General features: G+C 48.2%; 10 protein-coding genes and 4 long non-coding RNA genes across 33 annotated transcripts; 7 read left to right on the top strand and 7 right to left on the bottom strand.

Moving 5' to 3' along the window:
- The first annotated feature begins 11808 nt into the window (after positions 1 to 11808).
- On the top strand, positions 11809 to 12574 carry LOC311444357. Of its 2 annotated transcripts, none has more exons than XR_014697844.1 (2): positions 11809 to 11985; positions 12408 to 12574. It is a non-coding gene; the product is annotated as an uncharacterized lncRNA (long non-coding RNA). The 2 variants fall into 2 exon arrangements; XR_014697845.1 differs by having other exon boundaries at positions 11985 to 12049.
- Positions 12575 to 14956: 2382 nt separating this feature from the next.
- Positions 14957 to 41966, top strand: MATR3 (matrin 3). 9 transcript variants are annotated; one of them, XM_084535451.1, is made up of 15 exons: positions 14957 to 14983; positions 23320 to 24392; positions 29109 to 29170; positions 29944 to 29985; positions 30320 to 30423; positions 31720 to 31772; positions 32223 to 32348; positions 32966 to 33091; positions 33321 to 33491; positions 34743 to 34874; positions 35814 to 35857; positions 36274 to 36664; positions 38160 to 38553; positions 39156 to 39277; positions 40907 to 41966. In XM_084535451.1, exons 2-15 carry the CDS (start codon positions 23502 to 23504, stop codon positions 40955 to 40957), a joined length of 2709 nt encoding a protein of 902 aa, XP_084391577.1. In that variant the 5' UTR covers positions 14957 to 14983; positions 23320 to 23501; the 3' UTR covers positions 40958 to 41966. The 9 variants fall into 9 exon arrangements, with proteins under 9 accessions (XP_084391577.1, XP_084391581.1, XP_084391576.1 ...); XM_084535450.1 differs by lacking the exon at positions 14957 to 14983 and adding an exon at positions 15163 to 15185; XM_084535448.1 differs by lacking the exon at positions 14957 to 14983 and adding an exon at positions 15559 to 15716.
- Positions 41967 to 44687: 2721 nt separating this feature from the next.
- On the top strand, positions 44688 to 52492 carry PAIP2 (poly(A) binding protein interacting protein 2). The gene is made up of 5 exons (XM_084535460.1): positions 44688 to 44831; positions 45290 to 45372; positions 48518 to 48675; positions 50822 to 51001; positions 52253 to 52492. Exons 3-5 carry the CDS (start codon positions 48538 to 48540, stop codon positions 52316 to 52318), a joined length of 384 nt encoding a protein of 127 aa, XP_084391586.1. The 5' UTR covers positions 44688 to 44831; positions 45290 to 45372; positions 48518 to 48537; the 3' UTR covers positions 52319 to 52492.
- Positions 52493 to 55393: 2901 nt separating this feature from the next.
- SLC23A1 (solute carrier family 23 member 1) lies at positions 55394 to 59954 on the bottom strand. The gene is made up of 15 exons (XM_084535360.1): positions 59882 to 59954; positions 59348 to 59410; positions 59137 to 59244; positions 58892 to 59049; positions 58726 to 58814; positions 58575 to 58642; positions 58315 to 58496; positions 58082 to 58202; positions 57835 to 57991; positions 57545 to 57692; positions 57234 to 57339; positions 57025 to 57154; positions 56661 to 56804; positions 56205 to 56300; positions 55394 to 56123 (listed from the first exon to the last, which is right to left on the bottom strand). Exons 1-15 carry the CDS (start codon positions 59921 to 59923, stop codon positions 55870 to 55872), a joined length of 1866 nt encoding a protein of 621 aa, XP_084391486.1. The 5' UTR covers positions 59924 to 59954; the 3' UTR covers positions 55394 to 55869.
- A 71-nt stretch (positions 59955 to 60025) lies between these two features.
- Positions 60026 to 61460, bottom strand: MZB1 (marginal zone B and B1 cell specific protein). Its single transcript, XM_084535361.1, has 4 exons — positions 61111 to 61460; positions 60857 to 60963; positions 60644 to 60748; positions 60026 to 60572 (listed from the first exon to the last, which is right to left on the bottom strand). The coding sequence occupies exons 1-4, from the start codon at positions 61456 to 61458 to the stop codon at positions 60386 to 60388; spliced, it is 747 nt and encodes a 248-aa protein (XP_084391487.1). The 5' UTR covers positions 61459 to 61460; the 3' UTR covers positions 60026 to 60385.
- A 267-nt stretch (positions 61461 to 61727) lies between these two features.
- PROB1 (proline rich basic protein 1) lies at positions 61728 to 66640 on the bottom strand. The gene has a single exon (XM_084535986.1). It carries the CDS (start codon positions 66212 to 66214, stop codon positions 62027 to 62029), a length of 4188 nt encoding a protein of 1395 aa, XP_084392112.1. The 5' UTR covers positions 66215 to 66640; the 3' UTR covers positions 61728 to 62026.
- A 685-nt stretch (positions 66641 to 67325) lies between these two features.
- DNAJC18 (DnaJ heat shock protein family (Hsp40) member C18) lies at positions 67326 to 82006 on the bottom strand. The gene is made up of 7 exons (XM_084535445.1): positions 81864 to 82006; positions 81566 to 81711; positions 80135 to 80320; positions 77085 to 77194; positions 75637 to 75746; positions 73449 to 73621; positions 67326 to 69718 (listed from the first exon to the last, which is right to left on the bottom strand). Exons 1-7 carry the CDS (start codon positions 81899 to 81901, stop codon positions 69594 to 69596), a joined length of 888 nt encoding a protein of 295 aa, XP_084391571.1. The 5' UTR covers positions 81902 to 82006; the 3' UTR covers positions 67326 to 69593.
- Positions 82007 to 84642: 2636 nt separating this feature from the next.
- On the bottom strand, positions 84643 to 105255 carry ECSCR (endothelial cell surface expressed chemotaxis and apoptosis regulator). Of its 7 annotated transcripts, none has more exons than XM_084535423.1 (11): positions 105067 to 105255; positions 95115 to 95159; positions 94490 to 94534; positions 92468 to 92578; positions 91892 to 91939; positions 89938 to 90018; positions 89292 to 89390; positions 87934 to 88032; positions 87292 to 87328; positions 85831 to 85930; positions 84643 to 85280 (listed from the first exon to the last, which is right to left on the bottom strand). In XM_084535423.1, exons 1-11 carry the CDS (start codon positions 105122 to 105124, stop codon positions 85272 to 85274), a joined length of 732 nt encoding a protein of 243 aa, XP_084391549.1. In that variant the 5' UTR covers positions 105125 to 105255; the 3' UTR covers positions 84643 to 85271. The 7 variants fall into 7 exon arrangements, with proteins under 7 accessions (XP_084391549.1, XP_084391550.1, XP_084391552.1 ...); XM_084535424.1 differs by having other exon boundaries at positions 89971 to 90018; positions 105067 to 105254; XM_084535426.1 differs by lacking the exon at positions 89938 to 90018 and having other exon boundaries at positions 105067 to 105254.
- Positions 93341 to 110508, top strand: SMIM33 (small integral membrane protein 33). 5 transcript variants are annotated; one of them, XM_084535430.1, is made up of 7 exons: positions 93367 to 93489; positions 94296 to 94383; positions 96422 to 96497; positions 101091 to 101259; positions 106862 to 107072; positions 107802 to 107908; positions 108835 to 110508. In XM_084535430.1, the coding sequence occupies exon 7, from the start codon at positions 109012 to 109014 to the stop codon at positions 109432 to 109434; it is 423 nt and encodes a 140-aa protein (XP_084391556.1). In that variant the 5' UTR covers positions 93367 to 93489; positions 94296 to 94383; positions 96422 to 96497; positions 101091 to 101259; positions 106862 to 107072; positions 107802 to 107908; positions 108835 to 109011; the 3' UTR covers positions 109435 to 110508. The 5 variants fall into 5 exon arrangements, 3 of the variants coding, with proteins under 3 accessions (XP_084391556.1, XP_084391557.1, XP_084391555.1); XM_084535431.1 differs by lacking the exons at positions 93367 to 93489; positions 94296 to 94383; positions 96422 to 96497 and adding an exon at positions 100267 to 100777; XR_014697841.1 differs by lacking the exons at positions 106862 to 107072; positions 107802 to 107908; positions 108835 to 110508 and adding an exon at positions 103704 to 104498 and having other exon boundaries at positions 93341 to 94383.
- A 4086-nt stretch (positions 110509 to 114594) lies between these two features.
- On the top strand, positions 114595 to 123966 carry PCDH12 (protocadherin 12; the record flags this gene model as incomplete). Its single annotated transcript, XM_084535420.1, has 4 exons — positions 114595 to 117619; positions 117992 to 118086; positions 118994 to 119145; positions 123602 to 123966. The coding sequence occupies exons 1-4, from the start codon at positions 114752 to 114754 to the stop codon at positions 123964 to 123966; spliced, it is 3480 nt and encodes a 1159-aa protein (XP_084391546.1). The 5' UTR covers positions 114595 to 114751.
- On the bottom strand, positions 121563 to 144092 carry DELE1 (DAP3 binding cell death enhancer 1). The gene is made up of 12 exons (XM_084535421.1): positions 143905 to 144092; positions 143420 to 143540; positions 143134 to 143254; positions 142615 to 142758; positions 136098 to 136153; positions 134479 to 134572; positions 133614 to 133756; positions 132700 to 132858; positions 130872 to 130964; positions 127951 to 128107; positions 127440 to 127701; positions 121563 to 123978 (listed from the first exon to the last, which is right to left on the bottom strand). The coding sequence occupies exons 1-11, from the start codon at positions 144051 to 144053 to the stop codon at positions 127475 to 127477; spliced, it is 1464 nt and encodes a 487-aa protein (XP_084391547.1). The 5' UTR covers positions 144054 to 144092; the 3' UTR covers positions 121563 to 123978; positions 127440 to 127474.
- Positions 144093 to 144841: 749 nt separating this feature from the next.
- Positions 144842 to 176977, top strand: LOC311444345. Its single transcript, XR_014697838.1, has 9 exons — positions 144842 to 145014; positions 148615 to 148767; positions 155227 to 155340; positions 156733 to 156844; positions 171326 to 171490; positions 172368 to 172431; positions 174291 to 174475; positions 175543 to 175767; positions 176645 to 176977. It is a non-coding gene; the product is annotated as an uncharacterized lncRNA (long non-coding RNA).
- On the bottom strand, positions 176941 to 178904 carry LOC311444347. The gene is made up of 3 exons (XR_014697840.1): positions 178495 to 178904; positions 178217 to 178262; positions 176941 to 177332 (listed from the first exon to the last, which is right to left on the bottom strand). It is a non-coding gene; the product is annotated as an uncharacterized lncRNA (long non-coding RNA).
- LOC311444346 lies at positions 177566 to 194550 on the top strand. The gene is made up of 7 exons (XR_014697839.1): positions 177566 to 178028; positions 178150 to 178316; positions 178514 to 178746; positions 180110 to 180207; positions 182025 to 182183; positions 191192 to 191480; positions 193823 to 194550. It is a non-coding gene; the product is annotated as an uncharacterized lncRNA (long non-coding RNA).
- Positions 194551 to 248858: the final 54308 nt, after the last annotated feature.

Below are 248858 nucleotides of genomic sequence, written 5' to 3'. Positions count from 1 at the left end.
TCCTTAATCAGGGGGAAGAGGCAAATAAAAGGCAAATAAAATGAGGCGTTTGTGCTTTGCAGCCATCCCTGCCGTGATGCTGCAGGGCAACACGGTGCTGCGCAAGGGGCCCCACGTCCTTGGTGCTGTCAGGAGAGAGAAAAGGGCCAACGCTGCAGCTGGGGAAATTCCCCCGTTGGTGCCAGCTTCGTTGGCAGCCCGTTTGGTGCCACCTGACGCTGTCCCCACGCTGGGTGGGTGCAGGAGGAAGCTTTACCCAGGAGTAACCACCAACATTGCTGCTAACACGGCTGTAAGCAACGCTGCGATGCTGTGGCAGGGACAGCGCTGAGCACCACGCTACAAGAGGGCTTTGCCCTCCTTTTCTCTCAAACCTCCTCTGTTTTGTGCCTCCGGTGGTAGGTGATGGATCGCAGGAAAATCTCAGCCTTAATTCAGAGTAAATGACGTGTTTTCAATCTTTCCAGGTTGGGTATAAACACCTCAAAATCAGAATCAAAACCCACAGAGCCCCGCAGAAGCGCTTCACAGATTTATTGAGTTTTAATGGCACGGTTTTTCAGGCAGGTGTGTAATATGGGGCAAGGCACCTGGAGCTGAAGCACTGCACGCTCCAGCCTTTTCCTCTCAAATCACCAGAGCAGCTTCTCCCATCTCGGCTGAAGCCCTCCTGTGGGCTCTGCGGCCGGGCAGGCGAGCTGGGTCCTGCTGTTCCCTTTTGTTCCTGCCACGTGGATCCATTCCTGTGGGAGTCCCGCAGCCGGGGATAACCACAGGGCTCTCGGAAGCTGTGGTTGTCGGTGACATCCAGAGGAGGGCTGGGACATCTCTGTCCTGCTGCAATGATGGGTCTTGAGCTTCTTCGGCTGCTGACCCTTTTCACGGTGACTGTCCGCCAGTGCAGCCCAAGAGTGCCCTGCTCCGTCCCTGGGCAGCGGAGAGCCTTGGCCGCAGGAGATAATTGCTCTGCTGCAGATGGGAGATAAAAAGTAACATTGAGGCAGCAGGTGCTGGAGGAACATCAGCAGGAGGCACAGAGCTCCTTTGCATAAGCTCTGCCTCTGCTCTGCCGTTTATTGGGGTTTTACTGGAAATCTTTTGGAGCATTGAGAAGAATACAGTCCGCCTCCTCCCCAAAGTACAGACCTGGCATAAAACCTGCATCCCGACACCCCCGAGCTTTCAGGGCAGGGGAGGCTGCAGTGACCGCTGCCCTGGGGGTGGCTGAGCTCGGCCGTGGGTCTGGCTCCTACAGGAGGAGCTGAAGCAGGACCGTGGAGCCCTGCTGCTGCCCCAGCACAGGAGCCAGCCCTCTGGGTCATCCCTACGGCCACCTGCATACCCGTGGCCCGTTCTGGGGGCTTGGGAGCTTCAGAGAAAGGTGGGAGCCTGTGCCGTGCATCCCAGCGGGAGCAGGGTCGGCCGCCAGCCCCAGGCAGCCTGGAAAGTCTTGCTAAGATGCTCGTCCGGAGAGACGCACTGCTGCATCCTCGGGCAATGCCAGCCTAATCCCCTCTTCTGAAACCGCTCGCACATCAAAGAGATTAAAAAAAAAAAAATGCTCTGCATATATTATCTTTTGCATTTCGAGATCGGGTTCTTCAACAGTGCCTGTTTGATCTGATGGGAGGGAAGCTTTTTCTAAAGGTACTGAAGAAGATGGGTGTGCGAGAGTAATTCGGGGCTGGGAGTAATTTTTCATCAATGTACTTGAAGACAATCACAGCACTAGGAGGGAGGCCTAATTGTGGAGTTGTGTAATTAGTTTTTATGTCACTGCAATTATTCTGTTGGCTACATATAAAGAACATGGCAAAATGCAGCACTTAATTTTAAATCAGGACTTGATTCTCTTTTAGTAGGTAATTGATGTTGATCACATCACTTAGCAGCGACTATAAAATGCGCTATTTAGATTGTGAAAGGATGGAGAAAAGGACTGAGCAGATAGGTAATTGATGGATCATCGGGCTGCATTGGTGGGAGGCAGCATTAATCCCTCAGGCTTCAGCTGTCGCTGTTTCCAGCCACTTCTGGCCATCGTTAGTGGCCCAGAGCATTAACGAACGCGGAGCCACCGATCCCTGCAGCCCTGAGCGTGGCACAGCGCGGTGAACAGCCGCTCTGCCTGCGGACGGTGGCATCGACCGGTGAATTTGCACTTCATGCAATTGATTCCTTGTGTCCAAACACCTCCTGCCAGGGGCAGGCATTGCTCTCTGCTGCTCAGGTTGAGCGTGGGGCAGGCTGCGGGGCTGCTCTCCCTGCAGCCAGCATCCCGGCCGGGCTCCAGAGGGGAAAGCCAAGAGAGCAGAAGTGGGTTATTCCCGTGAAACAGCGCTGGCAGCTTCTCAGCCGGCAGCTTGACAAGTTTAACATTTCGCGCTTTGGGTGAGAAGTTCCCCACGAGTGACATGGTGGCAATCAAAGTGATGCTCCTGTCAGGGCTGCTCACAAGAATGGCTTTTTTTGGCACTGCCCTCAGAGGGGAGAGTACTGGGGGCAACTTCCAGCTCCTTTCCCAGGGACAGCCACGCTCCCTGCGTCTCCACAGGTCCCACCCGTGTGAGCTGTGAGGAGAGATGCCAGAGCCCTGCGTGAGTCCCTGTGCTTGGGACTTGGCTCCAGGGGATCAATGCAAAGAGAAGCCGAGTTGGTAAAGCTTTTCCTTGCCTTTGGCACTGGCCATAATGACCCGATTTCAAGCAGTATTTGCAGGCGGTTCCAGTGCTTGGGCAAGGACAGGAGTGATGCTCCTGCACGGTGCCAAGCAGAGCCAGCGGGCACAGCGGGGCAGGAGGCGAGATGGCGTGGGGGCTGTGGGGATGGTGCTCGGGGACACGGGGCCATGACCAGAAATTCAGATTTTCTTCAGCAAAAACACATGAATTTGTGCCCAGGACCAGCATGTAGCCGCAACCACCCTCCTAGCGGTGTGTGGCTCCCTGATATTTCCAACGAACAACCCGGGAGGTTTTCCTACTGTTATCTTTATACTTTTTTTCTAAAACAGCCCCGAGGATGATAAGCAGCATCCCCGCACCCAGCGCTCCCCAGGAACGTGGTGCCCAGCGAGCACACAGAAGATTTGGGGAGGGATGAAGGCTGTGCTGTGAGTGCTGGGCGTTCGGGGCCGATTTCACGCTCAGCCTGCGTGCAGCTGGGTGCGGGGAGCGGTGTGGGGGCTTCCCAGCGCCACGGACAGCCATCGATTCGCTCCGGTCCCCAGGGCCCAGGCTGCAGAGGAGAGCCACACAGCGTGAAATGTGTTGTGCTCCCGGATAATGAGCAGACTCAACAGGCTGAAGGCGACTTCAGACGAGTTTCCAGGTGTCAGGTCTGGGCTCTGCATTCCGGGCTCGTACCGAACTAGAGGAATTTGTATTTGTGGCCAGATGGTCGCTGTTCCTACAGCGCGGGGAGAGAGTCCCAGCAGGGTTGTTGTCCAAAACACTCTTCCCCTCCAGCCTTTCCTCTCTTCCTTCCTCTCATCCTTTGCAGTAGCTACAAAAGAAGCTCTTTCACTGCTGTGCCTCCCAGAGCACTGGTGATAGCCACAGCCGGGCAGGTGCCACGCTGGGATGGTGAGACACGTCTTTACAGCTCACCAAGTGAGCTGTGACCCAGCCTGAGCCCGGTGCAGGCTTCTTTCTGCAGTGCAAATGCATCCGGAGGCAACAGACCTGAATGCCAGGCCTGAGACTGGGCTGCCCCAATTCCTTTGGAGGTGCTTTCGGTGCTTCCTCTCACCCTTTTTGCGTGCTTTATCCCTTTTTTGTTCCCTCCCTGGGCACAGCGTTCCCCATGGCACCTCCTTCCTCCTTTCCTGTACTGCAGCTGAGGCCGATGCTGCCAAGCGGGGGCAGAGCTTCTGGAGGGGCTTTTTGGGGTCTGCATTGCCCCTCTCGCTGCTGGGACCCGGGGCTTTCTGCAGGACCAGCTCTGCCGCCGCAGCGGCACCCTCCCCAAATTGCCAGCCCATCGGCCAGGCCCTGCTTGCATTTCAGTCTCCGTCAAAACAGAGTTATTGCAGTTACTGCCTGCAACAACGGGCTTTAAATCATCCCCTATCACCAGCGCCTGGTGCTGGATGCTCTGAAGTGGCCCGGCACAGCCCCTGGGACTCCTTCTACACCGCAGCAGAAGCGAGTGACCCCGCTGCCTGCCCCCTGGGGGTATTTATTGCATGTTGGGGTGATTTTTCCCCGTGTCAGATATTAGTTACACGCAGTTACCAGGCCCCACGCAGCGCTTCAGTGATGTTGTCTAACAGAACGCTGCCGGGGAAGCACATCAGCTGAGCCAGCCAGCGCCTGGGAGCCCACACAGAGCCAGCACGTGTACAAGCACATCCCTGCAGCCTCTGAGGCAGCCCAGAAGGGCCGGGTTACGGTGACGTAGTTCCTAAATGTCTCCGTTTGGGATTTCACAGGTTCGGCTTCCTCTGGGCTGGGTGGTGCAGGGGGGATCCCAGCACCAAGTCATCCTTCGCTCTCGTGGCTGGGCTTCAGGGGAGGGTGGCTTGCTGGGAAGCAAAGAGCCCTGCAAAGCAGCAACAAGACCGAATTGCTTTTTTAGGGCCTCGGCTCCATACCCCGTAACGAGGAGGCTTTGGGGAAATGGCCAGGCACGTCCACGGAGCCGAGCAGACGATGGCGAAGCGAGGACCTGGCTGCCCGACCCGTCCCGCCTGCAGCCTGCCGGCAGCACGGCGGGGGAAATGGAGATGTTATCGAGCAGCAGCACGCAGCAGTAATTGAAAGCCTTTTTGCTGCTGGAAACCCTCAAGGCTGCCAGTCTCGTCTGAGCAGCCACTTGCAGACACTTTTTCATTTCCTCTCTGCTTTTGCCTAAACTTTCTGTCGAGGGCACGGGTTCCTCGCCACGCAGCCTGAATGGCAATGACAGATATGTAAATACGGAGGCGTTTCCAGCCCCTCTGCTGGGCTGCTGTGGATAAATTTGCCGTGCCCGTAGCCTCCTTTTCTCTGCTAGGAGCAGCAGGCTCTGCCTGAAGCTTGGTAGGGCAAAGCTTTTGGGGAAGCTGCGTGCCAGAGGATGTGCAGCAGCGCTTTGGTTCTGCTGGAGGATGCTGACAGCCTCGTCTCCGGGTCACTGTGGGGACAAAGCAGTGGCCAAAGTGATGGGGCGAGCGAGGCTGCTCCCCTGCCTGCCCCAGTGCCTCCTCACTGCTCCCCCCTGCAAACCCCCATGGGGAATTCGGTGCAGGAGGGGAAGGGTGAAAGCACCAGCTGAGAAGCTGAAAATGCGAAGTATGAAGAAAGGCTTTAATTTCCCCCAAATCTCTTAATCCATTAATCACAGTGAGAATTCCACACGGAAACCTCCCTCTCGTTTCATACTGTCTAAAGATTGTCAAGATAGTAATGACTGTTTTGCGGGGGAGGAGGAGGAGCGAGGTGGGACAGGCTGGAGCCGTGGGCTCGTCTCCAAGGAGAGGAGCTCAGCCCTCGGCAGCACCGAGCCAAGCACGTGGGTGAGCGGCGATGGGAGGCTCTGCCGGACTCTGCAGCGGGAGAGCTGCAGCAGAGCTGGGCAGATCTGCCCGAACACCTGAAATGGTTTTTAGGAGTTTTAAGCAAAGCCTTGGGAGTTCCCAGCTGTGTCCCTGCCTGCCCTGCTGTCACGCTGCTTCTCATTCCCTTCACGCTGTGGGGAATGAAGGTGGTGCACATTTTGGGGGATCTCCAGCTGTGTGAGGTGCTCACCGGCTGGGGAAGCTGGCCATCAGCAGCAAGCACCACTCCCCGGTGCTGCACAACACGCAGTGCCTGTGTCCTATGATGGGGGCTAATTTTCTAACAGGTGGAGACCCTTTTATGCACTATAAATGTAATTTGTAGTAAATGTATCATGAAAAAAGGATGGAGCAGGGAGGTGAGGTGCCTCAGCTCAGGCCTTCCACTCGCACTTCTCCCTTCAAGCACCACCCCAGGCTGACACGACACAGCCCCGGCCCCGCACCCTGGTCCAACTGGGGGGGCATTGCCACTGAGAGGGGCTGGGGACAGTTTGCAGTGCCCCATCCGCTGTCACAGATGCCACCGCGCTGCTCGAGCAAGAAGGACACAGCCGGGTGAGGCTCAGCTGGGACGGGCCCACAGAGGCACTGAGGCAGCTGGCACAGCTCTGAGGGAGGAGCTGCTCCCTCTGGCCTCCCCTTCTGGCCTCGCAAGGAGCATTGTGGAGCAGGACAGGCAGTGCCCCCTGTGTCTGGTGGGGTTTGGGGCGAGCAGGAGCCCCTTCTGGCCCCCGTCCTGGCCAGGCCAACACTGACCCAGGCCTAGCACTGCCCTCAGGCTTAGCACGTTCCCCGTCAGCCCGGTGTGCTTGGCTTTACCCGCGCCACCAGCTTCGATCCCGGAGCTGTGTCAGACCAGCCGAAGTACCCTTCCTTGCCACGATGGTCACGCAGACCTCAGCCCGTCCTGTCTTCTGCTGGGGGAACATAATGTCTACAAATCAAGGTGCCTTCCTGAAGCTGCTACCTGCTTTCCTCCAGGGAGGAAGATAGGAGGAATTAGTATGCGGCGTCTTCCTCGAGAAATCAATGTGATCTCGACTTGCTGTGAAGTTCCCTGACTCTGTTAGACATGCTGCACTGGTAAAGACTAATCCTCAGAGGGGAAAGAGTGGAAGAAAAAGGAAGAAAAAGAAATTTCAGTGACTAGACAAGGCTGAAACGTTGCAGAGGGCTAAATCTTGCCAGTGCTGGGGCTGGCTTGGAAGTCCCAGAGCCGAGAGGGCTGCGGTGTGGAGGCAGTCCAGCTGTTTACCACACAGCTAAGAATCAGCCCTAATTGTTAATTCTAATTAAAGCTGTTGGAAAAAAAAAAAAAAAAAAAAAAAAAAAAGTAATCAAGAGTTTCCTTTCAAAAAAAGGCATTTCAGCTAAATTAAAAATTTTGGTTTTAAAAAAGGGGAGAAATGTTGAAAATTTTGAAGCGACCCATTTCAGCATTTTCGAGATGAAAAGCGATATATTTTTGTTGTGAAATGCATCATCAATTCAAATGTGGTTTATCTTACAGTCTGAAGAACAGAAATAGTTTTCAAACCAAAGCAAAATGGTATTTTTAGTTTTTCGCTTTAAAAAAGCCTATCTGGGGGTTTCTGTCCTAATTAAGAATGATTTTTCTCCCTTTTTATTTTTTTTTTTTCATTTTTAAACAAACGGAATAATCTGTTTCTAGGTAGCTCTACTCCAAAATACTTGTTCCTTTCTTGGCATGCCCACCGTGCCCTAGGCAGGCACAGGAGCTCAGGAGGGACCCGCGATGCTTGCAGCGCCCCGCTCGAGGTGCCAGCCCTGCCACAATTCCCCTGGGACTCCAGCCGGGCTTTACAGGAGCTCACAGGATCAAGGCAGCACCAAGGGTTCTCCTCCATGGCGCGAGCAGATCTCATCCATTGCACCAAGGAGGTGGTTTAGGATCTGTCAGGTGCTGAGCAATGAGGAGGCTGCAGTTTGCAGCGTGTCTCCTGCATGGGAGCGCTGAGGGGAGAGAGGGAAGAGGTAAAATTGGGGCTGGATAGGAATCGGGAGAGGAAGGGGACAGCAGGGGAGGGGACTGAGCCAGGGAGCAGCTCAGGGGCAAGGAGCAGGGCATCTGCAGGGCTCTGCCCGAGACCAAAGGGAAAATGAGATGGCTCTGCAGCAGCTACACGGGGAGCGAGGGAAAACTGCACAGACACCTGGAGCTGCCTGAGAGCTCTTTGAACGGTGACAGACCCGGGCACGCAGGCAGGCCTGAGGGGAGGGGACCCGCAGCGGGCCACATCCAGCCCTGGACTCGGGTCCATCTCTCACAAAGATGAACCCAAAGCGCCTGTGGGAGGCCGCAGGGCCCTTGGCCGGGGACGGAGCTGCAGTTGGACCACGGCTGCCTCGTGCCGTGCTGTTGGCACAGGGAAGCGCTGGTGAGTGAAGCCTGGAGCGCCCATTGCCTGCAGGAGCACCGAGACTCACATGGATGCAGCGTGACACAGCCAGGGAACACCACAGAGGGACAACTCATCCCACTGGGTCCCCAGGAGGTCCCCAGGGTTGTAGGGTCAGTGCAGATAAGATGGATTTTGTACTCATATTCTCGCAACAAGGAGATCAGGAGCAGGAGCCAGCTCCCTGAGGGAGATGGAGCGAAGATGACCACGGCACAGGGACCGAACACAGCGGGCAGGGCCAGGCGCTGGCTACAGGGCCACCCGTGGGCCCACATAAAGCAGCAGGTCTTGTGCACCTAATTTGAAGTCATCCTCGGTTTTTAACAAGACCCACACATCCAGGAGGAACATTTTTATTTTTCTCTTTTTGTTTTTAGTTGAAAGCCGCAAATTATCGAAAGCCTGGCCGCTGCTCTCCCCAGTCACTCTCGGGCAAACGAAAGGCGATTCTAAAGGTTCTCAGTGTGCTTTTCAACTAAAACAATCCCGATGCCTTTTGCTCATGACTCACCCTTGTCTCCCTTTAGCCTTTAGTCTTAAACTGCTTCGCTGTTTGGTCTGATTAGCAGCGTCGACTCGGGGCAGAGGAGGCACTGGAAGAGCCTGAGGTATGGCAGGTCAGGATTACAGTGCTCTGCGTGCCATTAGCTGTCAGAGCCCTAACTAGCTGAAATCAGGGCAATTAGATTGCTCATGGATTACAGCAGCAGCCGCTGCAGCTATTCATTCCCCACGCTGTGCGCTTAAACCACAGCCTTGACATTAAAGTGGCGTGATTAAAAGCAAGTGTCGGAGGCTGAGATCTATGCAGGAGCTCTGCAGGCAGGGTTAAGTCCACAGCTTCTTCAGGGGCCTTCTGGGGTTGGACACCCCAGGGGCTGGGAAAGCTCTCCAGCCCCTCAGCAGAGCCAGCTCGGCTTTCAGGGCTGTGATGCCACCGTGTGGTTAGCGCCGGCACGGGGGATTGCAGGGCTCTCCCCGCAGAGTTTGATGGAAAGCATGGCTCTTGTTCAGACAGACAGAAAGCCCACAAGTACCTCTGCTTAACAAGTTAGGGTCCAAGAGAAAATCTGTCTCTGACAGAAAAGTCCCTGCTCGTGCTTTGAGAGAGGGAAAATGATTAATTCCATTAATATTTCTCCTTCTAGTTCAATTCTCTGGCTTAGAAAGCAATTTCTTTCAGGCTGAAGAATCTGATTTGGGTCTCTACTTGGGTGCTGAGGGCTAATTTTCTCTTTCAGCATGGAAGGACACAGTGCCACACTGAAGCAGTAAAGGTATTTTTCTTCCCTGATTGAAGCTGGAGAGTTCAGCGAGGTCAGCTTTGTTGTAAGCGTCCACACCAACACCGATGCTCAGATGCATGCTAAAGGGCATGGAGAACCAGCACAGCAAACACAGGAGCGGTGAAACTGGAACAATAAAGCCAAGCTCCTGCTGCACAGCTAACACCAGCAGTGAGCAGGTTAGCCAGCTCTCGGCTTGCCCCTTTCACTGCATGTCAGACACAGGAGGTAGGAAGAGTCAGTCAACTGCGTCCTGGTCTTTTTTCAGCCCAAGGACGTGGGGGCTGTTACGTGTGGGCTGCTCCTCTCCGACACAGCCTGCCTCGTCCCAGGTGGTGCTGGGCTCGTTCTGCCCACAACAGCCACAGATCCCTGCTGGCACAGTTGCAGGTGCTGCGCAGTGGAGAGCATCGGGCACTTTCCCATTTAGGGCTGAAGCTGGTGACTCGTTAACTTTCTCCTTTCATCTCTCAAGTATCTCAGCAAGACAGCGGACACCGTGGAAAAACTCCTCTCCTCCACAGAGCTGCCCCACAGGCCAGCACAGCCCAGCGACGGAGGGACAGCCCTTGGTCTCATCACCAGCAAGGCATCTACGTGTGGTTTTCTTCTCATCAGGGGTTGCTCACAGAGCAAAGACACTGTGGGGAATGCTCAGAAGAGACCCCCCCAGCACAGCGATGTGCACCCCAACTGCTCACAAACCAGCCCAGGATGGCCAAACTGGACAGGGGCCGCAGAACAGTTGCTGAGTGAGGGGTGCCAGGAATGAAGGACAGCAGTTTCTTGGCTGTGCTCCGGGACAGAAGGGGCAGGCATATTGCCAGAGCTGATGAAAAGTTACAGCGATGGAGAGACAAGGAACAGCAAACACTGAGGGCACTTCCTGATTTTGGTTCTTGAAGTCCTGCTGCCCATGGCTGAGGTACAGGCGATGAGCTCTTCCAAAGCCCTGAGCCAGCTGCCTGAGCAGCAGCTCCAGTTTGGAAGCTGTATAATTCATTAGCGCAGCATGGGGCCCAAACTAATATGCCCTGCCTCTCATAGTTAGATGTTTTCAGCAGGACTGAGGAGATGCTTCAAAAGCTTTCCGAATGCCAAATATCAGAACTCAGTGGATCTCCATGCCAGGAACAGCCTCTTACTTCACAGCATAGATTTCCCTGTGTTCCTGCACAGCTTTCCTGGTAGTTATTGGGCACGGAGCATTGGTTGCTCTCATTCAGTGAGTGGGGGTCAATTAAATATGTGCATGTTATTTACAAAATTTGGATAAAAGGTGTTACGCCAAGGGAAGCACATTGGCTCTGCCATGGGGATCAAGTAGAGCCCGTTTCTGCCACAGCTTCCTGGCAAACACACTCCCTACATCTGCTGCAGCCCTTCCGACTGCTGAGAAATTGCTCCTGGAACAGGCCGAACCCAGCGCTGGCTTGCTTGGAGCCTGTGCTGCAGCAGCCCTGCCAGCTCTGGGTTTGCAGAGCGGAGCATAACAGCACGGTGACCGCAGAGCGCCCGGCTGGGCAGCAGGTCCTCCCCTGTGCCTGCGCTGCCTCACCGAACCGCGGCCGCAGCGCTGGCTGCGTGGGCTGCTTGGCTGGCCAAGAGCTTTCAGAAGGGTTCATCTGCTTAACCGGGCTGTGCTTCCTCCTCTCCCAGGTGGGATTTCAGCCGATGTCAGAAACATCACATTATTCTTTGATACTGAGATACCTGCTAGGCCTGATGTTCATTTTTGCTCGTCAGAGGCTAAAGACATGCTCTTTTTCTTCCACAAGTGCAGTGCTGGGGACTCTGATGAGTCTGAGATGCTTCGTTTCAAGGCAGATTACAGATACGTTACCACAAAACAAAAGCACTGCCGGCCTTCAGAAGAGCTCCTCTTGTCTAGACAGAGCCTCCCCTGAACTCCCCGCATCCCAGCACAGCCCTGCAGTCTGTATTCAAAGCAACACAACAGGCTCCAGGAGCCTGCTTAACCCCTGTCGAGTAAACACTCGGTTACAGAATAAGGGAGGGATTGTGTCTGTGAGATTTTGCTCCCATAAGTAAGCAGGATGGTTTGAATCAGGGCATGAACTCTTCTGGCGCAGTGCAGGGGATCCACTCGAGGGATTTGCGGCAGCACGTGGCTGTAATGCTTCCCAAATACCTGCACAAAGGACCTCCAGGGAAAGCCCATCGCACGTGTGAGCACGGCTGGTGATCACAGCAACATTCACCCCTTCATAGAATATAATTTAAAGTCAGAAGGGGCTGCTTGTTCTAGTTTGAACATTTTGGTCATTAGGAGCCCAAACCAGAATGTGCCACAAGATACGGCAGAGCGTAGCACAACCGGTGTCGGAAACTCCTGCAGGAGCACGAGCAACACTTTACGATGCAGAAAGCAAAACATCCACAGCCCTTAAGCATCCACCTTCTTCTCTGTCCCCTTCCAGGCCCCCTCAGCTCCTGGGCTCCCCTCGGGCAGTGCTCCCCCCCTGCGCCCTGGGGCAGCCCCTGGGGGAGGAGGCACAAAGCCCAAGAACAACCATGATGCCCCTCACGTTTTGGGGGCACTCCGGGGCCCTCCCCGCCGGCCCCAGCCGCTCCCCCCGGGCCGGGCCCGCCCTGAGGGCCGAGCCGGGGCGGTGCCTGCGGAACCACCCGGGCGGCGCGGCCGGGCCCGGCCTCTTTGGGCGCCGCGGCCATGAGGGAAGGCGCGGCCGGGCCGGGCTGGGGCCGCCATGAGGTGAGAGCGCGGCTCGGGGGCTTCTGCGCCCCTCCCGGGCTGTGGAGGCGGGGAGCACCGTGAGGTTTAAACTTAATTAAAATTTTTAAACGTATTTAACTATTTCTATGTTATTTAGTTTTTAATACGCGTGTCGGTCCAGCGACAGTCAGCCCCCGGCGCCGTGGCTGTGCCCGGGCGGCGTTACAGCGCTGGCAGAGCAGCCAGAGCCTGCCGAGAGTGGAGCGGCTCCGAGTGGGGCCGGGCCTAGAGGCGAGGCGGACACGGCCCGGGGGCAGCGGCGGGGCGGCTGCGGGGGTTGCGAGCGCATCCCTGAGGTGAAAACCGGCGTGAGGGTGGTTAGCGGGGTTTGGGGGCTCGGGGTGGTGCTGGGATTGACGCTGTGCCGTGTTTTCTAACTGCAGGTTGTGCTTCCTTTGCAGGCAGGGGCAGCGGTGGTGGTCTGAAGGAAGAAGCTGGTGGTGCTGCCCTGAAGATCCCCACGGGTATAAGAAGAATTACCGAAACGGTTTGTTAATTGTTAAGCCGCTCTCACTGCTTGTTTAATTTTCCATCTTCCACCTATCTATTAAATTTATTTATATTTAAACTTGGTCTTCTTGGTTTTCATTGTGTCATGAGGCTGCCGGGTACAGGAGGGTTTGAAAGTCACATTGGATCCAGTCGGTGGGAGATAGGGGAGACAGGAAGGCAGCGCTGGGTGGCTGGTGCCCCCCCTGCCATGTGCACGCTCCTCCATCGCTTCTGCTGAAAGGAGAGATTTTAACAAGGCTTCTTTTCCTCCTGCACTTTGAAGGAGATTGCATGCTCAAAGTTTTCCTTAAAGGAAAAAAGGTCTGGTGTTCTTATTTCTGCTGTGATAAAAGATTACTCGGCCAGTACAAGTTCACAGGAAAACCTTTCCATACTTCAGGTCCTGACTTGAAAGAACTTCATAATTATCTCCCTTCCCTGGGCCTGGAGGGAGGTGGAAGCCCACAAAAAAAAAAAAGGATTTGTAGAAGGCTGCCAAGTATGTAAAATATATTGGAACTGGTGGGGAGGAAAAGTAAGACAGTTAGGTGTTTAGAGGGGGAAAAAAAAAAACTCCGTTTAACTCAAGTGATTGATTACCTGTTAGAGGGGTGTATTACTCTCACCCACGTGCCTGACCCATCGTAGATGCTACTGTAGCTGAGGTGTCGTATATGAACCAATTAAACTGAGAAGCAGTGACACAAGTACACGGTGCTATCTGGAAGTGTGATGGTGCCTATATATAGGTTGTTAGCGGTGCGTTTAATAACTGGGGGGCTTTTGATAAAGTAATAGCACATGGAGCATTAGTTAACAGGTTTTGAGGGTTTATGTCTAGTGGGTGCTTATCACATAGTTCTGCATAAATGAATTGCAGTGCTTAATTTTTTGAGAGCTCTCCCAGTCTATAAATGGCCCTAACGCTAGTCACTTATCTGTAAGCCCTTCTGCCCATGTGACAAAACACCAATGACTGATTATGCATTTGCTATATTCTATATAGAAATATTCATAAAAAGTATTCAAGCGTTATGGGAGAATATTTTTTCCTTTATTTATGACATCCACAAGTATCATTTGGCTCTATATGACCAAGCTCTATGTGCAAAACAAATAGCTGGGTTTCCTATGGATTTTTACGTGGTATCCAGCAACCTTTCTGTTTCCCAGTATTCAGCCAGCTCCTGCTGTTCTTGTGGGCACAAAGCACTGAGCGCTGAACCAGGAGGGAAGCCGAGGGGGCCCTTATGGCAAGCTGTCCGCTGCTACTCTTGGGATGAGCACGGGTATGAGCTCCTACAGCAAAGGCTTTTTACCTGCCAAGAAACAAACTTGTTGGGTGAGAGATCTACATCTATTTCTGAAACTGGAAAAAAAAAAAAAAAAAAAAAGGAATATCTGCTCTCAGTCACAGAAAGCATGTGCTACATAGGCAATAAATTAATGCTGACTGGCTTCTTTGAAAAACTTTTTGTGATAAAGGTCTAATATGTTCATCTCAGGGCTGAACCCAACGCTTTGAGGATTGAATGTAATAAATGTTCCCCAGCAGTCAGCAAGAGCTCAGGCTTAGGGCACTGTTACCTGGGCAGCTGTGTTAGCAGCGTAGTGATGGTCAGTGCTGCGTGACCACTTCTGCAGTGCAAATGCAGTCAATAAAGGGCAAAATAACTCGCTGCCCATCTGGTGCCGTGACCGAAGGACAACAAAGGGAATCGAGGAAGAACCCACACGGTCTGAGAGGAAGAAAATACCGGGGTTGAAATAAAGTCAGGAAAATGGAGTGAGGCCAGCTTTCATACTGAGGAAATGCTATTGGGATGGGGTTGTGTTCATCAGCACCATGCCTTTTGTGAGCTGTGTATGACTGGGCAAAAGTAACTGGATTGCTTTATACTTCATCAAGGAGCTTTGCTCAGCTCTTGCTGCTCTGCAGTACGGGAACTCTGAAGTATTGTTAACTTAGAGGTGTGTGTTTGTTTTTGAGCACAATTGTTTTTTATTCTGAGCTTGTTAAGAGCTGAATTTCTTGGAATTGTTCTCTGAGCACATTCACGTTATTTCAGCATTCTTTGTACCAATCCCATTCTTTTCAAGCACCTTCTGTGCTATTGTTGCATTGTGCTCTCCAGCCACACGTAGAGAAAAAAAATTAGCCTGTGGTTAATTCAAAAGGGCAATTCTTGTTTTCCCTGGGAGACTGAGTTAAGCTACGTACCCTTACCATGGTAAAAGCTTCCCGGCTGATGGAGAAATTGATAAACCTCACCAAAACGCAGTGGAGAAATTGATAATTTCGCCACAACGTTAAACGGGAAAGGTGTTGGCTGTGAAAGAATTTAAAAACATGGCTATTATTCGTGTGAGGGTACAAACACTGGCCCTAACACCACGTTTCAGAGCAGACCGAGCGAGCTTTCCCCCCGTCAGCACGAGGTGGCGACATCGGCTCGGCCGATAAAGGAGCGGCGCAGAAACCGCGGTGGGTTTTTTTGTGTGGTGGTTTTTTTTTCCCCTTTGCCAGAATCTTCTAATGAACCCAACAGGCGCCGAGAGCCCATTGTCTCGATCGTTTGGGAGCAGGTAACGGCTCGGTTGCGCCGAGGCCCGGCCGGGGATGGCGGCGGGTGCGCGGCGCCCGGCCTAGGAGCGGCGGGACCATGAGCGCCCGCCCCCCCGCACAGGTAACGGGGCGCCGCCATTTCGCGCTCGGGGCGTGCCCCGCTCCCCTTTGCCAGTCACGGCGGGGCGCCAGGAGCTTCGTGCGTGCCCCCCCACACCCGGTTTCTCGGGGAGGCGGAGGGCGGTCTCGAACCCGGGGCCCTGAGGTGGGGGACGGGGAGGGAGGGGGGGGGCTCTAAGCCAAGCCCCGCCCCGGCGGCGGCAGCGCGCGGACCATGAGGATGAGGCGGGGGCCGGCGGCGCGGCGGCGCTCTCGCGAGAACACGGTGAGCGGCCTCGACGTCTCGCGAGAGCGGCGCCGGCGGCTCCCCCCCCCCCCTCCCGTTCCCCCCTCAGACGGCGGCGGGCGCGGAGCGGAGCGGGGCCGAGGCGAGGGCGGCCGCCGCCGGGCACGTGAGCGGGCGGGCAGCGGGCGGCACGGCCCCTTCCTTCCTTCCTCCTTCCTCAATCCCTCTCCCTCCCCTCTCCCCTTCTCCCGTCCCTCCCCCGCCGCTGCTGCGACAGCGACCGGGAGGCGCCGCCGCGGCCCGCAGGTAGGAGCGGGCGCTGCGCCCGCCCGGCCCGCCGCCATGTTAGGAAGCGGCGGCGGCTGCGCTGAGGGGAACCGTGAGGGGTGAGGGGGGGGGGGAGCCGCTATAACGGCCCGCAGAGCCGAGCCGGGGGGGAGGCCGCCGCCCGCAGCGCCCCCGCCCGGTGCCGCGGCCCCGAACAAAGCCCCGCGGCCCGGCCCGGCCCTGCCCGCGGCCTCCCCGCGCTGTGGGGGCGGCTCCGGGCCTCGGTGCCCCGCAGCGAGCGGCTGGCACCGTGCTGCCCCCCCACCCCCCCCCCACCCCGGGGCGCTGAGGGCGGCGGGCTCCTTCCTTCTGCTCAGGCTCCTTCTGCTCAGTTTCACTTTTCTGGGGTTGGGGCTGCGGAGTTTTTGTCCTGCGGCGGATGAGCGAACGGGCCCGTGTGGCTCCCGCGGTCAAAGTAATGAGCGGGGAAGCGCCTAAAATAAGCGGGAATGGGGAGGAAGTTTCGGAGAGCCTCCAGTGCCGCTTTGTTGTAGTAAACGGAGCGGTGAGGATGTAGAAAGAAAGCTGAAAAATCCACCTGAAGTCTGTAGCTTTTTTTTAAACGAAGCATACCTTTGGGAAAAAAAACACTCAATGCCGTTTTGAAACGATTGAATAATCTAGCTTCTTTTTTTTTTATTCATCCTTAAATTCTTCAGTTTTTTTAAAACTAGGTGGAGTAGGTGCTTCTGACTTCCTAGAGTAAGATAAGTGGAGAGCAGCTTCTGTTGAAAATGTCTTTTAGACCTGCTACTGTTGTGCCTTGGAAGAGGAAAAAGGAGTGTTTTCTCTAACTCGTTTGTAAAGAATTTCCTGTTTTATTTTTCTGAATTTTGGGACATAATAAATGAAAAAATACATATATATATCAAAGCATCTATTTATCAAAATGCAGTGAAGCATATATTATTTTTTTAATGTGTTATCCAGAAATTAGTGAACTTTTGTCTTGGAGCTTTATTCAGAAATACACAAAATGATTCATCAATTAATTATGGGGAATAGTTAAATTTGAGTGAGGGCACTGGCAGTTGAGCCCTGTATAAATGTTTGATCAGTGTTAACCAAGTATCTGTACTTTTATGCTATGCACTAGTTAAGGAGATGAAATATAAGTAAGAAATTAAAAAAAAAGTGATTGTTAATGATTCTAGTGAGGCTTGCAAGGTGATGAGCCTTTTATATGCTTGTTTTATTGGAGCTATCTGGAGCTACCATCTTTCCAAAACTTCAGTTTCTGGTTTTTGCACGTATTTGGGTATGAAATACATCCCAACACTTAAGGCTGGGGCAAAAAAAAAAAACAAAAGAGAAATTCCGAACCAGACCCTTAGAATGTGAATATCCATGTTCCTAAAGGCAAAATGAAGCGGAGGAAAACCCAATCAGTCTGAAACACTAAGGATCTGTGGTATTACAATCTGTTCAACTAAAATGTGATCCATATCTAAACGACAATTGCCTGGTCTGTTCAGGACTGCCAAAAGCTCATTAACTCAGGGGAAGGTACAGAGGTAAATATTTTGTGCTGCCCTTCTCTAACGCACACCCATCTGCTGAGGGTTTTGTTGAATGCCAGGATAGTTTGTGATCTAGCACTTGACAGTGCTTGGGGAAGCTGTTGTAAGCAAAAGCTGCAGAGAAATGACTTTCATTCACTTTTTGTTCACTTACGAGTATTTGCATAGTGGCCGTGCTGCTTGCATTCTTTCTTAGTGCTCTAAGTCAATGAGTCCTAAAAACAAATGCCCCACAGTATTTCTGAGCTAACTTAGTTTGCAAGTGTTTAAAGAACCGTATTGTGTAGCTTTAACTTAAAGGAGAGGTTTTTTCTTTGGGCACTAAAATGGGCAAATAGGCCCTCAATTCTTCTCTGCAGCTAGAGTATGTCTCAGTGACCTCATGAACGAGATTTCAGTTGGGAAAGAATGCAAGTTTATCCCACTTCTAGAAATGCCTGGAGGCAGACTTGCATTCACTGATTAGTCAGAAGGCTTTTTAATCGCTTAACAGATCAAAATGCAATTAAAAAAAAAAAAAGTACAATTGGTTCCTTATTGGAGCGATGCACTCCCTGGTTTGGTCTGCATTTGGATCATTTTGTGTGTGGCCTATTTCCTTTTAAAATACAATTATGGTATGTTCTGTGCTTCTGTAAAAGTTATGGTGCCTGGAAGAGTATTCATCTCCAAAACTAATGGGAATGAATAGAGATTGTCTCCTCGCTTTGGCAAGTGCTTGAACACATGGTCGTTATTACCAGAGTTTCTAGTCTAAGATCCTAAATCATTCCGCAGTGACTCTTGCTGGCAGACCCCTTTGTTGAACTAAGTCCTAACGGCTTCATGGAGCTTTTCATAGGTGCTGGAACCTGTGTGAATGCATCTTATTGTAGAGCTGGAGCCTGACCTTAGTCACAGACAGTGGACTTGCAGTGGTAGGAGGGAGCGCATGGAAGCCATCGAGGTAATCGTGTGTTTATGGAGCCGTCAGTGCAGATGATGGCATTTACTCTGTGTGCTCCTGGCTGCCTGTCTAAAAATAGACATTTTTTTTCCCTCCTTCACTCTTTCTGTACTGTTCCGGGGTTCTTTGTTTCTATTCTATTGTTTCTGTAAAGGAGTAAATGTACTCTGCAACTTGAATTGATGAAATTATGTAATTAGCAGTAATAGGAACTCAGCATCTTATTTTTGCAGTATTCTCTTATGCATTCAAGTGTTGGAAACTGTAAGTTCTTTGAAGGTTCTTAACTGTTAAACTAGTTATTTTAATTTCCCATTTACAAATAAGTCTTTTCATTTGTAATGCCTCTCTGTTCTGAAGCAATCTTCTGTTACAGTAACTTCAGATCTCAGATTGCCACGTGCTCCTCTGATCAAGCGAGTGAGATGAAGCTGAAAGTAATCCTAAGAAATGAAACTCTTTGAGTTGTTCTGCGAGGCCTGTAACAGACTGTCTGATCTGCACAAAAAAGTGCATGCATCCCGGTGCCAGGTGCTGCTTAAATTTTTGAGGTCACGATCCTTGGAGATCCACTGAATGAGATGTGTGTTGTTTTCTCACCTGTAAAACAGTGATATTAAGTAACCACTCTGAATACTGCTATCTGAAATGGGTGATAATTTGCATTTTCTGTATGTAACACTGCTAGACAAATTGAGCTTCCTCCTTAGCCTTCGGAAACACAGCGGCCTTTTATTCTCCAAGTCAAAGTAACCGCGTAGGCTTGAAATCCAGTACATTCGGTCATTCGGCAGCCAGAAAGCATCTGCTTCTAATTTCCTTGCAAGTTCTTGTTTTCACTACCAGTATTTCTCAGAGCAACATGCAGAGCTGTCTGTCTGAATTTGTAACTTTGACTTCCAGATCTCTTCTGTAGATAACCTTTTATGCCACGATGTGTTGGAGACAGCTTTGCTGAGAAGCATATGGATTCTTCCAAAGCAGAATAGATGGTTGCAAAATGCAATGCTGCACTGAAATTAACGCCTAAGGGAGGAGGGGGGAAAAAATGTACATCTTTATCCAAAAAGCAAGGATTTGTGGATGAAAAACATTTATATTGAGACTTTTTTTCAAAGGTGTGCAGTCTTCAGAGGTCTTGTTACAAACTGAAGGTGTATTTTTCAGCTTGTAGATTGCTTCATGTCTTTATTATAACAATGTACTCAAAGCACATTGAATTTGATGACGTCATTTTGGTTTTCAAGTGAAAGTGAAACTGACTAGAAGGTGAAAGCTTTCATTTTTGAGACTTCTCTGTTAATAGTGTAAGAATGGGTATAAGGTGAGATGCTCTAAGAAACTGAAGAATTAAAAGTATAATGTGTGTACACATAGTGAAGAAACCGAGTAGTAGAAGGAATAGGAATCTGAACTACTTTCAGCCTATATCGATGTTCCATAAAAGGTAGTAATTTAAGATGACCAATGTGATCAATGTGTCCCAAGAACTTACCGAATTAAACTGCTTTCAGGAACAAACCTAAAATTTGCAGGGAACAAGAGTTCTATCAGTTATATTGATAAGAATTTAAAATCAGTTTTCCTTAAAAATTAAAAAGTCCTTCTATAGTGTTTGAAAATCAGCCTTACAGCCTTATTTTGGCCTTTATTTGGCAGCTGTGTATTCTGTAGGATTGAAGTTTCTCGCTTTTGTTGTCTGCCTTTACAGAAAACTCTTGTGCTACTTGTAGATATAAAGTTTTTTTTCCATTGTCCACATTTTTCTGGAAATCTCGTAACATTTTGACTTTAAACTTATTTCAAGACAGCTTCATGTTGTATATTTTCAAATCTCAGTATGTCCAAATTTCTGACCACTGATCTTAAAAATGTGTATCTAATGGCCTGTCTGTTCCTGACATAGCTGAAATTACCTGAAGAACAATTAGCATGACACTTTCAACTCAGCTAAATCGTATCTGGATCTTTAGATGCCTTTGTTCAGTCGCACTCATCTTGTTGCTGTGACTCAGTCGATGGCACATTCGCTTAAAAGCCACCAGACTTTGGTCTGTGAGACTTGTCTCTATCAGGTACTGACGTGAAATCTTTCATAAGAGATCAATGCAGGAACCTGACCATGTGGAAGTTAAATGTTCTTTGCTCTGAGTTTTAGAGCTCTTTCCCCTCCTTGATTCGTTGTTTTCTTCATCAGATCTGGAAGAGGGGGGATGTTGAGAGTACAGCAGCAGTGGTAAGGTGACAGTGATGTGACGAGTAGCAATTTATCTCAGAAATTTCTAACTCTAAATAAGTCAGAAATGTAGTTTCTCTAAGGGCACCCCTTAGATACCTGATCAGGTGTGGGGCAGCTTACGGGTTAGCACACCAACTGCAAAGGTCATTTTCCATCATCAGCCTATACATCTTAACTGTTCCCTTTGTGCTTTTTCATAAGATTGTCTCTCTGTCTCATTGTTTTTCTCCATTTCCCTGCTTTTATTTTTCTCTTGTTTGCTTCTTTCTTCTACGTGGGTTTAGCAGCCGCATGGCGTCATTGTGTAAGTGTGGGGTCGAGGCATGGCGTGGAATCGGGTTCTCTGCAGCCCAGTTCCATGCAAGACTGGGATGTGTTGGGTTTTGTTCTCTGATAATCTCTCCAAGGCAGTGGACGATGAACTGCCAATAGAAAATTGTGACAAGAGGATTAGTGAGCATCTGTTGAAAGAGAAAGGATTATTTTGGAAAGTGGAGAACTTTCCTGATGTAGTGAAAACCGGAATGGTGCGGGTCCTTGCATTAACAGCAGGACACACCGTGCCTTTCCTGACCACGTGGCTCTCTGCTGAATCACTGCGAGGGTCTGGCTCCTAAAGCTCCCTGGAACATCTGGCCGCGTGTAGCAGCCGTTAAGTTCCGTTTCAAGCCAGTCTGAGTGTGCGAAGGAGCTAGAAGGAAACGGGTGCGTTAAAATGGAGGGAGTGAGGAATAACGTGCAAAATGGTTGGAAGAGTATCAAATTGAGTAAGGTAAAGCATGGTACTCAGATGAACGTTTCAGTGTTTTCTCTTTTTTGAACTCAAGGGAGTCTTGATTTTACAGTGTAGTTCTTAAATGCTTTCTGTTTGGTTGTACTTAGTGTGTTGAGCCTGTCCTGCATATCTCGCTCACTGTTTGCTGTGCCTGCCCTCTCTGTATTCCTGTTTCATTGCTCTCCTCTGATGCTTTCTGCAGTGCCTGTCTTCAGCCTCAGAGACTTTTAAACTTATTTTCATCCTCATGTTTCTTAATCTCTGACTCTTAACCCAAATTACACAATTTAATGTGCTAGCAAGTGACTCAAAATCCCAAGATTTTAAAAGCACAAATGAAATAAGAGTTCAGATGGGTCGATAATGGAATATACAGAAAGTTGTATAAAACAGTTACACAGAATTGTCTTTGAAAAAGTGGGTTTTATATACTCTCTCTTGTAGAATCCATTATTTTTCTGTATAGGAGCATAGTTTTATAACGCTGCTACCTTCATATGAAATAGAAAAAATAAATTTGAAGTGCTTTACAGCTTTAAAAAAAAAAAAAAAAAAGAGAGAAACTTTAAGTACTTGTGAAACAGGGCTCTGAATTGAGCCAGCAGCTGGGATGGAGGCGCACATGTAACCTTGACCTTTTTTTCTTGTTTCCAGTACAAGAGAAATTGCCTCCTACACAACTGGTATCTTCAAGGAAAAGTTCTTGCTTTCATTTTGTCCTTTCCATTCCTCCCTAGACATACCTGTTCTTAGAAGCTGACTTCATTTGGAGCTGTGCAATTTATGCCTAATTCTTTTTCAAGCCATTATGTGTTTTATGTGCAACGGAGTAGCAGTGCAAAAACGAAATGGCTCTGCAGAGGTTTGGAAGGGCTTTACTGCACTCAGGACCCAAAACAACGTATTCCCAGCAGAAAGGTTTCATGTGGGTGGAATTGCTCTAAATTCTGTGTATCCGTCCCAAAGCTGAAGCAGCATGGGGAAGACGTATTACAGGGTATTTCTGCTCTCCACTAGTAAAAACAATATTTTCTGAAATATATCCATTGCACCAAAAATACACTGTGGATTTTGATGTACTCTGTAGTTAAAAAATTAAAGTAAATGGAGTAGAACCAGGTATTTAAGTGCTAGGTGAGGGTTTCTGTGGGCTGCAGGGCAGGTAGCCAGCCCCGTGAGCTGTAGGATCTTTAACTGCCACATGTGGTCACGGTGTCAGTGCCAGCCCCAACCACGGAAGCAGTGTGCTGGTAAGAGACATGCTGCTGCTGCCTGGCAGCGCTGGCTGCGGCGTGGTGCCATCTACTGACCTCCCAGGGGTCTCTTTGGGCAGGAGCAGGGTTTCCTTGGGCCGCCCAGCCCAGGGCTGAGCCTGACCTTGTGTAGCTTGAGGTCTGAAGGTCCAGGCTGCTGTCACAGCTGCAATGTAACAATAAAGAGTCACTTCCCATGTGCTGGTAGCTGTATAACTGCAATTGGAGCAAGAGGTCTTATTTACTTCCTGCAAAATTAAAAACTTGGTTTTGTCATTCACATCTGTCTTCACGTCGGTAATTTGATTTTTACTGCATAAAGATTGAATATTATGTTTGGTCTCATTTACCAGATCTTACAGCAGAAGCTTGTTGCCCAAACTTCAGTTACTTTAAACTTCCTTTCGTCCTGTTCTGTGGTGGTATAGGTTTCATTTTCAAGTATGCATGATATGCCAGAGTCATCTCGGATTCTGTGGACTTAAGGTGTTTTTGTGGTCTTCTCATAGAATACAGGGTAGCAATGTAGGTTATAAACCAAACCAAAAGCAGAGATCAAGGCTTATCTGCTAGTAAACTTAGATGCTTTCAGACATCCCAAACTTCGGAAACTCACTTGTCTTCGGTATGAAAGTAGTTTTTTGTAGACTAGTAGTAGTATGTACAGGAAACACTGCTGTATTTTTATCTGAAATGATTTATGTAGGTTCTGGGTACATCTTGAATCTGTTGTGTAATAAAAGCCTTGTAAGATTGAGCTCTTTAATGTTTTAGATCAACATGATGCATAAGTTTAAAACTGCATCTGTTTAAAGGGATTTATGACTAAAACTGCTTGTTTTTCTACAGAATTGTCTGGTGTTTCTCAGCTTGAAGAAGATCTGCAGTCATTATTGATCCTCTTTCTTGGCGTTACCATTTTTGAAGTGAAGTTTGCCTAGCTTTCTAGTGTGAGCTTTCTTTTCAGCCATCTTAAACCCAACCAAACAAAGAGATTTTGATCCGTAAAGTAGACGAGCTATAGTTCTACAATGTCCAAGTCATTCCAGCAGTCATCTCTAAGTAGGGATTCACAAGGTCATGGGCGTGACCTCTCTGCAGGAATAGGCCTTCTTGCTGCTGCTACCCAGTCTTTAAATATGCCAGCATCTCTTGGAAGGATGAACCAGGGTACTGCACGCCTTGCTAGCTTAATGAATCTTGGAATGAGTTCATCATTGAACCAACAAGGATCTCATAGTGCACTGTCTTCTGGTAGTACCTCTTCCCATAATTTGCAGTCTATATTTAACATTGGAAGTAGAGGTCCGCTCCCTTTGTCTTCTCAGCACCGTGGAGATGCAGACCAGGCCACTAACATTTTGGCCAGCTTTGGTCTGTCTGCTAGAGACTTAGATGAACTGAGTCGCTATCCCGAGGACAAGATTACTCCTGAAAACTTGCCTCAGATCCTTCTACAACTTAAAAGGAGGAGAGCTGAAGAAGGTTATGGTAGAGATGGCAGATCATCCACACGGGAACCACCGTACAGAGTACCTAGGGATGATTGGGAAGAAAAAAGGCATTTTAGAAGAGATAGCTTTGATGATCGTGGTCCTAGTCTCAACCCAGTGGTTGACTACGACCATGGAAGTCGTTCTCAAGAATCTGGTTATTATGACAGAATGGATTATGAAGATGACAGATTAAGAGATGGAGAAAGGTGTAGGGATGAATCTTTCTATGGTGAGACTTCGCATAACTATCATAAATTTGACAGTGAGTATGACAGAATGGGTCGTGGTCCTGGTCCTGAGAGATCTCTCTTTGAGAAAAAGAGAGGTGCTCCTCCAAATAGCAATATTGAAGACTTCCATGGATTCTTACCGAAGGGTTATCCCCATCTGTGCTCTATATGTGATATGCCAGTTCATTCTAATAAGGTGAGTTACGCACCAGATGCTTCTATTTTCCTTTACGTTGTAGTATCTGTTCTGTTTTTACCTATTTCTTTAATTATTTCTATAGCCTGGTTGCTTTTGAAATGATCTGAAAGTTGGTTTGAGAGTGAAAAAGGCACTTGGTTTATTTACAAGGTAATTGTTAATAAACGTTGTAAACCAGGGCTTTACATTAATGTATTTTGTTTGCCCAGATTGCTTAACTTCCAGTCAAACAGCTATCATCTACTGGGTATCTTATTTGTATTTTACATCTACATGTTCTCTTAACCACAAACATCTGGCATTTAAGCAGTTTTTTGGTGGGTTTTTTATTTTTTGTTGGTTTGGGGTTTTTTGCAGTGTATCTACTGTGCCATTCGGGAAGCTAGTTTCAGCTCTCCTCCACATCTGTCTTGATTGCTGGTTTATACGTAGTTAAGATGCATTCTTGCACAGTTCTGCTTTTTCCCTGTCCAAAGGGAAAGAGTTAATGTAGAGCCCTGGAACTTATTTGCAAAAGTAAAAATCACGTTTTAGATTAGCTCATTCTTGCCTTTTTAATTTCACTTTAACACTCTATCTCATACTATGGCTGAAATTTGTCGTCATTTTTCTCCTTTTTCACAACTCTCTTAGACACTTCAAACTCACTTTTTATTGTCACATGTTGCATCTATCCCTGTAGACTCTCCGAGCAATCAGTCTGCCGCTGCAGTATCCTGCTCTGTGTTCCTAGTAGTGTTCTTTACTTGGCTCGCAAGTAGAGTGGATCTTCGAGTGTGTTCAGTTATGCTGAGACCTCCCTCTTAGTTTATTCATGAAATAGTTCAGCTCTCTGCAAAGGTGGCAGCGTACTCAAAATGGCCCGTTTACTCAGACGGTATTTTCAGAGCCTTCTCCCTTTCAGCTTTTCCAATTTTACTCATCTTGCTGATTTTCAGTGTACTTGGCAATTTAATTGGCTAATTGGCTAATACAGTGCCCCTCTTGTCACAATTGGTGACTAATTAGCTTGAAGGCCTTCAATTGAAAATGTAATACATGCGATTACTGTAAAATTGGTACAATGTGGAATTGCTGTTACTAACCATTTCTTTACAGTTACCTTTCAAAAAGTGCTGCTTCTATACATCTAATCTTTCGAAACATGAGAATTGTTCTGTCCCTCTAAAGAGACGATCAAGACATTTTAGAGCACATGCTGTACTGATCCAACTGATCTGAAGCTTTATTGTAAACTTGTGTTGCTTTAATTATTTTATGAACAACAGTCACAGTAATCCAGGTTTCTTGCCCTGTATTTGACATTCATTTTTGAAAAAGGTTTTAAGTATTAACAATTGAGATGCCACGCACAGTTTTGTAAAAAAAAGAAGTTCACTTGGTTAGATTGAAAACAAACTTCTGAGGCCCTTGAAGATGGCAACCAGTACTCCTGTAAGTAGGGTTCTTTTTAGCACTTTGTTTTAAAGCCTCGCTGTTCTTCGTGTGCTTTGGTATAAAGATCTGTTTAAAGGATATCCAACCTGAAATATCTTTCCAAGTACGAGAAATACCAAATTCTTTCCACAGTGTACCTTAAGTGACTGACTCCTTCTGTAACACACGAACCCATCTTTTTTAGCGACATGCTTTGACTTAAACTGCTGAGAACACCATAAAATATTTGAGATTGGATCTTCTGTGTCTTATGACCCAAGTTTGGGTTTTGTTTCTATTTCAAAAATCATGTCACGGCAAGAGTTGTTCTTTCTCTCCTTTTTTCCTCCGCTTTGCATACCGAACAGTTACAGAATTTGCTGTTCTGTATCTCTCACAAAATTCAATTAAGTAGAACAGAACTTGTGAAGTAATCGGATTTGAACCAAAATGTATGGAAAGCAGAAAGGGAATGCTATTCTTAGCTGGGACAATGTAAACTTATTTCTACGGTATCAAAATCTCATTTTCCCCATCCCCTAATAAATATAGTATAACATTTAAAAAAAAAAAAAAAAAAAAAGCATGATAAAGCAGTATATCTTTTAAGCCCAAGGAGGGAGGTAAACACCCTAAATGTACCTTAGCCTGGCAGGCTAGTCCTGTTTTTTTCTTTTTTTTTTTTTTTTTTTTTTTTGTGATGTTCTTAATTGCTTTGATTTGAAGTGTATGTATTTGTGATCCAGTTTGTTTTGTGTCTAATTATGAAGGAAATTTTGCCCCATTTTTTTCAGGCATTTTGTCAGTCTTGACAGCTTGGTCAAGGAACGAGGTGTTAAATGTGTAGGGATTGTTTTCCCTGCCAAAGACAAAGGCTGATGTAACACGAGCAGATGAATTTAGAGGTTAAATGCTTGAAACTGTGATATACTCAAAGGGAAAACATGGCCGTGTCCCTAATAATGGAATATCTAAAATTAGGTGCTTAAGTTTGGCCTAATTTTCTAAAGAACACCATGTCCTCATGCTTGCATCAGTTGAAGCAGAAGTAATCTGTGTTTTAATAAACTCGATTCAGAATTTCTTTAGCTTAACTTTGGGCATTCATGTTAATTAGTGTCTAAGTATCTGGGGCCCTGCAATGAGTGGCACTTCAGACTGGGTGTAGGAAGGGAGCGGAGGGATGTTGAGATTAAGAACTGTATTAATAAAGGGGTAATAATGTAGATGAGCTACTGTTGTTCTGAAAACTTTCCCTGGGGGAAAAAAAATCCTGTTTTATACGTTAAATCTCCCTTTTTTGCCAATTTTTAAAAAGCTTTTGAAGTATAAGAATTAGGTCCCCCAAACTTTGGCTCTAGCTTGCAGATAATTTCAGTTTATAATAATTTGAAAGTACGTGTTAAAACAGCTTCAAAGGCACGTTATGTCGAGCAGAATCAGCCGCTGAGGCTTTACAGATAGGGCACCTGAATTTAGAGGGTTTTTCAATGTTTAAATTTCTGTACCATAGCACTAAAACTTGTTACTGAGTTTTAAACTGAAGAACCTTTGGTTTTAGGTACTGCATGTTCCAGAGATAGAGGGGCTTGCTTGTGGGTTTGGGGGGCTTTTTTTTTTTTTTTTTTTTTGAAGTCTAATGGCAAGTGTATTTGTTAATTTATAGTTGCAGAGCCTACGTCTTACTGGCTTACAAGAAAAAGTAGTGCTCTCATTTTACATCTTGATTTAAAAAAAGAAAGTTTCATCCTGTTCCATGTTATAATTTGTAGCATGGAGTAATATTCCAGTGCAGTTTTATGACAGTACTTCGTGGGAGACTTGAAATCCCTTTTTTTAATCCCTTGTGGAAAGTGCTAGATAGGCTTTTAGCGTATGGAAACGGTGCAGTGAGCCTCAGAGTGTCTCATTGTAACCAGAGGGATGGCTGCAGCGTGGTGGAAACTAAAAAATCAGGAAAGATCATTTAGGAAAAATCATTTGCCAGTGCTGAGCAGAACATGAAAAGACAAGACATCTAAAACAGTTGGCCAACGCAGTGTGTGTTCACTTCTGAAAATGCAGCTGACAAGAAAAAACCTCCAGTTGTTAAGCTGTCCCCAGAAGATCTGTAACTAGTTTCCCCCTCGTTGCTCTCCATGAACCCAAAGCCAACTCACCCTGTACATCTGCTGCTGATCCCTTGCTTACAGACCAGCGGAGTGGAAATAACACCAGGGGCTTACCCTTGGGTAGCCATGGGACTGAGGAAGTCCTGTCACTTTGTAGGGATATCCCAATGTGGTGGTCAGGCACCCCGCACTTAAATAAAGGAAGAGTCCCCATGCCTTCTCTCATCTTGAAATAAATAGCTGGGAGGTGAGCTCCCTTTGTAATAAAAAAAAAAAAAGCCTCGTTCCTTACTAGTGCTAAGGCCAGAACCAGAGGGAATTGTACATTTAGCAGACACTGGTAAGCCTCTAGCTAATGTAAAAAAATAAGAATAAAAAAAGAGCTCAGGTAGCTTGGAGGGTGCAGTTAACGTCCTTTCTCATTACTCAAGATGCTGGCTCTTCTGTAGTGGCTTCTGTAATTGCACAATGTGTTACCCATTGTGCTGCTCACTGCCCCAGCTCCTTCTCTAGACATGAGGGATAGTTGCATTATGAACTTCACTCTCATACTGAGGTAATTTGGTTTAATTCCGTTTTTCCTCCCTTGTACCATCTTGATTAGGTCCCCTGTTTGTCTTGATTATTCCCCTCCAATGCTCGTGTATTTTTATATTTCGCATATATAGTTGTAGTTTGTCCTAGCTATGTACTTTCATTCCTTTTAGTCTTTCCTTTCTGAATTCCTTGCAGTTTCTCGACTCCTTAATGGTTTTAAAAACTTGAGTGTTTAGTTTGCATTAATCTTTGAAAGTCCGAGGAATAAAGCAGAGAGAGTAGAGGAAATTCTAAAATTACTGGAAAAAAAAAAACAAATCTCAGCATCCAGTTGTGAAGGTTGAAATTGCAGTGCTACACACGCATACTGTAGCAGTTACCCTCCTGCAAGCTTTGCATGCTGAGGCAGGACCAAGCCCTAGATCACAAGGCATTTTTCATCAGACACCTTTTCACCCAGGCTAGAATTTAAGAGGTGGGTCCAGTTTCAGTGTGACTTCAAAGTGCACACACACACAATTATTTTGCTATTTATGTATGTAAGATACTTCAGTTTAGAAGAGAAGATACTGCACTACACAGCGTTATTTTTGTTAAAAATGGCTTTCCATATATGGCTTTTAATTTTTAATTGTTTACTTTGCTGCAGGAGTGGAACCATCATATCAATGGAGCGACTCACAGCCGACGTTGTCAGCTGCTTCTCGAAATGTATGAATTTGAAGTACATTCTTGTGGCGTGAGGGCGTGTATAAGTAAACAACTGTCAACTGTGGTGCACAAAGCAGGTTTAGAAAACATGCTGTGCATTGCAGGGAATAAAGATGTGCTACTTAAAAGAGCATTTTCAGGGCACAAAGGGATATTGGTTTGTAAATTTTGAATCCTCCAGATTTAGGATAACTCTAAAATATTACATATAAGAGTCTAATCATGAAATCATCAAGGTTGAAAGAGACCTTTGGGTTCACCAGGCCTAGTTGCCCCCGACTGACCGAGTGCCCCCACTGAGCCGTGTCCCCAGGCACCACGTCCACACGTCCCTTACACACCCCCGGGGTGGGGACCCCCCCCAGTGCCCCAGGCAGCCTGTCCCAGCACTCAGCCACCCTCTACGGGACCAAATTCTGCCTGAGGCTATTTCCTTGCATCCATGCAAGTCACTTGAGGTTTTTTTGTTTGGTTGGTTGGTTTTTTGCTAATCAGGCTTGATCCATTGTTGTTTTTTTGTAAAGGGAACTCCTGATATATGCAAATTAACGTATATATTGACAGCCAGGTTGTATTTAGTGTAGGAAGTTTCTCTGAATGATGCTTTGTCCTTAAATACTACTCATGTTTCTGGTAGCAGTACTGTAGTTGGCAATGTTAGCATGTGTTGTTTATGTAACGTGTAAAGGCATTGCTGTTCACTTGATAATTTTATACCTGTGAGCGGTGATTGGATTTTTCTTATCTTTTTTCTTTTTTTCTTTGCTTTCAAGATACCCAGAATGGAATCCTGACAGTGATTCAGGACATGGAATGTAAGTAGTAACGAATGATGGACAACAGAAATTGCACTGTTATTCTGCTGGTTTGAACAATACAGTCTTAATCAAAACTGCACAGTTTTGGTTGCCTTTTAATCTTGATGCTTTGAAGTACCTGTTACTTTACGTGAAGCTCTTTGTAACATTTGATGTGAAACATCCTACCTTCTTCAAATGGATAACTGTCTGTTTTCTAGTAGCTGAAGAGCAGCAGCACAAGTAGCTAAAGTTGACTTGTCCTTGGATACTGTGTAGGAGTTGGGTGGCTGGACAATAGAGATGTCACAGATTTTGTTTCAAAATTAAGGTTCTCTTTCCCTTTTTCTAGGGGTGATCCCTTTATGTTGCAGCAATCCACAAACCCTGCACCAGGAATTCTGGGACCCCCACCACCTCCGTTTCACCTGGGAGGACCTCCTGTTGGGCCAAGAGGTAACAATAACGTGCCCAGAGTGGATGTCCTTCACTTAAACTTCGGCTCATGTGAAGTACCAGACTTCAATCAGTTGTGTTCTGAAGTTTTTCAATGTATCAGGATTTGAGTGAGAGTAGTTAGACACTGAATGGTCCCAGCAGCAACACCAGCTTTTCCACTTGCTGTGCTTGGGGATTTAGTTGTGTTTTTTCTTAACCTACTTTTACCGGACTTCTTGATTTTTCTTTTTTGTGTTTTTAGTTTTGTTACTGGTGTTTTAGAACAAGAAAAAAAAAAAAAAGGCTCTCTCTCTTAACAGTGGAACTGAAATACTTTTACTTTTTTCCCCTATATATATACTTTCCTTCCATGCTTTCACCCATCCCTTGACTACCAGACACATTATTACTCTTTTTATCAGATGTTTTATTACAATCAATCAGCACGTTATGGGGCTTTACATTTTTTTCCTGTCTAGAAGTCTTTTGTGTGTCTTCTGTTGAGCTCTATGTTAGTGGATTTTTGTTAAATTTGCAAGAACTGAATGTCATTAGTCTTTCCCTTAATGAATTTGACAGATTTGCAAGCCTTGTCTTCACAGGAAGGCAGAATAAAAATCAGGTGTTCACATGAACTTGTTACTTCTTACCTTCTAAATAGTTTGAGTGAGTAAAAAAACAAAACTAATTAAATGTAGATATCCTGGTGGATTACATGTCTTTAGAGACTTTAAAGGAACATTTAAATATAAAAGCATATGTCATGCAATTTCATTAAAAATAACTGATAACTTTTCAAAACATCTCTGATTTTTTAACCAAGGTATTTGAAGGACTGTTTCCTCCAGGAGTCCCTAGTGAAATGTGTGTTATGATAGAATTGGTGCTATTTTAGAACCAAAAGTAGGATTCTTTTTCTGCAGCTAGAACTTCCATTGTAAGAAGTCTGTCTTCTTGGAGATTTCAAACCTTTTATATATGAAGGCATTTTTCTATGACAAATCTTACTCTAAAACAGGAAAGATGTTTTTCACGATGCTTTACTTATTTCCTGGTGTTTCAGCTCATTAGTAAATGCAAGTTCTTCTCTAATATTGAGGCGAACAGAATCAGGAAGGACCTGAAGCTGCAAGAGCTCTGAAATGCACAACATTAACAGCCTTTTCAGACTGTTAATGATTAAACGATTTCTTAAAACTTGATGTCATTCTGTTTTAGTATTACAAGTGACGTCTGTCTCTTCAGAACTTCTAAAGAGATGTTAATAGCCTTGTGGGTTGAACTAAACTTACTCATTCCTTTCATTTTTTGAAGGAGCTGGAAATGGAAATATGCAAGGACCGAGACACATGCAAAAGGGCAGAGTGGTTAGTATTAAAAGTTTTTCTAAAAATCTTGGAGGAACATTAATCTTTTTTTGTGAATATGCGTTTTGTTTACTTTCATAAGATGTTCTGAATGAATGTAGTGTCTTTAAAGTAGTCAGATATTGAGACTTCTTTGTGTGGGAATATTGAAGCTGTGGAATGAGATTGGGGTTTCATTGTACTAAATGCTCTACAAAATGTGCTAAAACTGTACGGACTATTTAAATGTTACATAACCTCTTAGGAAGAAGCTGTGCAGCACGATCACAAAAAAAGGAGGCTTTGGCACAGCAGGCGTCTTTCTCCATGAGAATCCCTGGATATTCTATGGCTTTTCTGTGTGTCTAGTTTTGATTACTAATGAAGATTTAAAATATATACATATATCTTGAAAGACTTTTTAGGTTCCCTGGTACACGTGTTGTATATGTGTACTTTTGTCTTCAATAGGAAACAAGCAGAGTTGTTCACATCATGGATTTCCAGAGAGGGAAGAACTTGAGATATCAGCTGCTTCAGCTCGTTGAGCCATTTGGAATAATTACAAATCACCTGATTCTAAACAAAATCAATGAGGTAAGATTAAGCACTATAGTAGTGCTGTTGGCACTGCTTCCTTTCTTTGATATGTGTACTGTCTGACCTGAAATTTTCATAAGAGAACTTGGCTACCAAGCAAGATTACATGCTTGTCACCAAGATCACATGTGAAGGGAAGAGTGACTAGTATGCTTCTTTTCACAAATGCGGTAATACTGCATTTTAAGGTAAATATTGTTAGAATTCCATCTTGTTGTTGTTCCCACCTTTCTTAAAAATACACTGTTGGCAAGTTCTGTTCTTGTTTTAATATCCTCTGAAGGCTTATTTGGTCTTAGTTTACTGAGACTGTCATATCTTGAAGGGTGGAAAAAGCCAACATGAAGTGAAAAAGCCTGAAGGGGGGAAGGAAGCAATTGAATGTTCTGAATCCAAATGTAATTGAAATGTGAACAGAGTAGTTCTGTTTGTGCACCTAAATAAATTATGTGAAATTCATACTGAGCTCTGCAGGCCAGTTAATGTTGTAACCGAAAAGCAATTTTCATCTTTGATACAGACATTTTTACAGGAAAGCAAAGAGCTAGAGATTTCAAACAGAAATACCAGTTCCTTGAAGGAGTGGTGCTTAATCTGGTTTTGTATGATTTCAGGCATTTATCGAAATGTCGACCACTGAAGATGCCCAAGCAGCAGTAGAATACTATTCGACAACTCCAGCGCTCGTATTTGGTAAACCAGTCAGAGTCCACTTGTCACAGAAGTACAAAAGAATAAAGGTAAAATACGTGGGCTTTTTTTCTTGTTACCTTACTTTCATTTGGGGCAGTCATTGTTACGAGGCCATTACATTTACATTTTTACTCCTAATCTAGCTACTTCTCTGCTATTTCAAGTTAATCAAGGGACAGAGATGCATATAACTTACTCATTGCTTTAAGTGGTTCAGTATTAAGTACATTTTGTGTAGTATGTACTTTAACAAATGCATTCACTCTTAAATTTTAGAAACCCGAGGGCAAACCTGACCAAAAAACCGAGCCGCCAAAACCAGAACTTGGTCGTGTGATTCACCTCAGCAATTTACCTCATTCGGGATACTCTGATAACGCAGTGCTCAAACTGGCTGAACCATATGGAAAAATTAAGAACTACATACTCATGAGAATGAAGAGTCAGGTAACTGACCGTAGGAACATAAATGTGTGGATTTAAACTGAGGCTCAACAGTGAGGTAACTGATGCCTCTGTAGGCTGCTGCTGCAGCATAGATACCGAAGTTACTAGAGGGCTGTGTAGGTGGTGTTTTGCTATTTAGCTTACTGTGAAGTGTTACTGTAACGTGAGCTGGTATTTTTTAAATAAAAAAGTAAAACCATGCCCTAGCTGTGAAGCCAGCATATTTAGCTTTCAAGCTTAACTTTTTGCTAGGCACATCTCCTAGGCATTTTGAACCCTTTTTCTTAAGGTTGAAGAAGCAGTGCCTATGGGACACTGACAAATATCTTCTAGTGTTATATGTTTCTTTCACTTACCCTGTATTTTTCATTCTTTAAGCAAAAGCAGTACTGCTGTGGCTCTCAAAATGGGAAAAAAAAAAAAAAAAAAAAAAAAAACAACTTGATGATTAGTACAAACACTTTTGTATGCACATGTACTTCTAAGCATACACAAGAATTTAAAGTCTCTAGTTCTAATTTTTTTCCACTCCACTGTCCCAACTTGTTGTTCTTACCTTCATTTAAATAAGAAATGTTTTCTTTCTTCAGAGATGAATTCCACAATACCACACTCATGTTGTTGAATCAAAAATTACTAGAATCTATTGTATGACCCCCCTAAGAAGTCCACCGTGCCCTTTTTTCACTGCAGAAACAAAAGAACCTTGCCCAGTTTGATGCAGAAACAGCTTTCTTCTATCTGCTGCTGATGCTCAAACCCAGATGTGCAAAGCTTGCTCAGCAATCTTAATGTGTTATAGGCTTGTTTCCATGGAGGAACATCTCATAAAGCAGGGCTTGTAGGCCAGCATCTGCTGCATTTCTATTTCAAACTTCTTCTCAAACCCCTGGATTTCTTTGGTACCTTGAAACTCGCAGATACTTTAGCACCAAATAAATGAGTTCCATATTCCAGATGCTTTTTTTTTTGGACTCGATTTACACTTTAAGGTGACTTTCAGGTTACTTAAATACATATTTTGTTTCTGAAACTCTCTAGAGGATTCAATTACTGAATTCAAGATGAAGGAGATGTAGAGCGCTTTGGGAAGTACTGACATGTTTAGCTAGTTTGGAGGGGATGCATATACCTGGATCTCATCATTTTGTTTCATCTTCTTGAAGTGCTGTGTTCTAAGTTAACACTTCCACTGGCAAAGCTATTTGAGTGTTTTGTGGTAGTTTCTGATGTGTATTTTAATCTTTTCAGGCTTTCATTGAGATGGAGACCAGAGAAGATGCTTTAGCTATGGTTGAGCATTGTGCCAACAAAGCGCTTTGGTTCCAAGGCAGGTGTGTGAAAGTGGATTTATCTGAAAAATACAAGAAATTGGTGTTACGGGTAAGTACTGTTTTTAGTAACTGTTTTGTAATTATAATTGAAGGTGTAAAGTGGAAGACAGCTATCACTTATTGAGAATTCAATGCCGCTTTTAAAGTTATTCATTGTCATATTTTCTAGCGACTTAAATGGTATTTAGTAGGAGTATGGTGTTATGAATTGTAGAACAAAGTAAAAGGAATCTCCTTTCAGATTTAAAACATGAAAAACCAAATTCTAAAGTAATTAGTGTAGATTTTAAATAAACTTTCTCTGCTTAAACATTCTGTAATGTGGATTGTTTCTTCTCCTTCTCCTCTGTCAAATGAACTGTGATTTAAAATGAGAAGCTGGGTGGAAGACCTATGTGCATTGTAAGACTTTGTCAAGCTCTCTAATTAGTTTTTAAATAGAGTCTTTTTATTGTGCAATATGGAGAAATCTTACTATTGCACATGGTCACATACCAAAAATGAATATTTAGTGGCAAGTTCAAATACTTAACCAGTGCGCTGACTTGTATAGTATTAATATGGAAAATAAGTGGAATTCTCTGTTCAGTAACTCTTATTTAAGGGAAATGTAAGTCTTCAGCTTTCTATGTATTCCACTTCTAATGGTAGTGAAAAGAGCATAGATTAAGACGAACTTCTTGCCTTGCACTGTGTCTAATCAGTTCATAAACAAAAGAGCTGCTGTATATGACTTTCCGGAGCAGGCTATCCCATTTTTGTATCAAATAACAGATCGTTTTCGTGAAGAAAGACTGGGGATTTCTAGGTTCATGAAGTCCTGTCTAACATAACAGCAATTTATTGATTATAAGCTGGACATTGTATAAGAGTACTTGTGGATTAGAATAATTGGAAGTGCTTGACTAGATTTTACGGTATAGTCTGAATTAATGCTGCAATGCTTCTATAAATAATACTCTACTGTGATTTATGATTTTTCTTTTAGATTCCAAACAAAGGAGTTGAACTACTGAAAAAGGATAAAACTAGGTAACTTTCTATTATTAAAACAGAACACTGTTTAAAAGAAACATAAAAATACGTTATACAATGCATAGAAGTTGTACAAAAGAAGTCTGGCAAGCTCTGAGATTAACCGTTTCTAATACGGTACCTATCCTTTTCCTTTAATGAAGGAGATTTCACAGCCTCTTCAGGCTCCTCAGGAAATCTGTTCCAGTCCTTAATTATCCTCGCCTTCCTGCAATTTATACCCACAAGCAGTTGTCCTATCTTGTAAGGACAACTTGCAGCAGCCACTTGAAGACTCGTGTTATGTTTCTCTCAAGCTTCCATTTTCTGAACTAAGCACTGAGTTTTCAGGCTTGTCTTGAAAAATATAACCTACCTTTTTTAGTCATTTCTGGGTGCTCTTCACGTTCACAAACAAGTATTCTTCTTTACAGAAAGAGAACATACTCTCCAGACAGCAAAGACTCTCCAAGCGACAAGAAGTCTAAGACTGACGCTGCTCAGAAACCTGAAAGTGGCAATGTGGAAGATAAAATTAAAGAAGAGAAACAAGATGATGCTGCCGAGCCATCAGGCGCTAAAAGCACTGAACAAACAGACCAAGATGAGCCTAGTTTACTCCTTGAATCTGAAGATGAGCTGCTAGTGGATGAAGAGGAAGCAGCGGCACTGTTGGAAAGTGGCAGCTCAGCAGGAGATGATGCAGATGTTGCCAATTTAACTGATGTGACTACTGAAGTAAAAAAGGAGCCAGCTGATGATGTGACCGTAAAAACTGAGGGAAATGTTGTGGCCAATCCAGCAGCAAAGAAAAAACTTAAAAAGGTAATCGTATAGCAAGGTACTGGAGCATAGAAAACACAAATTTGAATAGCAAACCTCATTCTGTTTTAGATAATTTCTGTGGGTCTGTCTTTAAAATGCATGCATGTTGTGCCTGTCTGAAGAGAAACAGGTGTAAAAGCCTCTGTGAAGAAAATGGAAGAACCCATTGGATACAAATTACAAATTAAGTCAGTTAAAAATCAGTGTTTCTGTTTTGACAAAAACCAGTAACTTGTGGGCTTCCACCCAAATAATTTCCTGGGATTTTTTTTATTTTCCCACTTTTCTCTTTGCTCCTCTCTTGACTAATATCAAGCAGCCAGGAACTGTTACTCCCAGCAGCCTGGCTGTAGTTACTCTTTGAGCACGGAGCAGAAAAAATGATATTGAAAAATATTTGAGGCTTGAAGCTGTTTTACACTTCAGAAAATTACATGTGTATCTACTAATTATGTTTAGCCAGAGAGGTAAACATTTTTCTCACCAGATGATCACACACTCTCATGTTTATGTCCTCTTAGCTACTTTTTTTCCTGTTTAAATCTTACTTGGTTATGCGGAGTAGCCTGCAAAATGGCCAGTATGCAAAGTTGCAGTAACTTCACTGACTGGAATGTTGCTTCACCAAAAAAAAAAGAAAAAGCAAGGCATGTTCCTTGCTCTTAATGAGTGCAGTGTGCGTGCCTTTTGATTTTGGAGAACCTTTCTGTCAGGGAGCTAGGTACGTGGTGTTGGCGTTAATATTGCGGATGCAAGTGGCAGTGACCGTTTCTTGTTATGGGGCTACCTGTCAGGATAACCCATCTCAAAACAAACTTGTTTCCTTGAAGAACATATCCACACATAGAGTGTGGATGGAAAGCTAATGCTGTTTCTCTTGCTCTACAACTCATGATTGCTGTTAAGCCTGTGAAATACTGATGTCTCCGTATCTGCAGGAATGTTGAAAAAAAAAAAAAAACACAAAAAAACAGATTTCAGAGAAATTTGGTGTCTTAATGAAGCTGGATTTTAAGAAACCTTCATTTATTTATTTATTTATTTTTAAAGGGGAAGCTCCAAGCTTTCCAGTGGTTGGAAGAGGGCTCTTAGTATTTCTTTTAATGAACTTTCATACTATATTAGTGGGCACAGAATTATTCTGAGAAGGTCCAAAATGACATTCACTTATTTTTTTTAAAATTTTCCTGTTAGGACTTTCAAAATAAGTATAATCAACAAGCTACTGAAATTATCAAGTTGCAGATATGTTGATAAAAAAAAAAAAAAAACATTGTAATATTAAAATACTTATTCCAAAGTTGAACACTTGACTCTAGAACAGTGGAGTACATTTAAAAAGAACTTGCTACATTTTGAATGAGTGAGATAGGTGTTGAATAATTTTAGCTTTTTCTGGGAAGTTTGGAGAAGCTGTTTCTCTTCTGAAACCTAAGACAATTTGAGGGGAAGCATTTAAGAATAAGCTGACTTAAGGAAAACATTTTCTCAACAGCGATACGTAGGTGGCTTTCCACGGAGCATGGAAGGCTTTGTCACTCTAGATGAAGTTGGTGATGAAGAAGACTCGGATCATCAGAAACTTCGCAAGTCGGGTTTGGCAGTAAAAGCTGCTGGCAAAAATGATGATAGTTTGGCAGAAATCAAGGTAGACAAGATTGAGGAGCCAGAGCAGGAAAATGAAACGCTAGAAAATGGTACCAAGACTGAAGAAAATCCGAAGGCTGAAGCTGCTGAAGCTTCTGATACCACAACAGCACAAGATACTGAGAAAAATGCCCACGAAAATACAGACACCCAGGATGAACAGGAAACAAAGAATGTCCAAGAGAAAGCTGCTGTTCCAGATGAATTTAGGATTGGGCCATACCAGCCAAACATTCCTGTTGGTAAGGCTGTTTCCATTTCTCTTCAAATATGCCTCTGTATGTTGCAGTAGCATTTCTCATTTCATTTGACTTTTATTTCTGGCAGTGCATTGCCTTTGAGCCTTTCATTTTAGGGCTTCCCACTCTTCTCTCCTTCTTCACTCCTTCCCTACCTCTAGTTTTCTCTTTCTGTTATTTTTTCCTTATTTTCATACAGTTCTCCATAACACTTTCCTTAGGCAGAAATTAAATTGGAAGAGGTATATTTTAGCAACACAAATTCAATTAATAGCACAAGTCACAGTAGTGATATTAGTTTAGATTCATACTAAATACTCAAAACTCACAAATTGATCACAGAACGTTGTTAGTTCTTTTGAAGGGACCAATAAAATAGACCCTTAACCTGAAAAGTTGATTTAAAAAAAAAAAGTCTGCACATATTTAGTTATTACTGTAGGTCCCTGGCTTGAATAAACTAAACCAACGACTTTTAAAGACAAAGCAGCTTTTAATGTAAAGTGGATTATGGTTTAAGATTTAGTTTGAAATGACATATGACATTAAAAAAAATTGATGTAGAGTAGATCTCTTAGTTTATTTTGTGGTGTTTACTTCTCTAGGTGTGAATTATGTGGTACCCAAAACAGGGTTTTATTGCAAATTGTGTTCCCTGTTCTACACAAATGAAGATGTTGCAAAAAAGACCCATTGCAGCAGCCTTCCTCATTATCAAAAGTTGAAGGTAAGGCAAAAACTTGTTCATTTTAAGTGGCGTGATTCTTTCCTGGGGAATAGATCTGAATGAAACCGGACTGAAGAAAAATAAAATAAAAGCTTCCAGGCAGTGGAAATTGGCTTATTCTATAACTTCTAACTCAAGGTAGATATCTCCAAAACTTCATCTTTTGAGAATAACAGACAGGATACACCTTTTAAAAGATGGGTTCCAGCATTTTTTTTAATAAACTCTGATTAAAGAGGGCATTCTGATTGGATTAGACTGCAGGCTTAGAGCTAGTGGCGCAAAGTAAATACTGGTGACTCAAATCTCTTCCAGTTGTCCCTTTGAGAGTATTTTTAACCAGTCAACAGAACTTAAGCTGAATTTACATATTTTTGTTAAAAATCCATATTTGCAACTTCTGATTTTGTGAGCATGTTTTGCAGTTTCTAATTGGATTAGGTATCACATGATTGCATGGCATGAATGGTAATGCTGCTGCTGTATTTTTGTGTACTGTGAGCTGCTTTGAAACACCCCTTCCCAGAAAGGGAAATCCTAAACAAAACTCTTAATTAACGCAGTGTTCACATCAATTGATTTCATGTCAGTCAATTATTGAGCTGAAATCAAAGTCAGTGGGTTCCATAAGGAAGAAGGTGGCATCTCAGATCTCAAAACGTTTGCTTTCCCTCTTGCAATGCTAGGCAACCCTAAAACAAATGTATTTGAAAAGGCAGGTGGCAAAAATAAGTGTCACAAAGCAAACAACATTATCAAGAATTAGATCAGAAAATCAACTACCATGCAGAATCCTGTAGTAAGAAAACCTCACTTCATCCATCACCCATAGCTTTTTTCTTTTTTATTTTTTTTTCCATTGAGGTACCTGATTTGGGGACTTTAAAGACTTGCTGTATAAGGGGACATGGGGCAAATGATCCAGAGAGTTGTTTACAATTTATTAACTTGATTATGTAAATTAAATGTGTTCTGATTTGCTTTTTCTGTGGTACAAATGACTGGTGAATGATCTGCTCTTAAGTGACTTGTGATGCTGGTGTGGGTTTAAAATTGGGGAGGGAAGGGGAAAATGCATTTTTTGTTTCAGTGGCAAGGCACTTCTCCAGCTGGGATTCTTACTCTCTTTGAGAGTGGTAAGAGTAAATAATTAGATGAATTGATGTCACTACCAAATACTGAAATGATACCAAATTCCTCAAATTTCCAAAGCAACCCTTCTTTAGGGAAGGGAGATGTTTTGTCCCTGGCACTGTAGATGGCTAATTCCAACCAGGTAAGTAGCACAACCACAGTTGTGAGTCCATGATGAAGTGGAAAGTAACTTTCTTGGCTTGCCAGCCTGTTAGGAAGACACTAATGGCAGGACCACGTAAAAGCTTGCAGAGGCTGCTGTTTGGGTGTTTGCTGTTGGTGAGCGGTGTGCTCAGTATTTTAATGATAACGTAGCACTTGAAAGATCTGCTTCATGTCAGCATGTGGAGAAGTGCCAGTCTTGTTTGTTTGACCTCTGCAGTTGGCATTCATAAATTTTACGAAGTGAAAATTGGGTTTATCTTTATGGTCTTGGTGTCGGGACTGCAAGAAACTCTTAAATATATCCAAACTTTGGTTGGTTTCTTTTAACAGAAAATTCTGGATAAAATGGCAGAAGACCACAGGCAAAAGAAAGAAGCATAAAAGGAAGGACGGATGTAAGGAACAGTGGCTTTGTTTTTAATGTTAATCTTTTTTAAAAGCAGTACAAGTAGTAGATGGAAATACTGTATTCTTTTTTGTTTTAGTGAAATACAGTAGGCATTATAGGTCTATTCATGTGTTAAATGTTGTAGCAAAAAGCATAAGCAGTTAAGTTAATGACAAAAATTTGTTCTTAATGTGGGAATGGCAACCAGTTTTCGTTTTGGCACTTCGAGCTATTAAAGACAAAATATTGCATCTTTGTGGAAAGCTCATCTATGGCGAGAAAATTTCCTTTAAGTGAAATTTACTACTTTCAAGCTTCAAAAATTTGTCTTTCCATTCTCAATAAAGAAATAAAAAGTAACACTGTATTTTTTTCATCTAGAACATTCCATATTTCAGTCTGAGCCTAGCAGATACTTAATTTGGAGTGTAAGGCTGTCATTGCATTTCACTTTTGAAAAGTCTTTAAATGTAAGTTGCATTTTTAAATGTTGAATTGCAGTTTCTTTTAATGTCATTGCTGTTATATAGCAAATAGGAAAAGTAGTGATTAGTCAGCTTTACAACTTTGTGATTTTTTTTTCTAAGCTCTTGATAGACTTTCCTATTTGGCTATACCTTGTATTTTTAGTGGAAAAGTAAATGCCCATTCTCCTCTGACCAGTATTATTTCCTTGAGCTCTTCCTGCTTTTACTTGAATCTTGTAGCTGTCGTACACTTCTGGTATAATCAAAAGCAGCATTTGAGTCCTGAAATGTAAAAAGGTATCTTTATATTCTTCACATGTAATTTTTTCATACCTGCATTTTAAAACTGTTTTTGTTAACCTGGTTTCGTCAAGGATCTTTAGAACTGTGCTCTTAATGTACCTGCACATGTGATATGTGAACAGGAATTTGCATGTGTAACCTGTGTTTATCTGTAGTTTTTGTTATTTACTGCTTATTTGTGAATTCAGGTTACTAAAGTGATTTACCAATAAACAAAGCTAGGCAATGGTAATTTGTTAGAGATGTTTGGCATGTTAACCAGTGTTTACTGAGCTCTTGACTCCCGTGTTCATGGTACCACACTGAAACTCTAGCTCTCTTGAAATTTGCATGTTTTAACACCTGTGATTTTGCAGCTTACTACATAACTTTCCTTTCTCTTTTCTAAAACCTCTTCCATTTCCAAACAAATTAAAATGACTTGTTAAAACACCGGTAGGTATATTCTGATGACGGTTTCATTTCTTAACTTTTATGGTATTCTCATCACAGCTGAAGTACAAACCGCTTCATGTCTGTAGGAATAAAAATGGCTAGGGACAGTTCTTTCAATCTGAGAGTCTTGACCAACAGGGATTCTTCAGTGGCTGAGAATGGTTGTGAAATGTAGGAGGCTCAACCTTCGTGAAGTTAATTTACTTAAATGCATCGAACAGACACAAGATGGTGTATTTTTTGAAGGTACAGTCTTGGTAACTTGTCTCCTCAGTCTGGTACTTTCTGCTGTTGAACACTCACAAAATGGAGGCTGTCCTTCCTTTATGAGAGAACCAAGTAAAACTTGATAAAAAGTATCTCATACAGTGAATTCTCTGGGGACTGAACAGGTAGTCATGAAATGTAAGCAGCTGATGTGCAATTTTTTGATATACTATTTAAATAAATCTTAACATGCAGTGACTTTCTACAAGAATAAGTTACTGCTTTGTACATGACACTTGTTAGTGTAACGTGGTTGGACATATTTAGTCTCAAAACTTCTCTGCTGCTTACTTAGGCCCCTAAAAGAAACTGCGCATAACAGAAACCCGGCAGTCAGTTCTGTTGTAACTAACTCACAGCGATGTACTTGGCTCCCTGCTTGCCTGTAATGACACTTGTCATTCATCCATCTCCAAGAGGCTGCTTGGTTCATCACTCAAAGCAGTCATTTAATCTTTGTCAGTCATGCTACTTATCAAAAGATGATGGATAAATGAATATTTTGAAGGAGAGAGGCAGAATTATGAGGTGTTGCCCTCCTGCAAGCATTTTAATGCTATTTCCTTACACCATACACAGCTACGATTAATGTATTGAAGTTGTACGGCTATGTTCTGTTTGTAAAGTAGCATTTCCTTACCTATTGTGATCACCTTAAATAGCAGAATACCTGTTCAGTGATCGTGGATCTGGTGTCCTTAGCCTGAGTAAATGCTAACCTGGGTAACTGATTGGGATTAAACTATACTAAAATGGTAGGTCATGTTTAGTGTCTAAACAAAGAAATCCTGGGCATAAAGGAATTGCAGCACAGTCCCAATGCAGAGGTCACAAGTCTCTGGCTCTCATTAACTCCAGCTCAGTTCCTGAACTTGGTGGAAGTTGGATCTCTCTCATGTATGTACTTTCAGAGCCTTGCTAGGCTGTATAAAAGCCTTCAGTACCTGTACACAAGCACAGTGCTGTGTCCAGGAACTAAGTCAAACCTGTTCTGCTGAAAGGTGTCTTGTTATATGCAAAGGGCCAGGAGAAAATGCATGCATTATGTTAATATGTGACAAAAAGAAAGCTCTCCTTAACTTGAGGAGAGATGCCAGGAGCATGCTTGGATGGCAGAAGGGTGTGTAGTCTTGCCATGAACTACTTGTGCTTCGGAATAACTCTGCACCGCGAAGGGATGGAGGGGAAATGGAGCAGAACAGGAGCCACGGGTGTGAAAGGCTAGATGCAGGCTCACTGATCTGGATGCCAGCAATCGTGTACGAATTTCAACTCAGAAAAAGAATTCCTGAGGCTGTTGTTTCTTTGCTGTCTGTGTAGTTCAGAGGCAGACCTGAGGCCCTGGGCTTGCTGAAGAATGGGCAGTAGAAGCCACCTCTGCTACAGCTGAGAAAGGCACGGGTAACGGTGGGGTTCGTTAAAGTACAGCTGGACATTGTGAAAATAAGAACAATAGTAAAATCTGTATACAACGCTGCATTCAAGGTGGAATCTACCCTCAGGAAAAAAATAAGTAAACAAACTTTACGAGTCAGTTAGCCCTTACTAAACTTGGGAAGGAAGGAACGGGCTGAGGAGGGCAATGCTGACGAGTTACCCTCCATGTTCCCTCCCTCCTGAGGGGGCAGCTCGCCCGCCCGCAGGAGCCTTTCCAGCCTGACAGGTGCTGCTGGGAAAGGGCAAAACCAAACAGCTGCAGTGATCTGTTCACGTTTGGCAGCTTTTTAACCCTGCAGCCACTCAGATGGACATTTCCCTATCCCACAGCATTACTTCCCGGGTTAGTCAGGGTTATTTACAATTTCTGTGCACAGCTGCCTTAGCTGTTGTGCACACAAAGGGCTTAAGATGGCAGCCCCAGAAGGCAGTGGTTCCCCTCGGGTTTTATGTGGATGATCAGAAGAGAATAACGCGTTTTGTCGCCCGTTTTTTGTGACGGGGAGGATTGGGGCGGGGGGCTCTGTGCAGCTCCCACCTCAGGGCCCTGCTCCCTGCCGCCCCCCCCGCCTCCATCCCAGGAGGCGCCACAAGATGGCGGCTTGCCGCCCCGCCGGGACTACACCTCCCGGCATGCCCCGCTCGGCGGCCGGAGCGCGGCGCGAAATGGCCGCCGGCCTCCCCCCCCCGCGACTACAACTCCCGGCACGCCCCGCGCCGCCGCCGGCCAACTCGCGGCGGCGGCGGCTCGGGCCCCGCTCGGCTGGGGGCGTGTCCCGCGCGGTCCCGCAGGTAGCGGAAGTGACCTCACATCCGGCGGGGCTGCGGCGCTGGGAGGGGAGCGGGGCGGCGGGGAGGACGCGGCGCGGGGCGGAGCGGGGCAGCGGCGGCGGCTCGGAGCCGGGCGGGCGCACCCGCGGCCTTCCCATCCCTTCCCATCCCCTCACCCTCGGAGCAGGTGAGCGGCGCCGCCCGGGATGCGGCCAACGCGGCGGGGTGTGGGGGGGGGCGCCACCACCGGGGGGAGGCCGCGCGCTCCTCCCCTCCCCTCCCCTCCCTCCCAGCCCCTCACGTCCCATCCCCGTCCCCTCGGCCCCGGCCCCGTCCCGCCGCCTCCTCCCCGTTCGCGGCGCCCCCCGGCGGCGGCCCCATTGTCTGCGGCGTTCATCCGGGTCCTGCCGGGGAGGGGGGGGGGGCGAGGGGGGGAGCGGGGCCTGACGGGTTCCGGCCCCCCCCCCTCAGCGGGGCGGCCCCTTGTGGGCGAACAAAGCCCGCGCGGGGCGGGGGGAGCGGGGCCGGGCCCTGCCTCAGCCCCCGCTCCCCGGCACGCCCCCAACCGGGGAGCTCCCGGTGTATGCACGCCCCCCCCCCCCCGTGCCGTGCTCACAGACACCGCCTTGTTTTTGTTTCCTCAAGGCCTTGGAGCTGGGGCTCGCTGTGCGCAACCGGACCCGCCGACCTGCTGTGCCGGAGTAGGCGTTAGATAAAAGCTGCCTCAGGTTGGTGTTTTGGAAGCTGTGTTTGCAATCCTGACCCCTTTGGGCTCTACCAGGGGGTGGTGCGGGGCTGGCTGCGGGTCCAAACACAGCACAGCCCCTGAGAAACAGCGCTCCGCAGGCCCCAGGCGTTGTGAGCTCTGCGCTGCCTGCAGAACACACGCACTCAGCCCCGAGTTCTGCTGTTATTGCATGGTTAACGCCTGGATTCTGATAGTTCCTTAGACAAAAGCCCTGCTTTTTTCAGCCTTTCCTTGTGCACTTACACTGTTCTTTCTGCATCTTCCCACCCACCCTGTCCCAGGACAGCTCGGGGCTGAGTCTTGCAGCGTTTGGCTGTGGCAGGGCTCTCCATCTTTTCTGTTTCCCAGCACTACTAATGCTGTTTTTTCCTCGTCTTAGTGTCAGGAGCTTTGAGATCCTCTGCTCTCCACCTATTCCCAGATGGAAAATGTATTCCTACTCACGACTTTAATGTCGCCTGCCACTGTGCCTTGTTTTCTCCAACAGCCTTCTCAGATCGTGCCTTTTTGGAAGGCTGAGGTGGCATTTGGCTCTCCTCCTCGGAGCTGCCTGCATCTAATACTAGCGAGCAGATGAGACTGTTCTCATCCTTGTTGAGCACAGAAGGCCAACTGATTCCTATCTTGAAAGGGTGCAGTGGGAAGCTCCACGCAGAGCATTTCATTACGAGTGGCAGAAAATCCAATTACAAGGAGTGCCGTGTCTGGGCACTGGCCTGGGGCTCCCTAGCTGTTAATGCTGGGTGAGCGTTCACACGTTTGCCTATAAAAACAGATCAGCAGGCGTGGGGCCTCAGCAGGTAAACAGCCAGTGTTCAGGCTGAGGCCTTGGGGGCTCACCCTTGAGCAGTAATGGAAAAAGTTGTTTCAGTCCAAAGACAAAATGCTGTGCTTCTTTTCCCCTCTCCGAAACCAAAGGGTTCTTCCTCAGTGTTTAAGAACTGGGAAAACTGGCTGGTGATTTAACAAATGAACCTCTCAGGTCTTTATAACGGGGAGGGGTTTTGTTTGTTTTTTAACCTCTGTGAACGTGTCTGGGTGCAGTGGTTGTGTGCAGGAGCTCCCTGGCATTTGGCCTGAGTACCTTGGGCTGCTCATGCAGCTTCTCACCTCTAGCACACGTTGTTGGTGTGCGTAAAATCCAATGGAATATTAGTATCGAGATGCACCTCACCAAAGAAAAGGTGAAAAGATGTACTAACAAAAAAAATACACAGGCTTTTCAGACTGAGGTTGTTTGTTTGTTTTAGGCCATGCTGTTTGTGAGCCTGTGAGCAGCCGAAGCTGCTTCCAACAGCTCCAGGCTGCAGTTGGGGTGCTGAACGCACCGCACCGTCTTTTCCTGTCTCATGTTAAACACTGCCAGAAATCCTTTGGAAGTTTGTTTTGAGAGAACATCAAAAAGAACTTGTTTGCTGCTGCTGGAATACCCCAGTTTCTGGTCTCATTTGTTGTACTTCCTAGGGAGCTAAACTGACTTCCGTACTCGGGCTTGCCTTTGATTTAAAAACCTCGAGGAGAGCCAAGCAGGCGAGTTCCTTTTTCCTTGTGCTTTTCTTAATTGATCATTTGGATGTGGTGGGTCTCAGCCCTGGTGTTACCAAGAACAAACCGCGGAGTAAATCTTGCCTTAATTCCACAGATATTAGGGCTGATGGCAGCTCCTCTTTCCCTTTGTATTTCAGCACGATAAGCCCTGGCACTGTAACAGTGACGAGGGCTGTACCTCGATAGCTGCTTCCCCCAGTAAATCACTTCTGATATGCAGACAACTAGTTCAGGCGTTGATTTGAGAACAAAATAGAAATAATTTTTCCTCAGTGCTTTGCTGATTGCCCATTTTTAGCACACTGTTTGGTCCTAAGCTGAAAATTGTTACCAGTCCCAGACGGCTGTTACAGAAGGAGCGTGGCTTCATGGCTAGGTCTAGGTGCTGAGCTACCGGGTGAGCCTGTAGGTCATCGTGGTCCCCCTGAAAATATACCAAAAGGCTAGAAAAGCACCCAAGATTAATTATTGTGATTTAATTCTTTCGTGCTGTTGTCAGGACGTTCAGCGCTGCCGTATCAGTATCTAAAAATACTCGGCTTTGGCAGTATTTATAGTCCTGCTGAAGCACGGTGTAGGAAGAACAATAGGATCACCTCGCTGCAGCACAAGTAAGATTTTTCCATACAGAACCTCATGTGTCTCTGAGCTTCAATGCCTTGGGAGCCCGACGGAAAGGCTGCAATATAGTTTGTTTTTATTAAAATAAAAGTCTAAATTTGGGTTTTGTCCTGCTTTTAGTCATGGGTAGGTGGAACAAAACGCGCTTCCCAGCTCTGCCTTGGCTCCCCGAGCTGCGCTGTCACGGGCTGCGGACACGCAGAAACGCTGAGCGCTCTCCGGACGTGACTTGGGCCACGTTAATGAAGTGGGACGAGAGGCAAGCACGTCCTGTCTGCCACTTCCCAGCGCCTTTACCTGAAGCTTCTCAATCAGGGGGCTTTTGCTAATGAAGGAGCTGTAAGAACTTACGCCAAATCGGCTCTGTGAGGAATCAGCACGTGGTGCTTGCTGCCTGTGGGAGCTTGCAAGCTTCCTGGGCAGTGAAACAGCCGTGAAAATTGGTTTGTGCGATCACAGAATCTGTCCTGTAACCAAATTTGGGTGCTCTAAAAGTTGCGCTGGAGTTTCCTGTGCCACGGATACCTGTGGAAGTTCCCCTGAGCAGCGCTGACACCGGGCAGCTGATTCCCAGGGGAGTTGGGTAAAACTCAGATGAAAGCTTGAGAATTATTTTTGGAAAACAAATTTTCCTTTTGTTTCTCGAATGTCACCTTAAATACTCTCTTTCACAAGCATGCGTGATTTCCAAGTTCTCTGACACTTTTATTTGGCCTCGGTGCTTGGCATTTGCTGATTGGGTGAGATTTAATTTGGCAAAGTCCCCTGAATCTGCACACAATGGGCATGGCGCTTCTGGTGCTGCCCCTCGTTCTGGTGCCATTTACACCGTGCTCACGGGGAAGCCACCTGGAGCCCTCGCAGGGAGCTGCAGCCTTCCCCTGGGCTGGGTTTATGCAGAAGCGGGGCGATGAGCGAATCCGCACGTCTTTAATTACCGCCTCTCTTAATTGCAGACCAGATCACAGACGCAGCCATGAAAGATCCAAGTCGCAGCAGCACTAGCCCCAGCATCATCAGCGAAGATGTGATTATCAACGGGCACTCCCACGAAGATGACAATCCCTTTGCGGAGTACATGTGGATGGAGAACGAAGAGGAGTTCAACAGGCAGGCAAGTTGCTCCCCTCCGTGGCTGTCCCGTGCCTGGGGTCCGAGGCTGGGAGTCCTTTAGTGCTGGGGTTTTTAGATGGGGGCAGCAGGCTGGTAGGGTTTTCTCCAGCAATAAATATTTATTTTCTGTAATCTCGGTGAGAAACAGGGGAGGTGCAGAATGTGTAAATGCAGCCATTAACTGCCTCCTGCTGCGGGGAGGAGGAAGCAACGTAGCTGGCGGAGTTTAAGTGGCATTTTGGAAAGGGCTGGGCCTGCCGGGCTGCTGAGCCGCTCCGCTGCTGCGTGTGCAGACACGCCGGGGCTGGGTGCGCTCAGGTGCCTGCCTGCCTCGCCAGCGGGGCTGTTGCTCACAGGGGAGTTGCTGGACAGGGCTGTGGGGTGACGGTCCTGTCCGGGTTGCTCAATGCTCCGTAACTCACAGCTGGGGTTGGCAGCCTGGCTGGGAGGAGGCTTTAAGTTCAGCTTCTCCCTTACAGCTGGGCACAGCTGGAGCCTGGGAGCAGCCCCCCTCTCTGCAGTGCCCTTTTCTCCATCGTTACTTGGTTTTTGCACTCACGTCGCTGCCTTCTCAGTGCTCCACTACAGCACGAGCGCGCTGCGGGCTCTGAGGCAGCACTTGTGGTGTGACTGCAGCCCTCTTCGGGGTGCCAAGCTAATCCCAAATTCAGGCTGCTGACAAAAAGTCCTCTTGTGCATGTGCCAGGATGGCCGCGGCGTCGCTTCCTGTTCGGTGGGGTTTTCCTCCTGGCTGGGATTAGCCCACAGGGTGTGCAGCACCTGGGGAGTGAGCTTCTCAGCTCTGTGTTTGGGGTGCAGGACAGGTGGGGGAGGAGAGGAGAATGGGCACAGGCAGACAGACGCCGTGTGCCGGCCTCTCCTCTTGCTGCTGGAGGCACAGCCCTCAGGGGGAAACCGAGCAAGTTAAACGGGCTGGAGAAGACAAGTGGACAGTGTCCGTTTTGGGACATTTGGGGAATTCAACACCATTTCCTGCTGCTGCTGTTGGAAGCACCTGTAGGGATGCAACCGTGGAACGAAAAACCTGCAGTCAGGCCCCCCTGTGTAACCCTAGCTCATGGCCGTGTGCCCACGGCTTCCTTTTCCCCACGCACAGGATGGAAGATCTGCACGAGGAGGAGGATTGGAGGCTGCTGCCCTCTCTGGGGTGCTTTACCAGGGAAATTAATAAGTCAGTGTCCCAGGTGGGGTTTGAATTGTCTGGACAGTCTCAGAGCAGTCCGAGGCACAGGGGACCAGGATTTTATGAGAATCCTGAACTCTGACACTGCCTTCTGGAATGTTAATTTCCACTTCAGGATTGAGTGCGTTTGATTTCAGAGTAAAGGATGAATAGGTAAACTTGTTTAAGCTTCCACTGAACGAACTTTAAATCTGCTCTGATTTTTTTTTCCCCCTGTGTCTGGCAAGTCATTTGCATCAGCTTTTGTTTCCCTGCTTTCCACCCTGGAGCACCGTGATACAGGACACGGGAAATGTGTCAGCATCAATGCCCTCCGAAGCTCGTTCACTGAACAACCAAACAGAGCTTCCCTTTAATCTTTGCTGTGCGTGTCGGTTCTGCCTCAGTTGATTTATCCTGCTTTTGGGACTGCAGGTCAGCATTCCTAATGACTGCCAACATCGTGTGGAGTTCCTTACAGCTGCGCTGTGTGAACACAACCGTAGGAGATGCTGCCTGTTCCCTGCTCCCAGTGACAGGCAGTCATTTTTCTTCCCCTCAAGAGCCTTGCAGGACACTTCTCTGCGGAGCATGCTGCAGGCTGGATGTGTTGCCCCTGGTTCCTTTCCTCGTGCTTCCAGCGGGCTCAGCCCAGGCTGGCTGGCACAGCTGGCATTTCCCCCTGAATGGGCGTGCTGCTGCCTGTGCTCGTTAACAAGCTCTGTGGTAAGTGTGCAAACTGAACAGCCAGGGCTGCCGCTCCCTTCCAGCTGCGAGTTCCAGAGACAACACACTTTCTGACGTGAAAAAATCAGAGCTGCCTGCCTTCCTGCAGCACGGGCATGGCGTTCTGCCAGGCGTCCCGTGGTGTAGCTAGAAAGAGGGCCGGTTTTAGGTTCAAAAAGCTCGAAGACACGAGTCTTCAATAGCTTTGTTGATGAAGCAGCTTCTTCTTGTTCTGTAGATCGAAGAGGAGTTGTGGGAAGAAGAGTTTATTGAGCGCTGCTTCCAGGAGATGCTGGAAGAAGAGGAGGAGCACGAGTGGTTTATTCCAGCCCGTGATCTCCCACAAACGATGGATCAAATCCAGGACCAGTTCAATGACCTTGTTATCAGTGACAGCTCATCACTGGAGGATCTGGTGGTAAATGCAGTTTCTGATCATTATATTTCCATAACTTCACACCTCTCTTTGTCCAGGGTTGATTTTTCTTGCTGTTAATGGCAGCAGAAAATCCTTTATGTGTGGGCTGGGGACTCTGAAGCCACGTGTGGCTGTGGTGGAGGGAGAAGCATGGAAGGGCTGCGTAAGGTGTGCTTCCTCAGGTGACAGAACCTCTTCCGTGCCTTTCTGCCATACCCCTGGGGTGCCTCTCCTCGGCCATGGCATAAATTCAAGCGGGTTTGGGTATGCATGCTATGTTGTGAAGGGAAGGTGGTGAGTGGAGCGTGCTGGCTGCAAGGTGCCATGGGAGGACTGTAAAAGTTTAATTCAGCATCTGTCAACACTTAGGTAGGTACAAATCATCCTGAGGTCTGATCTGGACCGCACGTACCACAGCAGAACTCTTTAGAGAAGTTCTAAGGAAGAGGGAAGCAGCTAAACTGATTATTTCCCTCTATTCCTGCTGTCTGGCTTCTTAGTCTAGAGCTTAACTGAAAGGAGAGGGCAGTGGGCACATATTTTTCCCTAATGCAGTGCAGAGTTGCTGATGTAGGTAGTACAAGAAGCACAGTCACATCACACACTGCTGTGAGATTCAGATGCAGGCACACCAAGCTTCCCAAGCTTAAGCAGCTTAGAGCCAAGAACATAAAAGCCTAATCCTCCGTTTCTTTTTTAATGGTAAAGAGCTCATTTTGGAGGTGCTGTCTGCCCACCTTGAACTGCAGATCCTTGCAGAGCAGCTGCTTGCCAAGTGGGAGGACAGGGTAGTCACAGACACCGAAATGAAACAGTGCGGTGCTCATACATGTTCAATTCCCAGAAGTGGCTTAAGTTCCTGGAGCAAGTCTCTTCTTGCTTAAATAAGCAAGATCTAAAAGCCTCGTGGCACGTTTAACAGCTTACCTACAGAAAAAGCTGTTTCAGCATTCACTGACGTTGCGGGTCCTGGTGCATGCCTGTGGGTTTCGTGTTTGTTTCCCATTCACTGAGCCCTCCTCTGACTGAAACGGCCAGGTGGTGCTAGTGGAGGATCAGGTACTAGCACAGAGTGGGCTTTTCTCATGAGCATGGAGATTTTAGCAGATGCAGAAACCGTGTTGTGTGCCTGACTGTAACTCTGAATGTTCTCTAAACGTTCCTCATGCCACCCGCCTAGAATTGTGTTCGGTTTGGGAGTGGGGGATGAAAATAACGATTCAACTGGAGTTCTGTTTTTCCCTTCCTCAGGTCAAGAGTAATCTGAATCCAAACGCAAAGGAGTTTGTTCCTGGGGTGAAGTACTTAAATATTTGAGTAGACTGGGCCCTCTTTTGGTGGATGTAGCACAATTTCCACACTGTGAAGCCAGTATTAGAAGATTTAATTGTAAAAGCTCTCTCTTCTTGTCACTGTGTTACACTTATGCATTGCCAAAGTTTTGTTAGTCTTGCATGCTCAATAAAAGTGCTGAGACTGTTATTAAGTAAATCTGTCAAAAGTTTAATGGAAACATAATTGGACCCTGGCTCTCTGCAAAGGAGACAGTGAGGTAGGAAGCACCAGTCAAGTTGAGACAAAGTACCACATTTATAAAACCTTCTGCAGACTCTGTCTTTTTAAATAGGACTTGCAATTTGCTTTGGATGGTCTGTTTTTAACTAAAGATGTGTTAACTGGTGCTAGTTTGCACCTGATAATGCCTTAACTTTAAAACGAAAGCAAGGTTATCTGATTGTTATGCAAATTAGCTAACTTTCCTTTGAACTATCAGTATTGTTACTAATGTTACTTTTTTCCCCTTAAAAAAGAATTCATGCTTCTTTTAAGCAGCGTGAGCTTTAACAGAAATTTTACAGACCTGTACAGAGTCGTAGATCTCAGCTACTGAACTAACATCCAAGTGATCGGAAGGAAGAAATTCCCTTACTTGCAGTGTGTTATCATGTTAGAAATGTTTCACTTCCTAATTATGTTAAAGGACATGTGAGTTTCATCACAATTTCTTCCAAGAACCTGGATACATACATAGCACTGCCTATGTAACTTTTAGCTTACAACTTTATTATAGCTGGATTTAACCGAGAAAACCCTAGCATTAGTGATTTGAGTGGTGCTTTTTTCCCTTGCTTTGTTTAATCATCACTACACAATAGTCTACAGCACAATGACTTTTTTTTTTTTTTTCTTTTAATAAAGCTAGAACAGTTTTGGCTTCTTAAACTTCATATTTGGGTAGGTTAAGCTGCCATACGTGTTCAGTGTGAATAGTGTTTAAGTTGAAAATATTGTAAAAAAATTATATTTTTTCAAAAATATTTAAAAAAATAAATAATAGTAGAAATGATTTGGTGGCTGTCTCATCAATCTGCATCTCACCTGGCATCTCATTCTGCAGGGGGAAGGGATGACGTGCTGCTGCGCATCAGGGACGGTGCCCATAGGGCTGCTTGTGACAGGATAGCCCCAAGTGATCCGAGCTCAAGCTCTGGCTGCTCTTTTCTGTCCTCTGACTGCTCTGCGTGTTTGCCTGGCCATAGTTTCCTTCGTTCTCATCACTGCTAATCCTAGTTCAGCCCCGCTGTTTCTGGCAGCACAGGAAGTCCCAGTTAGCAGCTGATGGCACTATATAAAACTGCTGCCTGACACAGGCTTTCGGAGGCTTTGGCAGGGCAGCTGCTGGAGCCGGGGTGCTCTCGGTGCCTGTTCTCCCTGCACAAACCCCACAGAGCCCCAGGAAGGGCTGAGCGAGCTGCGGGGTGCCCACAGGGGTCAGGTCGCCTCCAGCAGCCCTCAGGTAGGGGTCTGAGCCACTCCCGTGTCACAACGTGCTGCTGTATTTATTTAAGCACTGTTGTTTTTGTAAGCCGTGGGTAAGCCCGATGGAAACATGTCCGAGATCACAGGGTGCTGTAGGACAGGAAGAGCGAGGCGCTGCCTTTGCTCTGCTGTTAGCTTCCTCCATAACCACTTGGCTTTGCTGCCAGTCTCGCTCCAGCTGGAAAATCTGCTCTCCTGAGGAATCCAGTCAGACAACTCCTTTTTCTGCTGCTCCGCGGCATCCAGCACAATTTCTCCCAGCTGCCCTGCTGGGCGTTGCCTCCCATGGCTTTCCCTGCTGGCCTTCCTAGAAGTAACAAACCTACCCCGGTGTTTCTCCTGACTTTGGAAACTGCTTAAACTCGAGCACCTACACGCAGAGGGTCAGGAGGTAGCATCCTGCCATGCTACAGCTGATTTTGGCCAAAGCTGGGGTCCCACCCGAGGAGCCCTGCAGAGCTGGCGGCGTTTGCTTTCCCTGCCCTTGTCCCTGAGCTTCCTCTGGGACTTCTCAGCCCCTGTGCAGTCGGCTCGGGGTGAGGGGCAGCTGAGTGTTTCAGCTGGTTGCTGGCGTGGTGAGAAACAGCCAGGCTTGCTGCGGTTTGTTTTTGTGCTTTGTTTTCATCCCAGGCAACTGCACAATCCAGAAAGGTTTGTTAAAGAGCCGAGCTTACTGCTGGTGTCTGCAGGGATCCTGGAGGCGGCGGGTAGGACAGGGGAGGGTGCCACGGGGCTGCTCTCAGCCAGGAGCTCATCTAATGAGGTGTTTGGAGCGATCCCTTGCTCTCAGCATCAGCCCTGGACTGAAACCGGTGCAGGGGGCTGGCTGCTGCCTTCCAGGAGTCGCTGGGTCCGAATTGTTTGCTGTGCTGTGTCTGGCTGGGGTGGCGTTAACTCCATGGCAGTCCCTGGAGTGCTGAGTCAGGTTTGTGACCCAGACAAGGCTGGCACGCAGCCTCAAGGCTTCCCCTTCTCCTTGCTCAGCCCACACCCACACCTCTTGTGGGCAAGACGCTGGCAGGGGACTCAGGCAGCACAGCTGGCCGAGGGATACAGCACGCCACGTAGCATCGCCCTCAGCCTGAGAACTGGGATGGGACGGGACGGGGAGGTTCTCCCATTGCTCCGAGCCCCTGGGAGGCGGCGACTCATTGCACTTGCATCACTTGGGACTTCGTGTTTGTTTGTTTTTTCTTCTTTTTTGTTTTTTTTTTTCCTACCTCCTTTCCTTCTTCACTTACACTTACTCACTTATTAAACTGCCCTTACTTTCACCTGTGAATTTTCCTTTGCTCTTCATGCTCTGCGTGGGGTGAGAGGGAGGGAGGGAGGGAGCAGCTGTCACGGTGCTCAGCTCCCACCTGGGTCCGTATCCGTGTCTGGGTAGCCCAGTGCTGCCTTCACCTTTGGGTTTTGGGGCTAAACCCCAACCTGAGCCCAGAAGCTGGGCTGGGCCGTCATCGGGAGGCTGTCCTCTGGCACCCTGCGGGATGGTTCCCTCTGAAGCCTTGAAAATGCAGAAGGGACGAGGGAACGGTGCAGGAAACAACAAAAACACCTCTGGGGCAGGTGGGTTTGGATGTTTTTTTAATGCAGAATCTTAAAACAGAGCGGTCTGATTGCTGTACCCAGCACAGACCCAGCTGCACCCACTGCAGCCCTGCTGCAGCCAAGGGCGTGGTGTGAAAATCCTTGGCCCTGGCCGGTCCCAGCACCACTGGTCGGAGCTGACGGGCTTCAGCAAAGCTTGGGACACCCCAAGCCAGTGGGAGGCTGAGCTGGGGCGAGCACACAGGGGCTGCTGGTGCTGAGGCCGGCGCCTGGGGAGCCCCCAGGATGGGCTCTGCACACTAGATTCAGCTAAAGCCAAGCCAGCGCCATCCCCAAAAAGCAACCAAATTCCCCCAGCCCCGCGTTCGGGGAAAGAAGCCTCGGCGGGGGATGCTGGCAGCCCCCCAGCGATGCTGCCGGGTGCGACCCCGGGCTCTCGGCTCGGCTCTTCCCCGCCCCGTGCCCTCCAGCAGCGGGGCCGAGGCGCCGGGTGCCGCTCACACCTTGGTGCAGACGACGAGGCCGTCGGCGCCCTCCTGCGCGCCCTCGGCCGCCGCCGCCGAGTGGCTTTTGCCCGGCCGCCAGCTGAAGCCGGTGAAGAGCGGGCAGATGGGCACGTGGCGCAGCCAGCGGCACCGCCGCACCGCGCCCATCCCGAAGGGGAAGTCGTAGCTCCTCAGGCTGGCCGAGGACGTGCTGTCGGCGTGGGCGCCCGCCTTCCACTGCACCAGTCCCCGCTCCTCGCGCGTCCCTGCGGGCAGCCACAGCCGCCGTGCACCCCGGCACGCCCCCACCGAGCCCCCCGGCTCCCGGCCTGGTTTGCTTTAATTACCCGGGATGGTGTTGTCCAGGATGAAGGCGAGGGAGCCCCCCACAAACATCTCGGTCGTCAGCAGCACCGTCAGGATCTGGTCCAGCTCGGCGACGCCTGCGGGAGGGCAGGGGCTGAGCGGGCACAGCAGGGAGCAGAGGGGACACCTGGCACGGGGTGACCCAGGCTGATCAAGTGGTGCCTCGAGGTGTCACTGCCCACTGCAAGCTCTCCTCTGCCGCTCTGAGGTTCACTGAGTTTCCAGATTAACTATGTAAATCCTACCTTGCAGCTGTTGTCCCATTTAAGTCATATTTTTTCCCTATAAATGCACTTAATGCTGTGGGTTGGTGAGCAGAACAGGGTCTGACATGAAGACGTACAGTCCAAGAGATTTGCCCTGCTCGCCCTGAGCACCCTCACCCAGGAATGTGCTGGTGGCAAACCAAGAAAAAGGCTTTTAGCCAGGGACAGTACCTGTGTTAATGGCCTTGGGGTTGGAATCCAGGTAGTTGGGCAGCGTCAGCCCGAAAAACATGGAGAAGCCCAGCACGAAGAGGTTGCGGGAGGAATTCATGTCGACAAACTGCAGGTTGGAGAGGCCGACGGCCGTGATCATGCCTGCAAGCAGAGACGTGGCCGCGTCTGCCTTCGGGGCGCGCTGCTGGGCCTGGCACAGCTCGCTCCGACCCAGCTGCCGCCTTCGGCACAGCTCAGATCTCGTCCGTGGCTTCGCGTCCCTCGGGATCCTCGGTCAAAGCTGGGCTGGCGCACGCAGTGCCCAGGTCCCCAGGGAAATGTCCCGACACCAGTTTAGTGGCGCTTCGGGCGGTGCGGTTACCGAACAGCGTGCAGAACATCCCGCCCAGGATGGGGTCTGGCAGCGATGCGAACAGCGCTGTGAACTTGCCGATGGTCCCCAGGACGATCATGATCCCGGCGCCGTACTGGATCACCCTCCTGCTCCCCACCTGCCCAGGGACAGGGGCAGCGCGTGGCCGCGGCTGTCCCCGCGCCCAGCCGGGGACCCGTGCGGGGTGCGGGCGGTACCTTGGTGATGCCCAGCACCCCGATGTTGGGGCTGGAGGAGGTGGAGCCGTTGCCGGTTCCCAGCAGCCCCGCGATGATGCAGGAGATGCCCTCAGTGAAAATGCCCCTGGGGGATGAACGGGAGGGGACATCCCTTGGGGTGGGTGGTGGGGATGCACCCAGAGGTTCCGGGACGAGGAGGAGGAGGCCCGGTACCAGCGGGGAACCAGGGCACAAAGTGACCAAGGGAGCCAGGCGCAGGCAGAAGGCAGCTGCTGGGGCGCAGAGCAGTGTCCCTGTCCCCATCCCCGTCCCCATGGCGCTGGCTGTACCTGTTGATGGCGTGCACCGGGGGAGCGGGCGCCCCCGCCAGCCGCGCGCAGGAGTAGTAATCCCCGATGGACTCGATGATGCCGGCCAGCGTGGCGCTGAACATGCCCAGCACGGCCGCCGAGGTCACCGTGGGCAGCCCCCACTGACCTGCCGAGGGGACACGGCACCGCTCTGGGGACCCGGCACCGCTCCCGGGGGGGACCCCTGGTGCTCCCCGGCCATGCTGTGCCTGCTCCCTGCCCCCTGCCCAGGGTGCGGCCGCGGGGCACCCGCACGTGCTGGCACTCACAGGGGTAGGGGACACGGAACCAGGGTGCCACCGAGAGGATCTCCCCGCGCGCGTCCGTCCTGGCCTTGTAGCCGTACTCCTCGGGGCTGCTGGGGAAGACGCCGGTGCGCGTCAGCAGGTAGCAGAGCAGCCACACCACCATGATGGCCAGGATGATCTGCGGGCAGCGGCCGGGCGTCGCACGGGGATGGGGACACCCCCGGCATCGCTCCCCAAAAGCCCCCCCAGCCCCATCTCGTGCCCCTACTGGGAACATCTTGAAGATCTGCACGCGCAGCAGGACGAAGCCCCGTCCCCAGCGGTATCCGGGCAGGCGGATGGTGACGTTCCTCAGGTACTGGGCGAAGAGGACGATGAGGACGATGGACCTGGGGAGAGCAGTGCTCCCTGAGGGCCACCGGCGCGCCACCGGTGCCACCCACGCGAGGTGGCACGAGGGCCCTAAAAACCTGCCCCCGTTCCCTGTGCCCGTGGCCCTACAGTGCCGCGATGCCCCAGTGCGAGCCGGCCCGCTCGCCGGCGGCCTGGAAGACGGAGAGGCCGATGAGGGCGACGGTGGGGGTGACGGTCAGCGGCCCAATGTAGCTGAGCAGCGCCCCGGGGAGCCCCAGCAGCCCGATCACCACCTCCACCAGGCTGGACACCACGATGGCCCCCTGGATCTGCAGGGGGATGGTGACAGGTGAAGGGGGGGTCCTGGGGGCTCCGGGGTGGGCACTGGGGGGGGGTCCGGGCCGTACCTCTCGCATGCGGGGCTGCCAGATGTGGGAGGTGTTGAGCGGCAGCGTCCAGTTGCCGTAGATCTGCTCTGGGGATGGAGGAGGGGTGAGGTGAGCCCCCGGGGACCCCCAGGAGCCGGTGTCCCCCCCCGGCAGCACCACCCGGCCCTACCTTCAGGCGGGCAGCGCCACTTCTCCAGCGCCAGGATGGACTTGGCGGGGACGAGGAAGGCCAGAGCGCTCGCCTGGAACAGGGGCAGCCTGGGGACCAGAGGGGACGCCTGCACCCAGCGGCACGGGGACGGGGGCCCGGCGGCGGCGGCGGGGCCGTCCCCTACCTGATGCCCACGGTGGTCTGGATGAGGGTGGTGATGCCGACGCAGGTGAAGATGGTGCCGATGAGGTAGCTGACGGTGAGCTGGTCCTTGCCCACGCACAGGCTCTCGGCCAGCAGGAAGGGGACGGCGATGGTGCCGCTGAAGCAGGTCAGGTAATGCTGGGGACATGGCGGGGAGGGGGGGGGGACACGCACTCAGCAGGGACCGGGGGTGCCTTTGGGGGACGTTTGGGGCCGGCACCGTACCTGGAAGCCCAGCAGGATGCAGAGGTACCAGGGGGGCACGTCCTCGATCTTGTAGAGCATGTCGAACTGCTGCCGGGCCGGGGGGGGGACGGCATCCACCGCGGGGCCCTGGCGCAGGGGGGGCACAGCTGAAGGGGCAGCGCTGTCCCCACTGCCAGCCCCGCGGGAGCCCTCGGGGACGGGGACAGAGCCGTGGGGGCTCGGTGCTCACCCTGCCCGTCCCGTGGGGACGCGGGGGGGCAGCAGGGACGCGGGCGAGGGCCGGGCTGGCGTCCTGGCAGGCAGGGAGAGGCAGCAGGCGGGTCAGCGTCCTGCCGGGCGAGCCATGGGAACGGGGCAGTGGCCTCCTGGGGACACTGGGGACGCAGGGACATCGCCCGGACACCCCCGGCAGGGCTGCGGGCCCCCTGCTCCGAGACCTGGCATTGCAGCGGGGGCGTCCCAAGCGCACAAACCCCACTGGGGTCCCCACCGTGCTGGGGGGGCCTGCAGCATCCCACGGGTGCCGGGAAGGTGGCGAGTCCCTGCTGCAGCATCCCACCTTGTCCCCGGTGTGTCCCCCTGGTCCTGGGCTTCACCGACCTCTCTAAACCTCCCCCCCCCAAATCCTTTGCCACCTGCATCTAGCTCACAGCCCCGAGGGGGCTGCTATTTGGGGTGCCACCTCCCCCCTGCCTCCTGCCCCCCGCGGTGCCCCCGGCGATGGGGACGGGGCGAAGGGGGACGGGGACAGAGCCGCAATCACCTGGGGCTGGGGCTGGGGCAGGTCTCCCGAGTGGGTCCCCATCCTGGGCGGCGCAGGGATGTCACCGCGCGGTGTCTTTTATGGCGACGAGGAGGACTTTAGTCCGCGGGTTGTGAAACTGAGGAGCGCAGCGGCAGCAGGGGATGAGCGATTAACTGCTTTAATTAGGGCTGGCACCGCCGTTAGCACCGATTTGGTAAAACATTAGAGCGGGCGGGTTACAGAGTAACGGCCGGGTCGGCGGCACGGGGCACCGGGTGCCACCGGCGATGTCCCCGCGGGCGCGGCGCTGGGATGGGGACAGGGACGAGCGGTGGCGCGGCGTCCCCAGCCTGGTGGTGGCCGGTGACAGTGGGGTGGTGGCCACCTCCCTCGGCGTCCCCGTCGCACGTGTCCTGGCGCTGTGGGTACGAAGTCGGCTCCAAAGGTCGCTGGGGCATTAAGCATTAACTGCGCCCGTGGGCGCGGTGGCGGCACCCCAAGGCCCCGGGGCTGTTCCGGGGGCTACAGCTCGTTCTGCAGCGCCTTGGGGGGGGCCGGGCGCCCCGCTTTGCCCCCTGCTGGGGGGGCGCAGGGCCCCTTCTCGCCGTGGCACAGCAGCTCCCGCAGCGCCGAGGGGCCTCGTCGGTGCGCCCCGTAGAGCTGCTCCTCGCCCTGCTCGCCCACGAAGCTGTGGCACATCTTGGCCAGCCTGCAAGGAGCAGACAGTGTCATGGTGTGGTTTGGTGCTTGTCACCCCCCCGCCGGCCCCCTGCCCCTCACCTGCTGGGCCACGGGCCCCCTGTCATCGCCACGCTCAGGGGCTGCTGGCTCTGCAGCCCCGGCCCCGTCAGCCGCTTCTCCCCGTTCAGCTCCTGCACGCCGTAGCTGCGGGGGGGACACACGTGGGGTTGGGGGGTCTGTACCCGCTGTGGTGGGTGGTCCCGGGCTGCAGGAGCACCCCGTGGCACTTGGAGGGGGCTGGATGCTACTCACAGCTCCCAGCTCTGCGAGCAGCTCCTCTCCAGCACCTCCACGTAGTCGGATTCACGCAGCGCCTTCCTGCCCAGCTTCGCCTCCGCCTTGCTCAGCTGCTCCTCCAGCTGGGGCAGAAAGCGGCTGGTGATGGCAGCCCCCTGTGTGACCCCCCGCTCCCACGTTTCTCCCCCTTTCCCCTCCCTCCTCAGCAGCCAAAAGCGTGCAGCGAGGTGCCTGACACGGCTGCCCCAGCGGGGTTTCGGGGTGCCCACCTGGAAGGCGATGGCGTAGCAGGCGTCGCAGCGCAGGGACTGGGGCATGTGGGGCGAGTGCAGCTCCTCGGCGCTCAGCTGGGGCGCGGGGATGGAGCGGGAGAAGGACGGGGACGGGGGGTCCTCGCACCCATCCCCGGCCCCCGGCCCCAACACCAGGCTCAGGGCCACGCACGCCGCCAGCACGGGGCGCATCCTGCCTGCAGGGGTGGTGAGCGGTGCCGAAAGTGCAGTGGTGGAGGCGCAGGCGTTATAAACCCCGGGGTGCTGGTGCGCGCCCGGTGCACCTGCATCCGGCCGACGTGCCCCGCGCCACCCGCCCGGCCGTGCTGCCAGCTGTCTGTCCATCCCCGGGCTGCCGAGGGGAGCTCTGCATGGGTTACCCCCACCATCTGCCCCCTCTGTTTTTGTTGGTTTTTTTTTGGTTTAATTCAGTCCTGCGATGCCTGTGCCTGTCCTCGTCTCCCCCAAATCCCTCCCAGGGCAGGCTGAACTCTCCAGGGCTGAGGATTTGGGGTCTCACCCCTGGACATGGAAATTCATCCCTGCTGCTGCTCCAGGACTGTGGGATCCACAGCCCCTGCCCCTCTGCTCAAAATGCCCCCAAAATGGAACATGTAGGCCCCCTGCACCCCCTTTACAGACGACACAGACATGGGAACGCAGGGTTAATGCTGGCTCAGCACTTTTATTGCTGTTCTAAGGAGTCCGTGCCATAGCCGGGGTGCCTCTGCCCATCGCCCCACCACACGGCCCTTGGGATGGGACCAGGGGGACGGGGGGAGGTGGGGGCCATGCACCTGGTCCCTTTGCCAGCCGTGGCCGTGCTCCCTTGAATAACCTCAGACCCCCCCCAGGGATGCCAGGTGCTGCTAAAACACCATCTTCCCCCCCATCCGTTTTAGGAGCTTTTTTTTCACAGCGGGGGCAGTGGCCCCTGCTTGGGGCCGGCAGGGCTGGCGCGGGTGGGGGGCTGGCTGGGGCCGGGGCTGGCCCGCATCCCCGTGGGGATGTAGTACAGGCTCTCCAGGTACCCGCAGTCGGGCCCCGATGCAGCGGGTGGCCCCTCGCCCTTGGGATCGGGGCTGAAGGTCCCAGGGAAGCCCCCGGGGTTTTCGGCAGCCGGCAGCTGGCCCTGCAGGTCGGGGTGCGCTGGGGAGGGGGCGGCGGGCGGCGCGGGTGCCGGCAGCCCCGGGAAGCTGCTGTAGGGCACGTAGGGCAGGCTGTAGAGCAAGGGGTTGAAGGGAGCTTGGTAGAGCCCCGCGTGCGACGCCACGGGCACCGGTGGGATGAGCACCTCCACGTACTGCCCCGTCTCGGGGTCGTAGAGCATCTTCAGCTGGGGCTGCCGCGGCGGCTCCATGTAGTAGCATTTGCCGCTGTCGGGATCGACGAGCATCTTGCGTTGATTGAAGGGCCGCGTGGGGCTCGGCGCGCTCTTGTTGCTTGGCGAGGAGCCCTCGGTCCTCCGGGGAGCGTCCTCCAGGCGAGGCTGGGGCTGGGCCAGGGGCTGCGGCACCGCAGTGGCCACAGGCTCGGGGGGCCGGGGCCGGGGGGGCTCGGGGAAGGGTTTGCTCCACAGGGATTCCCCAGCGGGCAGGGCGGACACACCAGTCCCCAGTGGGGCGCTGGCCAGGCTGGGGACTGACGGGGACCCAAGGGAAGCAGGGACTGGGTTGGTGGCCGAGGGGGTCCCAAAGGATGAGCTGGCTGGTTTGGGGACGGAGGGGGTCACAAAGGGTGCGCTGGGTAGGTTGGGGGCCAAGGGGGTTCCAAAGGTTGAGTTGGCCAGCCTTGGGACTGAAGCGGTCCCAAAGGATGCAGTGGCTGGATTGGGGACCAAGGGGGTCATAAAGGATGCGCTCACGGGGTAGGGGATCAAAGGTGTCCCAAAAGATGTGTTGGTCAGGTTGGGGACCGAGGGGGTGCCAAAGGACATGCTGGAGGCTGACGGGAAGCCAAAAGGTGAGTTGGTTGCACTGGGGACCAAAGGAGTCCCAAAGGATGTGCTGGCCAAATTGGGGACTGCAGCGGTCCCAAAGGATGCGGTGGCTGGATTGGGGACCGAGGGGGTCCCAAAGGATGTGCTGGTTGAGTGGGGGACCAAGGGGATCCCAAACGATGCAGTGGCTGGATTTGGGACTGAGGTGGTCCCAAATGAGGCAGTGGGTGGATTAGGGACCGAGGGGGTCCCAAACGATGCAGTGGCTGGATTAGGGACTGAAGGGGTCCCAAATGATGCAGTAGGTGGATTAGGGACCGAGGGGGTCCCAAATGATGCAGTGGGTAAACTGGGGACAGAAGGGGTCCCAAAGGCCACACTGGCTGGATGGGGAGCTAAGGGAGCCCCAAAGGATGCGGTGGCCGGGTTGGGAAGCGAGGGCAGCTTTGGCACTGGGGAGGATTTGGGGGCTTTCACGGGAATTGTCAAGTAGTTGGTGTTCTCCACTGGGGTGGCGTTAAGGTGCGGCTCGCTGGCTCCCGGCCACTTTGTTACGTGCTCCCAGCTCTCCCTCCGGTCCGGTGGCCTGGTGGGGAGTGGCGCGGTGGGGACAGAGGGACCATTGCCAGCCTCCCTCGCTCGAATTGGGACAGCGGGGCCGGTGCCCTCTGCAGCACCACAGCTCCCCGCCGAGGCCAGCCAGCTGCCCGGCTCGCTGGCAGGTGGCTTTACCGCACTTCTCACCGCTGGTTTCACGGCACGGGCGTCCTGGCCATCCCCTGGGCTGTCCTTGCCACCACGGTGCTGGTCCCCTGCGGCACCATCCCCTGCAGCGACGCCACGACCGCGTTCCTCCTCTCCCTCGGTGGGGCTCGGTGGCGGTGGGAGGACGAGGGTCTTCTCCGTCCGCAGCACCGCGCTGCTCCGAGCCCCAGAGCCCTCCCCGGACACCGGCGGGGGCCGTGGGCCGACCAGGACGTGCAGGTGGGACTCCACGTGCGTGTCCCCCCCGCTCCCTGCACGCGGCGGCACCCTGATCTCGCTCCGCTGGCGACACGCAGGGGACGCAGCAGGGCTGAGCTGGGGACCCTCGGCGGCAGCCACCTCTCTCCGCGTGGACTGGACTTTTGTGATGTGCACGGGCGAGCCCCGCGCGGGGCGGTTGCTGGTGACCGTCGCCGTCCCCTCAGCATGTGCCGCCTCCGTCTCTCGGCCACCAGCTGTCCCCACGTCCCTGTCCGCCGGTGGCACCAGGCTCGGTGCTGGCTCACGGCGGCAGACAGAGGTGCAGTGGATGACGAGTGGGGATGGCGGCGTGGGCTCCCCGGTGCTTTCCCCGACGGGGACAGGGGCCGAGGGGCCGCGGGTGGTGCCGAAGCAGAGGCTGTAGCTGCTCTTCAGCAGCTTGCGCACGTCCCGCGGCTGCGGGATTTGCACCTTGCCTTTGTTCCCCGGCTCAGCTGGGGTGGCCGCGGGGGTGCTGGGGCTCGGTGGCTCTCGGGGTGCTGGTGGTGGCTTCTCCTCCCACCGGCTCTGCGGCACCAGCTTCACCTCCTGCGCACGGGACGTGAAGACGCCCCGGGGTGGCACATCAGGAAACGCCAAGCTCTTGGGCTCAAACGGGACTACTTCGGGCCTGCTGGGGCGGATGGCTCGCTGCTTCAAGCTGGGCCATGGCTTCTGCACTTTCTCAAATTTTGGGGTGATGTCCAGCGGCTTCCTGTCCCCAGCATAGCCTTCGAACAGGGCGCGCGCTCGCCGGTAGCGGGTCCTCTCTGTCGTGTGCTCCTCGGCGGGCAGGTGCTGGCACTGCATCACCTCCTGGTACTTCATCCTCTCGTTGAGCTCGTTGAAGGTCGTCTTCAGCTTGCAGACATTCTCCCTTGTCGCCTCGCTCAGCACGACCCCCTTGGCCGGCCGGGTGGTGCTGGCAGCCCCCAGCCTCTCGCAGCCCCGAGGACACCGCATGTCCTCGGCAGAGATGCTGCAGTCGGACTTGGAGAGTGAGCTGGACTTGCCCTCCAGGCCATCGCCGAGCAGGTCGGTGCCGACCGAGGACGGCCCTGAGGAGGTCGAGCTGCCCCTCAGCGATTTCTGCTCCATCTTATTAATCCACTGCTCGTACTGCATCTTCTTGGCGAGGACGTTTTTCACCAGGCTGGAGGCCATCCGGGTCTTGCTGGAGGCATCGTCCAGGGAGGCCGTCTTCATGAACTGCTTGTAGTTGAACCTGAAGTCCTCACCAACAGCTCTGCCCTTGCCTGGGGGCTCCTTTCTGGTGGGGGGCAGCGGCTGGGGGGCTGAAGCATCCCCCCAGGGGAAGAACCCCGGCTCCTTCCTCTCCTTCCTCTTGAGCTGGATCTGCCGCTTGGGGACGGTCCTCTTCTTGCCGTGCCCCTTCTTGGCGTCGCTGCTCTCCAGCTCCACATCCACGCACTCAAACAGCTCCTTCCCCGTCAGCCCAGCCAGCTCGGCACCCCGGGGCTCCCCGCAGGCTGCCCACCGCCGCCCTCCACCGCCGTCCTCTGACAGCGAGTTGGAGAGGCTGGAGGAGGTGTGGGAGCTGCACATGTCCAGCCGGGTGCCGGGAAGGCCCGAGAGGCTTCGGAACGACCTGGCCGTCAGCGCCCGCACCTCGCCGTCGGCCTCGTCCGAGTCGCTGGCCCCGCCGCTCCGCCTGGCCCGCCGCCCCTCGCCGAGCATCGTCCCCGGTGCCGCCGCGCCCGGCCGGTCCCCAAAGGCAGCGGCGGGCGGCCGGTCCCCGCGGAGGGGACCCATCCTGCCCCCGCGGCCTGGCGCCGAGCTATTCTTAGCGGTGACGGACAGCTGAGCCTGCCGGCCGCGCTCCAGCCGCGGGCTGGGGACGGGGCCGTGCGGCGGGGGGCCCACGGGGGGACCCTGAGGTGGTGTGGCGGTGTGGCGGCCCGCGTCCTCCTCTTCCAGGAACTCCAGGCAGTCCTTGAAGGTGTCTGTCGTCTCCGAGCACAGCGCCGAGTGGTAGGAGGAGACGGAGGAGTCGGACATGCTCTTGGGGAGGTCGTCGCGGGGCAGGACGGACAGGCGGCCGTCCTCCTCCCAGGCGGACCGACGTCCTTCGGCGATGCCTTCGGGGCCAGGCAGCTCGGCGGGGCGGCCGGCGTCCCTCTTGCCGCGGGGGATCATGGTGGGGACTGCCCCGGCGCTGCCGTCGGGTTGGGAGCAGGCTCGACCTTCTGCTCTGCTCGCCGCGGCACCCAGCTCCTCAATCACATGCGTGCAGCGGGCGCCAGCACGGGGGAGGCGATGCCAAGCGTCGGGCGGCGTGCAAATGCCACGGCCACCCCCGGCTTAGGGGTCTGCAGTAGGGACGGGGCCACTGCAACCGTGAGCCCACCGGGGACCCGCAGACCCCGCCGGGGCCGTGCCGGGTGGCTGAGGCCCTGCAGCGTGGCTCTGTCCCCATAGGGATGCTGCATCCCCAGGTGGGGGGACACAAAGCCTGTCCCCAAGCGGTGCCACCCCCAGCATCCCCCAAGCGAGGAGCGAGCGGCCAGGAGGGATGGCAAGGCGCAAAGTCAAACCGGGCGCCGAGCGGAGGAGGACGGTGTCGTTCGCCTCTTTCGGGGGGTGTGCGGATCTCCTTGTGCCCGGCCTGGTCCGGCCGCCCCCGCCGGGGTCAGCCACGGCTTTTTGGGGCTTTGTGAAGGAAGCGGCGGCAGCAGGTGCGTGGCGGCGCTGCCAGCCTCCAGCAACCCGATGCCCGGGTGCATGTGGGGACTAAATTTAAACCTTGGCAAGCGAAGGGCAACCACAATGCCCGGCCTGGAGCTTAACCCGCCCCTGCCCGGCTGCTGGGCCGGGACTGGGATACACTCTCCATGGGGAGCTCGGCCCCGACCCCCGTCCCCATCCCCATCCCCCTCGCCCACCGCCATCTCCCTCACCCCCGCGGCAAATGGCGGCCGCCGGCCCCGTCTCCTAGCAACGCCCTCCCTGCCAGGCAGGCCCAGAAAGGCCCAAAGCTTCCATTTGCAGGAAAAATGCAGCTCCCCCCCCACTCCTGCCAGGATCCCCGCAGAGGCCAGGAGTTATTGGAAGTGGCTGGCCCTGGAAGCCAGCTCTGGTGAAAGACAGCGGCACTGAGGGGATTTTCTGCCCTCCCCCTTGGCACAGCCCCAGTGCTCACACCCAGCACCGGTGCTTGCCCCCAATGGCATTTTGGGGAGCCAAACGCCCCCAGCACGCAGAGTCCCCTCTAACACCCTGGCCCAGGAACGATACCAAACCTGGAATGAAGTCCAACCGCTTTAATAGAGTTGACATACGTTCTACAAACTATTTAATATATAAAAAGCAACATGAGAATTTTGCTTTTTATACGCAGGCATATCAAGTGCTCGGAATTGGGATAGTCCAGAATTAAGGCTGCCCATTGGACTGCCAGCCCCCTTTCCCACCTGGAATAACACACTTTTGCCTTTGCAGACTCACACAGAACAGGGTTCACCACAGCCCCCACAACGCTGTGCCACTTCTGGCTGACAAACTCTGCTCAGCTGCTCCAAGGACCCCACAGCAGTTCCCAACAGGGAACAAAACCAACCTAGCTGTGCTATTTTAAATACTCACTGTACATTTTTTTGTGTTGTTGTTGATTTTTTTTAACACCCCCACTCAATCACGGCTGTATTGCTGTAGCTGCGCTGAGCTACTCACATGCAGGACATGCATCTCACCTGCAGGAGCCTCAAGTCTCAAAACCTGAGACAAGCAACCATCCTCTGGTCTAGATCACAGAAAAAATATCTTTTCCTTAAAAGAGGGATGTTTTTTTGCATCTACATCCCAAGTTGCCTCATTCTCAGCACCAGCAGCCCGCTGGCACATGCCTGCACCCTATCACCCCAGCACTAGGAGACCACAGTCTAAGCTTTAAATGCAGTTTTAATTCTGGCATTTCACAAACTTCTGAGCACTTGATTTCCTAGGTTTAAATGAAGACAAGTTGTGGTGCTCTGCCACAAGTTTTAGGAGCAGAGCAACAACAGCTTGTTCAGTGTTTTGTGATGTGCAGGTGAGAGCAGCCTCTACTACATACGGCATGTCCCCAGCCCACAGCGGGTGGGCAGAAGCCTGTGCCACCACTCCCTGTACTGCTGGGGTAGGGTATCAATGAGGATAGTTCATTCTGTGTGTTTTATAGATATCTAGCACATCAACAACTTAAGAACAGGTATGCCAGCCCCTGCTCTGCTATAAAGAGGAATTTTGGGTGCAGCTAGAGAAGCAGGGTGGGCTGAAGCTGCCCTGTGTGGAGCTCTGGCCTTCCTGCTCTCAGCACAGGTTCTGGTGGAGGCAGCAGAACCAAGTCAAGGCCAGCTGTTGCACGGGACTCCGTGGGTGCCCATTTTCCTTCCCTCTCCCTGGCAAGAACACAATATGAACCTCCAGAAGCAGGTTGGTCCACATGGATTAGTTCAACCCTTAGCCAGGTAAACTACCAGAAAAACTGGCTAAGGAGCTCAGTGACGCTCAAGGGGAGTAATAGTGTTCTCTGCTGCTTCTGAGTGCAACCATCCTTAATTTGCCTTTAAAGGTTTCATAAAGGAGGATGAAGAAAAAACAGACACTACTACATGGATCTTTTTCTTTGCAATGCTAGTCTCTACAGTGGAACATTCATAACTGCTCAAGAGTAAAAATATGCTACATCAAAACTGTACCAGAAAAAGCAGGACCCCTGTAACAGCTGGAGAAGAGTTTGCAGATAAAAATCAGAGTTATACAGCCAGCTTAAAAATATGCCACTGGAAACGTATGAGAAAATAAATAAGGTTGTCCTTTCTCTGCAGTCTGGCAGATGCTGGAACCGATGCATTTCACAGGCTCTCATCTTCCTGTTCAGCGTTGTGGTTCTGCTCTCAGCTTGTCATGTCACTACGGAGAAGCGGCAGACTCCCTCCAGCCAGACAAGTACTCGATCAAGTCCTTCTGACAGTAAGGAGAGCTGGGAGCACGTCAAAATGCTTACCTGAAGCAGGTACTCAACACTTCGGAGTTAAGCGCTGAATACTGGACTTGAACAGGACGTATGCTGCCTTTCATCTAAATTCTCATTACAAGCGACTGTAGAGGCAAGGACATCCACTTGATAGCAGTATGAAAAGGCGAGTGCACTGAGTACTGCGAGCTACACGGTTGGTATGACCGGGTGAATTGCAGGTCCATAGAAAATACAGAAAGCATAAGACATTTGTCTACTCTCCTGTGAAGCATATACTGTTTGGATGGCAGACAAACTACCGATGAGACACATTCCAAACTCAGAGCATTTCCCAGGGAATTAATTTACAAAGTGCCACTGGTCCTTGGAACCAAATATAGCGTACAGTATATTAAAGCAAACACTTGCCCTACAGCTTGTGTTGGCCCATCTCTGCACTATATGAAGGAATCGAATATTCACTCTTTGCAATAGACTCCTTCTGTTTTTATACAAAGGAAAATAAAAACATAATTTAAAACAGCAATAAATAAAAACTACAGAATGTGTGTGTCCTGGTCAGCCCCCTTTGTGCATTCCAATCAGACTGGAGAGCTTCTCACAGTGCTCAAGTTTCAATGATTCTGCTTTCTGTTTTAACCGCTCGTCTCTGTATAGCTTGGCCAAATTCGACAAATCAGACTCTGAAAGATGAAAAAAAAATATATATTAGGATGAAGCTGTGAGCATGCTTCAAGTAACTTTTCCAATGCTTTGTTATCCTCATGATTTTTTTTTAGTTCACCTTATTTCAATATATCTGTGCATGTTATAGGAGCTTTCTTTGAAGAGAGGCCATCATGTTTAACCAGGCTAGCTGCTTAAGAAAACTTTCTATAATTGCTTAAAAATTCAGAGTTATAATAAACCAAAGACTCTACCAGTGCACCAGTTCGGCAATAACTGAAACCCAAAATAGGACTATTATGGTCTACAAAGGAAACAAACTATAAAAATATAGCTTAGAAGTCACGTAAGATTGAAAGCTTTGTTAATGACTTACAGTGATTAAATATATACGCATTCTTAAAAGCAAACTTACTGTGCATATTTAAACTATATGCGTGTTAGTAAGATACCATTTGGTCTGCTAAACAGCCACCGTCTAAGTCAACACCAGCATTTACAACCTAATTACACCTCATCTCCTCGTGCACCGATGTTTCAGCAGGCACAGACCGATGGAGAGGAGTTCACTCTGCACCTGCCAGCAGTAGTTAAGTGACAAGCCAGAAGGAAAGAGAACCTCATGACTACTTTCCTTATTGCTTTCTTCAGGCTACGTCAGCTGCCTGCAGCTAAGCAGGAGTTACAAGATGTACATCCCTGCCCACGTAAATGAGAAATGCAATTCTTCTGACAAACCCGTTCTGCAAGGGTCCCAAACATCCATCCAAACAGACACTTTAAAGTATAGATGGTGATTGTTGTGTATTTTTTTTTTTTTTGATGTTGCACTTGTCAGAATTCAAACTCCGTCTGCCAAGAGGTTGGCCCAGAAGGCAATGTGAATTCTTTTATTTCTTCTTTTTTTAATTGATTACAGGAAGGTGAACAGCTAGATAAAAGGCTTGTTAATGAAAGGGCACAGGGGCTTTCAAACAGCACAATCTTGAATGTACTTTGCATACATTTCCCCTTCTTCTCAAAAGCAACATGTAACTGAAATAATCCCATTGTTTGAATAATCTCCCCCCAGCAACTCAGAGAAGCATCTTTTGCTGATTAGTTAAGGAAGTCTTAATATAGCTTTCTCCCTGAAGAATAATTTAGATCCAGGATTAGATGCACCTATGAGAATAGCAGTAATTTATTTCTGAAAAGGTCAAAATTTCCCTAAGCACAGGCTACCTGACGACATTCAATTTTTCAAAGAGCTTTTGTACATCGTACAAGTCCCTCATTTTACCAAATCATTCAGTAGGGAAAGAACTTCTCAATAGGGCCTTTCATGCCTTACGTGCTCTGTCCCTACGCCACTGAAATTTAAAGCCATATGAGCTCCGTCTATATAAGCCTCCATCTATTTACTGAAAAGCTTGATAAACTGACAGGCACAAACATCTTAATTTTAGGTCAGGAATCAATCTTCATTTTTTCTAACTGGAACACCACTCAAGTAGAGTGCAGATGTGCTGAGCACAGAGTCTAGACAACCCTTCAGCAGAACCAGACTTGGGTAATCGTTTCCAAGTCCCCAGAGTTCTGCAGCACAGACTTTTAGCCTCTTTTGCCCAACTTGTCCATTTGGGCAAGATTATTTTCTGCCAATATCTGCGCTTCGACAGCATCCATTCTGTCATCTAAGTTTCTTGTGTTTTTCAATCTTTTACACTGCTGTTCCTTCAACCTTTGTTGACTGAAGTTATTCTCTTTAAGGAACTCCTAAAATACATATTTCCAGCTATGCATTTTCTCTGTTTTCAGTTGTGTAATTGTTATTCTTTGATTCAGAGCTCTTTGCAGTCTTACTTCACAACTGTGCTACTACAGCTGAACAATCATCTGTAAAAACCTGAGACTTGCCTTTTGTACTTAACCATATCAGAGCATGTCAGAGCACCAAAACCCACAGCATAAGCACCTTTCACACACTGTTTTGCTGTGAAGGGACCAGCTAAGGAACATACTGATGTATCAGGTACCTTTTAAGTTTTTGTTAAGGTAGCTGGACCCCAGGTAGCCCTTTTCAGATCATAAAAATCAAGGTCTTTAATTTAAACTGTTCATATAATGTGTGTTCATTTTGCTGGTGCTAAAGAGAAGTGTACCATCAGTAAATAGAACAAACCTACTATTAATAGACATTCAACTGACAAAGAAGTCAACCACAAAGTTATGCACTTACACAGGAATCAGTTGACCAAAATTATGAAACAGCAGCTCATTAACAACTCTCCCAGGGTCTCCAAGCCAACTTTTTACCAGAACCTCATCTTGTATTCAAAATCATTATATAAAAAAATGAGTTAGTCAAAAAAGTATTTTTACAAACTGGGCTGTAGGAAAGTTAGCACTGTTTCAGCTGAGCTCATTGCCTGCTCTCACTGGCCTAGGTGGTAATCATTCTGAAAACTTATTTTTTTTTTTTCTCTAAATTACAGTGGTCTCCTCAGGATAGTGCTTATTGTGGACAATGTAAGCATATTTGCAGGTATGTGACTAATACACAGACTATAAAAAAAAGAGTATAAAAAAGTCTAGGTGTAAAAAGTCCTAGAGGAGGTTGCCTTATAGACATTACTTGGCATTCAGTGCTGGATTACTTCCCTCACTCTATCAGTCCCTCTGCAAACCCTGTTGCCCATTTCAGGGTACAGAAAGGTCATAAAGGTCTACATGAAACAGACAATACAATGATTTTTAGTTGCACTAGGTTACCTACAAGGAGTTTTCCTCTAAGGGGGAAAAAAAAAAAATCTATTCCTATGGCAAGCCTACACATGAAGCTTACGTTTATGTTTATTAACGGACACATTGTACCTGGGGGCTGGTGCTACCAGCCATAGATGTTCAGAGATAAGTCAAGCAAACCAAAAGTTAAGGGATTACTTGGCATTTTTAGGGTTTCACATTATGGGTTCTTTTTATTTCAACTTCAGATTCTACGTCTGCGTACTTCTCCTTAAGAGCAAGATTAGTAATTTTAACTTAAAATAAGAAAAATGTCTCTGGATGAAAAGAAAAGATTGACTGAGAACTGACACGGGAGAAATCATTTAGAATGCTTACATTCTTACATTCTTCCTCTCTGCATTCAATTCTTGTCTTTAAAAGACAGTCTTGACTACAGTGAAAAACATGATCTCAAACTCCTCTAAAGATAGAATATGCAAATAAGTGCATGAAATAATCACAGAAGCACTCTTTGAAAACTGATACCAGTTAACACAGATTTTCAAAAGCTATAGCCTGTCTTCCTGGTGAAGGTTTGAAGAAGAGGAGTTAGATGATCTGCTTGTGGAGCTAGTCAAAGTAAAACTGATTCCGCCTCAGCAAAGGAAACATTGATTAGGTGATGCCTCAAGGTCTCTCCTAGACCTAACAAACTGTCAGAGCTAAATAAATGTGCTGGACGATAGTGTTTAAAACATCATCACTAAGAGGTAGTCAAGCACAAAGACTGAGTGGAAAAAAAAGTCTCTAATAGTGGAATCAACTTTCCACTTCTCTCTCAATCACCTACAATGAACTCTGACAGCCCCTCAAGAATAACAAATTCGGAGTTAAGAACAGATGCGAGAAACACCACTGCAAATTTGAGAAATTACATGCAATGGAAAATGAGGCTAAAATGGCAGTGCTTTGTGAACCGCAGCCATCATACAACTGTACACAGGGTGCAGGCACGCACTTGTAACAAATATAACTTACTCTGCTGTTTCTCCTTCCAGCAGCTGGTCTGAATATAGTCTATGTAATCTTTTTCAACGGTTTTCTCTAGCTCTTGAAGTTCCGCTCCTTGGTAATTCTTCTCAAAGTTTTTATCAACATAGTAAGGCACCTGCAAGTTCTCTGTTTCTCTGCTAATAACATGGCCTATGGACCTGTGAAAACATCACGGAGAAAAAACATTTTGCAGCAGTTGAAACAAAGAAAAAGTGAGAAATTTCTTGCAATTAACATTTCCAAAACAGAATCTTTACAACTTCTCAGTCACTTCCTGCAGGACTATAGCTCCCTCAGCCACCCAATAAGGAAACTACAAGCCTCAGGCACAGCAAGCTCTTCACACAGAATTCACTGAAAAAAAAAATAACACAGTGAAAATACATAATACTTAGTTCTTTGTAGATATCTCTGATTCAGAGCTGACACAGTCCCTTCCAAATACCACGTTTGTTCTCAACAGCTCAGTCAAGATACTTCTAAAGTGTAAGTGCAAATTTTATCTTTAAACAGAAGCTCCACACCCTTTCTTCTGTTTACTGTTAACTTCTGGCAAGCTAAGTCCAGAAATCCATTGGAAATGATGGCAAATATAAAGACTATAGCAAAGTCACATGGACCAGTATTGTTTAGGGCATGGTGTAGTTGGATGTAGGTTTTCCTGATTTCTGGATTAATCAGTAGAAATAAGAATTAGCGGAGGGATTTTAGTTACCTTTTCCTTTAGTGTTTTATAATCACCAGTAAGCTAGGTAGTATGTGGAGCACCCCATAGGTAGAACAAGCCACTGTGGCACAGACACGAGGCTAAACTATCCTCTGCTACTGAGTTTTTACTTGAGCAAAGATATCCAGAAGCTTTTGCAAATCGCTGCCCAGAGAAAGAGGCAGGCAGCCAAAATGTTAAGTTACCCTCTACCCAATGGAATTCAGTTTGCCCCTTCCATTTCCTGGGCTCCTCTTTTCCTTCTTTCTGTGTCTCAGACACGTACGCTCTCCTTATATAAACACTTTATTTCAGAGCTGTTAGTTTTTTTAAAGACAGGATTTAGAGAAACAGCATCTGTAACTGTATACCAGGCTGAGGCCTGACTATCTCAAATCAACAGGAAAGGGGGAGGCAGTGAGGAAAGCCAGCGAGATTAGCTGCTCTGGGGGCAGCGTGGGAGGTTTCACACAGGACTGGCAGATAGCAAAAACGCTCTCGGGAAAGAAAAAAACAACTACAACAACAAAAAAAACACGAACAGAAGAACTAAGCCACCAACCATCTTGTTCTCATGCTAGGTCTACATACTGACATCTTGTGGTAACGAACAGTAAAGGGCCTTGGGACCAATTAAAACTACACCGAGGAGCATATGGGCCTAAATGTAAACAGTTTTGCTCCTAAAAGGGAGGCAAGGAGAGTTTGTAGAGCACTCTGCTACTGCTGTGTGTAGCAGTCCCCAGCCTGCAGGGTGTTGAAATACGCCGACTCCCATTCTTATCTCAGTAAGAGCCAGGGCAGCTGACTGAACCAGTCTAGAGATCTTCCTTCCTCCCAGTGCTGGATGCTGGGAGCAGTAAATGGGTTTTCCTCTGCCCCACAAACTCGGATTACTGCAGGCCTGGCGCTCATTGTTTCCGCAGCTGACCAGTTTAGTTTGTGTTCTGCAACGTGGGGATCCTGCCTCTTTATAGACACCAAACCAGGGCATTTCAAAGTATTTATGGTTTGTGGAGCTTGACAAATTTTCGAGAGGAATTTAGGCTCCAGAGCAGATTTGGATTTACAGTGCCAACTGCAGGCTTGATTTCCTAATTGCTTTACAGGGGAATGTCAGAGGCAATCCACAGACCCTCTAGGGCTGATCAGTCCTGTAGCTAAGCTACACCCACATTCCTACTACTGTATCATTGTGCATTTCACACCAGTTGGGTAAGCGCGCTGGCTCAGCGCCTCTATTTGTTCGGCACACAGCACAACACAGCTCACCACCATCTACTTCACAGCGACAGCGTTTAGGAGAACTTAGCAGAGACTGCTGGTATTTCCTTATTTACAAATTGATAGCAGTTTCTAGAATGAGCGGAAGAGAACAGTAACAAGCATTCTTCTATCCAGCCCAACTTCTATCTACCTCTTATCTCAACACCAAGGACCGGAAAGAATTGTTTTCAAGTGACTTACGATTTGTAGAAGAGGCTGTAGGGTGGGTTAGTCGCCATCAGCTGAGTTATAACCGACACTATTATTATTATGAAAACTGGCATCAACTGAATAAATGCAGAATACGAGTTCTGAAAAGAACAACGACAAGTTGACAAATAAAGATATATACAGAAAACGATGCCCATGCACAGAAATCTGCTTATCATAAATCAACAACACATTAAATGTAAACTTAGGGAAAAAAAAGACAAGTACTTTCAAATGCTGACAAGGATGACATTTTAAATAACCTTTATTAATGCTCTCGTCAAGCTCCTGAAAGCCATTTTCTTCCAATTACATTTTCAGAGCATTGCCTTCATCTACAGCTCCCTCCCCAAGGCAGCAGATGCCCACAACACTGTCTGCCAGTGACCAGCTGACAGTCCAAACCAAAGGAGCACCGCGATTCCCATTTCTGCCTATGCATTTCTGAAATTTGCATGTATTCCAAAAATCTCAGTCTGTCTGAACACTGGACAAAGCCACTTGAAAGTAAAGGCTGAAGAGACAATATGTAGCGTAACTTGAGGCAGAATGCAAGCACTTGCTATGTTGTTTGAATTAATTTTGTAGAGCAAAAGAGTGAAAAAAGTCCTAAAGATCGAAGAGTTCTGCTAGGCAGAGACCAACCACAGACCTTTACTCCTGCTCATTTGATTTTTAAACTGCCTTTTTGTAATTAGGAGCAGAACATTATAGTTGTTTAGGCTCTGTTCTCCGTCCTGGGACAGCAACAATACCTGATGTAGTAGTTGGTGGGATTCATTTGCCCCAGCTCAGCTGTCTACAGGCTGTGCAAGTTTTTTTCAAAGCCTGTCTATAAAAGACTCAATAGGAGAAAAATTGTCTTTCTTGGAGAGTGACCTTTTTAATAGACTGCCTCTGAAGGAAGATTTTTTCCAAGGTGTGCAGTGTGAGCGTATAGGTGCCTGTGCTAACAGCACACGATACCTGGTGTCTCATCAAGTTTCAGCTGGTAGAGATGTATCCCAGACCCATTTTGCTCTGGGCTGGAAAAAGCCTATAGCAGCACCTGGGATGAAACTGTATGCTAATTTACTGAAGGATTAAATATGCCACGAGGACGAGCCAGTACTTCTGTATTAGATATCAGTTCACATTTGGACTGATCATTGTTAGATTATCAAGCCCTCAGAGCTTGCAAAAACCAAGCACCAGTGAAATATGCCTGGTTGCAGAAACTCCAAAGCCTGCGATCCTACCAAAATAATTTATTTATCACTGCTTTAAAAACAGAACAACAACAACACGGTTACTTTTCAAATCATCCATTTTGGCTGCAGCACTTAAGGATAAGCATTGAGCATTTAAGAATGGGAAAGTCTCAACAGGCTTCAGATGTATACGTGAACCCCTCACCCTGGTGAAATGTTTAAGCCCAAGAGATCCGTTCTCCTGGCTACCTGTGGCCTGTTTTCTTCCTCCTCTTGCTCCTGTGTCCATGCTCTTTCACGGTGCCTCCGTGGATAATAGTGTGCGTCTCTGGCTACATTTGAAAACATGTGGATATTTCCTGTTAAAAGAAGCCAAAAGAGTCATGGTTTTCAACTGGCTGCTGGTGTTGACCTGTACTTGTGTTTCTGGTTGATTATTCAGGCTTATATTACACAGACAGAGTAATAGTTTTGAGACCTCAGATTTGAATGTCAAAGCAATGTGTTATTCCAAAAAGAGCGTACCAGAGAAATTGTGAAATTCACCCCTGCTCCATCCTAATTTACAAAAATTAAGAAAATCGGAGAATTATTTTTGTATAAAAATTGTACCTCATACTTTATTTTTGTTATATTCACTTGCAAGGCTGCAATTTATGTTGCATCTCCAGACTTCAAGCAGACAAATTAATTTGCATCACCAGATTCAGGCCCCGAACTATGGCTTCACATAATTACCAGAAATGCTCTTCTACAGTCAGTTCTATTTTCTCTTTCATCAAGCTATTATAAAATCATTAAGTGAAACTGTTAATGTCAAAAGAGATTAATAAAATAGCTTTTTGAGAAAAAAAGTACAATTCAGGATTTCCTTTCTTGCACACTGACTTATTCTTTCCTCACTTTAGAATTTTTAAAAATTGCATATGATGTTTTGATTAGAAGCTTGAACTCTGACTGTAACACCATGAAAGTATCTAAATAATAGCTGAGCTCCCCTCTTTTGAGATTCAAAGCATCTTTGTAATAAAGAATTGAAATTTATGGCCATACAAAAGGCATACCAAGCTATTTTTAAGCCTTGGGAAATCAAACTACAAATTATTTTAAAACACTCTTATACTGTCTTTTATCTGAATTTCTCAAAGAATTGTGCAAGAAATTGGGGAAGTGATCTTTGTTGTTGTGTCAAAACACCTGCTTCATTGGTCATTCAAAGATATAACACTGCACAGGACTAACAAAGTAAAAGAGGGGTTGAAGAAGAATTTTTTTCTTGTAAAAGAAAGCTTCTATCATTTAATGTTGCTCAGGCAACGTTTTATCAAACTCCAAAAGAATGGATATGAGTGTGGGAATGAGGAATGGCTTTTGCAGGGTAGCTAGAAAAACAATTCCCCAATCCAAAGTTTCTCACAGAATTTTTGCCCCCAGTTTCTTTCCTTCCATGTGCATTTATTTTTTAAGAGAAGGAAGTTCAATTCGTAGCCCCTTCCCATCATAGTTGCAACACAGTCTCTCTCAGGTTTGTAAGCTGACAAACCATAAATCTGCCCTTAATCTATGTGAATGAGTTTTGTCTAACACCATTTCTGAATTAGATTTCCAAAAACCCTGGTGATAGCAAGGTGTCAAAAAAAACAAAACAAAACAAACAGCAAAGACTGCAGCTTAACACAAACTTCAGTTCACATGCACAATCCCCACTTAACATTATGACAGCATGAAAAATGTTCTCTTTATATTACCCATCTGCACGTGCTCTTACTGTTAGCTCTCTTCCTAAATAGAAGCCATGGATTATGCCATTTTGGAAAACTACTGAATTGACATTCCATAAATAAAAAACTCACTTTTAGGTTATGAAAATGTATGTAAATTTAGATCCCAGCAAGTTTTTTGGTAAGGAAATTTTTGTTTATTACTGAGAGCTATTACTATGAAATCATGTTTATTTTCATATTCTTCGCCATTTGGATAAAAACACCCCTACGCCTCTTCAGGTCACTCTATTAGATAACTGTCGTGCCCAGTACCCAAATTCTTCCTACGGCTCCTCAGTTTTCTATCCTTAATTCCAAGCGTTCCCACAAATGGACAATGTCTCACCTGTGGCCAAAGCAAAAGGCATGTGCAAGTGCCATCTCCTGCAAAGTGGGAGGGAATCATGCCAGCCTGAGCTCAGCACACTTTACAAACTTAACGATCAAATTTTGAAAGTGATCTGAGATCCTCTTAGCTATGAGATGCTACCACACAGACCGCAGTAATGAGTAGCTTGTTAGCTGTGGCTTGTAACCTGTGCCTATTGCTTAAGGCTATAGTAACGGACTTGTTACTTTATGTTATGCCCTGGAAGTGCGAACCAGCAGGCAAAAGCACTAGAGCAATTCATCAAAGACTGGTGATGGTGGCAACAAGATGTCTGAGCTCACCACAGCTTTCAGATTTACTTTTAAACCTAACCTGCATTCCAGTGGGCTTGCAACATCTTCCCATTTTCAGTACAAACAGAAAAGCCAAGGCTGGACTAAGACAAGCACAGAGGTGCTGCAGGTACAGGCTCTACTATTCTGTATTTCAAACAGCCAGCTCTCACTGGCAGGCATCGCTTTCTAAGAGAAGAAGCTTTAACTTCTTTGACTTGGTGCTGAGAGACAAACTCCTTGTGTTTTCCCAGTTACAAGGGCACTGAGACCGCAACACCAGGAGCTGCTGCCGTGCTGTAACGCAGGAACATGTCTTGAGGACAACGCCATCAAAGATGCCTCTGATCCCTTCCCATTCACACCTTGCTTTGCCTCCCAAACCATCGCTGACTTCAGACAATGGGGGAAGAACAAAAAGAAGAGTCTTCAGCTGGTGCTGGTACAAAAATTTTGCCCAACCAAGTATCAAACAGCCTAAACCCTTGCCGAATTAAGATGTCCTGACCCCTAACTAGTGCTGCCAGAAGTCCTCACGAAGGCCGGGGTGTCAGGAACATGCCCCAGCAGCAACAGCCGTTACTCCCCATCACAGCTCTCTCTTCTAGCAGCACTCTTGGACAGCAAAGCTGAGCTTTGAGCTTTTCTAGGGACCAAACTTACTACAACTTTAAGTTTAAACAGTGCATTAGGGGAACTTTTCCAGGCATAAAAAGTCAGGAGGAAAAAAAAAAAAAAAGTAAATCCAAACACGTTTTTGCTCTTCTCTGAACTATAATTTAGCTACCTGAGCAATATAAAGAGGAGCTGAGCTTCCTTTATGGTCTCGTGTCAGTTTATTACATTTCAGAAATAGTGCAGATGAATACCAACCTGTAGGAAAGTGCCCGCCAAAAAACACATTGAATATTTCTTCTGGTGTAATGTCTGCTTCAAATTCTGTGTAGTAGTTATAGTGCCTGGCCTGGCCAGTGCTGACATGCTCTTGGTCAGTTCCAAATTCATCGTATCGCAATCGTTTTTCAGGGTTGCTGAGAACTGCAAAAGCATTGCCTATTGCTGGAGAATGAATTGAAAGAAGTGTTACAACACAGCACCTCCAGGTGTGGGAATTCTCTAAGCAGATTAACAAAATACCCAAGCAGGCATAGAAAATTTGTGCTTGGCCAAAGACTCATTTACTTTTGAAAGAGCTAACTTTGTATAAGTAGCGTTACAATACCAACATTACCTGTGATGGAACCTATTTCCTGCTATCACTGACACCAGGAAAAAGACAAAAATGTTGAAGTATACGGAGAGAGTTAAGCATTTGGAAAACCAAGATGTGAGAGACCACCTATGTTAAGAGACTGAGGGAGAACATAACTTTTTAATCAGGTCAAACTAAGTATCGACACAGCTGTGCACCTCCATCCATGAAATACAGTTAACACAAAGTTAAGAACTGCAGAGAGTAATTAAAATGCAGACCCATATTCCAAGCTTTCTGTCAGCAGAGATGTTTGTGAAGCTGTACCTGCATATTTATTCACAGTGCACGTCAAACCACCTGGAAGTAGCTCGTTTGGTTCATCATCTTCCTTGGTCTTTGATAGAAAATGGCTGTAAATAAGTTTATACTGAAATACAACCCTAACACAAAAAAATTAAGAAAACTTCAAGAATTCCTTATTCTAATACACAGCAAGTGAAAGCCTAGTTTCCTTAGCACTGACTTACAGTGCTAGTTTTATATGGTTGTAGCACGGTGAGAATGTGGAAGACGCTAAGAGTTTAGATGCTAACATTGCTGATGCAGGCTTGGACTGCACCAATACTGAACAGCCCAGGCACGTAATAATGGATTTAGAATCACAGAACCGTTACGGTTGGAAGAGATCTCCAAGATCACCTGGTCCAACCATCCCCCTACCACCACCGTCACCCACTGAACCCTGTCCCCAAGCACCACGTCCAACCTTTCCTTGAACGCCCCCAGGGACGGTGACTCCACCACCTCCCTGGGCAACTTGTTCCAACACCCGACTGTTCTTTAGAGTACTCTTTGATTTCATATATTTGCACGTGTTTTTTTGACGTTCTAATTAAGACTCTGAGGAGTTACTGATTACACAACACGTTCTGGGTCATAACCAGTACATCCCCAGAGCGTTACTGACCCTTCAGTGCTATCTAGGAACGAGCCCTGCGATGCCTTTCCCTCCGATCTGTATTTTGAAGGCCCTGTAGGAGCCCAGCCGTACAGGTGCGAGGCTCACAGGTGCAGGCGTCCGCAGGCCGTGCCGCCCGCCCCTCACGCACCTTTGAAGGCCTCGGTGGCGCCGGGAGCGCGGTTCTTGTCCGGGTGGAATTTCAGGGCCAGCTTGCGGTAGGCTTTCTTCAGGTCCTCCTCGCTGGCATCCCTCTCCACGCCCAGGATCTCGTAGTAGTTGCGGCAGCTCTTTATCCTGAGGGGGGGGAGCACACACAGGGCGGCCGTCACGGGCCGGCTCCCCTCCCTCAGCGCAGCGCACGGAGCGCGACGGGGCCCCCACCGGGGGCCGAACCCACCCCCCTTCACCCCCAGCAGCCCTCCCCGGCTCCCCCCGGCCCCGCTCACCGCCTCACGCCGTCCAGCTGCTCCGCCGTGTAGGTCATGGCGGGCCCGGGGCAGCCCCTGCCCCCCGCGCCCTCACCGCCCGCCGCCCCGGCCCGCCCGCGCCGCCATCTTGTGCGCACGGCAGGCGGCAGCGGCGGCGGCGGCGCCGCGGGGGGTTCTGGGTACGGTAGGCCCGCCGCCGCCCCGCTGCCGCCGCCCGCGGACTACATTACCCAGCGGGCACCGCGCGGGGATGTTCTAAAGCGGCTCGGTGACGTCATAGGGGCTTCTTTAGGGAGGTGGTGACGTCATATGGGGGTTCCTTAGGGAGGCAGTGACCTCATAAGGAGGTTCCTGGGGAAAACAGTGATGTCATAGGGGGCTTCCTTAGGAGGCAGTGACCTCATAGGGCTGTGACCACATAGGGAGCATCCTGGGGGAGGCGGTGACCTCATAGGGCTGTGACCTCATAGGGGGACTTCTTCAGGGTGGTAGGGGTCTCACAGGGACACAATGTCCCAGGGGACCTCCTGGGGGAGGCAGTGATGTCATAGTGCAGTGACCTTATAGTACAGTGACTTCATAAGGGCTTCCTGGGGAAGGCTGGGAAGCAGTGACCTCATAGGAGGCTTCCTGAGGAAGACAGTGACTTCATAGAGCTGCGACCTCACAGGGGGCTTCCTTGGAGAGGCAGTGACCTCATAGGGCAGTGACCTCATAGGAGCTTCCTGGAGAAGGCTGCGGAGGTGGAGGCCAGGGGGCCCCGGGTGCTTGGTAACGTGGCAGCTGCCTCCCCCCAGGCCTTGTGGCCCCACTTGAGTGGCACCTTACGAGGGTTGGGGGCTAAAAACCTCCCCTTTGTCATCCTGCTGAGAGAGGGAATGGTGGCAGGCGCTGGAGGTGCTTGTGAGGTCCTGCTTGTTCATGGCACACAGCCGGATTTGTTTTTGGAAGGCACGCTGAGGGCTCCTTGGGGCTGCAGAGGCTCGCATGGGCTGAGCCTCACTGCCTGGAGCCCCACGTCAGGCCATGGGGACCCACCTCGAGATGTTGTGGTGAGGGTGCGAGGAGCCTGGAGAAGCCCTGCTTTGGGTCTTCTGACCAAGCTCTGCACCTGCAGCATGGGCTGGAAGGTTTATCTGCCTGGGATTAGGTGCTGCTAATGCTGCTCGTCTTCTTTCCTCCCATGGGCCAATTAAAGCTGGGCTAATGAGGTGTGGGAGAGGCGTTATGGGATGCTGTGGCTACTGGCGGTGTGAGGGTGGTGGTGTCTCCTACCTGTGCGATTTGCAGCAGCAGTGCTTAGCAGGGGATCTCCTCCCCTTTGAGTGGCAGCACCTGGCTGTAGGGGGTCACAGCACTTCCCCTGTATTTTAACTCTTTTTTTTTTTTTTTTTTTTTTTTCCAAGGCCCTACAGAGGCTGTGCAAAGAAGGACAATGCATCGAAAGGAAGGAAAACGAAACCAGGGATGAGCTCCTGTGGGATGGCCTTTCAGACCTCAGCATAGCATGTCAGGAGGGAGATGAGTTAAAGCTTGGCACTTACTGAAGTGTTTCATATTGCAGGTGCTTACAGGCTGCCTCTAAGCTGTGCTCCTGAGACATGAAATCTGCTCGTGAGTCCCCACACACCGGGTCACAGCTCTGAGATCTGGAGCTGCTTGGATCCACCAAGCTGGGTGTCGTGACCTGGGCTCTTGTGCTTAAGCAAACTCACTGCCCTGGTGGGGGTAGGGTGAGCAGTGTCATGGTTTACTTCTTGGAAATTTTACTGGAAAAAAAACTTTAATAAAAAAAGTGCTTATCAAACTACCTGGTGTGTATGTTAAAAATAGAAATTGTGTTGGATCTTAACAAGAGTTGTGAAACATCGTGTTTATTATGCTGAACACTTGGTTGCATGCTGTGAAGCACAGCTACCTTTAGCATTGCATGCTCCAGTAAGCATCTCGTAACCATCCCATAAAATTAAATCAAGCTAAATTACATGTTTCATTGGACTGTGCAGGGGAATATGTGCAGTTGATACCTATTTTGAGTGCTTGGCTAAATCTTTTTTTCCTTGACTTCACAATTTACCTTCAGGGTTGAGAGCTTCTGATGCTTGTGCTAGGAGAAATCAGTATCTCAGTGTTCTGCTGCCGGGTAAATGAGGTGCTCCAAGGTCTCTGACTCTGGAGCTGGTGGAGCTTGCAAGCGGGAGTCACAGTGGAGACAGGCAGAGGCAAAGGTAGTTGCAGAGTTTGTGCTTCAGTGCGTTATGCTGCTGAGTAAGGCAGCTGAGAGCTCCAGGACTACCCAACTGAGCACTGTTTCTCTTGTGGTTGCATGGAAGCTGGGTATTGATGTCTCCATCAGCCTCTGTAGCTCAGCTAGTAAGGATGTGATTTTCTGTAGGTGACTGGCAGCTGGGGCTGAGCCAGTGTGGGCCATGACCCAGCCGGTTCCTGGTGTGAGATGTCGTGCCTGTGAGGGAACATCTCCTTACCCTAGTGACGGGGGGATGTGTTGGTGGTGTGTGGTGCTGTGGTAGGGTGGGAGCTGTGCGTCTGCCTTTGTGGTCTATTGGGAAGCTCTGGAAAGCAGTGGCACAGAAGACTGAAGCTCTCCCAGCAAACTCAGGCTGACAGCGTTCAGGAACTGGAGTAGCTCAGTGTTTTGCTTGTGACTGCTCCCGCTTATGCTCAAAGGCCTGTCTATGCGTGTCGTACAAGACTCCTTGTATGTTGGACTTGTGGGAAGACACCGATCTGTCTGCCTGAAGCTAGTTATTGACAGCAAAGTATCTGAGATGGCAGCTTACATTTCAGCAGCACCTTTAATTCACGTCTTTCCAGATGCTTTACAGACACGGGTTAACATAGCCTCACAACAACCCTGTGAGGTAGGTGGGTACGGTCATCCCCCCCCGTGGGGACAGGGAGACACCAAGCATAAGGGGCTTGGAGCAGCTGGGCTGTGCTTTGACCTAGCATTTGGGCATCTCGGTCCCATCAGGCCTTCAGCCTCAGGTCGTGCTTGTCTAAGGCATGGGTTTAGCTCAACGGGGGGCTGTGCTGATTAACAGCCTGGCGAGCCTGTGGCTGTCTAGCACAGACTGTAAAGGCCATTAATTTAAGGCAGCAGTTTATTAGCCAGGTAGGTGGCTCCTTGGTGCTTCTTGCTGCTGGAATAATCTGAGGGTTTGAAGACATATCAAAAATACAGTTAGATATCGACCATTGAACATGACAGGCTACAGCTGGAGAAAGCCCATTTCCCTCCTCCAGTCGGAGAAGCTATATGGGATACTACCATAAATGTATTGATCAAAAAGGGCATAATAATTTATATAAAAAGTCCACCCTTGCTCTTTCCCCAAGGGGGGAAAAAAAGCCTAGAAAGTCAGTGCTGGTAGTCAGGTGTCAGCTTCTAGCTCCGTGTTGGCTTCATAGCACCTGCAAAAGGAACAAAATGTGGCACATCAGCAGCATGTTCGGGCTGGCAAAAGAAATTAAGCAACGTGGTCCCTCAAATAAAGCCGAAGTGCAAGTTTAGCTTTAAAACCTACAGTGCTGTGGATTATTCATGTGGAATGGGTCTGAGAGTAGTGATGGGAATGTTGCCAACATCACCAACAGCTCTGCAAAGCAGGACGGAGGGAAGCATGGACTAGAGGATGGGACCTTGACTTCAGATCAGCAAGCTTTAGCTCTTAATTTAATGACAAATGATTCTAGCTCTGGCTGGCCCTAGGTGATGGCATCTATAAGTATGAAGTATACTTGATGCCCTCAGTTCAGGCAGCTTGGATGAACTTGAGATGGGGACCCAAACTTTCACCAGGCTCGCTGGAACCCAGTTGGACTTTTAGGTGTTTGCTGACAGCTGCTTATTACCTTTCTGAAGGAATAAGAGCAACAGAAATGCCTCAAAGACATGCACTTATCCAGCAAGAGAAATACTCCCCAGCTAACTTTCAAAAAAAGCAAGGCTTAAAAGGGAAACCTTCTCTGATGGCGGGTAACTCATGCTGTTGTTCATGTTGATGTTCTTCATGGAGATCAGAGTGATGCTGTTATCCTTCTCACTTGTGCCTGCAGAACAGCTGTCAGCAAAAGAAGGCATTAATTAGTCCAGGAAATAAGAAGGGAATTTCTTCACATAGAGGTAAACAGGCAAGGGGGCATGTGGGGACTGATTTGCACTATCTTGTGATCTGTTGTCCTGATTCAGGTGCATCCTTTGTGCTCAATTCCCCCATCCCCTGCCTCTGTGTTAAGATCTCTGCAGAGATGAGGAGTGCATTCAAATGATTTTGGATACAGATTTGCTGTTTGCCAGCAGACAGCACAGCTGTCTGTACTGCCAAGGTAGGCAGAATCAAGGAGCAGTGTGGATCCAGTGCTCTGTGACTACATTACCTTCTAGCCCTGTAGGCATTACCAGAACTGGAAGAAAAGGAAACATTATCGTGCCCTTTGTGCTGTGCTCTTAAATCTGCAGCAGCTGTCATGCAAAGGGAGCCCTGGATCTTTCTGCACCAGCTGCTGCTGCTCGTGTATTGCCAGCCCCTCTTCTGAGTGAGAGGTACTCACGTTGGGAAGCTGGGGTTCCTCTTTCTCCCTGCCCTGAGGGCTGGAATAGGCATTCAGTGCCAAAGGAGAAGGGGTGACCTTGGTGTTTAGGGTGCCTTGGGGCATGGACTTCTGCTCTGATGTGACTGCAGATCACTTAAATACCCATTATGATAATGATCTAGGAACCACTGACAAAAGATGCAAATTCTCATCTAAACCTTTAATGATTCTGCTCCCTATGTCCCTTGCTTCTTTTCACAGCAGGGGTGTTACCTTGCTGGGAAGGGATAGGAAAGTAGGAGCAATATATTTTGACACTTTCTCTCCATCTTAGGTCCCTTCCAGCCCTTGTTTTATGGTGCTTTCTGCGTGCAGCCTTTTTTCTTGGGCAGCAGTGACTGTCTGTGGGGTTCAGGCAGACCATTCTCCACTTGGTGCTTTTCTTCCAAAGGGCTCTGGGTTGCATCCCCTGCTCCCTCCCCCTTATCCCAATTCTGTTAGATAGCAGTAACAGGGATCTTGGAATATTTTTATTTTTATTTTTTGCAGGGAGTGATCTCATCTCACTGAGACTACTTTGAAATGCAGAACCCAAGGTTCTCATCTGTATCTAGGCAAGGAAAGACAAATTGCTTTTTGGAAGGTGATGAGCCTTCACAGCTATCAGTGCAGCTGTGAAATAGGGCCCCTAAACATTGAATTTCTACCTTCGACTCCATCAGACGCAGGATGAGGCTTTACCAGCACTTGTGTTTTTTTACCTGTCTCAAAGTCCTGATTTTTTTTCTTCAAACTGGAGTAGCCAAAGCCACTTATTTCCCAGGCTAAAATGAGTTGTGGAATAAAACATGCATTTTCAACAGGGTGTGAATAGCGCGAGTGACCTTACCTCTCCGATACCATGGAGCTCCCCGGCTTCTGTTTGTCTGGAGGGAGAGAAGCAGTTGGTGATATGCAGGTGAGAAAACATGACAGCTATGCAATAAGTCAGCTGCACGCAGAATTATGTTGTACAGGGTTATAAATGAAATCCAAATGAGATTAGAGACACCACCGGACACTCGAGAGTTGATTAGAAAAAGTGCTTCAAATAATGTAACACTATACAGGCAGGACTGAATGCTTTGCTGCCTGTTCAGTTGCTAGCATCCTCTGGTCTTCTGGCAGCTATCTGTCGTGCTGTAGATCAGTCTTGCCCTCTAGTGGGCAGTGCTTAATGGGAAATGGGATTCTGAGAGAAAATGAGTGTCAAACTCCATAATTTCCACTGGAAGAGCTGCCTGCCTGTGGGAATCGGCACATCTAACTGCAGCATGTGCAGCAGTTGAGGCTGTTTCCTTGTGCAGATGGATCTGGACAGGGGTTTCAAAGAGGTGCTCACACTCCATTCCTAACTGTGAAATCTGTATTTCACTTGGGCTTCAAAATGTCCTGCCAGGTAAGATTTTTTTTCAAGGGTGTCCTTCATTTATGAATTGCCAAATAAATTTAGTAACCAATGAATTTTTTCATTGTGGTCCTGGGCAAATACCTTCTGAGTCCTTCGAGCGGTTGCACTTGAACCTCAGGCTGACCACGCTGACGAGGATGATCACCACCACGACCAGGATAACTATGAAGCTGATGACACCTGGGGATGGAGGAAAAACTGTCTGCTATTGATACAACAACACTCCCATCCTTGGCTTCTGGGGTAGTGCAGGGTCTTGACTCGTCAAAATTTGGGTAGGAAATCAATATTTTCATTAAAATGAGCACGGGATGTAAGACATAGGGAAGTAAATAGTCACTAGAGTGAATGGTTTCACCCTCCTGTGCTTTAGCTTCAAAGGGCTTCTGGTGCATATTTAGGTGATAAGGCAGTGACAGGAAGGCAGAGGTCAGTTGATTACACTGGGGATTAATTGGGGTCAGCACATCCCTATTGCTGCTGAGAAATCTTATCCTAAAGGTGTGTAAAGTCAGATAAATACATAATATAATGGGGCGAGACAAGCTGATTGACTGAACAGTGTGAACTATCTCATGAACCAGTGGCCAGGCACAGATTTGATTCTGGCATCTGTAAATTGTGCTTTGTACAGGACTCTCATCCTGTTAAGGCAGTTTTGGGACTCAGTGGCTTCCCTTGTAGTACATAAGCAAATGATAAGCAAAACTTTTATTTCAGAAGTATTTTTAAAAGTAAAGATTTTTCCTACAGTGCAGTAGAAGCAAATTTTTTTTTTTTTTTCTCCCTTAACTTCATGGAGGAAGGGGACAGTATACTCCAAAGCAGAGTGGATCTCTTAAATTTACCCTGTCCCTATCTTCAAAGCTATTGTCAGGACAAGGTCTGGTGTCTCTTGCCCCTTTCTTACACAAGGTCTGAATGGTGTAGAGGAGTTCTCTGCTTCCTGCTGGGAAGGGTGCAAGTGTACAAGGAGGGCAATAAGGCAGGGCTGGGGCAGAATATGAACAGGTTTGTGGGGTTAAAAGGCTAAGCTTCATTCTACTAGGCAGGTAGTACATTTATTGTAGGCCCTGTCAGGGAAACCAGGGTGTAGCATGGGATAATTTTGTGCAGGTCTTGCTCTAACACAGCTGGGATGTGTCTTGCTCCACACTGGAGCTAGGAGCAAGATCCCCAGCTCAGGCATAGCCATGAAGGGCTTTCACATTCTGTCCTTTGTGTACTGGGCATGGCTAGGAGTATTTATTAGGTACCTAGCCTGCTGGTGCTAGGTGGCAAGAATTTTCCCCTTGTGCTTTGAACATTACAGGATCACATGTGCTAAAGAGAGAAACCGAGGCATTGTGCCCAGGGAAGCACTGTTGGAGCTGGGTGTCCAGCACTGTATGACCTGACAAAAGCCCCCCCCCTTCTCCCCATGTTGCACAGGACCTTACCAAAAGCTGCCACAGTCAGTGGAGACTTCTCGTATGTGAGAGTAGTCACGGGTGAGTAGCCAGAGGTGCCCAGTGTTGGGGTAACTGCTTCTGAGGTGCCTGCAAGGTAGGAGAAAAAAATAAATTTATATAAAGCTTTGCTTCCAGTGTTGGGAAGAGGATTTCTAGCAGTGTTGTGTGGCCTAACTCGCACTTGCACTTTACAGAAGATGATAACTAGCCTGCCCCCATCAACGTGAACAGCAAAGTAACATAGGTGGGAACCAGATTGCATTGGTGTGGCCCCCATTTATCAACGGTCTGAGGAAGTGATTCCCCACCTGCAGGGTTATCTGCTGGGATAGCAATGAGGAAGCTGAGTGTGGCAGGTAAAGGTGGATCTGGGAGGGTGATTGAGGAAGGAGCTTGCTACGTGTCCTTACAACTTTTTGCCATGCTGGCACCTTTCCTGCTGTGACTCGCAGCCAGTGTTCCCAGGCTTGACAGATTACCCCAAAGTGCTGCTTCTGCAGAGCTTTACAGGATTTTCAAGGGCTACGTGGGACGGCTAGCGGCCCTTGGGTTCTCGTTAGCTGTTCACCATGCTGCCTGGAGGTAGCAGTGCAGTGGCATTGCTGCTGGCTGTGAAAAAGGCTGTGAAACGTACTGGTGCTTATCTCTGAGAGAAGGGAGAGAGCACCTTGAGTTGCTGCTGTTGTGGTACTCTCATTTCTCTTGGGTTCTTCACCTGCACAGAGGAAATGCAGAACGTGAGTCTTTGTCTTCAATATCACATAATAAGCAAACGAATTCATGGACATGCTGGAGTGTTGGATGTATTCACAGTAAAGCTGATGATTTGCAGGAAAACGGGGGGTTTATTTTCAGGCTAAAACCTCCCCACCGACATTTTATGCTATTTTCCCTGAATCTTCCTTCAGGCAAGGAACTCAAATACCCAGGTATAACTGCTCATTCTTAGTTTCTGCAGTCCCAGATGCAGTTTTTGGTTAGATACAGCAGTTAAGCAGTGGAATAGTGAACTAGAAAGGTTACAGGTTTGCTTTTGCTTATGAACTTTGAGGCTTTAAAAAAAAAGTTAAGGAGAGGCGATTCTACAAAATTAGTGTGTACGTTGTCCTGCAGGCTGTGTTATCAGGAAGTAATTAAGCTACTCTGAGTTGGGCTAACTTGTGTACCGTATGCACTCTACCTGTGGCAGTACAGAATATTTTCCAAGCAAGGACTCCAGTTCTCAGTGGGGTAAACTGGCTTGTAGGAAGCTCTTTGGTATGTGACAGCTGCTTCCAATGCCTGTGTAAGCAGATTTAAGGCTGGCCTATGTGTTTTGCTTGAAAAAAACAAAACAAGAAAGGTCCTTTGCTGCTTTCTGATGTTTTGAATATCCAGCTTGTCTGCACTGGCCTTATTGAACAGCTACAAGTACTGTCAGGCCACTGAAAGTCACACTTTGCAGCTTAGATCATCTGTAGGCCAAGCAGGATCTCTTTCCTCTCCCATTCTCTCCCTCCCCAAAGCAGTGCTGGCCAAAAGCACGCGCTGCCTGGAGAGGTGTAGAACAGCTACTGGCACTGAGCTGGAGCGCAGGGAATGCAACTGTGGGCAGCTGCAGAGGTGCCCTGGAACTGGAGTTCCTGTCTTGCAGAAAATGTCAGGCTTTGCAATGTTCTTCTGCCAAAAGTCAGAAGAAAACAGAAATAATATGAAGTAACAAATTTTAACCAGCGAGAAACCAGTAACGGCATGGAGCAGAACAGTCCTAAGAGGCAGGAGCTGGTTTACAGCTACTAGCTGTATTTTTTCCACCAGTCATCAAACCCTTTGTTTCATTCTAAAATTGTTCTTTTAGCCACAGGTGGTGGGCAGAAGCTTTGTTTGCTGAGCCTGGCATGGATACCCCATTCCTGGAAAACGCTGGGTCTTGCACAACAGGAGACCTCTCTTTTGGAAGCATCAGCAGCATTTATGTAGCTGAAGATGTATGGAGCTTTTCAGATAAAGCAGGGCTATAATTAATAGCAATCTGCTCTGATGTAAAGGGCTCTTGGCTTAGCTGGGCACAGACGTGCTGGTTGGACATCTGTGCAGGCAGAGCTGACAGTGGGTTTTTAACCTTGCATGAGTCAGGGAAGATCTGAGAGGCAAAACAATTTTTCAGTCTTGACCACTGCAAATGTGAACCTTTAATGGAGAATCAGATCAATGTTCAGATTTCAGTGTTCCCACTTACCTGGCTTCTGTCTTTATTCTGAGAAAACTTACTGAATTCTCTAATTTTTGGTACAAGCTGGATTAAGCATACTATCAGAATTTAAAAAAAAAAAAAAAAAAAGCATTTTTAAAAGGTGCTAGAAGTGCCACCTTGTTTCTAAATGTAGATCAGTCTTTCAGCTGTTCAAGTTTATCCCAGGCAGAGGTTGCTGAGTGGAATTGGTCTTGTTTTATCAGTGCTTGTAAGGATATCAGATGAATTTGGGTGTTACTGATGTCTTGATGCCGAGATAGGTCAGTGCTTCAATAACCTGCACTGTGTAAACCAAGTAAGCTAATTGCCATGAAATTGTCTGCACTTATTGTTAGTCTATAAAAAGACAAAGTACCTCGAGTTGATGAAGCTGCAGTGCTCCTGCTTCCATTAGATGTTTCATCTGGATAAAACAAGGAGAAGAGAATTAAGTCTAGAAGCTGCTGTTAACTGTGCTATGGAGAGCTGTTGGGTTTTCCTGAAGGGGGAAAAACTTTGTTTCTAGGCATGAAGCTTCCTCTCCAAGCAAAACCAAGATGCCAAGCTAGCAAGCCATGCAGTGATTTGAGAGTGTACGTGAGAGGTGAACGTGGGAGAGGTGTGCCAAGGACAAGAAGGCTGGGGTGTCTGTTCCTCCTCCACAAAGCTTTACCAAGTAAAGTGGGATTTGGCTTTTCCTATGCAGACTTTCTGCTCAGTTGTCACATCCAGACCATGGCTGCATCCAGCCACATGCTTTTGGGGTGCTGGTATGAGCTGCCCTTTTTTTAGCAAAGGCTGAAACATTCAAAAGCAGCTGCTACTGCATAAGTAGCGTGGCATGGGCTGCCTGGGACTTTATGAAGCACCCAGGTTTGTGTGGATAAGCCAGGATGCATAAACTGGTCCTGCCTTGAGCAAAAATTGGAGTTTTCCATTTTCGTGCACTTACTCCGTGTGGGCAATGTTGGTGTTGTAGGGATGGAAGAGGATTTGGTTGTAGTAGTCTTGTCTGTGCAGGTGAGATTCAAGTCAATCGGTGCTGTTGACTTTACTGAAGGCTCTGTAGAGTAAGCAAAGAGTTACTTTAAAGAGCTCTGCTTGTTGTGAGCTCTGGTAAGAAACAGCTTGGTGGAGGGCATGGCTTCTGCAATGAATCCTCAAGCTCCTAGGAGGTTGTGTGTAATCTGCTAGGGAAAGTATGGGTGTGAGCAGATAAGGTAACAGTCCTGCTCAAGGAGTCAGGGTTTCTGTACTTTGACATTAACATTAACTTTTGCTTCTTTTGGCAAGGCTGCTTGTGTGCAGAGGAGCTGAGCTGGCAGGGCTCAGGAGCTACATGGAGAAAGTCTGGCTTTTGCCATCACTTTTTTTTTCCTTCACTTTGAAAATGCAGGGGTTTTATCTTGAAATAAAGACTTTATCTCTGGACACTAAGTGTCTGGAACCCACATGTTTATTTGCTTGTTATATGAAATGCTGACTTTCATATTTCTTTTCACCAAGTCTCTAGGCACAAATCGTTCACTACTTGCAATGGTTTGGAAGCTCTGGCATCTTCCTCAACCTGGTACTCAGAGAAGCCAGAACATGGATCCTGTGGGTCCAGAGCAAAATAGGGAGGAAATAGGGAAAAAAGCTTTCAATAGTCCTCTGCAAGGAAGAGTTAATCACCCATCTGGAATTTATAGGCAAGTTACTTATCTAGACTTTTCATGGCTTTCCAATAAAATGAGCAAAGAGTGAAAACAGTCTTATGCTTTCTTCTTTTATCTAAGTGCTTTAACAAAATATTTGGATTTCTGAGTGTTGTGTTTTTTTTTTTTTTTTTTTTTTTTTTTTCCTCTGCAAAGCATAACAGCTGAGTAAGATCTTTTTTGGGATCATTTCCTTTGTTTTTATGGTCCTTCGGTAGGGGGAGCTATGCTTAGAAAGAGATCTCTTGCTATGGTTGAAAAATCTGACTCCAAAGAGGTAAGTGCACTAACAGATGTGGATCTGGAGTTGGAGAGATCTCATTGTGTGTATTTGGGTTTGTGTATTTGCAGATAGAAGCACATAACTCTTGCTAACAGCTCCCTTTGCCCACTTCCAGGGCTTCTGACTGTACCCATGGTAGCATCTTGAGGCTGGTTTCAGTAGAAGGGGAGAACAGAAAAATGATATGAAGTAAGGGAACTCCTCAGAGATTTGCATTATTTCTAAATATTTTTGTCCTTGTAAGTGATTTGACTGCTATTTCTATGAAAGTAGATAAAGCAACCCCCCGTGCTAATAACTGTACTAAAACGAAGGCAGACCTCAGTCCTTGTGCTGGTGCAGGCTCTGCAGTTCAGGAAACGCTTCCCCATTTCCTCTGAGAGAAACGAGGAAAATGTTTACCTGTTGTGTACGAGGTGCTGATGCTGTGCACAGCACTGGAATTTTCTAGTTAAAAAAAATAAAAAATTGTTCAGGCTTATCAGGAGAGCAGTATTGAACAATGAATGTAATGCATGGAAGTGCTAACAATGGCTTAGTTGCTGTTATTTCCCTTATGACACCCAAGAGCCAAGGCCAGACCTTGTGTACAGGGCCCTGTGCTTAAATGTGCTCCAAGCTTTCCTTGCATTAAGAGCTGCCCAGCGAAGTGGGTGATGCCAGGCAGGAGGACGTGGACACAGCCCAGCCTGGGCTTGGGGGAACTGCATCCTTTGTGCACACAAGACAGTAGCCCCCTTCTTCCCCACCCCAGTCCTTTTCCAACCTGCCACTGCACAGCCCCATTTTGTCCCTTACAGAATAATTTATTGCTGGATGGGCTGAAAGATGGGCCCCTTATAAGCCAGACTTGCCAGGATGCCCCAAGCAGGACTTGTGGCTCTCCAGGTAAGCTCGATAGTCCTGCAAGCCTGTGCTGTCACGGGTGTCTGTAACAGCCCTTGGAGGGAGGTGGAGGGGAAGGCACAAGCCCTTCTCCTTTGCAGTGTATTACCTGAGGTATGGGTCTTTACTTCAGGGTTGGTTGATTGAGATCGGTCTGTAACACAAACAGACACGGAGGTGAAGTCTTCTACACGAGGCTCCTCGGTGGTGGGGTCCCTGCAGGGAGGTTTGAAGGATGGGCCAGAAAGGGACCCCTAGAGCCAATAAGGGCTGAAAGGGTGATGGGAGCAAGAGGTGTTAAGGAGATTATCACTGTTGTGGCTACAGGGATCTGTGGGCAAAGGGATTTTGGCTCTGAGGATGTGTAGAGCAGAGCATGTGATGGGGAACAGCTGGGAAACATCTGGGGAAGCAGGCAGCAACGATGAGGTGGGATCACCCTTTGCTTTCACTGGGCCTCCTGGAAGGCAGCACTGTTCTTCCCGACAAGGCTGGGAGGCAGAGACCAGAAATAGGGTATCACTACTAGGTTATCACTTGGGGGTACAGTGCCCTCCATCAGCCCTGGAGATCTGGGGAAGGACGGTGATGGGCAGGCAGAGGTGGGCAGTGCAGGGTCCTGCAAACAGGTGCTGCAGCGCCTTTCCCATCTGTGGCCTCTCCGTTTGCATCTACACGGGGGCTCCTGCACCCATGTCCAGACAGACTTTAAAACATTGTGACCCAGGAGGTACCTGCTACAGGGTGGACTGTGGAGGCGTCTGTGGAGGTTGTAGTACCTGAAATGAAACAACAAAAGTACATGTATTATCAGTGCTAATGTGACTCACATTAGCGTTCTTGCTGGTTGTGTGATTTGGGTTTTCCTCATCTTCTGAAGGAATGACTTTGAAATACATAATTTCCTCCAAAGCATGAGCTGGGTAGTAACAAGCACTGTGTGAAACCATTTGCTTGTATGTAAGGGCATTAGGTTCTGTCTGAGCTAGAACTAGTGTTTATAGAGCCAGGATAAATGCCCTCCTGCCCCCACAAAGCCAAACCCTTCAGGGAACTGCCTTTCTCTGCTATGGGGAAAATGCAAGGCCATATAAATCAGGGGTGTTTCTCCCTCCCCATGAGCTGCTTGCCTCCAGCTCAGTCTTGGCAGAGAAGGGCCATTTGACCTGTTTTCTAGAGCTGTTTAAGGAGTTAAAACATGTTTGAAAGCTTTGAGACCCTGGAGACCTTAATGAGTGGATGGATGAGGCTTGTAAATGTTTCCAGGAGCTAATGGGACTGTTTTCTCAACTGAAAATGTTTTGTTTTGCTTGTTTGTTTTGGATTTATGACAAGGCATCCCTAGACCAATCTTCTGTGTTGCCTGCCCTCAGAATACCTGATGTTTTTCTTTAAGTCTGAGCTCCTGGAATGCTATGATTAGGTAGGTGCCAATTAAAAGTGCTGCCATTTTAAAAGGAAAAGGAAATAAACCATTTCCCATATGTGAGGACAAGGACTGTAAGAGGTAAGTGCGCTTGATACTTAAATCAAAACTAACTGGTATAACTTTGAAAAGGTGACTTTTAGTCTGTCATTTTGAAATGCAATCCTAACTGGCACTTCTAAATGGTTATTGAAAGTGATCCTGATGCTGCCTGTGGTTAAGATGCATGAAAGAAACCACATTACAGCCAGAGATCGCACTGGGGACCCACCTCACCAGAGTCCCACAACAGCTGATAGCTCCTAAAGGCTTTGGACAAAAAATGATGGCAGTAAAGGTTGAATTCTTCCAGTTTACTGCCCTTGCAAGGTGTTGTGGCCCCTGGGGTAAGGGCAGGGGAGATTCAGTGAAGCAGCACCAGCGGGAGCACCGCGGTGCTTGTGTGTGCCCCTACAGCCAGACTGGTGCACCAGGCTCATCTCGCTTGTTCTTACACTCCCTTTGTCAGCAAGCCTGCAGGAGAGCTAATCTCCAGGCTCCCTTTCTCATCAAAGAGAGGATCAGGGACTTCTAAATCCCTATTGATCTGATCTATTTTAGATTTCTGTTGTACAGGGAGAAGGAGGCACAGCCTGCGACGTCCGGCTTCTCGCCAGGAGCTGTAGAGGTGGTGTAGGTGGTGAACTTCGTGGTAGGTACCTATGCTGTAGCTGTCTGAAAGAGGTCAGATGAGTGCCCTGACGGTGGTGTATATCTGGGATGAGATCTTTAGCATGCAGCGTGTGTGGGTTATCGCAGCTTGGCTCGGAGCCCACCCCTCAGGGGACTGTCTGGGTCTAGCGAGCTGCTGATTGATGTCATTTTTCTCACGCAAACTGTCTTGGAGCCTTAATTGTTTTCTTCCTCTAAGGCTTTATGACAACGATCCCAGCCAAACAGGAACCAAAACAGTGTGTAAACCACTGAATACATAATAAAACATAGCCACTTTCAGTGTAGGATTTGGCTATGAACTTGACTTTTCAGAACTTTTTTTTTTGCTTTTTTTTTTGTTTTAGTGTACTGGGCGGCAGGCCTGCAAAACCTGACTTTTCCAGTCCGTAAGAGAAAAACGAGAGGAGATGTGATTAGATCTGTAGTTACATAGAAAACAGATTAGCCCCTTCCTTTCTACCTCCACTGGGAACAGGACCAAAGAACTAGGGCTCAAACTGCAGTAATAAAAAGGGGGGCAATAGGAAACTGCCTTCACATAAGGGTAGTAAATTGCAGCGAGTGATTGCGTAGGAGAATAGTGGGATTTCCTCTGGAGCTTTTGAAGAGCAGGTGAAATGAACATCAGTCTAGTAATGGGATTATGGGCAGATGCAACATCACTTACTGGATCAAGTAGTGTAATGGGGGAAGAAGAGATTTTTTGGGCACATGGCTGTTGTTAAAAGGGCTGAGATGTTTGTTTTGAGGCTGGGGAGTGCACCCCTCTGCAGCCCTGCCACCGTCTGCTCCCAGGGGGCCAAGCTGACTCCATGGAGAGGGTGCAGTGACGTGGGCTGTTTCCTTTGACCCCAGAAATTTGCCAGGCTTTCTCTCTGGTACTGGCTTTCCTCTTGAGCAGCTTTACAACACAGTTTCTGGATGTTGGTTTGCACATGCCTTGAAATACTCTGCCTACAGTCTGTACAAAAAATAATGTATTGGGATAATCTTGGGGGCCCATAACCTCTCGTAGCTGCCAAACTCAAACAGTTCATCTTTCTCCATTGCTCTTGCAGAGACCTTGTTCTCCCATGGGTAGAAGTAACTGCATGGGACACATTTCCTTCTTGAAACTGGCATAGGAGCTTTTTAGTGTATATGTCACATGAAAGCATCGGGAACTATTATTTACACTTTGTTGAAGGACAAGGGAGAGGAAGGCTTCTGAGCTGGTAGTTTATTTCAGCATTTTTGGGGTGACGGAGGAGAAATCCGAGAGCTTGAACTGAGCCTCTAGGGACAGGAGACACTGAGGGAATGGCAGATGACTGCTGCCCTGGTGCTGGCAGAGCTGACGGCTCACAGAAAGCTCAGAGCTCAGGCTCCCCAGTGCTAGGATAGGAGGAAGAGGCTCGCGGTACTCTTCCCCACAGATCAGCCCTTTGCCGAAGGTCAGACTAGAGCACTGGCTCGTAAGTTCTCAGAAAACACTATGCCAAAGTAAACCTGGGGTTACTGTAAAATACATCAGCAAGCAGTTTTTTTTCAGGGCACAGTCCCTGGAATTCACCTGGCCAAGTAGATGCACACCCTGGCTGTCTGCATCTGAACTTTGCTACAGAGGAGTGACCAGTCTTGTGTGAAGAGGCCAAGGGATGGAGAAGCCTTCTGGCACTTTGCTCGGTAATAAAGGGCCCTTCTATAAACACAACAGCACATTATTTCAAAGCGGAGCATGTCTGGCTCTGACTTCTGGCCCCTGCTTTTTGTTATGCCTTCTCTGCCAACTCAAATAATCAAACGTCCCATGATGTTCGCTGTTTTCTTTTGGTGCTGAGCATCCCAGCTGAATTCCGGGGGACAGACGTGCGGAGCAGGAAGAGACCCGGGCTGTGCCGTGGGGCCGGGCAGCAGGACGTGGGTCAGAACCAAAGCGCCGTGTGTCACAGCTCCCCGGGGGCTGCTGTGCGAGCCCTGCTGCGGTGGCACCTGGCCACGGCACCGTTTCCTCCCTGTGCCCTGCCAGCAGAGCCCTGGCTGCAGCAGCTACGTAAACAGCTAGTGATAACGGGCAGGACACGGCCAGCACAGCTGCAATTGCAATCCACATCAAAGCCATTCGGATGACTTGCCATTGAGTGGAAGCAGAGCCAAGCTATTTGGGTGTTTGGGTGCAGGTGATTTACGGCAGGGCTGTGGGTCTCTAGGTGGGGACGGGGAGCTTGCTGAGGGATTTATCATGGGAACTGATGTTTTCTGCTCCTGCTGGGATGGGAAGCTCCTGATTACTGACCAGAGCAATAGGGCTCCAGAGAGGCACAGTGAGGCTGCAGATGGATTTCTTCTCTCTGACTCAGAGCTAGCTGTTCCATGGTTAATTTTTGCAGCAGATGAGAAGGGAATTTTGGATTTATTTGCAGCAGTCCTTCTGTGATGTTAGGTGTGAGTGTCAGACAGAGAACAGAGGGGCCTTCCCATGTAGCCTTCTTTCATGGCAGCTGAGAAGTTCCCAGAGCCAGATGCTCACCCCTCAGAAGAGCATAGAAAGATGTTAAAGAAAAAGAAAAAAGTGTTTTTTAGGTATTCCCACTTTAGTATTTTAAGCTAGCCTTTTTCAGGGCCTTGGTATAAAGCACTGCTGTACCAGACACCCAAGTCAGCTGTTGAAAAACATTTCATCAGTCTTCACACCAGGCTCAGGAGGGCTTGCGATGCCCAGTCTGTTCTGATACTAGATGAGTTCGCAGGGGGCTCTCTGGCACCAATATGAAGGCACTGGGACTGGTCCCATCCATGCAGAACTGGTGGGGGAGAGGCACCTGCTAACCCTGACATGTAGTGGACTCTTCTCCTGCAGCAGTTTTTGGGGGAGTTGTTACAATTGTGCATCAGGGAGCTCTAGACCCTGCGTGGCGCCATACAGGCTTTGCTGTACCAACCTTGTGTCACCTTCTGCTTGCAGGTTGTATAAACAAAGGCTGTCAGAAGAGACCTGACGATCTAAAATTAGACTTTTCGGTTCATGTATTGCTGCTTCAGTGCACTCACCCATGACGAAAATACGCTGACCACTTCACGCGAGTGCAGCTGTTTCCTGGGTGAAAGGCAGCAGCTGTTGAAGCAGCAGAGAGCAACACCACTTAACTGTTGTCACTTTTACGTGAAAGAAAATGCTGCGTTAGGGAACCTGGAAGGTGCAGAGCTCCCATTTCATTAGGCACCTAAGGAAAGGTGCCTCTGCCTAGCAGGTCTCGGGACAGGATGAGGCAGAAAATGTGGGAAGAGAGGAGAAGTGTTGTTATGCAGACCTGATAACTGACAGTCTAAATTAGGTCCCAGCCCCACAGTGGTATTTAAACACCTAATTCTCAAATGACATTCGAGGGGTTTGGCAGCTCACTGCTGCATGGTTCTGAATGGTAATGGCTTGGCCAAAGCGTTACGGAAAGTTCAGAGAGGCAGGAATTCAGCCCGGATCTTGTCAGTGATTCAGAACAATCCTGGCCTTCCTCTGCTCCTCAGGGCTGCACCCAGGTCTGGGCATCCTCTCCGAGCATCGTGCTCCATTAAGCTGTTCTGGAAGCAGATCAGTCTTCTGGCGGAAGCCAATTAAAACCCACTTGAATGTAGAAAACAAGCCAGAAGACAAACAATGTGGGGAAGCCACATGCACGGAATGGGACCTGTAACATCGCAGTATGCGATGAAGTGTTTTTCCCCACTAAAAAATGGTTGCTCCTAGAAGAAAGTAACAGGGCTTTTTTTTTTTTTTTTCTTTTTTTTTTTTCTTTTTTTCTTTTTTTTTTTTTTTTTTTTTTTTTTTCTTCCTGGCTGCATCCCTGAAGCCTGGTCCATGCACTTCTCTGTAATGTTTGAGGAATAAATGTGTACTCCAAGCAGGCTGCCCTGCTGTGACCCTCCCAGCTACTTACTGGTTACAGTTCTCTCCCCGACATGTTTGTTTTTGAAATCTGCTTTGTTTTCTAGATGCTGGGAAACTGAGGTGCAGAGAAGGCATCGTGAGCTGCAAGCTCATTGCTCAGCGCTGCTTTCACGCCTTAATTAGGCTCTCAGCCCAGGTTCTGCTTTGTACAGGTCACCTTGCAGGTGGTCCTCATTATCTTGTAGGATTTTGTTCCTAACCAAATGTGTGTTCCAGCTGGTGCAGGGATCAGCTGCTGAACTTGCTCATGTGCTGTACCTCTGGACGGATGTCAACAGAGCCCTGTGACAGCACACGGACTGCTGTTCCCTGCAGCAGGGGATCAGTGCTGGGTACTTGTCAGGCACATCCCCCTTCCTCCAGGTTCCTGGATGCTCTCTGTCACAGTTTCCACGTTTATTCACAAGTTTTTTTTTTTTAATTATTATGATTTCCAAGAATTCCAAGATATTCCCCAGCGTTTCTTGGGCAGAGTTGTGGCATTGCTGGTAAAAGCCAGGTTGTGTGGCAGTTCTGAAACACACAGGAATGCCAGCTGCTGTTCAGTTCAGTTCCCACTTAGTGACCTGGGAATTGAGGTTTGTACAGGGCTGGTGGCATGGGGAGCTCTCCTAATTCCCATTCTTTTCACTTTCTTTTCTCAAGTCTCCTGGCTTGAAGGACAGGTGAAGCGGTCCTTGCCTGGATGCATTCATTTAGCCCCAGCATTGATGCTGGGCTGGTACCTTTCTGCTGTTCCCTGAAACACCACATTTGCAGAAGAGGCAGTCAAAGCTGCTTGACCTGACAGGCTCCATCTGGCTCCAAATTTTAGGTGAGTGACCCTGACGATATCACCTATTTTTATTCCTATTTTTTTTTAATAGATGGGAGTTTTTGTATTAGTCCTGTCTCATATCTGGTGAAAACAAAGCATGGGGTGCTAAAACACAAAACCCAGTGGTTCTGTGTCCCACCCAGTGCATTGTCAGCTGTGACGTGCTGTTCCTTGGCTAACAATTGCACTGACTTCAGTTTGACTCCAAGGTTCTTAGCTGCTCCAGAGTCACTTCTAGTTAACATGAGAAGAGCTTATTGGGTCGTATGCCTGGAGCTGCTTGCTCAGAGCTGTGCCACCTTTGGAAGCATGCAGAAATTACAGTTGTGTGTGGTGGGGGTTGAAGCTGGGGGTGACCCAGTGTGGCAAAAGCCTTCTTGCATCCTTTCCCTTGCTGAGAACTACTGGTGGCCATCCCCAGCTGCAGAAAGGTTTGCTCTGGAGGGTGGATGGGCAGAATCCACATCTCTGTGGCCCCCTCTTTCATGTTGCTGCAACAACCAGCTCAGCATGAGCCTGAAGGCAGCTCAGCCTTCTCTTCACACGGGGTGGCAAGCCCGAGCTGTGAGCTTGCATCTGTGCTGCAATGTCGCTGTCCCATCGCTGAGTCCAGAGCCTTGATCATGGGGAGCTGGGTCCCAGACCGGTGCTTTCTTACCAGCAAGTGGTAAGAAAATTCTTACTAAGCTGTGAAATTTAACTGCTAGTAAGGCAGTACTGTTTTACCACATTCCTGCTGTCTTACCAAGTTTGTAGGAAGTTCTACCAACTACTGGCATTAAGGGCAGAGTCTCCTTGAAACCTCTGTGTTTCCAAAGACCACCACAACCAGAGATACTAGATGGGGCTCTGCTCCTTCCTGCTGTACTGCAGTGATTCTTCTGAAGGGCAGAAACAGCCCCATAAATCTACAAATGCCTGAAGGGGAAGCTACTTGTCACTGCCATGGTTGGATTATGTTGAGTGGGCTCATTGTGAAGTGAAGTAATGAGACCTCCCAGCTGAGGCTCGGCAGTGATGCCTTTTGCTCGTGCTGTGCGAGGCACGGATCTCCTGTTTCTAGCCTGGGCTGGAGCCCATACGTTGGCTTTCCCAGCAGGAGGGTTTTTGCTCTGCTTACCAGCACTGTCTCCTCCAAGGACACCTGTTGTTGACTCACCTATTGTAAGGAACATAATTGCTGGAAACAGCCTCCAGTTAAGTCAGCTCTGCAGAGTCATCAGCAGAGTTTCATCTAACTAGAAGGGAGCAGTTTGTTTTGTGAACAAACATTTCTCCGAACCACCTCCTGCTTTCTCTTCCTTGTACGTCAGGCCAGGGTTGCTCTGGCCTCTCCTTTTTGCCCAAGAAAGGTCAGGGAGGGGTCTTGGGGATACCCTTGGGCATCACCTGGCATGGGCAGAGACTAGCAAAGAAAAGAGCTGTCTGTAGAGTTGGAGAAGCCTTCTGCCACTTGGTGGTATAAGAAACGGAATCTGAACTAGGTGTCTTTAACACTCCCTGCGATGACAGAGAAGACATCTTGGCAGGTGTATTTATAAAAGCATTGTAATTTGTTGTGGCTGGGGCCAGCATAAATCTCTTATATGATCTTACAACCACCTGAGTGTCTAAAGAATACAAATTCTGTCCCCGTTGTCTGAGGAGCAAGGCAGAACAAGCAGCAGGAGTCAGTTCTAGGATGCACTGGATGATGCCCTCATCTTGGGATGCAAGTGTTGTCTGGAAGATCTGCTGTTACTGGATGTCTGCCCTCTGTCTGCACCCCATTTCTTTGATTACCTCTGGGCCGTGCTCCCTGTGGCAGTATCCACTCACTGCTGCCATGCAGATAAGGAAAGCAGCAATCAATGGGAAAATGCTGCTGGGTTCTCACCAGCTTTCAGAAGGAATTTTGCAGTGGAAATCTTTTGTCTGGGAAATGCCTGCCCATTGTAATGGAAACTGTTCATAGGAAGAGGTTTGTTTGGACAAATTTTTCGTTAAGCGTTTCTATGGGATGGAAAAAAGATTGGAAGTGGTCCAAAACTTCCCACTTGAGCGATTTCAAACTAACAGTAGTGGAACCTTCCTTCAGAAGTAACCGTAAGCTTAGGAATTCAAATTAATAAAATTAATTAATAAACTAATGAACTTGCAAAAAACACCAAAAACCTGTGTGGAGAGTAGCTTCCAGCCAGCTATTCTGCACAACGCTGGGGCTTCACAAGGTTACTTCCACCTGCTCAAGAGCAAGGAGACCACCAAGCTCTTCTGCCTTAAGATCTCCTAGTTCCCTTCCTCAGCTGCATGCATGTCAGGGAGCCAGCAGCATCTCTGACCTGCTCTCTGTCCCTTTCACTTAGGCTTCTGCAAAAGGCAAAGCAGCAATAGCCCCCAAGTAGCAGGCCGCCTTAGTGACTTTAATATAACATTGGCTTTAATCTTCATTTCATTTCTAGTTCAGAGCTGTCATGCAAATATAATGATACAAAACACACAATAATGTTGAAGGCTGGTTTTGACTGAAGCCAGAGGTCCAACTGCAGCACAGCAAGCACCAGCAATGCCATTCTCATCATTTGCACCTACTGGCCCTGTTGGCACCACACATCTGGTAGAAACAGCCTCTGCCCCGTGATTTGAAGCAGACTGCAGAGAACAGAGTTACAGTGACGCACTCAGGACTGAAGGATAGAGGTGGCATCCCTTCCACCTGATCCTGCAACAGGTGGGGTCAACCTGGGGAGCAAATATCTTGGGTAATGTGATCAACTGAAGGCAGGCGGGCTGCTCCTGGCAGAGTGCAGCTGACTCAGAGTGCTGACAACCTTGTTAACATCCCTGTCTTGTGCGAGCCATGCCAAATATTTGTAAGGGGGAAGAAATGCACTCTGGCCAGGTATTAAGAAGCACAGCAGCATGGCCAAGGGGCTTCAAAGTTCCGCCAGGCACAATTTACCCCTCTGCTGAAGTCAGCAGCCCTCTAATAAAGAGACATTTTCCAGTCTACTTGCTTTTCCTTCTGAGAGCTAGCACCTGACTTGTCTTCATGTTCCGTGTCTTTTAAAAATCCTCTGAATACCCATGCAGTGGCTGTAACCTATAGGCAACTTCATGGTTTAATAATAAAATCTTTGGATTTAAGAAACACGGTATTATTTTTAGGTGGCTTTCTGTTAGAAGCAGCAGTGACATGCAGTCTGTGCCTCTGAATGCCTCTGAGCTCACAGCTCCTACAGCTGTCACCAGCACAAGAGGTGGCTGGATGCAGGAGAAAGCAACCTGTCACACTTCACCACGGGAAACCCGTTCCTTGGAGGTACGCTCACTGCATCCCCCACCACGATCCACGTGTGAAGCAAAATTAGGAGCAGAATTACTGCAATAAGGACAATACACGTACTGCGTGAGTCTTGCACCCGACTTATGTGCTCTTTGTGTTTACATCAGCAAGAAGAAAATTTTAAGTCAAGAAAAAAAATTACTTCTGAGGAAAATGTCCTGTACATGTAAAAGTACCACCTTTACCCTTATTTGACAGAAGCCACTTGCTACACAGTGCCTCAGTATGCCTCAACAGAAACAAGCCTTTTGTTAACCACAAAACAATTTCTGCTATTCCAGCACAGTCAAACAAACCCCATAACACCTGACACGGCCAGATTTCCCCCAACAACCTGACTCCTGCCACCCCTGAATTTAAAGCTCGGGCTTTTCTGGCGGCAGCTACTCCACGCTTAAATCTCTGTCCGGCTCCCTTTGGGGGGCTGGGCTCCCCAAACCCACCCCTGGCACCGTGTCACCATCCTCGTAGCGCCTTACCTCTGATGAGCACGCAGCCAAACAACCACAGGAGCGGGTGCACGGACGGAGCCAGCATCTTCCCCTCGGCTCGTGGCTGTGCAGCTCGGCTGGGGCTGTGTCCATACCGAGAGTGAAAAGAGGGTGAGGAATGATTTGCCTGCTTGGGCTGATTCTAGCAGAGCTTCCTGTTAAAGAATAGAAGGAAATGGGCTGAATCCACAGGGGAACTGTGTTTTTTAGCCCATTATGGTCGGAGAGGATATGAGACATCGCTTACCGACGGCAAAGGAAACCTCGCCATCGATGTGCTGGGGAGTTCAGTTCTCATAGCAGGGACAGCAGCGGCACAGTGGGCCTGCCCGGCCTTGGGCCTCAGTAGGGTCTTTGTAGTACTGTTTTTTTTTTTTTTGGAGATTACGTCTGGGGCAAGGGTGTGCCCCAGGTGATCTGCTCCGCATCAGTCGTGAGGGCTGCGCTGGTCTGGAGGAGCTGGTCATCCCCTGAGAGGGGATTGCTTAAAATCCCTGAGAGGGGTTTGGAAATACCTGATCCTAGTGGAGCTGGGCTATCTCACAGCCAGTGCTCCACGTTCTCTGAGCCCTCGTCCTGCTCCTCCCCGTGCAGCTCCAGCAAGTGTGGGCACCAGGACTGCTGGTTTTGGGATACTGCTTTTTGTGTAGCACCAGCATCCTTCCCCACAGGGCGTCCTGCACAAGACAGGCTTAGACCGACCCTAATCCCGTTCTTTGATCAAACTGGAAAATTGGCTTGGTCCTGCCCCCCATCCAGCCCTGCTCACCAGGGGGCTCGGGACATTCAGCTTCTTGGCCCTGACTTTGTGCTGGGTTGGGCACCTGCCTGCACATTCTGTCTGTCCCCTGCTGGCATAGCTTGAACTTCACAGGCAATACATTGCCCCATGCTGGGTGTTAATGTTTTTTTTTTTTTTGGGGGGGGGGAAACGGGTCTTAGTCTCTCCATATGGGCAGGGCTCCAGCGCCCACCTGTCTCAGAGGGTCCCTGCAGGACTCTGGGGGCCAAATCCAGAGGGTGGTGGTGTTACAGTGTCAGGAATTTCCTCAGCATTGGCCCCTGTGCCCTCTGCATCACACCCAGAGTGGGTGTGCGGTCAGCAGAGTCCCCGCTGGGGCTGACTGGTCAGACTGGGAGCTGTGTGGGTGCCTGTCCCTGTTGGCTGCTTCTCCCTGCCTCAGACTCCCCAAAGGCTGTGCTGCCCCTCATTGTGCTAGGCAAGATGAAGAGCCCTTTGTTTCCTTACAAAAAGCCTTGTTATAGGGGAAATGGGTTTGTTTCCCTTTGGCAGCCCAGGGGAGGCTGGATCGGAGGGGGGGCAGGTGTTTGGGGGAGTGCAGCGTTTGCACCTCCTGCCCTGGGCTGCTCCGTGCTCAGCCCTGTGGGTCCAGAGCTCTGCTCTCTGCACTGGGACAACGCAGGTTTCCAACACGTCCCTTGTGTCTGTCCCCCCATCCCGAACAGCCCTCTTCCTCCAGAAGACTGCCCTGAGCCATGTCAGGCATGCCGAGCCCAGCTGGGGACACTGTAATGCAAACTAAAAGCAGCCAACACAGGATCATAGAATCACAGCATCACAGAACTGCTCGGGTTGGGAGGCATCTCAAAGATCACCCGGTTCCAACCCCGTGCCATGGCAGGGATGCCACCCACTGGATCAGGTTGCCCTCGTCCAACCTGATTTCGATCATCTTGATCATCTCACAGCAGATTTTGCTTTCACAAAACCTCTGTTAGCGGCCTCCCCCCCCCCACAACCATTTTTTTTTCTCTTGCACAGATGTGATGCTCAGAGATTATGCTGTAGATTAAGGTTTTACTGAATCCTGAAACGAGCGCAAATTCCCAGAAGCAGCAGCTTTAACGTGCAGCCACATCTCTGCTGGAAGCTTGCTCGGCTGGGTGGGGGACGAAGTGTTCCCCACCCTGTGTACAGGAAAGATGGAGCACGAATATTCACCCAGGCTGGTTTGCTGAGACGCAGCCTCCAGGTAGGAGCAGTTTTGTTCTGAGATAGGAATTGGGGCAGGTGGCGTTTCGTAATGGCTTTGCAGGGATAAATCTCCAAAAATCCATCATTTCCGCACTGTGACGTGCTGGGGGTGAAGCCCGGTGGCGTGGTCAGACTGCACGGTGTCCCCAGGCCTGGGGGACAGCACCCACCTGCGTGGGAGGGTGAACACTGCCCAGCTTTGGGGCATCCCTGACACCTTGCTGCCACGGTCCTTGAGATCTCTGCGCCCCACAGTGGGATTAGCAGCACCAGCACGGCTGTGAAGTGCTCAGATATCACTGGGCACGTGGCTGGTGCTGGCAGAGCACAGTGGGGGGAAGCACGGTCACCCACACCACCACGGCGGCACTGCTGGTGTGCTGGGTGTCTCTGCAGCACGGTGAGAGCCTCAGAACAGCAGCAGCGTGGGCTCACCCTGCTGCTGGCCATCGCGGGGCTGGCACGGTCCTGCCTTGGGGCTGTGTCACCTCTCAGGGCGAGGAGCCTGGCAGCTTGCGGGGCTGTGCGGACACGCTTGGCCGGGCTCTGCAAACAGCTCGCGCACACAAGGGTGACTTTTACACTGATTCCTAAGTGCAGTGATATTTAAGGACGGGTCGGCTGAAAGGAGGGAGGTTTCCTGCGGTTGGAAAGCTGGGGGCTGCGCACGTGCCTCCGGAGGGGCGGTGGGTGCTCTCGCCCTGAACAAAAGCCGCTTGTCTGGCAGCCGAGGAGCGAGAGGAGCGAGAGGAGCGAGAGGAGCACTTCCTGCCCCTGTGTCCCCACATGGGGCAGCGAGGAAGAGGCGGCAGCGCTGATGTGGCACTGTGCTAGGTAAGGCAGCACCTCGTGTGTGTGTGGGATGAGCAGGCGCTTCCTCCTCCGCGCAGGGAGTCCCAGGCGTGACGTGGCAGCCTCCGAGGTGAGTCCAGCCCTGCCAACACCCTGCCAGCCCCCGCAGCACCTTCCTGGAGGCTCCTCTGCTGGTCCTGCCCTCCCTGACGGAGGTGATGATTCCCCCGGAGCAGGGACACCCAGGTACCCCTGTGGGGCTTTCCTCCTTTCCCTTCTGCTGCTGCCTGCTCCCAGCTCTCTGCTGTGCTGTCTCCTGTGGGGTTTCACATCTGGCTTGACCTGCAGAGGTTTTGGCAGGGTTGGGCCTCCCAGGGAGCTCTCCGGGGGGCTTGGGCTTGGATTAGCACCGTGGGGCTGGGGGGAAGAGGGGAGGGGTGGGGGCTCCCTTCCAGGGGCTCCTGGTCCCCGTCACCAGTGGCAGTGGGCCCGGGACAAGGGGACTCAGGACAGGACAAGGGGATGCAGGACACTGCCCCTGGCTGTTCACTGTTGTCTGCCTGGTTGACGGTGTCCAGGGCACCATTGCTGCAGCCCCAGATGTGACCATCAAAATTTACCCTGTCTGTTGAGCCCAAGGAAGGGAGCGCGCAGGGGACAGTCCCGTTCCCTGGCAGCCGGCTGGGGCTGTGCTTCTGCTTGCAGGAAGCACTCGCTCAGAGCTGTCCTGTCACCCTGAGCACTTGGGCAGCAGCAGAGGATAGGTTTTGGTTGTGTTCAGTCTTGTTAAACCCCCTGGGTGCTGCTGCTCGCTGCCCCGGGGTGTCTGGGCAGGCTCCTGCCCTCCTGTGGGACACATGGGCAGGATGAGCATTCATCGTTGCCAGTCCCAGCCCAGAGCTGCACATTGCTCAGGAGGGTTTGCTGAATGCCCAGAGTCCTTATCTCACACTGAATCTTTTCCCTAGATCTAGAGCAAAGTGCATCCAGAGCCTTCTTCCAAGTCTCCAGGGCTGGAGAGCTGCAGGTACAGTGACAGCGGGAGCTACCGAAAAGAGGACAGGAGACAAGGACATTAGACAGCCCCCGTTCAGTGACGACCCCTCTCCATCCCACGTTCCTGTCCCAGCTCAGCTTGCTCAGCCATGAACGCCTCCGCACTCGGCAGCCAGCTGAGACACCCTGAGCTCCAGGATGTGGCTGCCTTCACTCCTGTCTCCGTCGTTAGGAGCATGACGAAGAAATCTGATGCCCTGCCCATGATCTCCATGATCGTGGCCATCTTTGTCCTCTTGGCCATTTTCATCATCGTCATGGTGCACTACGGCCCTCAGCTCCGCACCATCCAGATCACCCTTTACCATGAGCCCATGCCGCAGGACTTGGACGACGGGGTGCACCTCACGGACTGGAAGAAGCTGGGCTCCCAGAAGAAGCCTCCTGCCCAGCCTGGCCCGTGGGAGCCGGGCAGCGTGGCCACGGCCGGCCTGAGCTGCCAGTGCTCCTGCAGGCACCACCTCCCCTGCAGGAGCGTCGAGCCCAACGTCATCGAGATCACCTACCTGTGAAAATAGGGACTGGGATGATGGCTTTGCCCGGGACTTGCCACTTTCTGCACGCTGAGGGTTGTGGGAATCACCCCAGGATGGTGCCTGTCTCCAGGGGGCTGAGTGTCACTGCAGTGACCCATTGGCAATGACACCGTTATTTGGCTGCACCAAGCAAAAGCTGAGTCCCCAGCCCAGGCTCTGGGACTGGGTCAGCCTGCATGGGACAGCTTTAGTATTTTTCTTGCCCTGGTTTCACCCACAGGCTGTCCCACACTGCCTGGGAGCACCCAGGAGAACCATCTTGGTCCCTGCTCTGGGGGCACTGAGTTTACCCTCAGCCCCTCGGCAGGAGCTGGAAGTTGCCTGCTCTGGAGTTGCTTTCTGGATTAAGGATGTTTCTCCATACACAGTGCCCCCCTTATTCTGATGGTGTGGCACAGAAAAGCCTCCAGTCCCTTTTGCCCTCCATGCCTCAGCCCCTTCCCCTCTGCTGGAGAGTTGGATGCTGTCCTCCCTTCTGCCAGCCCCAAAATGGGCTCACCCCACTGACAGACAGCCTGCAGCATCTCTGTGCACAACGACAGAGTGTGGAGACCTGAGGGCATCTTCAGTGTGGTCGTCATCATCGTTCCCACTGCTGTCTGCTGCCCCTGGACCAGGAAAAGCTCCGTGCTCTGCTTGGGGGCCCAGGAAGAGCACTGTTGGGATGGGTGTTGGCGTGTCTCAGCCACACCGGGCAGGTCCAGGTACAGAGGGAGGGGTGAAACATTGTCCTTGGCCCCGCAGGGTGACAGCAGGATTTGTTCCGCTGCATAGTCCCAGAAATCAAACACAGCTCCACCTCTCCCCTTGCCACGCCAGCACAGCAAAGCCAGATCTGTGCTCACCCCAAGCTGCATCCTCGGCACAGATCCCTCTGTGTGCGGCTGGGCAAGGACCGGGGGCTTTCACCCCTTCCTCCAGGTGCTGACCTGGCAGGTGCTCCGGCTTCCTCCGGCTCACTTGATTCCAGCTTGTTCTTGCTTGCTTTAAAGTAGCAGTTGGACTTGCTGGAAAATGGTGGTGTTTATAATAAATATAATTTATATTGTATGTGGTTGTTTTCTCTTCTGATTTTATTCCATCTGTTTTCCAGAGGGTATAATGCATTTCCAGCTTTCCCACACCTACGTGGATAAGGTGTGGATGTTGGTTGAGCTGGAAACCACTGAGTCTCCCCCTCCCCTCGTATGTCAACACATGCTTTAAAGAGTGGCAACACAGTGCTTATTTTTCAATTTATACATCTCTAATTAACAACACCTGAAGAGCTAACGACCTTCCAGGGACATCTCTTTAAATGATGTCTGCCAGTAGTGTTAGTCCTGGTGCTCACCTGCATCAGGGGCAAGGAGCAGGTGATGAGATCAAGAAAAACCTTCACAGTGGCCACAAGATTTACACTGAGGTTACCCCATGGGCTCAGGTGGTGTCACCCATCCAAGTGCCCATCGCTGTGTCAGCGCCCAGCTTTTGTGGTTTTATCCCTGGGGAGCAGGGAACGGCTTTGGTAAAGTCTTTGATCGGAGAAATGGGAGCTTTCGTCACGGCTCCCACAGCAGGACAACTGCAGCACCCAAACACTGCATCTGTGAAGATCGAGAATCACTTGAATATTAATAAGGAGGAAGATAAAATGGATAATTATCACTAAAACTCATCGATTTGCAGCCGCTCAGGACTTGTGAAGATCTGATTTATCTTACAGCGTGCTTTGGCCTAGATCTATCACTTGCGCAGCTGAGGAGCTGGGGAACCTCCACCTTTTCCAAATGCTTTGCTGGTGCTTAGGTATTTCAGGCTGTCAGACTGAAAGCAAACAGAACTGGCAGCGGAACAGGGGCTCTGATGGGGCTCAGTTTTCTCCTGTGCTCGTCCTGGGCTCAGATCCCCCAGTCCAGCCCAGCAGCCCCTGCTCCTGTATGGACTTGTGCTGGGAAGATCCAGCATTGAAGCTATGGCCTTCAGAGTATTTTTCTGGGAATTTCATTTGCAGACAGGTATTTATGTATAACTTTTTGAAATACAGGAGGAATTAGAGAAGAGTTAAGAATTACTGTAGGACTCAATAACAAATGAGCTCCTATAAGCAACAATCTTTTGCCAATTTTCTTCTCCAGAAGGACACCAATGGTTATACTTTAACCCAGCTTCTCATTTCTTTCTCCTACACAATAAAAAGCCACTCTTACAGATTCTCCTCTTTTATCTTTGGCCAGCTCAGCCGTTACCTGCCCACAGACCTGCTTGCTGTAGTGCAAGAATTCATAAAACACGTCGGGGTTCTCAGGCGGCGGAAGCGGTGCATGCAAATCATCCCAACATCATTACCCTCTGTTCAAACACTGAGCTTGCTCCAATTTGTTCTGCTTCTAACTTTCTTCCCCTCCTTAATAATCTTTTTAGGAGCACAGAGCAGCAGCAATTCTCCTTCCCTCTGCGCAGGGGAGCTGCAGGAGCATCCTGGCTGAGCCTGTGCACTTAGCCACTGGCTGCGCTTCGCAGAGCCGGGGTCTCATTAGCGATTGCCCACTCCTCCTGCAATTTCCCTGCTAATTAGGGCGTCCACCCGCTGCAGGGGGAGCCCTGCGGGCCCCTCCGAGGCTCTCTGCCCGCTGGCAGCGCAGCGCGGAGCAGCAGTGGGCTCTGGCGGCGGCTGCGCGCCCTGCAGGCAGCGCACGGTGTCCTTGTCCCCCCTCCCCCGGCCCCTTCTGTGTCCCCTGTCCCCAGCCCCTGGGGGCAGCCTGGGTTGGGATGGGCTCAATTTGGGCCCTCCTGGGACGAGGCTGCAGGGAGAGGTGGTGAAGGCTGCTCCAGGAGGGATGTGAGAAGTTGGGATCCCGGGTGAGCCAGCCCAAAGCAGACCCCATGGGAGCAGGAGGCTTGGGCAGGTGGCGTGTGGCCACCTCCTTCTCCTTCTGCTTTTAGGGGGAAGGTGGGCACGTGGAAAGGCAGAGCCCCCCGAGGGTTGCCCAGCTCCCATGGGGTGCGAGGGGGAATCGCCTCCTTCTCCCAGGAAAGGTCCCTGGGAGCAGCCATGCATTTCTTTGCCCCGTCCTTGCAGCCGTGCTGCATGCACAATGCCCCGGGTTTGGAGCCAGCGTCCCACCTCGAGGTGTGCTCCATCTCTGTGACCTCCCTGTCCTCAGGCTTTTTCCCCCACAGCGGAGCAGAGAGAACAAGTCCTGCTCCCCCAGAAATGGCCCCCTGGATAAGGTGAAGCCCCGAGCATCCTAACGAGGCCGAATCTGGGGACCTCTTTAGCCGTGTTCATTATGAGCTCTCCTTTGATTGATGTTATTTCTAAACTCCTCTCTTCTGATGTCATTTTTCACTCTGATGGGAAATTTTCTTTTCCATTTTGATTTCCTCTTCCTTATGAGAAAAACGACTCATGTGTCTGACCCCGGGCTTTTACCTGCCTCCCTCCCACCACGCCGGAGCGGGGCAGACCCCTCCTGCGGGCTGTGCATGACCACAGGTGCCTACAGCCAGGGAGCTGGGGAAAACCAGCTCCTGAGCTCTTTCCTGGTGATCTGGTGAAACTGGACCTGCTGGCTGGTTTCTGCACGTCAGAAACATGCTGGGCTGGTGGCTGCCCAGAGGAGGCTTTATCCCGGGGCGAGATACCTGGGCAGGAATTAACGAGATGACGTCCAGCACCTTGTGACAGCCTCCGAGCACCACGTACAGCGTGTGGCCCGCAGCCACCGCCACCCCAGCCCCAAACAGCAAATATTTGGAAGCTGCCGTGAAGTCTGAATGAATGTGGTCAGGCTGGGATCTGCCGCGTGCTGTGGGTGAAGTTCTGGGGGGTTGGGGTCCCCCCGGGGTCCCCATGGCTGTTTGCTGAGCCTGGAGGGCTCAGAGGGGGAAGCTGCAGAGGAGCTGGGTTTTTGCACCAGTAAATGGCATTAGTGCCTGCTTTGGGCACCTCCAGCATTGTGCAATAACTGAGCGCAGCCGGTGCTCTTTGTGGGCTCTGAATGGAAGGCTGTAGGGCAGCCAGGCTCCCAGGGGAGAAGGCTGGAGCCTGGAGACACAAAGCAGGCTGCGGAGGTCTCGGAGCACCTGCAAGCTGGGAACCTGCCTGCGTGCGGACAGGAAGGAAAAGTGGGAGGAAAACTTCCATTGTTAGCACCAATTCTTATTTCACTGGCGGTGCTCCCGGCACGTCTCGGCTCATCCCCCATTTTTCTTCCCTATTTTTGTTTGCGTTCCTTTGCTTGCCTTCCTCCAAGGCACGGCCAGCACGGTTTGCAGCCCAGCAATGCTTTGGCAGCGTCCTGCAGCCCCACCTCTGCTGATGTCCCCACGGGTCAGGGTCACGGCAGGGGCTTGTTCCTGAGGCCATGGAGGTCCTGAAGCCCCCAGCAGGAAGCTGCCCCCTCCCTGCCGCCCACCCAAAGCCACGTGGGGGCCGCGGGACGTCCGCTCCTCCCGTGCCCTAGAGCATCCCTGTGGCAGAGCCCGTGGCTTTGCCTCCTTTAGCCGAGGAGGAAGCCACTGCACAAAGAAGGGAAATGACCCGGCGAAGGTCACCTGCAGCTGGGGCTGAGCCCAGGACCAGCATCGTGAGGTCCTGGTGCCACGGCTGAGCTGTGCCAGAGCGGGACGGGTGTGGGTTTTGTGGGTGAGTGGCACTGAGTGTCACCCTGAGTGCCCAAGGGAAAACGGAGCAGGGTTGCACTCAGAAGCCACAGGCTGAAAAATGCAGTGTGGGCACATTGCCCTTGAAACCAACAGCAAAAGGCAGTGTGAGGACTGGGGGTGGCAGGCTGGATTTGGAAAAAAAATAAAATAAATCAGGGAAAGCCAGAAACCTGATGGCATGGGGAAGAAGCTTTTAGGGTGATGCAAGAGCAGAAGACGGTCATCACCTCTGGTCCTTGCAAGGAGCTTCCTGAAGCTCGCGGGTGGGTTTGGCTGGCTGTAATGCACTGCATGTTTTGCAGGTGACCGCAGCGGTGGTCCCTGCAGGCTGAAAGCAAAGCACATCCCCACACCTCGCTGTGCTGCCCCCCGAGCCCCCACCCCACCAGCATTGTGCTGACCCGGGCCTCCCTTTTCCTGTAGGTGGGGTTTCCATAGGAAGCACGGCCGGTCCACCTCCCGCCGCCGGACACCGCTCTCGGGCGGCGGTGGTGGCAGTCCCTCTGCTCCCCGTCACGGCGTCCCAGCCCGCGATGCTCCGCCGCCCGTCCCGGGGTGATGGCAGGGCAGGGGGCAGCCTCCGGACCTCTGTGCTCTTCTTGCTCCTTCCCAGCTGGTGAGTGGCGTTCGGCAACGGGAGAAGATGTGGCGGCTTCGTGCGTGCCCTGAGGTCCGTTCGGGGATGCGGAGGCAGCCGGGGAAGCCCGTGGCTGCTGGCCGGAGCGGCGGGGCCGTGGGCATCGTCAGCGGGCTGCTGCTGCTGGGTCGCTCCGCTCTGCAGCTCCCGGCCTTCTGGTGGTACCTCTTCCTCTCCGCTGATGCTCAGGAGGTGGCCACGTTCACGGTGCAATACCGGCTGTACGAAGAGGTGCCGGAGGGCACGGTGATAGGGACGTTGGCCGAGCACTTCAAGTGGGGTGAGAGTGGTGAAATGGAGGAAAGCTTCCGTCTGCTGCAGAGCCCCGGGGGGTTCCCGCTGCGTGTGGGGAGTGCGGACGGTGAGCTGAGCACGGCCGGGCGGGTGGACAGGGAGCAGCTGTGCCGGCACGGCGATCCCTGCTGGGTCTCCTTCGATGTGCTGGCCGCCCAGCAGCTGGCTCTGATCCACGTGGAGGTCCAAGTGCTAGATATCAACGACAACGCGCCCCGCTTCCCCACGCCCGAGCTGGAGCTGGAGATGTCGGAGAGCGCATCGCTGCGGACGCGCATCCCGCTGGACCGAGCCCTGGATGCTGATGCTGGCCCCAACGCACGCTGCTCCTACACGCTGTCCCCCAGCGAGCACTTTGCACTGGATGTCGTCTCCAGCTCTGATGGCACAAAGCATGCCGAGCTCGTTGTGGTTAAAGAGGTGGACCGGGAGCTGCACTCCTCCTTTGACCTCGTGCTGACGGCTGCTGACCATGGGGAGCCACCGCAGTCAGGTACCGCTTTAATTAAAGTCATCGTCCTCGACTCCAATGATAACAGCCCCGTGTTCGCAGAGAGCTCTTTGGCAGTCGAGGTTCGGGAGGATGCTCCACCCGGGACCCTCCTGGTGACGGTCACGGCCACCGACCCCGATCAGGGTCCCAACGGGGAGATCGAGTACAGCCTCAGCAAGCACGCGCCCCTGGAGGTGCTGAGCGCCTTCGGCATCGACGCCCGCACGGGCAGAGTGGTCCTGAAGCGCCCGCTGGACTACGAGGAGACCCACGCCTACGAGCTGGACGTGCAGGCCAGGGACCTGGGCGCCAACCCCATCCCGGCACACTGCAAGATCCTGGTCCAAGTGCTGGACGTCAACGACAACGCGCCCGACGTCCACGTCACCTGGGCGGCGCAGGCGCCCGTGCTCTCGGAAGCTGTCCCCAAAGACAGCTTCGTGGCCCTGGTGACGGCCAGCGACCCCGACTCGGGGAACAACGGGCGGGTGCACTGCTCCCTGAGCCCCGGGGACGAGCACTTCAGGCTGAAGAGGACCAACAGCCACAGCTACCTGCTGATGACCAGCGCGGCGCTGGACAGGGAGCTGCGTGCCGAGTACAACCTGACACTGGTGGCACGGGACCAGGGCGAGCGCTCCTTGGCCGTGCTGAAGCACCTCACCATCTGCATCAGCGACGTCAACGACAACGCCCCCTCCTTCGAGAGGGCCGCCTACGAGAGCACCGTGGAGGAGAACGGCGAAGTACCGACCTCTTTGCTCAGCGTCCGTGCCACTGACCCCGACCTGGGTTTCAACGGGAAGATCACCTACAGCATCCGGGACACCTCGGTTTCAGGTCTGGTCTCCATCGACCCCACCACCGGGGAGGTTTTTGCCCTCCAAGCTTTTGATTACGAGCAGATGAGCAGCCTGGAGTTCCTGGTGACCGCGGAGGATGGCGGCCACCCCAGGCTGGCCTCCAACGTCTCTGTCCGGCTGGCTGTGCTTGACCAGAACGACAACGCGCCCGTTGTCACCGAGCCAGCGCTGGTGGGCGGTGCGGCCACGCTGTCCTTCCTGATCGGCACTGAGATGGGGTGCGTCTGGGTGACCCCCGGGAACGGGAGCACCCTGGGGACAGCGGTGGCCAACGCCACGCCGGTGTCATGCTCTGACACTCCCCTCCTCTTCACTGTGGTGGCCAGGGATGGAGACTCTGGTCCCAACGGGGCTCTGAGGTTTGACCTCGTGGGCGGGGACGGTGCAGGGCTCTTCATGCTGGATCCGCTCTCAGGGCAGCTCTTCCTCAATGCCACCAACGCCACCAGCCTCGCTGGCACCCAGTGGGACCTGGCCATCAGGGTGAGCGACGGCGGGGACGAGCCCCTGCACACCCAGGCGCGGGTGCGGCTCCTCTTCCGACGCCATGGGGCCTTCTCCAAAATCTCCGCCTGGGAGCTGGGGCGGCTGAGCCCGCCCGTGGTGGCTGTCATCTGCTTGGCCGCTCTCTTGGGCGGGTGCCTCCTCCTTTCGGCTTTAACCCTGTCCCTGCGCAGCAAGGAGAAGAAGGACGGCATGGCCTACAACTGCAGGGAGGCGGAGGACGCCCGCAGGCAGCAGCAGCTGAAGAAGCCGCCCCGGCAGATCCAGAAGGCCGACATCCACCTGGTCCCGGCGCTGCGGGGCCGGCCCCGGGGTGCTGAGCCCCTCCAGCCCTGCCCAGAGGGCTCCCCGCAGCCTCCCCTCCACCTCACCCCCACTCTCTACAGGACCCTGAGAAACCAGAGGACCTCGAAGGACTCGGATGAGGAGCAAGGGATGTTCAACCTCGCCGTCATGCAGCGCCGGCCCTGCCAGCCCCACAGACCCAAAAATGCACCCGTGAGCCCCCCGGACGTCCCGCCGCGTGGTGAAGGCTCGGAGAAGCCACTGCTGGGAGAGTCCCCACTGTCCCCACCCCAGCCAGCAGGCACCACGCCGCAGGGACCGGGGCAGCCCCCTCCCCACCAGCACATCCTCAGGAGTCTGGTCCGGCTCTCACTGGTGGCCCTGGCGGAGCAGAGCCCCAACGGGGAGTTCGCCATGGAGTCGGCCCCGGTGCAGGTAGGAGATGCTCCACGTCTTGCTGGAGGTGTGGAGACCCCCAGAATCTTGCCTAACCCTGGGGGTGGGCTGGGAAAGTGCAGGGGATGGTGGGGGGTCTCCAGATGCCCACCAGGACATGCAGGGAGCTGGGGTGGAGGGCACCGGGCATGGGGAGGAGGGGACAACCCCATGGGCCAGGGGCAGGGGCACAAGGGAAGCTCCAGGCTAGGTGAGCAGCTCGGTGCCTTGTTTTCCCCCGCGTGGGGATGCCGAACCATCTGCAGGAGGAGGAAACGCTATAAAAAGGTGGCGCGGTTCGGAGGGGACATCCTGGCAGGAAGCAGCTTGAGCGGTGTTCGCAGGGCTCAACAGGCTTTTCCTGCCTTACAGCAAATCTCTCAGCTGCTGTCTCTGCTGCACCAGGGCCAGTTCCAGCCCAAAACAAACCACAGGGGAAACAAGTACACGGCCAAGAACGGCAGCAGGTAAGGTCTGCTCTCAGCCCCAGCACCAGCTCGCCCCGTTTTCATTGACCCGAGATGGGACAAGCAATGGGGCAGGGAGGCAGCTCCTGCCTCGGGAGGTGGCTGTGCTCCTCTGCTCCCACCTCCATGCTGGTGTGGCTACCAGCTCCCTCCTGGGGATGCTCTGGGGCACCTCTGGCAGCTCCTTCCACACCCACATGAGCTCCTCCTTGGCCACAAACCATCTGCCTGTCCTTGCTGGGGGAACACCGGTGTGTTGAAGCACAATGGAAAGGTGCAATGGTGTTGCTATCTGTGGGTGAAATGCCAGAATTTTTCACTGCCTCACCACATCCCACGTCCCCTCCTGCCCAGGCCAGGGGCAGACTCAGCTTTCTCCACCTTTCTTATTACCAGCTCCATCTGGAGGGTGAGGGAGGGAGACCTGCCCTGGGCTGTGATGCTCCCTGCCCCGTCCTGCACATGGGCAGCTGCTCCGAATTCATGGGGAAGGGCCAGCAGCTGCCTGTTAGCTCGGGATCCCCCTGCAGAAGGATAGAAACCCTCCTGAGCAAGAAATGTGGAGCAGCCCCATGTATAGCCCAGCACCCAGCTGGAGCCCAATTTTCAGGGGCTCCGTGGCACCCCTGATCTCTATGCTTTTGCTCACATGCTTAAAAAGAAACACACCTCAGACTAAAATGATAGCAAAAGTGGCATTTCAGAAAGCTGCAAGCTTTGGCTGACCCAGCTGGGGGGCCACCTGCAGCTGGACGGGGTGAATGGAGCTGGTGGGTGACGGGCAGCAGGAGAACAGTGCCCACACCCCACCTCGAGGTCGCTTCATGGGGTATTGAGACCACAACCTCCAAAACAGCAGGCAAGGCAGGAGCAAAAGCCTGACTTGAGCATTTTGGGACCCTTGCAGGGCTGCGGGGCTGGATGCTGACTGCCTGAGCACAAAGGACAGCGGGCACGGCGAGAGCGAGGCCGAGGACCGCGATTCGGAGAGCGGCTTCGACCTCTCGGTGCCGCAGCTGGTGGGAGAGGAGCTGGAGACCCTCCTGGAGCCACAGGCAGGTGAGGTGGCCTCATCGCTTTCAGTGTGAGCTGGGGGCACGCTGGGGCTGGCGGGATGTCCCCAGGGAACACGCCAGCCCCGCATAGATGGCAGCAGCTGGCATGTGGCATTTTTTGCTATGCGCAATCTCTGCATCCACGCTGACCCGAGAGCCTCTGTGTTAGAGTCCTCTGGTCCATGCAGAGTGAGAAAGGAGAAGAGCTGTGCTTCCCGAGCCCTTTGGGACCTTCTAGACCCCCTGAGCCCCATCAGGCACCTCTTTCCTACCAGCCTGAACGGCTCTGGTCTCATCTGTTACCATCCTGGTTATTTTCTACATTCTCACTGCTTTGTTTTGTTATTTGTTGAGATGTGGCGAGCAGAATTGCGCGCAGTGGTTAGGATTCACCTGCACTGGTGGTTTAAGTTCTCTTCTGGTTTGGTCTTCATTCCCTTCCTGCCCAAGCTCCTACTGAATTGCTCACCCCAAATCCCTCCTCTGCATGGGGGGAGTCAGCAGTACACGAGGAGTCATTCCCCGTGCCAGCCATCCAACAGAGGGGGGCACAGAAACCCCACCAGCCTTTTTTTGCTCATGTCACAGGGTGTTGGGGCCTTCAGCAACTCCTCACTTTGCCCTCTTTGGGGTATTTCAGTGGGATCGGCACCACCACCAGCCACTGCTCCGCATCAGTTATGACTGGTGAGAAGCGCAGGTCTCAGACTTTCTGTTGGGACTCCAGTAATGACCTCTCTTTATGGGGAAGATTTATTCCTGCTCTTGCTTCCTAGCTTTTAACTCGCATTAGTCCCTCTCACAGCCTGGCTGGTAATTCAGGTTAATGCAGAGCACAGCTCAGGACCTCTGCGAGCCTGCCTGGTGCTCTTCTGAAAGCTCAGGTGTCCCCTGTCAGCCAGGACTCCTCACCTACCTCCTTCAAATACAGCAAGAAATTTGGAGGAAATTTGGAAAACACGGTCTTGCAAATGCCATGCCAGTTCTTGCCTGTGTAACAGGAATTCAGCTTCCTGCTCATATAGAATAATTTCCGTGAACCTGCCCAGACTAGGCCCACCTTTATGAGCTCAGAACCTCATGTCACCATTCCTACCTTCTGTTCCTCCGATACTGCCTTCATTTGAAGCGGTAGTTAACGAACATCAGCTAATAAGCCAGGCAATTTCATATCTGAGTTCCTCTAGCACTCTGAGGTGGATACCATCTGGGCCTGACATCGTCTGCATGTTCCTTTTATTGATTTGTTCTAAATCTCTTCCACTGGCATTTCCATTTGAAAGAGTTTGTCTGACTCACGTCCTGCAGCAGAGATTTCTTTGTGGAGCCTCCGTGCTCCTCCGCAGCAAGTGTAGGCATGAAGAATTCATTGAGGTTTGCTGCTGTGGCCTCACCTTCCCTGGTCCTTTCACAGCTTTTGGTCCTTTCATTCGAGCTCTCCAAGCCCACTGATTAGCAAAAAGGTTATTAGCTGCCTTTGGTGCTCTTCAGGACTGTTTATGGCCTGCCATGTTATGGTTTTATGCTCAGCTTATAACACTGGTTTATGTACTCTCCACGCCACCTGCGAGCAGGCTTTTAGCACCCAGTGAAGTAAACCAGGGAGCGACTGCAGTAAATTCTGCTCTACCTCCAGCCACGGGCACCTCTGTGCTGCCGTGCAGAGGGAGCTGCTTGCTGCCTTCCTGCCCTTTTGTTCCAGCGAGGAGCAGAAGAAGCAGGGCTGGGTGAGACGAGAGCCGCTGGCCTCCTCGGCTCTGAAGGGCAGCAGCGTGGGGCAGGCAGGCACAGGCTGCCCAGCTCCAGCCCACGGCTCTGCTGAGCCCCAGTGAGGGGCTCAGACCTGTCCCCATCCAGCCCTAAAAGCAGGTAGCACCCTGCGTCCCAGACAATCTGAGCTATGGCCATGCGGAGCCGTACAGGGGCATTTCCCATTCTTCTTGGATTTGATAAAGTATTGCCAAATTACTCCAATTCTGCAGTAAACAGGACTGGTGCATGCTGAGGCTATGCCAGCATAGCTTCCTGCCCACACGGCAGTGCTGGACGTGATAAAAGAGGCCGAGCTGCTTCTGTGTTGAAAAATAATCTTAACCGTGAGCCCAGACCTTCCCAAAAAGGCAACGGAGCGCAGACGACGGAGCTGCTGGACTCCTTCCTTCTTCCCCACCACTGTAAACAGAGAAATGGACTTGCATCCTGAAGGAGGGAGGAAGGAAGCATTGCTTGTGCTCAAAGTATCGTAGCAGCTGGCTGAGGCTGTCTGGGCCTTTGTGTTACTCACAGCGGGGGGAGAGCTGCGCGAGCGGTCGGGCCCCGCCGGCTCTTTGGGTGTTTGCACCGCGAGCACCGAGCTGCCGGCTTGGCTCGGAGCTGCTGTCAGCACCTCTCCCCTAGCAGCGAAACAGAGCACTCCATGGCTGGAAAAAGATACATCTTTATTGATTATAAAACAACACACCATTAAAATAAGGCAAGGAGGAGTTATCGGTCAAATTAAACATACCTAATTACAAGATTTCATGGCCACAGGGGCTGGGGCGATCAGCCAACAGTCTCAGCTCTCCCTGCTGTGAGCACGCTGCTGTGTGCCCCGCTCCCGAGCTGAAGCATCACGCTGCTCAGTGGATTTGGTGGCTTCTTGCAGACTGTGGAGGACAGAACTGCACTGTTTTAAAGCAAACACACGGGGCTGCAGCATGCTTGGGAGATCTCTTAAGGAACAGTCGCTGTGACTGAGAGGAAATACTGAGATCGCAGAAAGAAGGCTTGAGAGTTTACCAAGATGTAAGAATTTTGCGGCTTCCACTGAAACGAAATTTAAGCATTGTATCTACCTTTCTCTCTGTATCAGGTTTTCACTCCCAGCCTCCCCTCACCCCAAGCACCCTGAGGCACAATTCTGTTTCAGAGAAAAACGATAACTACATGGAGGAAGGAGACTTGTCTTGCTGGCTGACCAGCCACAGACGAGGACCACACGTCCCCGGCTCTGGCTGGTTATCGATTACCTTCCAGAAACAGCAGAAGTGCAGGAGAACGGGGACCCTGCTTTCTGAGGTCACCTTATAGTCATTATGCAGCTCTCACTGACATAACGACACCAAGCCTTGCCCTCTGACTGGGACTGTCGGGGTATCCTGTGCTGTGTTAGCAGACACCAGTTGTTTCCCTGCTCTCTGAGTGTTTCACAAACCTGCTTGTCACTTTGCCCCTTCCAGGGGTTCGTTAGCTTTGGGGATGAATCAGTGCGGGGCTGGACAGCAGCTCCCACGTACCACGTCAGAGCCTGTTTATCAACTGCAAAGCTCTACCTTGAAAACAAGAATCCCCACTTCCTTTCCTGTCGTCTGATGGGGAAGATATTCCAGGCTCACTCTGCTACGGGGTCCTTCCTTTAATTTGCAGTATATGTTTATTCACGGACACTTTTAATCATTTCTTCTTTTGCCAACACTATTTTAAGCATAGCGATTTCCTTTGTTGGTGCTTATCTCATCAAAATAATAGCAGGTTGCAGTCAAATCCCCAGTGAGCGTTTGCTTCCTCAGGCTAAGCAACCCTACCTCTTGGGGTGTCCATCTTGTAAGCTCAGACTTGCTCTTGGTTTCATCTCAACAGTTTTTCTCTGCACTTCTGTCATTTCAGATCCTCTTTCCCAGGGATGGATAATCAGATTTGTATGTAATTCTCCTAATCAGGTCTTGCCAGACCTAATAACAATACCGCAGATATGTCCTTATGCCAACAGGGAATATCTTGACCAACACATTGTATCATTTCATTTGCCCATTTCAGGGCAGAATCACATTACTGGGACATTAATGAGCCTGCAGCCAACGCCCACACCAGGCTCCCACTGCTCCTCATCTGTTTCCAATTGATGAACAAATACGTTATAGCTCAATTTTTTGTTACTAGTCCTCAACCACCCAGCTGTGCGTTTGATAACTCAGAATTTCATTCCGGTTCTGTTATTAGTTTTCACACTAACCCACTTCTTTTCGGTCTCAATCTGACTGCTTAGCAGCAAATTCCCACTCTTGAGTGACCGGTAAGGGAAGTCCACTAGTGACCATTTTTCTGTTTGACACTTCCCCCTTGAAAGCTTTCCGTTGCTGTTGTCTCCCCTTTAGCTAGTCCCGAACCTTCACTTTCTTTGGCTTTGCTAACAATTTAGTGAAGTGCCACTTGAAACCGCAACAAATGGGAACTCAGAGGGATCCTAATGGTTCTTATATTTAAAAGCAAAACAAACACAGTTGTTTTAAAACTATTCTAGTTTGCTTGGTTTTTAAGCTGCTGGTTTGAGTGATGCTGCTGGTAGCCTATCCCTAGATTTGCTTACAATCAGTCCTGTAACATCGGATCTCAGGAAGTCTCCTCATTTCTCGTTTTCTTCTCCTTTGATCTCCTCTGCCACACGTCTCACCAACACTTCTTGTTTTCACTCCCTCCAGAGCTGGCCCTCAAGAGGCTGACGGCTGCTGACCCGGCATGGGTGGCACGGCTCTCCCTGCCACTCGCCGGCAGCTACAAGGACAACGTCTTCTCCCCTGACTCTCTGCATTCACCTCAGGACGAGGAAGCTGCGAGGCAGGAGAAACCACGGACCTTTGAGACCTTTGGCAAAGGGGCTGGGGCTGACTCAAACACTGCTGGGACAAGACTGGCCAGCACTTTCCTTTCAGAAATGAGCACCCTCTTTGAAATGATTCTGTCCCAGAAGGTCCAAGTCCACAACGAAACAGGCTCAGGGCTTCTGCGGCAGCTGTCAGCACGTGGGAAGAGCCTTGGACTGGATGACAGCGCTCCCGTTCTGTAGGCAGCTTGGTGGCTGTGACAAGGAGACAAGAGTCAAACACAGCGTTCTGTATTTGGGTGCACATGCGTGTTTTAAGAAGTTCACAGTGCCATCCATGCCTAGACTGATCATGACAGGCACATTTCTTCCTTTGCCTCACCCCGTCAAATTTCTCCACGACTGACTTCACCTTGTGTAGCTCCCTTCTCCCTGCCTGTTCCTGCCTTCCTAGCCCTCCTCCCCTCCCACCTTCCCCTTTCACTTTACAATCACACTCACACAACAGCAGGAGGGCCCTCTCCTCCCAGGGCAGGCAGATTGAGAGAGGGGGCTTTGTCAGATTACACCGGAGAACAACGCAGATTCATCCACGTGATTACAGACAGTGCACCACAGAGCATAAAGTAGCACAGCCGTGGACTTTGCAGCATGCTGCAGAATTGGGCTTCAGGATCTCAGTTCTTATTTAAATAAAATTGTTTTTTTTTTCTTACACTACCATCTCTGCAACAGGGTCCAGTTTAGCTGACACAGTGCTGTGGTTGCAGGAAGCCTGAAGTGGCAGCTCAGAAAGGGGAGTTCTGCCTGTTGCCTCCCACCAATGCTTTCAGCTTCTGTAGTTCTACCACTGTGAGTTTGGCATTGTAAAATGCCTCAAGATCGCTACATCTGCTTTGGCATCTCTCCTGTGGCTGCACTAGGTGACCACACTTCCTTTCTCCCTGCTCTCTCTTGAGGCCACTGGATTTTGGAGCACAGTCCTTGCCCAGGAGCAGACAACAGATGGCTGGAGTCTGTCAAAGGTAAACTGGGAAAAGGGAAGTGTGAAAACAGTTTTGAAATACTCAGTCACAGGCTTCACCCATCTTACACGCAGATCAAAATGAAAACCTGTATGTGAGCAGTAAGACTGTTCTGGGTTAATAGGATGTGTAGAAACACTACGACATAGATTTTAGTAAAAGAGGAAGACATACACACAGGTGTCTTTAACTGTGGGGATTTGCTCTCAGAACGGAAAGACAACAGGGGCATGAGCACTGGGAGTGGATCTGCAGGCTTACGCAACTGTGCATGGGTGGCACACGGGTATGGGAGGAGGAGAAGTTTTAGGAGAATGAAAACCACGGGTAAGCACAGCTGGGTCATGCGCACACAGGACTCTTTTCTCTGTACCTTAGTTTTTGCCTTCCAACTAAGACACAAAGCACAGATCAAACTTGGGGCATGCTGGCAAAGCGGTTACACAGGTGAGCGCAGAGTCACGCTGTGGGAGTGAGGGTAAAGCCATCACCTCCACTGCTAACAGCGCACAGCACCGCTGCTTCCTACAAAAGGTGCTGAGAAGGGGCTGCCAGCCTCCCCTCCACCACAGCGCAGGGCCAGCAGTGCCTTACACACACTGCTTTCCTTCCCTCAGCATCTTTATGTTAAAAATACGGCACTGAGCTCTCCACAGGTACTGCAGTTTCTCCAAAGCTAATTTGCTGACAGTGGGGCTGTTGCATCAGGTGCCTTTGGGTAGTACTTTTAGCTCTCATCTTCACTGCTAAGTTGAAAAAGAACGGGCAGCACTACCCAGCAGATATGAGCTGGAGCATCACAAGAGCATCCTACCCATGCACCTGGAGGTTACCGTGCCCTGCTTTTATCATGCACATACACAAGCTACAGCAGCAGAGAATCACACACATAATTTAAAGAAAAGTAAATTAATAAGTTTTCTTTTTTTTTTTTCTTCTTTGTTTTTTTTTCTTGCTCTTGGGACCGAATAGCAAGAGCAACATAGTAAGATTTCCCCAGGTGGACTTCTTAATACCCCAAATACCCACTGTTGTATTTGGATTTTCCCTGAAGTGCTTTACAGATGACCCCATCTCTGGCAATAAATTACACTGATGGGTTTACCCCAGCGTGCTTGCACAGCCACAATGCTAATAGAAATGTCTTGCTGTTTTGTTTCACAAACAAAACAGGCTCTTGCACCAAAACAATGACAGTGAGCCAAATTCTAACTGAGATGCAGCTGTGCAAGCTATGAGGGTGGCGTATCTGTGACTGTGAGGAGATGCAGCCCTACAGGACTCCTCTGCATCTTGGGAATGCACACAGAGGACAAACACGGCACAGCCTTGCATATTCCTCTGGTGCATTACTTTGATGTGCCTCTCAAAGGACAATCTTTACACAAAAATACATTAAGGTAAGCAGATTTAAAAGGAGACAAATTCCTCTCTGGGTTTGATTTCCTGATTCTGCAAACTGCTTTCAACTCCCCCCATCCCTTACCCCCATCCTGTCCTGACCACTGCGTAAGCATGCTGTGGATTATCACAGAATAGGAAATCCACCCGAGGAATTTCCTGCTAATTGTATCCTGCTTGATAAAGGAAATGGTCTAAGAAAGTTTGGTCTAGGCAGAAAGACCAGACTAGAAGAACAATCTGAGCTATCAGATGCACTGAGCTCTCGCCGTGCCCCTCCCTTGCTGAATGGAGACCACAGCAAGTTCAGGATGGGGCCGTTGCCTTTGTTTTTCAGAGGCTGATCTACACAAAGCACCAGAGCCACACAGCTACAGGAAGCTGGACAGTTTGTACAGATGCCCTTGAACCAGTTTAAACTTGTGTGGACAAATGTCTTTTTCCGGATTCAGCTGCCCCAGCGGAAGAAATTATCATACCAGCTGCTTGCCTCTGCCTGCCTGACAGTGGCTACTGCCCACTGGGAGCATCCCTTATCCACTTTGGTAGAAATGAGCTGACGTGCTTAGCAAACATGTATGATATACATTTTGAAGCAAACCTTGCTCATTGTGACTCAAAGGGGTGTCCCCATGGGAGCAGCTCAGTGCCAGAGCTGAAGGAATAATAACTGGGGACTGAAGGGCGCTGACAAAGGCGTGGAATGGCTGAAGACAGTGTTATTTTCACCAGCACAGGTGGATCCATCAATTGCATCCCACAAAAACCTGTGCCCTAATAACAAGAATTCACTCTCTTCCTTCCACCGCTTTGACGAGGTCTGAAAGCAGATTGAACTGCTACAATGTCTGTGTGGAGAGAAGCCCAGATTGTGCTGGTAGCGTAGCCTTGAACTGAGATCAAATTGCCTCAGAGATTGCAGACCCACAACAGAGTTAGTTGCCAGCATCACCATATGGTGGCTTGTAAACCTCACTCAGACACCATGTGAAAGATGTGCAAGGCTACTGGAATTATAGCCCCAAATCGTACCCACTGTGGCATCTTTGGAGTCACAGTAGCTCCATATGGAAGTGCAGGAGCATAAGAAACGTTCTTGTGTTGGTAGGTAGAGGGCCAAGCTATGTGGTGGCACAGGAAATATCACAAGGTCTGTTTTGAAAACACCTATATTTAGAAACGGCTCCTGTTCCATTAACAGAAAGTGCTCTCCACTCATTACTACCCTGTGCCCAGTCCCACACAGACTGAGCACGTCCACCTTCCCTTCCGCCTCCTCGTTTCACTTACCAACTGCTCTAGCAGCAGCAGCGGGTCTCCGAGCACTACAGCTCCAGCGGAGTCACCTTGTTTCCCAGGGCACGGCTCCACTCTGCACTGCTGAGCGTCATCATGTGGAGTCTGTCTGCGCTCCAGGAGTGGGGCAGGGCGAGGGCAGATTGTCCGGGCTGGGAGGTGGGGAGACCTGCAGGCATGTGCTCCATAGCCCAGAAACAGGGGCTGGAGGCAGAGGCTCGGATACCGCAAGGGAACGGATGCTTTCTTTGCACATCTGCAAGTGCATTAAAAGAAGATATTAATGACGCATCAGATTATGGGAACAGCTTCTCCACTTGACTGGAAATAGCTGGTAAGAAGTGAAAACAACCCAGAAAGGCACGTTCTCCCTCCCCTTTAGTAAAAAGCACTTGTTTTTGCCATGGCCCCGTGCCACCATTTCTCTGGCGATACGGGCCCCACTTTTAAGGGGGCACTGCAGGATGCAGTCCAACAAACCCTCTTCACCTGCTGCCCACGGTACCTTTCATCTCCTCTTGTATCACTTGCAGCCTCTCCTGAGCGCTCCTGTTCCCCGCAGCAGCTGACTGTCGATAGTGTCTCATCGCTTCTGCCAGGCTCTGCTGCACCCCAAGGCCCTTCTCATAGCAAACGCCCACGTGATACCTGCTTTGGGCATCCTAGCCACAGGAAACAGCACAGTGATCAGCCCCGCATGATGGAGAAGTGACGACAGCACACAAAAGGAGAACAGACAGTCCTTAACACCATCTTCAACATTTACTCCTCTACCTTTGGTCCCTCAGACTGTATCTTCAGTAATTTAGTCCCTTCCCTTGACGGGCACATCGTCAAGCAGAATTTCTTACCAGATACCTCCAACTGCACTCCTCCCTGTCCCTTTCCAATTAAAGTCACCAATTTCCCTTCAACGTCCAGGTCTGCGTCACCGGAACAAAGGAACAGCTGTCACCATGGAGCATCCAGATTGCCTCAGGGGTCAGAGCTAAGAGGACTCGCTGCACCCACATCCTGATCACACCCAAACTGTGAGCACACCCTGCGGACTGCCCTGCCACAGTTCACACAGATGTCTTGTAAAAACATAACAAATGCCAGAGGTGCTTGCTGCCAAGGTTGGAAGATTCCCCTTGGCAGCCCCGCAGTCCGTCAGGCCTGCGACACAACAGTGTGCCAGTGTCTTGTTCAGCCCCATGCAATCATGTTCCAGAAGTAATCTTAAGCAGCAGAAGGTAAGTCAAGCAACTAAGCATTACAGAAAAAACATCTGAACTACTCAGACATATGCAATGGCTGAGAATGAACCAGAAATTCGAGATGTCGCTGCAGATGGGTCAGCAGTCAAATCCAAACCCAGGATATGTTTGCGTGTCAGCTGTGCACGTTAGTTTTTAGATCCAATGGGAGGAAAAGGGTCTCACAGATAGCAAACAAACAAGATGACATTCCTGAAGACACCGAAAAGACCACACGGGCTAGTGGTCACACAGACCTTTTCCAGTGAAACAGACAGAAACATTACTTGAATAGCCTGACTGCCAGAAAAGTGTTCTAAATAGGGCTTTGAAAAAAAAAAAAAAGTAGCAAGTTTTAATAAAGCCATGAGAAAGGAACATATTGCGAGTGTTGCTGTCTGAGATCTAGCTGGTGGAGGAAAGCAAAGAACTCAACGAGTGGGTGCTTTGCAGAATGTTGCAAGTCTCAGTTTATGACAGCAATAAACATCTTTAGGGATGAGATAAACATGCTGAAGGATTGACACTTCAGATGTGACAAGACACAGGATTAAATAAGTATGAAGTATTCCAACAGTGGTCTCTTACATGATGAACACCTCAAAGACCACCGCCAGGAGAGGAGAATCCCAAATTAGCATGGCAGATATGACTGTAATACACTTTGAAATCTGAAGGTCTGACTCAGTTCTCCGAGAACACTCTTTATGTTTTTTATGTTCTGTGGTTGCTCCCATAAAATAAGGGAGGATGAAATGGAGAGTGGTAACCAAAATAAAACACAGTTCTCTGAAGCACTGCTGTGTTTGGAAGAATGCTTGTCAGAGCTACCCCCGTGGCTCCAGAACAGAGCAACAACCTGAGAAACAGTGAACCCATGATTTTTTGTGTTTGTTTTCTTCTTTTTTTTTTTAAAGAGTTGTAGATGTAGTTGTAATGTCATTCAGAGGGATAGAACTTATTGTAAGGAATTAAAGAAGATCCTACAACACTATGAGTGGCCAGCACAATCACAGGTGAAACAGTGTTAACAACTACAAAGGAGTGCATACGGAAAGAAATTTGAGAGTCACCCTGACAGTTTCTGAAACCACCAAGACATCGGTCAGTGGCAGGCAAATAGGAAAACAATATTAGAAGGGAATACAGAATTAAGCAGAAGATCTCATTATGTAAGATCCCTGGAATGCTTCCATCCTGAGTCCAGTTTTAGTCCAAAGCATTTTACAATGGACGAAAATTAGAAAAATACAGAGAGGACTGACAAGACAAATGTAACAGTTTAACTACAAGGAGAGACAAAATAAACTACTGCTCTGCAGTTTGCAAAAGAAATGACTCAGAGAGGACATACTGAAGGGTGACAGAATCAGAAGTACTTGCCAGAAGAAGAGGGAAGTTATTCATTATTTTCCATTACATAAAAGTTGTGTGAACTCAAGATAAAATGAAAAAGTTCTTCAGAAAAAAAATAGCTCTTACTATAAAGTGCAAGCTGAAAATGAGTGAACAATGTCACGGTGCTGTAAAGAACGCAAAAACCAGGCTGCAAGACATGTGATGTTATAGGTCTACTCCTCTAAGTGCTGGTAAGGCCTCAGGAGCAGCATTATGCCAAGACTCTGGCACTGTCCTTCAAAAAAAAAAAAGCGTGGGTCACTTGGAGAAAGTTTAAGAGAGCAAGCAGATCCAGACAACAGACAGAAAACAGAAACAACAGATGACTGAATGCAAGTTCAAATATTTAAGTACATAAAAGATCCCTGCAAAGAAACAGAAAGTCTGTTCATCCCCTCTATAGAAGGCAAGAAATAATGGGCTTATTTTGAAGAATAGATTCAAGACAGAGACAAAAAGTTCTCCCAGTGATACAGCAGTGAAAGAGCTTGACTGGGGGAGGTATAGAGGCTCCATAACAGAAAGCTTTAAAATTATGCTAAGTGAGTATTTGTCAGAAAAAGCATAAGCACTGGTCCTAAGAACTGCTCTAACCTAATACAGCTTTTCTATGATTATATTTTGTAGGGTCTGTGTCCCTGGGCCTGTTTCCTCCTCAGGGGCTTTCCACTCTGTCCTTTCAGGCAGCACAGTGCCATCCTGACACTCCCACCTTCAAGAAGCCCTGAGCTCTGCCACCTGCAACAAACCCAAATTCAGAACAATCACAGCTTACAAGGAGGTTACTTACGCCGTTCTTTGCTGCTAGCAACAGGTACTTCAGACCTCTCTTCTCCTTAGGCTGTAGCCCCCTCAGGTAGAACACTCCAAGATAAGCCTGTGCCTGCAGCAAAACCACATGATAGAAATCAGCCAGGATTTTCCACCTTAATTACTCCCGTTCTTTTACTGATTTTGCAAGTTGTCCAAATGCCAGTAAAAGCTCTGCTGCTGGAGCAGAACATAATCTCTGGAAACTCGTCAGGGACACCTGCAAGACTGGTGTGCACAGTACCCTGCTTGCTGCAGAACCTGTTGGGAGAACGGAGGCTGTCCTAAGAAACTCAGTCCGACAAGTTAAACATGAAAAAATCCTATTTGATCCACAAAACTCCACTATACACCCAGTGATACAACCACATTAGCATTACAAGACCCAGAGTCTTGTTTTAAACTGCACTGCTGAAGTCAGAGCCAGAGAATGGCTCCTACTTGTGAGCTGTCTGTAAGACACAGCAGATGTACTTCCTGGAACAGCGTGCTACATGAGATACACTCAGTGCCAGAATGGCTTGCATTCTTAACACAAGATGGCACATGCCTAAACGCATCCCCTAAAGAGTGGGAAAGGAGGGCAGGGTACACAGATCTATGCGGATGAATCATCTCGAAAAATCAGATACAGTACAGGATTTGTTCCTACTCGAAGTGTCTCATGGAAGTTCCTCCACCAAAGCAACCTGTACTTTTGCATTGGGAGGCAGTGAAATATAGTTTTTCAACTGCAGGTCAGTTTTTCTAAGCTGATGGTCTAATCTAGGTGTTGGAGAGAACGGTTACAGGCATGTTTGGCTCCAGCTTCAAAGCTGAGGGAATTCAAAAGCGGGCACCTGAATGACACATCCTAAAACTTTCTAGTCAGGTTCATGTTTGCTGAGTGGGATGACTGGGGCAAAATAGGAAGCCTTAAACTTTAGGAACAAAAGATACTTTGGAAAGCCACTTCCACTGTGAATGCAAGTGAGAGAGAGATCTGGAGAAATCATCCTACTGATGTTTGAATCACTCTTTACCCTGAGGAGACAAAGAGGTGTGAATTGCTTTTAGTGATGCAAAAAAGTATGTCAAAACATGATGTATGATACAAATATGTATGTTGTGGCAACCTGTGATAATAGAGGATACCCTTTGCCTTCTCGGAATCTGAAATGTACTTTGGTGTGGACCCCTATCTTTTGCATGCAGCTACTTCTGTTCTCTGAGCGCTGGCACATCTCATCCATGCTGCAGATTCTCGAGGCATGGAACATGAAAGGCTGCCACTGCTGGATGAAACAAAGCAGACCCAAGGACATCTGGCACAGAAGAAGGGACAACTTGACAGGTTTCCTAAGAACTGGTACTTCTCAGCTCTCTCTTTCTTTGTAAAGTAAGAAAGAGCCTTGTGCAGTGGCTAGAAGTTATGGCTGCATCCTATCCTCAAGCAAGAAAGCCAAGAGGGGAATTTCTATCACAGATGTGTGACAGGGCCTGGAGCTTGCACATTACCAACAAGCAAAATGTCCCGTAAGCACATGGAAGGGGTGCTGAGAGCCACATTAAAAAGCTCAACAGCAAAACAGACAACCAGCACAACTGACACAATGGGCACCTAGTTGCCTTCCGTGTGCAGGCAGGACTGTCCCCCATACACTGACAGAGGTATCAATATGCAGGAAGAATTTTGCTTTTAGTCCCAAAGATGCTGCTTTCTACGATGTCTTGTGGTTCAAATCCTTTAGACAGGGTTTTCTGATGGTTCTGTCCTATGAAAATGTTTGTTCAGCTTTTATAATCATTCCCACGTGGTGGACACTAACCTCTGTAAGCCCAGCCACTGCTGCTTGCTCCAGGAAAGACACTGCCTTCTGAAGCCTGTGCCATTCATTTTCAGGACTGTGGCACAAGAGGCATCTAGCGTAGCGGTACTGTGCCATGGGGTGACAGCTGCTGGCCGCACGGTAGTAATAGAAAGCTGCCTGGAAACAGAGAAACACTTGTGTGAATCAGGTAATACATGCCCTCAAACATGACATGACTCCCTTCTGGCCAGGACAAGCTTAACCTCTCTGTCCAGACCTATCATAAGCTGCACATGCTTACCCTGGCAGCCCTCCCACACTTCCCTGCTGAAGAACACGAGGTTGTTCAAGTGAGACAGTGGACTACCAGTGTAAGAGAGCCCTCTAACCACCTCTGCCTTCTCTAGTCAAAACTCTGAGTTTTGAAAGGGATGGCACTGGGCCAACAATACCAAAGCTTATGTTGTGCCAGTGGGGATCTGCACAATTACTCCAAACAGGCAGTCTTTGCAGATCTTTTCAGCTACAGGATGCTGAGTACGGCCAGCATGCACTAGGTGGCAGGCTGTAGTCGAGGTACCCAGACTGGATGGCTTGTGATGTAAAGTCCTCGGCTGTGCAGTGGTGTTTTAAATACAGTAACATGACAGGTTTCTCATGGGTACTCTCCCAGCTGCTAGTGGTACAGCCTGTGTACCTGCGACAAGACCTCAGAAGCAATGACAAAGGGGATTTCAGGAGCAAATCTCTGCGGGGACCTACAACACCGAAGCCAGTGCTGCAAACCTGCAGTTTATATTATTTCCAGCATTTTCCAGCAAGACTTCATAGATTGTCACGCCCATACAAAAGGAGAAATGTGCCTGTGCACCCCATGAAGACCATTCTCTGGGTCTGTGCCACACACATACGACTTTACAAGTTGTGGATACCTTTTCCAAGTCTTTTTCTGTGCCTCTGCCATGCTCATAACACAGACCCACGTTGAACTGGGCTTTGCTGTAGCCTCGATCTGCTGCCAGTTTGAAGCAGGTATAAGCTATCTGGTAGTGGCCTGCTCTCATACTTTCAATCCCTGCGAAGAAAACAATGTAAGAACAGAGGAAAAGAAAAAGGACAGAATGCAGCCTCAAACACAGCAACCTCCCCCAGAGCTACGGGGCCACCCTTGGCCCACGTTAAGTGGCCCAGTCCACTCCTAGCTGGCTCACCAGCCCTCATCCCCCACAACCAAAGCTTCCATAGGAAAAACAGCAACACTGCATTTTAGGAATTATTCAGGTCTCGCTGCAAAAAGGGATCATCAGCTAGCACAATGTATGGTTCATGCAGAAACAGCTTGCTTTTTTAGTGCTGCTACTAATGGTGTATGTAGGGCAGGGAGTTTTTTCTTAGATCACTGCATCTTCCTTCAGCTCTTCTTAAGTTAGTTGCAGTTCTGCAATTGCTTTTTCAGCTTGCCAGGAAGACTGAGATCTCAGACAATGAAAAAAGAGCTATGAAGATAAGACAATTCGTGTTGCAAAAAGACAGAGATGACTTAATTTCTAACTACAGATGTCAGGACTACAGTGCAGACTTCAACCAAGCCTGGATTTCAATATGCTGATATAAATCAGGTGGCAGGATGAGACAAAGGGCAATAAATCTCTCAAAGCAGAGCTGAAATTGCTAAAAGGAGGCTTCAGCTTGGGTATATGCCATCTCTGTCTTCACACAAGACCTGAAACAATTTGGAGGTCCTCCAAAAAGTGAAATGTGTGGTTTAAGGACAAAACAAATCCGAGTCCACATTACCAAGGATATTGAATGCAATGGAAATATCAACCCGGAAAATCTGCTGCAACTGGAAAGCAGCTTCCTCCAAACGCCCTCGCTGAGCTGGGTCACCCTGAGGATTCAGAAACGAAAGTTATTAGACAGCAAAAACATGCAAAGCCTGCAACAGATTTTTCTTGGAAACTGAGCAGAGTGACGTATTCGTACTGTCCTGTAGTAATCAAGAGGGTGATGTAATCTGGTGTCATGTGTCCACATAAAAATCTCCCTGTCCTACACAGACATCTGTTTAGTGAAGCGTTATGGCCATTGCTCACCTCCCCTCTGATCAGGGAGCTTGGTGTACATCTGACATCATTAGAACATTTCAGAATTTAATGCAGCTCCCCTCCTCAGATGTAACATTAGCCCTTGTTCACCCTCCTGCATTGTGTTCGGCAGCGCAAATGGCATTTCTCTCTGACAAACATGCACTGACATATCTGTATACCCTTTACACAATTCAAGCTGAACCCATACTGTCAGCTTACTGAACACTGTACACTCCTAATAAAATCCCACACAGCAGAGACAATGTCTTTTCTTTCTCAGTAATGAACAGTATTTTTTACTTTACCACAGCTCTGGGAGGTGGGAGGAGGACTAGTCTGGCCTGCAGCTCTCATTTCCGAGCTTGAGCACAAATTTAGTGCCATCGAGTGGCAGCAGCACACACTGCACATGAGCTGAGATGCCTCCGCACTCGGAGTCACGCTGCAGAAATACCCCGTGCCGCCCAACAGCTTTAGTGCTCAGCCAGCTCCCAGGGCTGCTCACAGGAGGACAGGACCCGGACTGACTCACTTCCTCTCCTGAGAGCCTCCTGAGAGCCTGCAGAAGTGGCTCCTCCTCGGATGGGCAGCTCAGCTCTCACCCCCTTAGCAGACCAAGTGAACACCTTTCTGCTGGGGCAGGTCCCTTCCACGTCAAAGAGAGGATCCCATTTTGTTACACCCAAAATGCATCTCCATTCTGTTCACAGTGTCCCTGAGCAACTGCTCCACCGACTGACTTTTAAGATGGGGAGCTCTAGATTGCAAGGAATTAGCAGGCTTACTCACAAACAGAACAATAAGATAATTTATAACCTTTACAACCTAATGACTCACAACCTGATATACACTCTTCGAGCCCAAAGCCTCTCTTTCCCTCTCTCTAACAGACAAGACCCAGTCTTGATGTGCAGCTCTGGGAGGGGTGATGCCACCTTCTCCAGTCACAGGCTGTCTGGTAAAAACCAAAATAGCAACAGCACGTAGTTACCTAGTGAAAGATGGCATCAAAACCCATACACCACACTGGTGCTACTGGATAGTTGGGGGTTTTTAGGACATTTTCTTCCAGTGCTTCTCTGCAGCACTACCATTTTATAGACACTTTAAAGGACGGGGACAGCAGTTTGTAGTTCCTGGAACTTCACTCTGGCTAAAGGGCAGCACGTCACATCTCTTCTGCTCCCAGCCTCCAGCTATGCAGGACAGAAAGCAGTCTTGCGTGTGAGTGGATTGCTCAGGCTGCGCTTGGGGTTGCACTGAGATGTCTTCCTGTTGCAAAGGGGCCTCGGGCACAGACGGAGCACATGAAAAATGAAAGCTTACCTTTGTAATGTGGGGAACTGGCCCTGGGCTGGAGCGCTGAGGGACTGGGAACTCCCCTGCATTAAGAGGAACAAAAAAGCAGGGTTAAGCAATGCTGTACCTTCACTTCTTCCTCCTGATGCCTTTCTCTGCTCCTCAATTCTTTCCTAGAGGACTGATCATCTGCCCAGATAGCGATACTAATAACAGAAGGAACTCTGCCCGATCTGACCTTTGTATCACAAGCAGCTAAGTGCCACGTGAATGCGGTCCTATAATCTGCAGCTGGCTAACGCAACTCTTCCAGAAAGGGCTTGGTCTTGACCCGAAGGTGCCAAAAGACAGAGAATCTCCTGCTTCTTCTGGAAGTTTGTTCCAGCAACTTGTAATCACTGCTTTAAAAATCTGTGCTTTGTTTCAAATAAAAACACATCTGGTTTCTGCTCCCTGGCATTGGCTCTTCCAGGTTTTTTTTCTCTTTACTAAAAAGCCCATTCTCTTTTTTCAAAGTCCCGTTACTACTAATCAACCCCTCTTGATTCTTTTCTGTGATTCTAAACAGACCGAGCTGTTCGTGTCTTTCAACTGAAGCACTTTTCTGCCTGAGTTGATTAATTTTATGACTTTTTGCCACTATTCCTGAATTTTCAACATTGTTATTGAAGAGCAGACAGTCTCACCAGTGCCATGGAAAGGACAAAACTGCCTCCTTATTTGAGTACATAACTGCTTAGTTTGTGAGAACCTTACTCCTATTGCTGATGGCTGGAGCATCACACAGATCTCGTGCCTAGGTGCTTGCCTATCCTAACTCCTTTTCCAGGTAATTTCTTTGTAGGGTACAGTTCTGCTTCTGCAAAGGGGTGATCAGACATGCTATTCTGGCTGTGCTGGATGCAGGCTTAGGTTATCACCCCCGAGCATCCCACTTGCACACCGCCGCCCTCTCAGACACGCTGACGCGTTCAGCCACTATCTGTCTGGGTTCAGCCTGAATTATCTAACAAAAGCATCTACAGCAAAAGCTAAGCCACCTCGCTCTCGACAGAACTGTTGGAAGTGATTACACAAGCATTTACACCAGCTGCTCCAAGACTGTGGTGACCTCCAGCAAAGAGGACAAACATCGAGGTTTGGCTGAGGCCAATTATTTTTTTTAACCCAAATCACCAGAAGTAGCTCGGCCCCACCGGGCACCTAACACCAGGTGGTGAAGCCTGGATCCCTGAAGCCAGCGCTGCTTGCAGAAGTAGCTGTGCCCTCCTCATGTCTCCCCATTGCCCTTTCGAGCTGTGTGGGTGCAGAGCAGGGAACTAAAATGATTGAGAAATCAGTCTTTTTGGGGTCCTGGTTCCTTGATTCCCATCACCATATGGCTCTGCAGATGCTTGTGCTGGCAAAGGGGCAGAAGTGAGTGTGCACTAGGCAGGATTACTTCTTCTGGTGCCTGCACCATCATACAACGCACACGGAGCTGTGACCCATGTTCCAGCTGCAGCCTCATTATTCCTAGATAAACGATTCCCCTCTGGCTGTATTAAAATGTATTTTATCTGAACAAGTCCCACTCACCCAACAAGCAAGATCACGATGGCAAACACAATTTCTATTTATCATTCCACCAAAAGTAATATAGTCTGCAAATTTATTAGTTGTGCTTTACATTTATTTTCAGAACAGACATAAAATTATCTGATCTTTCTCACCGTAGGACTCTCTCTCTTGTTCAGGTATCTCCCTCATGATGTAATTTGTTTTTTTACCACATACACAACAGCAAATCTCATGAAAAAGAAATCCATATTAAAGAAATTGTCCAAGCTATTTGTTTAAAAAAACATTCATTCTTGCTTGCTTTGAAGAAGCTATTAGCATGCACAACCGTCCCATGCCCCCCTCCCACTGGAAGTCTCTCCTCACTCAAATCCCAGTAATCTCCCCAGATTAGAGCTACCACTCCCAGAGAGCAGATCATTTAGAAGAAAACACGGGGAGCAGCCAGTCTGGACACCCAGACCCATCTCCTGACAGATGAAGTTAATGAATTCTCTCGGAACTCTCACTTGAAGCTGGGCAAGCCACAAATCAAAACTCTTCACAGAGATCATTACTCTTAAGACTTGGCTTGTCTCACAGCAGCCCTCTCAAACCCGGCACAGGAGCTAACACATTGTTTAGGTTCCTTCAGCAGTGTATGGAGAAAAAAAAGCACCCCCCAGGCAGCAATAACGCTGTTCTACTTCAGCAGAATGAGAAGACCAGCTTAGATTAACCTTTGGACTAGCACTAGGCAATACAAGTTCACCCCAACTGTTTGTTTCTTATTTCCCAACATAAGGTTCCAGGGCAATATTTGAGGAATGGACAAGCTTCAGCAGAACTTCACAGGAACCGGGTTTTGTACAAATTCATTGCTCTACTGCACTCACAGAGGTTGTTAATTTATTTGTAAGGTTGTAAGAGCAAAGCACGTAAGAGCTGGGAATACCACAGCTCGAATTTTCTGTGCAACTGTGTTTCTACTTCTTTAAGCATGTGTTATGATGTATCATGACTCTGCATCCTTTTTTCCATGTGATCTTACAGTTTTGGCATACTGGATGCCCAATGCTCACATACTCAGCAGCTAATAAATATTTTGTATTTCCCCACTGTTCATCCTGCACTTTATCAAATGTTACTCAAACCTAGCTCCAAGTGCAGAATTATTAATCTTCTCATAGATAGTCTAGATTGCTCATAATGAAACATCCAAATGCTTCACAGGAATGAATTCACAACAAGCGCTGGCCAAAATCCAGGACTCCTGCCTCATGGAAAATTTTAGTGTTTCCAATTGGTTTCATTGTGCTTTGAAATGAAAACACACTTTGAAAATGTTTCTAATCTCAGAATTGAAATAGCAAATTTTACAGTCCTGCCAGGGGTAAAAAAACAACTGCCCAGGGCAACATTCAGCTGCTGTAACACCACGACTGGCTGTAATTACCCGCTTGTTCTCTATGTGACTTTCGCTTTCCACAAAAAAGCTTCAAGCGAGGCAAAAATTGCATGAAAAAATAGGATGTGATCATGTACCTGAAGACTCGCTGATAGTACTATCTAGTATTACATTTAAAGCAACTTTTAAGCAAATTTCCTAATGTTTACTTAAAAAAAAAAAAAAGTGTTTTAAAAGAAATAGTTTCTAACTTGTTGTGTTATGTTAAAACTGTTCTGGGTCATCTGCAAAGCTGGGATGTTTGTGTACATCACAAGGACCTTTGCCATTCAAGATAACAGAGTAGCTGACAGCAACAGCAGATTGTCACTACATGTAGATCAGCAGAAGCAAGCCTGGAATCTAACCCAAATGCTGAAAGAAAGGGTGAGGACACGGAATTCCCTGTAGAAGGTCCTTTGCCACTGTTGGCAACAGCAAAATGGAGAAATAAAGGTACATTTGGCTCCACTCCAGTTCTGCAGGTTTGTTCTCTAATGGCAAAACTTTTCTGCCAGACATCTGTCCTTCCCTTCCTTCTGCTCTCCCCAACTTCTTGCTGCATTCTGACAGTCGGCCTGAGTCCCGTTCAGTAGCTAAACACTGGGAAGAGATTCCTAAGCTTTATGCAGCTTTTTCTGCAGAAAGCCAAACATACTCTGAGAGAAGGGTCTCTCATTAAGCTTCACCTCACCAAACTTCCCATCTCAAACTTTCCAGAGAAAGATTCACAGGACTTCTCAACATTACAAGGCTTTGTATTTTTTGAGACTCTTTAGTGAAAATTACTGAATCTCTTCACCCTGACTTTCCTCAATAAATTCCCACAAAATAGATAGACAGCATAATGTGAGAATGCAACCCAAAGACTTAAATATAGAGCAAAATCAAATTATTTCTGACTTACATTATCTCTGGCAACTGATGGTAGAAGGTGGTTGGGTAGCACATATAAGAAACAGGAATTAAAAAGTCATGCTTTTCCTGGCCAGACTTTCCAGCAATCAGCTGTTCTGTGATCATCTCAGCAGGTTTTGGCTGGATCAATTAAGTTTAATCTGAATGGGTAATCACACAATGATTCAGTTTAATCTGAATGTGTAATTACCTAATCACTTTTTGGAACCCATTGCTCCTTCTGGCCACATAGCAATGACTTCCACAATTTACCTGTGCTCTGGCCAAACACGTACGATCTTTTGCTTTATCCACACTCGCAACCTGACCATTTCTGTTCTGCCTATCAATGTGTACTATGAAAAGTATTGTCCCCTATTCATCTTCCATCCATATTTTTAGTTTCACTGAGCACTAGCACACCCTTTGCCACTTCTTTTTTAAACTGAAGAGACAGTCTCCCTTTATATGTAACTGACTCCTTATCATCCTTTTCTATGCCATTTTGGTCACTGTTTTTAAGACAGAGTGTCTGAGATGTGGCTGCACTGCAGACTTACCAGACCTATGATACTGTTTTGGCCTTGGTTCCTTCCTTTACATCAACCAACATTTCATTTACCTCACTGCTGTAGAGCACTGGCAACATTTTCAAAAACACATCCACAGTAACTTTAGATGACCTCTCTGCAGTGTAATTATTAATTTGACATTCCTCATTCTGTATTTTCAGTTACAGTCCCCTGTGCATACTACTTTAACCTACCTTGAAATTACCCTGTTGTTAGTTCTTGTGCAATCTTTTGCTGTGACTCCCAGGTTTGACTGTCCTGAATAATTTTGTACTACATTTGCTTCTCCTGTCACCTCGCTCATCAGCTTTTTCCAAATCACTGCTGACTCTGCTGAGTGGACCAGGTTCCTATAAAGCACTTAGGGGAATCCACCGGTAATGGCTTTCCATCAGAAAACTATTTCTTATACTTTAAGGAGTTACTAGCCTAAGAGTGGTCCCTCTGTCTTCCCTCGCATCAGCTGTATTTCTCCAGATAGCTTTGTTTTAGGCCCTGCTTGAAAGATTTTCAAAAAGCTAAAAGCTGGATAATCTTGCTCCACATGCCTGTTGACTTCTCCAGAGAACTCTAATAGACTTACAAACTGTAACTCTGTTCTCTGTTAAGACTCACATAATGGAGCAAGCTGCTAAGAGAAATGGCTTCCTAAGCCCTTCCAGACCTTTAATATAGCACACTCATCCAGGTATCTACCATTTCTATTCCATGATACAGTTTCTATCACCTCATAATTACATTTTTTTTTCAGTTCTGTGGCTCAAACAACCTCTCTTTTCAAAGGCTAGCGCCTAATTTGTCATTGTTCCCTCTCCTGGTCATCCAGCAGATTTAAGCACTGGATTACATATCATCATTAGAGGCTCAGCAATTTCATAGCTTCCGGAGAGCGTCTGAACAAAGAGCACGTGGCCTTAGAGACTTGTCACTGTTCAATTTATCAGTTTGCCTAAAAGCTCTCCCTATTGACTCTCAGTAGGAAACTGTTTGTCAGATACAGACACATTCACTGCTGAAGGTTCAGCTGTGCCAGCTGAAGACAGCGCTGTCTCCACTTACTCCCCACCGCTTCTCCCAGAGGTCCATGTCCAGTAATCTGCCAGTGAGGCCGCGTATCTGAGTGCTTCTTAATACGCTCCAGGCAAAAGCAGATGGGTTAAACAGTCTAATTGGCAGTTTAGGTAAATTAACCTGGCTGTTTTCCTGGAGCTAATTAGGAAACATGGAAACAAAATGCTCCATTTGCCAACTGATGGGACTGGTAACCTCTGGCAGGAGATGGATTTGATAAGCAGCGATGGGCAGTAGCTTAAATCAGCACAGCAGAAAACAATGAATGGGGAAGCCCCCCAGCCTCTTTTGCAACACCTTACATCTCCTACCTAACATCTGTGGGCTTTTTTTTGGTGCTGCTTCTACACCATGGGTATATGTTGTCCTTCCTTTTACCTGCTCCTGCTTTTAACAGTTTTCCTAAAGCTATTATTAGTATTTATGTATCTAGTGAATAACCCTACTAAAGACTTCATCCGATCTTCCTTGATATGACTTCACATTTTACATGTTATGGCACACTTTCCTGGATGAGACTTCCATTTTTTGAAGTATATCTTCCTACTTCTGTAAGACTTACTTTATTAAGAATTCCTTTAATACCTCCTCCCACTATTTTGTCTGCAGCATAACTGCTCATCTTCATCTTCCAGGAAGAAAAGAATTCCTTTAGCTTCACACTGCACAGCAAGTCTCTCAGATCACTGTTGCACTATTCTCCTGAACATTCGTGACTGCAAATGTCTGTCTACACTAAAAGAACAGAATCTGGATGCTGCATCCTGGTCACCAAGGCAGACCAGCATTGGGAGAGCCAACGTTACTGCACAGTTATACCACAGGCACCTCCCTGTCTTCAGGAGTTTTTTTCCTCCTGTCTCTGGATTCCCGACTCATCTCTCCAAAGTTCTGTCTTTCCACTCTGATCTCCCTCCTCAAAGTTTCAGCAATGGCAAAATGTTTCTTGGATGCTAGCTTTCCCTGGGGGAAACTCAGACACTCAGAAGTCCTTCTACAAATATCACATCATACATACCTTCTTCTGCCCAGAGCTGGCTCTCTCCTGGACCTGAGGGGATGCCCGGGCATGAATTCTCTGGTGCAACCTCTGGACCTGCTCTCTGCAAGAAGCAGGGCCCCAGATGCGCACTGGGACAACTGGTTGAGGCTTCGGTCACCACTGAAATGTAGAGCACAAAACAGTTCCTGTGAGCCACGCTGAATCTGTTCTAAGAGGGAACACAAAACTGCTTACCTACCAAGTTCCCTTCTCTGCTCTGGCCGTGAAGCCAAGCAGGAGGAAGGTGAGTGAAGTAAAATCCAAAACAGAATACAAAAATAAAGAGAGGCAGAATGCAAACTGGGATTGCACCAAATAGGTAAGGAAGAGTGAGATTCCCCTAACAGACACCAGCCCTCAATCTCTCCAGAGAGCTTGAAACCTGCCTGTCAGCTTCTGACAACAGCAGGACAGATGTTAACTATCGGGAAGCAGCAACCATGTCTGAGAGCCAGATCCTCCCACAACCCCTTCTCCTGTGCCAGAGCTGCTGACCTGTCTGCTGAGCGGGCAGTGAGGAAAGCCAGGAAGATCTGTGCTCCCTCCTGGCGTCCGGCAGCGATCGCAGCCACGAGATCTGTTTGACCAGCTGCAGAAGAAGCGCGGCCACTGCCCCCTGAAGAGAAGAAGACACAAATGAAAGATCAGAGCCCACTTTGTGAAGGGCAGCATGGCCACAGCTCGGTCTCGGGGAAGCGTCCCACCCTGCTGCCCTCCCAGCGGGGCACAGCAGACACCCCGAGGCCTGCAGGCACCACGCTCCCCGCCGCCCACTCCTCACCCAGGTGACGGCATCCAGCACGGAGTAGCGGGGCACCAGCCCGGGCAGCGGCTGCCTCCTTCCTTCTCGCTCCTGGCCATCGTGGGGCCGCTCGCTCTGACACCTGGACGCGCTGCAACACCTGCAAAACACCAGGGCTGTGACCACGACCACCAAGGCAAGGCTGTGACAGCAGCCACCAAAGCAAGAGCCACCAAAGCAAGAGCGTGACAGCAGCCACCGAACTCAGCGTGTGACAGGAGCCACCACACCAAAAGCCACCACAGCAAGGCTGTGCCTGCAGCCCCCAAACCCAGCGCGTCGCAGGCGCCACCAAACCACGGAAGGGCGTGAGAGGAGCCACCAGAGCACGACTCAGCACAGTAAGGGCGCAGCAAGCACAGCGAGCAGGGGACAGCAGCCACCTCAGCAGGGCTGTGCAGGGAGCCCCCGAGCACCGGAGCTGAAGCCGGGCGGGCTCGGGGCCGGGCCGGGGCCGCACTCACCGCTGCGAGCCGCGGCTGTCGGGCGGCTCAGAACCGGGACCGGGACCGGTGGCGGTGGCTGTGGATGTGGCAGCGGGGCCGGGCGGCGGGCGGGCGGGCGGCAGCGAGCAGCGCCCGAGGCCGCCGCGGCCTAGCAGCAGCCGCCACATGGCGGCCGCGGCACCAGCGAGCGGGCGGCGTTGCCGGGAGACCGCGGCGCAGAGCGGCCCCCGGCGGCCATGGACGGGGCGGCGCGGCCTAGGGGAGCGGAGGGCTTCGGGCGGCGGCTCCGGGAAAAACCCGGAGCCTCCGGGGAGCCGAGGGGCTGCGTGGGTGATCCCCTTGTGGCTTCTCAGGACTTGAAGCGGGGTTGTAAAAAGGATGGGGAGTGACTGTGCGCGGTCTGGCGTTGATAGGGTGAGGGGGAATGGCTTGAAACTAAGAGTTTAAAAAGAGGTTTGGGTTAGGGGTCAGGAAGAAATTCCTCCCTCAGAGGGTGGTGAGGCGCTGGCACGGGATGCCCAGAGGGGCTGTGGATGCCCCATCCCTGGAGGGTCAGGGCCAGGTTGATCCTGGGCTGCCTGATCCAGTGGGGGCCATCCCTGCCCGTGCTGGGGGCTGGCACCGGGTGATTTTTGGGGCCGCTTCCAACCCCAACCCTTCCACGACTGATTCCTGATCCAGAGCAGCCTGCAGCAGCAGCTGAGAGGCCCCTGAGCGGGGCCGTGGTTTAGCCAAGGAGATGCTGCGTACTGCCAAGCCCTTCTACGGCAAAACCATAGTGTCAGGTGTGATCAGAAACTCAGGTAGTCCTGAAATCAGTGATGTGATTAAGTATAAATGTTCATAAGTGGGAAATGGGTACGTATTTGAAGTGCTGGTGAATAGAAATGTGTTAAAAGCACATTACGCTTGGGTCATGTGTGAGCCTGTCCCCACCTCTGTCGGCAGGCGGCCCGGTTCCATGTCTATTGCTGGTGGGCTCCTGCCCGCTGCTTGCTGTCTGCCTCCGGGTTTGCTTCGACTGCCTTGCAGCAGGAGATGGCAGAGTTCCCAACCATCAGCGTGGCACGCCTGTGTGAGAAATAGATATGCTTCATATTCTCTTTACCCTAGTGGTTTCCTTCAGAAGTATGAATATTGCTGCCCCTGTGCTCATTCCAGCTGAACTGTGTACTTTAATGTTTATTTCTTAGTTCCATGGGCACAGAAATTCTTGGTGATTCTGGCAATTTGTCTCTTTTTCCAGAGTATGGTTTTCCCGTTGCTGGTAATTCTTGTTATGAACTCATAGCTCTTGTTCAGTGTAATCCCTGCTATATGCGTGGCCGGCTGCAAGCTCCGAGCGGGGCTTTTCAGCAGATGCAGAGCTGTGCTCTCTTCCATCAGCCTAGGAGCCTGCTCTAACTACCAAATTTCTTTTGCCTTTTCATGGCTTTTTTTTTTTTTTTTTTTTTTTTTTTTTTTTTTTGTAGTGTCATATACGGGACACACCCTTTATCCTTTTCACCCCAGATTTGTCCTTATACCTTAATTACCAGGTCATTTAGTTGTCTGTTTTGGTAAATGTATCTATGTGAAGCAAAGGATGTTATGAGTGTTTCATGTTAGCAGACTGGTATCTCCTTGGCTACTAAGTTTGTCTGGGGATGGAGACTGCATGCACGATAGAAATATCGGCACTTTCAGTCTATAATCTTGCCTTAATTTTCTCTCTCATCAAGGTGGTATCAGTAATTAATGCTCCCAGAAAATTCAGCTGTCTTTGTTGGTATCATTTCATCCAAGATCTCCCAGCTAATCACGGCGTTATCGTTGCTGTTAGTCCTCGTTTTCTTTCAAGTCCCCAGCTGTTTGGTGCACGATACTCTGTCTTTTCTGCAACTGGCGAGTCAATAGCAGAGCTAATCTGTTTTGATTCATATCATGAGGATGCCACAGGAGCTGGAACAACTTCAGTTGTGCGGTTGCTGCGCATTTATTGCTTTTACTCTGGAGAAGGTGAATAGCTGAATGAAGAGGAGATGAGAGGGAAGCTCTGAGAGATGAGGAAGGGGCCTGTGCAGAGCGAGAATAAAGCGGAGATAGCAAGGGGCAGAGCAAGTGGAGCAAGGAGCAGAGATGTGGGGTAAGGTGGCTAAAGGAGTGTGTGTGGAAGAGAAGTGAGAGGAGCTGTGCAGGCAGGACAGCGTGTCCCACGTGAGGGCAGCTCCCTGCTTCTTTTCAGGTCAGCTCCTTTGTGTCCTTGCAGCTGGCAGTGAGAGAGTGGAAAGGACATGGAGAATGACGAGGTGATAAGCCATGAGGAATTGCTGCAGGTGCCAGAGCGCCTTGCTGCAGCTTGCCTGATAGCTGGTGGTGGGATTTTGTTCTGTGCTCCCAAGGGTGCTGAGGAAACCAGCTGATGTCATTGCAGGGCCGCTTCGGGAGGTCGTGGTGATCAGGGAGAGGTTTCTGGTGATTAAAAAAGGGCAAACTTCATACATGCGTTCAGGAAAGGTGGGAAGAAGGATTGGGCAGTTATAAAACAGGCAATGTAACCTCGCTCTCTGGATGGTGATGGCACGCCTTCTGGAAACTGTCAGCATGCGGAGGAGAGGAAGGTGATTGCGGACAGCCAGCGTGGGTTTGACAAGGGCAAACTGTGCCTATCCGGCCCGATTGCCATCTGTGATGAGACAGGCTCAGCGAACAAGGGGAGAGCCGTGGGTGTTGTTTACCTTGACTTTAGCAAGGCCTTTGACATTGTCTCCCATAGCATCATCGTATCAAATTGGTGAGGTATGGACTGGATAAATGGACTACAAATCGGATGGAAAATTGCCTGAATTGCTGAGCTCCGATGATGGAGATCAGTGGGCTAGCACACAGAGTGTACCTGAAGAGGCTGGGAGAACTGGGTTCGTTATCACATAATAATTTTGAGAAAATACTTTGCTCTTTAAGGAATATATTTATTTTGGTGCAAGGAGGAAAATATACTGGTTGGAGAAGGCAATTTAGCCTCCTTGAATTTCAATGTTTGTTTTTATTACCAATTCTCAGGCCTTACAAAAGCCTTGGAATTCAAACCACTCTTTCTTATTCATTGGTTTAAATGTTCATTAATGGCAGTCCCCTATTAAAGTCCAGGCAAAACCCACTTATCTCCAAGTTCTTCATAATGTCTTTGAGGCACTTGCTCCTGAAACTTTATTTCCTGGGTGCTGAGACTGTTTCCTCCTGTCTCTGCTAAGTTAGGTATTTATTTCATCTGTGTTTTCTTTTTCTGCATCTTGAGCAAAGTAACTCGGTGGAACATGTAAGCTTTGATGCACGGTTTTTCTCTAGCTGGAAATTTATGGTTTTTAAAAAAAATCATGCAACTTTGACCAAGTATACTTGAAATGCTGTAATTACAGATGATCTAGTTTCACAGCTCACAGACAGAGAAAATGTGTTTGTTTTACTTTATTAGATTTCTTATAATATGTTCATACAAAAACAAATGTGCGTATACACACTCCGTCAATACTGCCAACTGCAATTTATTAAGGTTTATAAATTTATTCCACTAGGTCACTTTATTGTTAAGCAGACATTGAATGCAGAATCAATGCTAAAGACGGGGAGGCTAAATTTCAAAGTAAACAATCTCATCTTTCTGTTAATAGGTTTATAAGAGACATTTTTGAGGAAATCATAATTAATCACAGACCTCGAACCTGGACTGTATTTCTCTTAATGCAGTTGCATTTTTCTAATATGAAAATAAGGGAGAGGAAGTGTCTGGGCATAAGCAGGAGCTTGCACCGCTGCTCCGCTCCTCCCTGAGAGCTGCGAAGCCCCTCAGTCAGTCACCGTAATCCAGAGCTGAAAGGCGGGGGACGCGTTTTGGGGATATATCTCGTTGCTTTGTGATGAACTCGGAGGCCCTGGGAGAATCTCTTGGTGTTGACAGCCCCTGACAGTAAATGTCACATGAATTCGGAGGGAGCTCAGAGCCTTCTGGTGACTGCTATGAGAAGAGACATCATGACAGAAAGCCTGATTGATGAGCAATGCCACGAGTAGAGGGAGCGCTGTGTGGTGATTGCCTATAATTGAATGGTCCGTGGAAGTTATTTCTGGGTTCCCTTTGAACGGTGACATGCACTCCAGAAGTGTTTTCACATGGGAGACCTCCAGATTTTAACCCTTGTACTCAGCAATTCCCTGTTAACGCTGCATTAACAGACTTTAAAACTTAATGGGCTGTTTTCACTTCAGGTCCAACGCGGAGCCATATCATAATAATTAAACAAGTGTCGACAACCAGCGATGGTCAGCCATGCAATTACCTTTAGAAATGTTTCATTGTCAGCTTTCGCCTCCTCCTCTCAGCGCTTTCTCCTCGTGGCTCAGCTCTGTGATCTGACAGCACGGAGACGTTGATTATCAAGGTTCTCCCTGATTCTGATGATGTGCTCCTGTGACACGGACTTGTCGCAGCCGTGTTAAGCACAGCAGTGATGCTTGTGGCATTAAATGGGAATGTGAGGCGTTGTAGCCCCCTCACCCAGCAAAGCATCTGCTCTCGCTGACCAATTAAATTGGCTTCTCTCTCATTAAAACCCTTGTGCAGACTCTGGTATGTCACAGATCTTTAAAATCTCCATTACGATTTCCACTTTCTTCTGGGTATTTTTAGCTTATACTTGAAGAAATGATTATTGTCTCTTGCACTTAAACATATCAATTTTGGCTCCACAGACATCTCCTCTGGGCCATATTGAAAGACCTGAGCTGACTTGAACTGCTGAATCCGTAGGGAGGATTTCAACACAGCTCTAAGTGCTGGGACATTGGAGCCGTGCAAGAAGGAAGAGGGAGAGAAATTCAAGCCCTCCCCCCCCCTTCCCTTTGGTAAGCCAGGAGCACATCCCTTACAGATTTACTTGGTTGTGCCAATTTAATGTGATTTCTTCTGAGGGCCAGGAACCACTCAAGGAAGGCTGACAGGTTTTATCAACAGAATGGAAACTGAAGTGATAAGGTGAGAGTTATTGACCTGATAACTAACAAACAGAAAACTTCAGTGTCCCTCAAGCTAAATATTGCACTCAGCAGGTAACTAAAAGATGGCAACAGCTGTGGTCTTGTCACTGAGCGAGAGTATGTTTTCGTGTAGAGGAGCAGGAGGTGAACTGTGAAAACAAACACATTCAGTTTGCTACAGACTATTTCCCTCTATTACTTTTAATGAGAGCTAAACTCCAAAATGCACATTGGGACAATAATATTTGAGATAGTAGGAACTCTTTGTACAGCTCTTAAATTCTAGACACCAGGTTGCAATTAAAATGATTGCTTTCGTATTATTAATAGCTCACCAGTAGTTTAAGGCTGTTAGCAGGTAGGAGACCAATTGGTACTATTCACTGCACAACTGACTGAAAAGCAGCACTGTCCTTGAAGGAGCTAAGCTAACAACCTGAACCCACAATGCTCAAACGAGTTTGAAAAATGAGAGAAGTGTAAAAAGGTGAAAGGAGCCGTGTTAAAATGCATCGCTGTGGAGGCAACCTGGCTGAGTTGCCAGAGTCAGTTAAATGTTAGTAAATGCTGCCTAAGTATTCTGTGGTGGTTTTTTGTTGTTGGGTGCTTTTTTTTTAAAAAAAATAAATCTAAAATTGTAATGTGGGGAGGGCAGATGGGAAAGGAAGCGGAGGCCTCTAATGAGTGATGACTTAAAAGTAACAGGCACAAAAAGTACTGCAAGTACAGCAGTCTTTTGTTCCTCCTTTTCTCCCCATATGGTTTTTCCTGAAATCACGCTGGGATTGTCTAAAATCTGTTCCTGAAGCCTAGCTGTCGCAATTCTCACGCATGCCTTGAAATTCTCGTGTGACAGAATATGAAGGCTTCAGTGGCTGAACAAAAAGGCAGGTGACAGAGTTCTTGTACAATGTCCATTTCCCCATTCAGGCACCTGGACTGCTCTTTACAATTGGAAAAGACAAGTGGCTAGTCATTGCTTTCTGTTCAGCCTCTGCATGCTAACTTTGTTTTTCACATGGAAGCAGTTTTGTACTTCTTATCATGTTTGTCATTCTGCCATGTATCTTTTCTTTTTCCGTTACAGGCTTCTTTTTTCTTTTTTTTTCTTTTTTCTTTTTTTTTTTTTTGAGGTGAGGGTACCAGAACTGCACTTGATAATCAAGAAGCAGATGCACCAGGAATTCGTACAGTGACATAGTCATACTTTCCTTTCAAAAGAAGTCTGAACTTCTGATTTTTTTGACTGCTATTGAGCAGTGAGGTGATATATTCATAGAACTAGCTATTATAACTTCAAGATGCGTTTCCTAAATTGTGCAAACTGGTTCAGAACTCCATACTCTATGTGGAAAGTTAGTGTTGCTTTTCTCAGATAGCCAGATTGTAGTTGTCAGCACTGAAATTTATCTTCCATTTTATTGTGAGGCTGCTTAGTGTCATGATGTCTTTACTTTTTTTTTTTTTTTTTTTTTAGTAATTATTATCCTAACAAATTCCATTTTTATCAAAAATCTTTATTTCACCACTCCACTGTCTTTCCAGATCATTTCTGAATAAACTATAGCCTTAATGCATATCCCTGTGAGACTCCACTGATGGTCTTCTTCCACTGAGAAAACTCATCCTTTAGTCTAATCTTTGATTCTTATATCTAATGAGTTATTTATCTCTGTGAGGTCCTTCCTTGCCTGTAGTCCACAGCTGTTTAGTTTATTTAAGAGCCTTTGATGAGAGATCACCTTAAATGTCTGAAGTTTATGGAAGCTTGGGGTGAATTGGAAATACCGGGAAAATTTCTTAGCTTGATCTCTGTTATTCGTCTGTTTTTTGATGCCTTCAAAGAATTCCAGCAGATGTAGGAGGCTCAGATTCCTTTTTGCAAAAGCCATGTTTACTTAATGTGTTAAATTTATTCATGTATACACTAATTCTGTTCTTTACTAGAGCTCTCACCAATATGACCAGTATGGACATTAGACTTAGTGTTCTGTGGTTTCTTGAATCGCCGATGGATTTATTTTTAAAAACTCATTTCTTACTAGTTACCTTCCAGTCCTTTGATAATCGCAGCAATTTTCAGGGAAAGGTTACATACTATAGGTATTAGCTCAGATGATTCATATTTAACATTCTGTAAAAATCTTATATGAATATCATCTGCTTCCAGTGATACGCTGTTATTTGTGTTGTCTGGTTTGTGGGCTACTCTTAACAATGTTTTAAAATCAAGACAAGCCTTCTATGAATTTCGTTTGAACAAGATGCAGGTCTCTGAGTTTCTCAGGATTCTCCAGGTGAATAGAGATTTAAAAAAAAAAAAAAGGTTTTGGATTTTTTGTTATGACATTATCTTTTCTAAGTGCTTCCTTCATATCTATATAGCCCACTGGCTCTTGTAAGCGTCTTGCTCTTGATGTTTTCAAGGAGGATTTATTACAATTTTTTTATTTCTTCAGCAAACTGTTTCTAAACTCTTTTTTTCAGTCTGTGTTATTGTGCTTTTACCTTTAGTCTGCCAGAATTTATGTTCTTTTTAGTTTTCCTTTTTCAGACACAACTTCAGCTTTTTGCAGGGTACCTTTTAACTTCCAACAGCCTCCCTGATCCTGCTGTTTTATGATGCTAGCTTTTTGTTTTTCCTCTCAAGTCTTTTTTGACAGGCTATATGCATTTGCTTTGAGCCTCCAATATAGAATCCTAAAATAGTCTACCTGCCATCTGAAAACGTTTTACCTTTCTGGCTGCCACCTTGAGCATTTTTTTTATTATTATTTTTAGTTTTTACAAATTTCCTCATTTTTTTGAATTCCCCTTCTCTGGAATCAACCACAACCTCTGCATTTGCCAACATTTATTTATTTTTTTTTTTCTCCAGCGTATGCAGTCAAGAAAGAGATGAAAGGATTAAGTGCCTTGGCCTAGCCCGGTGTCTGGGAAGGATGGAAAGATCAGCCACTCCAATTTCACCAGTAACTGTGAAGAGGTGAAGAAGTGGCTTGCTGGGGTTGGAAGCTGCAAGAATTCATAGAATCATAGAATGAATCATAGAATGGCTTGGGTTGGAAGGGACCTTAAAGACCATCTAAATCCAACCCCCCTGCCATGGGCAGGGATGCCAACCATTATATCAGGTGTGCCAAGGCCCCATCCAGCCTGGCCTTGAGCACCTCCAGGGATGGGACATCCACAGCTTCTCTTGGCAACCTGTGCTAGTGCCTCACTGACCTTACAGTGAAGAGTTTCCTCCTAATGTCTAGTCTAAATCTATCCTCTTTTAGTTTAAGACCATTCCCCCTTGTCCTATGATTATCTACCCGAGTTAAGAGCCCTTCTCCATCTTTTTATAAGACCCTTTTGAGTATTGAAAGGCTGCAAGGAGGTCACCCCGGAGCCTTCTCTTCTCCAAGCTGAACATCCCCAGCCTTTCTTCCTAGGAGAGGTGCTCCAGCCTCTGATCATCTTTGTGGCCCTCCTCTGGGCTCACTCAAACAGGTCCACATCTTTCTTGTGCTCCTGCTCTGGAACGTCAGCTTCCTTCTCCCACCTGCAACAATTAAAAATCCAGGGAACTGGATAAAAGGCCATCTGGGCTGATTTATTACCACATCACTGAAGTAACACACTAACTAGCTGGAGCGTTCTGGAGTGGAGGCTGCTTCCACTATGCTGGTGAGAACCAGAGTGAGGTAGCAGAGAGTGACGCAGACAATGTCCAGTTCTCCCATGAACTGACATAGGTGTGCCAGGAAGTCTGGAAGGACAGTGTGTGAACACAAATAGTCCTTCACTGGGGTAGTGTCAGAGAAGCAAGGGCTTGGATTACGTCATGACTTGGATTTGCAGATAACAAAATCCTGGATAAGGCCCGACAGTGAAAGGAGGAAGACTGCAGGTGGCAGAGGCTGGTTTGCTAGCTGATTCTTTTTGGGTCTCTCCAATTGCACCTCACAGCGAGCAGTAGCTGCTTACTAACAGCTCCGAAGCTGCTCTGGAACTGGCGGGGGACAAGCAGTCTCTGCCAAGCAGGTGCCGCACTTCAGCGTGTGACTAAAGCTTGCTTACCAGTGAAAAGCATTTGCTTGGAGGTTGAAAGGCACCACCACTCAGCTGCTGCGAAATACATTTAAAGCCAGGGTGAACCAAACAACACCAGTTACAGTGCCACTGCTGACTAGCATTGACTGCTTAGCAACAGGGAGAGTGATATGGATACAGATGAATTGACTGTTTTCTGAGCAAGCTGGGTAGGAGCAGAAGTAATTAGCTGCTAGCTGATGAAAAGGCATGCTTAATTATTAGTATAATTATAGATATAATAGACCAGGAATTATTCAGTAAAAGCAGGAAAACCAATACATTACAAAGAAGGTAATCAGAATGGAAGAGAAAATGACAGCAGTGTGAATTCTTGAGAAGAAGATGTAAAAAATTAAGATGATAAACCTGGAATCTTTTGGATTTCCACCCTCTGACATATCAACTCAGTTCTACAATGGTGTAAGGATGTACAGAGCTGGCAATGCGTGTGGCTTGCATCATATCTGTCTTTATGTACTGTTGTTTTAACTGATTGTATGCCAGTGAAGTTGAGCTATATTTTCATAAATTTCAGAACCTGCACAATTTTGTGAGGGTCTTTGTTCTCCTGCCAGCAATATTATAGCACAGCCATTTAATTTGGTCAGTCCTGTGGGATGCTGAGCTATAGCTGGTTCTGATCAATATTGGTAATTGATTATAATTTTGATAAGGCAGCAATGCTTTCCCTTGGCATCTGAAGTAAGTAATTGCTCCTAAGAAGCAGTCATGTCAGTCAGCTGCCCTGCCTGTTTTCTGTGCAGTGGCAGAGACATTACTAATACATTCTTGAAATAGGATGTGTAATCACTGAAATGGATAATCTGGATAAAATTTCAAATACATATCTTCTGCTGTCAGAATGTAGATGTTGCTGGTTCTGTTCTTGTACTGGGGAGCAGGCCAGATACTCATGGCAGCAGCCGTGGTCTGGTGTCTTCTATAAGAATCTGGAACTGAGAGGCATGAGATTATGACAATGTTAGAAAAAAATTGCATATGCTATAGATGACGGTGGAATGGGAAACTGTCAGCAGCTGCTCTAATCTGGACTCTTTGAGACTGAAAGTAGTGGTGCCAAATGCTTATAAACCCTTTTACCCACTGCACTGGTTAGAAAGGAAAATTAAGATACAAAGATTTTATTGAACTACTATTTGAGGACTAATTATTAAAATGGCTTTTGATTAATGAGTTGCAAGTCCAGCTGGTTTGACAAATAGCATTTTGATAAGGAATTTGTAAGACGGATAGTCTTAAGATGGTAAGTTGAAGGTATAACGCCGTAACCTTAATGATGATGTTAATGCAGAAATGATGTAAATGTGCATGAGCAATTACTGTATCACTAGGGTACATCAGGACAAATTGAGTACAGACAAACTCTAATCAGCATCAGCTGAGTGCAGAATCATTGAAGAATGAAGCTGGAAGACATCTCAGCAGATCACTTAGTCTGTCTCCTTCCACAACAGAATCAGATCTGCTTACAACATTCTCGGCATATGAAGAACTGTTGTTTATCTTCCATTTTGTGGCAGACTTTTGTCTGCTACAGGACTGTTACTGCACCTATCCTGACTCTGTCCTGACTTAATCAGGACTGTTATTGCCTCTCTCCTCAGTCTTCTCTCTTCTGAGCACCTCCTGTTCTCGGTCTTTTGATTCAGGTCATGTTTTCCAGACCTCTAACCTTTGTTGTTATTCTTGCTGCTTGGCCTGTCAACCTTTTTTGAGGAGCAGTACCCAAGACTGGACGTGCCTCTGCACTGAGGTGTTACTAATATTGAGCACAGGAAAAGAACCTGCAAGATGTCTTGCAGGTAATTCTTCTGTTAATATATCCGTGCAGTGTTTTCTCTTTGCTCAAGAGAATGACCCCTGTTCAGCTTGTGATCTATCAGAACCTTCATGTGTTTTTTTTTTTTTTTTGTTTTTGTTTTTTTTCAGACTGCTTTCTGCCCATCTGATGTCTGTCTTGTATTTGTGCACTGTACTCCTGCCTAAGTTAAAATGCTACGCTTATTACAATTGAGATGACTCCTATTTTTATAGACAACTTGTCCAAGTTGTCAAAAGTTTTTAATACTTCTGTCCCCCATGTGTTTGTAGCCAGTCTTCACAGATTTAATCTTGGCAGATTTAATAAACACACAGTCCATTTCCTCATCCAGGCTATCAATAAAATATTGAATGGAACTGATGAACAGCTGAGTAGCCATTCAATTCGTACTTTAAATTTCACAGCAAACCATTGGAAGCTGCTCTGAGTGTGGATTCCGACCAGATTTGTCCTCAACCTGGGCATTCTTGTACTCGCATCTCATGTTGGATGAAGTTAGAAGCCTCAGTAGCATTGAGGTATGTGGTATCTGCTGCTTCTTCCCTATCTGCAAGATCTTACCCTTCAGAGAGGGAAATTAGACAGAATCTGCTTGATTTCTTCACAAGGAGCTCATGTCGACAAGTACTCATCTCCTTCTTAGTTTCCATGTGCTTAGAAATCATTCAGATTGTTCTTGTGTTTTTCTTTTCCTAGAAATTAAATCTCATGGTATCTTAGTTACTCTGTTTGACTTGCAGAATATAACTGCTAGTGGTTCAAGCTGCTTGAAATGTAAGAATTTTGAGGACAGTTGTGACGGCAATGATACAGACTTCTCACCAGTAGAAACCCTGTGCTAAATATGAAATTCCTGTGCTAAAGCACAGAGACACAAAAGATTCTTGAGAGAATGGTGACAGGAGTGTTTTAATAACAACAAAAAAAAATAATAATTTGGAGAAATTATGGTGCAAATTCAGTTTAACTTGAAAAAGAAATTTCAGGTTAGCTTTAGAGTATTCTGAATAGTTTGAAATACAAGTCTGAACAGTCTTGTAGAAATAAGATCAGGGTCATGCAAAAGAAGCTGGGAAACCTTAAATTTAGGCTTTGCTAACTTCTTTGCGTATATCAGATTGGTAGTGAACATCTAAGAAAATAGAAATAGAGATTAGACTAAATTTCATAACCTTTTAACCCAGAAAGCCTGGATCTCTTCAGTAAAGTGTTTTCTGAACTCTAATATATGCTCAGTGTTGACACGGGCTTATTCACAGAAGAGGATGACCTTTGCACAGCTCAATGATAAGAGCGTGTGTGATGAGTTTTAGTATCTTCTGTTCAATGCACCTACCTGACTGTAGGTTTGATCTGACCAAAACAAGGTATTAGACTTTGTCCCAAAGCACTTCTGCTGGCGTGTTTGATACTGTGCACACAGGAAGTGTATACACATTTACATGAACGCTCCAGTGTATCAGTCAAACAAGAAACGAGCATTGCATTGGTATGAACCCTTTGCTGGATTTCAGAAACTTATGGTGCCTGCATTTAGTATTCTAAGGTCGAAAAACATACCCCAGCAAACTCTTAATTGTTCATTAACAAGTGTTATACCATGGTTGTGCCTTGAAATGTTTGGAATATGTAACTGCTGGCAGAGGAGGGAAATCTGAAGTGTCATTCAAGTCCCAGAATATAGGCAGATGCATTCCATTTCGGGGACAGGAATTTTGAAGTGTGTGGGGGACCTGGTATGACTCTATCCTCTTTTGTCCCTTTTTTCACCATCTTTAGCAGTATAGATTCCCATCTAGTTCCCATTTTTTTTAAGCTTGAGAAGCTGCAGAAGTACTTTAGAAATCACTGGCGTGTGAAAATTGTTCTTGCGTTCTGGCATCCTTTGGTTTTGTGTGTGCCCTCCGCAGGCAGGTACTCAGTGTGAGGCTGGAAATGTTCTTGGTGATGAAGCTGAGACACATGGGAATTTACTGAGGGCAGGGGTGAAAAGTGAATCAGTATGGATTTTGTAACAGAGAGGTGAGTCATTTTTTTTAATAGTGAGGACTTCTGCATATTACCTCTAGGTGAGTTCTATTACAAGGCAGCTGTTAACATATTGCTGTGAATTGGCTTGGAAAAAAATTAAAATTGCAAAAGTACACAAATTTTAAATAGACAGAAATAATCATGACAATAAAAATGGTTGAAAGAACAGAGCTACAGCAACAAGGTATCATTTCTTAAATAAATGGGTAGCTAGGAAAGGGTGTAGGGAGACATGCTGCTTGGAGATCACAGAGGCACCTAGGCTTGACAGTTTCTATGACTGCATGAAACTGAGAAACACAGCCAAACCCCCGCTCTCTCCTAGCGTATTATACTGCACAGCAATCAGGTTTAGTAACACATTGCTGAGAGAGACTCCCACTATTTAGTATTCATTATAGATGGCATTTTTCAGATTGCAGCGCAGCAGTGTAAACAAGTGGTGCTGGAGGAAGAGTGGAGAACAGCATTTCTCTAAGTACTGATTTATTTATTGTTGCTATTCACTGAGCTACACAAACTTGTGGCACCACCAGTTTTGGGAAAGGAAAGTAACTCTCAAACCACCAGCATTTTCCAACACTCTTGCAGGAGACCAACACTGCAGGAGGCAAAACACAGTTCCTGCAGGTGGACATGCATGTGGCTTCCTTGTGAGGCTGAAACATCTGGTACATCTCTGTGAGTTGTCGTGGAGCTGCAGGCCTGCCTGGCTGCTGCCAGCTGCCTGATCTGTATTCCCATTTACACCATGCTTTGTACCCCTTGTCTGCATGAGGAAGGAGCCTGTTCCTACAGACGGGGTGCTGCTGTGCTGGACACCCACAGCTGCGAGCAGAAAGCTGCCTGGACAGGCTGGTATCCTGTGGGTGACAATTATCCTCAGGGTACAGAGTCTGACCAGCTGCTGATGTGTCCAACTCTGGGACAACGCCAGCTGATGCTGTAGCACCCAAAGAGCTATTCCCCATGTGCTTGCCCTGCTTTGCAGACAGAGGTGCACGGCCACTCTGCATCCCATGGAGGTTTGCCCACTCCTAGCTGTGTTTTGTTTGGTTTGTTTGTTTGTCTGTTTTCTGACACCAATTGTTTCCAGGTCAGTTGGACACCAGAAAGCAACACAGCTTTGCTATCATCCCTAAATCATTAATTCCTGTAGGCCACAAGGGTGCAGTGCCGTGGCAGTCCTCTCTATCCTTCCCTCTCCAGCTGGAGGTGTTGTGTTTCCTCCAAAGTGTCTCTGCTTTTGAAACACCTCGGTGGATGGATACCTATATTTTTTTTTTTTTTTTTGAGCATTAATGACAGATTGTCTTAAGGAGGGGGGGGTATTTGATTATCCCCACAACTACTTCACAGTAATACTTAACTTAAAACTGGGATCTACTCAAAAGTGTGTGAGCTTCCTAAAAGGAAATTAAAAGCAGCTGTTATAAGCATGTGGAAGATGAGAAACTAGATGAAAATATCCTATTTGAAGCTCAGAGCAATATATCACTAAGTGGAATAATTCTGCAAGGGACCAAAAAGGCAATATTCGAACAGTCAAGTAGAAGAGAGTATTCAAAATCCAGGAGTTCTGAGCAAATAAAGAAACTATTAAAAACAAAACAGCACAAAAAATACCTACACACACACAAAACACCAGAAGCCACCAACACAAAACATAAACTGTCAAGCTAAACCTGAAGGGCAGTCAAGGGAAAACTTTAAAGAAAAAATCAGTAAAGGAATAATAAAAACTGCTAGTAAAAATATTTTCAAAATTACCAGAATCAGGTACTTTTCCAGAGGTTTGTGATTTACTGTAAGAGAGGAAAAGTACTGAAAAGCAAACCTTTGTTGGTGCTCACAGTGGTTGAGGTAGGTTACTCTCCTGTGAGAGCCAAACTTATGGGGACAAGTGTAAGGAACTGTCTCAAATTAAATGCATTTTAGGACTAATTGATAAGATGAAGAGTCAGAAAGTGCCAAGACCATATGGTATTCACTCAAGAGCTCTGAAGGAAAACAAATATGCAATTATGGAGCTACTATAGTTTGTAACCTGTCACTTAAATCAGTCTCCCTGCAAGAAAGATGGAAGATGGTAAATGTGACAACAGTCTCTGAGAAGGTCCCCAGGAGTGAAGTGGAGAACTGCAGACCGTCACATTGGAGTCTCTACTGAACAAGTGAGTGAAAATTACAAGAATAAAATGCACAAATGGATAAACACTGATTTATTAGGGAAGGCTTTTTTTAGTGAGAAACCGCAATTTACAAATCCATTGTGAAATTCGTCATAAGGCTACTAAAGATGCAGGTAGAATGATGTAGTTAAACCAACATGAGAAATGCTCTGGTGGATCAGACTAGTGGTCCATTTGCCTGGACTGTCCACCTCTCATACCTATGGCCACAATTGTATAAGCCTTACTCATATCCCCCTCATTGTCTTCTCTCCAAACTGAGAAGCCCTTTTAGTGTCTCTTCTAAAGCAAGAACTAGGAATCAATTTAATCTGTCTTATGTTTCTTTACAAAACTTGTAATTAAGCTGTAAAATCCTTTGCAGTGGGTTATTATGGATGCTCAAAGTTTACTTGTGCTCTGGGGGTAGCAGGAAAAGTTAATGGAGAGAAATTAAGTTAAAGCATAACCTGTTAAATAGTAAAGCCAAAGACAGCAGCTCAAAAAATCCAAAGGCATGTTGAGAAACGGAATAATGTTCCAAGAAAGCATCACTGTATTCTCGGTGTGTTCTTAAACTCATTCTCCAGGCATTTGTATTGAAAGCCAGGCACTGTAGTAGGGGAACCTTCAGTCTGACCCAGGGCAGGCTTTCTTGTGCTTTGTTATGTTCTGTCAAAAGAAAATGAAACGTAGCTGTGCATGTAAACACTTCTGATGGTAATGGTGAACACTGAACTCATCTCCCCACTATACAAGCAAGCGATGAATTTTTATTTGAATGCTAATGAAGATCTCACCAAGATGCTGCTAGGTCTCATCTAGCAATATAAAGAGAAAAGCTACATGGTGGAAATGAGCAAAGGACCTTTATAAAAGGATGAAAATGTATTGTGAATATTGATGTTGTTAACCACTCACAGGTCAAAAGTATAACTAAATCTACTGATGTAATTTGAAGTAGGAAACTAAGTATTAAGAAGAACATTTTCATACAATTAATCCATCTGTTATGCTCTAAAGGGAAAAGCTGTTATTTCTTACGTCCCCTTAACTCCAAACAATCCAGGCTTTATAGTCAAAAACTAGATCTTCCTACAGTGATCTAATATATCCTAGATCTCTTTTAGTTTTTGGATCAGAGCTGAGGCAAGCTTCTTTTACAAATTTGTGCTGCAGTCTACTAAAAGAGCTGTTCCCTGCCAGGAGAATATTACATACAGTTCTGAGAAAAATGAACAGAGTCAGCTTGTTTGAGAGCTAACTGATGCTTACTCACAACACTGATAAGCCTGACATTTACTGAGAAGTGCCACAATTCTCAGTCCAATGAAAAATCCCAAGAGGATGGTTGTTTTTTTTTTTTGTTGTTGTTGTTTGTTTGTGTTTTTTTTTTTTTTTTTTCAGTGATGCTTCACATTCAATTGACTCAGGATAAGCTGGAGTTTTCTGAAGTATTTTAGTAAAAAAAAATAAAAAAATAAAGGAGCCCAACTCCTCCGCTTGAATTACACACAGATGTACTAGTCTTCCTTGGCACATTTGTTAATGGTTGTGGTATGTTTAATGATGCTCTACAAGTTGTCTGTGCCTTATGTGTCATATTTCATTCCTGTAGTGTATTAAAAGCACTTACATGAGAGTTCTTGGTGACTTGATTGCAATTACAAAAATTATACTCGGAATGGTGTCACTGAGCACCTTTACATAAAAGCTAAAACTTGTAGTGAGATACCTGTTTGTGATAGTAGGCAGTGTTCTGGCTCTTATTCTAGTCTCTGCATCTTGGTTTGTGATTTGGCTTTATGTAGCATCCATAATATATGGCCATATAGGATTCTTCTGGAATAAGCCCTGTGTGAGGAAGACTGTCAAAAGGCTTTCAAATGTTCAAGTAGATTATGTTAAGCATTTCCCTTTTCATCATTATTATAAAGATGTTTTCAAATAATTCTAAAATTTTAGTGATGCAAAACTTTCATTACAGACACTGTGATAATTGGCTCCTGCAATATCATGTTCCTTATCTAGGAATTCCATTATTCTGTTTTTAATTATCATTTTGACCAACTTTCAATGTGCAGAGATGTTTCTCAGGCTCGTTTTATATCCTTTTAAAATAGGCAAGTAACCCAAATAGTGGCTGAGAATTTTCTGACAAAATTAATTTTCAGGAAAAAATATTCTTATTTATCAAAACCTGAGCTTTTCGTAGGAACATATGTTCCAAATGTCAAAAGTTTCAAAATCCATCACTTCAGGGGCTAGTTTGTTCCCAAATTTAATCATCAATGCTGTTAAAAAAAATATAAGAAATAAAAAAAAAAATGCGTGTTTCATTTCTGGTTTGAATCACTTTCATTTTTCAGCCCTTAGTCTTTCTTCTGTCTCTGCTAGATTAAAAAGTGTTGGTTGATATTTTCCCCTTGTGAAGGTATTTATTGAATCACCCCACAATTGAGCTGTTTAAGTTTCTCAGTTACATGTTCTTCTTTTCTCATATGCTTCTTATGGCTCTTTTCTGCCCCCAATCTAATCTTTCAACAGCTTTAAATGTGAACATCAGAATTAGATATAATAGTGGTTTCAGTGGTGCTGTACCCGGAGGTTGAGCTGATTCCTTGCTTCTAATCACTCCTCCCGTTCTATCACGCTTTTACCTTGAGCATTTGTGGTGAGTTCCTTGTCCACTAAGACCACCTAAGTTACAAATCAGTAAACCATTGTACTCAAGGCACAATTTTCTGTTCTGTTAGAGCAGCCCATATCCTCTGTTGGTCCACCAACTGACTGTCTCTTCGTGAAAATACTCCTTTCATATCTTACATAATATTTAAGCAGAGAGCAGCCTCTCTTCTTGAATGTTCTGGATCTTGTAGTTCTGAAAAGCAGTCATGCTGTGTTTCTGTAAATTTGTTCTCAAACCTTTTATTCCTATGTAACATCATATTGATTTATTTATGAATAATAGAGGTCCTCATGTTTAGTATTTCACCTCTCAGCATTAAGCATTTAGTCTTCTTTCTCTGGTGACTGATAAGATAACTCTACATATATTTACATTCCTACAGCTCAGTCGGTACAGCCAATTTCAGTCTATAGCCTTTTCCATTACAAATTTTAGTTTTGCTAGATTTCTTACAACACTTTTTAAAAATATAAAATGAATTATTTCACTTTTATGACTTATACTTCTTTTGCATAGCTTATGGCCATGCACTACGGTATAACTTCGGTTTTGTCATTGTATTTTACAGTGTTCTGCTGTGTCAAGATCTGATTTTATTACCTGTGTTAACCTAGCTTTTTATTATTAGTAGTGGTATTAGTATTGATTTATATACACACATTTATAATTCTTAATTAGGGGGGCACCTTTGTTTAACCTCTTAGTCTGATGTCAGCCTGATATAATACAACCCCACTTATGAACTGTTCTGTGCTAAGCTTTTTCTCTGAAGTAGCTGGATACACAAAGTATTTTTGTTTTACCAACCCTTAGCAATCTGTTTGCCTTAGCTCATGACAGATTTCCCCCAGCTCCCACTTAATTAAACACATCATATATATTTTGCTTGTGGAAAGTCTGATTTCGCTTTTGACTTTTGATGGAGACCCTCACCTCCAGATAGTGTTGTCTTCTCCTCTGCCTAATTGGAGTTGTATGTATAACTGGAAGGATTTCAGAGAAACTGTCAACAGTACCCTAGGGCTAAATCTTCTAGCCAGCAGACTGACTTTGCCTTCCAGGATCCTTAGCTTGCACTTCCCTTTAAAATTTGTGACATGTAGTAGGACCTCATGCTCCTCCCCAGCACTTTCTAGCATCCACATAGGTGTCTCATAAAAGACCCCTTCATGTTCTGCCTACAAGTCAGCAAATCTCTGTCATCGCATCCATGGCTGCTGTTGCTCCTGGTATTTAAATTGATATCAGTGCAGTAGACAAAAAGTTCTCAACTAAAAATGCATTTTGAGATACAGCCTTCAATAGCGTTGTCAGCTTGCTTTTCCTCAGCTGGAAGGCAGCTTCCTGCTAGGCTGCGCTGTGCTAAACGTGCATTGTGAGAGGAGCCTGAGCCTCCTTGAAGGGGAGATAAGAGCAACTAATCTGAGCTTGGCCTACTCCCTGATGTCCTTTTAGACTGTGTTTGTGTATTATATTTGTTCTCTCTTTGCTCCTCCGGATCAGAAGCTCTGGCCTCAAACCACTCTGGGTATGTGATGTGATAGCTAGATGTGCAAGGAAGACAGTAGCTGAAGCAATTGCTGAAGCATTAGTGACTGTCCTGGAAGTTCTCGGAAGTGCAGGTAAGATCACTGAGCACTATACAAGGACAAACAGTTTACATTTTTGAGAAAGAGAAACCAGAAACCAGGGAATTAGAGACCACTCTTCCCAGAAATGAGTCTGAAAAAAATATTACACGATCAATTTAAAGCAAATAGAAGATAAAAAGAAAAAAAAAAAAAGATAGATTTACCAAGAATAAATCATGCGATCTCACTGTAATTTCCTTCTTCGAGAAAATAATGTCTAGTAGATGAAGAGGAGGCAGCAGATGGGACATATTTTGCTTTAGGAAAGCTTTTGAAACTGTTCCACATGATTCCCTCGGAAGCAGACTAAAGAAATATGGTCTGTAACAGTGTGCCCAGTATTTCTGGCTGGGTGAGACACTTACCTTCTTTCTGTATAAGGGAGAGACCATATGTTGCAGCCCTTCCTCTAACACATAAGTGTATTGTGAAAGCATAGAAAAGCCAGTGCTTCCTGGGGCAATGAGATTTATTGCGTATGTGCAGACAGATCCACATACTGCCGTGATCAGAGGCCCTAAGTGGGCTACCAGCAAAGATGGCCTGCGGCGTATTCAGAATAGTCCGCCCAGTGGGCAGCCCTCCTCCCTGTAGACTCTAGTCCAGATCCACAAAAGAGTGAGGGCATCCATGGCCACATTAATTGTCTTGGCAGGGAGGATGCTGTTCATAGTTTGAGGTTCATCATTTAGAAGGTATGTGGTACTACTGTCGTGTGGGTGGCAATGGTGCACTGTCGGACTGAGAAGTGGTTTTGACTGAAGTCCTGCTGAGGTATGTCCTGGGTCTTAATCTATTCAGTGTTTTAATTAATGGCTTATATAATTTAACAAAGAACTCAGTCATAGAATTTGCAGATAAAAAAAGATGCACTCTGAAGGTCAGGGTTAAACTTCTAATGATCTTGAGAAACTGGAGGACATGATCCACAGATAAACTATGAAATAAAGAGACAAGTGCTATGTGCCACGTTGATGAAGGAGCAATAAATACCAAAATACAAAAAGGGGATAATGGACTGAGGCTGAAGCATGCCATGGCAAGATACGGGAATTAGAGAAAATCAAAAATAAAACATGAATGATTGATCACACAAGTCTTTTCCTGGGAGGTATTAACAAAATATATTATTAAAATCTAGGAGTAAGTCTCATTTTCTGCAGTGCTGTTGAGGCCTTTCCTGGACCTCTGTATCCACATTTAGTGCTGGAGAGAACCGGTGTTGTGAATCATATGGATACCAACGACAGAAGAATGAGTGGGAAAGAAATTCTGAAAGTGGAATCACGGTGTTATAAATTGTCCCAGTACCAGACAAGCAGATTCTCAGTTGTTGGTGAGGTAGTTTTTACAAGAGAGAGAGGCTATATAAATCAATGTGAAACTAGATTGTAAGGTTTCAGCATTCAAAAGCAATGAGGTATTTTTATAGTTGACAGTTGTGAAAACTCACTAAATAAGCAACAACACATGGTTCAAGATGGCAGCTCCTCTTCTAGAGAAATAAGCAAATTCTTGTAATTTAGAAAAAATGAAAGAACTAAAATCAATAACACTGAGGAAGGAAATAGCAAAGAATGGTCTCAGCAATTAAAGTCCAAGCTAAGCAGGCCTCATGAAGAATGGGCAACTAGATCAATAAAAAATATAGAAATATACCTATACAAATACTGTGAGTCCGAAGCCCTAAATGAGGTGAACTAGAATGTCTGATTTTAAGGGAGGTTATTGACATAATAAATACCTCAGAAACTTGGCAGAAGGGTGAGAAGCTGTAATAGGGAACAAATGTAGAGGAAGGATGGAAAGGGGCACATTAGTGGTGAAGCAGTGGAGAGCATGAGGAATTGTCCCTAAATGAAGTTTCAGCAGGGGACATTTTGGAACAAATCAATAAAATGAACAGTAAGAAGGCACCGAGATAAGATGATACTCAGTCTAGAGTTCTGAAAGACCTCAAACGCTAGATTGAGAGAAAGCTAAATGTAGCATGAAGAGTGCCATTTAAATTGACCACATCGCAAGAAGAATGGAAAGTGGCAAATGTGTCTTCAGCCTTGAGAAAAAGGACTCCAGGACTAACGTGGAAAACCATAGATCAGGAGATCTCACTTCCAAACTGAATAAGTGGGTACAAACTACAATAATAAAGAAGAGAATCAGTAGACAATTTCATAAATGTGATTTATTTGGAAAATGTCATTACAGTTCTTGCAGAAGGAGACCATGTTTCATAAATCTATTTGAAATCTTTGAAGATGTCAACAAACTTGTAGGTAAGGCTGATCTAGTTGATGTAGTATGTAAGGACTTCCTAACAAATGTCAATAAGTCTTTCTGCAAAGACTCTTAAAGTAGTTCTGCTGAGATAATAAGGTGTTCTCTTGTAGGTAAATAAGACAGAGATGAAATGGGACAAAAAGTGGGAGAAAAGATTAATGTTCCCACTGGAAGGAGCACTGTGGTTTAGTCATGCAACTGTTAGAGTTAGGCCCTGTGCTTTTCAATATCCTTAAATGGTTTGGAAAGGAAGGTGAATATTGCTGTGACAAGGTTTGTGAATGATACAAAAAGAACTGAGATAGGCAAATCTAACCCTGAGAAGAGAGGCAGGTGGTTCTTGTGGTAGTGAGTGACTGTGTCAGAAATGGCATGTGAATGTCAATGTTAATAAATGCAAAGTAGTTTGTCTGGGCATATACATGTTCAATCATGTATTATTCAGTTAGGGATTGAACATTAAGTTATTATCACTCAGAAATGGAATTGCTGCAGGATAGCTCTATGAAAGCACTGATGCAATGACCAGCAGCAATCAAAAATTCAAACCAAATGACAAATTTTTAGAAAAGGAAAAAAGGAGAAGAAAAACATGATTATATGATTATGTCACTATATAAATGTTTGGCAAACCCACATATTGATTAATATGTGCAGTTCTGTTCATCCTGTCTCATAAAGGATAAAATAGAGCTAAAAATGATGGGTGGGAGTTATTTAGCTCAGAGATCTAGACACCTAAATTTAGGTTTCTATCTGTAGGTGTCAATCTATGAGGTAGATATCCAAACTCCACCACTAAATCAAAGTGTTTTAATCTGAATTCCACCCACAGATAGTATATGAGAAAGACAGAACGGTTTTCATATCAGGACAGAGAAAACAGTTAGACATGGGACAGAAATCTTGAAATCTTCTACCTAGATAGGAAACAATGAAGAGGAGATAGCTATTATTTTTCAGAACAGAAGTAAAGGATATCCTATGAAATTATTAGGCATCAGGTCTAAACCAGAAAGTCATACCTTCTCATATAACATATTATTAAATTGTAGAACTTATTGCCAGAGGCTGTTGTGTAGGTCAAAAGTATAAATGAATTAAAAATTTCTGGAAGGCTGATGGGAAGCCAGTGTCCTGCCAAACAGAATTACGAAGGCTCATTCAACTGTCAGAAGCAATAGAAGCCCTGACCTTCCTGTTCCAGGTAGAGGTACATGGGAAGGTCTCTGATGCAGCTAGGTAGGACGGTAAAGACAGTTGCTGGGTCAGAACAGAGACCAGGAGTGAGAAACTAGTCCACACCACACCAACATCTCTTCTTGCGGTCACTGGGACACCATGAAGGGGCATTCACAACTGGGATCTCAGGAACTGAAAGTGTGGTGTACCAGCCTAGGCTTTGGGGGGAGGAGGGAGAAAGGAAGGTACTGCTTGAAATCCTGTGCAGAAATTTTAAAAAACAAGGTAGGCTAATGGTAGCCATAGAACTAGCCATTAGCATAGGTAATTCCCAGAACTTGGAAACAAGAAGCGGTGTTCATAGTTCATGTTCTTCAGCACCTCAGAGTTGACTGAATCAAGAAAATACTACAAGCTTACCAGCAGTACTGCACTTCCCAGGGCTTGCAGATGGTTATTGTCCTGCCTGGGGTTTGAAATTGAGGTACTAGAATTCAGGTACTGCATCTGGTTTTTACTGGAGCAATGCTCCTGTGGTTTTTGAAGACTTGAATTGCTAACAACCACATTCAGCTCAGCTTATCTTGCTCGGTCCAGACTCCCTGGGTTTCACAGTTGGCACTGAAATTGCAGATAGGATCCTGAATGCAATCAATAATGACCTGCACGTGGTCAGTTTGAATGGATTGTCTCAGAGGAGCAGCCAACAAGATACGCACCACTGTGGAGAGTAAGCCTGGAGAACATCCCCAGCTCTCTGATATGGGGAAGAAAAATCTAGGTTGTACTGAATTATGAACATGACTTCTACTGTAGATAAATTTAGTTTAGTATAAAGCTGTGTGTAGTGGTCCCAAACTTTCATCTTTCCATCCTGCTTTCATTTTCCTTATTGTTTGGATATATTTTCATCATTCATTCTGTGCTGTAGGAAGTAAAAAAATGTTTCTATTTTGAGTTACTCAGCTGATTGTCCCCAGGACATTTCCACGTGGCCCTTAAATGAGTGGAGGTATTTTTCTGGTGTGCTTAGGCAGCCATGAACATGGCTCCACAGACCTCAGAAGGACTTTCCAGACATACTCTGGAAAGCAGTATTGCTCATCTACAGAGTGCAAACTCAGAGAATGATGACTTAATTAGAGTGGTAGCACTACTTAAAAACAAAATTTGAATCTAGTGCAGGTGTCTTTAAAATACACTTCAGTATTACATATGAAGCCTCTAATATCAGAAGTGGAAACGATTAAATGGGGGTAAATATGATGGTGGCTTTTGTATCCTTTGGTGTAAAGCATACTGAGCTGCAGCATGGCGAAAACAATTAGTGCTTTGGAGGCGTTTTTAATAAAGATCATTTGCTTAAAGTGAAACTTGCTGTAAGAACATGCAGGCTTTGGTAGGAGTTGCTGTTGCTGAATCAAGATGTGGCATCCTGTCCCTGAACAACCCAAGGGCCTGAGCCTCATGTCCACGAGCCTGGTAGAACACTGCAGCCTCCCTCTCCGACATGAAATTCCTGCTTTATTACACACCTCAAAGACCGTGATTACAAGTGCGCTTCTGCCAGTGCCAGTATGTGACGTAAGGAGTTCCTTCCCCTTTCTGTCCCAATACTGATGTACTGTCACAACTGTGGGGCTGTCACAGGAGCTTCTTATGCTGGCACAGCCTCTGAAAGGAAAAGATTTGTAATTACATGCAAAAAAGAGTGCTCTGAGTAATCTGTGAGCTTTGGTATGCATATGTATATTGTTCGGTCTCTGGATAGGGATGATCTGCTTTACATGAGCGCTTGTCACCAGGGCAGGACTTGGAGCTTACTGCCTGATACTCTGTTTGAATGCTGTGACCGCAGGACTGTTCATAACATTTCTTGCCTTTTTTTTTGACCTAGAAAATATTTACTGATTTTTTGCAAATCAGAACTGCTGACCCTGGAAAAAATTAATAAGGTATTTTGGTGCCTGTCAGGGAGTTGCCAATGGAAATCGGGGTCAAAATGGTATCACGGTTCTGGACTTAATTAGATAGGCATCTTTTTTTGAGACAAGTTACTGTAAAGAGTGGACATTGGGGAATTTTCTACATTTAGTTAAGAAGAAAACAGCTTTAAGATTTGCTTCTCCATTCCTGGGAAATAAGTTATCTACATGGCTTTGGATTGTTCAGCCAAATGTCTCTGTTTTTTCACGGTATGTTTCACAACATATTTGTTACGTCCAGACATAGAACGTTAGAATTAATCAAAACTGAAACATTTGTCGAGAAAGCCATTTCACGTCCATCTTTGTCATGAGACTGGATGCTCTGATAGGGATTAGAGGTTGTTACACTAATGACTTAGATTTTTGTCTTGTTGCCAGAACAGTTTCCCAATTTAGAACCTTTTCTTCTGATTAATATTTGTATTCCTCCCACAATTCCTCTTCTTATAGGAATTCGTACTGGGAATTATTCCAGACCTACATAATGTCTCTGAAATCTTTTTATCCCTCTGTTTGCTGATCAGTGGAAAGGATTTTAATGCCAGGTTAGGTAATCGAGATAAATCCTAACTTCATCTAACTTTATCCCTCAACTATGTCTTGGATATTCTAGAAACATTTTTTGTGATCCATAAATAAATTCACATAGGATTTTGATTAATCTTTTTTTTTTTTTTTTTTTTTTTGGCTCTTATTTTTCCAGTGAAGCCTCATTACATTAAATGTGAGATCAAACAGAGTGTATTACAACTTCCACTATTCAATTTGCACTAGTTTGTTCAGTGCAACACTTTTTTGGGAGGTTGAAAACATCCGTAAGCTCCAAAGAGAAAGTTTTGTGCACAGATTGGCATATATAATATATTTTGGTACTATCCTGAAGCAGGGATGGTTTCTACCTAATAATGTTTTCTAGCCCCACTCAGTCACTCAGTTATATTAATGCACTCACATAGCAATGTAAAGTGTACACTGATTTAATTCACTTCACTTCTCACTGTAACTTCTTAGAAAGAAGAGGAAGTTGTGCCTGTTTAGAGCAGTTCTCTTGCAGGCACTTGGAGCCAGCAAAGACCTGGACGCCTGTGCACATTGCGAGAGGTAAGGCTCCTGGCTCTGAGCACTGCATCACAGCACTGCAGTCCTGCAGGCTGATTCCCTGAGTTTCTGTGTGCCCGTGTATTGAAACATTTCATGGCCACAAGCCAGCCAATTCTCATGCACTGGGACAAGTATACACCTAAGGAAAAGCTTCACAAAAAAACTATCTCAGCTAGAAAGCTATTTGACATCACACGTAGGCAACAACAGGAAAAAGGCTTGAGCTGGTATCTCTTTAGCCTTTTTCTTTCAACACTCCTATCCTGAAACCTTCTGCTGAAGTTAACCCAGAAGTCAGAGCTTCCTTACCAAGAAGAAAACTTTGGTTTGAGAGACTGCCAAGTGACAACTTGCTACTTCGGAGCCATCAGGTTAAATGAGCCCAGGAAAGGTGGTGGCTTCAGTTTGTTAGGAAAACTGGACTCCATGTTACCCTTGACAGTCCTAACGATAGATAGGATGGAAAAAAACCCTCCCTTGCTTTGACCCGGAGTTGCTCTTTCCTCTGATGGTTCATTGATTCCCTTTGCTTCCCTTCTCATTTAACAGATTTTATAAGTTGGGCATTTACAGATCTGCTGCTATTAACATTCAGTGTTAGTGGACCCGAGAGCTTCTTTGCCAACTATTCTGGAGCTTCTGAGCCTGCTGATTTAAAAATGTTCATTGCTGATAGATTCTAACATCTTTCTCAGTTACTAATAGACTGGAAAGTATTTCATCATCTTCAAGCAATGAAAGCAAATCATCCTTCTTTCCAAATACTGAATAAAAGTCTGTTTGAACACTTCTGCATTTTCTGCATAATCCTTCACAATTCTACTGTCTGCACTGAGCAGTGACCCTGTACTGTTGCTAGGATTTCTTTTGCAAACACAACTTTCTTGTACTAAGCTCTGTCAGCCATGGATTTTATTCTGAGGTTTCTTTGTTTCGTGCTTCTGTTCATGTAGGTCAGGAGTTTTCCTGGCTATTGATTTACAACGAGTTATATGCAGTACTAGTGTTTGACATTTCTGTCTTTGTTTTTCTTTGCTGATATCACTACCAAACTTTTAGCATGTGAGTCAATTGTTTTAAAATTACGTGCTGACTGCCTGACTCAGTCTGTTAATTTTTGCCCCCCCCCCCTTTTTTTTTTTTAAAGTGCCAGGTTAAATGCTAAATGGCTTGGAAAAATGTACCATTTCTCTGGTGTTTAAATATGTATATATATCTTTGTGTTATATATTTAATAATATGTACATATACCCCCCAGTAGCAGTCCAATATAGTCCACTTTTGACAAGCTGGAGTCTTTCAATATTTGAAGTAGGGGCTTTAAATTTAGCAAAGGAGTAACCCTGGTGAACGATTCTGGTGCATTTCGCTTTTTTTCTTTTTTATCTGACGTGTCACAAATCTCTCATTGTGTTACTTTACGTGTTCAGCTGAGGCTTGCCAGTGTTCAGCGATGTATTCCGCGGAGACCTTGTCCAACAACAAGCACCACTCCTGTCTTCAGGCACGAGCAGGATTTTACCTGCAATGCACAGCAGAGGAGCCAGCACGTGCTGGCAGACCTCAGAAGCAATGCAGATAGGAGGATGTAGAAGGTAAGTAATTACGAAGTAGGAAGAGGAGAAAAAATAGCTGGATGCACAGAGGTGGGGCCAAGGAAAGTCTATAGGGTAGAGGTGGAAAGATCAGTGCTCGTTCTATTGTGTTCCCTGTGAAGAATGTGGAACAGAGCCCAGCACCACGCGGTGCCTCCCATGCAGATCTGGCAGCAAATACGTGAAACCACCAGCACAGCATGTCTGTTCAGACACAGTCTACTTAAGGTCTTCATAAAGGATGACAGCATCTTACTGTTCTCAGGAACCTTGTTATTTGCAGCTCTCAGGCCTCAGAAGGCTATTAGGATACTAGAATTGCATCTTTTCAGCTGCAGTGCCTCGGGCACAGCTCTGTCTGGGCAGGGCTACCTGTGCTCCTTCTGCCTGGAGAGGCATCCTGGTACAGCTGCAGCAGGGCTGGAGGGAAGGCAGGCAGTAGAAGCGGCAGGCTTACAGATTGTGGCACGATCATTAGAGTTCAGGTGGAAAATCTGCCCCCACGCCCCCCTTTCAAAAACTGTTTATGCTCCCCGGACTTTCATATCCCTTGTGCTGCATCAGCTTATGTTAGAGATCCTCATCCCTTCATCAAAGCTGTTATCTCTTGTTCACACCAGCCTCCTGACACCACTCTGCTGACCCTGTACAGAGTATACAAGCAGGTAAACGTACAGAATACATACACAGAGAAATACATGCACACAGCTACTTCTGCGTGCAGTAGCAAACTCCTTGCACTAGTGCTGTATCCTCTCCCTCTGCTTGTGTTTGCTTTGGGTTGCAGATTTCTGCAACCACAAGCTGTTAATTGACAGTCCAGAAAATTATCTAGGAAAGAATATATATTTATATTGTGCTGTTTTTTTTTCCATAGCATCCACTGCAGATGACAAGATGAGAGCAGGGAGAGTACATGCCTCTTTGATTTGTCTGAGTAGGTAGGTTTTTTTGTGTTCTTTGTACCTTAAAGCCCAGTGGCTTTCTTTTCTCATAACTACAGTTAAAGCACTTTCAATCTGAAGGGCTTTTCTGTACTGAACCTTTGTCTTGTACTCGCACCACTGTATCTCTTCATTTTCATTAGTAGCAGATGGAGCATGAGTCCCAGTTCTTTCTTTCCATCCTTCCTGCCAAGAGATCTCTGGTGCCTAGGCATATTTTGCGGATACTTAATCTTGTGCTAGTTTTCATCCAGTGATTTTGATTAATTTTATCCGTGTACATAAAATTACTTTGTGAGTGACACTTTTCATTAAAAAATTCTGTTGAAAGTTGGGTTTACTAACCTGATTCTGGTGAAAACATTTTCTGCTTACTTTTTTCAAATTCGAACCTCATTATTATTTTTTTGTAATCCACTTTTAATTGTAAGTACCCAGCATTCTGCTAGTTCACGCGGCACCAAATGACACAAGGTTGCTCTGGAGTGCTCCAGTGAGCATCTTCTGGGGAATATTGAAATTCCATGGAAACAACATGAGCACCATTATCTGAAACAGCCTCTTCAGGCAAACCATATGGGGTGAAATATTCTGCGCTGCTTCAATAATCCGAGCACAGATATGTTCACTGGTAACTCTGCAGTAAGCATCACTCATTTGCTTTGTCTGTGCAGTATTAATGAGCCATTTCAATAGACAGCAGGTTTCAACTATATTTGGTGCATATTCATGTTGCTTCCTTCAAGTTGTTTCAAAACTCCTTCCACTAGATTAACTAGAAAGTCGCAGTTACTCTGTCAAGTGCTGGGTACCAAGGACAAGGGCCATCCTGTCCTTTCCAGTCTTGGCTGAAGAGTGAGGCTAATGTTTGGAAGAGAGTCAGTGTGCTAGGCATGCTGCCTTTGTGGAGAGCTCCTTCAGCAGGGAGGCTTTGCTGCTGCTTTCACGACTCTGTGCTGGGGCTACTTCTTTCTCTGCGTGTAAACCCTTCCCTATTATTTTCTGCTTCATCTGCCATACAGGGTTTGTGGTTGCTAGCAAGCAGTGGAGCCTTAAGATACTTCTTGCAGGCAGACTCATTATTATGATGGAGGAGTGAGAACATACAAAACTCAAAATGGGGAGCACGTAGGGAAAGGGTGTATGTTTTGACTAGGCTGATTTGTGCTATGCCTCCAAACATCTCTCTGTGTTGCTGTTGTGATGTGGTCGGGGGAGCTGAATCACTCCAGACATTGGTCTAGGTACCTACAGAGCCTCCCTTTGCATGAGCACAGCATATTCCATGGGGCAGACAGATTCTGAAGAACTCAGAGATGAGGCATGAGAACCATACTGCACACAGAGGCCTCTGAGGGTGTGCTGAAAGCCAAACAGAGGGTTCAGGTTAGTACTGAAAACCACATGGAAGGTTTCAGGGAGTAGAAAAAGCCACTTAAAATTAAAGAAATCCTTTGAAGGACACCCTTTTCTCTTTGTCAGCATTCAGGAACACAGTCCTTCCTTTATCTTAGTGCCTTGTTCTGATAGCTATATGGAATCCAACCTGGACAGCAGCTGAAAAAACTTACAAATTGATTAGTAAGGTTACTTACAGGTCTTTCTAGGGGAAGACATTCACACCACAATCTTGAACTAACCACTTCCCAAGCAAGGGAACTCATATATTTAGACAGCACCACAAGGATAATGGAAAGAAGCTGAGGGCTGCCAACACCAAACTAGATTAGCTCAAGTGTTTTGGTTGCTGGTAGTTGGAGAGACAAAGTTGATGTTTTCTTGAAATAGCAGTTCTGTTTTTATAGTATGTCCATTTTACCAAAAAAGAGAAGAAAATGAATACATGATTTATCCAGCAGGACTGAACCAGCGATGCTGTGGCTGAGGGGAGGCAGAGGTCGGCAGCTGAGGGCTGGAGCTGCAGCCACATCCTCAAATTGCAGCAGTGGAGTTTGATGCTGTGGTTGTGCTGGGGCTGCTGGGGGAAGAGCTGGATTAGCTGAGTGCTGCAGTGCCTCTCAATCTGGTGAAAGAGCTACAGGTGAGTGGTTTTTTTCTCTTCTTTTTTTTTTGAAAAATCCTTCTGAAGAGGAGCAAAGACTAGTGGCTAGAACGGATGTCTTTGAGTCAGTCCTACACCCTCTCAAGTCCCTGTATTTCTTGTTATATAATATTAGAAGCAAGTTTTATTGTACCATCTTCTCCTCCTCTCTAAAAAATGAACTGATAACATCGCACCAGTTCCAAGGCCATGCTGGCTGGCTCCTTTTCTCACATTGTTCAGTGCTCTACCTGAATTCCTGCTGCCCCTCTAGAGCAGGTACCATGCTGGTCCACTTTATTTTTGTCTCTGGAAACCGCAGTAATTTTAAGTATTGCCTTTTCCAGGGGCAGACAGCCCTCTGCCTTGGCACAGGCTCTTCTCTGGAGTTGTTGCAGTTCACTGGAGAGGTTTGGCTCCAGTCCTCCCTGCACCGAGAGCCGGGTGCTCTGGGGAGCTCCTCAGGGCTCCCCCAGCTATCACCAGTGAAGGGGGACGTGGTTGTTGGAGCCTGGGGGAGCCAGAAGGAAGGACGGCTCCACTGCTGCCAGTGTCCAGCTGTCGATGCTATCCCTGGTGTGACCAGCTGTGGGGACAGCTCAGGGAGCAGGACAGAGATGCCATGGCTAGTGCCTAGGTTCCTCTGATGCCCTCGTCAGCTCTGAGGTGTCCCTGGCGAGGGGATGTGCCCATTGCTGGGGCTCCTCTGCTGTCCTTTGCCACCCAGGGCTGTGTTTGGTGGGGAACAATGCTGCGTTTGGCACCCAGTGTCTGTATTTATTAACAATCTTGGGTGTTGATAAAAAAAAAAAAAAAAAAAAAAAAAAAAGGGTGACATTTCCTGCTTTTGCCTTCTCACTGCTGCTCAGCAGGGCATTTGGGGGAGCTGCTGGAAACCCCGACTCCTCCCAGCATTAAGCCAGTTCCCAGCCAGCATTTGCTGAGTTGGAGTTTGCAGGACAGGAGCCTGACCTGGGGTGCTGGGGAGACCCATGTTGGTCTGATTCTGCCCACATTTACTCATGAAGAGCTTCTCTTTCAGTACAAATGATGCTGTTTTCCCACAGACAAGCAGCTGAAGCCCCTGGCAAGGAGCACAGCCCAAAGGATAGAGGGAGTGATGGAGGATGTGGGCACAGAAGGAGATGTTGGATAAGTGCCCCAAAGTGTGGGCTGACCCTGAGGAGGCTTTAGGGTCCTGGACACCCCAGTATTGGTCAGCTGTGCCCAGAAGGTCCATGGAAGACCTGGCAGGGATCCCTTGCTACTAGGCAGAGGCCTGGTGATCCCAGGTATGTGGCAGTGGGTGGGGGTGCTGTTTCCAGGGCTGTGCAGTGGCAGCACAAGGTGCTGTGCTGCAGAAGCAGCAGCTGGAGTGTGCTCACCACCTGGGAAAGGCTGATGGGGTCAAACAAGCAGGAACACAGATAAATCTGAGCTGAAGTGTTTGTTTCCTAGTCACTGTTTGAGAGAGACGCTCAGAGGGCCCGGCACCTCTCTTGCAGGGGCATGGGGGCTGCAGGGGGGCTGCCTCGGGGGGGTTAGCTCCTGAGCTGAGGCTGTTTGAAGCAGGGAGTTGGCTTCTGGGCTGAGATCTGCTTCATGTGCTGGGGTTGCCTATGGGCATGTCTCATTGGGCTGGCTGGGACTAAAGGTAACAGCTGGCTTGGCCTTCCCCTGTCAGATGCTCTTCGTTGCAGATAAAAGCTTTTTCTGATCATTTTGGTTCCCGTGGCTGTCAGGGTTCTAAAACTTGCAAAGGCTGCCACTGTGGGTCAGCCCTGTGGGATGTCTCATCTTGTCCATCTGCCCCAGGAGCGGGTTGGCAAACCGTCCTCCATTCCTAAATGGTAAGAACAAGCATCTCAGTGCTTGAACTACAGCCCACTCAAGGTGGCGGTTGTGCTCTTGTGGGTGCCCTGCACTTTTGGGTGAGCTTTTGCCTGCCCGGCTGTGGATCGAGCTGCAGCTCCTGCTGGGGGTGTGGAGATGTGAAGCCTTGGGCTTGGCTGGGACTGCTGGAGCACGGGGTCACAAACCCAGTGCAAATCTGCATGCCTGCCTCTGCTCTGGGGAAAACAGGAGCCTGAGCACTACTGGTTATAGCCGAAGTGTCTGGAGTGCCTGTCCTGCTACTTCTTTATTAAAACCCACATTTTCTTTTCCTAGATGCTTGCTGCTAAGAATAACTGTTCCTTCACCTCTTGTCCACCCCTCCGCCAGCCGCTTGGGGTCACCATTTTAGACTTCTCCTGGAGCTGCAAGAACTAAGCGGTCTCGTTTTCCAGAGACCTTGTTTAAAGTAAAGAACTGGATTTTGCCTTCGTTTACCCCTTGAGCAGCTGCTACGGGTGGAAGCGGCTGGTGGTTGCCAACTTGCTCTGCCCCCTGCAGCCCTTGCTGGGGAGATACACCACAGGAGATGCTGAGCAGAAATCAAGCATGATGGCATTACAAGAACAAGGTTTTGCTCTTGGAAATAAAAAATGGGGCAAGCCACAATTGAGGCAGTGTGAATTCTGGTTTATTCAATGCATGGCTTACTTAATCCCTGCTAACAGATCACTGGAGCAGGGCTTCACTCCTGATCACCAACTTGTTCCACAGTTCCTGCACCAGGAAATCTGCGCTGTGCTGTGCAGCAGCTCTTGTTTCTTTGCAGTGGTGGGGTGCCAGAAGGGGCTGTTTCTCCTTCTTCACAGATACTTCCTTCAGCCTGGCTTGCTCTTTACTCCATTTTACAAGGCCTCAGCAAGCATGGCTGGCTTCATACAGTCCTTATTCCAGTGTGCTTCATAAACATTGCCATTAAATGGACAGTAAAAGGCATTTATTCACGGGAAGGGCAGCAGGGCACCTGGAAAGACAGGGGCCATGGCTACTTGACTGGAAGTTACACAGCAATTGCTGCAGAGACTGAGTTGTGTGATGGCAGAAAACCCTGGTGGCTTTTTGTTCCCACATAACTCACTGAGGCTGGGGAGTGAGCTCTGAGCCACAGCTGTTCCCACTGGGCCCTGCTCATCTCTGCACTTGAGTCTCATCTCATTGCTATTTAAGAAAGGTCTTTAAAAAAAAAACTTCCTTTATTCAGAAGCTTTTAAGAGAAATCTCCAAAAATATTTTGTTTAAAGGGCAATGAGATGAGGTTTGAGTGCAGAGGTGGGCAGGAGGGAGCAGATAATGGGGCAAAGCCCCCCTGGAGCAGCTGAGGCTGCCAGACCTCACTCCCCAGCCCAGGTGAGTTGTGTGAGGACAGCTGTGGGTTTTCTGCTGCCACACAACCCAGTCTCTGCAGCAATCACTGTTCTTAAAAGCATACTGGATGACTAAGTGTATTACCAGACCAAACCTACTTCCCCAAAGGGAATCCTCAAACTTATTTGTGTCTCCCACTCCCTACATCACCTAAAAGGGCAGCTGCTGCTTTACCCAGCACCTTGGGCACAGGCAGCCAGCACCTGCTGGGAGCTGCAGCCAGGCAAGGCAAGGAAAACTTCTTCCCCAGGCAGGTGGCATTGGAAAGGGGGCTGCTTGTCCATTCTCTGAGAAGGTGAGGCTGAATGCACATCCTGACTGTCTTGCTGAATTTCTGCTATTGCTTGTTCAGTGTAGGACATGTTACAAAGAAAAGAAGACAGCTCTGTTACCCTCATCTTGCATCCCTTCCTCAGGCAACCAGCCCTTACTCCAGGCTGCTCTCAGGACTGAGGCAAGGACCGTGTCTCCTCTGACCATTACCTGGGCTCTGCTGGGAAAATGAGCAGCAACCCTTCTCTGCTGATAACTGCAGGGAAACAAAAGCAGTATCAATAATCTGGCTTCAGCTGCTAAAAAACAGGTAAAGTAAAGAGATGAAAAGGTGAAGGTCTGGGAGACCATTCCCCTCTTCATGTGCTGCATCAGGCCCTGATCCTGCAAGGAGAATGTCCTGGCTGGGGGAAGCAGCCCTGGTGCTACCCCAAGGAGAAGGAGCAGGAAGGATCTCTTTTAGGGAGTTTTATATGCTCTTTGCTTACCTCCTTTTCTGCCCCCTAGTGCTGGGCTCTGCAATGAAGGCAGAATCCTTGCCATGCAGGGTGGAGGACTCCAGGGGGTCACAGCAGAGGGCTGCATCCACAGGAGATACCTGGAGCAGCTGACTGTGCAGTGCTGACATCTGAGAAGATTTCTAACATGATGTTGCACCACGCAATTCGCTGCTGGCACCACCTTTCTCACTGCAGAGCAAACCCCTTCAAACCAGAGCAGCCCCATTCAACATCTCTGGGGTGAGTCCCACCGAGGGCTCCTGGGGGTCCCAAGCAAACGGAGGGACTTGGGTAGGAGGGGGATGATGACACCAAAAAGCAGCTGGATGTCCCTTAGGGGCACCTAAAAGAAAACAGAGGATCATCATGGGGACATGTAGAAAGAGATGGAGGGCTCTGAGGGCCAATAAAAGCAGTCTGGGATTTACATGGGAGCACCAAAAGGCAGATGAAAAGCTCTAGGATGCCCCCAAGAGGTACAGTGAAGCCCTGAGGAACACTGGGAAGGACACAGGGGCTCTGGGGGCAGCCAAAACCTCCTGGAGGACCACTGCTGGAGCAGAAGAACAAACAGCACTGCTGGTTTCCTTCGCACATCTCCATTGAGCTGGGGAACTGCAAAAGCAAACCAAAACGTCAGGTGAACCAGAGGGAATATGGAGGGATTTGGGGCACTGAGGAATAGATCTTGGATCATGGGGGCACCAAAAACTGCATGTGGGAGTGTGGGTGGCACCACGAAAGGGCAAAAGTGTACAAGGACACCAGAGGGGACTTTGGAGGAGCACCAAAACCAAACGAGTGGCATGCATAAGAGAAGGAGTCCTGTATCTCTCCTTTCTTCCATGCTCTGGCATCCAGGTTTCAGATAAATTTCAAGGTGTGTAAGTGTCCCAAGAGAATTCCCCTCTTGTTCGTGCTATGGAAGAGAAATGTTTCCGTTTCCACTCTGATCTTACAATGGCTTGTCAGTGACAAAACATTCCCAAATCCTCTCATTTATCAAATGGCCAATCCTGTTAACAGCTTAAGAAACATAATTACCTGCAATCTCTTCTGCTATTCATTTTATGCCTACACTTCCCTCTCACTGGCAGCTTACCAGCAGGCAAGTCAAGAGCTGAAGCAGGGCCGCAGCCACCAAGCGCTTCAGCGATGCAATTTCCTCTAATCACCTGCATGGTGAGCACAGGAGTTTTGCCTCCCCGTTTGTAGCAGCCAGAAGCAGGTGAAGGAGGAAGGCAGAGAGCCAAAAGCATCAGCTAGCACACTGTGTGTAGGTTTTCAAGCATGGCTACGTTTTAGGTGCTGTTCCACCCTTACAGTGGGAACTGTGTCAGGATACACTTTTAGGGTGCTCGGTATTGCTGCCAGATTTACTTGCCTGGGAGATGCGTGTGTGTGGGTGGGCTCCGAGAAGCAGCAGGAGAGGCTGGTGTGGGCTCAGGTGCTGGAAATGGCTGAGAGCACTTCATCAGGAGAGAGCAGGGCCCAAAACATGAGTGAGCTGATGAAGCAATGGGGAAATTGGGGTCATCAGGAGACTGTGTGAGCTCCTGATTTTTGCATTGCTACAACAGACTGCATTTGTCTTATTTCACAGTGCATCTGCAACTTGTATGGGATTTTACACTGATCATCTCTCAAGGAGGATTTAGACAAGCGGTGTTTGCAGGCTGGAGATCTGCTGGCTTCCTAAAGGTTGGTTACGTACAGGACAGCTTGAGCCAAGGAGGATCTCCTATGACCACGATAACTTCCCCTACAGCTTGAGGACTAGAAAGCCCCTGGATCTGTCCCACCCACACTGGTCGCTGAGAAAGCTGCCTTTGGTGCCTTAAAATCTTTTACTAGCCTGACATAATTTTACTTTTAACTGGCCAAGACGTTCTTCTGCCTACAACGTCTGTTTAGACCTGATTCACTTTTGAAGGTTTTATTTTAATGCATACTCTACCCCTCTTTTCAACCATATCAGCTATTTATGATCCTTAATGTTTTGGATAAGTGATGTACATTTCTTGTGACACTTTCATATGTTATTTTTAAGCAGTGTTTATGCTTCTTGCCAACGTCTTATCCTTGCAGTTCTTTGAAATTTGTATTAAGAAACCCTATGAACAAACAGTACACAAATCTTTTTTAAGTCAGACATCATCTTAGGGGACTTTGGGCTTTTTCATAATGCTAAGATACTGAATTCAAGCGTATTTGGTCACTGTTATAGAATAACCCTTTCCTATTAGCATTTTGAACCTTAAGAGCTGAATAAGAATTCAGTCACTGATGGTGACCTATAGTTGGTACAGCCTGAACATTACCCAGACCCAGGAGCTGAAGAGGTTGGGTGGCTCTGGGCTGCCTGGCTGGAGCCTGCTAGGAGCCAGGAGTTGCATGAAAAACAATCTGAGACTTGAAGAGGGTCTGAAGCAAGCTCCTTTCTTGTATTTAGTGAGATATAGCATATATACAGGAAAATTAGAAACTGCAAACAAATGCCTAAAGAAAGTGAAAACTGCCCCAATCAAAAAATAAAAAAAAAAAATGTAGGACATCTGTGCTTTTATATGAAAACTTGCGATTTCTTTTATGACATTTACTTCAAATCATGCAAGCCCTTCAGAGCAGCTCTAATGCCCACTGGAGTTCTCCAACCTAAATGTCTTGTCGTCAGTGTAAGAAACAAAGATAATATAATTTGAATGCTGGATGCAACAGCGCAGGCTGCTCTCAAGGCTGATTCTCTCTGCTCCAAATGGGAACGATGGCTCCAAACAGGCTTACCAGAACAGACTGAAAAGCAGACATCTCATTTGTGAGGAAATGGTCAATATCTCAGCTTTTTTCTTTCCATTTGTTTCTCCCTGGAAAAAAATAAAACAAAACAACAAACAGTAGCATAAAGACACTGCTATTTCAAAGCAAATTTTAAAATATTTCTGATTTGCAAGTGGCGTTTCAGCATCTCTGTAAGAATAGCTGCTGTGGTGCTGTGTTTAAATATTTCATTCCAGCTCCCAGAACAAACTTAAAATCTTATTATGATTTTTTTTTTTTTTTTTTTTTTTTTTTACATAAAAGCACGCTTCTCTGTGGTACCCGAAGTGTAGACATCTCCAGCTCCGAGCGCAGCCACAGGAGCCCTCCCTGCTCACAGCTGATCAAAGGCAAACCACACCACCACCCACGAGCCACCACTTGTCCCCAACACCCAGCCCAGGAGAAAAACAAATCCTGAACCTCCTGAGCCATTCTTCCCTAGAGGCAACACCAGCTACGAGAAATACATGTTGCTGTTGTAACCCTACTGTGAAAAGGTGGAGTGAGTTCAGTAAACAAAAGTACTTTGCCTTGGTTCAAATCGTGCTGAAACAAAACATCATCCAGCGCTGGCTGTTCAATTAAACTGTTTGTAGTGAAGGCTTTGGAGAGGAAAATGCCGAAAAAAGGATTTGGGGGGATCATATGGATTGCTTGGAGAAAACATTTAATGAGAAATTTTCCAAATCTCTCTGCAGCTCCCAGGCGCCACCATTCCTCTGCATGTGACATGTGTGTTGCCCTCAAATTCAGAGGAAGGCTCACTCAGAAGGACAGCTCACAGCTACACGTGACTGTGCTGTGACAACAACCAGGATGTGTGTGGGGCTCAGAGCTGCCTGTGGGGGCATTGGGAGGTGAGTGTACCTTGTTCGTGTGTCCCTGCCAGGGGGATGCCCCATCCGTGGCCCTGCTGCAGCCATCCCTGTTTTCTGGGGGCAGATAGCTCAGTCCCTGTTAGACCGAGAGGCCTCTCTGACATTTCAGGTAGCATTTCTAAATGCTATTTGCGTCAGACACGTGAACTATCCAAATACAGTACCAGATTTTGTGCATTTCTTCTGCTTTTCACCGTGTCTAGGAAGAGTGGAAATTCCCAATGATGCCACATGGCTGCAGCCTCCATTTCTTGCTCCCTACTTTCCCCCAAAGATGCCTTTTTAGACCTATCATTTTCCCTCAGTTAATTCAAAATTACCTGCTTAGAAACAGAAGCCAAAATTCTTTCTCTGTGCTGGTTTTGTTCAGCTGACATTGCTGCTTCTTTCCTAGGTCCTTCCCAGGGCCAAACTCTGCTCATGGTGCCCCAGAGAGCAGCACTCATGCTGCTCATGGGTTTCGTAGTGCAGTCCCTCCTAACGTGTGTTTTGCAAGTATGCTTTTTTCACACATCAGTTGTGAATGTTTCTCATCCAAAAGCACTCAGAATATTATGTTTTAGTTAATCCTGTGTGCAGTCCTGGTGTGGGAGCAAGGAGCTGTTGTTCCTTTCCTGGAGGGCCAAGCATATCTTTGGGAGAGATGCTGAGTCTTTGGGGTTAAGTGCCAATGCCGAGGAAGACCTCGGCATTGGCACTTAACCCCAAAATGCCAATTGCCACCCTTCTGCTGGGAGCGGTGCTGCTTCACCTTTTCAGTGCCAGCACTTTGCCATGGAAACTGGTCCATCGTGCCCCAGATTTGCAACCGAAATTGTGATGCTGGACGAACACCGGGACTCCTAGCTTCTCCTGTGTGTTCCCTTGATCTTCATGGTTACATGCCACGCTGGCTTTCCTGGGGCTGAGATCCTTTATGCTGCTGTGGTGGTGGCTCTCCCAGGGTCCCTGAGGACCCATTTTTTGGTCTCCATCACCTGACCGCAGGACATTTCTTCTAGCATCTCTGCCTTTGGTGACACCCTGGTCCCTGGGGTGGGCATAAGGCTGATTCTGCAGAAACCAAAGTCACAGGTGTGGGTGCCTGGGAGCAGGACACATCACAGGTCGTGTTTCAGGAGATGACAGGGATACTTGCTAGCTCACCATACAGCTCCACCCAGCCACTAAACTGCCTTACAGAGGCTTGTATAAGCACAGGCGTGTTTTGCATCTCTGCTGTTCTGAGTAGTTTTGACGGCTCTTCATGCATGCGAGAGAGGCCCAATCCAGCACGCAGCAAGGATACAAGCAAGTGGAAGTTAGTGCTTGTGTTTGCCACTGATAAATGTATTAGTCTTTAAAGCGGTATTTAAACTACAACCTTTTTTCAGGCACCTCAGCACTCCGTTATTTTGCAGGCCTTGTAAAGGAATGTGATTTTGCCTTTTAACTGGAGTGTATCTTATGCTAAGCAGTGAGATTAAGCGTAGGGATCCAAAAGAAGTTGCTGAATGGCAGAATTGCCTTTATAAATAACATTAATAATTTATCCGATCCAGGGGTTTTTGGGTAAATGAAATACCTGCCTCTGTATAAAGCCCACTGAATAGGAACACATCTCCGCTTTTATGAGGCTTGGATTAAAGAAGGGAAATGCTAAGGGGCTTATCTTCGCTTCAATTTGCAGCCCTTCCGGCTAATGGCAAACTCATTTAAGAAGCTCCTGTGTTTGTGCCAACTCTGCCTTTATTCTCGGTGCCGGAGCTTGGCTGCATTTCTCACCGCAGTGCTGGGGAGAGCAGAGAGGAAGCAGTTTGTTTTCTTGACCTCAGATTATCAGACAAAAGCTAGTGAGAATAATTTGGTTGGAATCCTCCCTATTATGAGTTGTTTAAAGCATCTACGTGGTGGCTGCTGAGATGCCGGCAGTGCGGGGCTAGGTGGGACTTGCCCCACATGTGAAAGAGGACAGGGCTGTTGGCTGAACTGGGACGAGTCGAAAGAGTAGCCGTCATCTCTCTTCTGGGACGCCTGCTTCTTCCTGCACAGACAATTGTGAAATGGCAAAATTCATCCACGAGCAGTCGCTTTTCAGCTTTTCTTTTATGCCGGTAAAATCAATTGCTTCAAAGTTCACTGAAGGTGAAGGCAACATTTGCTTTCCATTCAGAGCTAAGCGGGCCATCTTCGAGAGCAAACGCTCGCAAAAGGGAGAATAGCAAAAATCAGCAGAAAAAGTCTCTGAATAATTTGAACTAGGAAAGGAAAAAGCAATTTGCTCCCAGTTATTCCACAGACAAAAGTATGAATAAAAAAATCATGAGCTATTTACCCTGCCCAGACTATTTGCATGAGTTTTATGCTATTCCAGTTTTGCTTCCCCGACCCCCAAAGACCTTATCACTGGATCCTCAAGGCACTTAACAACAACAACAAAAAAAAAGCATGCTTTCTTTCTGTTTTTTTTTTTTTTTTTTTTTTTCCCTTTTTTTTTTTTTTTTTTATTTGAATGCTGGATCAGCAATGACCAAAAGCAGACAAAACAAAAGGGGTCCTAAATCTGAAGCACGCTGATGCTTGCATGTGCACTGACCTGGATTAGAGACCTTGACTCTGGCCTGCCAACTCTACCAGCACAGAAATTTTGTTCAAAATGGTGTTATAAGCTTGGATGCTTTGCATTCAGATAGCGAGTCTGTGGCAAAGGCACAGCGGATATTTACAATCTGCTTTAGGAAAACCTGATACATGTCGTTAGCTGTTCTGTTGCAATGACAGTTTATGTCACCCACATCTGCTGCTGTAGGTAGCCCAGCCAGACAGCTGGCACTGCTCAAAATGCCAAAGACCATGCTGCTACAATGAGGAGAGGAGAAAGAAAGAAGGATGAAGACCTCATAAGCGTTATCAAAAAAACGCCAAAAAGTTGGAAGATTTGGGGATTACGTCGTGTAATTACATTACCTTAAAAAAAAAGTTTACTGAAAATTTCCTGTTTTGTGTTGCCAGCTCTTTTCAGCCATTAGTAACACATAACTTCTCATTGTCTTTTCCCGAGGCACAGATGGGCTAATTTTCAGCTACCTGGTAATTACACATTGTTTGAAACTGTATCAAAAGCTTCTGTTTCTGCATTTCTCCAGCAGCTGTTCTACAGCTCACAAAGTCGCTTGATCACGGTTTGCAAGAGTCCACATCTATCCATCTGTCTGGAGTTCCAGGAACGGAGCAGTGGCAAAGCCTCCACACGTGCATTCAGACTTTGCTTTTACAGATTTGCTCTGTTTTCAAAGTGGGTGGAGTGACTGAAGCTCCACTGAAAGCATCTTGTCAGCTCAATGCCAGCATCTAGTGTTAATATGGGATAATGCTACATCAAAACATGTCTAGCTAAATATGCACGGGTATGCTGATGTTATGGGGAAATTAAGGGTAAAGAACACGAGGTGCTAGAAGTCACCATAACAAAGGTTAGATCTTAATTTCTCTTGGGCAAGCAGCTGTCCCTGTGCAAAGCTGTGGATGTGACCACACTATGGGACTGCCAAGTCAGAGGAATGCAGCCCATCGGGTGTACAGAGAGGAAGGGTGAAAGCCCTTCCTCTAGAGTGACGGTTGAGGATGGAGAAACCTCTTCCCCCTTGATTCTTCCTCTTCAGGAACAATTACTCTGCAAGTTGAACTCTGTTTCTAGAGAGTGTTTTCTCAGCTCGTTTGAGGCTGTCCCGTGGGAAAATGCAAAGGGCCTCATTTCTGTGTTTTCTGCTTCCCCATCATCAAGTATGCTAGTTTCCTTATCAAAGAAGGAAATTAAATTGGGTTGACATGCCTGGTTCTTGACAAACCCATATTCTTTGATTTTATTCATCATTTTACATCTTACAAGTTGCTCGTTTAATACTTTCTTCCAACCTCTTGCAGAGAATTGAGATTGAGTTGATTATTCAATTTTTTTTTTTAAGTCTCCTCTTTAAAGAGAGGTGCTTCTCTCATCTCCAGGGACCTCTATGCCTTCATAAATTTTGAAGATAATCACCAAGGGTTCAATGTTCCTGGGTGCATTTCATCAAATCCTCTCATTTTGAATACATTTGACATATCCAGACGGCTTTAAACTTCTTTCCTTGTGCTGGCCTTCTCCACAGTTGCCTTCAAAGCCGGTTTTGTTAAGCTTCATTCACAATTAACCTTCTTATAAAGTCTGAAGCAAGGGACATGGGGCAAACTCCTGCTTGGAACACCCAGACAGTGCTCTCTCTCCTCCCCCCGACAGTTCTGCACCTACACGTCTCGCTGTTCTAGTTTTACAGCTAATTTATTTGCAGACCCGTGCTGGTTTCCTCTGAAAGCTTGGGACCATAGATCTTGCTGCTCGCACGCTGTGAACCTGTATTATTCTTGTATTCTCCCCCCCAGCACGTGCCTGTTTCCACTTTCCATATGATTTCTTTCCAGCTTCCAGACCCTGCCGCTGCTGTAATGCCATCTAATTATGCTTCTTATCTGCTTTCACAGGGGAGCAGTTTGCTGTTGTGCACCATCTCTAGTCTCTTCAGGGAACTGCCAGTTCTGCATTTCCTTACAGCGTATTTCCATCCAAGAGAGCTTCTCCACAGCTTCCCTGATCTCTGTCAGATGCTCATTATTTTGTTGTTTCTGTTCGCCTGTCTTACCCATGTCTGTGCTGGTGGGAAGAGACACTCAGGTAGCTTTTCCTTTTCCCCACAATCTCTTGGGATGTGAGTGAAGGACTAGCATAATAGGGCTGCAGAGCAGAAGGGGGAAGTGGCAGGAAAGCTCCCCAAATCCCCTGACAGTGGGACCCTCAGGTGGAACCAACAAGGCACTGCTGCAGAGGGGATATTGGTTGGACAGATCTAGAATTGGCCAAGCCTTCTCTGTGGGATGGTGCTTGGGAAGGGGATGATAAATGGCAACCCCCTGACACGCAGCCTATTCTCTAGCACCTCCTGGGAGGGTTTCTGGTGTTTTCCAGCGAGATGACAAACTCAGGTCTGCTCATGCCTTGTCTCTTTAGGCAATATTGAACTCAGGAGGACAGCATTACCCACCTTCAGAGCCCTGTTTTCGTCTGTGTTTATCTGGAGTCCCCATGCAGCAGCACCACCCGCGTGCCTGACATTTACTGTGCTGGCCTGAATTCCTTCACATTTCTCCCATGGCCACTTGGAGTCAAGTGCCACTGGAAACACAGCTCCTGCTGGGAGGAGTTTCAGACGCATCCAGATCTGAGACATTTTTGAGTGTAATTTTGTTTCAGGTTTTACAAAGGCTCTTCCGCTCGCTTGCTTGCCGCGAGTAATGAAGCAGCAAGATAAAAGGCAGGGCCACAGAAGGTTGTTAAAAAATTACTTGCAAATTAATGTGAGGACAAGGTGTATGAGTTAATATCATATAAAGACCCTTGAAATCGGCGTACATGCATGCACCCTCCGAGCACTGACATTCGCAGACAGAACTACACTGGTAAACTGAGCCCAAGGGGCTTGATTAACAGGAAATTTTCAGAATGCCAATTAGAGCAAAGTTTACCGAACAAATTGTTTGCACTTGTACCCTAGAACCATCATGAATTTTAATTCAGCATGGATTTATGTGGCTGAAACAATAATTAAAGATACATGAACACCTCACGTTCAGGAGACTCCCCCATGGCTTCGCTGTAGCTTTTGGTGGCGGGCAGGGTGAAGAGCCCATTTGTCAGGGTCTGCTCTTGCTGCTGCCAGCCTGTAGAACATGGGATGCATGAGGCTTTTCCCTACAGATACATAAACAGGTTCCTAAGTCCTGAGCTCACCGATTTGTGTAGTGTTTAGTCTTTAGTGTTTAGATTTCTTTATTCTTTTTTTTTTTTCTCTCTCTTTTTTTTTTTTTTTTTCCATTTATGTGGTCTGACAACGAATGATCCATAGGGTGTTTTCTCTATAAATGCTGGCTTGTTGTTTCCTGCCTTCCACTTTTGGTGCCTGTGAGATGTTAAATTAGCTCCTTGGGTGCCCTGAGACTGAAGCCTTGCCCTGTGGTTTCACTGACCCTGTGCTAACCAAACCACCTCCTGCTGCCCAGGAGGAGATGCAGGGCTGCCTTCTTTCCTTATCCCTGCTCCTCCTCAGCCAGTCTCAGGTTTGAAGATGGGGGAAGAGCCTCACCTGCCACCATAATGCAAAGAGCAGCTTGACTCGAGGAGAAAATGGTGCTACCACGCGGCATCAGCGAAAAGTCACGATTGAGCAGCACTATGTATATGTATGCCTTCATTTAAATTCCTCTCTCCCTCTACTAGTGCTGATAAATAAGTTACACATATTTTTTTTAGAAGAAGTTATTTTCTGTCACTGCACTTTTAAATGTCAAGCTCCTGGAGAGGAGTCTTCGAGATAGTTTAAGGTCAGTCAGGCTTCAAGGAAGAAATACACAGGTAGAGGAGAAAAGCTGCTGCTGGGCTGTGGTCCTGCCTAAACTGGGGTTCTGGTCTGAATGATGGGCAAGTGTGGGCATCTCGCAGAGGTGCCCAGAGGCACTGCCCTCCCTGTACCTCAGCAATCGCCCTTGGTTATGGAATAACTAAAGCCTTATACAGAAAACACAGTGGCTGAAAACGATCTGGCCCGTTAGTTCAGGAGTACTTATGAATAATGTATACATCCAAAGGTTGGTTTACAAATGATTAATTAACCTTAAGAGAGGTTATCCTCATTGGCAACATCATTCACCCTAAACAGTTTAATCATGTCTGCACAGAATAGCACATTCGAAACACAAACAATTGTTTGAGAAAGAGTATTGAGGAATCACAGAGCAAGGGCTGGACGTGTGCGCTGCTCGCTGGAGCAACAAGCAAACACCAGGCACCAGGAGGGCTGCGAGCAGGTCACCAGGCTGTGCCCAGCACGCTGTAAGACAGGCTCGAGCATCACTTACTGGAGCCTGGCAGCTGCATGGTGGAGCATAGCTGGGAAGGTGCAGAAATTGCACCTTTGCTAAAGTAAATAGATCATGCATTTATTTTCTTACTTTGATGTAAGAGCTGAGTTTTCTTGACAGTGAGAGAGCTGCTCCTGGTGCCTCCTGCTGCGACTAATGGCTGCTGCGCTCAGTGGGGATATTGCCTGGGCAAACAGGACTTTAGTCCAAGGGCTTTTTGCATTTGTTATCAGCTATTTGTTATCCACGTCTATTAATAGAATGCTCCTAAAAAGCACTTCCCCTGTCTGGAGTAATTTCTGGCTGGTACCTGGATGTCTCCAGTGAGCAGCGTCCCTGCTAGAGCTTGCTATGAGCTCATCTTCAGCAGGGACCTGGGCTGGCCCCCATCCTGGGGAGAGCTTAACCCCTCTGCCCCCAGTTCAGGCTCCCAGAGAGTCCCCATCTCCAGGCAGTGTCACCTATGGCAATCATTTTTCAGTTTTTAAATGTGTGTGTGTTTTTTTTTTTATTTATTTTGGCAGTGTGTGCTTGGCTGAAGGCTGGCCCCTATCAGTACCCCTCTCAGGACTAGTGCTGGTAAATGGAAACCTCACCTACGTCAGGTCACTTTTCCTTCAGCTCCTTCTTCTTCCTACCCATTCCTTCACCTCCAAAACCAAGCAGGACACAGAGCTCACCAGGGTCTTTTTTGTTAAGAAAAATTTCCCTTCTCCCCTGACAAAGCCCTTGCATTGGATACAGCTAAGTTGGTTTCTAACCCTTTTTTAAAATCCATAAGTGGCAGAAGCATCATGCATTCACACCCAAACACCCATCCTGAAATGCATGATGTTTTGTGAGCAGTTCAGCTTGATTTTCTGTTTCTGAGAGTGGAAGGGTTGCTGTTGGTGAGGAAAGGGTAAACCTGTGGGAAAAGGGCAAAAATACACATCCTGGGCTGTTGATTTTAGCTCTGCCCCATAGAGCCAAACACAAGCAAGACAGAGGTGTTTGTGTTTGAAGTACAACTTTGGTGGAATGCAAAACCCTAAGCTGAGGAGGGTGATCCCTACAAACACCTATTGGCTTGGATGTCTCAAGTATGGGTCTTCTCTAGGTGCTGAGGGTCCCCATGCTTGTGGGTTCAACCCAGAAATGTTGGGGAGCCCATGCCACAGCTCTGCCACCACTAAGCTGGTGTAACACCAAGTCCTTCCCGTGTCTGCTCAGCCCCTGTGTCTCCTGGCTGCCACATCCTCAGAAAATTACTGCACTTTAATACATTTATTTATGCTTTTTTTTTTTCTTTTTGAAGCATGAAAGTGATTTACAACATTTTATATTACATTTTTTAATCCTTGAAAATTAAAACAAATCTTTTCCCCGCTTTGCCCAGTTTTAAGACATCTCTTTTATTCAGCTCTTGCAGAAAAATATGGATGGAAGTAACTCCTAAAATCCCTATCCACTGGAAACAAAATTGGTATTTTTTTCAAGTTAAATACTATAACAGAGTGAAACATACATGTTTAATTTGGAAATGTTGATTCCAAATGGATTTTTCTTTAAAAAAATAAAAAAACTAACTTCCCCCAAGCAAGTCAATATTTGTAATCAAATTGAAATTTCCTGTGGGAATTATTTATTTTCATGAGGTCTAATTTTTGCAGGGGAAAATTCTACATGGGAAAGTTTTAAGTTGCAGTAAACCAGCTTTAGGAATCCAGGTGGTAGGAGGGGGCTGGGAAGTCCCACTCATGCTGCTGCAAAGTGTCATGCACTCGCCTGTGATGGAGGTGAGCTGATGAAAGAGTTTTAACTCCTCTTTGAAGAGGGAAAAGAATGACCAGAAAGAAGGGAGAGAAATTAGAAAGGAGGAGGCATTCATCATGGGGTTTTCCCTCTCCCCTTTACATTTCTTGTAAAAACAGCAGCGTGGCATGGGATTCACCTCTGGCAGTGTAAGACATCCAGGTGAGATACCTGAGGTGGTTATTTCTGGGCTCCTACATAGCCGCGGGGAGATGTAGCACTTGGGGTGGCACGTAGTTCACCTGCCCTTCTGACATCTCCTGTAGGATGAGATGTGCCACTTACTTCACCTGCTGTGAATGGACACTGAGCTGGTGGTGACTGCTTCACGTTCACTGTAACCAGCTGGATCCCAGCCACGGTGCCCAACGCGTTCACTGGTGGAGGGGGAGCGTGCAACCTGGCCCCCGGGGAGGAGCAGGCACCTCGTGCTGCCATGGCTGCATTAATGGGTTCAAAGCCAGTTATCCAGACCTCATGAGAAGATGGTACATTGGTCTTCCAGTGCCTACAAGGAAGCCCTTCAGAGAACATGGTCGTGACTTCGACTTAAAGGTGATTTTCTTGTGGCATCTGTGTCCATTTTAGAGCAACAGTTGCGGTTAATGATGTGCATAATTTACATTATTACGCCTTTTATTTTTGTATTGTGATAAATTGCCTTCCTTCACGTTCCTTTTTATTATGATGTGCTGGGAGCACAATATAGCGATAGGAAAACAACAATACAGTGCTGCCCTGTCAGTCTCAAACACAGAAGCAGCACACCCATGCTACAAACACTCACAGATGCACAGCACCGTATCAGATTATTAGCTCCAAGGCAACTGCCAGCATGCAGTTTTATTGGAAATGAAAACAAGGTAATTCAAGATTTATTTTCTCTCTAAGAAGGTGCCAGGAGGCAGGAGCCAGCCCCCGGCATCTACCGTAAAACACCCGACACATGGTAACTCGCTGCTCCTCAGCCAGAGCCCTTGGACAGTGGATTTTTGAGCTACCTCTTCAAAAGGAGGCGAATTCTCCTCCTTGTCCCCAGCCTGTACCCTAAAGGGAGCAAAGAAGATTGAATGACGGGAGATAAACGTACCCTGCGCTGCCGTGGCTGCAGGCACAGCTCCTGGGGGACCTTGGGTGGCTCTTAATCACACATCCTTGAAGCTTCAGAAACATACCCTGATTATTTTCCAGCTCAAAGCATTCATTACCTTCAGGATATTACTGTCTTTGCCCCTGTTCTAATGGTTTAGGTTGAGCCGATCACCAAATTAAACTCCTTATTAGTAGTTAGCTAGGTACACCGTGCCCTGATCTTGTTGCTATGCCCAAATGCAATACGTGCCTGGGCACCGAGACAGGCACATGCTGTGGCCAAGCTGAACACATTTAGGAACTGGGAGGAAAATTGTAGGAAACATTTTGGTGATTAATTTAGAGATGCTGAAGATCATTTTAAAAGATGGCCTGAATGTGTTCAAAAAAAGCTGCATCGGTTAAAAAAAAAACACTGAAAATACACCTTGATTACATGAAAGGTGAAAGAGGCAATAAAGCCAAATAAAACTACCCATATAATAAATGGGATAAGAGCAAGCTGACAGCAACAATTATTGGTCAGAAAGCAAGAGATGCAAAGAGTGCCTGACAATGAGCTGTGTCGTGAGAGGAGCCCTAATGGAGATGGAGGGGCAGCTGCCACGTCCAGGTGTTTGGGTTCGCAGCGATGTTGGCACTCTGCAAAGAGGGAGCACAGCGGGGCTGCTTCAGTCTGTGTCGGTAATTTTAAATGGAGGCTTGCTGTCATGTTTTGGACTATGCTGAACTGTTAATGAAATATGCCTGCCTCGCCTCAGATATGTGTTGTGTGTGTGTTTTTTTAATCTGAAAACCAAGGCTTGGAAACCTAACTCTTCAGACTAAAATGAAAAAAAAAAAAAACAAAAACAAAAACACAAAAACCAAAAAAGCTTCTGTTCTTAGCCTGTGATCAATCTTTTTTTAGGGTCTTTCCAGCTCTGTCATCGCTCACAGTAAAAACATCGTGTAGGGCTTTGTGGAGAGATCCATGTTCAGCACTGCTGTTGGGGCAGTCGTACTCGACCACGGCATCCCAAATGCCAGGTCCTGTGAGCCTGGGAGATGTTCAAACTGCTTCTCATCATGTCCTCCACCTAGTCAAACCTCCCTCCATGGGACACTGATCTTCACAGTTCCACTGCCTGCTCCTAATGCTTCTGGCTGAATTATTCTGGGAAAGGGCATCAGGGAAACAAGTGACATCCTAGTGAAATACATTTTCTAACAGATAATCTTGTGGCTACAGATCTTTGCAAGCAACATGGTCCAGAGACTCATACTTTTCTGTACTGATGCGTGAGCCTGAGGTTTGCCAGCACCTCTTGGCAAGCAGAAAGCCTCCTGCTACGTTAGCTTTTGACATGGCAATTGCTCCAAAGCAATTTCCATCCTCCTTACCTTTGCCTTAGACGAAGGCTGAGAAGTCCCTGACCATCAGCCATGCCAACATGTCTAGCAGGTTACCACTTGGGTTCCTGGGCTGGACCAGACAGCCAGACAAGGTGGCTCCTGGAAGCTGTGATGAGTTCTCAGGAGTGATCCTTAGCTGGTAACGTAAATCCCCTTTCCTAGGTGGGATGCCTGTCTGCAGCACAACCCAGGGGTCTTCCCTGGGAGAAGTCAGTCAGATATTCAGGATTTTGTACTATCAAGGTCTTCATCCAAAACAAAAGTTGTGCAACAAAGTAGAAGTCACCCTTGACCAAGAAGTACACCATCAGGGCTTGGAGTTCTCTGTCAAAAATTACTTTGGTCTGTTTTTTTTTTTTTTTTTTTTTTTTTTTTTTTTGATTTTGTTTTTAAATTCCTCCATTTTGCAGGACTTCAGACTGCCCTTTCCTCCCAATGCGTATTCTGGAACAGACCTGCAAGGGTCATCCACAGCCCTGTTGGCCCATTCCTTACTGCTGCACAGCAGAAATATCCCCAAATTTCCAAAAGAAATATCATCCAAAGGACTGACACCACTGGTAGGACCAAAAAAACGATGTGTTCGGTATGCTCAGGTTGGACTTGTTGCCCACAGGCAGTTGGTTTGTCCACAAGGAACAAGTCCAGCATTTCCCACTGCAGGAAACACACACACCGTGCTAGACCATCGTAGATGTGGAATGCATCCATGCACGAATCCTGAAAACTAGCCCTGTTCCCTCCTCCAGGTGTCCAGGAGCTTTGGCCACTGCACTTGCTCGGATCAGCCAGCTTGCACGGGAAGCAGCAGGATGATAGATTGCTGCTGCAGGCTGAGGTCTGCACACACACCATTTTTTCTCCGCGAGGTTCAAACATTTGCACTCCATCTGAGGCTTGGATCCAGGTACTCCAGCCTGAAAGCCAGAGATGCTGGAAAAGGCTCAACATCAGACCTCAGGAACTGGGGCTCAGGCTCTTCTGTTCCCCAGCCTCAGGCGGTGGTGGGAAAGATCTCCCCACAGCCAGGCACCCGGGAAGCCTTCAGCCGCTGCTGGCATTGGCGCGGAAAGCGAGAAGACATTTACTTCCAGGAACAGATGCAAACACAGGGAATTGCCAATTGGCCAAAATCAAATAAAACCTGACCTCTGATGAACTGGAGCCTTAATACTTTCAAACAACCCTGCACTCAATATTAGCAATGTAATAGTTTACCTTGGAGACATGAGGGCTGAAGGAGAAACGAAAGCCGGAGCTACCGGAGATGTTTCATTCCCGCTGTTTCTATTATTGATAACAAGCCAGCAAAACCCCACGAGGCCCTTGAGCTTTAGGAGAGCTTGCCTACACCTTTTCCCCAAGGCTTCATGCCAAAACACCCCAAAACCTAAGAGCTGGGTTTTATCAGAACACCTGAACCTCTTCAAATACAGAATGAGACAGAATAGGAATGTTCTTCCCTGGGAGGTGGATCCTTCCTTTTGGGTTTGCTTTCAATTCCACACACCCCCAGCAATCCCCTGGGTAACTGCACAGCCTTGCTGTCCCCAGAAATCTCCTTTCTTTCCTTTGAAGGGGAGCAGACACCCACAGGGAACAAACCCTAAGTTAGAAATAATGGGAGGCCTTTGAAAAAAACACCACCTGAGTCTGAATATAACCACAAGGAAAAAATGGGAACTGTTATCTGCAATACACACCCCCCTCCCAATCAAATTAATACCCCGGACCAGAGCCTTGTCCAGAAGCAGTGTAAATATCTCAGCAACTCATTACCTTGTTAATTGGATCACTCCAAGCTTTTTGGAACCAGTCTAAAGCACAGGCAAATCCATTAAAAAATGGATTTCTGATTTCTCTATAGCTGTCTCTAGCTTTAGTCCCTTTTCTATTAAACACTGTCTAGAATAGATTCACCCGTTACCTAAACTTTTTCCCAGCAAAGCGTTTCCTACATTTTTGATGCACATCCCTCTTCCTGCCCTCGAGCATCCTGGGGCCACGAAGACAGAGGGCCCAGATAGGGCTCAGGGTGCAGGTCTGTTGTCCTCTTTCTGCCTCCACCCCAGTAGGAAATGGGGGTACTGCTGGTGGTTACGGACCCCTGGCATTTCCCGTGCTATGGGTGCTGTTGGGGCAGCCTGGGAGCAATAAACCTCCTCCGGCCAAAATCTGCAGTTCCCCATCCTGCTCCCACAACCTGAGATCTCCCTCATTTGGATGCTCCAAAAGCCAGCATGGTCACGCAGATTGGGGTCACGTTTGGAGGCTCTTTGGGTTTTGCAGTGCACTTGTTTCCTAAACATTTGAAGGCAGGGGAACCACCACATCGCTGCCATCCCCTGTGCAAACCTTTCAGGAGCTCACGTGCCAAGATACTGAGACATTTTTGCCTGCTGCTTAAGAGCAACAGGGCCAGCGTATGAGATCGGACACGGCAGTAGCATACGGGGAGCCATATGCTCCACCAGGAGAGGAGCATACGGCCATTAGGAGAGGGGCTGGTGCCGGGGGCACGGCTGAGGCTGCTGGAGACGCGGGTGCTGCTCCCTTCGCAGCTCAGCTCATCCCCAGGGACCAGCAGTGCCCTTACTGTGGGTGCTGGAAGGAGGTGACATTTGTGCACAGCCCATCCTTTGCACGTAGGGTGCCCCAAGTTTTTTTTCCATGACCAAGCAGTCCAGACTTCTCGATGGTCCCCAGGGACCTGCCCTGGGGGCCCTCAAACTTCCACCGCATCCCCAAGGCAGAGCACAGCCAGCGCCAGGCAAAAACGCCTCCCCCTGACCGTACTAAAACCATTTAATGGCCAAGAATCCTTTTCTGCATGGAGGGTCAGGCAGTAAAGCTGTCAGACAGGCAGGGCCAGGGGGTGGTTTGGGATGTAGCCGCACAGAGCGCGTTTTTCCCAGCCGCTGTGGTGGTCGGGGAAGTCCTTAAGCCCCTGCGCTGCTTTTCCGGCAGCACGTGGCCACATCTGCTGCGAACTGCATCGCTGGCACAGCTGGAGTTAATTTTGACTTTTGAAAGAGTGAGGGAGGATTGTGTTTATATATATATATGCATATAAAGATGTGTATTTTTAAACACAGGAAATCCTGGTCCCTCCCCAGGGCCTAGCTGGATGGCTCTCAAGGCCAAAGGAAGTGCTCTGCAGCAGCGCCCTGCGCGCCAAACGCATTGCTGGGGCAGATTTTTGCAAGCTCCCATCTCCTTATGACCACCCCAGCCCATAAATCACCCCAGTGGCATAGTAGTGATAAAACTCTCTGTATACATGCAGCGTTGTGGTGCTTGACACATGCCCTGGGGTCTCACACGTCCAGTGAAGCTCAGCGCACCAAGCCCTGTGCCACTGTGGCCGCTTGGCAATTTGTCTGGCACCACGAGGGAACCCAGAGTCATCCCCACCTCCTCCCACTTACCTCAACACCTTGCTGGTGGCTGGAGAAGGGAAACAGAAGCCGGCACCCCACCAAGACCTGGTGCCACCCTGCGGGACAGCGGTGACACCGCAGTGATATTGCAGGGTCCTCTAGCTGCCTCCACCACCAAGTCCTGGCCCTCTCAGCCCCCTCAGATCCAGCTGCATGGAAAAACCTGCAAGATGACAGAGAGCCCTCTTATTCCTGCTGTAATTAATCCCTTTGGAATTCAATTAATGAGCTCCCCGCTGCAGCTATCAAGCCTCCATCAGTTAGGCAAACAGGCGTGCAAGCCAGGCTGGGTCTGTACGAGCACAAGATAAATATTTCAGCGTGTCCAAGTGGAGCCTGTCCTCCCCATCCTTTGCAGCTCAGCTTTAAAGTGTTGCCCCACCAGTGGGAATTTCAGGGCTCTGTTCATGGTCAAAAGCACTTTTGCTCCTGTCTCATCCATCCCAGCTAGAGGACAGCTACCGTACCCGTGCAGGGCAAGGAGAAGGCTCTGGAGGGTGAAGGATTGTCCCTGGTGTGACCGCTGCAGCACGATGGTGACCCCAGTCTGGCACGGTGCAAGGTGTGAACACAGCATCAGCTCTGCTTGGGACGTGGAAATGGGCTCGCATATGCACCAGTGATGGTGAATAACAGCCATTGCTGGGGCTAGATAATGTCTTATTTTGTATGTTGTTTGTTTTTTTTTTTTTTGGTCTTTTTCTACAAGCTTGGCCAGGCTGGAAGTGGAGACACTGCTGCTTTCTGAGCTGCTCTCCCAGGATTTTGGAAGTGAGGAGATGAGAGCTCACTTCAGGCCACCACCAGCAGCAGGACACCGAATTTCCAACCCCAGCAGTGGTGGGCTCATCAGCTCTTGCTTAAAAAGCAGCAGTTCCTGGCCACCCACCCCTCCCCAGCACACACCGGGGACCTGGTGGCCCCACGAGTGCACGGGGACGAGTGAACGGCGCAGCCGCGGCTCCAGTCCGGGGACTTCAGCCCAGGGGTGCAGGTGATGGAGCACCCCCCTCCCGGCTGCAGTGCCGGGAAATGCGTCCTCCTGCCACGATGGATATTTCCCATCAGCGAACTCTATTCAAAATGAAACCCATTATGGCAAAGAAAAAAAAAAAAAAAAAACAAAACACAGAAAAACTCTAATGTTTGTACTGCATCAAAATGAATGATGTCACGTGTCCAGGCTGCCTCAGAAAGCACTGAATTGCCAAAAGATGGTGAATGTCTTCAATATTTAGTGAGAGGGACCAGAAGGGAGATGCTAAACCTAGAGAGACTTTCCAGCTAATGCTTCTGTTGATGCATTATTATTATTATTTTTTTTTTTTGTCAAATAGCATCCTCTGTTTTGCATTAAACACACCCATATTGCACCGGGGACATTGCAGCCTGTGCTGGCAGCCACTTGCAATGGATGCCTGGGTGTTAGCAGCTCCTGCAGCCCTGCTCCCACCTTGCCATCACTTGCCCAGCACCACCCTGCAGCCTGCGCTCACCGCGCTCCCTGCAGACATAACCCGAGAACTCAATGACTCCGTGTAACCTAAAGCATTAATTACTGAATCTTATGCAATCCTTGCAGGTGAAGGGAGGGGAACTAGCACTTCTTGGGGTTTGCCCTGGGGGATGTTTGAGGTCTATCCAGCTCTTCCCACCATCTCTTGGTGTCACCAGCCAGTGCACCACCGTGCAAGGCCCTGCTCGAACCCCGGACAGCTGCTGTGCCAAGAGCCACTGACTGGAAGGCAGAGATGCAAAGTGGATGCAAATTCCTTCTGTAGCAGCAATTAGGCTGAGATTAGGCAAAGCTAAAATAACATTTGTTACTTTGGGTGGTTTGACCCCCAGCAGTTGCATTGGAAGTTGACAAGGAAGGTCCTTGGGCAGCCCAAAATGCCCCTTCCCACCCGAATCACTGCTCTTGCACCACAAAGCCTTGCAGCAGTTTGTTCAGCCTCTAGCAAAGCATCCCCATCCCCGCCAAGTGAGAAGTGGTGTACTGTAGGGACAAGCTCGGGGAAGGGTTGGAGGGGTTATTTCTTAAAGATGCCCTTTTGGAACCCAAACTGACTGTTTTTCACATTCGTTTACTCGTATTTTGCAATAGAGGTGGAATGCATCGTTTCCCTGGTGAAACGTCGATTCATTTGTATTGCATCCGGATTTGTAAGAAAATGAGGGTCACGGTGACCCCACAACTGTTTTGCCAATATTCTGCTCGAGTCATGATGCTTTGACCGAGAGGAAAATCCTGAATGTCCAAAAGAACGCTTACCCTCACAAATCTCTGACCAAACCTTCCTCATCACCTCCCACCTGCTGTGACCCAACACATCCAAATGCCTCAAGACTTTTTTGGGGAAAAAAATGAAGTATTGAAGGCTTGGTATCAAATAAGTATCAAAGCCTCGGCTCAGAAGCTGCTTTGGAAATGCATTTTTTCCTAGTTTATAAGAAGTTTTCAGTGCCACCACACCACCACCTTTTTTTCTGATGCCATTCCTGTAAAATATTTAGTGCTTTTTATTCACAAAATTTAGAAACAACTTGGCTGATCATCCAGATGAAAACTGGTTTAAAAATTAATTGAAAGCCTTTAAAAATTAATAATTATTTCAGCTAATTAAAGTGACAGCACAATATCTTCTAAACTGTTAACAATTTGGGAACTGCTGCGTTCTTGCTGTTGGCACAGGAGATGATGGGGCCCATGAGCTGAAACATGCTGTCTTCATTGCTTCAGACCCAGAGCAGGTTTTGGGCCCTTCTGCATCGTCTGCTTTGTTATTGACAACATTACCGCATCTATCCAAAAATGGATCTATAACATCATCATTTTGCTAGAATTTCTTTTGTTCCAGATAATTTAAAATGCTTTCTTGTTGTCCATAACACATTTGGATATGGATTTTTTTAATGGATACTTTTACTTCTCTCATCAATTGTTCTTTATTTCATAGCATCTGATTTTTAATCACAACCATTATCTTCCTCCTATTCCTGATTTGTTACTTATTATCTGCAGCTTGGCTCGCTCTTCTCACTTCCCTTTTTTGCCAGGATTTGTTGTGATCTTTTCTTTGTGATCATCATAAATACGCTTGTCAAGAAGGAACCGAAACAAAAGACATTTTTAGCTCTGAGAATTTGAGAAATTTCTGTTTTCCAATAAATCAGTTGGCACAGCTGTAAAAACGTGCAGCGTGTGTGAGAACTGACCTGCGGATTTGGCTTTCGGGGCTTCCAACTCTTTACCACATCGGGATCGGTCAGTCGATATCCAGGGCATCTCTTGCGGATGCAGAGCCCGTCAGCAGGTGATGCTGTGGACCTTGGCCCAATCTCAGCACCAAAATCAGCTGGGTGTTCCTGGCAGTGCAGAAGACCCTGTATTTCTGCCATAAATCCTGTGTCCTAAAGGCAGCTCTCAGAAACACGTGCACGTAGCCCTCCTCATCCTGCTCTGAGCTCAAACTGGAGTTGGCCCAGCTCTTCCATCTAAGGAGCCTCCTGAGGGAGTCCTACACAAAGCCTCAAAACTAAAATTAAGAAAAGCAAGCAGTCCCCCTTGGGGTCCAAAGGGAACCAGGGCACCTTGCTGCATCCCCCAGTTGTTCTTCTGTAGCTCATCCAAACCCTACTATTTAGTTATGCAAAGTACAAAAAAAACGTTTCTTTTGCCTGATTCCAGTGCGCTCCTTCCCTACCGCCGCTCCCCTGCCCTTATCTTTGCTGCCTTCCAATTCATCTTTCCTTGTTTCTAGTTTCCTTTCTTTATTTTCCAGTGGAGGGAACAGATTTGTGAGCAGTATTTAAGTAGCAGGTGAATTATTGATCTGCTCAATGACAAATTGATCGCTTCTGTTGTTTAACACTTTTATTTTCCTCTAAAAATTTCCACGCTCAATTTACTTTTTAGGCCATCACAGATCACTGAGGCGATGTTTCCATAATACTATGGGTATGCAAGGCCCAAGTTATCCTTCCTGGGCAGTAATAGCTCATTGAAGGCTTATGACTGGTTAAAATACGAATGGATTGCTTCGCCTGTGCACATCATTTTGCACATCTGATGAAGTTCCCTCCTATTTTACCGTCTGCTTATTCAATATTGAGAAATTCTGCTGCAACTTTTCACAATTAGCTCTGACTCTTGAGGTGTGCCCAGAAAACTTCATCCGCTGGCTGCTGTCCTCCCCCTCTCCAGGTCACCTCCTGGTGTGGGCAGCACCACGGGTGCCTGCTGCCTCTCCCAGAAGCTTTCTTGCACTGCCTCCTTCTGCAAAACCTGCACTGTCTCCTGCCCCATATCTCCTATTTATTCTTGGTGACACCTTCATCATATTTTTCGGGCTGTTTGCCTGGAGGTGGGCTGCTCTGCCATCGTTTTTGGGGCCCTTTTCAATGTTATCCCATTTTCCACATCCAGGCTCTGCTCCCGCACCTTGACCCTCCCCAACCCTGCAGAGCTCTTGCTGCTGGGGTGATGGAAGAAAAGGGTCAATTATTGGATTTTTATACCTTAGAAAGCTGCTTATCAAAAAGAAAAAAAGAAAGAAAGAAAGAAAAAAAAAGTTATTCTCTTTTATCGTAGTTTTACGCTTAATTTGCCATCTTGTGCTCTTTTTTATTTTCCTCATTTGGACGAGACTTCCACTGTCTGAAGGGTACTGTTTTACCTCTGACAGCCTCCTTTAGTCTGGTCTTTAATGAGAACAGCTAATTTTTTGCCCTTTTAAAGTCTCTTTTGATAATTGTATAGATTTGGTCTCATCATCTAATAGAAGATCTTTAAACAATGTCTATGTCCCCTGGAAGAATTTTACCCTTTTGGCATCTGCTTTTAATTTCTTTTTAACAATCCTCACCACTTTCTTTTTTTGTGGACAGCCTTTTTGAAATGAAATAGCAATGAACTTTTTTTTTTTTTTTTTTTTTTTAATTCCTACCGTGCTACTAAGTTTAAGTACGTTATGGGCACTTTCGGAGCGACTCTCCAATAATAACATTTTAAATTAGCCTCGTGGCCTGCTCAGGGTGGAATCTAGCATTACTTCTCCTAGCTGGCCTGGGAGGGAGTTATTTTCTATGTGGTCTCCAGACATTTACCTATTTTTCTCTGGGAGTATTTGAAGTCCCCCAGTATTGGGCTGCTTTGCCCCATAGTCTTTCTGATGGCTTCCACGTTGAAGAGTCATCTGGTCAAGTGGGCAATGATGTAGCCTCAACCTTTCACATAGGCACTGAGTTTAAACCCATAGACAGCCTATTTTTATTTTTTATTTTTATTTATTTTTTAATTAATTTATTTTTAATATATTTTTTAACATTTACTGATTGTTACCTTGTTCTTCACTAATGTTTCTTTAATATTGGACCCTCTCTTACCCTTGCCCCACCGGTGCACATGCTTTCTGCACTGGGCTATCGTGTCTGGCTCTTGGCACTGTGATGCTCACCCCATCCACCTGCATTTCACAGAAAACCCCTGGTTTGAGATGAAACCTTGGTAGCGTCCTGCACTGGACTTTAAGCTAGACCCAAGGGACACCCAGGATCTCACTTGTCCCAGATGAAGCTCTGGCTGTCACCCACTTTGGCTTGAGCTCCCGATGCTGGGCATGTCCCAGCTTCAGGTGTGACGCCAAATGAATCTGTATGAGAAGAGGATACAAAATAATATGAGTTTCACTCTAGTGATGGAAAGCTTATATTACTGATTTCAGAAATTAAGTACATATTTAAGCACTCAGCCATGCTGGTCCCATCCGCAGTGATCCATGCTGGTGGCCCCGCTGTCCCCATCACAGAGGGGAGCTGAGGGGCTTTGGAGGGCACGACCTCAGCCCCCCAGAGCAGCAGCTGCAGGCCATGTCAATGCTCTGAGTAGGTCTCACCTCTCTTTATGATGCCCAGAAAGACATCCTGGTGGTGGCCCAGGTCTGTCCGCTCCACCAGCCACCTCTTCAGCTGGGCTGCGACCTCTTTTGTGGCAACCCGGAGTTTCTATTATTCATCGAGTGTTATTCCAGATAAGCGAGGCAGTGTTAAAAAGCAATTAAAATCCTCAGGTTGTGCATTAAAAAAAAAAAAAAAAAAAGTAATTTAAAACTGTTTAAACATGTTTTTGACATTTTCTAAATTAATAATCAGACCCTTCCTCCCCACTTCTCACAATTCATAAAATTTAATAAGGGCTACCATTTTAAGGAAATATTTTAAACTATGCTTTTTTTTTTTTTTTAAGGGGCATTTTTTCAGGCTTCTCTTTACAGCTGTGACTTGCCATCATGCTCCATGACCAGGAACATCATCTGCAAAACCCACCATGGGCTCTGGCTTCTGGAGCCTGTTCCACAGGAAGGGGGGCTGTGGAAATCCTTCAGTGCTGTCCCCTCTCCCATGTTTTAGGTTGAACGCAGGGTTATTTCCAGGTCTCACCATTTCCTCTGAGCTTTTTTATTGCTGGTAAAACTGTCAGGAGCATTCAGGTGTGGGGGAGAGGAGGAAATGGAAATGGTGATGGTTGTATTGCAGGTATGCTAAAGGGAGCAGAATGGCCGCACTTTTTTCCCCCCATTCTTTTTGTGATCTCTCAGGCCATGATCCCATGGAAGAACAAACTGTAGCAAGCTGCAAAAAATACAAAAGGAAAAGCATAAGGCTTCAAAACAATCCCTAAAGTAACCCAGGCTCACATGAATCCACCAACTTCCTTCCGAGTGAACGGGGACAACACTTCTGGGCCTTTCCAAATTTCCCTTTTAACTGCAAAGCCTGCTTATTCCTCTGCAGCTGTCATGGTTGCACTTCTCCCCGGTTTGTGCCTTGGGTATCACTTCTCTTCCTCTGCACCTGGAGCCTTAAATGACTGCAGCCCTGGTTGGAGGCTGAGGATGGAGGCAGCGTGCAGATGGAGGCTGTGTGCGGATGGAGGCTGTGTGGTTACGGCCGCCTGTTTGCTTGTCTCTCTGCAATCTCCTGCCGCAGGCTCCAGAGGCTTCTGTTTGCACGGCACAGGCTCAGACCCTGGGCTTTAAGGATAAGGCAGATTTTCTTCTGATTAAAGACTTTGGTAAGATTAAAGACACACAGCCGAGGCCCAAGTCAAAGCTGCAAAGCAAAGATCATTCAGCAACTTTTTTTTTTTTTTTTTTTTTTTTTGTCACTTCTCCTGTGCTTTTAAACATGCAAACCGGAAAAGGCAATAACCTGCAGCCCCTGGTCCTGCCTGGGTCTGGCTTTGTTCCAGTCTGTCCCCACTTTCTCTGCTCTCCCACGTCCCAGCACTTGTCCCTGTCCCACAGGTACAAACCTCCCCATCCTCCTCCATGTCCTCAGCCTGGACAATAGCAAAGGGTTCTCCACCTCCCTGGAAAGGGATTTTTCCCCAGGACCTTGGGCAAAACATGCTCTTCTCATGTAGCTATGTGGCCAGGCTGGTTGAACAAGCAGGACAAGGCACATCCATCTTTTCCAAAGCCAGGCACGTGGGTGGAGGTCGGAGTGACACCCATGGAGGCTGGGGACATCAAACCCTGCCTCTCCCTCCCCTCCTTGTGCCCACAGGATATGGGACCATTTGGTAACATCTCCCCAAAAGCTGTGCCATTGTTCCCAAAAGTGCTGTTGCGGGTTCTCCAGCAGAACACAGCACGTGCCCAGGAAAATGTTTCCAGTCACCTGTTTCTCTCACCTTTTGCAGAACTTGTCCACCAAGTTCTCCATGTCCCCTGTCCTACCAGAGCCCTATGGGACCCTGCTGTGGGACAGACAGAGCATCCTCCTCTCCTGCTCTCTTTCTGTCCCTGCGTGGTGTTGCCTGAACAACCAGGAGGCATCTGAGGAACGTCTCCATTCCCTGAGCTGGAAATATTCATTCTGAAATAAAAAGAGTTTCTGAGCTGAAATAAAAAGGTTTCTGAGCAGAAATAAAAAGGGTTCAGGAACAGCTTCCCCACCACTGCCTCCTCGCTTCCAGTCCTTCCTTGCAGACAAAACCCCGCCAAGCTGCAGCCCGGTGCTGGGCCGTTTGTCCTTCCCTCGCCCCGTCCCTGCACCGCGGACCCCAGCTCGCCGCCTCCTCGCCTCCTCCTTCGCAGGCACCCGCCCGGCGCCGCCGCCTGTGCGAGAGAAACCTGACACACTCACACACAGATCAAACAGATGCTGCCTGTCACAGAGCTTAAAGCCTAATTACAGGAGATTACAGAAACTATTTATAAATATTTATACCCATTTAAATATATTTATAAATGTATCAGGATTGGATAAAAGTGTATATTGTTATTTTAGCTTAAGACAGCCGAATATCACTTATACAATGCTCATACAGTAATCATATATTTGTATTAATCTTCTTTTTGATTAACGTGGACAGCAGCTGTTAACATTTGAATTGCTGTTAATACAAAGTAGGTTGGCACCAATATGCTAAGGAGAACGAGTGGTAGACACTAAGACGTCTGGAGGCAACAGAGCAAATACATCAGAGCAGAAAACTCTTCCCCGTCACAGGCTGGGTAGAAATCCTCCCAGTTCACCAGCAAGGAGACTGGGAATATGTAGCTAGGGTTATGAATCTTGTCGCATGGTCGATCTGCTGAGTTATTGTGGCAATGTGCCGCCTGCGTTCCCCATCATCCGCTCGCGTTGCGCCTGCGAGCACCCACGGCAGCGGCACAGCTCCCACCTCCCGAGGGCTCCCTGTGTGTGCCAGCTCTCACAACACCCAAACACGGTTCTTGTGGCACCCAGGGGCTGTGTGTCCTCGCAGCTCGATGCTTCTGTGCTCACGCTGGAAGCTGTGGAGTGAGATGTCCTCGGGCACGGCCAGGCACACAGCCGGGCTGTGCTTCTCACACCGCAGCACCTTTGTTCCTCCATCAGGTGCTGGGAAAAGGCTCTGTTTGGAAAGCCAGGTCCCAGACTGACACGTTTCTGGGAGCTGTGTGAAATCCAGAAGGTGGGAGAGGAGCCAGCCCTTCCCTGGTGCTCTCACTGGAAGCATGGTGAGGACAACCCAAGCCCTCCCTTAGCTTGCTACCTGCAGGCGCACACTGAGGACGTGGCTGGGGGACACCAGCCTCCAGGGAGCTCTGGACTGGGCCCCTGCTGGCCGGTGGGTGGCTCAGGATGGACGTGGGCACATCGAAGGGGAAGGGTGAGGGAAGCATGGGGCTGTCTCATAAAAGATGTGAGATAATTTTGGGAAAGCCTGGAGCAGCAGCTGGCGCCCAGCGAGGTGCTTACCGTGCCACCAGCTCCTGCTCCACAGCTGGACCTCCGCCGCCAGCCCCCTTCCCCATGGAGAGGTGTTGCCAGCCCATTCCTGGCTCCTTCCAACCTCTTTTTTTTTTTTTTTTCCTTTTCCCCCTCAGGAGAAGACAAAGCAGGAAGCTCACTCCGCGCTCCCGGCGGGGCGGTTTTGAGCAGGACAATCCCTTTGGTCAGGCATCAAACACCAGCATGCGAGCCATCTGCTTCTCTGACTGAAACACCCAACGAAAAGCTGCTGGATTGGAAAAAGGATATTAATCTGAAAAGCGTACAACAAAGCGACTGCAGGGTGTTTCCTCCCCCCCCCCTTCGAGCCAGAGCGAGCGAGGGAAAGCTGATTACCATGACACACAGGAGCCCTGATCTAATATTCCACTTCAAGATTTGCAAATAATGTGCCCATTAACATTCATTAGCTCTTTAAATAATACCTGCCAGACCTTCCAGGCAAGGAGGAAAGGCCCCTGCGCCCAGAAATCAATCACGCAACAGCCTCTAATTGTGCCTTTTCCACATTTACGCAAAGTTTCAATAAAAACAGGGCCAGGACAGTTGCAGAGCTGAAGCTGCCACTGCTGCATGCCCATGTGCAGAGCTGCACCGAGATGCCCATCCTGCTCCCGGCTGCAGGACGAGGATCTTTGCTAATTAGTGGGCTTCTCTCTGCAGGGATGTGTCACACCAGCCTTCCACCACCCAAAAGAGCTCCTGTCCTCCAGCTCATCATGGCAGCCTGCTGAGATGAGTGCGGTGGCGTGGCCCAGGAGAGGGTGCTTTCACTTGAGCTCTGGGGAGCCCCACCTAAATACATTGATGCAGAAAAGTTTGAGGGGCCATCCTGCTGCCCCAGGTGGAGTAACACCCAAAAAGAGCTGGAAAACTGATGGCTTGAGGTCAAACTATGATACCATCTACGAACATTATTGCTCTCAATTTATCACCCTATGGCATCACCTGGAACCTTTGCATTCCCTCCAGAAGAGGCAGAGCCTCTGCTGAAGGCAGACGGGGAGTAGTTACATTTAGAAAGTGAGACCAATACCCCAGATTCTGCCTTCTCACTGAGCTGCAGAGCCATTCTGCATCCTTCAGCTCTTCCTGCCTGAGGATTTCTGCATGCACCCACAGGAAGGTGATTGGGTCCCAGCCCAAAGCTCTACAAGCTGTTTGCACCCCAAGGAAATGGGAATTTTGGACTGGACATCCCTCGGGGACATGGGACAGGGCAGCTGAGGTTTGCCATTGGAAAAAGACTTTCACAAAGGCCTTTAGGTGTTCCTAGGCAAGACAAGAGGCAGGCTCTAACCCTTGTGTGCAGCCGTCCTGATGCCAGCAGTGAGCAGGGTCAGCCCTCGATGGGCACAGCAGCTTTCTGGGTTAGCCACCATCAGCACGCTGGGTCACCCTGCCAGCACTCCGTGAGCAAAGTTGGGCACTCTAAACCTCAAATTAGCTGTCGGAGCAAGCTCATTCTGGGTTTGCCTGGTGCTTCAGTGCTTTAAAAGAGATACATGTATCAGACCAGATGAGTAGGTCCCTTCGCGCAAGGCCACGAGCAAGCCTAGAGGCATCAGAGGGTCTGTAGCACATCTTCGTGTTGCTTAGGAAATGGCTCAACATTGTCCCAGATGTTACAGTCAAAGCAAAAATCCTGTTTGGGAAAGGCAAAGCCTTCCTTGTGCAGCAGGGAGACAGCTGAGCACTGTTACAGATGCATTTAATCAGTCCAGAATGAGTTTAACTGAGGAGTTAATAGACAACCTAATTAGTGACTTGTCTGTGGTCTAACTAGCCAGGTCAGGGAAGGGCACCGAAAGACAAGTGATGGATTCTGCAAAGGGTCTGCACATCCGCAGGATTAATGAAAACTGTGTTCCCTGTATGAGAATATTCTCGATCAACAAGAGGAATGGAGGAATTTTTTCAAAGTGTGAAGGTGAAATACAAAGAGAAATAGGGGACAAGTTATTTTTTTAATGTGCAAATGATAACAGTGCATGCATAAGTATCTCTCTCTCGGCAGATATTGCAAAGAAATGCAAAAGCAAAATGAGTTTGAGCGTACTTAAAGGGCAGTGATCTGATGAAGATGAGAAATGCAGAGTTAATGTTCTCTCCTGGATTTCTTCACAAATTTACCAAGCAAGATTTCCGCAGACTTCTTCACATCCCTGGAAACAAGGAAAAGGGAATTTCCAGCAGCAGAGTGAAGAGATGGATGTTAGCATGATGCTGTGATGGGTAAAACAGACGGGGACCACTACTGGTGATGCAGGAAAGGGAGAGCAGGGAGAGCATCCTTCCCCACCCCGAGCTCGGCTCTGCTCCCGCTGGGCTCAGGTCCCCAGCTCAGTGCCCTGCAGCCATTCCCTCCTCAGACCTGCTCTGCCTTACTCCCGAAAGTGCCCTCGGAGCCGTCCTGCTATCTCTCACCAGCTCCTATCTAATTTATCCTGCCAGCTACCGAAAAGTTATTTAATCTAAAGCTCCTGTAAAAAGGAAAAAAAACGCTGTTTTGTGCGATGTCCTCTCCATCCCCTCATCCGATGCCTGTGTGAACATGGATAAAATCACTATTTAATAGCGCTGGTCAAGCCCTGCTGCTTGTTCAGGAAACTTGCTGGCAGCGTGTTTGGATCAGCTATTAAAAGTTTGTATGAAACTTGTGAACATCTCGCAGTCCACGAGGAAGGACAGAAGCATCTGTATGGCAGGGACAGCCCGAGATGGGTCTGCATCCACCTTACACCAGTGCTGCACAGGAGAACATCACGGAAATAGGGGTTCACCCAGCCAGGTGGTGGGGCTCCCGTTGGGGGAGTCTCCTCGGCTCCCCTTGGCCTCAGAGGAGATAAACCAATGGTTCTGGGGCTGTGGGGCATTGTCCATGACCCAGCTCCTCCTAAAGCAGAGAGGGGCTGGGTGGGGACCCTGCATGCACCCAGCCCCTGGCTGCTGCCCATGAGGCTTGCTTGTACCCAAAGGAGCTTCCCGGAGCCCACGGTGGAACCAAGGCAAAGTGAGTCACGGAGAACAGATGAAGACATCACTCCAACATCTCTCTGAAGGTGGCAAAAGCACAGCTTGGATAAGTTTCAGGAGGGTTAAATTTATCCTAGAACAGTTTTCAGCTGTCTTCCCCTGCAATCCCTCCCCAAGGTTTTTGTGTTTTTTTTTTTTTTTTTTTTTTTTTTTTTTCCCTATCCCTTTTGCAGTCCCTGAATCATCAGCCTCTAATTATTGCCTGCAGATAAACATACACTTCTCCCTGGAAGAAGTCCATATATTTTTTTTTAAACCTAAAATTGAGGGCAGTTAGCAGATGCTTGGGTAGTGTGAACGCCTGCAATACATTATTAAAACAAGCTCTCACCCCTCTGCTTTGAGACAGTTGACACTGCTTTCTGTAACACTTAGGCTTTTTGGAAAGTTTTTGTAATCCCAGGCAGATAACAATCTTCAGTCTGAGGAATGTCAGACCGTGTAATTTAACGGCCCTTTCTGGCACTAAAATCAGGGAGTCAATGAAGATTTCTATGCAGTGCATAGCCTCAGCTAAATGCTCCTGCAGCCATTTAAAGCAGGAGTGGAAGAGCAGAGACATAAGGGAGCCCTTTCCAACTTCACAATTACATCCTGTCGCTTGTGCTTGGTCCCCTGGGAACATTTAATGATGCTGGAAACTCGGGGCCCAGGGCAGCAGAACCCTACTCCTGTGCTGTCCTTATGTCTTCATCTCTGCACCCACCACATTTAAAAGCTGGAACAAGGACTAGATTAAGCCACCGGCAACAAATCATTCCCAAGTAATTGCAGTATTAAAAATCTTTGTGTTACAGTTATCCATAAATAAAGAGTTCTTGTAAAAAAAAAAAAAATTAAACCCCAAAGCCATTGCATTTTATTCCTTGACTTATAACCTTATGGAATCCAAAGAGGTTTTCTATCTATTCTGATTTAAAGCTTCATTTGTGACAAAACAGCATTTTGATAGAAAAAGATCTTTTTAAAAACACCTAGCTCCAATATTCAGTAACTCATAAAAATGAAGGAAGATATATTTGTATTAATATATCTGAAAAGTATAACCTATTAAATATAAGCAATATAGTGCTAAACTGAAGTAAAATGATTATAATACAAATATAGGGAACATAATATCCAAAACAACACTGGATATTCATGAAGCAGCAAGGCTTGTTTACTGCACCAAGTTCCCCATTGCTGATCTCTAGCACTGCTGGTATTTGAATGGCCAAATAAGCCACGCAGGCTTTCACAACACGATTTTCACAACGTGGGGCCCGGGAACGGCTGCTGGCTTCACGGTGAGCCATGATGGGGGTGATGGACTTGCTGGGCTTGCTGTAGCCCAGGAGCTGATTTTAGCTCATTTCAGCTGTGTTCACCATAATTCAGTGGCTACTACCCAACTTGTTCCAGCTTAGCCTGTGTAGTTTGCAGCAAACCTCAGCAGTGCTTGTGCAAATGCTCTTTACGTTCATCCAGGCTTGGGGGCTTTTCTGTGACTTTCAAGCCTTATTTAGGAAAAAATAGCAGTGAAGAAAAAAAAAAAAAAGGTAAAAAAAGCAGGCTGCATTCAGAGCAGATTAGATGTAACACTGAGCAGTGCAGCCCAGGGAGGGGACCCTTGCAGCAGCCCTGAAGTCCTCCCAGCAAAGGGTTTGAGATGCCTTCAATCCACCTCGACATCTCAACCCATTTTCTGCCCAAGGAGGACCGATGCCATCAGGCTTAGGAACAACAGAAGGGTGAGCATAACCTCAGACAGACACCAGCAGGGCTTTTATAACTATTATTAATGATGCTCTTCCATATTAATTTGGACCATGAACGTCAGTATGATTGTAACTGGAATAATAACTGTTTGTTATATTTTGATTAGGCTGTTAAGGCTGTAATTAGGCTAACAATAAATCTGTAGCTCCACGGAAGAGGTGTTCCCGATTTTCCCATAATGACATTTCCAGCCTGACGAGGCAGGGCAAGGGGCAGTGGGGCAGACGCGGCTCCCGGCTGCCACCATCCGTGACACCCCCGAGCAGCCGAGAATCGCCGGGGGACCTTGTTATGGCTTTGAAAAGGAGCTCGCTGCCCGGTGCTGACATCTGAACACACAGGAGAGGGATGTTTGAGGATGGCCTCGTAGTTAGCAGGTCAGCGAGTCTGCACCTCGCACAAATCATTATTGGTCGGTGCTTCAATTAAAAGACAAGGCAGGATAACTTGTAGCTGTACAATTAATCAGAGGTCAGAGATGGCTGGAGCTGTCTCACCCAAACCGGTAGGACATTGCTGCTTTTATATTCCCAGAAACAGGGAGCTGTTAAAACCCAGAATGTACTTTGTTCCCTTCCGGGGTGGCGCAGAAAGACCTGCCCCAGATGGGCATTTCCTAAATTTTGCCCACAGATGGGGTCATGCCCTGATTAGCAGCTGGCAGCTTTGCCAAGGAGGGGACCACAGTGGGCATCACCCATAAGAGAGGGAACAGAGCACCCATGCTTCGCTCAGCTCTCCTCTCCCTGGGTGACAGTTGAGGGAGGGAGCAGCCAAGGGAGCTGCCATCAATCCATCGGGTGGAGCCTCAAGTTGCCTCCGAGACGAGCATCCCATTAACTTTGTTCCTCTGAAATCCTATTTAGGGAACCGGCTTGTAAGATGCGGAGAAACAACAATGTGACTTTCATATCACTTTGTGAGAAAACTACTTGAATGCGCTCTTAGTTTATCTTGAGAAACCAGTCACTGCAACTGCAAGCCGGAGCTGGAGAACTCACTTTCATGCTGGCTCCAATTGATAAGCCCCAAACCGAGCTTGATAGTTGTGTCTTGTTTACCCAAGTGACAAGACGATTCTTTGTGTCCAAATGCTCCTCTGGAAGCATATACCTTGGGTAAAGCCTTGCCAGGGAGTTTGGTTTTTAATGCTCTCCTTAATTCACGAGGAGGAGAACTGCTGCTGTGCGGGAGCAATACCGATGCGAAGAACAACCTGTGAACATGAAGCCTGGAAGCAATCACAGCCTCGGTTTGCCTGGTTTTATCTGTTAATAGTTGTTGCCTGCTCAGCACACATGTTGTTCTCGGTGGTAAAAATCTGTTTTGGTGGAAAGCTGCCGCCTGTCCTGAAGTAGTGGTGGTGTTGTGGGAACAAGCTGGAGCAGCGCGGTGTGGTGCAGGGCACAGGTCCTGGTCCCTGCTGGGGCACCTGCAGGACCCTGAGCCAGGAGGAGAGTGCTGGAGAAAGGGAACCTTCCCGAGTCCTATTTTGGGTGCTTTAAGCACTGCTTGCAGTCCTGCTGACAAATGGCTAACCCAGGGGACATCAGGCTGCAGGGAGACAGAGGATGCATTTGTGCCCTCGGGTGAGGGTGGGATTCAAGCACAGGTCTCCTATGCCCCAAATGAGTGCTCTGATAATAGAGTTATTTCGGAATAACTGAGTGTAGAGGGAGGAGGATGAAGGGAAATGATGGGGGAGATCTTCCAGCTGTGGTTTCAGAGCACAGCAGCTGCTCTGTCTGCTGTGGAGCCCCATCCTACATGTGTTGTGTGAGACTTGCAGATTAGGTCCCTCTGGGGAGAAACCCTGGCTTTAAGGGCCCTTGGGCACAAGCTGGCTGTGCAGTCCAGTGTCTCACTGGTCCCAGTACCACTTTGGGCACAGGACAGGTTGTGCAGGCACAGGAGCTCTCCTGCTGACCACAGCAAACCCACAAGGAGCTGGCGATGTCTCTGCTCTCCCAGGAGCCGCCTGCCCCAGCAGCAGATCAGGTACAGCTCACCTGCCTAACAGCTGCAGGATGACTTGGGTGAACAGACTGAACTCATTAGCCTTCATCCATTTAAACATCTAGGGTTTAAATTGCCATTTCACATGTCGTAAGCATGATCATGTGGCCTGTCTTTTGCCGTGATTTCTTACTTACTTTGTTAATTTTATTATGTCTAATAAAGTGTTTTAATTTCCTCCAATTTCCATATTGTACTGTAGCTAAGGAACAGAGATAAAAGGAGCTACAAGAAACTTTGAATAGATAATTGGTTAATTAAACAACTTAACTGGTATGTGGTTTATAACATATTGTTCTCACAGAAGCCACAATATGGTGAACAGCTCCGGATAGGTAATTCCAAGTTCCAGCTTCCTTGTATGGGTAAATGCCATAAAAGGGCTGGTAATTGTGAAATTCCTCAAATAGTTAAGCTTACTTTCTCAAAAAGATCCTAAGTGCCTTGCATTAAACCCTAATCCAGGCTGTCAGAGGGGGAATCCTGCTAAGGAACTGATAGCTGCAGATAGCTGGAGGGGGCATGGTGGTGCCTAGGGTAGCTGGGGGCCAGCAACCCAAGTGGTGTCAGAGAGCCTGCGGTGAGGGGCAGGGGTCAGAGAGCCAGGCGTCGGAGGAAATGGGAAGGGAAAACCTCCTGGGCCAAGGAGGAGCTGTGCAGATTTTGCTGCAGCCCTGAAATTGATGATTTGCCTGCCTAAACCAAGTCTGGAACCACGGGTCTCTTTTCAAAAACACCCTGAACAGGGGAAGAGCTCTTCATCAACCTTTTAAACATTCTCTTCCATCTGATCTGCTCAGCTTCAATCATTTTCAGTGTGCTTTATGTCTAATGTTTAAGCTGGGTCTCCTTTGGGCCCCCCAGATCGTCCTCAAAGCCCTGGCAGATGCAGGGTAACATCAAGCTTGTACCAGGCAGCTGGAGCAGGCAGAGGTGCTCCTGTTTGCTGTACTGCCTGCTCATCAGTGCCCTTGGGCTGCTTTCCTAAGCCTTAGCTCCCCAAAGAGCTGCTTTGACACGAGCCACAGAGAGCATCCCTCCTGGTGGCTCCAACAGGAGAAATGCAGCTCGCGTAGGATGTGCTTGAGCACCTGCATTTGGCATTCTAGTGTGTCCGTGTGTGCACCCCGTGAACCCTACCGTGGTCATTTCATCAGCCATTTAGACACCCAGGTCTCACTGGCACCTGCAGCTGGATGCTGCCCCGTGGGTGTCTGGAGCTTAAAGCAAAGCCCACCTGAGTGCAGGGTGGCTGGGACTGCGCATCTCCACCCCGGCATGAGACTAGACATTAGACAAGTGCTCTCTGGAGGGAGCAAAATGGGACCAACAGCTCCGCTCAAAAACAAATAGAAAGAGAAATAACAGGGAACACTGGTTTAGTCCTCAGTTCCAGGTGATTTCAGTAATTGGAAAATCATGGTTGTGAAACAAGTCTTTGCTGAGCATCATAATCAGCCACACAACTCAGCAGGGCCTGAGTGCAGCAAAGTGGCTCTAAAGAGCCCGTAAGGAACGTGCGTTTCTGGGGGGCAGATGTGTCATTTTGAGAAGTCATCTCTAGGAGCAACGATTCCCTCTGAAAAACAGTCCCCAGGACCACAAGGATGCAGTGATTCATGTAATGCTCGAGACTTCATCCGGCTTGCTGACAGACACTGTCACTCCAAGGTCTAGCTGCTGGAAGTGGATGCAGCGAGAATCCAAACTGTAAATAATGTGCATTTTTTTCTTCCACAAGAGCAAAGAAAAAGGCTCAGAGCACAAGTAAGAGCCTCGTCTCCTCGAGTCTGGGAGATCTGATTCAGAGGAGTGCCATGGGCTTGCAAGGAGATGATTGCTCCCACAATTAAAGCCAAGTGCGTGCTCACACTGTGCTCGAGTGACACCTACATGGGGGCCGTCTTCGAGTGATGTATTCTGTTCACGCATACTCCCCTCCACATTATTAGGTTTGACTCAGTGCTTTAAATTCTGCTCTGAGCAATCCATAATCTCCAACCAAATAATCATAAAGGCCCTGTCGGCCTTAAAACATATGTCTCTGACAACAGCAATAAACCTATTTATTACTATTGTGACCACTGAAGAAAAGACCATGCAGTGTGTGCATCACACCACCCAGATAATTTGCAAAGAGGGCCATACCCAGCTTGCACTACATAATGAGAGAAGGTATTATTCTTAAGACCAACTGATCATGTATGTGGGTATTTAAATATCAGAGGCAGTTACCACTGTGAAGACTGGGAGAGGAAAAGGACATAAAATGAGATTAAGCCAGAAGGATATGAGCTGCCATAAAAGTAACTCAATAAAGAAGGCACAGAGCTCAAGCCTGTACACCCACAAGCATCCCACCACCGTGAACCTACAGTTACTTTAGGAGTGGGTCAAAAAACCCAAGGATGGGAAACAGTTTTAGGTAGATGAACGTTCTTCCCAGGTGCCACAGATCAGGGCACCTGAAATTGGTTTAGGACTAGCAAGTTTCTGCTACCTCTGTTGCTTGCTAGAGCAAAGCAACCACTGCCCCAGAGGTTCTGAAGCAATAAATGTATTGACAGAATAATGATAATGTGTTTGCAGTAGAAAATTGCCTATATTCAGGCAGTGCCATGCTATAACTCTGCAACAATAACAGGCAGCCTCCGAAATAGGAAGAGAAACAGCTTTGGAGAGATTTTCAGCTTTTAAAGAGAATTAAACAAAATGAAAATCACTAGCAATACTTGCACTTAAATAGAATCACACAAGAAAAGAGAAACAATGTGGGCTCCACTGGGGTATCTCCACATATTTAAGAACACAAATGTCTACAGGACCCAACAAGCTTTATGGTCTTAGCTTCTCTCCACTGATACATAAAAATCAGGAGAGACTTGCGGAAAGAGAGTTAATTCACCATCACATATGCAGGGAGAATAGCTATAATAAAAATGAATGTGCTCCTTGGCTAGTATTTATTTTTCAAATGTTCCTACTAAAATCTTGGGTACAATAGTAGCAGTAGTGCAAGAGGACATTTCAGACTTTTATGAGTAAAAAAAATAAAATAAATCATCAGAGAGGGAGGGCAGAGGAAGCAAAAGAAATGGCATTCTCCTATGTAAGAAAAGACATGATCAGGGCTAGACTAAGAAAGCTTTTCTGCTGTTAGAGATTATAGCACCAGTTTTAGGAGCTTCCCCCATTCTGCAAAGATTATCTTTGGAGCTCGTGATATGTCTGCGGCAGGAACAGCCTCTTGTGGATGCTCTCAGCAGTGGATGGCAGGGAATATTGACCGGCAGTGCTCAAATCCGATTTTCCCCTCAGCCTGCTGTTCCCAAGTTTACTGGGGAAGGAGACCACACTGACTTGCAGAAATATATTGAATCCTAAGATCAGGGATAATTCTGACAAACAGAATGAAATACCAGGCTCTGTACTTAAAAATCTATGTATTGGCTAGCAAACAGCCTTCACTATACATAACAATGTCTGCTGATATCCTTCCATTAAAAAACATTCTGCCTAAAACCCTTCTTAGGAGCTTATCAAGGGTATTCATATTGATGCGATCTGATATGAGTGAGTCTAATATGCTTCGGGCCATACCTATTGCCACCGAGAGCAGTGGGAGAGCTCTCAGACTTGAAAAGGAGGCGAGGGGGGGCCCAGCACTGCAGGGGCGGGCGAAGGGGACGATTCAGCCACACGAGCAGCATCGCGCTGGGGGAGCAAGAGTGACTCCAGCATCAAAGCTCTCCTACTTCCAGAGCCTTAGCGTATCACCAAAGCACGATTTGGGGGAAAGGACTTCAGCACAAACCACGCACCACTGGAAAATTTAATAATAAATAAATTACAGCCCACTTCCTGAAACGATTTTCTATGATCAATAATGAATAAAAAAAGTCAGGTCCAAAGATGTGTTGTGCTACTGTGACGTGTACATGAGAGACAGCAAGGCTTTTGCTTCGGTAGCAAAATCAGTGCCTGGTAAAACATCACTTTTTCCTTGGAATTGAGGGGTAGAGATAGAGGATAGAAAGAGATTGAAAGAGAAACCAGCACCCCCAGCAAGGGCCCTGCAGCACCGCCCCAAACCAGACTGGGTCAGAGATGTGAAGCCACTCCTAGGCTCTTTGCTGCTGCTCTGCACAGGCAAAATATTGCAAGCCCAGCACAAGGGTTTCTGCTTTCCTCGGGATTGCCTCGGGTCTTGCTTAGGACTACCCAAACCTCCTTGACCATCAGGCACATGGAGCTCGGCTGCCAGGCCAGCCACTCGTGCAAGCAGCCCTGGGCTGCGTGACGCCGTGTGGGCTGTGGGTTAGTGCCATGCATCCCGTGTCCAGCTCAAGGCCAGGTGTCATCTGCATGGATAAATATCACTGAAGCAAAGACTTCTTGTGACCAGGGTTTACATTTTCCGTGACTCAGCCAGAAGCAGAACAATGAAGTGCAAATCCACCCAGTCAAGTATTTACTTAAAAGCCTTTTAAGAACCCCTCTCATGTAACCGAGAACACTTGCACACAGAGTATCTGAGGAGAGCCAACAAATTTAAGAAAATAAAGAAAAGGAGGATAATAATTGGGAAAAGTACCAAGAACAGTGGACATAATGCCAAAACCCCACAATCCCACGGCGGGAGAAGAAGCTGTGATGCCTTAGCACAGTTCCTGGTGACTCCTGCAGCCTGCAGCAGAGCAGGCTCAGTGTGCGGAGGACTGGGGAGAAGGGCACATGCCCTCAGCTCTCCCCCGGGTTGCACCCACAGGCCAGCTCGTAGCATTCCAGCTAAGCTGAGAGATGACTGAAGTCTGAATCAAGCTGCCTGAGCTGGTGCTGAGCTTTGCTTTCCCACTCACAGCGCGTTGCAGGACAGCTCTGCACCAAAGACGGAGAGGGAAAAGTGAATGGGATGGTGAGTGGGTCAGCATGCAGGAAGCAGCTGCTCTGCTCCCAGAATGAGCACTTCGAGTCCCTTTTTCTGGCTGCTGGGTGAAGTCATGACACCTCTGAGCCCTTCTGCCTCAAAGGACACTGCAGCTGCTGGACACCAGCACTGCTCCCAGCAGCAGGAGCTGCCCCAGGACTCCTCTGCCTGGGACTTCAGCAGGACAGGCGGTGCCCACCCCACATCTGCACATCCTACGGACAGGGGAGGGGGAGAAGTTGCCACGTGGGATTTGGGGGGCTGGGTGTGCGTTTTCTTGGTATCTTTAATTTGGTGATGCAAGGCGGTTTATTCCTGGTGCTGTGCTTTAGCTGTGTTTAAACCCGTGGTTTTGGGTAACAGGGAGAACTGCCGTTCTTTCCACTTGTTCTGTAATTTGGTTTGGAGTGTGCTGGCTTGGCTTGGGTTTGCTTTTCCTTCCTCTGAGGAACCGCTGAGCAGCCAGATGTTCAGATGAGCCTTGGGGTGGGAAGCTGCATCTTGTGGCTGTGCCCAGGATTAACCTGATCACCAGGTCTGGGATCAGGAGGGAGGTTTTCCTAAGTCAGGGATCACAGGGACGCCTTCACGTTTTTCACCTTCCTCCGACACATGGCTTTTTGTAGTATTTGGTATTTTAGACTTGGAGCTAAGTACATTAAAGTATGTTGGAGGATTAGCTGTGGCTTTTGAAGCTCCAGGATGTTCTTCTGAACCCCTGGATTTAATTTCTATTTCAGAGTTGCTTGAGCTCACCGGCTGTGAAACATCGCTCACGATTTTGAGAGGGACCCAAGAAAATCCCTCCCGTAGTTACCCTTATGGGTTAACAGCCACTTGCCAGGGACACATAGAAAAGCCTGCCGAACGAGCCACAATATAGTATTTATTATTATGTTACATTATTTCTCAATTATTATCTAAATCTTTTACCAGCTCTCCTGCTATTCTATGTAGTATCAGTGTTCAGCAAAATAACTTCAGAAATCTGGTTCTGTTCTTTGTTTTGGCTCAGCATTCTCTTCTCCCCATCCACTGAAGCCTTCTTAATATTTCACATTATTGAAGTGCATATTACCAGGCCACACGTTCCCCAGGAGTTTCTCCAAAACGTTTGGAAGCCCATTGAGCAGCATCTCAAATTTAAATGCATTTGATTCAATAATATAATTTAATAACCACCATAGTTAGTTTAGAATGAAAAATATTTCATTATCTCTAAACTCACAATATGCAGTCCTGCTTTTATTTTATTTTTTAATTTTTTTAAATTACCGAGTAGAAATATTTTTGGAACATTTACTTTTCAGTATCGCTGCCATCAATTTTGTCATGCCCACTCAGTATTGGGCCTTATACCAGCATTAGATCCCTTTTAATTCTTAAAATCAGATTTCTTTTAGTCCTGATACAGTTTTAGTTTTTTCTTTTGTTCCTTACTTTCCTAACCACATACTTTCAAATAATATAATAGCTCAGCCTAAAAGGTAAAAAACAGATAATTGGTGCTATATTCATTATTCTCTTCCTTTCTTTATATACATGCACACGCATATGTGTGCATTAACAGCTGCTGCCTGTCCTCTGTGTTTAAAAGAACATCTTCACCTGTACGATATGATAACTTTATGGACATAGCTGCATCACACATACGCTTACAGACAAGACACCAGCACCCACCTCATCCATAGCAGCACAAGCTGGAGAGGGGGTAGATTTAGGTGATTTTGGTGCAGGCTGAACTCTCTGACTCACAGACCAAGCTACCACTCCTTTTTATCAGAACAGGGCTGGGCTTTCATATTACCTCCTATTTCTTTCGTGCTAGCCTTTCCTAGGCTGCCGCTGTGCAGCAGCTGGGGGCACTGCAGGAACCAGCCCCGTTAGCTCCTCCTTGCCCTTTGGGCTCTACCCGCAGCTGCCTGACTCAGCCGGGCACCAGGAGTGGGCAGACCCTGGGTGCTTCCTCCCTGGAGCCACTGAGCCTGTCCCCACTGCAGCTGTGCCACTGCTGGGTGATGGCAATTGTGGTGATGGTGATGATGATGGTGATGGTAATGGAGATGGTGATGGTGATGGTGGTGGTGATGGTGATGATGATGGTGATGGTGATGGTGATGGTGATGGTGATGGTGATGGTGATGGTGATGGCAATGGTGATGGTGATGGCGATGGCAGTGGCCATAGAAATGATGATGATGATGGTGATGGTGATGGCGATGGTGATGGTGATGGTGGTGGTGGTGGTGGTGGTGATGGTGATGGCAATGGTGATACCTGGCTGTGGGGGAGCTGTGAGAGCGGTGTTGGATTCTGGCACAGAGCCAGCTACCTCCTTGCCGGTGCCTCCCCCCACCCTCCCTTCCCTGCCCTCTGGATCCATGGCTATAATCAAATCATAACTTTTATTAAATTTGAGATTACTCTTTAATGGAATCAATTTCTTGCGCGGTGCTTTTCCCTTCTGCCCCGCGGCTCAGCCATGCTGTGCGCTTTCGTAGTTTTGCTTTGTTTTTTCTCTCTGCTGCTGCCCTAATGATGAACACAGGCTGTGGGGGTGAGCAGGGATAACCCTGTCCCCCCACTTTTACTGCAGCACCTCTGGGTTCACAAAATTCTTCCCCTGGAAAGATGGGAGCCCTCACCTTTCCTCCTGGCTTTTCTGCTGTGCTGGCAACAGCGTGCTAAATCCAGCTGCTCTGAAGCTCCTGCAGCTCCTGGCCAGGCTGAAGGCACCAGATGGGTTCCTGTGCTCCTCATCATCCCCTGCGGGAAGTCAGAGATTCATATAATGGCTCAGGTTGGAAGGGACTTTAAAGATCATCTAGTTTGACCCCCTGGTTCAGGGTGCTTAGCCAGGCTAAGGATGCCCACTGCAGGACAGCCTCTCCTCTTCTCACCAAGAGCACTGCAGATGCCACTGTGCACAGCAGCTCAAGCCCAACCTTCCCAGCCTTCATGGTTTTTCACTTTTCTAATAAGTATTGCCCAAAATGGATTCAACTTTGCAGTTTTATATAACTTTCTGCTCATCCTCCCCGCCTCCCCTTCTGCTTATTCTTTTCTCTTTCTTCCTACAACACCTACAGATCGTATTATATCCTCTGATGCAAAAAGGCCCATTCTGCTTTCACTTGTAACCATATAATGACAACAAGAAAAATAACAGCGGCAGTTTTTATTTGGTCCTCCTCCTCCTGCTGACATTCTTGAAAAGGAATTTAAGATCCTAACTTTGGATCTCACATATGAATGTTCTGGGTCTGACAGATTTCTTGGTGAGAAACTGTAGTTTCTAAATCCTTATTTAGGAACAGCAGGTCAGTTTGCCTCCTTGTTGTTTCAAGACCTGGCTCTGGCTCAGGCGGCTTTCTCACAAAACCTTTCTCCCAGTTTCTGCTACCTGAGTTTTGAAAAGATGGATTTGGTCTGGTCCGAAGGCACGTGCAGCTCGGGCTCGTGGGCTTTGCACGGGCTGTGCTGTAATCGCATTGATTTTCTTTGGGAATTTAAATTTAATTCCTTCCAAACAAATACAGATGCATTATGTGGAGTGATTTCTTTGGGCGAAGCCAGAGCAGCAGGCACAGATTGCAGCGGGGCACAGCGATGCCCCGACACTGCCAGCTCCAGCATCTCCCTGCCCGCCCCGCACCCATCCTGCACCTAACACGCAGCGAGGGGAGGCCCAGCGTGGGGTGCAGACAGCACTGGTGATGAGATATTCAATGCAACCACCAAAAAAATGATTTCATCCATCCCACGCTTTGCTTCCATCAGCTTGCTGGAGCCTCCTGTCCCACCGTGAGCATCCTCTGTGTTTGTCCTGACCGCGATGCCAGCCGCTATTGGCATCGCACAGCGTGCCAGCTCTGCTTCTGGAGGAGTGATGCTGAGAGCTACTGTCTGCTTTGCCCATTAAGGAACAATATCAGCTTTTTCCTCCAAGTCCGGTACTTGCTTTTGGTTTAAGAAAGAGCACAGGAGACCCCTCATTGATTCGGTTTCTGGTGTGTCTGTTCTCGCTGTTTCCCTGAATGCACTAAAAATACTGTCGTGGCTGAGCTTCCATGCGGCCAGAAATGGGTACTCTGTGGTTAACACACCTCTGTAAGCCTTCACAGCATTTAACTGCTTCCTAAACAGTATCGAATGCCTCTTTTCATTCAGGATTTGATGGAGATTTTATATATCGTCCTATACATTCTTCCTAAGATGGGAATTCGCAGCTCTTTCTCCAAACTAGAGAAATATCTCTTGCCGTAACAACGCGATGAGAAGCCCTAAGTCTGTAGTCATTCAGGTAACTTTCTCCTTTCTTCTTTCAAAGCCTTATTTTATTTTTTCAGCCAAGTCCATTCTGTGTGTATCAGTGCCTGTGAACAAAAGGATGTTATTCTTTGAGATTCATTTGAAATGCTCTTCCATGGTCATTTATGAAAGCATAAAAATAGACTCAGTCCTGAAGCATGAGACACATCACTGAAAGCTATATATATATATATGAATAGATATTTTTGTGGGTAGTCTTTTAAGGACTGAATTCCCTTTTTTGGATATGCACATGGGGTTTATTCCTGCAAAGGGTGAAGTTCTTTCCAGTCTCACACAAATCACCAGGACTGAGGGAGCTGCAGTTCTGCCATAATTCTGCCTGTAATTAATAAATCATCTGAAGAGCAGAGAGTAACAGGTACACTTTGAGGTCCAACAGGAGACTTTCAAGTACAGAAGTCTTTAAAAATTGAAGGAGAAAAAAAAAAGTCTGTTTTGGTGTCCACTACTAGCTCCTATATTCCTGTTGCTAGGATCTCTAAGGAAGCTCAGGTTTTGTCGATCGGAGCCCTGCTGCAAGTTTAGCAGATAAAGCCTCTGGTGTGGGAGCTGGGTCTGGCCCCAGAGTGGCTGGGCCAGGGATGGACATGTCCCCTTTCCCCAGGATGGGTTTTGTGGAGCCACCGCAGCTTTCTCCATGTGCTGTCAGAGTGGCCAGGCCAAAAAAGTGGTTTTTCAAGCATCGACTTTCTGGCTCTTTTTTTAAGCCTCAGGTCGCAATAAGTAATTCACTCTCTTTCTGTTACACTCCTCCATCAAGAACATAAATGCTGGCCGAGTCTATCCAATTTTATTAGGTAAAATCCCATCAAAAGATCATTTCCCACAAAAACAACATTGTCGTCACAAGGATGGCCATTTGCCTTGGTTACCTGTGACAAGTTTCCAACTCACCGAGTCTTTTCCTGGCAGCTGATGCCTGCCTGCCTGCCTACCCCTGTCTGGCCAGTGAGCACCTGCACCCCAGGACACTCAGAAATAGCCCTGGTGTTACCTTCCTGGGGTTGATAGCTCCTGGTTTCAGCTCTGCTCACCACATCGTGCCCCCTGATTGTGCTCTCTTCTCCTGGGACCTGGTTGTCTGAGTGGCCCCAGCTTCTTCCAGGCTTGGAGATGCCCAGGACAGTGGCCAGCAGCCTCTTCTGCACCCTTGCTGCTGGCCCAAGGCACGTGGTGACCTGGTTAAAGTCTCACCAAATGTCCTCTGGGATTTATTTCCCACTGAATCAAGAATATGAATGCTGTCCCTTCGTCTCTGAAGGAAGCATATTTTTCAGTGGCACTTTCAAGAGGACAGCCTGTCCTTCTCTAAAGCCATCATAGCGTAACACCCCAATCTGCAGACAAACATTATGCAAATGTCTCTTTTTACGGCCACAGTCAGAAATGTGTCTTTTCTTGTGCTTCATTAGGACATTGGCATAAAACATCATTGCAGCCTCAGAGATTTGCATCTTTTCCATCAGAGAGACAGGATTGTTTTCTAGCTTATGTCTGTTTTCATTTCTATTGCTTCCAGAAGCCCTGTCCCATTCCTTGCTGGTCAGAGGTGCACTGGTGGCCCTGATCTTGATATCCAAGGATTTGCCAAGTTGCTCTGTCTCCGTCTCAGTATTCCATGGGCCATCCACACCTCTGGTGAGGCTGCATCTGGAAGAGAAGAGAGATTTGGGAAAAACAAGCAGAGTCAACCCCAGGTTGGTCCTGGGTGCTCTGGCACCTTTGGGCACTGAATGCCACCTCCGCTCTGGGCTCAGTCCACTTCTCATTATCTGGTCCTGGGCTCTGCTCGCAGACTGCCACAGGACTCGAAGTTTTGCTGAAGAGGACAGCGTTCCCAGCATCTGTCCGTCTGCTCTGGAGGCACCGCAGCCCCTGGGGAAGCGTTCATCCATTTCAAACCGCAAATGCACATGGTACGCTCCATGGAACAATAAAAAAAGAGAAGTTTTCCAAAACATGAGGCTGCCATGCCTACAAGTCCTTGAATTTTAATCTAATGAGCATGGTGTCTAGTTGTGCTATTTGCCATCCAGAAACAGCATGGCACCTCTCCCCCCATCCTACTCTCTCTGCAAGTAATCCCCTCCTATTCCAGTAAAAAGGAGAAGAACAGCAACAGTAATCAATTGACTTCTCAGTGATTTATAAGAAGAACGTGACAATTTCTCTTCCTGTGCTTGAAAACCTCTCCTTTCTACTCACCACTCCTGTGACTCTTCTGATGTGCCGGGGAAGGACGACTGACCCAGACCCTTGCCTGTCCCCAGCGTGGCCAGGCTGCTCTGAGCCGGGCTCCGTGCTGGGGCAGGAGAACCCTGCCGTGCCCTCTGAGGGTGGCAGGACCCGCGCCCACCACTGGCTGACATTTCTTCATCCCCTGATGTAATGCACTCGTAGCTCCGTTTCCGTGAAATATGAAAGGCGGAGGAAGTAAATATAGCACTTACTTGGAAGAAAGCACTAGAGGAATACTAAGCGAGCTGTTTGGTTTGACATAGTACAGTGTGTACCTGACTTCATTACTCTGGCGACATATATACTGCTCAAAGGCATGTTGATAATTATTAGTGCCATTTATTTATTTATTTATTTCATTCTCACCTTAAACGGGACTAGGTGTGCTGCGTGTTTTGTGGAGAGGTACTCACAGTATGCTGTTTGTGTTGGAAGCGGCCACCGTTTTCTAATTGTTCGTGAAATGAAAATAGTTGTACGAACCCGGTCTTTTTTTTTTTTTAATCCTGAAAATGAACATTTGTAATCACTGTTCTACTGAGAAGCATCACATTCCTGCAGACTCTGCTGAAAACAAACACAAGAATTTTCACCCTTGAAAATATTTTGAGAAATATAATGAATGAACTTGAACACACTAAATCAATTTTTTTTGCATCCTTGGCAGCAAATGCCATACTAAAATTTCTGTTAAGCTCTGGAAGGGCCATTTTGTGGTGAGAAAGAAAAAGTCAGCCCCTTAGATTTTCCGTAGCAGATGCTAGCCTTCTAATGAAAAGCCCAGATAGTAACAAGCAGGCACTGAACTAGTGGTTTGCCAGTGCCTTGTGTACAAATTTGGTAATTAAAAACTAAAAAAAAAAAAGTACCAAAAAAAAAACAACACACAAAAACCACCCCAAAAACAAACAAACAAACAAACAAACAAACAAACCCAAAACAGAGGGGCAGGGAGACACAAACTGGAGCGTCCTGCCAGGGAAATTGTCAGGACCTGAGCTGCCAATGTGCCCAAGCCCTTCTCAAAGCAGTTTGCCCACCCCTGCTCGGCGTTGATGAATGGAGTTATTACATCTGCACAATCTTATCCTGCCCCCCAGCAAAACTCAGCAGTGAATTGAATGTTGCTGGGGACGTCTTGCGAAGCACACGGAGCTGTGAGCACATTTGTCTTGCAGTGAGAGGAAGGACTGAGGGCTGCAATAAGCAGCATTAAATAGCCAGGAGTGCTGGATTACAGCTGGGCTTCTCCCCTCCTGCTGCCCTCCTCCGGCAGGTTTCTGCTTGCTTCCCATTGCTTGGGACAAGCTGGTGACATGGAACAGGCACCGGGACTCTCTTCCCATCTTTTCCCACACCTCTTGGGCATCTGGGGTGGGAAAATTGGTGTGGGGGCTCCTGGTCCACATTGATGCCAACACCTGGCAGGAGGGTGTTCACAGTCTTTCTGCTCTCCACCCCTGCTGCACTTTGCTGCTCTGGGAGTATTGCCTGCATTGGAAAGACAGGGTGCATGGGCATCTGATGGAAATTGCTCTTCCTGCACAAGTACTGTACCACCCAATGGCACGCAGATGGGGCTAACTGATGAGTATGAGTTGCTTAAGAGCAGAGCTTGGTAACTCAGCACCATCACTTGTTGAACCATTACACCCAATATCCCTTCTCTAGCCATCCTCAGGATGGACATTTCTGGGGCAGAGGACTGATCCACAGGCAACAAGAGGGCTCAAGGGGTTGGAAAACTGGGTCTGGACCCTCAGATAACAGTGCCCGAGCTCTCCTGCTACTCCAGCATCTTCACGGATGGGCTGCCCTGCGGTGTGGGTGATGCACAGGACAGGATGGTGGCCGAGACGGTGCATTTATGGACAGAGGGATATTAATCTGGGCATGATTTGTTTGCTAGAGGGGTGCTCAGCTGGAGGATGCTTGGTTCTGAGGGTGCTGCGGTGCTGCACACTGGTGCACAATGGTGCCGAGATGACAGTAGAGCCCCCAGAGAGCTTCAGCAGCAGGGGATTGCTCTGGGGAGGATGGATGCTAGATGGCACACTGAATATGGAAAGTGCAAGTCTGGTGCATGCCCCTAACCCCGCAGACAGCCCGGCAGGGTGGTGGGGTTATTGCAGGGCTACGGCTCCCAGCGCAGGATCCGTGCTGGGGGTACGGCTGCAGCGGCAGGGGGCTGTCACGGTTCGCAGCTCCGGGGGCTGTGCGGGGTGGGTGGTGGGAACCGTCAGCATCCCCGGCCGCGGGGGCGGTGGAGCTCGGCTCCGGGCTCTGCTGAATCCCCATGGAGGGTGAGTGTGGGAAGAAGTGCTGGGAAAGCAACCGGCGCGTCCCCCCGGAGCTGGGATTGAATGCATGGGCCCCCAGGAACACTGGTGCAGGGCTTAACTCTGTGCACGCCGCTGTCCGAGGCTGGGGTTTGCAGTGCAGGATGTGACCGCTCAGCACCGTGGGCATCCCTGGCCATAGGAGCATCATCCCTGCATCCCATGCAGCGATGCCACCAGCCTCTGCTTTGCCCTCTTGATGAAACATGCAGAGAAATCCACAGGGGCAAAGGGTTTGGGGAGACCCACTGTGCATGTAGAGGAACTTCACCTCCAAGTAACTTCCTGGCAAGTCCCAGGGAACGGTGCAAAAAGCCCTTGCTATCACGTCTAGGTAGGATCAGAAGCTGGAAAATGAACCAGGCAGGTCCCCGTCATGTAAAACCAGCCCCGGCCCCGGTTCCCGTGCCGGCGGCGCAGAGGCGGCGCGGATTGACAGCTCTGCCACGGCACTGTCACACGTCTCCGCTGCGGTACCAGACGAGCAGGGAAAGATCTTGGGGAATTTGCATTAAAAATGGTCACGTTGGCATTTGCTTCTTGCTGAACATTTCTTCCCTTCAAAGAAAGGCGTATTTTCTCAGGGAGAAGGAGAGTAAGGAGCAGACTGTCCCAGGTATCAGGCTTATGCTTTTGTCCCGAGCAATTTTCATCTTAAGAATAAAAGAACTGCATAAAGGAAAATACTGCTGAGCACACTTGGTTTGCAATTTTCCAGCCTTTAAAGGCTGGGCCCATCACTTTCCTCCCAGTGCGGATTGTTCTTCGGCCCCCGAGGACACTGTTTCCTTGCCAGATACTAATTTTCAAACCTCAGCTCTTTCAGCCTGTTCCAATAAACATCACAAGAATGTTTCTAAATAGGGAATGTGCCTTTTTTTTTTTTTTTTTTTTTTTTTTTTTTTTTTTTTGTTCTCCTTAAGCTTTAAGAGGGAGGGAAAGAATTTGCAAAATGCTAAAAAAGACTTCCTTGGCAATTTGTCCAGGCGGCGGAGGTTTGGGGAGGTAGTGAAGGGTTAAAGCTGTTGGAGCTGGAGCTGGGCTGAGGCTGGGAAGTCAAGGGCTGATGCTCTGGCAGTGGGGGTGAAGGCAGTGGGCTTTCTGCACGTTTGTGGGCCCTGTGCCCCTTCCTGCTTGCTCCATCCATCTCTCCATGAGCATGGACATGTGGTGGAGATGCTGAGGCCTCAGAACATGAATGTTATCCTCAGTCAGAGGCTCTGCCCCTTGCCCATCTTTTCCTTCCTTCCAGCATCCATGGTAAAACCACCGCTGAGCCAAGGCAGGGGCTTCGGAGCCTGGGAGGAATGCAGGCTGCTCTGCTGAGCTGCCAGGCTTGTTAGTGATTATTTTCATTAAGTGGAAGTTTACAAATGCCTCCTTAAACAAGGAAGCTGCTGGAAGGCTTGCTGCACTTTGGGGCAGGCTGAAGGGAACGCCCCAGGCCTCACCTGCTGCTGGAGGGGACCCAGCGTCACCACACACATCTCAGCGGCTGTAGCATAGATATTACAGCAGCCCTGAGTGGGGACGAGACTCTCCTAAAGCTCCACTGAATAGTTTGGCCCCAAAAGAGTTCAAAAAACCTCCATCAGGAGAGGCTGAGGGAGCTTAGCCCTTTGTGAAAGGGAGACGGAGAGGCGAGCTGGTAGCAGCGCGCAGATGCCTTGATGTCTGCAAGTCAAAGACAAATGAATTGCACACGATTGATGTTTTTCTGGGTGATGTGCTTTAGCCAGGTATAAATTACCAGCATGGTTCCAGGATGCGGAAAATCAAGCTTTGCTATCAGATCTGATGAGCTCTCCTGGCTTGAAGGCTGCCCTTTGCATCCCCCGACAGGCTGGGGAGGGGACGTGCCACGGCGCCTGACGAACTCGCACAGTTGGCGTGTGCATTGCTCATGAACCTGTACGCACCCACGGGCTGCCTTAATGAAATAATGTGAATTTAATGCACAGGGGAAGAAGGGAGGTGTAGGCTCATGGATAGGAATGGCAGCAGGGATGGTGGAGCAGGGGGAAGTGGAGCCTGAAGTGAATATTGCTCGGGATGACGCTTTGCAAAGAGTCCTAAAGGCAGCCCATAGTTGGTGCTGGGTGCCGGCAGAGGTTCTGGAGCTGGGAAAACATTTCTGCTCCCAGTTTCCCCAGCACAACTCTCGTTTAACTTAATCAGGCTTTTTTTTTTTTTTTTTTTTCTTTCCCCCTGGAGAACATCTATTTGCAATTTCACTCACCCAGTGCTCGCCGTGCATAGAGACATCCCTTTAACTCCCATTCCTGGATGTAATTTCTTAGATTTTTTGTGCAATCCATCTGCATGGATCCCAGCGCATACAAATCCAATGACACTATTATAATCAGGCTTAAATGCTGCAGCAGCCCGCTACCATTTAAGCTAATAGCTCCCAGCAGGCAAAGGTTGTTATCCTTTATGGACCAGCCCTCTGGGGAGCCACAGGGAACAGCTTGTAACAACGGGTTATGCATTTGGAAGTTGCCAAACTTTACTTACTGCCTCCCAAGGCCCTGAGATTTGGTGATTTTTTATTTTTTTCTTCTCTAGTTGCACAGCAAAGGTTTCTGAGCCTTGGTGTGCATGTGTAATTTGGACCTTTCACTCAGTAATTGATTGCTAAAATTCCCTGGATTATCAGTAGTCACCTGTGCGTAGGTCTGGAAGCACGCATTTGCCACCACGTTTGCAAATGGAGATGCTTTTGTTTAAAAGAGTTGATATTTATTAGGAATGCCAGCAAAATAAAAACATGCACAGATGGAGAATAAATCTTTCTGAACAGCCAGTGCGGTGTTCCTTGATCATTCAATAAACATCATATTTTAGCACCTTTAGTCCCTCTCAGGCAGCTCTATACCTGTTACGAATGGGGCTCCCTGAAGATAAGATTACTTGCCAGCTCCTGTTAAGCCTCTGCCTTTTCCACTCACTTTTATTTTTTTTCAGGCTGCCTCTCTGACACTGAGATTTTTCCACACTGGCCTCTGCAAAGGGCAAGCGCAGACCTAGCAGAGGTGTTTGGAACTAAATGAAAATATCTTTTGCATACCATCAGAAGCATTTTCTAGGAACACCATGCAGATGATCAGAAACAGCTATTTCAGGGTACCTTTACTTTATACAACATGCCAAATTTGAAGTCTGACTGAGGCAGTGATTTGAAGATGGTGCAGGTTTGAAACAGAAAGGTTCAGATGTTTCTGACACCTGGAGACTGTGCCTTGGCACCCTTGCATGTCCACCCAGCTGAAGACAAGCTCTGGTGGCTGTGGCTGGAAGCCCAAAGAGGCTTCAGGCTCCACAGAGGATTTCAAATCTGGCCATGGCTCAGCGATAAGCCCAGTTATTGAAGCCCACGTTTACCCCAGCTCTTTCCAGAGCTGAGTTGAAAAAAATAATAATAAAAAAATGTTTTAAGCCAAATCCTTCCTGCCTACAGATTACTGCAGGACACAGAGGAAGAAAGCTAAGCATTTAGCCTCTAAGAGCAAAAGTCTCGATGGCATGGGTTTTGTGGGCAATTGGTTTTACCGATGGAGGCATACAAGGAGCTGTGCAAAGCAGCAAAGCTCCCTCAGAAGCCACAGAAAGAATCAGAAAACACATCCCTTCACTGAATTAAGTCGTCCTATTTCAAATCTCCCTCCAGCTCCATGTCTGCACATGAGAGCAAGCTCAGGCCATGCAGCAGATGCTCCTATTACCTGCTTGGATGCTCAAAGAGTCTTTTTCTCAAGGACTGCGATAACAATGCCGTGTTAGAGGTGGAGGACTGCTACAGTGATGAGCTGCAGAGATGCCTCAGATCAACATATTCAAAGCATTTGGGGCTGTGGTGTTCAAAGGCCCCTTAGAGCCAGTGGACAGTCCTTACACACCTCGAGCAGAGATCTTTGCTGGAGGATGCAGCTCCGAGCTGATGCACTCCTCATGAGCTACGTGGCCTCGGGCACAGCCTTGGTAGGACAAAATCACACCAACCACACTCTGGAGGATGAAGGAGGGTGGTAACAGCGAGGGTGCTGAGCACGTGAAGCAAATTGCTTTGAGATTGTGGCTCCGTGTGGTCTCAGCCCTGCAGCAGCGGCTGCTCTCCTGCTGGGGCGGCCGGGCCGGGTGAGCTTGTAGCTGCGCTCCCTCGCGAGTGCCTGCTGCTTAACAGGGATTAGAGCTCTTGAAGTTGTTACACAGGAAAACACGGCATTAAAAACAACAAAAAAAGATGAAGTGTAGGCTGCAAATCGATCACTGGCAAGGTGGGACACATCCCAATTAGGGTGTTTTGCAAAGCTCTAGGTCGTGCAGCGTACCACAGCCTCTGCTTACAAACACGCTGCCTCTGGAAGATGCATCCTGATGCTGTGCTGGGATGAATGGCATCCACTTAACGAACCATTCCTCAATATCTCTCCCTGGCTTTATTGTTTGGTTTGGTCCCTTGTCTTGTATGCCGCTCGCTATACAAATCTTCTTCTGGGGACAGAATTATTCATCTCCTTGGCCTAGATAACATTAATGGGACGCAAACTAATGGACTGATTTTTCACAACACTCCCTGAGATGAATGTGCTTCTTAATCCTCATTTTATCAGCGAAGGGCTGAAGCACAGAGCATTTAAGGTCCAAAGATTCCTTTGTGTGTGCTTGTGCAGTCTGAGACCGAGAACCTGCTGGAGGTGGTGCTTAGTATTCAATGGAGGGACTACTTGGCCTTCAACAAGCTAATTCTCCCACCTGCAGCAGCAGCTGTGGGATGTCAGCATCTCAGAAGAGCCCGCAGATGGTGCCAGTGGTTCCTCCATGAGCTCCGGACATCACTGCCACCTTCCCCACCAGCAGCCAGGAAGGAGCCCGCCTGTAAGGTCTGGAGAGGCTGGAAGAGCAAAATACCCCCAGTTCTTGATTGCCATTGCCAGTTGTTAATTGTTGTCTCCTCCTACCCCAGGACGCATGTATGAGGGCTGCTCCCAGCTCAGCACTGGACTTCAGTTGCTCAGATCTTGCCATTCTTCACAGAAATGGGAAAATGAGGAGAATTTTGCTGGTAGCTTCTTACACCACATCACAGATTTTGCCTTCCTTTTGAAGGGAGGTGGATGTAGAACTACAGACAGAACCATGTTCCTGGATGGTGGCTGATGGTCCATGGTTGATGGTCCATGCATGAGCTTCCCAGAGGGACCAGTGAGGTTCCAGCACATGGTGGGTCTCACACACACCGCTGGCTGTCCACTGCAGGCCCTCTTATGACAGCAGATCCTATCCCAGAGAGCAGTGGTGGTGTACAGCGTGCAGGACCTGGAGCAGCTGGACCAGAGCATCTCCCCCTGCAGGCAGCTCCATTTGCTCCTCTGCTTGTCTGCAGACCCCTGGAGTGGTGAAAGCTTTCCCAGGGCTCCTCTCCCCCCAAATGCCACTGGGTGAGTTACTGTTATTCGTCTGGTCCTGGTGCCTCTTCTCCATCCAACCCAGTGCTCTGGTGGCCTGCAGCTGGCTATCCCCCCCCCATCCCCAGGCTTGGCCCTCTTTGCTCCAGCTTCTCCAAAACCCTGCCTCCAAACCTCCACTGCTCTTAGCTTTATGTTCTCCCAGCTGTAGCTCTATAAACTGTGTTAAAACACTCTTTATTTTCACTAAAACACTCTTTATTTTCACTAAATGCCCTTTGTTCTCAGATGCTCTGCAAAAACAGCACATCGTGTTTCTGTCTGTCATCCCAGGCTTTGTGTGTCATCCCTCTTCCCCTTGCTCCTAACATCTTCCCTTTTGCGACCAGCTTGTGAGCTGACCTCGTGTCTTCTCTGCGCTGTCTTACAGGATGCTAGCTGGATTTTTCCTCCTTCCCTAGGTGGTGACAACTAATTCAGTGCCCATCCATGCGTGCAAAAATTTAAATAATAAATCAGCTCTCACTGCCAGCCAACACCCATGCACACAAATGCAAAGACCGAACAAAGTGGGGATCTGGCCCAGCCTGGGACATCCTTGTCATCATTTTGGTGAAATCACCAGGAGCTGTGAGGTTCTGAGTGCTTCCCACCTGCCTGCACGACCCCCAAAGCATCCCTGCTTTTGTTGGCTCCGCTCAGAAGGAAAAAATTGCTTTGGGATGCTCGAAATGCTGGGGTGGAAGAGAAGGCAGGGGCTGAGAGCTGAATGGAAAATGCTGTGAAGTGACGGGAAGGGAGAACAAAATCTGGGGTGCGGGAAGCTGAAAGAGTTGGTGTGTGACCCACGTGCACAGAGCCGCTATGCTAAATTCCCTTCTACAGCAACCTAAAAGGTTTTTATCCCTTAACTAACACAGTGGTGAGGGGTTTATTCAAGTAGAAAATTTTTAATTGCATTCTCTTGTAGTCAAATATTAATGGAAGGACCTTGTACAAATAAAAGTGAATAATGCAACAGCTTAGCTGACAACATTGTTTCACATTCATTGCAGATTGTGAACCTTCATTAAAATGGATTATTTTTGCTTTGGAGATTTAACCAGCAACATGACTTTCCCCTCTCACTGGCCCTGTTATGCCGGAGCCCGCAGAGAGCTCGGTCCGAGGAGGAGCTTGCAAAATTAATTCTGAAATAAGATGCTGAAACTTCCAGGATGTGAATTCCTCGTATCCCCTTGGCTCCGAGGAGGGCTCGGCACGGAAATCATTAGGCACTGAGTTTAAGCAGACCCCTACAATGCAAGAGGGCTCAGAGGAGATGGGCACGGCGATGCGCTGGAAAAATGTGGGTATAGAGAACATACTTAGAAACACGGTCCTTGCAACTCTAATTCCTTGTTTAAATTTTGAACAGCAATTTCCTGGTATTTTTAGTCTTAAAGCATTATGAATGTATAGGAAACAAGCACCCATGGAAGCTGCCCCTATGCAAAATGATGGATGATGCTAAAGTGCCGCAGCAATTGCCAGCCTCTCCTTTGCTAAGAAGCTTTGTAAGATGAACTGCGTGGGGCTGGCGTGCTCCAAAGAAGTGCAAAACACCTGAAACAAATTAATTGTTGGACCCTGAATATTAACACCCGGTGAATTGGAGAGGAAAGCACTGGGAGTAGGGTAACAGAGCTGGTAAGGGGTTATACCCCAAACTGTCCTGTTGTGGTCCTGCCTCAGTTTCCCCCAGCATCATCACCCTGGGGCCCAGGAAAGCAGGAACGGTTGCACCAAGGGACTGTGCATCATCTGATGCTCAGCCTAGTATCTTTAAAGGATGGCATCAGTGAATTTGCTGCTGGCAGCTCACAGTAGAGGTGTGCAGCTAAGCCAGCGTGAGGGCACTCAGGGCAGCTGTTGCACCAAAGAGCCTCTGCAGAGCTGCTTGGTGCTGGGGGATTTATATTCGTACAATGACCTCACTGTAGAGTTAGACGAGCCACTGCCATGGCAGTACTTATAGTCTATAAAACAGCAATTATGCTTGTTATTAGATCATCCCATTTACAGCCTGAATCCTTTGCCTATGGTGCATGCAAAGCAACCCAGTGACTCTGAATGCTGGGCTAATCGGTCCTAATCCATTATGCAAATCGCCGGGACAATAACCAGAGACAAATGTTCAATGTCTTAAAAGCACCCAGCCTCCTTTAACGAAATTTGACCACAGAAACGGTGGTTTGGTGGGCAGATGGCTGGAGGGCTGTCTGTGGGAAGAACACACGCACTTTGCAATTTGTAGGCGCTGTCTGGACCCCGGGGGCCCCTCTGCATCCTTGCCCTGTGCGTGTGGCAAAATGCCCGGACTCTCTTGGCAGCACACCCATCCCCAAAAGAAGCTGTTCTGGAGCAGCCGTGGTCACTCTGGGGCCATCTTCTACACATCGAGCTCCTGGACACCGTGTGCATCCCAAACCTGACCTGGACATCTTCAAAGGTGCCCAGGTATCTTACTGCTCCTTGTCACAGCTCTCACAGACGCGTGGATATTCCTGTATTACAAATTCCTCCTTACGGATCCTTTATCCTAGTATTCCTTGTCACAGCTGTCCAACAGACAACTCCTGGAGGATGCAGTCTTCTAGATCTGGCCATGGCTCATGAAGAGCTGGGGTTGGCCTCTGTTTTTTTTTTCTCCCATTGCATCAGGGAGAAACAAAGCCACAAGGGGATGCCAGATAGATTCTTGTCTCTGCCTGAATTTTTGCTCCTCGGGAGAGAATCTGGGCTGTGGCGATGAATATTTTAAAATGTGGGGCTTAGGAATCTCGATGGCAACATGTTTTAGCAGCACGCTTCAAAGCAAATACAGATATGGCTGTGTGTCTGGGCTCTTAGCTGTCTACAGGCATTTCCAAGCTCTGCTAGCAGAGCTGCTAGACTTTGCATGATCTGCAAGATCCGGATGGGCTTTTCCTCGCCTTCCCCCCTCCCCCCCATCTTTTTATTCAAATAAACCTAAGGATAATTACATGCAAAAATCCTGTGCTACTGCAATGTTGATATTGCACGTTCAGAAATCGCTGCAGAGGGGATGCATGTGGGCAGAGCCATACGGACGGTGGCAGCTGGCTGCCAGGCTGGCACCGAGCGACTCGCCGCCAGTCGCAGAGGAGCCTGAGCGGGCGCAGACACTTCCCACGGTCTCACACTTTGCTCCAACATCAAATTTGCCTCCGCCTGAGCCCCTTCAAGCATCTCGAGGGGAGGCAGTCGTGAGTGGCTCGGCGGGAGATCATGTGGGGAACCAGAGTGTCTCCAGCAGCCCCACATCTATGTGTGAGAGCATCTTCATGGAGCCTTGGACCACCAGTGGCCATCAGCAGAGCCCAGACACCCAGCTCATGGGAGGATGCCAACGTTTAGGTGCCTGTGAGCTGAATCCCGTCACTAGCAGGGGAAGGGCACCTTTCCCAAGCTGCCTGGATGGTTTTCAACCATCCTCATCCTCATGCCACAAGCATGCTCACCCTTCTGCATCCCAGAGCATCTGGAGCTAGGTGCATGTTTTTACTTGCAGGTCGTGGATGTGATGTGGTTTGAGAGAAATACTGCCAGGCTGAACAGGGAAGCAGGGAAAGGAGTGGAGGGGAAGACGGAGAGTAGGACAGAGTGGAGACGGCCCTGAGGGTGGGCTGGAGGAGCCAGCAGAGCAGCTCACAGAAACCCAGAGCACTTGCACAGGGAAAACCAGCTCTGCTCTTCATGCTGCTCCTCAGAAAGCACAGGAGGTGAAGGAAACCTGCTGTGCCGTGGAAGTGGTGATGGGGCAGCCTCCAGCCCCTACCACCAGCCTTCCTGCTGGGCTGAGGCTGCCTCCCTTCTGCAGACCTCACCGTGTTCTTCTATCCTCACATCTGGATTTTTGCCAGGAAGAATAGCTAACATGCCAAATACAGCTTCTGCGATTTTTGTTTTCACCTTGGCCAAATTTTCACATAATTCTCTTTAAGAGAAAAAAAAAAATAAAAAAAAAAAATGAAGACCTTTTAGAAATATTTCCAGGGCTTTGTGGTTTTGCACAATACAGGTTTTCTTCAAAACAACCCCACAAAACAAACAAGTAACCTAGAACTTGGCTTTAAGATCTGTACATGGTTTCTTGCTGAACCCGCAATTTTGTCCCCAAACCTTTTTTCTTTTTTGAAAAATGAAGCCTATAATTTTATTTTTTTTTCCTGACGGAAACAAAAGACCCAAAAGAAATTGAGACAAATCATCTTCCAAACCTCCTGGAAATAAGCATTTGCCATTTGCTGACCGGTTCTGCTGTATCTTCCCCAGGAAAACATTCTCTTCCCATGCCTCTTTGTGCAATGGGGTTTTGTGCTATTATTTGCACTATTATTTGCAGTATTTACACTATTACTTCACTGAGCACTGGTGCAGGTTGAAAACCCATCAGTGCTGACCCCGAGACCCCCCACCCTGCTCTGCACCCTGATCTCCCCTGCACCACTCCCAGGGGCTGGATGCACCCTATAACTCCCTGCTCTGCATCAGCCTCTCATTTTAATCCCCGAGGTCTTCCTTTAGTGCCCCCAGGCAGAGGAGGATGCCTGTGATGTATATCTGGGGGAGAAGCAGCAATTTTTTGCTGTTCCCATTACAAAATGGGGTCTACGTGCTCATCAGTGCCTGTGCCTATTCCTACCAGGCTAGGGAGCTGAGATTGCCAGTAAGAAGTTCTTGGACATAAAAAATGGCAAAGCTGCTAAGTTTGGCATTGCTGGAAAAGTAAAACTGGAGTAAAAGGAAAAGGAAAATGTGTTCATTGCAGCTCTGAAAGACAAAAGAATATAAAAAGGTAAAAGGTGCTGGGACTTGCTGTCTCAGCAAGGATGTGCATGGTTCTTGGTGGTGGTCTGGTGCACAGTGCTATAGTTGGAGGAATTGCACCCGGCATGCACTTGGAGGGGCTCAGGGATAGAGCTATGGATTTGGGGAGCTCATAGAAGGAGGGGCGTGGGAAAACTGGGAGAAAGTGAGAAGGGGACCTGAAGGTGGGGATCTTTTGTTGGATGAGAGCCGGCTCCAAAGAGACCTGCTGCTGGGCAGAGACAAGCCGGGAGCGGCGCTGGAAGAGCAGAGTGGAGAAAGAGAAGAAAGCTGAAAACAGCAGCTGGGAGAGAGGGGTGAGAAAAGAGAGAAGCAGCCCTGCTGACACCAGGTCAGCTCCAGGCACGCAGCAGCAGTTCCCCTGCGGCCCGTGGAGAGGCCCCTGGTGGAGCAGGCTGTCCCCCTGCAGCCCGTGGGTCCCACCACCACCTCCCTATGCTGAGTCTGTTCTGCCCCGATGGTATTTGGTGAGTGACCTCCCTGCCATTATCCCAAACCTAGAGCCTTTTTTCATCATATTTTCTCCCCCAGGTCTTTGGATGAGGGGAGTGAGAGCGGCGTGGTGGGGCTGGGTGCCCTGCTGGTGTTAAGCCACCACACCTGCCTGCGACTTTCTTCAAGTCCTGCCTTTGGTTACATGCTGCTGTTCAATTAGCTATAAGGAGATAAGACAGGTATCACTAACATTTAAATGGAGGAGAAGAAAACAGCAATTTGCATAAATTAATTAAGAGACTGACCTCGATCCCCAATACTCCTCAGAGAGCAAGGGAAAAAAAACAGTTTATTAAGTCAATACTGAGTTTGACACCTGAATCAAGCTTTACCCAAATCAAATGACAAAATTAATCCACAGCAAAATGCACCGTAACTCCCCTCACTTCAGTCATTTATTTTTTAAGCTAGCCCAGCAATTTATTTTTAAACATATCAGTACGTTATGTTCCATGACATTTCACATCTACAAAAACACCATATGTATTGGCAAGTGATTACTCATTGAAAGCGCCGTATCATGGATGCAAGTATATCTGGCAGCCTGGCTTTTCCCCACCTCTTTTGGGTCCATGCCCTTATTGTTTCATGCACACTTTCTCATTGGGCAAATTGGGCTGAGGGGCAATTTTATCCCACCCTGAAGGTATGTCTGGATTTTTGGTGGATGTCGTGAGATTGCATCTTCATCTTATGAAGTGGGGAGGGTGGTGGGCATGGTCCACTGAAACTCGGAGCTGCTGTGCCGTACCCCTTGCTGTGCCCGCCTCACAGCTCATCCACTGAGCGCATTTTCACTCCATCCATGGCCTCAGTGTGGCTTGAAGACCTCACCCCTGTAACTCAGCGATCATTTCAGAGCCATCCCTCGATGCTCACAACCCACAGGCAGTAACTTTTATCACGGAGCTGCAAACCTCCACTGCTTGCTGTCTCATGGCTGAGCTGACATGAGCAAATTGGGCTGAAATAGCCAGGTTTTAGGGAGAGAGAAAGCAAGCTGCTTCGTGCCTGGCGGGGGCTGCCTGGCTGCGTGCATCATGACCAGAGATGGGCTCAGTTGCTTGTGCATTGAGGTCTCCATACCCAGCAGGAACTTGCTGGGATCTGTCTTGTCTCCACAAATCATTTAGCCTGTAAACCCCCAGGCAAGATATTCCAAGGATAAATCTGGAAGTTGTCATGGAATTGGCCCACACTTACGGCAAGTGTCTGAGCAAGAGATGTCCTCATGTCTTACACACCTTTTGACACCTTTCTATTTATATGGCCAGCCCACCTGCTCGAAGGGAATAGCAGAGAACAGGAACAAGGCACTATTTAGCAGATCATCAGGAATAACAGTATGAAAAAAATGAATCCAGGTGCTTGAAGATAGAATGCGAACCGTAATTAAAACCTACCAGTGCTGCTATGACAGATGGTACAATACGTACCCTGAAAATTGTCCATGAACATTTATTTAATATCTGAGAACACTGACTGCTAGCAGGCGGTGCTGCTATTACCGGCTCACCACTATATCGGTCACATCCAGAAAGAAATTCTCAGGATTGCTTCACAATTCCCATATAATCCACGGAGCATCATGCAGTCTTACTCGAGGAAGGTCACGTTCATCACCAATGTACTGACAGGGATGCAAAGAGAATACCCAAGGCAACGTATTTTGCAAAGATATTAAAAGCTGGCATGCAAATTATCTCCCAGAAAAATCACGATAAGGGCTTTTGTTTGCTTGTAGGAACGTTTTTCTGGTATTTTGAAGTGGAATTTGCTGTCCTGGAGTGGGACAGCATGTTCTGCAGCACTGACATGAGAAGGTTTCTTAACCAGTTCCTTGTTCCCGCTTTAAAAAGGCAGCACAAGAATAACTCCTGCACGTCCATCATCCTGCCTTTGTGCAGGCTGCAGCAAGCACTGAAATTTCTGCGTTCCAGCTAATATTGCTTCTGCTCTCAGCATTCATTTCCTGGCCTGTATTTCTCCCCAGTCCATTTATGCTGCCCTCCTTACACCTTTTATGTTATTTTTCCTGGCTTTGGTGAGTCAGAGCAGCTCCGTAGCTCGTGGGCAGCAGTGCCGAGAGCCAGGCCGTCCCCGGGGAAAACCTGGGCTCTGCTTTGCCGGCAGACGGAGAAGCCTCTCGCGTGGGGCCAGCTCTGCAGAGCAGCGCTCTGCAAATGTTCCTGCTATTTGTAATCAGCCGCGGTTGTCACACTTTGATATTTGTTCTTTATAAGCACTCCTGCAGAGCTTGCCAACAGGAATGTTTTCTACACAAAGATGCAGCAGCATGTGTTTCAGACATGAATTTTGAACTTATGAGTATTCACGGTGGAAACCTGAGGAGGCTGATGTGATTAAGGAGCAGATCCACGTCACAAAGCTTGTTTGCAGCCAAAACAGTGCTAGCTCCGAATTACCAAAGCCACGGAGCCCGAGGGTGGCTGGCCAGCAGCTGCTGGCAGTGTTACACGTCCCCGTGCCCAGATGCACCCCCGCATTAATCCATTCCCCAGACAGGGCCAGCTGAGCTGGCAGCATGATGCACAGAGCAAAGTTACTCAGCATGGTGAGAGGTGAGGTTAATACAGCCCCAGCATGAGGAGAGGACAGCTTTAAAGCTCTGCCTGCAAAAGAAGAGACCCGGGGATGCTGTGCCTGGAGGAAAGGTAGGGAAAGGCCCCATGAGGTGGTGAGAGCTGCCCATGATCACGTTTGACCCCAGGTTTGGTGTTGAAGGTAGGATGGAGGTTTCTGCTCATAGTGCATCCTGGCAGATCTCACCTAAGTTCTCTGACCAGCCTTGGACCCCGGTGTGACCACCTTCAGAGCTTCTCTTGGAACACTTTGGCTGTGTTATGGCCAAGGCACTGTTGTCCTCTGAACATCTGGGTGTGGAAACCCCCAGAACACCTTGGCACTGAAGAAACTACAGTGAATGAATGGTGGAGAGCAGGAAAAGTAATGTTCCGTAGGAGAGCACTGGGTGACAAGGCTTGGGAAATGACCCCGCCACGCCCAGCAGTGGACAGGCAGAAACCTCCTCTGCCAAGAGGACACACGGTGGGTCATACAAATACTGCTGAAAACAACCCAAAATAGCCACCAGGGAGTGACTTTTGTTCCTGTAACAAAGTGGGGAGCTGGCTGTGGAAGAACCTTGCTGCCAGTGAAGCAGTTGGAGGTGTCTGGAAAGTCCCCGCTCAGTGAGGGTGCTGTGTGCCCTGCACCTGGGTGACAGCTCCCATGAAACCACAGCTTTCTGGCACCAAGGGCCAGGGCCAGGACAGGTCCCCTGGTGGCTTCAGCAATGCTAACACATGCTCCAATGTCTGGTATCCAAAACCTGCTTCGGCTGGGTTGTGCTGGGCACCATCTCTCTGGCTGTGCCCTGCATTCAGGTGCCTGCAGGGCGCACAAACCATCTGCTGCTGGGCAGTGCTTGCAGCCCAGGGCAGCGCTGGCACAGGGTGCTTCGGAGCAGGAGTGAGGGTGATGGATTGCTGGGGGAAGCGTGCACAGGGAGAGGAGCACAGAGCAAATCTGGAGTCCTACCCACGAGCAGGGTCGGGAAGCTGCTCCATCCTGCTTGCTGCAGATCCCAGCTGAGATGCAGCTGCTGTACAGGTGCTGCTCCTGCACCCTGTCCCAGGGCAAAGCACTGATGGAAAAGTGTGAAGGAGGAGCTCTCAGCTGGACCCGGGACTCGGCTGGGTTCCAGCAGCTGCCAGCTGAAGCACTGGTTTTGAGGGCTCCTTGTCTCCCAGATGTACATCTCCAGGAGGGAGCAGAGGGCTGCCAGCCTGGCTGTGATATCTAGCCACCCATAGCACACACCTAGCCTGCACGGGAAGCACCACCAGCACATGAGGTTTGTTACAGCACCAGCACATGGATGCTGAGGCCATTTTCATAATTTTCTGTCTCATTATTTATTCTTACATTGGCCATGATGGGTGATGGGCTCTTCAGACTCTGGCCTTTGTCCTCACACCCTCTCCAGCCCTGGACTGACCACAGGAAGAGCTCAGGGTAGCCCAGCCTTGTATGGGTTGTAGTGTTGGTGAGGTCTCCGCACCTTGGCCACCACAAACCATCCACCTCTTCTTCCACATCCCCACTCCCTTTTGGTCTGCTGCTTTGGAAACATCAAGATGGGCACAGAACAAGTCATGGGCTGCCACATAATTACTTCCCTCCTCTTGACTTCTCAACAAATGCCACCTTCTGTTGTCTACCACCCATGCAAGACCTGTGAAGCTCCAGAGAGCTGACCATCAGCACCAGTCTCATCTACAGTGGCTAGAGGACAGGTTGACCATATGCAGAGATGTAGCAACAGAGTCTTGGAAATGGCTCCACAGGCCCTCAGCCAGCCTAAATCTACACTTCAACCCCTGGAGCTGCCTATAGGACAGAAAATGTGTAGGAAAATTGGAGAGTTGCAGTGTTTGGTTGGTGGATGGGATATTGGGCATCTTTTCCACTGCTGATCAGTCCTAGGGTAATGGGGTCAGTGCTGTCCCCTAGAGCAAATGGCAGCTGTGGCTGTGAGAGCAGGGCTGAGAACAGCTCACTGCAGCCTGTTTTCCCCAGCTGGGCAGTGTGTGGTCACTGGATGGAGAGAAACCTGCTTACTGAAGAGCAAACTTCATTGCCTCACAGGGGCTTGCTGCCTCACCGTGGTACTGTGGCCACCACACCACAGGGACAGCCGGGTGCCTTTCTGTGCCAGGAGCAGGCAGCAGACCTGTTCCTCTGTCCAAGTGTGGCCCCTGCTGCCTGGACACCAGACTTCTGCATGTCCAGACGTGGCACAAGCACCAGGAAAGCCACCCAGACAGGAGCAGAGCTGCATGAAGCACTCCTCGGCATCATCACGAGCAAAAGCCTCGTCCTACTCCCAGGAACAGCCGCGATCGCTGTGTAGGAGGTACCAGTTGCTCAGAAACCTCCTCCTCACCATGCAGTCAGCAAATGAGAGCTATTCTGAGATACTTTACCTAATGGTCTTCATTGTACAAGTGAATACCCACTAGAAAAATGACTGTACTGGGTACAAAGCTTCTGGCTACCCCGGCTGTTTCTTCTTTTCCTGCTGGAGGAACTCCATGGCTGGAGCTCTGCAATCGAAACCAATTTTCCTTCCTCATCTTGCTTTTCTGGCTTCTTCAAATTAGTGGAGTGGCTGTGAGCTTGCAGTGGTGTAGCCCAGAGAAAAGGCAGCCCATTTTTCCCCTTCAGCTTTGCAGCTCACGGGAGGCAGCTGCACAGTGAGGAATCTCCTTGGCTTCCCCCACTGAGGAGTACGGGAATGCGTAGAGTGGGGAAAGCTGAAGTTTTGTTTTCCACACGGCAGTGCTCCAGCTCGCATGCTCCTTCATGAAGGCAACAAGGCGAAGCAAATGAGCCTTGATAGCCTTACCCAAATGAGCCATCATCCTGGCAGTTCATCCCCTGTTCTCCTACCTCCGTCACGGGGAGCTGCTCTCCTCAAAAGGAGAGAGGAAAAGTCTTGGATCATCCAGGCAGGCAACAAAGGATGAAACATCAGGTCATGGTGTCACAGCCAGGCTTCTCCTGGTCTTGTGCCTCACAGCCTCCCATGGCCGTGACTGGCTCCAGGAGGGAAAACTGCCTGGAGGCCCTGCCAAGACACCCGTCCAGCCACAGCACTGAGGTGGATCTACCCAGATGTTTTCCCTTCCCTAAAGAGAGGTAAAAGGACATTGAAATTACTAAACCCGGCTTTTGGAGAACTACAATAATTAGCTTTTTTTTTTTTTTTTTTTTTTTTCTTTTCCAGTGGAGAAGATTCAAAATGACTGGGCCAGACAGAATAGAAATTAAATATGGTTTCTATACAGCTATCCTCCTGCCCACAGCTGGGTAATTGCTCCAGCTGTCACTGCCCAGTCACTTCCCAGTGCCCAGTGTTCGCAGACCAGAAACCTGACTCTGGTCTGCTCCAAGCATTTCCAGCCATGTTCACCACGCTTGCTGTGTCCTGCCATGGGCTGCAGCCTGCACATATCTTTCCCTGAGCAGCTCTGCTCCCTCCCAGGGAAGGGCAGACTCTGCTCTCTTCCCTGCATGCCAGACGAGCCTTCTCAAGGAGGATGGTGTGTGGGATGCTCAAACAGACACTGCCCATTATCCACATTTTAACACCATGGGCTGACAATACCATAACCCTGCCAACATTGCAGCAGAAGCTCTGGGGTAATAAAAGAAATGGGGTCTGAGCAGCATATGGCTTCTCAGCAGGCATTTTGTAAGGGCTGTTCTTGTCCTCCATAGGGTGGGAGAGGGTGAGCCTCTCCTGTCTTAAATTTAGGTATTTGCAGATAACAGTGTCTAGGTTAGAATTTCCTTCCTTCCTTCCTTCCTTCCTTCCTTCCTTCCTTCCTTCCTTCCTTCCTTCCTTCCTTCCTTCCTTCCTTCCTTCCTTCCTTCCTTCCTTCCTTCCTTCCTTCCTTCCTTCCTTCCACCCATCCATGCACCCTTCCACCCACCCACCCACCCATCCTCCACCCACCCACCCATCCATCTACCCTCCGCCCTTCCACCCATCCATCCACCTTCCCCTGCACCCTTTCTCCTGCTTCTCCTCCAGCTTTCTCTCCTCCACACGTTTTCATCCTCTCCTCCCCTGTCCGCCTTTCCCTTCCCCAGCTGGGGCTGCAGCAGTAGCAGCAGACGTAAGGTGGAACCAGCCGCCCGAATCGCGGAGCAGCAGGGAGCTGACACATCAATCACAGCTCTGCTGTTGGAATTAATGAGCACGCCACAGGTTCGGGCTGTCACTCACTACCCTCACTTTGCTGCTTCCATATGGCTGCCAGCCGACAGCCTCACGCTTCCCAATCTCTGCCAATTACAGCCTCAGCGCTCCCAACCTCCTCCTATTAGGCTCACAGCTTCATTATTCTAATTAAGCCAAACAAGCTGAGCCCTCCCTTTTTCACTCTCGATGCATGTCCCTCGCATGCATCAGAACTGCACTGCAGCAAACCCTCTCTCGTTGGGGACACCTTTGGAGAAAAAAACAGGTAGAAGTTGCAGAAGCATCTTCTGTCCCAGTCCTGTCTCCCTTGGCTGGGCAGTGGTGGAAACGGCCCTGTTTGGCAGCATGTCCCAGAGGGGCCTTTCTCGTCAGAGTAATTGCAGGCAAGGCAGGCTGATCTTGGCCTCCAAAACTAATTAGTCAGAGGATCCTTCAAAGCTAGATTGCTTTTCTAGGTGCTTTTGTTTATTTATTTATTTAGGACTTGTTTCTGCCCTGAAAAGCTGGGAAGCAGTGTTATGGGGACAGGAGCCCGTTGGAAGAAAGGAAAATCACCTTTCTACTGCCTGGCTGGGGGAAGGAGTAGTTAGGAAGGGTTTGGGACTTGGGACTTTTGGGATTTTGGGGACTTTGGGACTTTTGGCACCTTGGGACACAGCCATGGTGCTGTAACCCTCCAGTTTTGTTCTACTTTGCGTGCTCCCATGGTCATCTTGCTGGCTGGCAGCGACTGAGTGACAAGGGGTCACTGTTTTGTAATAATGGAGGGTTTCTCCTCCTTGCTGCTTCACAAAATCAGTGTGTCAATCCATCTTGCTGCTGGCAGGACTGACGGGCTGCAGGGAGCACAGGCAGCTCCCTGGAAATGGGGATGTGACACCTTGCACCATGGCACAGGACCTTCACCAGCATCTCCTCCGCCCCATCGGGGCTGTGTGGGCACGTGCCGTTCCCAGGACTGAGCCAAAAATTGAGTCTGCTGGGAAGGATGATATAGTGGGTGCAGTGTACAGCCCTTGGGAGTGATTGACCGTAAGCAATACTGGACGTGGCCAACATGGGCAGCAACAGGACCTTAAGGTCTCACTCCAGCTGCTCTGGGGCTCCTGCTTCTGCAGAGATGTTGGCAGACCCAGCTCTGGATGCATCCCTGCCCAGGCTGGGGAGGTTTGGGGTTTTAGGCACATGTAGTGATGCTCACCCAGTCCCTGCTAGGTGGGAAGGGCTGCTCTGCGGCTGTCACGCCGGTGCCGCAGCTCCTGCAGCTGGCAGGCAGGATTTGCTGACCTTTGAATCCCTTAAATTGGCTGCTCTCAGCGTCGATCCGAGCAGCTCAGCCAAGAGATGCAAGTGCTGGGTGAGAGCCAAAGCGGAGCCAGGCTCCAGCCGAGGCAGGGAAATGCCTCGTGCTGGGGATGGAGAAGCAGCAGCGATATTTCTTCCTCTCTCCTCCCCCTCCGTGCTCCGTGACACCCAGCAGCGGTCAGAAAAGCCTTTGTAAACAAGGCAATGCCGTTTGCCTTACGACGGGGTTTGTGCTTTTTCCCACATTTTGATCTAAATATTTCTAAATGCTTATGCTCTAATTTCATTTCCCATTTTCTCAAAAACCCTGATTTTTTTTTGCAACTCCCCCAGCATCTCTTCTCCCTCCGCCCTACCACCCAGCCAGCCAGAAGTAGCAGCAGAAGGCTTCCTAGGCAAGTTGGGAATGGTTCATGTCACTAAAACGGAGACTATTTTGAAAAAGATCCAGAAATGTTCCCCAAATTGCTTGCTGTCAAATTCTGTCTGGTGTCTCTGTGACCGCTTGGAGCTGGAGCTCAGTCCCACCTCCCAGCTCTTCCCCACCCATTGCCACGTGTCCCTAAGGGCTTACCCCACCAGCATCCTGTCCCTGCCACCCAGCTCCTCTCCCTGTGCACCACAACTGTGCCTATGGCCCCAGAGGACACCTTGGTGCCATGTCCCCAGCAGGGCATGGGACACCATGGTGCTTTGGGTGGGACCTGACGTCCCCCTGCGTGCGTGGCAGAGGTGATGGGCCTGTGGTGGCCCTGCTGCCACTGGCCTCTACCAGGCCGGCAGGTAGAGGGGGTTGCAAGCAGCAGAAACACCGTCTGTGACACTGGTAGCATTTTCCCAATGAGTTATTACCAGGTTAAAGGGTTGTGATAGTGCCAATATCCAAAGCTGGGTTATTGTGTTATTAATGTGCGGCTGTCGCTGGCTATTAGCACCGTGATCAATCCCCGGTGACAAGGGCTGCTTAGCCTGTCACACTTTGTTTTATCTTCCATTCTTAGACTTTTACTAACTCACAAATTGCTAATCCAATCTCCTCTAACCCAGTTAGGGGAGGACATCGTCTCTGTGCTGCTCAGACGCGGGAGCTGGGCCCAGGCGTGCTGCTGGCAGGGCAGGCACCCCTCCTGGGGTATGGTGAACACGGGGACATCGCTGTCCCTGTCCCTGTAGGCAAGCTCCCTGAAGTCCTGGCTAAAGCTGGGAGCCAACCTGATGGTACTCCTCAGGAGAACATTTTGCCTTAGCCTTTGGTACTTATTTGGTACTTATCTCCAAGTCATGCACACCTCCTCTTCATCCCATATTGGTCTGCAGTGGGACCTGGGGGTTGTCTCCACCTCTACGTGGCCCACCCCACTGCCATGGGGACCAGACGGCCTCCAGAGGTCCCTTCTGACCTCACCCATCCTGTGATTCTGTTGCAATCTGTCCAAACACCTCCATTATCTGAGAAGCCTTGAAAACTTTGGCACCTCCAGCCCAGAGCTTTGATGGGGCAGAAGTGACCAGAAACCGGTCCTGAGGATGAATTTGCACTTTGAAGTATCCCATTAGCAAACACCAGCAGCTTCTCTTTGACCTCAAGCTTGTTTCATTGCCCGTTTATTGGAAATGTTGTGTCTGACTGAGTCACTCCATTTCTGATCACTGACTACAGGAATATCCTCTCGTAGGCACACAGAGAGGGAGGGATGTTGCATTTCTGCTCCAACCAGCGTTCATGGAGACCACGTTGCTGTAACACCAGGACCACAAGCTGCCCAGAAAACAGGCTGACAATGCACCACAGCCCACAGTCCTTCTCTTGAAGGAGAGACCTGAGGAATTTGTATTATAGGATGAGTTTCTCTTATTTCTGCCCACGGCAGCTCACAAAAAGTTGAGGGTAGGAGGCTGACAAAGCTGGTAGAGATGCTACATGAGGGACACTTGGGGTTGGGTGGGTGGCATGGGCTAGGGCTGGTGGAGGACAGGGTAAGTGGGGTGGGCTGGGGCTGGGGTCAACGAGGTTGGAGTAATGCTGGAATGGAGTGTTTTGGAGAGAGCCATACAGTCCTGTCAGGTGGGATGTCAGGCCCACAAATAGAGGATTTTCTTGATTTTCCCCAGATCTTTTCTGGTACCTGAAATTCATGAAAAAACACATCTTACTTCATCTTTTTGCACCTGACTCTTGAAGGATTGCTTCAAACTTGGCTCTATCCCAACCCTGACATGTAGCCAGGGATGTCAGGAGCCAGCCACTCTGAATTTGGGTCCTCTGCTCTGCCTTGGATGACCAGCTGAGGCACCCAGCTCCCTCCAGCTCTGTGCTCGCTGCAGCATCTCCTTCCTGAGCAGCGAATGCAGCAAAGGCTGTTTGATGCAGCCCTCTTCATCCGCCAGCACCATCAAGTGGAGTCTAGCCCAGGCTTCAATTAGGGATGTGATGCTGGAATTAAGTTTGAGCAGAGGTGGGTGTCTTCCAGGTCGAAATCTTGCCAGGCCACTGGAGTGGGTCCAAAAGCCAGCACTGCAGACTCATGGCACTCAGAGGAAATTCTGCATTTTAAAGATGTTCATGTATATTAAGGAAGGGAACAGTACCCGCACCACCCAAGCTGCCCTTTTCTTCCTTTATGTGTTGTGTGAAATACAAAGGGATAGTTGATGCTGTACTTGCCAAAGCCTCGTGTACATCCTGGCCAAAACAGTTTTGTAGCTCTGCATGCAGCAACTGCTTCTCTGCACCGGGTGAGCTCAATTCGTGTGCACAGCCTGCGAGTCTGCACGAGTGCCTTGGGGCTTGCAAAGGCATCCTATCAATAAATGATAATGATTCCTGAGCGCGAGAGCAAACTAACAAGTTCACTGAGTCCCAGGTGCTCCCAGCACACCAGGGAGAGCTCCCCGAGGCCAGGCAGGGGAAGGATCTGGCCCTGCTGTGTGTCAGGGCTTTGGTGTTCGGCCTGGGGACCGGCAGCTGGTGTCTCGGTGGGCAGAAGAGCAGGGGGGGAGCGCTGCCTGCAAGGCATCCCCCCTCTGTGTGAGCAGGGGCATGTGATGTGAGTGCTGAGTGCTGCCAGGAGGACGCCGTGTTGCAGTCTAATCCGTGGTGAGTTCATAAGCAGGACCAGAGACACTCGTGGCCTTTTCTCCGGTACCCCCAGGCCCCTCCGCAGATCATGAGCCCTAT

The sequence above is a fragment of the Aythya ferina genome (genome assembly GCF_964211825.1).
Source record: "Aythya ferina genome assembly, chromosome: 14".
NCBI lineage: Eukaryota > Metazoa > Chordata > Aves > Anseriformes > Anatidae > Aythya > Aythya ferina.
Note: the sequence above shows the minus strand (reverse complement) of the source record. Positions and strands in the feature narration are given on the sequence as shown.

Coding starts and splice junctions, on each gene's coding strand:
- MATR3 (XM_084535451.1), top strand. CDS start 23,502: ATGTCCAAGTCATTCCAGCAGTCATCTCTAAGTAGGGATTCACAAGGT. Junction 29,171..29,943: donor TGTCAGCTGCTTCTCGAAAT/GTATGAATTTGA, acceptor TTTGCTTTCAAG/ATACCCAGAATGGAATCCTG. Junction 38,554..39,155: donor CCAGCCAAACATTCCTGTTG/GTAAGGCTGTTT, acceptor TTACTTCTCTAG/GTGTGAATTATGTGGTACCC.
- PAIP2 (XM_084535460.1), top strand. CDS start 48,538: ATGAAAGATCCAAGTCGCAGCAGCACTAGCCCCAGCATCATCAGCGAA. Junction 48,676..50,821: donor AAGAGGAGTTCAACAGGCAG/GCAAGTTGCTCC, acceptor CTTGTTCTGTAG/ATCGAAGAGGAGTTGTGGGA. Junction 51,002..52,252: donor CATCACTGGAGGATCTGGTG/GTAAATGCAGTT, acceptor TCCCTTCCTCAG/GTCAAGAGTAATCTGAATCC.
- SLC23A1 (XM_084535360.1), bottom strand. CDS start 59,923: ATGGGGACCCACTCGGGAGACCTGCCCCAGCCCCAGCCCCAG. Junction 58,815..58,891: donor CAGACCACCGTGGGCATCAG/GTAGGGGACGGC, acceptor TCTGGTCCCCAG/GCTGCCCCTGTTCCAGGCGA. Junction 58,203..58,314: donor CACTGGGGCATCGCGGCACT/GTAGGGCCACGG, acceptor TGCTCTCCCCAG/GTCCATCGTCCTCATCGTCC.
- MZB1 (XM_084535361.1), bottom strand. CDS start 61,458: ATGGACAGACAGCTGGCAGCACGGCCGGGCGGGTGGCGCGGGGCACGT. Junction 60,964..61,110: donor GCTACGCCATCGCCTTCCAG/GTGGGCACCCCG, acceptor TTTCTGCCCCAG/CTGGAGGAGCAGCTGAGCAA. Junction 60,749..60,856: donor TGCTCGCAGAGCTGGGAGCT/GTGAGTAGCATC, acceptor TCCCCCCCGCAG/CTACGGCGTGCAGGAGCTGA.
- PROB1 (XM_084535986.1), bottom strand. CDS start 66,214: ATGATCCCCCGCGGCAAGAGGGACGCCGGCCGCCCCGCCGAGCTGCCT.
- DNAJC18 (XM_084535445.1), bottom strand. CDS start 81,901: ATGACCTACACGGCGGAGCAGCTGGACGGCGTGAGGCG. Junction 73,622..75,636: donor TACAGCCTCTTCTACAAATC/GTAAGTCACTTG, acceptor ATGTTTTCACAG/GTCCATAGGCCATGTTATTA. Junction 69,719..73,448: donor CTGGAAGGAGAAACAGCAGA/GTAAGTTATATT, acceptor TTCATCTTTCAG/AGTCTGATTTGTCGAATTTG.
- ECSCR (XM_084535422.1), bottom strand. CDS start 105,171: ATGGACACAGCCCCAGCCGAGCTGCACAGCCACGAGCCGAGGGGAAGA. Junction 94,568..105,047: donor GGTAAGGCGCTACGAGGATG/GTGACACGGTGC, acceptor AGCCTCGTGTAG/AAGACTTCACCTCCGTGTCT. Junction 89,391..89,937: donor TCTCTCAGAGATAAGCACCA/GTACGTTTCACA, acceptor CCTACCTTGCAG/GCACCTCAGAAGCAGTTACC.
- SMIM33 (XM_084535430.1), top strand. CDS start 109,012: ATGAACGCCTCCGCACTCGGCAGCCAGCTGAGACACCCTGAGCTCCAG.
- DELE1 (XM_084535421.1), bottom strand. CDS start 144,053: ATGTGGCGGCTGCTGCTAGGCCGCGGCGGCCTCGGGCGCTGCTCGCTG. Junction 134,573..136,097: donor CAGTTCCCCACATTACAAAG/GTAAGCTTTCAT, acceptor CTGAATCCTCAG/GGTGACCCAGCTCAGCGAGG. Junction 127,702..127,950: donor GATACAAGAGGAGATGAAAG/GTACCGTGGGCA, acceptor ATGCACTTGCAG/ATGTGCAAAGAAAGCATCCG.